Source organism: Panicum hallii, chromosome 4 (genome assembly GCF_002211085.1).
Source record: "Panicum hallii strain FIL2 chromosome 4, PHallii_v3.1, whole genome shotgun sequence".
Taxonomy (NCBI): domain Eukaryota; kingdom Viridiplantae; phylum Streptophyta; class Magnoliopsida; order Poales; family Poaceae; genus Panicum; species Panicum hallii.
This window is the reverse complement of record NC_038045.1, coordinates 46,122,848-46,402,198: the sequence shown is the minus strand read 5'-3', so window position 1 is coordinate 46,402,198 and position 279,351 is coordinate 46,122,848. Positions and strand designations below refer to the sequence as shown.

At 46.6% G+C, this 279,351-nt stretch overlaps 26 protein-coding genes, 2 long non-coding RNA genes, 3 other non-coding genes and 3 pseudogenes across 39 annotated transcripts; 16 read left to right on the top strand and 18 right to left on the bottom strand.

Moving 5' to 3' along the window:
* The first annotated feature begins 17,394 nt into the window (after positions 1-17,394).
* On the top strand, positions 17,395-18,987 carry LOC112888385 (UPF0481 protein At3g47200-like). The gene has a single exon (XM_025954592.1). The coding sequence runs from the start codon at positions 17,512-17,514 to the stop codon at positions 18,901-18,903; it is 1,392 nt and encodes a 463-aa protein (XP_025810377.1). The 5' UTR covers positions 17,395-17,511; the 3' UTR covers positions 18,904-18,987.
* A 4,897-nt stretch (positions 18,988-23,884) lies between these two features.
* LOC112889051 (rac-like GTP-binding protein 4) lies at positions 23,885-27,447 on the bottom strand. The gene is made up of 8 exons (XM_025955529.1): positions 27,143-27,447; positions 26,734-26,821; positions 26,519-26,628; positions 26,284-26,347; positions 25,058-25,122; positions 24,881-24,946; positions 24,686-24,789; positions 23,885-24,161 (listed from the first exon to the last, which is right to left on the bottom strand). The coding sequence occupies exons 1-8, from the start codon at positions 27,245-27,247 to the stop codon at positions 24,122-24,124; spliced, it is 642 nt and encodes a 213-aa protein (XP_025811314.1). The 5' UTR covers positions 27,248-27,447; the 3' UTR covers positions 23,885-24,121.
* Positions 27,448-29,850: 2,403 nt separating this feature from the next.
* LOC112889050 (protease Do-like 9) lies at positions 29,851-35,485 on the bottom strand. The gene is made up of 9 exons (XM_025955528.1): positions 34,700-35,485; positions 33,811-34,010; positions 33,520-33,700; positions 32,582-32,773; positions 31,874-32,106; positions 31,322-31,423; positions 31,182-31,232; positions 30,542-30,646; positions 29,851-30,437 (listed from the first exon to the last, which is right to left on the bottom strand). Exons 1-9 carry the CDS (start codon positions 35,370-35,372, stop codon positions 30,339-30,341), a joined length of 1,836 nt encoding a protein of 611 aa, XP_025811313.1. The 5' UTR covers positions 35,373-35,485; the 3' UTR covers positions 29,851-30,338.
* Positions 35,486-48,612: 13,127 nt separating this feature from the next.
* On the top strand, positions 48,613-51,585 carry LOC112889631 (protein RICE SALT SENSITIVE 3-like). Its single transcript, XM_025956361.1, has 7 exons — positions 48,613-49,335; positions 49,489-49,542; positions 49,704-49,922; positions 50,030-50,135; positions 50,258-50,299; positions 50,554-50,610; positions 50,827-51,585. Exons 1-7 carry the CDS (start codon positions 49,199-49,201, stop codon positions 51,400-51,402), a joined length of 1,191 nt encoding a protein of 396 aa, XP_025812146.1. The 5' UTR covers positions 48,613-49,198; the 3' UTR covers positions 51,403-51,585.
* A 13,889-nt stretch (positions 51,586-65,474) lies between these two features.
* LOC112889801 (DCN1-like protein 2) lies at positions 65,475-70,068 on the top strand. The gene is made up of 11 exons (XM_025956570.1): positions 65,475-65,635; positions 65,892-65,953; positions 66,670-66,803; positions 67,034-67,092; positions 67,902-67,925; positions 68,345-68,427; positions 68,530-68,594; positions 68,806-68,855; positions 69,007-69,108; positions 69,203-69,262; positions 69,624-70,068. The coding sequence occupies exons 1-11, from the start codon at positions 65,633-65,635 to the stop codon at positions 69,732-69,734; spliced, it is 753 nt and encodes a 250-aa protein (XP_025812355.1). The 5' UTR covers positions 65,475-65,632; the 3' UTR covers positions 69,735-70,068.
* Positions 70,069-71,591: 1,523 nt separating this feature from the next.
* Positions 71,592-73,639, top strand: LOC112890815 (RING-H2 finger protein ATL46-like). The gene has a single exon (XM_025957675.1). It carries the CDS (start codon positions 72,141-72,143, stop codon positions 73,377-73,379), a length of 1,239 nt encoding a protein of 412 aa, XP_025813460.1. The 5' UTR covers positions 71,592-72,140; the 3' UTR covers positions 73,380-73,639.
* Positions 73,640-77,852: 4,213 nt separating this feature from the next.
* On the bottom strand, positions 77,853-78,896 carry LOC112889719. Its single transcript, XM_025956479.1, has one exon. The coding sequence runs from the start codon at positions 78,823-78,825 to the stop codon at positions 78,223-78,225; it is 603 nt and encodes a 200-aa protein (XP_025812264.1). The 5' UTR covers positions 78,826-78,896; the 3' UTR covers positions 77,853-78,222.
* A 2,756-nt stretch (positions 78,897-81,652) lies between these two features.
* Positions 81,653-87,646, top strand: LOC112888457 (urea-proton symporter DUR3). 2 transcript variants are annotated; one of them, XM_025954678.1, is made up of 5 exons: positions 81,653-82,251; positions 82,333-82,531; positions 85,186-85,293; positions 85,424-86,086; positions 86,178-87,646. In XM_025954678.1, exons 2-5 carry the CDS (start codon positions 82,343-82,345, stop codon positions 87,408-87,410), a joined length of 2,193 nt encoding a protein of 730 aa, XP_025810463.1. In that variant the 5' UTR covers positions 81,653-82,251; positions 82,333-82,342; the 3' UTR covers positions 87,411-87,646. The 2 variants fall into 2 exon arrangements, with proteins under 2 accessions (XP_025810463.1, XP_025810462.1); XM_025954677.1 differs by having other exon boundaries at positions 82,316-82,531.
* Positions 87,647-90,885: 3,239 nt separating this feature from the next.
* On the top strand, positions 90,886-98,265 carry LOC112890073 (probable glutathione S-transferase DHAR2, chloroplastic). 2 transcript variants are annotated; one of them, XM_025956919.1, is made up of 7 exons: positions 90,886-91,274; positions 92,703-92,793; positions 92,905-93,048; positions 93,488-93,605; positions 95,090-95,230; positions 96,784-96,897; positions 97,921-98,265. In XM_025956919.1, exons 1-6 carry the CDS (start codon positions 91,061-91,063, stop codon positions 96,868-96,870), a joined length of 795 nt encoding a protein of 264 aa, XP_025812704.1. In that variant the 5' UTR covers positions 90,886-91,060; the 3' UTR covers positions 96,871-96,897; positions 97,921-98,265. The 2 variants fall into 2 exon arrangements, with proteins under 2 accessions (XP_025812704.1, XP_025812703.1); XM_025956918.1 differs by having other exon boundaries at positions 97,918-98,258.
* An 11,982-nt stretch (positions 98,266-110,247) lies between these two features.
* Positions 110,248-113,517, bottom strand: LOC112891046 (probable auxin efflux carrier component 1c). The gene is made up of 6 exons (XM_025957943.1): positions 112,181-113,517; positions 111,809-112,085; positions 111,651-111,736; positions 111,370-111,527; positions 110,956-111,032; positions 110,248-110,836 (listed from the first exon to the last, which is right to left on the bottom strand). The coding sequence occupies exons 1-6, from the start codon at positions 113,304-113,306 to the stop codon at positions 110,770-110,772; spliced, it is 1,791 nt and encodes a 596-aa protein (XP_025813728.1). The 5' UTR covers positions 113,307-113,517; the 3' UTR covers positions 110,248-110,769.
* A 6,672-nt stretch (positions 113,518-120,189) lies between these two features.
* LOC112890915 (probable fructokinase-6, chloroplastic) lies at positions 120,190-124,736 on the bottom strand. Its single transcript, XM_025957793.1, has 7 exons — positions 124,393-124,736; positions 123,064-123,281; positions 122,520-122,732; positions 122,201-122,398; positions 121,991-122,128; positions 121,600-121,716; positions 120,190-120,638 (listed from the first exon to the last, which is right to left on the bottom strand). Exons 1-7 carry the CDS (start codon positions 124,508-124,510, stop codon positions 120,504-120,506), a joined length of 1,137 nt encoding a protein of 378 aa, XP_025813578.1. The 5' UTR covers positions 124,511-124,736; the 3' UTR covers positions 120,190-120,503.
* A 1,811-nt stretch (positions 124,737-126,547) lies between these two features.
* On the bottom strand, positions 126,548-130,272 carry LOC112888869. Of its 3 annotated transcripts, none has more exons than XR_003227955.1 (3): positions 130,045-130,272; positions 128,740-128,939; positions 126,548-128,649 (listed from the first exon to the last, which is right to left on the bottom strand). It is a non-coding gene; the product is annotated as an uncharacterized LOC112888869 (long non-coding RNA). The 3 variants fall into 3 exon arrangements; XR_003227953.1 differs by lacking the exon at positions 130,045-130,272 and having other exon boundaries at positions 126,548-126,912; positions 127,073-128,649; positions 128,740-130,009; XR_003227952.1 differs by lacking the exon at positions 130,045-130,272 and having other exon boundaries at positions 128,740-130,009.
* Positions 130,273-135,257: 4,985 nt separating this feature from the next.
* LOC112888868 lies at positions 135,258-137,163 on the top strand (annotated as a pseudogene).
* Positions 137,164-140,519: 3,356 nt separating this feature from the next.
* Positions 140,520-188,485, top strand: LOC112888862 (probable serine/threonine-protein kinase SIS8). 3 transcript variants are annotated; one of them, XR_003227951.1, is made up of 15 exons: positions 140,687-141,205; positions 141,882-142,337; positions 142,662-142,765; positions 142,932-144,268; positions 144,478-144,518; positions 146,892-146,960; positions 148,802-148,902; positions 150,069-150,147; positions 150,236-150,334; positions 150,421-150,489; positions 151,357-151,406; positions 151,482-151,658; positions 152,049-152,173; positions 187,774-187,963; positions 188,102-188,485. XR_003227951.1 is itself a non-coding variant. In XM_025955224.1 (14 exons), the coding sequence occupies exons 1-13, from the start codon at positions 140,687-140,689 to the stop codon at positions 152,161-152,163; spliced, it is 3,216 nt and encodes a 1,071-aa protein (XP_025811009.1). In that variant the 5' UTR covers positions 140,520-140,686; the 3' UTR covers positions 152,164-152,173; positions 187,774-188,375. The 3 variants fall into 3 exon arrangements, 2 of the variants coding, with proteins under 2 accessions (XP_025811009.1, XP_025811010.1); XM_025955224.1 differs by having other exon boundaries at positions 140,520-141,205; positions 187,774-188,375; XM_025955225.1 differs by lacking the exons at positions 187,774-187,963; positions 188,102-188,485 and adding an exon at positions 152,282-152,822.
* On the top strand, positions 155,066-188,353 carry LOC112888863. Of its 2 annotated transcripts, XM_025955226.1 has the most exons (17): positions 155,066-155,206; positions 155,297-156,772; positions 156,869-157,127; positions 157,623-157,860; positions 157,955-158,105; positions 158,206-158,421; positions 159,325-159,780; positions 160,409-160,580; positions 161,359-161,399; positions 162,314-162,382; positions 184,273-184,373; positions 185,540-185,618; positions 185,707-185,805; positions 185,892-185,960; positions 186,860-186,909; positions 186,985-187,161; positions 187,552-188,353. In XM_025955226.1, the coding sequence occupies exons 2-17, from the start codon at positions 156,614-156,616 to the stop codon at positions 187,613-187,615; spliced, it is 2,400 nt and encodes a 799-aa protein (XP_025811011.1). In that variant the 5' UTR covers positions 155,066-155,206; positions 155,297-156,613; the 3' UTR covers positions 187,616-188,353. The 2 variants fall into 2 exon arrangements, with proteins under 2 accessions (XP_025811011.1, XP_025811013.1); XM_025955228.1 differs by lacking the exon at positions 162,314-162,382.
* Positions 188,486-188,885: 400 nt separating the features above from the next.
* LOC112888865 (uncharacterized protein At5g39570-like) lies at positions 188,886-191,556 on the top strand. Its single transcript, XM_025955230.1, has 2 exons — positions 188,886-190,134; positions 191,128-191,556. The coding sequence occupies exons 1-2, from the start codon at positions 189,190-189,192 to the stop codon at positions 191,206-191,208; spliced, it is 1,026 nt and encodes a 341-aa protein (XP_025811015.1). The 5' UTR covers positions 188,886-189,189; the 3' UTR covers positions 191,209-191,556.
* Positions 191,557-192,261: 705 nt separating this feature from the next.
* Positions 192,262-194,649, top strand: LOC112888867 (NEP1-interacting protein-like 2). The gene is made up of 5 exons (XM_025955232.1): positions 192,262-192,766; positions 192,878-193,056; positions 193,290-193,373; positions 193,484-193,642; positions 194,359-194,649. The coding sequence occupies exons 1-5, from the start codon at positions 192,634-192,636 to the stop codon at positions 194,479-194,481; spliced, it is 678 nt and encodes a 225-aa protein (XP_025811017.1). The 5' UTR covers positions 192,262-192,633; the 3' UTR covers positions 194,482-194,649.
* Positions 194,650-194,831: 182 nt separating this feature from the next.
* LOC112888864 (pentatricopeptide repeat-containing protein At3g62890-like) lies at positions 194,832-197,221 on the top strand. Its single transcript, XM_025955229.1, has one exon. The coding sequence runs from the start codon at positions 195,236-195,238 to the stop codon at positions 197,036-197,038; it is 1,803 nt and encodes a 600-aa protein (XP_025811014.1). The 5' UTR covers positions 194,832-195,235; the 3' UTR covers positions 197,039-197,221.
* A 283-nt stretch (positions 197,222-197,504) lies between these two features.
* On the bottom strand, positions 197,505-199,969 carry LOC112888866 (protein BOBBER 1-like). Its single transcript, XM_025955231.1, has 6 exons — positions 199,384-199,969; positions 198,449-198,621; positions 198,278-198,326; positions 198,016-198,182; positions 197,852-197,935; positions 197,505-197,752 (listed from the first exon to the last, which is right to left on the bottom strand). Exons 1-6 carry the CDS (start codon positions 199,793-199,795, stop codon positions 197,714-197,716), a joined length of 924 nt encoding a protein of 307 aa, XP_025811016.1. The 5' UTR covers positions 199,796-199,969; the 3' UTR covers positions 197,505-197,713.
* Positions 199,970-200,972: 1,003 nt separating this feature from the next.
* Positions 200,973-203,683, top strand: LOC112889726 (pentatricopeptide repeat-containing protein At5g15300-like). Of its 2 annotated transcripts, none has more exons than XM_025956487.1 (2): positions 200,973-202,897; positions 203,554-203,683. In XM_025956487.1, the coding sequence occupies exon 1, from the start codon at positions 201,179-201,181 to the stop codon at positions 202,736-202,738; it is 1,560 nt and encodes a 519-aa protein (XP_025812272.1). In that variant the 5' UTR covers positions 200,973-201,178; the 3' UTR covers positions 202,739-202,897; positions 203,554-203,683. The 2 variants fall into 2 exon arrangements, with proteins under 2 accessions (XP_025812272.1, XP_025812273.1); XM_025956488.1 differs by having other exon boundaries at positions 200,973-202,789; positions 203,554-203,668.
* Positions 202,955-204,533, bottom strand: LOC112889727 (casparian strip membrane protein 1). The gene is made up of 3 exons (XM_025956489.1): positions 203,823-204,533; positions 203,608-203,731; positions 202,955-203,447 (listed from the first exon to the last, which is right to left on the bottom strand). The coding sequence occupies exons 1-3, from the start codon at positions 204,035-204,037 to the stop codon at positions 203,232-203,234; spliced, it is 555 nt and encodes a 184-aa protein (XP_025812274.1). The 5' UTR covers positions 204,038-204,533; the 3' UTR covers positions 202,955-203,231.
* Positions 204,534-215,885: 11,352 nt separating this feature from the next.
* On the bottom strand, positions 215,886-220,454 carry LOC112890194. Its single transcript, XR_003228278.1, has 2 exons — positions 220,123-220,454; positions 215,886-219,876 (listed from the first exon to the last, which is right to left on the bottom strand). It is a non-coding gene; the product is annotated as an uncharacterized LOC112890194 (long non-coding RNA).
* LOC112891233 lies at positions 216,434-216,535 on the bottom strand. The gene has a single exon (XR_003228461.1). It is a non-coding gene; the product is annotated as a small nucleolar RNA R44/J54/Z268 family (small nucleolar RNA).
* On the bottom strand, positions 218,514-218,617 carry LOC112891232. Its single transcript, XR_003228460.1, has one exon. It is a non-coding gene; the product is annotated as a small nucleolar RNA R44/J54/Z268 family (small nucleolar RNA).
* Positions 219,277-219,378, bottom strand: LOC112891231. Its single transcript, XR_003228459.1, has one exon. It is a non-coding gene; the product is annotated as a small nucleolar RNA R44/J54/Z268 family (small nucleolar RNA).
* A 1,773-nt stretch (positions 220,455-222,227) lies between the features above and the next one.
* On the bottom strand, positions 222,228-225,757 carry LOC112890252 (probable glucomannan 4-beta-mannosyltransferase 3). The gene is made up of 8 exons (XM_025957159.1): positions 225,108-225,757; positions 224,528-224,780; positions 224,108-224,218; positions 223,895-224,031; positions 223,539-223,652; positions 222,811-223,010; positions 222,540-222,734; positions 222,228-222,442 (listed from the first exon to the last, which is right to left on the bottom strand). The coding sequence occupies exons 1-8, from the start codon at positions 225,693-225,695 to the stop codon at positions 222,280-222,282; spliced, it is 1,761 nt and encodes a 586-aa protein (XP_025812944.1). The 5' UTR covers positions 225,696-225,757; the 3' UTR covers positions 222,228-222,279.
* A 1,312-nt stretch (positions 225,758-227,069) lies between these two features.
* Positions 227,070-231,479, bottom strand: LOC112890925 (soluble starch synthase 2-3, chloroplastic/amyloplastic-like). Its single transcript, XM_025957811.1, has 8 exons — positions 230,907-231,479; positions 230,237-230,813; positions 230,082-230,146; positions 229,524-229,601; positions 229,311-229,421; positions 229,158-229,202; positions 228,654-228,827; positions 227,070-228,438 (listed from the first exon to the last, which is right to left on the bottom strand). The coding sequence occupies exons 1-8, from the start codon at positions 231,180-231,182 to the stop codon at positions 227,482-227,484; spliced, it is 2,283 nt and encodes a 760-aa protein (XP_025813596.1). The 5' UTR covers positions 231,183-231,479; the 3' UTR covers positions 227,070-227,481.
* A 760-nt stretch (positions 231,480-232,239) lies between these two features.
* LOC112890926 (GDSL esterase/lipase At1g74460) lies at positions 232,240-233,669 on the bottom strand. The gene is made up of 2 exons (XM_025957812.1): positions 233,298-233,669; positions 232,240-233,204 (listed from the first exon to the last, which is right to left on the bottom strand). The coding sequence occupies exons 1-2, from the start codon at positions 233,661-233,663 to the stop codon at positions 232,506-232,508; spliced, it is 1,065 nt and encodes a 354-aa protein (XP_025813597.1). The 5' UTR covers positions 233,664-233,669; the 3' UTR covers positions 232,240-232,505.
* Positions 233,670-235,384: 1,715 nt separating this feature from the next.
* On the bottom strand, positions 235,385-238,898 carry LOC112890556 (putative FBD-associated F-box protein At3g50710). Its single transcript, XM_025957429.1, has 4 exons — positions 238,819-238,898; positions 236,275-237,249; positions 235,987-236,121; positions 235,385-235,851 (listed from the first exon to the last, which is right to left on the bottom strand). The coding sequence occupies exons 1-2, from the start codon at positions 238,896-238,898 to the stop codon at positions 236,334-236,336; spliced, it is 996 nt and encodes a 331-aa protein (XP_025813214.1). The 3' UTR covers positions 235,385-235,851; positions 235,987-236,121; positions 236,275-236,333.
* Positions 238,899-239,547: 649 nt separating this feature from the next.
* LOC112888983 lies at positions 239,548-242,000 on the top strand (annotated as a pseudogene).
* Positions 242,001-242,188: 188 nt separating this feature from the next.
* Positions 242,189-247,745, bottom strand: LOC112888982 (beta-1,3-galactosyltransferase GALT1). Its single transcript, XM_025955430.1, has 8 exons — positions 247,246-247,745; positions 245,319-246,389; positions 244,815-245,050; positions 244,321-244,602; positions 243,846-243,974; positions 243,587-243,766; positions 243,104-243,211; positions 242,189-242,889 (listed from the first exon to the last, which is right to left on the bottom strand). Exons 2-8 carry the CDS (start codon positions 246,085-246,087, stop codon positions 242,680-242,682), a joined length of 1,914 nt encoding a protein of 637 aa, XP_025811215.1. The 5' UTR covers positions 246,088-246,389; positions 247,246-247,745; the 3' UTR covers positions 242,189-242,679.
* Positions 247,746-253,033: 5,288 nt separating this feature from the next.
* Positions 253,034-254,066, top strand: LOC112890555 (annotated as a pseudogene).
* Positions 254,067-259,374: 5,308 nt separating this feature from the next.
* On the bottom strand, positions 259,375-264,602 carry LOC112890936 (protein FAM91A1-like). Its single transcript, XM_025957821.1, has 10 exons — positions 264,429-264,602; positions 263,837-263,954; positions 263,427-263,523; positions 262,891-262,997; positions 262,589-262,711; positions 262,243-262,396; positions 262,034-262,094; positions 261,546-261,910; positions 259,753-261,370; positions 259,375-259,618 (listed from the first exon to the last, which is right to left on the bottom strand). The coding sequence occupies exons 1-10, from the start codon at positions 264,557-264,559 to the stop codon at positions 259,375-259,377; spliced, it is 3,018 nt and encodes a 1,005-aa protein (XP_025813606.1). The 5' UTR covers positions 264,560-264,602.
* Positions 264,603-271,874: 7,272 nt separating this feature from the next.
* Positions 271,875-274,332, top strand: LOC112889762 (ATP-dependent zinc metalloprotease FTSH 6, chloroplastic-like). The gene is made up of 2 exons (XM_025956533.1): positions 271,875-273,519; positions 273,613-274,332. The coding sequence occupies exons 1-2, from the start codon at positions 272,021-272,023 to the stop codon at positions 274,193-274,195; spliced, it is 2,082 nt and encodes a 693-aa protein (XP_025812318.1). The 5' UTR covers positions 271,875-272,020; the 3' UTR covers positions 274,196-274,332.
* The last annotated feature ends 5,019 nt before the right edge of the window (positions 274,333-279,351 follow it).

Genomic DNA, 279,351 nt, shown 5'->3' with positions numbered 1-279,351 from the left:
AAGAAAATGATGTTATTTTAACCCGTTAACATATATCAAGTTGGAAAAAAAAATCACCAACATAAAAGCTAGTAATAAGTCTACCTAAGTCCCAAGAAGGCCGAGGGGCGCGTTCTAAATGCACGACGTGCTCCCGTGCCTAAGGCGCGTCGCGCATCACCATGCGCGACGCGCGTTACCTACGGCTCGTCGCGCATTGCGATATGCGCGACGCGCGTTACCTACGGCTCGTCGCGCATTGCGATATGCGCGACGCGCCGTAGGAAACACGCGTCTCGCCTTTGATGCCCCCTAGCTGGTTGCTGGATCAGGCGCGCGTGGGAATGCGCAAGTGTTCTTGACATGCTCCTGCCATAGGGAATGCGCGACGTTTGTTACCTATGGCGCGTCGCTCATATAATAATGAGCGATGAGCCTTAGGTAACGCTCATCTCGCATAAATGGTTGCCTGTATTTGTTCAGTTTCAGAACTGAATGGTTCAGTTCTGGAACTGAAAATTCACACATATTCATATCTCACAAATATGAATTCGTATTTCACAAATATTCACACATTATCATATCTCACAAAGGCACAATTAAAGTCACACAATTACCATATTTCACAAAGGAACAATTAAAGTCATACAATTCCCCTACTTGACAAAGGAACAATTAATATACATTGTGTGCCCAATCATTTTGCTACTTTCCGTTGTTCCTTGGGTTTTTTGAAATTCTTGACTTTTTCTTTATGGTCGTTGCGCAAGTAGGGAGTTTCGTTGGCCGATGGTATTCTTGGCTTGATCATTGAGGTGGCGAAAGGAGGTATCTCATCAAACTGATCAAACTCTTCCTCCTCGACCGCATTCTCAACACCGACGATTCGCCGTTTTCCAGGTATAACCACCTTGAGTCTTTTGTTTGTTGTGTCAGAAACATAGAACACTTGAGCCACATGTTGTGCGAGGACGAAAGGGTCCGTCTTGTATCCGTGACGGCTAAGATCGACACTAACGAACCCGTACTTGTCTTTTTGTACACCTCTATTTGCATCAACCCAATTGCAACGGAAAAGAGCAATTTTAAAACCGTGAAAGTCAAGCTCCCATATCGCTTGTATTTGACCATAGTACGCAGTTTTGTCCTCTCCGTTAACATCGTAAGCATCAACACGTACACCACTATTCTGATACATGCTTTTCTTATCTTGTCGTTCGGTGTAGAACGTGTATCCATTTATGTCATACCCTTGGTATGTCATAACGGTGAATATAGGACCAAGAGCCAAAATTTTGAGTTGTTCACTTATAGGAGTATCTGATCGTGAAATTCGATTCCGGAGCCAACCACAGAATTTGTTCATGTGTTCCTTTGCTAACCATGATTCACTGTGTAGAGGATTCTCTCTAAGCAACAGCTCCTTGTGCTCATCAAAGTACTCAGACACAATGTCCATTTGTTGCAACACGTGGAAATGAGCCCTATGAAATAAATCTCGATCTGGAATTATAGCCTTCTTCCTGATCGTCCCCGTGCCTGTGAGCCTCCCCTCATGACGAGACTTGGGGACACCAACCGGGTTACTCGGGTCAGCGTAGTTTAGGGCCCACTCAATGGCTTCCTCTGTACAATATCCTTGTACCATGCTGCCCTCGGGGAAAGCTCGATTTCTTACTAGCGACTTCAAGATGCCGTTGAATCTCTCGTACGCATACATCTGGTGAAGGAACACAGGACCAAGTAGCTTTATCTCCTTGATAAGATGGCCCGTGAAATGAAGGCTGATATCGAAAAAGGCAGGTGGAAAATACATCTCAAGAACGCACAAAGTTTCATAGTGCTTCTTTTCCAATGACTCAAGATCTTCTTCACTTAGAACCTTTTGACCAATTGCATTAAAGAAAAAGCAAAGGTTCATAGTAGCCTCCCGAACATTGACCGGTAGGATATTCCGAATTCCTACGGCAATCATCTGCGTCAGCAATACATGGTAATCATGAGACTTTATGCCGGGAGATAGCTTTAGATCAGGCATTGATACAAGCTTCGAGACGTTGGTTGAGTAGCCAGTTGGAACTTTCACACTTTTCAAGAACTCGCAAAACTCCTTCTTCTCATTCTTCGAAAGGGTGATGCATGATGTGGGCAGCTCCATTCCTTTAACGGAGTCATCATTGAGCCACAACTCTTCTCTAATTTTCATTTTCTTCAGATCAGCTCGTGCATGTGCATGATCTTTCATTTTTCCGTCCATGTTAAGCAATGTGCCGAGAAGGCTCTCACAGACATTCTTCTCCACGTGCATCACATCAATAGAGTGACGGACGTCTAAGTCCTTCCAATACGGTAGCTCCCAGAAAATCGACTGCTTCTTCCACATGTCATCTTCTTCAACAACGACCTTCTTGCCCTTCTTGCCTTTCTTCTCTCCTTTCCGCTTACCGAGGACAACATGGACATTCTTAACCATTTCATAGACATCATGACCTGAGAAATGCGGTGGAGGACGCCTCTTCTCGGCCTTACCGTTGAAGTGATCACACATGTTCCGGAACGGGTGTTTCATTCCAAGGTAGCGTCTATGTCCCATGTAGACTATTTTTTTTGACTCACTCAAGTACTCAGAGTCTGTCTCTCTCAAACAATGTGGGCACCCGCAACCTACTTTCTTGCTCTGTCCGGACAAGTTCCGTGCTGCTGGAGAGTCACTGATAGTCGCGAACAAAATGGCTCGAAGCTGAAAGTACTCACGCTTGTACTCATCCCAGACCTCCACTCCTTTACACCACAGCAACTTCAGATCGTCAACCAAAGGACTGAAATAAGTGTCGATGTCATTCCCAGGTTGATGTGGCCCCGGTATCAAGCCTGACAGCATAATGTACTTCCGTTTGTTACACAACCAAGGCGGAAGGTTGTATATCGTTAGAACAATTGGCCAGGTGCTATGTGTGCTATTGTTCATGAATGGGTTCATGCCATCTGTGCTCATTGCAATCCTAATATTCCTCGGATCTTCCGCAAATTTAGGATATCACAAATCTATGTTCCGCCATTGTGTGGCATCAGCAGGATGTCTTATCAACCCGTCCACCTTATGCTTCTCCTTGTGCCATCGCAACAATTCTGACTCCTTTTTGTTTGCAAACCAGCGCACCAATCGTGGAACAATTGGAAAGTACCAAAACACCTTTTTAGGTCCGCCCTTTGTTCTGTTGCAGTCCTCATCATCACCACCATCTTTTCTACGGTTGAATCGATCGAGTCCACAAACAGGGCACTTCTCAAGGTCCTGATAATTCGAGCCACGATAGAGAATGCAATCATTCTTGCACGCATGGATCTTTTCCACCTCCAATCCCAACGGGCAGATAATCTGTTTGGCCTAATAAACGGTCTCAGGGACGGTGTTGCCTTGTGGAAGCATGTCCTTAAGGAGTGCTAACAACTCCTTAAAACTGCCATCAGTCCATCCGTGGATTGCTTTCAACTGGAAAAGCTTCACCATTGCAAATAGCCTTGAGTATTTCAATCCACAACCAGGATAGAAAGGTTTCTTAGAGTCTTCGATCATCCTCTTGTACTTTCCGAATTCGCCTTCTTTGAACTCATCGTCGCCGTGTCTGTCAGCATTGCAAACCATCTCCTCTATGTTATCAACCTGTCAAGCCAGACATGAAAAGTCATATTAGCACGACCTTATTATACTAATTGTAAGCTTTATTATGGGGCCGGGTTTGATTAGTACCTGTTCCATGATGTCGGCATTGCTCAACCCTAGTATATCCGCCTCATCCACATCGTCGTCCTCTTCTTCGACAACGCTATGGACGACCTCCCTCTCCACATAGGAATCCCTACTCTCTGCTTCATTAAGTCCTTCTTCACCGTGTTTATTCCAACATCGATAATCCTCCATAGCGTTGTCGAAGAAGAGGACGACGCTGTTTGATCAAGTGTGATTTCAACACGTGCTCTTGAAGATATCGCTTCTCATTTTTGCAATTTTTGCATGGGCAATAAAGATACTGTATACCATTGTCCACCATATCTTTCTTCGCGTTCTTAATGAAGGCTTGAACACCATCCATAAACTCCTTGCAAAGGCGTGGACCATACATCCAATGCTGATACGACATCTATATAGAATATGAAATCAAAACGTTAGGATTCTCATAGTTTGAGGCCATGCACAACTAGTGTTTAAGTTCAAATATTGTTAGATGGCAAATGACATGATATCATGTGCTAGAAAAAATATCAAGTACGACGGTCATTTAGATCTAGAGTTGCGCTAAATTTTATTGGCCCAAAATAATCGATATCATGTCGGAGGTACCTTGCCACTGCCCCCGCGACACACGACAGCAAGAAGAGGCACGATCGTGCCCCAGCCGCCCGCCGCGACACGCTCCCCACGAGATCTCCACCGCCCGCCGCAGCAGATCCACCCAGCCGCACATCCGCCAGCACCACTTTCCCCAGATCCACCCAGCCGCACCACTAAAGTATCAGACTGCAAGTTCGGACAGCTTGTTCGGACCTCCAGACCCCCAGGCGGGTCTTGTCTGAGGTGGGAAAAAATGCAAGACACCCATGATCTGAGACGCGCCATCCAGTGGCGCGTCTCCCATCCGCATGATCTGAGACGTTCCATCCAATGGCGCGTCTCCCATCTGAATGATCTGAGACGTGCCTTCCAGCGGCGCGTCTCCCATTTGTCTCAGTAAAGTAAAGCGAGACACCGAGCGCCTGGCCGATGTCGAACTCGAGCCCGCATGATCTGAGACGTTCCATCCAATGGCGCGTCTCCCATCTGCATGATCTGAGACGCGCTTTCTAGTGGCGCGTCTCCCATTTGTCTCAGTAAAGTAAAGCGAGACGCGTCCCGGCTATTTATCGATAGAAAATTATAGTCACGAGACGTACTGCTGAACGAGATGACCACGGCTGAAATCCCCCTCCCCAGCGTCCCGGAGACCGAGGACCTCGCCACCACCAAAATCCCCCTCCCCAGCGTGCCGGAGACCGCGGCGCTCGGCATCAACATTTTCGGCGCATCCTCCGAGACCGCCGCGCTCCCGGACTGCACCGCTTCGGAGATCACGCGGTCGACACTGGCAGATCTGCGGCGCCTCCTCCAGCGGGCTTCTCCACCACCAGCCGCAGATCTGCGACACGGGGACCACAGCTCCCTTTACCACCAACATCCCCGGGCTTCTCCACCAGCAGCCGCAGATCTGCGACACGGGTACCCCCCATTGTTGCATGTATTTGTTGGAATCGTCGCATTCTGCCTGAATCTGCATCAAACCCACGAAACCCACGGAGGAAGCTTTTTCTTTCTTTGCTTTAGTGGTAGTACTCTATCTATTTCTATTGTCTCACCAAACCCACGAAACACGAGCTGGTCCAGGATGAAATTTCCGAGCTGGTCGAAGCTGTTTAGCTGCTTCGGCGGCTGCGTCCCCTGCAGCAACTGTTCAACCAATGTCACCCTAAACTGCTGTAGCTCGGGGAACAACAACGCTTACAGGGGGCAGGACCATGATTCAGCTCGCGAAGCTGCTAGCGCTCCTAAGCCAGCTCCAATGCCTGATTTAATATCTATGTAATAATTGATGTCGATGTAATAATAATTGCTGGATTTAGCCTAGACATTGTAATGTATTGTGACATTATTCGTATTTGAGACAATGTAATGGAATGTTCGTTCAGTTTCAAGGGATTCCTTCCATGTACGTAATGTAATATGTAATTTGTATTGTACGCTACAGACGCGCCCCACCGCCCCCCCCCTTTTGGGGGGCCTGGATCAATACGAGACGCGCCTTACTAAGGCGCATTAAGGTGGGAATAAATGCGAGACAAGTCACGTTAAGGCGCATCTCAGATCTCAAAACGATCGGAGACGTACCCTCCCACGGCGCGTCTCGCATTTGTCTCTTACCCTCCCCCACCCCACGCAGCGCCGCGCCCGCATTTTTAGCGCGACTCTCTTTCTGTAATCTGAGACGTGCCCTTAGAGGCTTGTCTCAGATTGCTTACTCCTATTTGCTATTTTGGCGTAGTGACAGAGGGCCTGTTTAGTTCACTTTGCATTTTTGCAAAATTTTACTGTAGCAAAGGAATCTTGCTAATTTGAAGTACTAAATGAAGTCTATTTGCAAAACTTTTTGCATGGATGGGTTGTAAATCACGAGACGAATCTAATGATGCTAATTAATCCATAATTAAGCAATACTTAGCGGATAGTTACTGTAGCATCACTGTTGCAAAACATGGATTAAGTAGGCTCATTAGATTCGTCTCGCGATTTACAACCCATCCATGCAAAAAGTTTTGCAAATAGACTTCATTTAGTACTTCAAATTAGCAAGATTCCTTTGCTACAGTAAAATTTTGCAAAAATGCAAAGTGAACTAAACAGGCCCAGAAGGAAGGTTATTTGCTTCAGGACCTTTCAGAGAATTTTCCCTTTATTCTGAGGACGAGAATCGAGAGGTAACGTTTCGTTTCCAGCGTCAATATGGTGACTTCGAGGTAGGTGACGCTTCGAATAATGGACATGCCATCAAAGACTCAGAGTAACGTTGCACACGCTAGAGTGCTACTGTGGTTTCAAAAAAGCAAACGTTGCACACGCTAGACACACTAGAGTAGACTACAAAACGTTGCACTGTGGTTTCAGGAAAAAAAAACACGTATGCAACTGTGTACGTGAAGATGATGCAACTGTGTACCAATATTCTTATATTTTTAAGTCGTCCGACTAATCATGATTAGTCGTAACTAATCACACTTATCTTTTCGCTAGTACGGAACATGCTATTGATTTGAGCGTGGAGACGACTAGTTTACAACAAGCTCACGGTGCAGCAGTCATCCGCCCGTAGGATCCAGTTCGTGGTTCCCAGTCAATGGCCGCTCATTGTATCTCATTCTTGGGACAGCTCGTAGTTCCAATATTGCAGTGGATTACGAGGATGAGCTCATGCTCTGAAGGTTAGTGAACAAGTGTTCCAGTCTAATGCTTTTTTAGTCTACTTCACAAATCAAAACTCACAAATAATTATCTGACCAATGTTATCTTCATCTTTACTTTAAACAATATATACTATATAGTATATGGATCCTAGAGTACACTGGATGACTAGATTACCGACTAGGATCGACTAGGCTCGACTAATCGGAGCAATCAATTATCATATCTTTCTTTTAGAAGATGTTGGATTAAATGTGTGAGAGGATCTGCAAGAGTTGATATTATCAAATAGAAATAGAAAAACCTATCAAGGTTGTATATTTAATAGGACAATATCATATTATCCACGCTCATATAAGTTAGAACAACTTACAGCTACGGATGATACGGAGTCTAATTTTCATACACTCATAACATTTAGTGTATTTTTATTTTTATCTTTTACTTAAATAACTTTGTAAACAAAAACATACTATAGTTTTTATAATTCAGATATATTTCTCGCTTGCAATTAACATATACAGTTCCTTATCGCAATGGAATACCACTCAGGCTGTTGTATAGAAGGTCCAAGGGTTGAATCTTAGTTTTGTTCAAAAAAAATTGAGAGATTTGTCCGTGGGACACTAGAAAACCGTAGTTTTGTGTGGAGGACACTGCAATCGATCTGTATTCGTGCGGCACATTACAAAACTGTGGCACTTTGTCTGCAACACACCACAACCCATTTTTGGCATGGATGGTGAGAGAAGTTTTCGTAAATGACGGTCATAGCCCTGGTCTACCCGCTTGGTCCGTTGCAACAAACGGGGTCCGGTACGCGGCAACCCTAGCCTTATCCATCGTCAGCTCGCGTTTGCGCCCCCCCCCCTTCTCCATCTATTCCGCCTCCCCTTCTCCATCACCGCACCCAGCGACTCCACCCATCCCGCCCCCATCTTTCCTTTCACTGTGGGCAATGGCGGAGGAAGGGGGCAACTCCGATGCTCGCTTGTCAAGCTTCGGGTCCCCGTCGAAGCTGGTAGGGGGCAACTCTGGTGGTCGTCTTACAAGCCTGGGCTCCCCATCGAAGCTGGATCGGTCATGGGTTCCTGACGGGTAAGCATGATTCACCGTTACAGTAGATGTGATGTTTTCTCGCATAATCTGACTAGAATTCCTTTTTCCATTGGGATTAGAATGGATTCTAGCACTGCTTGCAGAGTTTTAATTCGGGTTCCTGGTTTTTGGGGTGGAGAGGGTGCCGATTGGAATGCAACCAGAGATATTCTATGGATTCGGGACACTGACGTTGTATGTTGGATTGATTTCTATTCTGACTTGTGTGAGGAAGTTAAGGTTCGTGCCGATCAGAAGGTATCCATCACTTATTGGGACAAGAATGAAAGGGTGTACAAGGAAATAGAGTTAGATTCAACTTTAATATCTACATTTGGCATGTATTGGGATATTAGGAGGCTACCTCTCTGTTGCAGTGTCGTAGAACCTGTCAAACAACCTGATCCATCGAGTGCTAACACTGAAGTGGACCAAAGCGCTATCAATCTATCAGAGCAACCTGATGAACAGTCTGACAAAGAACCTGACAAAGAACCTGAACCATGGAGTGGTAACACTGAAGTGGACCAAAGCGCTAACAATCTGCCACAGCACCTGATGAACAGTCTCACAAATAATCTGACAAAGAACCTGAACCATCGAGTGCTAACTCAGAGCCAGAAAATATGTGGGGAGAGGACGATGAAGTGAAGTATGCTGGTGCAGATGATGAGCAGAAGATGTACAAGGCCATGTTGTAGATGATGAGCAGAGTGATCCTGAGTTCATTCCTGATTCAGATGAGGAGGATCATGATGATTGTGTTGGAGCTGATGAAAAACCTGAGGATGATGTTCTTGTCACTATAACTGACTTAGATAATCCAAAAATTGCTGTGGGTGTTAAATTTGAGAGTGGAATAATATTTAAGAAGGCTATTAGGCAGTATGTATTTTACATGAGGTACAAATTGAATCTCATTATAGTGAATCAACTAGGTGCAGAGGGTCTTGCAAGGCAAATAAGTGTTCCTGGAAGATACATGCACCACAATTGCCGGATGGAAGAACTTGGCAGGTATTTATTTGTGTGTGGTTATGTTTTCTTGTTTCTAGTACTATTCTTGTACTCATATTCATATTGACACTTGAATGCAGATAAAAAAATTGGGAAAGCACTACTGCAGCAATACAGGCAAATTGGAGAAAAATTGCATGGCAAATCAGTTCTGGGTCAGAGATCAGATTTTGCCGTTGCTAGCAGAGACTCCCACACTAGGTGCTGCCGCCCTCCTTAAGGATCTAGAAAAGAAGTATCTAATCAAGCTTTCTTACAATATAGTTTGGAATGGAAGAAAACTAGCACTTGATGAGTTGAATGGGAAATGGGATGATGCATTTGCTCATGCATTTGCTTACAAGGCTGAATTAGAGAAGAGATCTCCTGGGAGTGTAGTTGAAATTCAGACAGAGTTGATTGGTTCTAAGATGAGGTTCTCAAAGTTTTTTGTTGCTTTCAAGGCTTGCATTGATGGGTTCTTAACAGGTTGCAGACCGTATCTTGGGATTGACCTCAGCAGTACTAACAGGCACATGGAAGGGTCAACTAGCTTGTGCAGTGGCAATTGATGGACACAATTGGATGTATCCTGTAGCATGTGGATTGTTTGAGTCTAAAACCAAATACAGCTGGAAGTGGTTTATGGAAAACCTGCACAAGGTTATAGGCTCTCCTCCTGGTTTAGTCATCTAAACTGATGCTGGGAAAGGTATCGACCATGCAGTTACTAATGTATTCAGCAATGGGGTTGAGCACCGAGAATGCATGAGGCATTTATGGAAGAATTTCCAGTGTAGGTTTCGTGGAGAAGTGTTTCAGAGAAACCTTTGGCCCGCTTCAAGGGCATATAGAAAGACAGTTCATCTGAGGCATTACAATGAAATAAAAGCAGCATGTCCTGCAGCAATAAAGTGGATTGAAGACACTCACAAGCATGTGTGGGCCAAATGCCATTTCTCAACAAAAAGCAAGTGTGATTATGTCACTAATAATATAGCAGAAGTTTTTAATAATTGGATTAAAGATCTCAAGTCTCTACCACCAATTGAGTTACTAGATGCTATCAGGCTCAAGATTTTTGACAAGTTTTATGTCAGAAGGAAGCTTGCTGACAAGTTAACCGGTAAAGTGCTCCCATCTGTTATGAAACAACTATATGCAGATAGTAGGGGACTTATTGGCTATGTTGTCCACAAGGGTACACAACTCACAGCAGAGATTAGTGGTGTGCTCAAAAACCTCACTCTATGGAAACACAGTTTTGATTTAGCTAAGAAGGAGTGCAGCTGCAACAAATGGTCATTAACTGGTCTGCCTTGCACTCATGCACTCTGTGCTATAGGTGGTTATAAAAATTTAGAGATTGCTGATTTTGTGGACAAATTTTATTCCATGGAAAAATTTAAAGCTGCTTATGCTGGGAACATACCTACAGTGACAGATAAAAGTGAGTGGGAACAGGTTGATGTTGGTTACAAGTTGAGCCCTCCGATACTTAACAGATCTGCTGGTAGACCAAGGACAAGAAGGTTCAAGGGGTTTCAGGAAGGTGGTACAGGGAAGAAGATGCACAGATGCAAGAGGTGTGGTTAATTTGGACACCAACGGAGAACTTGTAATGAACCAGAACTCTGATGTACCACCACCGGCTCCTCCAAAGGCTAAAAGGGTCAGGATCAAGAAAAAAGAGGTAGTGACAGCAGAGCCATCAGGTCAACTTTTAATGCTAGAAGCACCACCACCACCACCCTCCCCTTCTTTCAACAGTCCTAGTGCACTAACAAGAGGGTAAGTAATGTTCTGTCTAGTCTGTTCTTTATTACATACTTCATTACACACTACATGTTCTTGTCCTTTAACAATTGTAACAGTCGGAAAAGAGCACTTATGGAGGAGGGCAACCCTGCACCAACCAATTCCAGTGGACACCAAAATGTAGCAGTGCACAAGGATAAGAGATGCAAGAGAGGGAATCAGAAGAAAGATGGAAGCAAGTAGTTTACCCAGCCTGTGATCTTGGTTAAAGACTTGTGTTATTTCTATGTACTTTGCTATCTATGGTCCGGAACAACATTCTCTAGGTTCAGAAATTTTTTATCTGAGGGTCAGAAAATTTACCTATGCTATCTATGTGTGTGATGACTATGTATTGTGATGACTATGTGTCATGACTATATTATCTTGAGGTTAGAACATTGTTCATTCAACCTGTTTTCAGACAGACATAACTTAACAATCTTCTCATCCATTTCATTCCATTCAACCAGCAATGACAACATAACATACATTTCACTTCCACAGCACCAGTGCCACTATCACAGCTAAAACAAATAAAAGTACATTGAAAGCTTGTTGGTTCATTACATCAATCTGTTGTCTCAAATCTTTAACCTCTTCTTGCAGCTGATTAACCTTCATCTCTGTCTCTATGCCAACCCGGACATCAGGATCCTGCTGACGATGGCCAATGTCGAAATCTGCCAGGAAACCATTATCACCCAATACTCCATGTATTCCTCTTCCCACATGAAGAACTTACACTCTATTGGCAACTACAAAGTGGAGGAAACAAAACTCGTATTAGAACAGAAGCTAGAACATAAGGATCGACATCTAAAAACACGAACCAAAACTTCATGAGTACTCAAGCATCGTACCCTCGCATCCTTGGAGCACTGGTAGAACCTTAGGCCTGGGCTGTTTGCTGTGTTTGAGGTGCGCGCAACTAACCTTAGATCAGGGTGGTGTGGGCACTGAATCAACGGCAAGTGGGGGATCCGAACGCTCGTAGCCGACCTGCTCTGGCGAGATGAGGTAGCCCGACAAGTGGCCTCCGTCATTTGCGCCATCGATGGAGATGAGGGAGCCCGCAGTGGGGTACTTCCTGATGGAGAGGAGACGATTCAGGACGCCAGCCAGGTGGTTCTCGACGTGGAAGAGACGAGGCCATGCGCCATCGATGGAGACGAGGGAGCCCGTAGTGGGGTACTTCTTGATGGAGAGGAGACGATTCAGGCCGCCAGCCAGGTGCTTCTCGACGTGGAAGAGACGAGGCCGCCGGCGAGATCCGTTGTCGACGCGGAGGAGACGAGGCGGCCGACGAGATCTTGGGTCCACGGAGAGGAGAAGAGCCAGCCGGCGAGATCCGTTCTAAGCCAAACGGAGCGCTCGGGCCACGGTGAAAAGGCAACGAAGGAAGGGCAAAATTGTCTTTCGACTCACCATTCATGCTAAAAATGGGTTGCAGTGTGTGGCAGACAAAGTGCCGCAGTTTTGTAGTGTGCCACACGAATACAGATCGATTGCGGTGTCCTCCACACAAAACCACGGTTTTCTAGTGTCCCACGGACAAATCTCTCAAAAAATTACCATTTTGCTCTGATTTGTTTGGACCTGGCAAGCCATTCCCCCGGGCCTGCACGTCAGCCTCTACACCAGCCTCCCACGCACCTCCTTGCGTGCCTGTTGGCCTGCTCGGGCAGTGGCACCAACGCCGCCGGCCCCGGGCAGGCGAGGCAGCGCGCCGGTCGCTCGCCTCCTCCTCCCTTCAAATGCTGGTGAGCTATTTTCCAATTTCTTGCGCCATCACCTCCTCCTCCCTTCCCTCAACCGATTTGGGTGCTCAACCGGCCCTCTCCTTAGTCGTGCAGGCCCTCGGCGAGCTCCTTCCTCCAGCACCACCACTCGTCGTTGGGTCACCTCTCCGCCGTCGCTCTCCGCCCGTCCAAACCACGGGTGAGCTCGCCATCCGTCCGCCTTCCCCGTGCACGCGGACAGGATTCGCCGCCGCTGACTGACATGGGGAGGCCGCGCATCCGACGCTGCTGCCGGTACGCCGTCCCCTTCTCTCCTTCTTTTGTTCCGGTTTATTTTAGTACGCCGTCCCCATTCACAATCCGGACACGTTCCTGCGACCCTACTGCGCCGTCCCCATTCCGTGATCCGGAACAAAGTTCTGGGAGCAGGAAACGCGGCACCGTACCACCATTCCTGTGACTGTGCCCGCACCACCCCGATCAGGACCCGCCCTCTAGGCTCTAGCCCTCCAGGCCATCCGTCGTCTCCATAGTAGCGGAGCCAGCTTGGGGACAAATTGCTTGACCGGCCGGCGCGTCGTATCTCCGAAAGTTGGAGGATTGATGATCGAGGAAGGGGCAGAAAGGTTGGTAAAGTGAGCACACCGTCACGTGAGAGACCGCAGCCTTTGTTGCCCTTTGACAGATGAAGATTCACCGGATGCCACTGCAAGAACATCTTCAGGAGCAGGCTTTGCCAAAGGATAGATGTACTACTACTGCGAAATATTCGTCGGCAGCTTTATGAGTTACCTTCTTCTATAATATAGCAAGCTAGCGTGTGCGGAAATAGGTCGGCTGGACTTGTTTTTATACTTATGTCTACATAAATTGCCAAAGACAAATTATGTGGATGACTGCATATCAGGATGAATGTGTGTTCTTTTTTGTTGTTTCATGCTGAAACTTTTTACTTCGTGCTTGTGATCACTACAACAGAATAGATTTTTCATCTTTGATATTTGTCCCGGCTGATATTAGATCCGGGACTAATTTATTCCCTCCATCCCAAAATAAATGCAACTCTCGCTTCTCGAGTAGTCAAACAGTTTTAAATTTATCTAAATTTATAAAAAAAATACTAATATTTATATCTCCAAATAGATTTAGTACGAAAATATATTACATAATTAATCTAGTGATACTTATTTTATAACATAAATATTAAAACTATTTTTTATAAATTTGGTCAAATTTGAAATTGTTTGGTTCCTCGGAAAGCAAGAGTTGTATTCTTTTTGGGACGGAGGGAGTAGGCATTAGTCCTGGGTCCAACGACTATGGGGCGGGAGGGATCTTTAGTTCTGGTTGGAGCCTCCAACCGGGACTAAAAGTCCCCATTTAGTTCCGGCTGGTAACACCAACCGGAACTAAAGGATTAGGGTGGGTGGGGTGGTAAGGAAGCTATGCGTGAGGCGAGAGGTCTTGGGTTCAAGTCCTGCAGATCGCATAACTTTTTTAGCTAGTGGGTGAATATTGATATCAACTACCAATGTGATTAGACTATGGTCCTGTTTGGATCCAAATACGTGTTAACGGGTGAAAGTGCTAAACTTTAACACTAGCTCGTCCAAACGGGAGTGCTATTGAGGTGTGCTAAACTTTAGCTAAGATTTAAAAACTTTAGCATATTTATGAGTTCAAATATATACTAAAATTTAGCATTTAATTTTAACTCATCCAAACGTACCTGTATTTATATACTGCAAACGGTTCCCAGACCCGGCCGACGCACTCGTCGGCAGCCTCCCGAGCGAGCGTGTGGGTTTAATTTTTATCATTCTATTTCTACACCTGACTGGGATAAGCATTCAGTCCTACAAATACTATTTTTGGGACCGGCTTTTTGACCAACCCTAATCACGTAGTAGCCCCGGTTGCAAAAACCGGATCTAGAAATGATTTTCGCCGTTTCTACAAGTGCTTTAATTTGTGGCGTAGTGCTTTGCATTGGTCAGACACTCGGACTCTACTTGGTGCACACTTGGACACACTGAGTGCACCCTATACCTGCGTGCATGTAGCTAGTATAGGTCCGTGTCTTCATGGCCACAACCACAAGTGCATTGTATGAAAATAGTTGAGCTGGAAATTAAAAGGCACTGCCACTCTCTGTTGTTGACGTGCAGCTAGTACATGGGCACGAGGCCCCAAAGCAATATGAAACAATATATCAGGATACGAGCTACCGGCTGCAACAATCAGTATATGGTGCACAATGTGGTGCTCTCATTTAGGGCAGAGCATCATGATGGAGAGGTGACTGCAGGAAACTAGAGCAGTGGACAAACGGTTTCTCACTGCAGTTATAATAATGGTTAGAACTCGTAGGGCAGTGCTTGGATGTTCAAATGCCGTGTGGCCATACAATTAACCTGTCCATACAAGAAGAGCCTTGCTCAGTTTCAGTATGCCTTAAAATCTCATGAAGAATAACCAAGTTATAACCAGTTACTCGAGCTCAAATGATGGCAGCATTTTAATATGATGCATTATATTAAATAAACAAATTGTTGCACTAAGATTGCAACTTGAATTAAAATATTATTTTATTTATCAATTTATGTTTAGTGGACAGCGTCTAGTTTTCTTGCCCCCAGGCTCCCAGTGTCAGGACCGACCCAAGAACTGCATTCTCTGTCCAATGCCCCAACCTAACAAATGTAAATATTCCTGTGCTCGTTTGTTATTAGGGCAGTACTCCTCGCAGAAATTTTTCTTACACTTTTAGAGTTGAGAGCACCACTGTGATACCTTATTTTTACTCATTTTTAGTTTAGGATTTCTAGGTGCTCAAAGGATGCAATTCTAGATTTTTTTAGACAGATTAATGTAGAGACCAAATGGCTTAGGTGGCATGATTATTGCAGTTAGTTACTATGAGAGCACGAGTAAATTGTTTGTTTTCCTCTTCAATTAATAGTGCATTCATTCTTTTGTTCTCCGCACAATTATGCCAATTAGATCGAGTCTTAAATGAGATGGTCTCTACCAAGCTACATAAAAGTTACAATTGTATTCTTTTTTGAATAAATTTTAAATGCTACAGTTGCACTAGGACGGATGGAGTGCTTACCTCAGCCATTTCATCTAGATTTTCTTATTCAAATTTTATATACCAATAATTCAAAGTAGAGTTCTTTTATCTCAAATTGTTTTTTAATTTAAAGGTAGATAAGATGTCTGACTTTAAAGGATTTTATCATCTGCCTCACCTTGTACAACAAAATAGCTAATATTTCATATTGCCATATTATCTACATTATTATATGTTTTCTTTTATTTTAAAATATATGTCCTTTGTTAATTTCATTATGTATTCTCAAAATATTATATACTTATTTGTGCATCTTTATTTTAGTTTTTTCTTCAGATTGAAAAAAATAATCTCCATTATCTTAGTGGACCCTCTTTTTAGGCCATTGAATCTGGATATGGCGAACAGCTTCTAGTCGGGTGTTAAAATAATTCTTGTTGGTGGCTTAAGAAGTTTGCTGGTATGAACTCAACTGAACCAATCGGCTCCTTAGCTTCCACATTGATTTGGCCTCACTTAAGTTTAGACAACTCAGCAAATGTTTTGCACTCTAGTACCCCATCTAAAAAATATTGGTCAAATTAAAGTGAATTTTTCTCTAAATTTGGTCAAAGTTGGAAAGTTTAACTTAGGATAGAACTAAAATTACTCAGTGTTTGGAACAGGTGGAGTAGTTCGGTCAGTCAAATCCATTATTCTTGTCTCATTGGTTATAATTTATATGATTTCAATCACTGTCCGCTAAATAGATGACATCATAACTTCTTCTTTTCTAGCGAGATTCCCCTTGACTACTTTTCCCACTTCAGCAACCTTAGTTATTGGAGGGCCAATAATCATGAGATGTAAAGGTACCATCATCACCCAAAAAAGTACATAGTGAACAAAGGATGAAAGGAGGCTTGGTGTGTGATCTAGCTCAAGCATCTTGTCGGAACAGAAAGACCAATAGGCATGCAGAGGTGACAGATGACAGCTAAGGTATCGTAGGAAGCTTGGAGCCAAACATGAGCAGAGGTTTTGGGTAAGGAATCTGGGCGAAAGGTGAGTTTCGCCGATACTACAGGTAAAGTATATGATCCGGACATCAGTCTACGTATCTGATAATGGTACAACTTTAACGAGGGAAATACATGAGCACGGCAAAGAGATGTGCTTCTACTGATGTTAAGCGAACTAGTTTTCAACTTTTGTGATTTTACCCTACTTCTGACATCAAGTATGTGTACGCCATTATTTCAAAAGAGATGAAAACAAAACATGAAATTAGTAGTGGGAGGGTACGTTGAGGTGGGGAAAACTTGTTCTGAAGGGTTACAGTGGCGACGGGGAAACGGCAGTGGCTCCTGCCATCGGAGACGAGGAGAGAGGTGGGGCGAGAAGGGCAAGTATACTGCTGAGGCACCATGACTGGAGATAGGAGGAGGCTAGGCTAGAGGAAGAAGAAAACTAAAGAAAGAAGGGCAGGGTAGGGGGGGGAGCGCAAATGCTGCTTGGACACCATGACCAAGTTCCTCCGGAGGAAGAAGGAAGCTAGACTAGAGGAAGAAGAAAACTAAAGGTAGAAAAAAAGGAGAGCCTTGGATGAATTCCAAATGTTATGAAGATCACGGGTCAAAAATTCGGATTTGGAATAGGATCGGACCAGTATTAAACCAGTGGCTAGCTCGACGGCTCGAGAAAAATGACAGATAGCTTGTTGGCAAAGAGATGTTCAGTCGACAAATAACAAATCACAGATCGGAGAGATCATATGCCTTTTGCAAGATATATACATGCAAATGGTGGACGGCGGACAGCGTTGCTCGACGCCCAATTGAGTGTTTTCGTATGCCATGGACGCCGCAGGTAGTGCTGCAGATGTAGTCGTAGTTGTTGCCGCCCATGGCCGCCCAGCCGCGCAGGAAATATTGGCAGCCATGGAGGAGAGGATGCACAAGACAACCGAGAGGATCGAGAGCCATGTCGCCATGATGCAGGCCAGGATCCACAGGTTCCCTCGGGGCCTGCGCGGCATCGGCGGCGAGGACGGCCGCTACATTGTGCCGAGCGTCGTGGCCATCGGCCCGTACCACCACGGCCTGCCGCACCTGCAAGAGATGGAGGAGGTCAAGCACGCGGCCGCCCACCGCTTCTGCCGAGACGCCGGCCGCCCGACCGAGGAGGTGTACGAGAGGATCCTCTCCCTCGCCGGCGACGCCCGCCACTGCTACGCCCCCGAGGACGGGGCCGTGGCGCGCCTGGGCGACGCCGAGCTCGCGGTCATGCTGTTCCTGGACGGCTGCTTCCTGCTGCAGTACATGGGCAAGAGTGACGACGAGCCCATGTTCGCGGGCTGCAATTTGTCGTCCGGCCAAGCCATCCTCAAGGACATGATGCTGCTCGAGAACCAGATCCCATGGCTGGTGCTCGATGCCCTCACCGAGTTCTTGCCCCTGGACGTGCGCCAGTTTGTCGCCGACGTAGGAGAGAAGTTCTTCCCCAAGGAGAAGGTTACAGGGTGGATGTGGATCAGAAGGTTTCAGATGTTCCTGACGAAGCGCCGCCGCCGGTGCGTCCCTGCAAAGACAGAGTCTCGCGGCCAGAGCACCATCAGCTACAGGCCGGCGCATCTGCTCGGCCTCCTCCGGTTCAGCCAGTTACAGAGCATGCCGGGCAACGAGCGCGCGTATCAGGCGGGGAGCTCGTCGCTGCTGTCGAGCAGCGCGGTGGAGCTCGCGCAGATCGGCGTCAAGCTGAGCGCGAGCCCGGCGACGTGGCTCGGGGACATGAGCCTCGGGAAGAAGCTCGTGCTCGGCGAGCTCTGCCTGTCGCCGCTGTTCCTGAACGACGTCACCGCCTGCTGGCTCGTCAACATGGCGGCGCTGGAGGCTCGCACCGCCTGGGACTCGGACGGCTTCGTCGTGAGCTCCTACCTGTCGGTGGTCGCCATGCTCATGGACCGGAAGGAGGACGTGCACGAGCTGCGGAGCAAGGGCGTGCTGCGCAGCCTCTTCAGCAACACGCAGACGCTGGCCTTCTTCAAGGGCCTCGGCCAGCACCTCCGCCTGGGCGGCCGCTACGTCGTCGTTCTGGAGCAGATCGAGTCGTACAAGCGCAACCGGCCGGTGCGGATCGCCGTCCACAGGTTCCTATACAAGAACTACAAGATCATCGCCGCCGTCTTGTCCATCGCCGGTGTGATCATCGGAATCTTCAAGGCACTTCTTGCACTCAAGACAGGCTAGCCACTTTTAGCCTCAATAATCCTTGTTTCTTGTTACCTCCCAATCGTCTCAGTTTTCCTTTGCCTCTCGACGACTCAACCGTGATCCTACACGGTATAGCTAGTACTTTTGAAAGACATAAGTTGCTAAAAATTTATGGATAAATAAATGTGGAGCACATATATATAAGTAAACTCTCATGCCTGAAGAATCCGAGCGACGGGGTGACTCTGCCGTTTCAACCGAATCGCTACTTGACGCGTGTTCCTGTTGTGGTCCCATGGGTGGATTTTAATTCCTCTGCCGCGCCACGCCATTATTTGCATTCAGGTCTCAGCTTGCCTGTGCATGGCTTGCGTGATTCAATTGTGGACCACGTCAATGTCCAGCTAACAAACATTTTGGGCTCCCGTAATTCGCTGCTCAAACAGTTTGGCCCATGTTTTCTACGTCCTGACGGCGGTTTGAGCACCTGCGTCGGCGGCCGCCTTCCTCTGCTTGGATCCTCTTCGTCTTCCTCCGTAAGCTTGTTGGCATGCATTCTATCTCAGGCATGGGATTCCTATAGCGCTCTTGATTCTCTCTGGTACTCCCCTTGATTGGAGGTTCTTTGCCTTCCTGTATTGTGCCTGCGTGATCATGTTCCCTTCTTGATTTGTTTCTGATTTCAAAACTTCCTTTCTGTGTGCTCTGCATACTCACAGCTGTGTGGCCTTCCTATTTGTTCCTTATGGTGTTTTCTGAGCGTTTCTTTCTGAACCTTCTAATAGAAATCAGTTCTGTGCATGGTGAACTTTTGGGCTCATAACTTCGATTCTAATGGAAGATCTTAGGATTGGCTATACCTAAATGAAAATGCTTCCCCTGTTCTTTCTTTTTCCCCCCTTCTCCAGATTTCTTTAGGGCACGATTATATTTACTTAAGCTCAATTTAATCGACTGCCATAGACTCACAGACTTCATGTTCCTTTATAGATCTACCTCATCGCTTGCATAACTGGTCTAGAGTTAGTCTCACATTAGACGCTTCGTAATGCAAGAAAGATTCATGACCTCTGACTGGAGCCTAAAAAATGTCTAAATGTTGTGAATCTGTGATGCTGATTGCTTTCTGTGCTTAGAAAATTATATAGCAATCAATATGAAACGTTGCACCAGTTCAAGTTAGTAAATTGTGTAGTGGTGCAAGTTAATAAAATTAAGCGTAAAATGCACCAGAGGTCCACCAACTTGTAAGGGTGTATCATTTAGTTCCACGAACTCCGAAAGTGTATTTTTAGATCCATCAATTTGTAATTTGTGTCATTTAGGTCTATAAACTTTGAAAATATAGGTCCATAAAATTTGAAAATGCATTTTTTAGGTTCATAAACTTGTAGTTTGTGTCACTTAGGTCCATAAACTCCGAAAATACATTTTTGGGTCCATGAACTTCATCCATGAGCAGTCGTGTGGCTACAGACGCGCCCACAAAGGTCGCCCTGATATTGTTGTCCATAAATATCTTTCAATCCCTCATCGAGAACCACTCTGGGTTGACTCAAGTCTAACATCGTCACGAGATTTTTCTCTACAACACCTGGCGCCACCATATCCGGCCACCCACGCCACGGAGGATATAATATCCCCTACCAGTTGAGTCCCTCTGTGATCTCCTCCACCTTTCCCAAGCCATCACCCCCTCCTCTCCACCCATATTACGAGGTTATATCTAGATCTAAGCTCCAGAACTCACCAATAGCAGTCCGTAACCCACCCCCCTTGAATTCTAATACATGTCAATAACCTTTAAGATAAGTCTTTCATCCCTCCTCTCTCCTCTCCCTATGCACTTGATTCGAAATCGGAGCTCAAATTTGACCCTTCTGGCGAAACTCCAGCAGCGTGAGGGCACCTTGTAGATTCATGTTGGTGCGATATCAGTGCATGAAGGCTAGGTGGAGGGGTATGGATCTAGGTGATACAAATTACAAGTAATGGACCTAGGCATGAACTTTCAGAGTTTGTGGACCTAGCTGACACAAATTACAAATTTATGGACCTCAAAATGCAATTTTAAAATTGATGGACCTAAGTGACACCTTGTTGATGGATCTCTATTGTATTTTACTCTAAAATTAAAAATAAAACACTTTTTGATCCAAATAGTCTTTTCTTTTTTAGTTTTACCATGGCTCTTGGTGGAAGCTGGCACATGTGATTGTGACGAATGAGGTGCCTGCACCATGCCACCTGGATTGGATCGGTATTTGAGAGTCTTGGCAGCCTCTTCAATATCAAACACAACAGCATGAGATCATATACCTATTTGCCTTCTCTGCCAAATTGTAGGTCAGAAATATTAGTGGTTTCAATTTTTTTTAATTCTTGATCATTCTGTGCATCTTTTCTAAATATACTAAGGTAGAATATTATATAGTGTTTTTTAACAGTATATGAATTTTACAATTCTCAGTGCACATTTCTTCTTCATATTGCCACAAAGAAAAAAACTGGTTGTGGTTAAGTAGTTCAAATTATATCACTGTGAGATGGTCGTTTGCATTGGTAAGAACTTCCAATTTAAGTGGATAAAAGGTCCATACAATGATCCAAGTCATTCGAAGGTATCAAGACATATATATTCCTTTTGGGGAGTCCATCTGAGCATTAGTTTTATTGGAGAAAATGTTTAATTCTTAATTGACAGAATTAGTTTTTTCTTACATTATTAGTGCAAATTGAGAATGACTAAGTTTTTTATATTCTTATTTCCCTATTTTCTGAGTTTATTATAGGGGTAAAAGACATTGTCATATTGAAGGATGCTAAATTTTTATACCAATTTTAGTGCTTTATACAAACTGTTCGATCTCAGTGGTGTCCCTATAGGTTAATTACTCATATTAGTTTCCCCTATATTATTTAATAAATGAGAATTATATGGTGTAGATTATATTTTTGAGATTGAGCACAGGCATCTTTGTTCCTGCTGCTATATTCTTATCCATGTTTTGCCAATCCACGTTGCAGATGCTAACCTAAAGAATTAGACATCATGCTCCTGCAGCTATTTTTGTGTTCGTTCTTTGTTTATCCACATTGCAGATGCTAATTTGGAGAAGTCACAAACTTGCATCACTACTCTAATTGTTGTGAAACACCCTCTTCAAACATCTCTCTATTTTCATGTTTGGTTGGTTAGAGTTGTCCAATTCATCTGCATGCAAGAATGGAGTATGAATTGCATGCCATTGCCCATACGGTTCACAGCACCATGTTTATGGTATATGTTCTCCTTGTTAGCAATATGGATCGGCTACTGCATTGATTAGATTAGAGATGCTCTGTACAATTGACTTAATCAAGTAACAGAGAGGGATAGAGAGAGAGACAGGGGAGGGCACAGGTATACCTTCGTGCCCTAGGGCGGCGGCTGACGCAGATGTGCCCGCCATGGTGATGTAGTGTAGGAGTTCGGGGTGGTCCGGCCGAAGACGTTCGTGCTCGCGGTGGCCGAAGGTGTGGTCGCGTCTGGGACTCGGGGTCGAGGCAGAGGGCGTCGAGGATGGCCGGAGGAAGCTTCCCGCCGCTGACCGCGCACAAACTAGATCGGCTAGGTTTGACTTGTCGGTGGGGTGGCGGCGACCGGTGAACCTCGTGATCCGAGCCGCTGGCCCCCACCTCTCTTTATAGCGCGGCGCGACGGGAGCCCACCAGCTAGGGATAAGTTGGGGCGCCCCCGATCAGGGCGCATGGGTGAGGTGGCCCATCGGCCCGTTAGGGTCCGATAAGCTAGGAGATCAAACTAACACTCCTATGTCCAGCTTCCCATACAAGGCTTTTGAGTATATCTTTCATAGCCTCGGCATGCTACTATTTTTTTTAGTAAATATGGTTCTTTTATCCTATTTTAAATGTTGATTCTCTTATTGGTATGATCATTTTTTTCTCCTATTATGTTGGGCAGCCCCCTGTGCATTTTGAAGGATTTCATTGGCATGTCGTGCGATGCTTGTAGTTACAGCTCCAAACTTGCCCATGTACTAATTTGTTTATCAATCCCAAGCAAAAAGGACCCCGAAAACAGGACACGATTATATTATTTTTCTATCATTCCATTACATGTTGGTTGGCCTTATGCACATATATGTATCTTGATTGTGTACTCTGCTCAATTTGTTTTTTCATAGCATGCTAATGATTGTTGTATCCAATAAATCATTCAATATTATCAATGTGATTGTGAAGGTATATTTTTGCATAGTGTTGTAGCGTTTTGTGATTAGTAATATATATGATTGTATAGGTTTCTCTGGTGTTTTGTTATTAGTAATAGCATGTGACCTGCAAGACTACTATTAAAGAGTAGGTATACGGATGCTGTGTAGCGCGCCGACCGTCCTAGTAGCTAATCAAAGTTTCTTACTTTAGTGCCCTCACTTTCATCTGTTCGTATTCTAAAACAATACTCGTATAGAAATTTTTCTTATATTTACCAATTTTCGTATACTTTATGGAGTAACTGGACATTTTTGTCCCTATTCATAGACTCATAGTTTATGTATTTAGAAATATATACTGTCAACTCTTCATAATGGAGGTCTCTAAATTAGAAGTATGTATTTGAGGTACTTTCATTTATTTTAATAATAACATTGGTGGGCAATTTAACCACAGATCGTGATGAATATTGTTTACGATTATAGTTCATTGAATCTGTGGGTAGATGCTTTTCTATATATCAGAATTTTAGGATTTTTTTCTATGAGAATTGTTAGGATTTTCTAAAAAAATCAAGCATTCAAGAACATCTCATGTGATTCAAATGGTCTAAAGGTAAAAGTGGAGGTTCTAGAATCTTCTAATTAGTACTAGGTGAGGGATATTCTAAAAAGAGGATGACAAATTAAAACCCAAAACAAATTATGCCTCTTAGCCAACAAGTCCATAGTTGTTTAATGTGGTGATGGAAACGCATGCTAAAGTTTTTTAATAAATTAATATGAACAGTCAGGCTCACTGGAAGAATATATCGCTACTTCTCAGGATATATTGAACTTTCTAGCTCATTATGATCCATTGGTACATAAACAAAATACTAATATATCTCCTATAGAAGGCAATTGCTAAACACGTAAATATACACATTACCAGCACAAGTGCGCAAGCGCAACAAGCACTTTGAAACTTGGATGCAAACTAGACGTTATCTCGATTCGTCTTGGAAACCTATGTGATCCTCAAATAAGGCCTTCGATCACTTGAAGCATCCTAGTCTCCTTTTGTGCATGATTCGTCTGCAACAGCAACAAAAAATAAGTTTTACTCCACGTTTCAATATAAACTGAAATTCAACTAAAGGTGGGTACGCTGTATTATTGCCATGGGGCTTTGTTCCGAGAATGTGAGTTTATAATTTCCCAAGCAAATGTAAATTGACTTGGTACTGATAATCTGAAGCACGCACCTTTGCACAAGAACATGATGCATAGGAAGCGCACACCTTTGCACAAGAACATGATACATGGGCATGATGAGCGCAAAAGGACTTTCTAAACATTTAGCAGTGGCCCCCAAAGCACCATTCTAATCCCCCAATTGTACATAGAACATTCATAGCTCAACTTGTCGCTTGCAAAAGAAAAAAAAAAAATCGATATGTGCTTAGGACAATGCCCACAAGCTCATTTTTGACTCGCCAGAACAGAGTAAAAAAGATTGACTCTTACTGCGAAACCAAAGAAAGCTTTATCTCCACAAGTATTCTCAAGGAGAAGATAACGCAAGATCAGAAAAACATCTATTAAGAAGTTTTACTCACATTATTGAACATCCCCGCCGTGCTTTCTTTTTCTTCCTTTCCCTCTGTTTTGTCGGAGGCCTTATTACTACCTTGATGGCAGCATCAAACACAGCTTTGACATTCTGCATATTGACAAATTATCCTGAAGTTAAAAAATGCATTGACAGCTACACAACCAAGGAAAACATCAACAGGGAACGATCAAGAATCGACCTGCTGAGTTTTTGAGCTGCACTCGATGTAACATGTTGCTCCGATGTGCTTGCGAAGTTCCTCCCCCTGCAATATGAGACAGAAAGGAATGCACAAAACAATGAGATACTGAAAAGAAGTTTCATTTCAAACTATAGCTACTATAATTCTTCAGTTGGTCATCATGGGAAATATGACCTGTGCCGTAGTAACAGGTACTGCTCCAGGATGATCAAGTAGGTAGTGCTTGTCTTCACGAAGATCTGTACACAATATCATGGTTTACAAAAGTTATAATCCATGCAAACAAAATTCATTTTTTTCAATTGAGAAACCACCTTTTGCAATTAGTACAACAGTTGCAAGATATTAACTTCTTGAAACTCGAAAAAGGTATAGCACAGCAAAGCACACACCAAGAACATAATGAAGAAATGGAAACCATACCTCTAGCAAACATTTTATTTTCGACCAAAGTAAAATCGCCCAGCTTTATTAAGGAAGCCTAACAGAGCTGGTTTTGATTGTGACCGATCTGCTGGGTTACCAGCTTATAATTACAGACACCAAAAAACACGAGAACAACAAACTTAAGACCAAAACCTACACTCTGATAAAAGTTTCTAAGCACTCTCAACTCACAAGTGCAACTCGACTGCATACTTGTAGCAAACATGATGAAGAAACTTCAATTAGATGAAAAATGATGCTTTGGTATTTCCAGGTTATATATGAAATCCAGAGGCCAGAAGAATGTTTTCAACTTTCAATTCAAAATTGTTCCTTAAGAACATTGCTCTTTCTAAGTGAGGAAATTTTGAATCTATAAACTACGACTAAAACAATTCATGATCACTTATTGAGAAGGAAGGTATTAAGTAGATCACATAAACTCAGTAGAGGATCTCTTGGGACTCTTTACAAACCCTTTAAAGCTTCCTTTTCAGCATTTAATTTGTTGAAAAATGCTAGAACTATACAAATCTAATCTGATAAATAAAAGTATTTCAACTATATGATGGGCCGAAAATGATGTATACCAACCAATTATCTTTGAAAAATAATGCAGGGACAAAATGATAGGTACCAATCAATATGTTGGCATTGAAGCAAAATATTTTTTTTAACAAACTGTGGCTGCAGATCTATTAGCTCTGTTTCAGAATGATGGATTGAGAATAAATAGCTTTGTTGAACATTCAAAACGCTATTAAAACTAATCCCAAAACCACAAGGACCGGTCTCGTCAAACGAAAAGCTAACAAAATCCCAGCAAAGCAATGAAACAAATGTTCTAACCACCACTAGGGACACCAGCAAAGTGTCAAGGTACTCTACAAGGCAGAATGTACACCCCAGTAGTGTCATTATGTCACAAACCAATAAGCGATTAAATGGAAATATTTCGTTGTCACACAACTCACCCAATTTAGTTCCAGCCAAAACTATGGGGACACCCGGTGCATAATGCCGAAGCTCTGGTAGCCACTGAAAGGGGAAAGAAGGGACATTACAACAGCAAACTGGAACTTAGAAAACCACAACATTACAGCAATCTGAAATCATTTCGCATCCGTTTCATCTTGAAAAAAGATGATCGCAAAGTAGCGGTGGTTGAAAAAATTTTAACCGATTAATCAAAACTGCTAAGAAACGCACCTTCTTCACAACATTCTCGTAGCTAGCTCGGCTGACGAGCGAGAAGGCGAGCACGAACACATCGGCTCCGCGGTAGCTCAGGGGCCTCAATCTGTTGTAATCTTCCTGTCCTGCAAATAGATTGGTGTCCACATTATCAACATCACCAACAGCAATATAAGATGAAAGGTGCTAGAAGTATGGAGCTCGTTAAAAGCAAAGATTTCCGAGATCACCTGCAGTGTCCCAAAGGCCCAAATTCACCGTGGTGCCGTCGACCACAACGTTTGCGCTGAAGTTATCGAAGACAGTGGGTATGTAATCCTGCAAAATGCAAAACACAAGCCAAAAGGAGGAAGAAAATTCAGGAATAACTTCAGGCTATTTATCACAATGAGTTTTTTTACAGAAAATCTCCATATTTTCTACTCCAAAAGATACCAAGAACGTTTTCCTGTTTCCGTACTAGCAAAGTACATAGTCCCAAGAAATGAAGAATTCAAAACAGAAACTCGAAGAAAACCACATGTACAGGCAAACACCGAAATCCCAAAAATTTCCATAAGGATCCAAGAAAAGCCTGAATCTTTACTGCAAGAAGACGTTGCACAAAGAGATGAAAAAAAGAAAGCGCATGAGCATTACAGTGGGGAACTTGTTGCTGGTGTAGCAGATGAGCATGCAGGTCTTCCCCACGGCGCCGTCCCCCACCGTGACGCACTTGATGAACCGGGACACGCTGGATGCCATAGCCAAGGCCCAAGGTGGAAGAAAGAAATAAGCGGAGGTATGCAGAGAACGAGAGGTGAGGCGAGCAGCTTGTTCTTGTGCTGTTTGGTGTGGTTGTGGCTCCTTGTGGAAGAGGGGAGAAGAAAGAGAAACAGAGAGGGGTCACATGCTTTCTCTCTCTTGTCTCTTGTCTGAACTCTTAAAGTCCCTCTGACCGGCCTCACAGCACAGCTGCTTGAGAGACCACCTCTCTTTCCCTCTCTTTTTGGGCCTGTTTAGATCGTTTTGCATTTTTGCAAAATTTCACTGTAGCAAAGGAATCTTGCTAATTTGAAGTACTAAATGAAGTCTATTTGCAAAATTTTTTGCATGGATGGGTTGTAAATCACGAGACGAATCTAATGATGCTAATTAATCCATGATTAAGCAATAATTAGCGGATGGTTACTGTAGCATCACTGTTGCAAAATATGGATTAAGTAGGTTCATTAGATTCGTCTCGCGATTTACAACCCATCCATGCAAAAAGTTTTGTAAATAGACTTCATTTAGTACTTCAAATTAACAAGATTCCTTTGACATCTTTGCGTTTACAGCTTTTTTGCGTTTTGGCGGAAGGAACTAAACAGGCCCTTTATCTCGTTGTCCTGGTGCTGCTTCTGTTTCAGACAATGGCATACTGGGATCTGGATCCTCTTCAGTATTCTAAGGATGCGGTCTACTATCCTGGGACTGAGAATTATGTGAGTTATTTCACTCTGAGGTCTACTATGTTGTTTGGATATTTGATGTTCGGCCATCTGATGGTCTGGTTCTGAAATTCTTGGTGTCGTGATGGAGTGCGTGCAATTCAGATTCCTCAGTATGCGGTTCGCTGAGGCAGGGTCAGTTACTTTGGAACGCGATGATTTTCTAAATTTTTGCAGTGAAATTGCTGCAAATACCTCCGTTTATTCATAAATTCCCAACATGCCAGGAACATTTAACTTTTTCAGATACTTACTGTAAACTGCTTTCTGCTTCATTTCCTCTATCCGTTTCGATACAGAAGTTGCACCACGGTTCATAAACTTGGGGTAAAGTTTCATTCAGCTTCTAAACTATTAGCTTTGCATGGAAGATTCAACTTTGCAACGACAAATGTTCATGTAATAAAAAATAATTAGTGCCCATAGTTTCACTGTGGATTGAGATGTGGGAGTCATTTTTCCGCATGTAATTTGAACTTACAAAATAGTTACGTAACATTTAAGATTAACAAATTCGGTTGGTACAATGTGCTTCAAAATTCGAATAGTAGTAATAACTAGTCCTGCTTTTTCCTATCATGATCTTCAGGTTGAAAAGCGCAGGCTGGGATCCTCAACAGAAGTCATGAATCACGAGGCCTAATGGAGTACATAATCTAAAGAGTTGGGGGCTGCCTGAGTGTAAACAAACAGGATATGACACCATGGTACAGCGAAACTCACATGATGACAGGGGCCAAACCAAATCATTCACAAAAGCCTAGTATCCGCGTAATCGCCGTACTCACTCGAAACCGGGCGGCGAGATACGCATGCTAAAGATAGCTCCTGCAGGACCTCAAAGGAATAAACAACAAAAACAACTTGTGTTTTTGGAGGCAAATGTGTGTGTGAACTCAAAAAAACAACTTTTGATCTCTGAAACAGCATCTGCGCTGTGCAGCCTGCCAGGACACAGGAGCGCGGTGTCCCCTGGCGTTAGTACTGGCGCGCTCCAGTCCGGGGCTGCAGCCTGCCGCCTGCCCGCCGCGGCGTGGCCGGCGCCACCATAACTTTTGGCAGCGGCCGCAGGCATGCATGGCACCGGCAGCGGCAGGGCGTCGGCGGCAGCGTCGCGCGCGCAGGTACTCCGCCGCTCACGTGGCGACGGGTGCCCGCGGCACAGGCGGGCCAGCCAGCGCCTCGCGCGGCGTGTGGCACTGGCACTGGCATGGCGAGGCGAGGCGACGCGCCGGTGCGCTGCCCATCACCTGGCGTGGCGCTGCTGGGGCGCAGCGCGTGCACCTGCGTCGCTGGAGCTCTGCGCCCGTCGCTGCTCGCCCTGCTGCCGGCGCTCACGCCGAGGGTATCCATGTCCGTGCCCCGATTGCTACAGCTCACGGCAGAACCTGCGCCGGCCGTCGCAGCCCTACTGAGTGGCTAAACCAGTGTGTGTTTAGTTCGAGGGAGAGGGTAAACCGGAGCGTTCACGAGGGCATGGCTGTCACGAGGGTAAACAGAGCTCGTGTGCAATCGCTGTCACATGTGGCCAGGTCCGAGCGCGAGTACCGGCCAGTATCGGTGACACGGGAAAGGCTACGTAGAGACCAAGCATTCCCTGACCTGTCAACGCTCGTACAATTTGGATGCGAGCGCGACTGGGACAGGGATCACACAAGCGACCAACCAGGATCGCGCCAAGCAGGGGGGACACCGCGGCATGGCGGACTTGCTTCCAAACGAAGGGATACACCAACGCCGGGCGAGTAAAAGTTCAGCAATCGAAGACGCGCCCGGGGCCCAAGCGGATCCCCTTCCTTGAGCTCGAAGCCAGGTAGGTCCCCTTTGGTTGCAATTGACATCATAACAACTGAGGGTAAATCGAGGACGCAGAAATGGTGCGAAAGCCAGCCACGATACGGTTTTGCCGGGAAGAACTTTGAGTACTCCACGCAACAAAGAAATGATGATACAGAAAAAGTATGCTCTTGGCAACCGGACCACACACGTCTAAAGTGATAGTATCATCAGAACAACCATGGCAAATGGTACTCATTATGGCTTTGATGATGCTGACCCAATAAATGGAACACGAGCAAAACTTTGTTTTCTTTATCTATCCTACTACTGTGCCTGAATGACTCAGATGCGGCATTCAGTCTAATCAATCAGACTTTTGAGAGTATGCTATGCTTGCTATGCTTTCTTTGGTGCAAACAGCCCCAGTTTTCACTCTTCAAGCATGCAGAGCCTCACCTGCAATGGATTTCCTGCGGTGCTTCTCGTGGAACGGGAGCTGTACTGATCAACAATGTGAAGCATGTTCCAGTCCCAGAAAGGATTGTAGGATCATTTGGCTGTACAAGCCAGCATCTCGCTTTCCTTTAACTCTTCAGGTCTTCTGACATGGCCGAAGGTATACAATGTGTTGTCAGAATGTCCTGAGTTGCAGCCTTCGCGGTTTTCGTCTCCAGGACAACAAGCTACCAGATCATAATAAGAAGCATTAAACAAAAAGAACAAGGAATTTCACAATGAAGGATGACAAGAACAAGGGTAATTAGGCTTTTGTTTGGGCGCCAAATACCTGATCATAGTCCAGATCAAACTTCAAGAATGCCTCGTTGCACTCTTCCACCATTGTCGCTAGGTGCTTCAAGTTTTTAACTGGTGTACCATTGAAGGCAAGAACCTATACATAACAAAATACTAAATGATTAAATCTGAAAAGAGCAACTTATCCTGCACTCTAGAAAAAACATATAAAATGTTGAATTTGGTGCATTTCATTAACAATCAGAAACAACACTAAGAAAGTTTGAATAGCCATAGTAAACTTCAAACAAAGCACTGGTATTACTGCTGAAATACATGCCCACCAGTTCAAAAAGTACTTTATTTAGTTGATGTGCAATTTCCAGTACAATATTTCTATCGCTGATTTTTGCTCTTACACGAGACTATATTATTGTGAACATACTGTTCGCAAGCATGTTTACTGTAGTCTGTTCTTGTTCTATCTTAACACAAAGAAATAAAAAAAATTCAAATATTAGATTGGCATGCATACAAAAACAGCCAAATGGTTACAGATCCATTGATGCAGTAGGAGCATAAGTATGGGGGTGTAGACACGAGCTATTAAGTGTAGTCTCTTGGTTTACTTGCTACCTTTATGCAAAAATCCTACAAATAGACAAAGTTCTCGCCATAGAAGCCATTATTACCTGAATATTGACAATATCTTCATAACCAATATTTATATCTGACACAAGCACCTGAACATTCATCAGAAAATAAAATTAGTACTAATTGTACTAATTGTAAATGAAAGTTCTCATAACTCATTCATAAAGAAAGAAAAGACCTGTGACACCACAACAAGCTGCTCATCAGGTGACTGCGCCATTGCATGCAAGTGCTTGTCCAACAACTTGACCGGCGCATCATATTCATAGTCTTTTCCATACTGACAGATAGCATTCTAGTTAGTCAATATGATCAAATTTTATACCCCATGAATCTAAAGTGGAAGAAGGAACTGCAGCAATTTGCACAGTGGGATATTGCCAAAGCATGACTCAAGCACATATATAGCAGATCAAAGTGTACACAGGTGAGAGGTGGCTACTCCATGAAAAAGAACTGAACCTTGGCAAGGTACAGATAACTGCTCCACAAATAGAGTCTCTAGCAGAACAGAGAAGAACTTAAGTGCAATAAAGAAAAAACAATTGCCCATGAAGTGAACGGCTATAGATGGCTTCTCTAGCAGCTATTGAATTGTCTTTTAAAGAGCACTGAGATTTGAAAAAAATGTACATGCAATAGCAAGCAGGAAATATAACAGACAAACAAAGATTTACTATATTGATTGTTTCATAACTTAGACTAAAAGACATAGGAGAAGACAGCATACCTCAGATCGAAGATATGGAACAGACACAACCATAAAAACAAAGCCAGCAACAATGTAATATGATGGAGGCCTTCCCTTGATATGAGCTGGAATGAGTCTTTTGTGGGTCGCTAGCTTTATGTTAAATTCATGGATTTTTGAGTTGCGCAGTACTTTCACACGCGCCTTCTCACCAGTGTACTTCTGAGAAACAAGGTAGCTGAATCCAATGCGCTCACCATGCCTAAAAGGAACTGGATGACCAAGGAATGAGAAAGAGCAAGAAGAAACCATTTACTCAATTTTCCTAATTGGATTTTAACTGGGAAACATGGAATGAATGGTAAGTTTTAACTGAATAGGAAGATATAAAATATACAAAGTCCAAGATTGTTTAGTTATCCCATATCTGTAAGGGTATTAAGGACTTCAAGACACGTATAGAAAGAGCATATCGGAGCTGAAACGAACTGAAAATGAAATCTAATCACCATAATCAGGTTCATTAACTACAGATGCACCATATAAATGGAATACAACTTCTAATAAGCTATCTAAGTGAAAATGAAAGCAGTGACTACACCATTTCTTGAGCATTGGAGAATATGTGATGACAGATAACAGCTTCATCAAGAAGACTTGTAATATATTTCTCTATACCATTGTAGATAAGTTAAATCACAAAAATAGTGAAAATAACATATGCAGTAGTGTGAAGCAAGGACTAACCTGTGCCATCATTGGCAATATCAATACCATCAAAGCTAAGGATAATATCCGAAGGTCGAAGGCATCCAGATTCCGGAGCAGTTGGCTCAACCCTTCGTACACGAACACCCTTTTGGTCAGATTTCATTTCCATTGCCTTGCGGAGATCAGGATTTTCCATTTTCTGCCATTCTATACCAAGTATAGGGAAACCTGCAAAATAAAATTAGCAAAGCACATACAACTTGATCCAGAAGAACATGGGTGCAAAAGGACTATACATTATAGTAAAATGTACAATCTGAAAAACTATGAAAATGGTCACAATAATTTATTGACATGGAAAAGGAAGAAGGACCAATCCATGTAGTTGAAAGGTTAAATTCCTCACATAGAGCACAAAATGAGACAATATTTCTTCCAAACAAAAAGTTTTTGACACAATTAGAACTAAGCACAGGCAGGGGAGATCCCTCTTTTTCTTCAAAAAAAAAAAAACAGGGGTGCTGCTTGGACTGACCCCAAACCCCAATTCACTATCTCGCAGGCCCCTGTTTTACCACTGGGAAGCATCTCAAATCTTCCAACAAAATGAATATTTGACAGTTTTAGCTAATCTTGAAGCTCAAATTTTTCACGTCTCAAAAAAGTTATGGTGCACTATAGAGTTGACAGTACTAATTCTTTTTTTTTTCCAAAGATGGTAAACAGAGTTAAGTTACAATCTTCCTCCAGATATCAGTTCTATTTCTCTACAACATGTGCACAGCCAAAGAATCCTAGAGTTTCATGTTGAGTATAACGTCAGTCCTCGCAACCATAATGACATGCCATCTGATAGACAAGAACAAGATGTTCCTATGAAAACAAACACTAATTGGATTCATGTCCCATCACACAGACCACAGATGCATGTCTCAGGAAAATAGACTGTATACAAAAACAGAACAGGAAGATACCTGTGTATTCTCCGGATTTTTCGTAGTCTTCAATGAAGTGCTTGATAACTGGGGTCGGTATAACATAGCCTATGTTCTCTGCATCTTCATGCTTAAGAGATTGAAAAGCTATACCAACGCATTTGCCCTTGTCATTAAAAGCAGGCCCCCCTGAATTTCCTGAATTTATAGCCGCATCTATCTGTTCATGAGTGATATACAGGAAACATAAGTTTTCAAAAGGGAGGTTATTCATAGTGCCATGTACAAAAAGGCAAAGCTAGAGAAAGTATGCAAAATATAACAAAATACCTGCAATCCAAGAAGCTCTGTAGAACCATGAACATATGACAGTATTTCAATCCTAGATACTACACCACTAGTCACTGAGATAGTATCTCCTCCAATTGGGTAACCAACAACAGTGACGGCATCCTGAAGTGCTGGCAGTGACCCAAATCCCACAGGCGTAACCCCTTTCCAGAATTCATCATCCTCGACAGTTAACATTGCTGTAATTAAAGCTCAATTGTGGTTAATAAACTAAAAAAAAGAAGTTCACTTATTGGGACTGTTTTTGTTAGAAGCATCAGCAAATTTTGGCAAAGCACTACTTGAATATTTAATCCGATCTAGTCCACTGACCAACACAACTTCACAACAGTTTACTAAGATCTCAGTTTGGAGGGGTGCATGCAAACAAGCTCTAGTAAATTTTTCCCTATAACCTTCTTATCCTGACAGAACAGTTGAATGATTTTATTATATCCTTCAATACAAGCTTGCAATCAACTCTGTCCTACTTAGGTTTATATCCCTATTAGCATTCAATTCTATATGACCAAATACACATAAATGTAGCTTGTACAGCTCTCATATTGTAGCAGGCATCCTATATTCGTGCATCAACATTATATGAAAGAAACAAGCAGAAAATGATCTTCCAACGTAAAAAAGGAAGAAGTCGTTAGTTAGACACATCTTTAATTCCAAATGTACTTGATGTTGGACATCAACAAAAGAGCTGCTACCTTTCAGGCTTACATCTACAGAACATTGTCATTTTGTCAGATACTGCAAACATCAAGCTTCGACTATTGCAAGTACAACTACAACTAGTTTGCATTAAAAGGTAGGTCAACTTTAAAATACTTGATGACAACTAAAATGGTGACAATTAGGCGAGTCCAGTCATGCATACCAATGTCGCACTCGGTTCCTATGGCAAGGACAGTAGCGAGGTACTTGGTGTCGGAGCCGCGCTTCTTGAGTTTGACCTGGGTATGATGCTCAACGGAGTGGGCGTTGGTGAGGACCCTGCGGCCCCCAATGATGAACCCGCTACTGCTCGAGCTGTACTGCCGCTTCCGCTGCCACGGCAGCGAGAAGTTGGGCTCCGTGTGGACGCAGAACACCTTCACCACGGCGTCCATCGACGGCACCACCTTCACCACCTGCTCCCACCGCACGGGCTCCATCGCCGCGGGGACCTCCACCATACTCACTGCCAGCTCCCGCCGCGACGGCTCCGCGGCCTCCGCCCCGCCGTTGGGCGCCCCCTTGGGCCCGCCCCGCCGCGGCGGGGGCGAGGGCGAGTGGGCGGCATCGGCCTCGGAGGGCGGCTCGTTGCGGACGCGCCGGGACTTGCGGCCCCGCTGGCGGGGTGCGGGGGAGGACGACGCCGGCTCGGGGTCGGGGGAGTCCGACGACGCGGCGGCGGCGGCGGTGGCGAGGGGCGAGGAGGACGGTGCGGGGTGGTGGTGGTGGTGGTGGTGGTGGTGGTTGTTGTCGGAGGAGTCGGGCGCCGGCGGCTTGGGCTTGCGGCCGCTCTTGCGCTTGCGCTTGCCGCCGGAAGCGTGGTTGTGGCTGTCCATGGAGGCGAGCTAGGGTTTCGCCTCGCCGGTGGCGGAGCTAGAAGGAGCGAGACGGCAAACCGGCTGGCTCGGGCCGCGTGCTGCTCGGGTGCGGTCGGGTTCGACCCGAAGTGGTGGGCACGAGCGGTCGTGGTGCGGCTCATTTAGTTTACGCTTTCACACGGACGAAAGCGCAAACATCTGGCCACGGGCCACGGCCGCTGCGCCTCTACCGCGGGCCGGCCGGGCTGAAACTGCAATGGGCTGAGTGGGCCGCCACTGATTTCTTAGGTCCCTCCTTCCCCCTTAATTCTCTCTCGCGCGCCTCTCCTCGATCTTTCTTCGTGTCTATCCTCCTCGCCGCCTTAGGCAGTTAGGCTTTTGATCCTGAGTTCCTGACGAACAACTGATCACCCTTTGCTTCGTCCACGCACAGCAGATCAGTCGCGCGTGATTGCATATATACGATTGCCTCTCATTCAGAAGAAGAAATCGCCGTATTTGCAGCCATGCCGGTGGATTTTGCTGCTCCTACCAAGATTTTTGGGAGAGCAACAGGAACTCCTACCAAGAATCCAAGATCCAGTACCAAGTTCATCAGCAAAGGAAAGATCTTCAGGAACCAAGAGCACCCCCTCGCTGCTCCAGTCAATTTCCTCCTCTCTGGCTGCAGTGGCAAGGTGGCATGGCATCTATCGGCCGTAGATGCTTCTCCCACCCCCAGCGCCAGTACTTCCCGGCGGGCCATCCATCGCCGGCCGGCCCACCGCTGGCGCTTCCTGTGCCGGTCCTTTCCCCTCGTTCGTACCCTCTGTCCGCCCCGATTTGCGAGCGGCAGGCGTGTTGGTCAAATCAACTGCAGACGTGCTGTCTGTACTGATCGCCGGTCAATTCCACTGCAGAGGTGCTGTCTGATGCTTGCGCGCTTCGGTGCGCGGACTCGCCGGGGCATTAACTGGGCTCCGCATGCCCGGGCGTCCAGCCAACTGGTGTTCCTGATGAATGAACAACGATAACTTTGAAATCCAGCATTCTGAAGAAACCATGCGTTTATCTGACAAACCCACCTGCACATGACTTGCCTTACAGTCACGTACAAGAATGCTGTTTTGAAATTTCCAGCAATTCATTTGTTTCTTGTAATGAAGAATGAGTTGCGAATTGCTTTCACTTCGTTAGAAAATATAGAAGAGTTGTGAGTTCGGAAAATATCGAATGAGTTGCAGTTGTATGAGCTTGTCAGAGGTTTTCATTGATTGGCTTAATGTTTGTTATCCATCGACTGATAAAACTGTTCTTATTTCCAGGATACTGGAACAAGATTTGAGGTTTCATCTCTTTGGTGCAGGATGTTAAGACCGCTAGCAATTGTCCCTCTCCAGAAAGGTAACCAAGCTTTCTTATGAAAAATAGATGGAGCGGTGATGTCATTCTACTATCACGAATGGTCAGAGAGGTCCTTTAATTTGCCATTGACAAACACATAGCTAGTTCCTTTGTTTGTGTCAACTGGAGTCCAGACTCCTGGCAGCTGGCATAACAAGGTTCCTGAAAGTGATGTCGTTTCAACTTGTTCATGGACCATGACTACAAACAATGCTTTCTGGGCAGAATTTCAACTACACCCTAGTTGCATTGTTTTCACAATTAAAATTGAATGAGATGGCGCCAGAAGCATCAAGTGCTTCTTAACTACTTAACTATTTGTGCTGTGTGGTTTGAAGTTTGATCATCATTACGATACTTATCTGTAATAGTTGAAACTGTTTCCTGAATCTCCGGAACGGCTTGTACGTCCTAGTCCTTCGGACAATTAAATACAAGGCAGCAGAGTTATTTACTCTTGGAGTAACTCTGGTTCGTTGGATGAAGAAGTCTACGGGGAGAGTTAAATGGGAAAATCTTACTGTCCGATCTCGTAGGAGTCAACTTTTTCAAGGTTTTGTATACGAGTCATAATGTAAAATAGTGTAGTCACGGGCTCACAGCTAGGAGAGGTAAGAACAACTCCAACAGCCGCTGTTAATTGAGTTGGCTCTGTAAAAATAGAAAAACTGGGCTGAAATCTTGATCCAACAGCCTCTCTATTCTCCTCCCTTCGCTATCAGGCTCGCAATCCGGCTGCCTTCGCTAGCTTTCTTTCGCGAGCACCACGGCTCCCCATCGATATCCCTCCCGCGCTCCCGATCCTCCTTCCTGATCGATTTTTCCCCTCCCGCGCGCCACTCCCACCCTCACGGCGCTGCTCCCTCGCCCTCCTATGATCCCGCGCCCTTGCCGTCCCCGCCCTCCCGCCTCCCCGTGCCCCCTCCGTCGCGCCCCCTCCGCGCGCCGCTCCCGCGCCCTTGCCGCCCCCGCCCTCCGCGCCGCCGCTCCGCGCCCCCTCCCTCGCGCCACCCTCGCCGTGTGGCCATGTTCATGCCGCTGCATCCCCGTTCAACGGCGGCTGCGGAAACCGGCAGCTGCGGAAGCCGGCGGTGATGCGATTCAAGGAGAGGCAGCTACGTCCAAATCGAGCAGCGGCGGCTACGCAAAGAAACGAAGAGTCCGCGCGATGGAACGAGCGGCGGCAGCGTGCAGAAACGAGGAGGCGCCCTCCTTCATGGAAAAAAGTGGGCCAGCCTCCACGTGGATCTCATTTGAATTTTACATTCTCAAGATTTACCTAATCTGTTGGTTTCCCCACCATTTAGGAGGCTCTCTGTAAAAAAATTACAGGGTTGGAAAAAAACTCCAAATTTAGCTAGGAGGATAGCTATTCTCTCGGAGTTGGAGTTGCTCTAACACTAGAGAATGAATACATATGAGGAAGTCAGTTGTACCCATCATTGCTAATCTGCTATCTAGATTCATATCGCATACACATGCCCTTCAATAAGATTTTTTTTACTACACATGCTTCCGGCAATTAGAGCATCTCGAAAAGCCTAGCCAAATCTCACTCTCTATATTCCTATTTAGCTATCCATTTAGCCAAAATTCTTTCTCTATATTTGGCTACGGTCCAACAAACTAGCCAAATCAGACTCTCCATATTCAAATCCCTCCACGTCGGTTCGTTTTCTCGGGCAGCGGTCCCAAACTACGAGGATTGCCGGCGATCAAGGGGCATACCACGGTGTTCAGCAAGTTAAGGCACACGTGGTGACGCACTTGGCGCGGACAGAGGATGGCCGAAGCTCGCCGGAGATGAGGTAGAACACGGAGATGAGGTAGAACACGACGGTGTAGGCTGTCGGCATGGTCGCGGCGGCGCACTAGCGGCGAAGCGCGTTCCTTGCCAAACGTGCTGCGAGTTAGCGGAAGCACCATGATCTAATCGTCGAGGGGAACCCATTTTGGGTATTGGTTGGCCCCGTTTTAAGAGTTGGATGGGGGCTCACCGTGCTGCTAGGGCGGCGCCATGGCTGGCGGCGAGGGAGCTCCATCACGCGTCCTCTCCAGTGGCGCCCATGGCCAGCCGGTGGTGGGATTCGGTGGAGGTCCTCGTGGGCTAGCTGTGGTTGCGAGGAATCGAGTTTTGGTGGGCGAGCCAGGAAGAATTGAAAAGGGATGGCGAGCTCTGTTCAGGGATGGCAATGGCGAGAGAGGCAGCGATTCACCGGCGCACGGCTCCTCTGGTGGGGGACTCGGCGCGGGAGGGCGGGAGAGGCGCGCGCCGAGCGAGATGGCGAGGCGGACTGGCTCACGATCTTTGACGAGCGAGGGGGACTGGATGCCAAGCCCGATGGTGAGGGGAAGACGCCGCCAAGCCTGTTGGATAATGATTTTACCGATCTTTCTCTTTTTTTACCGATCCCATCTGGGATAAGAGACTGTTGGAGTTGCTCTTAGTTTTCTCTTCTGATGCTGCACTCTTTATTTTATTTAGAAACTATGTTCAAGAGCTCCCTAAAAATTCTATGAGAGGACACTTGTCGCCTCATTGATCTATTTCTTGCAAAATCTTCTGAAAGATGTTTTCTTATGGCACCGATAAATTTCACAGCATTGCACTTGGCCACTTGTAATAATCAAAGCTCATATCCCCAAGAAACAGGGTAGAGAACATTCTAGTACTATTGAAGCAACATACATTACACAAAACATCTAACCATAAATGTGTCAACGGTTTTGGAGTTGGCCAATCTGATGAACCATTCCTTTTCTTTGGGTGTCCAAGACAAATCCACAATGCGGTCAATTTGATGAACCAGTCCTTTAGTATTATAAGGAAAGACGCAATGAGGTCTCTGTTAGCATACCATTTTTGCAGCGCAAAATGGCAATTATCGACGCTTGAGTTGAAAGCGCATCTTCGACACAAAAAATGGTTTTCTTTTTGATAACATAGAACACGGAAATAGCTGGAGTGCCTGCTTTTTTTTTGTCATAAGAATAAGGTTCGGATTACAGCATTTTCCATTGCCAGCTGTGTGCAACAGCAAAACATGCATTTTTGCACAAAGCAGGAAGAGCGTACAGCCCTAGCTAGGTTTCCCTAGCGCATGTGGGTGTAGCCACCTCCCAAACTGTGCAGGAACACCTAGGGCCTATCCGGCGAGCCCTTTCTCGAGCACCCTTCAAATAATTGCCCAGCGAGCTGAGGCCTCGCGTGTTTCCCTGACCTGACGGCTGTTGTTTTCCATGGCAGGGAGAGATCTCTTTCGTCCCCTGCGGCCGCGACCAACCAAACCCCATGGCCTGATGCTGGCATCGTTGCTGCTCGGTGAGGAATCCATCAGTCAGCTAGGCGGTCAGAGACCACCCATGGCGAGAAGGAACCAGCAGCTAGCCCTGATGCCCCCCAATAATGCTCACTTTTCCATGTGCATTCCCCTCTGTAAAGACGACGAGGGAGGCGAAGAGAAGCCTAGCGGCAGCAGGATCTGAGTTGGTGAGGTGACACTCGTGTCCCCCTGGCCATCATTTTCTCAGGGCCGGGAGCATACTGCATACCTGTGGTCGCTAGGCAGTAGTAGGTGTGGGCGTCCAGCGCAGCGGCAGGTCCCTCGGTTCAGTGGTCATGCCCTCCCTGAGCGCTTTGAGGTGAGTTGAGTTGATGCCCTTGCGCACGGCCTTGCTGTTGTAGCTCTGCACTGGCGTGTGGATCGCCACACCCAACCTTTCTCTCTTTGGACATGGCAGCAATGGAACTTTGGAAATTGCCATAGATATTGAACAAATGAACAGCAGCCTTGTTAGTTCTGCACCATATATAATTGTTTTTGTTTTCTCGAACACGCAGGTGATCTTGCTCCGCACCACAGAAACATGCTACGCTACGACATGCTTACAACTGCGCTCACATACCGAAACATAAGAATCTATTTTGCACTAATCACAAAGTACACCGCGGATCCAATTACACGACGCGATGTGGTTCATCCAAAACCGTACCGCGGAAATTCCCGCTTTAATCATGAAGTGGGGTTACACCAAAGGGTTCAGCCAATAATTATAGGGATCCGATAATCATACCCCCAAAGGTACCACACCACGCGCTGTGCAGCTGCAGTGAGCCCTAGCAAGGATACAACGGCTCGCCCTGTTTGCCGCCATGATCCGCCTGCAAGAGACTGAGCCGGGACGGACCTACGTCGTTAGGTGTTGGATGCCACGACATGTCTGCCTGGGATAACTAACGTTCGCGCCAAGAACAGCAGCCGCCGGGGGTACGGTACGGCGCTGTTGTTGGTGTTGCTGGCTGTGTTCATGCTGCTCGTGGTTGGCATTCAGCTGTCCATTTACACCTGGAAGCAAAGCATCCCAAGAACAATTCGCCACAACTGTTCCCGAACAGCAACGCGTTGGTGATGGGCCATGATCGTGTAGTAGTGGTATCTGAGCAACTCGATCGTTGCTGCCATGGTCTTGGACTGCGGTACAGTGTGGTTAGGTTAGGTCTTTTGTGCAATGCAAGCTGTGTCCCGATCTATCGTCTGCGACTTTGTCCCTCTCCTTGGCGATGCGGTGTCGATCCTGCTGCCGGGGGGGGGGGGGGGGGGGGGGCCTGGCCGGGCTCGAGATCTTCGGAGATTATCCGGTAAGGATGGACCAGGCGCCGCGTCGTTGGCGGCATTGATGCGGCGAGAGCGAGCTTGGCGTTGCACTAGCGCGTCACGTTATATATGGTGGTGTATCCATCAATCATGAAGTGTATGGTTCCATGCGGAAGTAAAATTTTGAAGTTCAGAGTTTGATGTCGCAAAAGCGTCAAGTTCAGAGAGCTTACCTCAAAACTCTAGACTCTAGAGTTTCAGACAGTCGTCATTAGGTTAAAGCTGATGGTTCAGTTACAATCATTAAGCATGATTGTGACTCTTGCCATCTCATCGATCTTTCTTTAGTTTTTTTTTCAGATGCTAAAGCTGATCCGGTTAGATGAGGGGAAAGGCTTTACATCTCGTCGTTCTCAGGAAGTCAGATATGTGCGCATGCAACAACGCTCATCAGGGAGTCGTGGAGCAGTCGTGCTCTGATCCGTATAAAACAAAAGGCGGACTGTTACCAGGGGTACATGTACACATGCTTCTTTATGTCGAATGGCTTCGCATACGGCCGCCCGATCGCTCATACGTCTCGTATGCTTATGAGCTACTGTTGTCTTGTCCAGTGTCCTCAGGCAGGGGCACGAAGTTAGTGACACACAGTGCGCGGTCTCCAGGAGGTAGGTGCAGAAACTGAACCGAGATGCATGGTTTCTCTCTCTCTCTGCTTTGCATAGGGAGCCTTGTCACGGTTTGGTCTGTAAAAAAAACTAAGCTTTCTGCTGAACTTTTCTCTGAAAGTCTGGATGTGCATGCATTCCCTTTCATCTCCATCTCCATCCACCACCTCCCATCCCATGCACCATGCTGTTTAAATGCAAGGGTGCGTGGTGAGAACCGCAGCAAAACCGGTCGCCGTCTCGCTGTAGAAACGGGCGAGATCGCGCTTGACAGTCACAGTCCAAAGGCGAATCTGTTGACAGCCACTGTTCAGCGGCGCAGCAGCAGCAGAGGGCAGCCGGCCTGGCCGGCCATGCATGGTGAGCAAAGCTAGCGGTGGCGACTAGTGAGTGAGAAGGGGGAGCAGAGCAGAGCAGAGAAAAGCTGCGCGGGGCCTTCAGCTCGCGAGGATTTGCGACCCCCGGGAGGGACTGGCAGCCGCAGTACGCGTGGTTCAGTTAAATGGGGAAAGCGCATGCCGTGGCCGATGCCTGTGGGTGCCTTTCAGCTTTCCCCCAGGCTTTTCAGTCACCAGATGTGCTCGTGTTGGTAAAATGGTAAACAGGAGCACGGTGCCTGCCAGCCTCTTCTCTCACGACTAATTGCAGAACGTGGTGCTGAGTGCGATGTGTGTATTAGCTGCTTTGTTTGCGTGTATGTACGGTGAATTTGGTCTGCATGATACAGATGACTCTGCATGACGAACATGGAACTTGGTCTCTCAACTTGCGCAAATGAAACATAAGTGTTGCCGTTTTGGATGAAGCTCTCCTCGACTAGTCGACTCGAATTCTGTTTCTCATTTCGGTACTAGCACGAAATGGTCGAGGTGCACATGTTTTTTTTCCCCTTCATCATCGTGACTTGCGGCGATCCACGATTCTATGGTCGGATGATCCGCGATTCTTTGGCCGGACCCCCAGCCTCTCCCTCTCCCTCCCTCTCTCTCTCATAAAGACTACTAGCGCGCGCGTTCATGCATCTCGTGTCGTGAACAGGCGCCCTACCACGCCGTGCCGCCAATCATGCATGGGCTACTACTACGGTACGGCGCCGCTACTGGTCGAGCGACGGCGACGGCGACGGCGACCCCGTAGCCACGCTCGCGATCCCTTTCCATGCTTAGACCCCATGGGCACCAGGTTTCGATTTGTCTCTTCCTCTGGCGAGCGAACAGTGGGACGGAGAGCTCGTACCACAGGCCACTGCTCCCTGACCCCGGCCGTCCCGATCGATCGTACGCCTGACCTGTTCGCGCTCTACCGGAGAGCGAGCTGCGCAGACCCGTAGTTTCAGCCAATGTTTGCCCTGATCGCCGGCTGTGCCCAAACCCTGCCCCGGCCGGCAAAGGTTACTGGCCGGCCGCTGCTGTGTGATGGAGGCATGGAGAGCGCCCACACCGCCGGTCACCACCGGGCACCGGTGATCGGTGAAGAAGATTTTGCGTGATAAAACGCGATCTGGCGCAGCGATTGTCGACACGTCGGCGCGGGTATGGGCGAGCTGAGAGCCGCCGGAGGCGTGGAGGGCGGCCATACCAAAAGGGACGGGCTGGCTGGCCGGCGCGGAGAGGGTCCCGGCGGCAGGGACGATGGGAAAGGCGACACAACGGGCACTAGCTGGTGTCACGTGATCGCCTTTGGGGATCCTTTCTCTCGCTGACGGCGATCTGCTGGGGAACTGGCAGCGGAAATGCCCGGCGAGCAGGGGGCGCATGCGCTGGCGACCTGGATTCCGGCATGGCCTATCCAGCTGCCGGTCATTTTTGACCAGCGAGAGCAGAGGCGCGCGCAGATGCGTGTGTGGACTGGATCGCAGTGCCTTTTCGGTGCTCACGTGCCTTTCAAGTACGTGTTCTAGTGTATGGTTCCCTTTGCCAGGGAGAGGGAAAAATTAATAAGTTGGCATGCTACACTCTGAAATTACAAAGGTTCTTCCATAGTCTTCTTCCCCAGTTACCTTTGTTAGTTGTTAGTAGGTTGTTAGTATAGGCAATGCTGAATGCTCCGGATGAAGGGAGCCCGCCGAAACACTAAACCATATTGCAGCTGCAGTCATCATCCCGAATCTGCCAACCAAACCGAGAACACCGAGTTCTTCAAAAGAAAAAAAAAACGAGAACACTGGGCATGCTGCTGCAGGATCCAACGTTCCGGAGCTAGACCTAAATGCATATCAAGCAATGGAAGAATATTGACGGTTGCAACTTGGAGTATATATATCACAGGAAATGCATATAGCACCTCGGACCCTTGATCCATCAAAGTGGGTGCCTGATCGATGTTTCTCCATACCAATCAACGGTGAGGTCGACGACCGGGACTTACTATCTATGTGGGGGGGGGGGCGTCTAGGACTATATCTAATTATAAATTACCCCACTTCTGCTGTTATAAAATATTCCAAAATACACACATAAAAGCTTATTCATTTCCACCTCTACCATTTTTAAACAAAAATAAGTCCAAGCACTGATAAAAAAGAATACACCATAATTTAATTTTAAGTATATCTAATTATAAATTACCCACTTCTGCTGTTATAAAATATTCCAAAATACACACATAAAAGCTTATTCATTTCCACCTCTACCATTTTTAAACAAAAATAAGTCCAAGCACTGATAAAAAAGAATACACCATAATTTAATTTTAAGTATTGTTTGATTGCTAGCATATGCGTATGCTATTCCCGCACTTCGCGGTAGTACAAGGTGATGGGTTTGATGTCGGGTGGGTAGGAGGTTGTTGATGCTAAGGATGCCATAAAGCCTAGTGATGTCGTATAAAAATATGAGCTCAGCCTCATATATAGCCAATTACATACATATCACATAGAGAAAGGATGTGTATAACAAAAAAGAGAGAAAGCTAGTAGACCAATATGATCAATATCAGTAGAGAAATTTACGATTTCGCCACCGTCAAAAGTCGATTTCGCTGGAATGTCATTCTACAAATGGGTTTCGCCAAAATACCATTATGAAATTGGGATAACTGCCATGAAAAATAGAAGCTCAGTGATGCGTACGAACACAACAATAACGATGGAGACAAGGAACATTAGTGTGGAAGGATACACGCGCCATTTCACAAAACTCATGCTCTAGAGTTTGGGATCATGTAGTCAGCGATGCTTGATGGAAGAGCAATATAGCCCGTCAGGATCATGAACGCTGATGAAGTATTGATCTACATATGGTTGTGAAATAGTATAGGAGGATACATCCTGTGGAACATGATGTGTTATTAACGTGACAGTCAAAAGGCGTAGTCGTGTAAACCTCATAGTCGACGGAGTTGTAACGTCCCAAACCAAACAAAATGCATTTATTGGAATAGCAAAGAAAAATAAGAGTAAGTACATGAAGATTTAAGAGGGCAGAATCTATATGAAATAGTAAAAGAGACCGTAATAAACAACTGCCTTTCATTCCAAAATCTAGGTTGTTTTAGTTTTATTCTAAGTTTAACTTCTTTATGTTTAACTAACTTTATATGAAAATATATCAACACTTAGAAAGTCAAATTAGTTGATTAAATCCACCATAAATTTGTCTTGATAGTGTATTTATTTGATATCGTAAATACTAATATATTTTGTATATAAAACTTGGTCAAAACTCAAAACTAAAACGACGACCTACATTTTAGAATAGAGGGATAAAGTATAAATTGGTTATTAAAGTCAGAATATTACAATATTAAATGCACACTTAATCTCATCAAGTGTTCTAAAACAATATCTAGGATAGCTAGTGGCGGGGAGCAGCTAGTTTCTTTAAAGTATTCCGTACAAAACAATATCTCATCAATGGCACCAACCAGCTGACTCAACTGTTCTACTATAGAAGAAAGCGAGTCCTAGGAAACTGATATGCTAAGTAAATAATCAGAAGTACAAAGAGCAGCACAGTTGCAGTGTTGAAAACAATCTTCATGGCATCTCATTGTAAGAAAAAAAAGATGTACATTGCACCCAAAACAGGCATGCAAACCCGGGGGTTCAAAAGCCTACCCGTATCTCAATTTGTTACCGTTTAACCCCCAAAACTTAAGTTTTTGATCCCCTAACTGCATTCACTAGACAATTCGGCTCTTGTTTGGCTTCTTGGATCGAGTACCTTTTAACCCTCATTTTAATTTGCAAGAGGATATTGCATTTTTTTCCTTAAAAAAAAGATGTTTAAAGAATTCTAGCTCTAGCTGCCATGCTCGTATATTTCCGAGACAATAAGGATAAAGCACGTGAAAGCACAGTGGGATATTAAAAGTGCTTATCCGATTTTGATAATCTTTTTTTAAAAAAACCCCACACACCCAGGAATAGACAGACTGAAAAGACCATTATTATATTGTTGCCGCCATGTTTTTTCTAAGGTGATGTTAGACTAAAACAAGTTGGGGTGTCGTTTTTTCTCATTTCAGAGTCATGCCACTGTAGAGACAGAGCAAAAGATATCGACCATAATCGCGAGAACTGTTCAATCCAAAGCTAAGAAAAATTAGGTCATCTGGTTAAAAGAAAAAAAAAAGATGAAGTCTGAGTAATGTAGTTCCTCATGGAGAATGAATGCTGACTGTTCTTGCCGTACCAAGCCGCAGCCATCCAGTTGTGATCTGGGGCCTAAAGTTTGTGACAGTCCTGGGGCAAACCCCTGTAGCCCAGTTTCAGCCGATTGGGGTCCTCCCAAACTGGCAGTCTTGGCATACATACAGGACTCTACGAACAAGTTTATCTGGAGGTGATGCTTTCTTCACCAATCTGTCCATTATTCTGTAGCATACAAGTAAAAGGAGAACAATACAATGAGCTTGCATACAAGTAAAAAAAAAGTGAAAAAAACACAAGGGAAAATAGGTCCATGTGGCGAACTGTTTGGCACCAGTCACCACATTTCTAGCCCAAGCCATCCGTGCTCCACTGCCCCAGAACAAGCTTCTTCCACTTCGAGCTCTAGTCCCTCTCGCGCGGAATCAGACGGCGCCTGCTGCCAGTGCACGACGCATGTGGAAAACGCAGCGCTCGCTGCCTACCCAGCGCCGGAGCCGTTCCATGTTAGGTGCACCACCTGCTGCTACTCCTGTGAAACTTCATCGACTCGCCCCCCCTGAAACCGAAGGAGACCTTTCTGTGTCCTCTCTCTAGATCATCCAGCACGTACGCCGACTGCCTTTCTTTCTTTCTTTCTTTCTTTTTTTTCCTACCTGCGCATCTATCGCTCTCACACACGCATACGTTGACACATGCTAGCAAAGCAAAGGAGGCAAGGGATCGATCGATCAGTCATCGAGATGGATGTCCCTGTCATGGCCAAAGTTGGCCATGCTTTTTCGGGGATGAACAAGGCGTGAAGGGGATCTTTGGCAAAGGATAGTGCCAGTAAACTATGGTTACCTGCCATAACCCTCTCTCTCTTTTTCTTTGGGACTTGCATCCTGTTCATGGGGATCAATCAGATCATCCACTGTTGCAGGCGAGGACCTTTTCAGCGGTGTTGCGAACCGTGAGGTGCGAATTGTCAAAAAGGGCCCGGGGCCTTCGCTGGTGTACTGTATTCTCCTCTCAGCGTCAGGGTCTCTGTAAAAGGGGTGTGAAAAAAGAAAGCTGCTCGCTTGTGTCTTGACAGCATGCACCACTCCCCCTTTTGGTCATCACGCAATCTTCAGGGGACATGGTACAGGGGGCCCCGGCCGGTTCCAAGCAAGAGCGCATCTTCTCTTCTGTGGGAAGAATCCTTCCAACTGCAACCCCAAGAAACCGCTCCCTGAACTTCCTACAATTCACATCAGGAACAAAACCGCAGGGTCTCATTTCAGATGAGAGATCGCTTTTGTTTGTGCTGTGCCCATCTGGGATAGATTTCGATGAGAATTGGATCCCCATGCTTCTGGCCCATGGAGCGAAAATGACAGTTGAGGGTGGGGCCGCCTCCCGCTGAGCCTGAGCCTGACTGGTCCTTCTCCTCCACATACCGCTCGCCCCCCTCCTTGTCCGAGCCTGGCTACGAGCCAAGCTGCATGGATTTTGGCTTGCAGACGTCAAGTTCACGGCCGGGGAAAAGTTATTCCTCCTAGTATCCTATCCTACATTGATTCTTCCCCAGTTCCTGGTACCAGCAGTACCCCCACCACAGATCGCAGATTAATAAGAGACTACTGCTAATCTTTGCACTGATCAGCGCGTATCGGAGCCGGGTTAATGCGGATCTGGAGCGATCCAACGCCGCTGCTAATCTGGTCCCTGCTGCCCGGAGGATTCAGAACGAAGCTCAGAAACAGGAGCGTAGTTAATCGAAGCATTTGAGTTCCTGGGCGCTCAGGTTACCGCCCGGGCGCCGTCTCGCTCGTCCCGGTGTACTGAGATCTCCCCGTTTCGTAGCGCGGATTCGCTTGGAATTTCTCTGCTCAGCGTCCGCCGTAGGCTGCCTGCCGTCGGCTCGTTCCACCAAGTTCTTCACGCGGATTTTGTTTGCTGGAGCAGGGGCCGTACCATGGCGATGGCCAAGAAGAACAGTCCGCGCGCTGTGCCGGAGCCGAGTCTGTGTGCGGGGATGAAGGAGACAGTTGGGATCGAATGGCCGGGGGGAGGGGTGTCGCTAGCGTTTCCGGGATTGACACTGGCGCCGGCGAGCGAAATCGTGGACCACGGCGGCCCATGGTCATGCTCTAGAGAGAGAGAGAGAGAGGAGAGAGGAGAGTCATTATTAGCTCTTTAAAATACTGGTAGTGTGATACTAGTAGCAACCAGGACACAGTCAAGAGAGAGAGAGAGAGAGAGAGAGAGAGTCGGAGAGGGGGGAAGTAGTATAAATTTTGGGCAGGTGTGGCTTCCCCATTCGGTGGTGGCCTGGCCTCACAAGTCACAGCCATACACACAAAGCAGGCGAGCCAAGCGGGGGAGGGGAGAAGAAGGCTAGCTAGTAGTAGCAGCAGCAGCTTAGGCTAGTCCGTAGCTGCCGCTGCCGCTCGCTCCTCCGATATTCTTGGCTAGGCTCCAGCTCCATCCGCTCGCGAGCTCAGAGCCGAGCCAGCAGCTAGCCGCGCCGTGCGAGCGAAGCAACCGGCCGGGCCGCGCGCGGCGAGATCGCGGGCGATCGTCAGGCGAGCTCGGCACCGATCGCCGTGGCGCGCCGGCGAGCTGCTAGCAGCGACGGCGATGGAGGAGCAGCTGAGCCCGGTGGCGGTGACGCACCTGCTGCAGCACACGCTGCGGAGCCTCTGCACCGGCGACTCGCCGCAGTGGGTCTACGCCGTCTTCTGGCGCATCCTGCCCCGGAACTACCCGCCCCCCAAGTGCGTTCTCGTCCCGCCTTCCTCCCTCCTCTTGCCCTCCTTCCTCCTGCTTGCCGTACCGGCTGGTAACGCGCATTCTCGCCGCGACTGGCCGTGCCTGTCCATTCCATGGCGTTCCCTGCTTCGCTGACTGCTGGCTGCTTCGCTGACCAGATGGGATCTCCCTGGCGCGGCGTACGACCGGACCCGAGGCAACAGGAGGAACTGGTACGCCCTTGCTAGCTTTATTAGCTAGCTCTCCACGCTCACGAACCGCTCATCCCTATTGTTCCTCCTCCTTCTCCATGGCTCCGTCTCCGTGCTTCCTTTCGGCTTCCGTGTGAACGCTCTCCCGGTGTGTTCTTTTCTTCCTTGCGCGTCTCGCCTAGGATCCTGGCGTGGGAGGACGGGTTCTGCAACTTCGCGGCGGCGGCGGCCGCCCCTGCCGCGTGCGGCCAGGAAGGGGTGGCGGTTGCGTACGCCGGGGACTGCGAGGCAGCAGCTGCTGCCGCGCAGGATGCGGCGCACCAGCAGCAGCCGCAGCCGCAGGGCCTGCAGCCTGAGCTCTTCTTCAAGATGTCCCATGACATCTACAACTACGGCGAAGGGTAGGTGGCCGCCTGATGGCTGACTAGTCCACAGTTACCCGGTTAATCCTCCGTGCTAATGATGGTGGCCGGGGCCCTCCTGTTCTTGGTGCGGCTCGCTGCTGCAGGCTGATAGGGAAAGTGGCGGCAGACCACAGCCACAAGTGGGTGTTCAAGGAGCCCCAGGAGCACGAGATCAACCTCATCTCCTCCTGGAGCAACCCTGCCGACTCTGTAAGCACTAAGCACAACCATTACTGATCAGTAACCATGATTCCTGAATGTCTGGCAAGCAAATCACTTTTCAAACAATCTGATCTGCGAGCCATGCCCTGCGTTTCTTTTTTTTTTTGCAGCATCCGAGGACGTGGGAGGCGCAGTTCCAGTCCGGAATCCAGGTGCACACTTTCAGGCCTTGACAGATCGCAATCCGCCCCCCTCTCGATCAGAGGCGGCAGCTAGCTAGCTAGCTAGCTCGGCCGGCCGGCCTACCTCTGCTGCCCTGCTGCATGGCGGGCTAGCTAGCTCGCCAAGCCATGGCCAGCTAGCTGATGCTGCCATGGCATGGCCCTTTTGGCCTGCGTGCGCTTTTCTTTTCCCCTTTCCCCTCTCGCTCATTCTTGACCGCTTGGCTTCGCTTGCTTTGCTGCAGACCATCGCGCTGATCGCTGTCAGGGAGGGCGTCGTGCAGCTCGGCTCCATGAAAAAGGTAGGCGCGCACCACCGCTCACCGGTCGTTTTCTTCTTCCGCGCTCCCGATCTCTCTCCCTCGCAAGAACCGAGGCGGCAGCATGTGCAGCAGCAAGCGTTTGTATCGTGCCGTGTGTGCCATGCATGCCGCCGCGTTGCACGCTCCTGGCTATGCGACGCTGACACTACGGCGTGGTGGGTTGGGCGGTTGCTTGATGGGCGCGAGTTCATGCAGGTGGCGGAGGACCTGAGCTACGTCGTGATGCTGCGCCGCAAGTTCGGGTACCTGGAGAGCATCCCGGGGGTGCTGCTGCCGCACCCGTCGACCGCCGGCGTGTTCCCGGGCGGCGGGTGCGTGGGGCCGCCACCGGTCGACATCGCCTCCGCGGGGTGGCCGGGCCTGATGCCGCCGCCCGCGGGCCCATCGCTGGAGCTCTACGACCCCTACGGCGCCGCGGTGGCCGCCGCCGGGCCGGCCGCGGCCGCCGCGGCGTCCATGCACATCATGCCGTCGATGAGCAGCCTCGAGGCTCTGCTCTCCAAGCTGCCCTCCGTCGTGCCGGCCCCGCAGGCGCAGCCGCCGGCCGGCGGCCCCGTGCCCGGCGTGGCGCCGCCGGCCAACAAGGAGGAGGAGGAGGAGGAGCCGGACGACTACGCGCGGTGCCACGGCATGGATGTGGCGAGCAACGGCGCCAACGGCGGCGAGAGCACTAGCACGAGCGCCGCCACCGCCGCCGGCGCCGTTAACGCCCCGATGCCGTCCTACTTCGTCAACGTGGGCAGCAGTAGTAACCCCGGCGAGGGGTTTTAGCTCGAGCTACGGAGCTAGGCCCTGGCTCACCCCTCTCAACCGCGCGCTCGCTCGCGTCTGTCTGTAGGCAACGGCGATGGAGTGATGGTTGTGCTAATCTTCTCCCTCGTCTAGTGCTAAATCAGTCAACCATGTCATTAATCGTTAATTACCACTATATGCTAATACCACCAGTTGACCCAACCATTCGCCATTGCTCGTTGTCTTCTTCCTCTCCTCGACCTTTCTGCTCAGGGCACCATTCCATTCCATCGACGACCCAGCCGGCCAATGGCCACTAGGTCAGATTCTTCGTATACGGTCTACGAATCGAGGTAGTAGGGCTGCGAACGGCCGTCTTCGCGCGACACTGACGCGCGTGCGTGTCGCGAGGCGACACCTGATGGAGAACACGGCAATGGCGTGGCCCCGTCCTCCAGGACCTCTGCGTACGCACTCCTCCGTCCTCCGCGATGCGCTTTCAACCAGGCATTTGACCGCTCCTCTCCGGGGGGGCCCGGCCGGCCCCGAGACCCGCCCCGAGTGCGTCGTCCTTCCCAATCATGCGCCCGGCGCCCAACGATTCCTTGACCTGCTTTCGCAGTCCGATCGAGCACAGCGATCTGGAGCTTTTAGCTGGCCTGGAGCCCTGGACGCGATGATCCTGACCAGTGCCGTGCCAAGCCCTGCGTGCATGGCCGGCAGCAACGGCCCGGGCGAGCGGTCGAGGCGCCGGTGCGTGCATGCGTAGACCACTAGCTAGTAGGCCGGCCGCGACAGTGCACTGGTCGGTCGCCCGCCGGCGCTCGTGATACATGTGGTCGAAACGAGCGAGCGAGAGAGATGAACGGCCGCGGGCCGGCCGCCTGTGCTGTTCGCGCTCTCCACAGTGCTGGGAGCCGGTCGCCGATCTCGAGGCTCGTGCACAGGAGCCCCTGCTGGGGAAAGGCGTCGGGCTCGGCCGGGGCCAGGCACAGTAGCGAGCCGGCCTGGAACTCGATCGGGATGATGACCGGCACGGCAGGCGGGGCCGGCCCGTCGTCTCTGCTAACTGCTAACGGCCCTAGCAGCTAGCGCTGCAGATTGCCGGCCGGGCGCGACGTCCGGCCGGCCCGACGAGCCCGCGTGCCCCAGCGCAACAGTCGCGCGCACAGCCATCTCGCTCGCCTCGCCAGCAGCGCGAAGAGGACACGGGAAGACACAGGCCGCTGAGACCCTGGCCCCAGTGGTGGTGGCTCTCCGCTGCCCCGCCGGCGCCTGCCATTAACGGATCGCGCGGCTTTGTCGACGGCCTGGGCACTGGCCAGGGCCGGCGCTGAAACTGTAGAACCCGGCGGGAGTTTCAGTCCCAGCGATTCAGTCAATCGCAATGATCCAGCGGTCTCTCTGGTCCCCCTGCGCACCGGGGAAATTTCCGGGACCATCCTCATCATGGCCTCCATGCTCGACCGGCTTGTGGATCGCTCTCGCCCACTAGACAGATGGGTCTCGTCTCTCGTCGAAGCCGGCCGCCGCACCCTGGCGAGCGCGGTGGCGTCCATGGCTCACGGCACGGTCGCCAGGTGCGCCGTGCGCGCGCGTGCCCGTCGTCCGTGGGTCGGGTTGACTTCTCTCCCCATGGAAGCCTCGCCGCTCGTCGGAGTACAAAGACTTGACCCCCGCGGCGATCCCGACACGTACGAGAAAAGAAAGATCCCAGCGATGCCGTGAGCGCACGCTCCACGGAGCGAGGGCTCTCGCTCTCGGATCCTGTCCGCCCGCCCGCCCGATCATCCAGACGCCGGACGACGCTATGCCATCCAGGCTCCGCGTCCGCTCGACCGGGCCGGCGCTGCCGGTCGAGCCGACACGGCGCGGCCAGCCACTTGCATCGATCGGTGGCCACCGTCGCGCGCGCACCGTACGTACGCGTACCTCCCACCCTACCCGGCTGTATAGCTACAGAGCAGCTGAGAGCGATACGGCACGTGTCGCTGCCGGTGGCGCGCAACGTTTTCGGCGAGCGCGCGCGTGCGGCTGGGGACGGACGCGCATGGCGCGCCGCGCACCGGCGGCGTGGTCCTAGCCGCCGCACGGTACGGACCCGGCGCGCGTCGGCGCGAGGCAATTATTAGGATTTAGGCCGGAGGGCTTCCCGTGCGGCCGCGGGCGGCGAGCGCGAGCGATCGGGTGGGTGCTGGGGCGGTGTGGCGGCGACGGGTTTGTTGGCACCCGGGCGCAGGATTTCACCGTGATCCGCGTGATCATTGGGTGCCCCGCGCCGCTGGCGGCCGGTCGCGACGCGCTGCTGATGGCCGGAGCATCGGGAGGAGCAGTGCGGCGTACGTGCATGCGGGCTGACCGAGAGAAGGCTGACCGAGAGAAGGAAGGACCGTGGTTGGGGGTTTGGCGGACGGCGGCCGATTACCGATGATTACCGATGGCACCATGTAAGGCCGCCGCTCGGGGTGCCTCCCACTACGGGGTGCCTCCCACCATGGTGGATAGGGCCACATCAGTAATGGCGCTGATACGTGCCATGATAGATCATTCGGTGGATGGATTCGGTGGATGGGTTAGAGAGCAGCATGGATGGCATCATAGTCCGTGTAGGGTTGGATCCGAGAGATCGAGAGAAGAGGGAGGTAAATAAGATAGGAGATATATAGTCAGCGTGTCATGTTAGCATTATATGCACACGTGGATACATATGGACCTGCGGTGAACAATTTAAAACGTTTGTGAACCCAAAATTGCACTCTCAAAATTGATAGACCTAAGTGACGTATACTTATAAGTTGATGGATCTAGAAATGCACTTTTAAAATTGATGGACCTAAGTGATACATCTTTACAAGTTTAAGGACCGTCGGTGCATTTTACTCTTGATTAATATAGGGCATGTTTGTTTATAAATTATAGTGCCTGTTTTATGCGGTTTAAGTTAAATTCTAACTAAACACTTAATGTTTGGTCATCAAGTAGGTAGTCCTACGTATTTACTTTAGCATTATTATAATAACTAGCCTATCAACCTGTGCGCGAGCACGGATTAATTAGAATCAATATAAAAATAAGGTCTATCGCTAATAATTATAATTATATATCTCACGCATTCTTTTATCTATTAGATATCCTAACACATAATCTAAAATACATATTTACCATTATCTAGTTATAATAGATTTCGTTTTGCATCACACCTCATTGTATATTTGATATATATTTAATTGAACCATTTGCTTATGAATCGGTATTCTTGTCTCTTCCATCATACATGAATACATGGTGACACATATCGTGGGTAGTATTTTTATATAAATAATATATTAATTATGATAGAAATAGTAATTTATAATTTTATATTGGTGCACTTTAATATTTTATTATAATTATATAATTAGATTAACTTTAGGGGTTATTTAACTTTTAATAATGATATAGTGAATAATTTGTATGCAAATTTAGGGGTTATTTACGTTATTTTTATAATGATATAGGTGTAACGTCCGTGTTTTTATCTTATTTAAATTGCATTACCAATCACTCGCTTAAAACTCTTTTAAACCTTTTCCGCCGCTCGAGCTCCCGAAGCCCACCTCCCGATTTTCCGCTGTCCCGACATCGCACAGTCTCTTCCTCTTTTTCCGTGGAGCTGCCCGTTCCTTTTCCTTTTCCACCGGCCCCGCCGTCCCATCGCATCACCATCTTGTCGCGGTTGGCCGCGTGCGCCTGCCCGGCCGCGATCGTCGGTGCCGCGCGCGTGTCCCCTCTTTTCTTTTCTCATATTTTGTTCAAATCCATTTTATTTCTCTCTTCTAATTCTCCCGCTTGCTTATTTAAATTGTTGAGTAACGCAATAATTTTTTTGTGTAACGCACGAAAAATTGCAGAGACTGTGTAACGCAACAATTTAAATTTCATATCTTTGCTTATTTAAATTGTTGAGCTACTGTGTGAAAATTTAAAATAAAAACTTAATTTTTTATTATTTAAATGAGCACATGCGTGCTGCCTGCTCGAGCTGTAGCCCGCTCCTTGCGCGCACGCGCGGGCCAGTGCACGACTCGCCGCTGCCCCCGTTGCTGGCTGTGCACGCGCGCTTGCATCGCGCCGCCCGCCTCACGCCACGGCTGCCGCGGCCGCTGCTGCTCGCTGTGCCACTGAGTGCTTGCTGCCCGTGCACGCCAAGCCGGCGTGCGACCCGCTGCTGCGCCGGTCCGTCTCCATCCCATCCCCTCACCCTCGCAGCTTGCGCCTTGTCCCCGAGCATCCTGGCCACCATTAATGGCGAGGTTCCTTTACTGCCCGTGACCCTTCCATGCCGGCCTCTCCCTTTCAGCCTATAAATCAGCCCCCGAGCCGCCCCTCACTCTGCCCATGCTACCCCAGCACCTCCCCCCTCTACCTCGCGCTGCAGCTCGCCACCGCCGCTCACCATTACCGGCCACCACCCATCTCCGTAGACAGCCCTCCGTAGACCGACTCCGCACGAGGTGAGGGCCGGAATCGGACCTCCTCGACCTCCTCTCCATTTTCCCCTCCTCCCCGGGCGTCGCCATGCACCAGGGGGCCGGCGCCCATGGCCTGGCCCCCCTCCTACCGTTCCCCTCTCCCCTCCTGTTCTGTCTCGAGGAAGAAAAAAGACAGACTTGTGCATAACCCCCTCCACTTTTTCTTCTTATGCAGTCCGTAGCCCTCCACCTCCCTCTCTCAAATATTTAATCAGAGCTCTTTCTATTTCTTTATTTCATTATAAATAGGTTCCCATCCTTTTAAACTACTCCCTAAATGATCTTTAAGTCACCAGTTCATACGACATTTTGTTCCGAATCGACTCCAAACTCCACCACGCATCATCTCCAAATATTTTCTCCAAGTCTCAGGATCCACATCCGATAAATATAATAGTCTTCTCTATTTTTTTAATCGAAGTTCTCTATTTTCCTCTCTTTTTTTAAGCTCGTCGGTGAGCTTTGTTTTTATTATGTGATTGTTTGTGTGTCGTAGCCGACGGTGTGACCGAGGAGGAGCAGTACCGCGAGCCGGAGCCCGAAGATCCGTACCTCGAGGAGGAGGTTCCGGAAGGCTTTGAAGATGGCAAGTCCAATTCCATCCTTTGATGCATATTTATCCCAGTTTTATAAACATAACCTATTGGCCCGTTTTATAAAATGCATTGTTTTATTGCAAGACATGGTTGGATAGCCACCCCTTGATTGCTATGACTATTCTTTGATGACCTAGGTTAATGTCTATATAGGATTTGCTCTGTTGGATGTTAACTACTGCTAGAGATGCTTAGGACCTTTTATTCCCTTTATTATATTTTAATCATGACCACAACACGTTTTATCAAAAATAAAGGTTTGAGTGTTTTAAAAGATAAGACGAGATTTCGGCAAAATAAAAGAAAGATATAACCTGATGAGATGGACAGTGTTTCCTGCGTAAAATACCACTGGTGGTGAGCTTGTACCTTTGTGGTTGAGCATGGTTGGGAGATATCCGTTTTGTCAATGTAAGGATGAACTGAGGTGTCATCTTGTCTAACCCACTTATGGTACAACTACTCGACCGTTGTGTGGGCAATAGCTTAGCATAAACCCCACTAGTTGTTCTGCTAGCCAAAAGGAGAGCTGGTGAGCAACGGGAGATCATGGAGAAGATATATGATCTGTGTGAGTTATGTCCCGGTTAGGACTTTGTTGATAGGTCATTAACCCCATGGTTGCTTCCATATTGGCTAGTTAGATTCAGCTAAGGTGGGTAATGGCTTTGTTAGGATCCGTAGCGATATTAAGGTGTTCGTAGTGCGGTACCCTACTTGTGGGTAAAGTGTACAACCTCTGCAGAGTGTAAAATCTATTCGAATAGCCGTGTCCACGGTATTGGGCGAGTTACGGCATAGTCCCTTCAATAGATATTTTGGGATGGTTGGTTTTGTGGTGTGAGTTGTTTTGAAAGTGTCCGGCAGTTGTGCCGTGAGCTACTGTGGATGTGGAGTCCGGTAGCATTAAAACTTGGATCCTTTATGTAAGATCAACCCCACTTATTATTCGATTACTACAGAAATATTTTGAGAAATTTTTTTTATTAAATGAACCCTTGCATGTGTAAAACCTTGATTTATCGCAAATGAACCCTAACCTTATACTTGATATATCCTGTGCGTGACCTTTATTATCCCCTTCCGTGGGTGTGGTCGGACTTGTTGAGTACGTATGTACTCACTCTTGCTTAGTTTTTACAGAGGAGGATCCGAACTTCGTTCCTGAAGACGTCGAGTAGGTCACCGTCCTGCACCCAACCTTGCCTGTGCTTAAGAGTCTCCACAGGAACCTTACCATGGCGCAAGATTCTGATGTTATCTTAGATGTCGTTGGCACTTTAGTTTGGTTTTTAGTCCTTAATGTTATCCCTCGTGATAGTGGCGCTTCAGTACCCGCTACCTCGACGGTTTGTACGGTAACGAACTATCTGATGTAATAAATGTGTTATCAGCCTCTTGGGACTGATATTTGTATCACATTTAGTCACCTCTGATGAGGGGACGCTTCAATAGGTGGGTAATTTATACGAAGATTAGGGTGTTACTTTAGATTTTTTATAATAGCAGGGACGGGTAATTTAGATATATGTTTAGGGGGTTACTTTAGATGACAGAAGTGAATAATTTATTAGGAAAGATAACAGATCCAATAACTATTAAGATTATTAAGATTAGAGTTGTCTATTGATAGCAGGATGTTTCTGATTTTTTGATAATTTTTATAATTTTTTAATTTTCTTAGAGTGTCCACTGAAGATCCTAGATAGCTTAACGTGGAGGCTTTTAAAAGGAGCCTCCATGATGTATGAAAAAAATGATTTGATGGTTCAAAGCATTGGTCAAAATCTAGCCAAACTGTCTCAGCGATCTCTGATATTTTGCCCAAGTCTGATTCTAACAGCCTGAAACCACATCTTGACACATCCTTTGCTCAAATGTTTACATACAAACATCCCAGGAACGTTTATAAATTAGTAACCCTATATGTATACTTCACATGCAAGCTGTGGCTGACCACTTTCAAACATTAGAAGGATTTTACAATCTGAGCCAAAGTTGGCTAAATGAAATAAAACTTGCATAACTGAAACTCTGAATTTTTCAGATGAGCTCGTGGTTTTTGACCAATTTTGGCTGTTCCGATCTACCAATGCATGCACCAAAGCACCTACCAACCTTTACAAAAGATGCAGACCTTAATACCAAGAACAGTCTCTAGTTCAACTTTTTGTTAAGTTTACTTTCGAAATTGCAAGTTAATTCGAATCAATTTCGTTGACTTCGAACGACCGACGGAGACCTGAACCGGTCTTGCCCGCTTTCAATCTCCTCAGCCTCGCCTCTCGTTTTCCTTCCAATCTCTTTTTCTCTCGCTTTCTTTCTTCCCTGTCCGAACCAGCAGAACCACCGAGCTCCACCGCCGCCGGCTCCAGATCCGCAGGGAACGCGTGCACCCGTCCAAACACGTACGCGAAAGCCCTTAGAGCCAGAATGCCCAAGGGCAACGGTCCAATGATTCCCCAAAATCATGAGGTCGTTTATAAACCCTACACGCGCCAGCTCATCGCAGCTTGGTCCGCAGCTCCCCTTCTTATTGTACTTGAGGCCAAACGTGGTCATGCGGAGCACACGCCGGCGTGGCCATGGGCACTGCGCGTCGAGGTCGAACTCGTGGATGGAGTCACGTACTAGGCGACTAGCCGGTCGTCGTCCTCCTTGTGGAGGACGGACTCGACGAGGCAGAACTTGCTGTCGCCCATGTAGAGGAGCTTGGCACCTAGATGCAACTGCGGCCCCTTCCGGAACAGCCTATCCTGGCCTAGCTTCCAGGCCGGCGCGCTCGTGAACTCGGCGGCGACGGGGGCAACGTCGCAGGCGCAGAAACACCCGTCGCCGTTCCTCTCGCCGCAGAGGCCGACCTACGCTTCCAACTCGGCGTCGAAGTAGGCCTCGCCAGAGAAAGGCAGCACCCAGTCCCCCTGCCCTGCTTGCTCCGGGGAGTCTTCGCAGTTCCGCTGCCGAGACCGAGAGCCTGCGGACACAAAGAGTGTGCGGCCGTCCGGGTGCAGTGCGTGGCAAAGTACTCGGCCGGTGAAGAACGGCGGTCGCGCCTTGATGGTTGTCCAGGACCACGGCGCCTTGCTGTCGTACGGCGGCGGGTCGCCGAGCGCCTCCGCGAGGACGTCCGTGAACATGAAGAGCCTGCCGGCGACGGAGGCGAAGAGGGGTCGGTTCACGTAGTTCCCTCGGCAGGAGGGCCACAGGCAGATGGTCAGGCCCAGCTCGTGCGTGTCGAAGGCGGGGATGGCTGGCTTGCCTTCCCCGGGCTGCATGGCGAAGATCTTGGTGCCGTGCGAGATGAAGCCGCAGGAAATCTCGTGCAGGGCCTCAATGCGGGCGACCGGCGGCTCCGTGAAATGCCTCGGCTGGAGCAGGTCGGTGCCGGCGTCGGAGTCGAAGGTGTCGACGTCCAACTTGCGGACGCTGCCCCTCTCCCAGTCGTCCAGCAGCAGGTAGAGATGCTGCTTCGCCTGCTTTGGCCGCTTGCCGGCGCAGTCGCCGCGGCGATCATCCGAAACCTTGCGCTTCGACATAGCCCCACCTCGATCAGGTGGCTCGTATGTCTCCCTCCCCCTTTCTGTCTCCGTACGGCCGCACCCGCACGCCTGATGGATCACGGCAAAGGCGCGCTCTAGCTCCTGTATTTATGGATGGTGAGGCGATGATTTCGAATCCGAGTAGCAGTAAGCAATAAAAATAATTATCTTACCTTGTTTGTCACCGGCCGAAAGAGCCGGATTCGGATACACCAATCCGAATCCACACAGTTTAACCCTGTTAACAGGAGGAGGAATCTTCTTCTGTTGTTCTATCTGATCTGATGAGAAAGGGCTCAGGAAAAAGAAAGAAGAGAGCAAAATGACGAGCAACAGAAGCATCGTTTTACCACGATGTTGAACGAATTCCAGTACTCCGAAGTGTTCAATGTGTGACAACTGACAATGATTCTCGGTACTTAACAATGGCAACAGTAATTGAAGATATGATTTTTGAACATCAATACAGGGCATTATGTGAAAGGTTCAGGCAGACAGACCTTAGTGCTAGTTACCACTGCAGGTATGGACATCAGGTTAATATATAGAACTAATTCAACACCCTTACTATCAGTGACATAATTCATTGTTCTAAAGCTCTTTGTAAAACAGTCTACCTTGAAAATTTACTTGTACTTGCAGAATAAGGGACTTACCTTAAAGAGCAAACAATATACACCTTCACACAGAATTAAAGTCAACAAAAAAAGTAATATGTAAGGTTGTATTTATGTCGCAAGCAACTGAGCATTAAGGCATTTGCTCAATACTGCAGACTTTAGTGCAAAAGAATATTTCGAGACAAAAGAAATTTAATTTAAGCATGTAATCTGTATGATTAAATCATCTCAAAACTGATACAAACATGATCAGCTAAACAAATTAAATAAACATATGACTACAATGTAATATGTATAAACAGAATTTGATAAAACAAACTGTATCTAAAAGGAGCTTAATAAAATAATGTATTGATCTTTCAACAAAGAAAGATGGAGAAAAAAATGTTTTCAGCTCCGCGGAACTCTGAGCTCACCTGAAGAACCTGCTGGATTGATATGTTTTTTCAGGACCTAAGGCAACTAATCAGTGTGGAATGAAATCAAGTTATGAACACATACAATATACCTGTGCATCCTGAATGTGGGATGCAAAAAGTAGAAATGGAGCTAGTTAGCATCATTGTGAAGTCAATAGAGCTAACCTCTTTTGCTGCTTTAATTTAACAATACTTTTTTTGGTCGAAAGGCGAAACCATAACACCTATTTGCCAGATACACTATATATTATGCAGTGGCAGATGTAGCAAAGCATTGGAGGGGAGGCTGAGCTCCTTCTTGTAAGAATATATGTACATGCATGATCCACGTGAACCCCACTTTGCTCTCATCAAGCGTATACTCAGATACATTCGTGGTACCCCCTCCTTCGGTCTGCACCTATCCCGGTGTTCTTCTCGTGATCTTGTTGCGTATGCCGACGCCGATTGGCCTGGCTGCCCGGATACATGCAAATCTACTTTGGGGTCCTGTATTTTTCTTGATGACAATCTCATATTTTGGTCCTCCACACGTCAAAATACCTTTTTCCGGGTTTAGTGCGGAAGCAGAATATCGTGGCATTGCAAACGCAGTCGTCGAAGCTTGCTGGATTCGTCAGCTCCTCCGTGAGCTTCACTATCCTCTCCAGCGCGGTAACATTAGCGTTGTATATCTTTCCACTAATCCTGTCCATCACTAGTGCACAAAACATGTGGAAATGGATCTTCATTTCGTTCGTGAACGAGTTTCTCTCGGTGACATCAATGTCCTTCATTTTCCATCTCATTTTCAGTTTGCGGACATCTTCACGAAAGGTTTACCGACCCCTCTGTTCACTGATTTTTGATGCAGTCTCACCATTCGCCCGGCTCCTTAGTTGAGACTGCGGGAGGCTGTCAGAATATATGTGCATGCTCTGCTGAAGAAGGCTACCGGCTTGTAACAAGAGTTTGTTTAGAGATTGTTGTAGTTTGTTAGTCAAACAACTATAAAGATATTTTCTGTTATAATCCTGCTGCACACGGACTATACTAACAAATGAATGATAAAGGCATCGCTATCGCGTGCAATTCTGTTCCTGCTTCACGCTTTCACTTCTTCCTTCTCAATCTCTCCAATTTTCTTATTTATTTCCCTCTTTCTCTCTCTCTCCCCCCTCCCCCCACACACCCTTCCCATTGTACCATTGATGCACCAGCTCGAGGAGGGGGGGGGGGGGGTGGGGTCAGCCCCTGCACCCCCAGATCCACCCCTATGAGCTCAAGTTAGAATGGAGCTTGGAGATATCTTGACACAAGCTGCCTTTCCTTAGTAAGAATATAGCATGCACCGATCATTAATGGAATCAAATAAAGATTCATGAATATCTCCATTAGAGATGGACAGAATCGGTGTTCACCTATACAACAGTTTGCTAACCTCCATACCACCAAACCTGGTACACCTAAACTATCCGCAGATCAAAATATGAATAAAAACCGAACGTGCAGAACAGTTCGGCGTCAAAGAAATCTACTTTTCATAGGAAACATCAACTAAAATGCGCACTAATGAATGTACAACTAGAAGGCTGTTGTGCTGGCTCCAACGTTTGCAGGGAGGAACCAACCGAGCATCTCTATAGGGTTCAGCCAGATGAAGTGACGATGAAGCCGAGCCGGTGCAGCTGCCAGCAAGCAGAAGGCGATGGCAGCGGGAGAGGCTGTCCAGTGGAGGTATTGTGAGAGTGGGGTGAAGACATCCGGCCACCACCGGATTAATGGTGCCGGCCAGACCACTCTATCTCTATAACTACGTTGGTGTATTCGATCCATCTGCATAGACAAAGTAGATGGATGCCTCCACAGCTAGAGCTATTGCCGTTAATGATGAGCGTGGTTGGGTCTATGTGATGGTAGGCGGCTGCCGACACTGGGCAGATCCTCTCAGCGCTGGCATATGGTGCAAGAGAGAGTTGGGTACAACTGTACAGGTGGACGACGACTGTGGAAAGGGTGACGTATTGGCGGGCAAGAACACAACCGAGGATGCTACCATCCGCCCACGCAACAGAATGTGGCCCATTGCATCAACCTGCCAAGCTGGTTCACCCAGTCCCGTCGCCGCTCCATCCATGGACATGTTTGGGCAGTTGGCAGCGAGCTTGACTTAAGGAGACATCCCCATTATAGATGCCCCATTCATGTGCAGGCAGCGGCCCATACTCAACGTGTTGAGCCCGCGGTGGTGGAGAAGCTTGCGTTGCGAGGGGCCCACCGCGCTGGTCTGTAGCGCACTCTTGAGGGTAAAGAAAAACTTCTTCGGCACCCAATTACTTTGCAATGGTCATCACACACCTCCTATGCCAAATTCAGTAGGGCTATAGGGTTTGTCATGTAACGTTCACATTGTAGGATAGTAACTGATTAGAATTAGATCTAAAATGACTTGTAATCATACCCCTGAGTATATAAGGCGGGTAGGTACCTTCTCAGAAAAATCTATGCCATATTCAATGTGCATCACCATGAGAATACAAACTCTAGCACATGACGTAGTGTGTTACGTCAATTTAATAGCCCAAACCTGGTTAATTATTCTATGTGTGTCTGTGCTCACCATTATGTTCCAGACCCAACGATTCCCTGCAAACAATCTGCCTCGGTGGACTGCTAGAATTAACCCTGATTGAGCTCCCGGCGGTGGCCCGAGCATGGCGGTGGCTTGGATTTGACTAACAACAGCAGGGCAGCCCAAGTGCAGGCGTAGGGCTCGATGATCGCCATGCTGACGATCTTGCGTAATGCAACAAGGCAAGGTGAGTGAAGGGAAGTAAGCTAGGGCAGCGCAAAAAAATACGTGCAAAAGAAGAAGATGCTGTGCAGGAGAAGAAAAGGGAGAAACGGGTAGGAAAGGGAAGAGAGGGTCAATCCCCTTTACAAAGGGGAGAGGGAAATAAGTTTTCTCAATTGAGAAAAATATAAAGAAATTTTTTTCTCAGTATGCTAGAGCATATTTTTAGCCCATTCATTCCCTTCATACCAGTTTATTATAAGGAAAGGGAATCATTTTTGTCAATCTATTTGTTGCTCGTGGAATGAGTACTCACCATTCATTCACATGGCACTAGGGAGAAAGACAGAGGAATGAAAAGGAGGGGAGGCGTCAATAGAGCGCTAGAGGTCAAGAACTCAAGACCGTTGACATGCTATAGCTCACGCGTGACATAGGCCAACCCTCCGATAAAACTTATATTCTTCTTTGTCAAGTCTTAATTTGTGGTAGGTAGGATATTTAAATATAACGAGCCCATATCAATTAACAGGGTAGAACGAGAGCTCGAGACGGCTGGCATGCATGCTCGTAGGATATTTAAGATAAAGTATAATAGTACAGAAGAAAAAGAATTACAAAAAAAAGATAAAATAAAAAAGTTAGAATAATCCGTTATTGTAACTACTGATGGGAACAGTTTATAGGGGAGCTTTTATTTCAAAACACACAAATAATTAGGTAGAATAGTGGTAGTGAACTTCACCTCCAAGTATAAGGTCCGAGTTTGATATCCTTTGCACACGTTAGTTTGTATTTTCCTGCCGGCTCCTACAACCCCTTCTCATCATGATGGGCTGCTAGAAAAGAAAAAAAAAAGAAATAGACGTGAGACGGACATAGCCTCTGGGATGCAGAATAGGTAGAATTCCTTTTCCTCTCCGCGTGGGTAACAAAATGATAATTTATAGCTAAACGATATGTAGTTGTGGGACGGAAGATTAGGGCTTCTTGAAGAACTAGCGCACTTGTTTAAAGTTTATCCACCTTATAGAAGAACTAGTAAAAAAATTATATCTCTAATAGTTTTTAGCATATTGTTCAAGATATCTTGGAACCCATAATCTTTATTTTCTCAATAAAGTGTGGAGGCGTGGAGCTCATTTTTTCTCTATGAGGTAGTTCTTGAATAAGAGATAATACACTCACTTTTCTTACCTTACCTTTCTTCGATGTAAGTAAAATGAAGAGTTGGATTTTATGAGCTAGATAACTTGTCATTGTTGGAGTAGATCGCATGAGAGAAAGTGAGCTCCACACTCTATTCATAAAAGAGAGATTAGATCGAGGTTGCAACATCCAAGATATTTTAAGCAATATATTATTTGGTAAATTACTATAAAGATAATATTTTTACTATCTTCTCTTTTTTTAGAAACTTTTAATATTTTTTCTATAAAATGAATAACGTATAGTACATTAGATCAAACATTGAAGGTGGGCTAACCACAAATCTGATGGTGCATCCGAAATGTGCGAGAATCGACTAGGGCTCGTCCGGTCGTCCTCGCCGAGAGGGCATTTCGGTCATTCCACTCCTCGGCTCGGGCCAGGTCTTCGTCTGCGTACACACGCCACGCTGGATTAGAGTCAGCACTCAGCGTTCATCCACACAGAGAGAGAGAGAGAGAGAGAGAGAGAGAGAGGAATAAAAAGGAGGGGCGAGGCGGCGAGAGAGCGCTAGAGGCCAACAGCTCGAGCTTCTCCGCGAAACCCCACCCCTAGCGCCGCCCCTTCCCCTCCCCGGCGTCCTCCCCGCGCTCCGATCCAAGATGGTGAGTCTCTGGTCTCTACCGCCTGCCCCTGTTCCGCTCGTGCTGTTCCCCCCGATCTCCTCCCCACTTTTTTGTGAGATTTTTCGGTAGCTGAATCGGCCTGTGCGGGAATCGCCGCCGCCGATGTTCTCTTATCGCTTCACGGCTCCGATTCGTGGGTTAACTTCTCTAGTCCGATGTGTGAACTCTTGGAATCTGATCTTTTCTTTGAAAAGATAATATTGCTGATTCGGTGCTATGCGCGCGCGCTGTGCAGTATAAGCTGGGGAGAGGAAACCGCGACAAGGTGCAGCAGTTCATGACCATAACCGGCGCGAGGTGCGGTTGTTTAATTGCTGTTGAATTTGATTTTACCGGTGGACCCTAGGGTATCGAATTATTGTGGCCATTGGCAACGTAGCTACCATATTAGGTGGTTCAGTGGCTGATGCGTTGGTCTAAATCATAAATGAGATTGTGCATCATAATGTTCCAATTGCAATAAATTTTCTGCCGATCCATGCATGATGCGCATTTTCTGCTCTAAGATGCAATTTAGTTCTTGTCATAATATATATGTTAAAAAAATTTGGTAGCTGTTCTGGGCCATCCAACTTGCATCTAGTACTCATAAAGAAACCCAAGTTGTTGCTGTCTATGCAAGTATTCTGCATTTTGTCTCATCTCTTGTAGGCATATACTTGCCTAAAAATCGTACTAGCTTTGGAATGCAAATTTCAAATGTATTTGGTGCCTTGACATCTTGTTTCTAACAAATATTTGTTTATTTTGGCACTATAACATCAATTATTGTTGTTGCTTACAATTTATAGATGTAGTTGACTAGATGAATTTTGATGCTGGCAATTTATAGAAAACCTCAATTTCGGTGCATAAGACCTATTGATCAGGAATGTTAAAATAGATGGGGGCCCAATGACTCTAGTTATTTAAAACATCATTTGAGAATTAAAAATGTAATGATGTATTCAACAAATGGAGTTAGGAGTTCATTAATCACAATTTTAGTAAGCAATTTTCATCACCTGATGCAGTGAGAAGGTTGCCCTTCAGGCACTGAAAGCTAGTGATTGGCACTTGGAAGGAGCTTTTGACTTCTTCTATAGCCAACCTCAGATTTCTGCGGTCAATACTCGGCATCTTGAAGACATTTTTAATAGATACAAAGGTATCAATTTCCATTGGCTTAGATAAGATTTAAATTTAATTCCCTTAGTAACGTACTGATATGTTTCCATGTTCCCACACTGTTGTGTAGGATGCAATACAAAAAGGTCCATGAGACCAAGACACATACATTAACCTTTTTTTTTTGTTTTGTTTCTTTGAGGAAGGTTCTCTTGCCTGTTGTGATTGTTTTTGATTAGGATCTCATGATGTATTTTGGTTTTGTTGCAGAACCTGATGCTGATATGATCATGGTGGAGGGAATATCTCAACTTTGCAATGATCTGCAGGTAAGGAGCAGCTATTGTCATCTGTAAATATACGTTCACTTTTTACTCACTTGATTTCCGCCCATAGGCATATGTTGTGCTTACTCCATTTTGCTGCAAGTAGAAAAGAAAATTAGGACATTGACATTGTCTCTGAGGTAGCATTTTGACCTTTAATTGATATCATAAATGTTTTCAAAATTTCAAAAATAAAATACGATAATGAAACTATACCCATTATTGATTCAACAATACCAATTTCGTGTGGCCAATCTACATACTTTTGTTGTGTATTGATACACAAGCTAGGAGTTTTTTTATTAGCATGGACCCAAGGCAGCATATTTATAATTTTTATGTATGCAATCAGATGGAGGAGGGACTACTTATTTAGAAATTTAGCATATATTTATGCATTGGGCAAGGAACTGATTTTTGTTTCAATTGTTGTAATTTATTTGAATGCTGTGGAAGAAATAGATCTTTCTTCCATAGTATTGTTTTCTTTGGCACTAGGGATCAGATTTTAGATTAGACTGGCTTTATAGTATGTGTATATGTTGGCTTATTGGGTCATCGCTTTGCGCTTGTCTCTAGCAAATGATCTAGACTGAATTATAGATTTGTGATTTTTTTTAGTTTGGAACTGCCATTTACTACTATCTATATCTCATGAGGGTTTTAAAAACACAAATTGCTATTGTTTATATGGGTTGCCATATATACTGTCGCAGGGAATATGCCTTCTGTTTAGTAACCTTACATTGCCTATTATTCGGACCTACTTTTTTATATATTTCTGATGAATGTATTTCATCTTTATTTCACAGGTGGATCCTCAGGATATTGTCATGGTATGTGCTTAGCTTCTTCTGAAATGATCTGTTATTTTTTTACTAAGTTTGATTGCGAATTAGTTTTGTGGCAGATATAGTAGTATGAACTGATCCACTGGAGTTGGTTTTACTTATGTTGGATGTAGTGTTTGCACAGAAAAATAAGTTGCAATGATATCCTTATTCTATCTGTGAAAACCGTGTGATAGCTTGGTTGGTAGAGCTTCCAGTTGAGAGGCTGCCCATCCTGGTTCCAGCCTGGGTGCTCGCAGGTCGTGTGAGTATGTCTCGAAAGGGTTTGGTACTCTTAAGACAAGCCAAGGGGATGTTTTCTCCCTGGTCGAGTTTTTTAACGTTTATTCTGTCTATTTAATTCAACACCGCCACCTTTGGATCATTATTGGTCTTAGTCATATAGTCCTCTGTGCTGTTAACAGCTTGTCATATCATGGCACATGAAAGCCGCAACAATGTGTGAATTTACTCGCCAGGAATTCATTGGTGGACTGCAGTCTATTGGGTAAGTGCTGTTTGCAATTGCAATATTCCAATATGAAGTTGATCCATATCCTGAATCGATCATTTATATGGTTCTTTTAGTAAGTCTAGTTGTTATTTGCAGGGTAGATTCAATCGAGAAATTTCGTGCAAAGTTGCCATCATTACGAGCTGAGATCAAAGATGACAGTGAGTTTACTTTTTTAAAGCAAAACTTGATAATGTTTTACTTGTTGGAGTTAGATGCGGCCTCGTGTTAGTTCCGAAAGTTATTCTGCAATGTATAGAAAGTCCATTCACGGCAAAAGGGTGTCCTTTTCTTTAGAATTGGTGTGTGGAGTGAAATGATTTCCTTTTATTTTCCATATCCAACTGGTGTGTTTACACTTTTCTCACCCAGATAAGTTTCGTGAGATATACAACTTCGCGTTCACTTGGGCAAGAGAAAAGGTTAGCCTTAACTGCAGAATATTTCTTTCAGTTTTCACAGTGGCTGCTCGTATCTGTTGGTCATTGGCAAGTTTTCCATCATTCATAAAACAGTATGCATATACTGATATTTTCTATGAAGCTTTATGTAACATATTCCCTTATTTGACAGGGTCAAAAGTCTCTCTCACTGGAGACTGCCATTGGGATGTGGCAGTTGCTATTTGCTGAAAGGAACTGGCCTCTTCTGGATCATTGGTGCCAGTTTTTACAGGTATAACTTAAGTCAGGCAGTTCCACTAATTTCATTCTCAAAGTTAATGGCATCCCGCATTACTGTTGCTCATCTTGGGCTCTTCAAATTTCAGGTCAGGCACAATAAAGCCATATCTAGAGACACGTGGGCCCAGCTGCTGGAATTTGTAAAGGTACTTATGTCCATTTTACCTCCCTTTCAATTTATCTGTTGTGGCTTGTGGTTATCATAGATGCCCAGTGTGAATGCGAGTATAATGCATTTAGATAGTTGTGATGCCACAATCTAGCAGATAAACTTGATTGAGAAGTAATCCATACAACTCAGGTGGTTAGCTGATGTCCTTGACTGTAGTTGCTATATAGTTTTGTAATCTGCATTTCTGATGTCAAGCTAAGCTTTGAGCAACTAATAAATCGCTCAGAAGCAACCTGAAGTCTTGTTCCACATCAGTATATCTCCTTTCAAGTTCGAGTGTCCATGATTTTCTTGCCTTTTATTCTTGCAAATTATTAATTTTTGTTTTGTTGCAGTCGATTGATCCACAGCTATCCAACTATGACGACGAAGGTGCTTGGCCCTACCTCATAGATGAATTTGTGGAATACTTGACTGAGAATGGGTTGGTTCAGCGCACAAAGTGAGCTGCAACGGGGAGGCTGCGTCCCTCACCGAACAATGGTTGGGTTGTACAAACACGATTGATCTCGGTGTATACGATGCCCAGGACCCGATGTTGGCACTCCTGCTCAATCCACTCAGCCAAACTGTTGGTCTATCATTGCATGACTGAATTTGCTGATAAACGCGGAGAAAACGCAGCCTAGCCTGGGAAGTGGTGGTCCCGAGCCTGCCATCGTGAACTCATCATCGAAAATGCAATGGAGAGTTTGGGACTCTGGTTATCGTACGAGTTGTTTCGGATGTATCACTGTCACTTTCTACTATATTTCTATTATCCCCCATCCTTTGTCACAAGTATTCTCTGGTCTCGATGCCATCTTGCGGCAGCGACGCGGTGGCGCTCTGCATAGTTGCGCTTAGTTTTAAGTTTTAACTGGGCATCACATGGCGTGGCCCATGGACGGGCTTGTCCGTGTCCGTGGCGCCACTGGTCGGTGAGATCAAGGGCACGCACCTTTTCGTCGCACAGCCACTGCTGACCTGCCGCCGACCTGCGTTTTATCTTTAGCTCTTGTCCGGGATGCAGACATCTTGAATTCACGTAAAAACTCTTCAACTTGCCTACCTGCATGAAGACCATCGGTTGAGCTTGAACTGATGGTTTCGGTCAAAATACAGCTGTGGCCTAAACGATAGTATGCACCAACCATCGCTATGGATACATAGGCTTTTTGCAGATGCCTGCCCTTGGCACATAGGTTGCGGCTTTCAGCCTTTCAGGAATTTCCGGTGAAATTCAGGCCTGCTTTCTATGTGTTGATGCACAGTGGAAAAGCCGCATCTCCTCCATCTAGTAAAAGCAGGGTTTTTGAAAGGCATGGGCTGCTGCTTCGATTTGGTTGGTCCAAGTTACGTCTCGTTGCGGCACAGTGGACCCTGGGCCGTGGTCCGTGGCGGAGCCAGTCAACCCGCTCCCGTAACGGGGAAGTACTGCAGAGGAATCCCGTTTGCTTTGCCACTGCCAAAACTACTAGGCTTCTCCTCTCCACCCCCACGCGCCATCATCTATAATTGAGCTGCCCGTATAGCTACCGGAATTTGCCAGCGTGCTACTTTAGTTTCCTGTTCAGGCTTGAAGCCCTTGAATACATAACGAGGAGAGGAGAAGCTAAATTATGTTTCAAACTTTCCGGTAAATTATTTGCATGTAAAATAGCATCTCGAGAGACCACTACGAGCAACTGTCTGTATCTTCTTTTTAACCAATGCATCACTCAGCTTTTCATATTTAGAAAAGTTACCTAGATTGCATTTTGCTATTTGTGTCCATAAATACTTAAATTTTAAAATAATGGAATAACTTGACACCTCCAAAGAGGACTGGCCAAGTTGCCGTTTAATATATATATATATATATGATACTTGGATGCACTCCTCATCGTATTATTTCTCCATCTTCTTCCTCCCGACGCCTCCTCTCGCTTTCACATCTCTTACTTCTGTCTTTGGCAACTCCACTATCGTATTCGCCGAAGCTAAGCCGCCACCACGATGCTCATCATTCGAGGTGATTGCCTCGCCAGCTCACCATGATCTCCCTACCTCCGCCGCCTTGACACGCGCCCACACCCGCCACCACATATGGTGCTAGGGTACTCCGTTGGCATCCCTATAGAACCAACAAGATGGGAACCTAACCTTCAGTTCATAACCATGCTAAAATGTCGACATAGCTCACTATATAGCCACTTTTTACTAACCCTAACCCTAATCTCGCCAGAATTGGACTGTCAGAGGGAAACCGGGCCCTCCAAAGGTCCAAAACCCCTATGGCAGCCGGCCATCGCGGCATCCCGGCCGGTCACTCACACGGGCCCGTGCTCCACTGCGAGTACCCTCGCCCCGGCGGCCCTGACCTCGCACCCCGCGTCCGCGAGCGAGGCCGCGCGGCCCTGTGAACGGGCGAGCCCTCGCGGCCGAAAGCGACGCGCACAGCCGCCGCTCGCAGCCTCGCACGCACTGCGGAAACGCCCAGACCCAAAAGCCACCGAGCCGCCACCGCACCATTCCTTCCGGCTGCCGTCGCTTTCGCCGCCCCAGCTCGTGCGCTCCCACCACTCCCCGCTCCCCACCCGGCTCGCGAAAGCGGCCGAACCCTCCACCGATTCTTACCCCCCGTCGTCTCCCCCTCCGCTGCTTCGCCCGCCCGCCTCCAGCCGAGAGCTCCCGTCCCGAGGGTTTCAGTCCGCTTGGCCCCTAGCGCCTCGTCGTCTTCCCGGGCCGCCGCTTTTAGGTGCGACCTCCGCATCTCGTCCAGACGGGGGGATCGCTGGGTTTTCCTTCCCTCGGAGATCGCATCTCTGGCCCGCGGGATCCGATGAGATGCTGGGGTGGCCTCGCGCTCCGAGCTCCTAGTCCTAGCAGGCATGGCTGAAGCGGCGGCGTCCTCGTCCTCGTCCGGATCCTCCGCCCCGCGCCGCCTCCATGGCGCCGGCGTCGTCAGGGACGCGCTCCCGTACGGTGGCCTCGCCGCCTCGCCCCCGCCGCCGCCGCCGTTGCAGCAGCAGGCGCAGGGCGCGGGTGGGGGAGGCGGGGGCGGAGGGAAGATTAGCCCCGCCGTGCTCTTCATCATCGTGATTCTTGCCGTGGTGTTCTTCATCTCCGGCCTGCTCCACCTCCTGGTGCGCGTCCTCATGAAGAAGCAGCACCGCCGCGGCGGCGGCCGAGGGGGCCCCGCGTCGTCGGCGGCGGCGCGGGGGGATGCCGGCGGGGCGGACGCGGCGCTGCAGCGGCAGCTGCAGCAGCTGTTCCACCTCCACGACTCCGGCCTGGACCAGGCCTTCATCGACGCGCTGCCCGTCTTCGCCTACCGGGAGATCGTCGTGGGCGGCGGCGGCGGCAAGGAGCCGTTCGACTGCGCGGTGTGCCTGTGCGAGTTCGACGCCGAGGACCGGCTCCGCCTGCTGCCGCTGTGCGGCCACGCCTTCCACCTCAACTGCATCGACACGTGGCTGCTCTCCAACTCCACCTGCCCGCTCTGCCGCGGGGTGCTCTTCGCCCCGGGGTTCATGGGCGACGACAACCCAATGTTCGATTTCGAGGAGAGGCTGGAGGAAGGGAGGCTGTCGGAGGATTGCGACGACGGATTTGGGTTGCCTGGGCAGAAGGCTTCAGGGTTGGCACAGACGCCGGCGGCTGAGAAGAGGGTGTTCCCCGTGAGGCTGGGGAAGTTCAAGAATGTCGGAACCCAGGGTGCCGTGGAAGGTGGCAATGCCAATGCCAATGCCAATCCCAGTGTGTTGAGTAGGGATCAAGGGGAGAGCAGCAGCAGCAGCCTGGATGGAAGGAGATGCTTCTCCATGGGCACCTATCAGTATGTTCTTGGCACTTCTGAGCTCCGGGTAGCTCTCCAGCCTGGCCAGGTTAGGAACGGCACTGGTGGTGCAATGAGGGGAAGACCTGCTGGTTTAAGTTCGATCAATGCTGATATTATGGAGGGGAAGAGGATCTGCGCGAGGAACAAAGGGGAAAGTTTCTCCGTGTCGAAGATTTGGCAATGGTCTAATCTGAAGGGCAAGCTACCTGCTGGTTCGGATGAATGTTCGGATGCCAGGAGCCTTCCATGGATGAAGAGAGGAGGTGCCGCGGATACATCAAACATATGACTCTGTACTAGTGTACTTTGATAGTAGCTAATGTTTCTTTTTATTAGTGTTGCTCACTTGATTCCTCACCTGTAGTCATTTTGATTGGAGTGTCAATCTCGTCGGGGGCTTAACTTTTGGTAGTCATGCCAGCATAGTATGTTGCACCATGTAGATTGTGATGATTTAGAATGATGTTATTCTGGTCTTCCTTATATTTTGTGTTGGTCTGATGCTACAATTTATGTCTCTGCAATTTCTTTTGTGCTGATCAGAGTATAGTCGACATTGACCTGTACCTTCTCCAGTCTTGACATTCGTTGACCGGAATACATGGGAAGACATATATTACTATTAAGAGCTAGTATTGCATGCCACCATTAACTGTTCATACACTAATAGAAGGATTTGGCTTCTTTGGCTTATCTCTGGCATTCCAGTTCTACATCCTCATACTTGGATGCAATTGGTAAATCTGTTTATTTTCCCTTGGTAAATATGTATTGCCACTAAAATATGTTTCGACCACTGAAACCAAGGTCCTGTATTAACCTTATTTTCCCTTAAAATATTTTTTTCCTTATATGGTAACAGAGGATGTTTCAAATATTGACAAATTTTATCATGTTTTTTTCTTACCCATTTTCAGCCACGGATGCTCTAGTGAAGTCACTGCTGCCACTCAGGGGTCCTGAATTCCTGTATATTTTGTGAGTATTTGAAGAGTGTATTGAGCAGCACAACATCCAATGGTTTTGCCTTCGTTTAGCTTTGAGGCTCAGGTAGGAGCACCCAAAATTTTGAATTCATGCAACTAGGCCATGGATTCATGATATTCCCGCCTTCATCCTTCTGGTGAGCATAGTGATTGATATGTACAGGAAATTCTAATGATTGAGTCTGCACTCTCTGATTAAGCATATTCTTTTGCTTTTAGCCTGTCAGTCATTTGCTACCTTTCTCAATGTCTTTTCCTTTGAAGACTACTTTGTGAATTTTAGACCCTCTCTTTCAAGAATCTCTTTACTCAAACAAAAGAGGAAAGGTTAGAATGAGCAGCAAGAAATTCCTGGGCAGCCTGAAGCCCATAAAATGCTCAAATTATACATTCAGTATTTCTTTGTCTATTATATTTACAGATGACGCCTATCTGTCTATATTCTTAGCATTTTAATTTAGTATCTGTGTCTCAATGGTGCTTTTTTTTGGCGAGGATTTCTTTGTTTCTCAATGGTGCTTTGATTTCTTTGTTTCTCACTTCCAGTTTGTAGGATGAACTTCATCATTTGATTTCCTAATCCATGAAATTTAAGATCCACAGAGTTGTTGAGATATCAGCTGGCAAGTTGGTAAAGTGGAGCCAGCACCTTTTGTGCTGGTGCTCCATCTCTGTGGAAGGGGTGACCATTTGGTCTCTGTCAGCTCTCTTTTCTGCATCTGTATCCAACTGAAAATCATCTCCCTTCAGCTTACTGCACCTCGTGGTGGTGGACTAGACGGTGACCAGGCTAAGTGGAACCAAGGAGGTTTCATGATACAGTATGCTGATGAGATATAAAAAAGGACGGTGCTTAGTGAAGTGGAATCCAGTGTCATGTAATGTATTCACTCATCTTTTGGCTAGTTTTGAATCAGAAAGCAGTGTGGAGTGCCTGCACCAAATGACTCCACTAAATCAGATGAGCAGGTATCATGTGCCGTCTACTATATATCTGGCGTTTTGCACCTGGATCTGACCCGAGATCCGAATCAACTCATGCTCAGAGTCCTTGCTCTTCTAAACAGATCCACGTTCACTTGTTAATTCAGTAGTTACTGTTGATAGCCAGATCTGAATTCTGAAATAACTATTGTTTGTTTCTGATACCTGAAACTGCTGCTTCGTGATTGTCCTTCCAGATCTCCATTTCCACGTTCATGTCAATTGACAAGCCTCATCAAAGATTCGTTCCATTTCAAATGTTTTGCAGGCTTGAGGTCCCACAAGGCTACAGTCTTGATTCAGGGGCGTTTGGATCATCAGTTTACTCCCGTGACATCGGATATTTGGACACTAATTATAAAAGTATTAAATATAGACTAATTACAAAACCAGTTGCATAAATGGAGATTGATTCGTGAGACGAATTCACTAAGCCTAATTAGTTCATGATTTGGTAAAGGAAAATATATGGTAATGATGAATTAATTAGGCTTAATAGATTCATCTAATAAATTAATCTTCATTTATACAATTAGTTATATACTTACCTTATATTTAGTTTCTCAAACTAGCATTTAAACATCCGATACGATCCATACCGAAAATTAATTCTACCCGGACAGAACCTCACGTACATGTCGCACAAGGCTGGTGCTGGTCATTGCTACTCACAACTCACAAATACTGTTCTCGACGTGAAACTTGGTGGGCACAGGTATCATCCAAGCTTTCAGCGCTACGACCACACAGAGCACTGTTCTTTCTCGGACGCAGATGCAGAAGCAGCTGTTCATGAGTAAAGGCCAGGCTTGGGCATGATTGAAACGGACAAGAGCATCTGAACATAACCGGAGGCTCGCGAGGACCTGCTCCTCTCCACGGAGGAACGCAACTCTCGCTTCTTAACAAGTCAATCAAATAGTTTTAAGTTTGACTAAATTTATATAAAAAATTACTAATATTTATATTTTTAAATATATTTAACATAAAAATATATTACATGATTGATCTATTTGTAATATAAATAATAATATTATTTTGTATAAATTTGGTTAATCTAAAGTTGTTTGAGTACTCGGAAATCGAGAGTTGTACTATTTTTAGGACGGACGGTGTACTTAGGCTGTCTCCAGCGATATCCTTCAAATCCCATCCTCTACATCCTTCATTTACAGAATTCTCTACAAAATTATCTCCTCTATATCTCATTTCTCTCCAACAACGTTCTCTAAATCTCGTTCTCTATACATTAAACCGAAACGTATTTTGTTCCAAATTTTTGTATGTACGTATTTATCATACCTCAAACGCTATGGACATATTTTATTTTTATTTAATTCAGTGTTTGAAACGTAAAGAAAAAATAGAGAAGAGGAGAGAGAATCTCTATATATAGAGGAAACCTGTAGCGTTCTCTATTTTAAAGGACCATCTAAAGAACGCTGCTGAAGCAGCAGACAACGGAATCTTTCTCTATATATATATAGAGTACAGGGCCCTTTACAGGCGTCCGTTTGAGATAGCCTTAATGGATGGAGTATTGAATGGATGGTCTGCGCAGTCGTCAGTCGTGTTGTCAATTGTCATGATTATTGTCGTATGTGTTTTGTTTCGAGTTTTGACTCGGCAGGTTTCGCCTCAGAGCTGTCAGAGAGGTCAACGTGACCGCTCGACTTACCTTGCTTCGCTCTCAGTGCTGTCAGTGTGTGATGGTACTGCGATGTTAACGGTACTGTTGATCGCTGGTTCGTTTGGCAGCACCTTTAAGCTTTTGGCTGGCATCACGATTCGTCAACCATGAAACTTTAGGACATATAAGAGAGCAAATAATTGGCTGATTGTTCGTTCACACTTTGCCGTGCGTTTGGGCCCCGGCCCCTCACAAATTATTCAGTCAATGCTCAATACTCTGTCAAGAGAAAACAGACAAAACTTACAGGGTAACATGCGAGTAGACACTGCCAACATTCTTGCAACCTTATCTTGGTAACTTCTTCAGCAAGCAGAGCCAGATTGGTCGAATGTTAACATCAGGAGCCGGAATATTACCCGGTATCCGATTCGATTCTTCAGTTCAGTTGCGTCGCTCCCTGAAACCGTCCGCCAGTGATCTGTAGAGCGTAGATAGCTGTAGACACACATCACCGGTTTGCTTCGTTCCGTCCGTGCTCGCTGAGTGACATGACGCTGAAGATGACGCTTGGGTCACAAACCGGTCGAAATACTTTGCAAACTACTAAAACAGTTAAGCTAGACGGCGGCGGCCGCTGGACGTGATCGCGCTGGCGCCGGAGACGAAGATGGCGGCCGCCGGTCTACCCGTCAATGCGCACCAGTTTGGTTCGTCCACTTTGGACCGAAACTCAGCAGAAAATTCCAGTTGCCTGACCGGCGGCGAGGTCGGCACTTGTTGGCTGTTGCTCGGGCCTGGCTCCTGATCGGATCGACCAAGACCACCCTGCACGCATGTGTGCTCGAGATGCATGCCAAGGTGCGAGATCATGGGATCGTGCGCGACATGGGCGATGCGATTGCACGGACGGTGTCGGCAACGCCAATGCCCAGATTCAGACTCACAGTGTGGGTATCAACTAGCAGATGCAGCCGTGGCACCGTCCAACGCCCTGCTTATACAGCACAGACCATGGAAAAAGGAATTTTTTCATGAAACCGGACAACCGGTCAATTGTGGCATATGGTTCAGCAAAGATTAAAAGGGCCTTTCGGATGGAGATGGGACCTAAGAGTTGCCGTTACAAAAGCATATCAAGATAGCAAAACTAACGCACTACTGATGACATCTTAAACTACTACACCTCAATTTCTGACAGTGGATGATCATAGAACATGATGCTCTGTGCTTGTTTCATCTCTTCCTCCAAGAATGAACAATTTCTATGGCTATGGTGACAATTTTGGACGGTATAGAGTAGCAATCTATTTTACAAAAATCACACGCGAAAAAAGACAAGAAAAAAAAGAAATTTAATAAGGACCTCCCTATGGACACCATCCTCCATCATCATCACAAGCAAAAAAGCAACACAACTGGACGACCGAGAGGACGAAAGCGACGGCCTCCCCTCCCCCCTTATCGCCTGCACCGCCCCATTAATGGCACGGAAGCCAGGGCCGGCGGTTACGCCGGGCGCCGCGCCGACGTCAGCCCCTCGCCGCGGCCGGGGGCGTGCGCGGGGAGTGCGCCTGGTGGAGGAACAGCGGCGGCGCGTCGCGGCCGCCGAGGTCCATGGATGACTTGGCGGAGGCCGGCGGCGGCGCGACGAAGCGCGCGGAGAAGTCGAGGTACCCCGCGTAGTCGCCGCCCTCGGGTCCGCCGCCGGCGGCGGCGGCGTGGCCCTCGTCGAAGTTGAGCGCGTAGCTGAGCGGGTCGTAATTGAGCTTCCCGCTGCCGGCCCCGTGGCGGGGGCCGCCGCGGCGGAACCGGAGCCGGCGGATGAAGGTCTTCCACCGCGGGCCGGCCACCAGCTCCGACCACTCCCGCACCTTCATCAGCGCGTCCACCCCGCGCCGCCACCACCGGCGCCGGCCCGACGCCGCCCCGTCCCCGACGCGGTGCCACCACTCCTCGTCCGCCGGTTCCGCGCGGCGCGCGCGCGGGGACTGGGACGGCGAGGAGGCCGCCGCCCACGGCGGTGCCCAGAAGCAGCCGCAGCAGCGGTGCCCGCGCCGGGAGAAGAAGGCGGCGTCTGCTTCGTCGGCGCCGCCGCCCGCCACAACGGCGCCTCCCCCGCCGGCGGCGTCCATGGCGATTAGGGGCGTGTGGTGTGGGGTTGGGAGGCGGGGTGCGCGTCGCGGCGCGGCGCGGGGGCAGGCGAGGCGAGGGGCGCGCGGGTTTTATTGGGGAGGGCGGTTTCCGGCGGGCGCGATTAAAACATAACCGCCGGCCTCGGCGATGCGATCCCCACCGACACGCGGGGCCCGTGGGAGCGGTGTTTTCCTCGGGTTCCTCTGCTTACGTCATGTGGGGCATCTCCTTGTGGGGCCCGCTTGTCAGTGGAGGGAGTGCTGAGGTCAGCGGCCGCTGCATCGGGTGGTGTCAGTTGGCGCCAGGTTGGCTCGACGGCGGCATCTTGGGGACGGCCGGACGGGCAAGAGATGCCGCCGTGCCAATGGCCGGTGGGTTTTCTGTGTGGTTGTGAGAGAGACGGAGCTAGTTCAATCGCTGAAACGATTCTTGTCGGATGATAAATATAGATGCAACTATAGGAGTAGGTTTTTGTAAGACTAGTGTTTTTGTTACCAGATCAAAATTATATAGATCATCTCCAATCGATTACTCATACATCACATCCAAAGTACACTTCTTCTCCACTACCAATAGCTACTTTTGTATTTTTTTATAATAGTTGCTGCAGCAGACTAACAAAATTCAATCACCAAAAATATGAGGATAGGGTAGAGGGATAAATTCCCTTCATTTAGGGTGGAGGGAGGTATGTTTTCATAAGTTTTTAGGTATTGGGAATTGAATTGGTAATCTGCTGGAGCACCTCCAATTACCAAAATATATTTTTTAATATTGAAAAGAGAGATAAGTAATCTGTTGGAGATGCTTCTATAAGAAGTGTCACTGAAGTTATAGTTACTGCTACTTGCTCGTCATAATGTGTCACAAATATCAGAGGAGTTTATAATGTCACAAGTAGCTTAGCTTTGTAAGAAAAAACTTACTATGCCTGGTAAAACTCAATAACACACACGGAATGTTTCTATGCATGCATTACAGTTTACGTGCTACCCGTTAGGTGCAAGTGCAAGGGTGGTCGTGAGGGCGTCAGACGGAGAGCGGAAACGTGTGCGATTTCTTTCTTGCTGATTGGGAGACGATGTGGCTAGACATTGGACTGGAATCCACACGCACCAACAGCACCTTTTCCACGAATGAAGATAATTCATCATCTCCCATATTGGCTTTGCGCCTTTACGTGCAACATGGCCACCATCTCGCTATAACCTTGTTATTCTAGTTAATCCATCTAGTCAGTGCTTGTGCCTTTGTTTAGTACACGATAAAAGAAGTGAAGATACTCCGTCCGTTCCAAATTATAGGTATTTTAGCTTTTCTAACTATATCATTTTTACTATGTATCTAGAGATATAATATATCTAGATGCATGAATAACAAAATCTATTTATCTAGAAAAGTTAAAACAACCTATAATTTGGAATAGAGGAAGTGCAATATAATGGATCTGTGCCGATAAAAAATGTTCTTGTATTGATAGCCATTTACCGTGTGTTGTAAAATAGTAATTCGTACCCTAGGCGTGTATGGCGTCCACTACTGACTATTGTCCTTTGTTCACTAAGATTAATTGGTTTTTTTTAGTATGTTGAGGTATGTCATGGTCCTTTTTCTGTCTAATGATCACCACGTATTGGCATTGGTATCATGTTCTATTGAGTAAGTGGCCAACACAATTGAGACGGTCAGGAGAGAATTGGCGCATGATCGTTTCCTACTTTAACCGTGCTATCAATGCATTGAGGTGCATGCATCGATCAGTCCAACCAAAGCTTAAGTTGACGAGAAAATATAGGCAATTCACTTTATATTCCAACACTATCTGGGCATTTATAAACCTAATAATACATGGTGTTGTTTACAACTAGTTCCCTCGAAAACTTTTGTGATAATAAGGCGTAAAGTACACTCCAACCAATTGGGTCTCTCTCTGTGTTTTCTTTTAGGGACAGCTCAGTCTCAATAGAGTAAGCTAAACAAATGGGAGTTGAGTTGTACTTGACTTCGCCGAGAAATGGTTAGTAAAAAAGTAAAAAAACCCAGTTTGCCCATCGCCCAATTAGACTCTGTAACTTCAAAGTGCATTGGGCGCAAGTCGGTATCGCGGATTGCTCGTAAGCAATCGTGGTGGACTACGGATAGCGTTGGGTGCCCTGGTTTTTGCGCAGCCATCTTTTTTGATCCCTTGCTGCAGTCAGGATCGACCCAGGCCTGAAAAGTCGGGCCCAGCTAGCTAGCCCAATGCCCAATCGTCGAGCGCGAGGCCCCGTTGTCTTGTCCCTGGCGCGCGGTGGTACACACCAGTTCGCTGCTGCTCGCATGCATGGCCAGCGCTCCTCCGGCCGTGGTCCAATCCAAGAGCGCATGCAGATGGAGATGGCCAAGCTGCTGCTGGCAGCTAGCTTATCCATACCGGCATGACTCACGGGCTCACTGGGTGCTGACTGGCGCTCTGAGCACGGAAAAATTAAAGGGCCCAGGAAGCCATCGGATGGAGGCGTGCAGAGGAGGAGAAGAGAAGCCGCAGCCCACAGGCCGTAGCCATTTAAAGAAATGTATATCCCTCCTCCCCACACCACGGGCCGAACCTCCCGGCCTGTTCAGAGAGGTGCACGGAGGACGGGCTTGGCCAACGACGCGCAAGCGGCCCAGCCCAACACGTCCGCGACAATGGACTTGTGGGCTTGTGGCACCTCCCCGGCGGCCGGCTCCCACCGCGCTCGCCGTCGCCGTGCTCTCCCCCTCCCCGATGGGGCTGCGCGGGAGCTAGGCGTGCGTGGCTGGCGTCTCCATCCTTCTCACCAGGCACCAGCGCCACCACCTCCGTCCCCCGGCCCGCCGCCACGTCTGCAATTAGCAGCCCCCTCCTCCCCAGCCCCCACCACCTCCCGCGCCGCGCCGCGCCGCCGGCGCTGGGTATCGTTGGCAGCATGGAGGTACGAGTGGGATTGTGGCCGAGCAACGGGGCGATGGCGCGGCGCCACGCTCGCCGGACCCGCGGACGCGCCACCGCAGAGCCCTCTCCCCGCAACCGCCGCGCCCGGGCCCGGCGCTGCTGTCCTAACTCCGGCGACGGCGAGACGCGGAGACGTCGGCTGGTGCGAACGCGGCTGGCGCTTCAGGATTCGTGCGCGCCTACACATCGATCCCACCGTTCCCCTGCACAGCGGGAATCGGGGATCTCGATCGCTCCCATTTTTCTCTCAACGGAAATAATAATAACAGCTCGGAAAACAGTATCAGCCGAGTCAAAGAATCTCCCAGTTGGGGAGTTGTTGGCGGGTGCTCGCGACAGCGATCGCGCGCGCGGCCGTTGTCTCTTATATACGACGATTCTTCCTTCCGTCGCGGTGCTTCACTTCGAGCCTCCCGCCGCCCGCCGCCGCCGCCGTCTTCACTCCCTCTTCGCCGGGGACCTGATCGAGGTACGCTTTATTGTTCTGTCAGTTTGTCGCACAAAATTGCGGCCTACCTATCTCTTCGCGTTAGTTTTCGTTCCTGCACAGATCGAAGACGATGGCTGGCGGCGGCGGCGCATGCCCTCCGCCGGGGCTGGGTTTCGGCGGCGAGTACTACTCGGTGGTCGACGGCGTGTGCAGCCGCGACGGCAGCTTCTTCGGCGGGAAGCCGGTGCTGGCGCAGGCCGTCGGGTACGCCGTCGTCCTCGGCTTCGGCGCCTTCTTCGCGCTCTTCACCTCCTTCCTGGTACTACTTGTTTACCTTATCCTGCTCACCAAGACACCAACGTCTCCATCTCATGCGTGACTCCACACTCCAGCGCTTTGATTCTTCTTCTTGCTCTAGTCTTGTTTGAGACTCTGAAGTCTGAACATACTGACTGCAGATTTCCAATAGAACAGTAGCACGTATATGCATTGCACACGCAAATGACCATGCATTATTGCTTGCTACCATGCATGATTGATGGTAGATTCTTTTTACGATTTAGTAAGAGCGTAAATTTGCAAGGTAAAACTCTGTAATTAAAGTCGTACTACTCAGCAATCTGCATGAGAAACAGGTTACCTAGCTAGGTAGTTAGATACTTAAATGGTGTTTTTTCACACCTAACACAAAATAGTGGGCCGGGAGATGCAATGAAGATTCTTGCAGCCATAAAACCAAACTCTAATCGACTACTAATATAAGGAATTTTTCCAATTTGAACTTAGGAAAATGAACAGTTGACTTGCGAGAAATAGAATGATTCTGTGTGGCCAGATTCCGTTTTACTAAAAAGGGCCGGATCATGTGTGCAGAATTGAACAACATACCGAGTTGCACATGCGGCCGGATTTGACTTTGAACTTTTTTTATTTTCTTAAGTGACAGTTGGGTTTTCTTTCAGCAACAGTCAACATGGTATATGCATAGGCACCATGCCACTATCCGTATATATAAGAGATTTAACCAAAGTTCGACTTTGCTTTATGAAAACGAAAGCTGAAGCTGGCGTACTGAAATCACACAGTTATCCTTGTGCCGTCCCTTTTGAGAGTTACAGACAAATAAAATTGACGCATGTAGTTCCTTTTTATTGGTGTAATTATGAATTGATTTATGTGTCAAAGTCCATGACTATCAACTGGGAGCATAGATATAATTAAACTCATACTAATATAAAATGATAGGACCACATGAATGAATGATCATATATCCTTGTATTGTCACTATGTAATGAGTAGGAGTAATAGTCATTTTGCACCAAGAAGAATAAAAAATAATAGCAATTAGTTAATTTCCACTATATAATACTATACGTTTTATATATTTACTAAAGCTTTCAGCATAGTTAAAGTCCTAGCTTCGCCCTTGTTTGTTGTCCTGCTACACTGTCAGCAATTATGCATTGCATATAGCATTAACTTCCTACTCATGATTCAGAATTGTTGCACATAATTGCTTTGCCAAATTAAAACAATAGGCCTTCCTTTGTGCTACACCAAATAGAAATCAAACCAAAATATTGACCCATCCAGCTATTTTACAATCAGGATATAGGGCTCAAAGTCATTTTAGTGGTGAAACATTATATATCGAAGGGCCTAATACAACAGATTTTTGGCCGTAATGAATTTTAAAAGTTAGTTATATGTGAAGTACTTTTTTGTATACCTATGTACTTTTCCTACCCTACATAGCAATTTTCAGAAGTTTTTTCAGCTTATTATGAGTATCTATGCCTATCATCTCTATGCTTAATTAGTTGACCAAAGTACTAATAATCATATTAGGCACATATACTCCCTCCAATTAAAGAAGGGTAATGTTCATACAACGATATGATGACTGATAAATTACTTCACAAGTATTGGAATATTTTGAATGTAAAATATAAAACATAGCAAATAATGGAATATTTTTGAACCACTTTTTACAATAAATTCAGTTATACCATAGAACTATTGAGAAGTATATCGATCTTAAAGTTTAAATGTGTTCACCACATATATACAATCAAAATGATACTCTTTTATCGCTGGAGGCAGCTAGTATGCTCTTGTTAAGGAAATATACTATGCTACTTTTAATTCAAGTTGCATTTACTGGAACATTGATGAATAAATTGATGTATTACTGAATTTCCTCATTTCTTCATATACGCTATATGATGTAACACTTTTTATACTTGGTTTATAGAACATATATATTTGATCATGGTAAAAATGGTAACATTAGTTTTCAGAAGAATGACACATATCAGTGTGAAATTGCATTAATAGAAATCAGAAAAGATTGACTTCTTTTTTTTGAACGAAAAAAGCAGTGATTTATGTATGTGTATTACAACATGCATATGACCTATGCTTTACAACTATCTGAGTTTAACTTGCATTCCTTAAACCATGCATGTTTTTAATTCATATTTTCCCCATTCCTATGTTCAAAGAAGACTAATATTTGCCATGTTCCGTAATTCAACCTCCAACTTAAGTAAACAGCATATCTTAGAAAATTTTCTTACATGGCATGTTTTCAAAAAAAATTCTTATTTCCAAGCGCCTTATATCATATTTTTCCTATGTTTTTGAGTCCCCAGTCCTCATTCCTATGTTCCAAATAAGCCACAAATTGTCATTCATGAAGTTTTAAGAGCCTTTCGACTTTTCCGAACTTTGAAATTCTAATTGGAACTCACATGGAAGGGTTAGTTCCATTTACAACCTCACAAAGGAATTCCTTTTTGTATTTCCCTTTTTCTAATTAATGTGTTCCATACTTCCATCCAAGGGCCCCTTTAGAACAAAAGAAAGAAATTAAGAAGATTCCAAATTATTTGAATCCAAAGGAGATTCCTATACGAAAGGCATGCTAGGTCGCAGTGTAGGATTATAACTGTGAGTGCCCCTGCACCGCAGGTGTGGCTAGAGAAGCGGTATGTGGGATCGCAGCACACTTCGGAGTGGTTCAACACGGCAGGTCGTAGTGTCAAGACCGGCCTCATCGCCAGCGTCATCGTCTCCCAGGTACACACACTGATTTTACTGACACTTGCTGATCAATTTCCCTAGCTTGATCTGTCTGTCTTCAGCTGGAACTAGTAGCTAATGAAAGCATGGAATGGATTGATGGATTGTGCATTGTCGAATCGAGCAGTGGACATGGGCGGCGACGATCCTTCAGAGCTCGAACGTGGCGTGGCAGTACGGCGTGAGCGGCCCGTTCTGGTACGCCAGCGGCGCCACCATCCAGGTGCTCCTGTTCGGCGTCATGGCCATCGAGATCAAGCGCAAGGCGCCCAACGCGCACACGGTCTGCGAGATCGTGCGCGCGCGGTGGGGCGGCGCGGCGCACGCCGTGTTCCTGGTGTTCTGCCTCACCACCAACGTCATCGTCACGGCCATGCTGCTGCTGGGCGGCTCCGCCGTCGCCAACGCGCTCACGGGCATCAACGTCTACGCCGCCAGCTTCCTCATCCCGCTCGGCGTCGTGGTGTACACGCTCGCCGGCGGGCTCAAGGCCACCTTCCTCGCCAGCTACATCCACTCCGTCGTCGTGCACGTCGTCCTCGTCGTCTTCGTCTTCCTCGTGTACACCTCCAGCAGCCGCCTGGGCAGCCCGCGGGTGGTGCACGACCACCTCACGGCCGTGGCCAGCGCGGCGCGGGACTGCTCCGCACCGCTCTCGCACTCCGACCAGGCATGCGGCCCCGTCCACGGCAACTTCAAGGGATCCTACCTCACCATGCTCAGCTCCGGAGGTCTTGTCTTCGGCATCATCAACATCGTCGGCAATTTCGGCACGGTCTTCGTCGATAACGTAAGCCCGGCCGGCACTTTTCTTCGATTCGGTTATTTCGATTCAGGATGGCATGCATCCAATCCAAATTCATTTATGCGATGGGGTGCAGGGTTACTGGATGAGCGCGATCGCCGCCCGGCCATCGTCGACGCACAAGGGGTACCTGCTCGGCGGGCTGGTGTGGTTCGCGGTGCCCTTCTCGCTGGCAACCTCGCTGGGCCTCGGCGCGCTCGCCCTGGACCTCCCGATCACGGCAGCCGAGGCGGCCAAGGGCCTCGTCCCGCCCGCCACCGCCACGGCGCTCATGGGCAAGTCCGGCTCCGTTCTCCTCCTCACCATGCTCTTCATGGCCGTCACCTCGGCGGGCTCGGCTGAGCTTGTGGCCGTCTCCTCCCTCTGCACCTACGACATCTACCGGACCTACATCAACCCGGACGCCACCGGCAAGCAGATCCTCCGCGTGTCCAGGGCCGTCGTCCTTGCGTTCGGCTGCCTCATGGGCGCCCTCGCCGTCATCCTCAACCTCGTCGGCGTCTCCCTGGGATGGATGTACCTGGCCATGGGCGTCATCATAGGCTCCGCCGTCATCCCCATTGCTCTGCTGCTGCTCTGGAGCAAGGCCAACGCCATCGGCGCCATCCTCGGCACTGTCACCGGCTGCGCCCTCGGCGTCACCGTCTGGCTGACGGTCGCCAAGGTCCAGTACGGGCGCGTGGACCTGGACAGCACCGGGCGGAACGCGCCCATGCTGGCGGGCAACCTGGTGTCCATCCTGCTGGGCGGGGCGGTGCACGCTGCGTGCAGCCTGGCGTGGCCGCAGCACTACGACTGGGAGAGCAGCCGGCAGATCACCACTGTGGAGAGCGTCGCCGCCGACGGCGAGCTGGCGGAGGAGCTCAAGGAGGAGCGGCTGGTGCGCGCGAAGCGGTGGATCGTCAAGTGGGGCGTGGCGTTCACGGCCGTGATCGTGGTCCTGTGGCCCGTGCTGTCGCTGCCGGCGGGGAAGTACAGCGCCGGCTACTTCACGCTGTGGGCGGCGGTCGCGATCGCGTGGGGCACCGTCGGGTCGGCGGTGATCATCTTCCTGCCGCTGGTGGAGAGCTGGGACACCATCTGCAAGGTGTGCGAGGGCATGTTCACCAGCGACGCCGTCTACGAGCGCCTCGACGACATGAACCTGCGCCTCAAGGCCATCATGGAGGCCATGCCCGAGGCGGAGGAGCGCTACCAGGAGATGCAGAAGAAGGGCATTGGCGCCATGGAGATGGCGCATCATCCTGCGTCCGGCACCCACCCGTCCACGGTCGCCAATGACGACGGAGATGATCTTCCCCATGCTTAAGATCAACTGATCAAGATCAAATACTAGCACTGTTCTTCAGTATCGATGATCCACACACATTCAGTAGCAGGCTAGCAGCAGCTAGCTTTGTGTATCTCCTGCTGCGTCGTGTTTTTGTACAGTCAATAAGTCTTGTACTGAACATCGATAGACTTGGTCGATTGTTTGTACTTACAGTAGTTTTGTCTGTCTGTTGTGTATATGCAATGTCTGGGTTGCTCGTTTTCTTTGCTAAATGACGCGTAATTCAATTTTATATCTCTTGGATCTCCCCTGCATTGTTCCTTTAATTTCTCTCTCCACCATTTTTTCCTTAGCTCCGACAAGCTTGCGATCCCTTGGCTTTTCTAATCACGTGATGGTGTTGAAATCTGCAACTCGTACTTGTGTTGTAGAAAAATTTTATGATTACAAGAGCTAAACCGTGTTAAAAAAACACCACGTTCGCTGAGAGGATCTGGAAATTTCCATGTTAATCTAAAAAAGAGAAGGATTTGCATCGTTCGTTGGATTTTATGAAGATCTAACGGTCTAAACTAACTTAAGAGTTCATATCAAATAATAATACTAAATAGCTAATTTTGGAATTAAAAAATAATAAAAATTAGAATATGATCAAAGAGTCCAAACCAAATACTATTAGTAAATAAATAAATTCAGAATTAGAAAAATAAAAAAATTCTAGATGCTAAAGATGAGGAGCGATATTTTAAAGATGTCAAGCATGATATTAAGATTGCATCTCACTTTTGTTATTAGATCGAAGGAATAGCATCAGTGCTAGCTACCTCTAGAAGACCTGGATGACAGTGCCAAGCAACAGAACGTAGGATGTGGCGCCACCGTCTGGCTGTCCCAACCGAAACCAAAGATGTCGGAGGCATAAGACGTGTCCGGCCGGTTAGTTTGTGGAACGTAACAAAAGGCGATCGAGCGATATGAGATGCGTGCAAGGCTATCTGATCGAAGAGACATATAGGTTCGTTGTGTATGTTAAGTGCACTCTTACACGTTAGTGCAATCATATTTGAAATGTGATGCACAGGAACCGATACGTGAATATATGTCGTTGTAATATGACAAAAATCATCTCGGATAAACAAGTAAATAAATAACTAAATTATAGGAAAAATTTAAAAATGTTATTTAGTTTCAATAATATTTGGAAGAAAATTGCTTAAATAAAGAGCACAGATACCAATTTTTTTTATATTATTGTCACTACTGACAACTTCATTTTCTTCTTTTATAATAAGTTGACCATTATCTCAATTACATAATTACATATGTGTGCGGTTTGCTTAGCAGTTTTCCGGCAGTGCAGAGTATAACAACTACGTAATGGCAATTGCCACCTTTTAACGTTCAATTTTCCTATGATATTAATTTGGAAAATGTTAGAAAGATGCATGCTTCTACTTCCGATCGAGTTACAAATAAATAAATAAATATTAATTGTTACAAATCAATCATCATGTATCAGAAGTTAAGTAGTGACTTGACTATAGCATATTATCAATATCTCAAACACCAATACCTTCGACGATAACGAAGTAACCTTGACGATTATTAGGATTTATTTGTTGGGCTTCTCCAATAGGTTTCGGTAAAGTTCTACCAAATACATCATTATAAAATGGCTTCGTCCAAGAAACTCAAATGAAATCCCAAAATGGCTTAAAAAGAGAGGAGGAGAAAAAAAATGGTTTCACCGGCTTCTCCTCACCCCTTAAGTTGTAAAGTGTTCTTAGAATTACCATATTACCATTGAGAAGCTACTTTAGTAAATATTTTTGAAAAGCAGTTTTGACTCCACGAAAAATATGGTTTCACCATTGAAGCCAAAACTAAAGCAATTTTAGAAGAAGATAAGGCCCAACCAAACAAGTCGTTAATGTGCAATTTAGGAAGCGTGTTAGCAACTTAAAAAATCATTAGCATGGCTATGGAGAAGCACAATTTAATAGCATTAGTTTAAAGGCAAAAACTATGAGTAAAATAAAGTAGAGAAAAAGTTAACATGAGTCAGATTTCGAGAGAGAGAGAGAGAGAGAGAGAGAGAGAGTGACGTCGATCATAGAGGATGGCGAACATAAAGAAGAAAGTTGTACCTTGCCAGGTGTAATAGTAAATCTGTAGAGCCCATACATGTCATATGATGAGGAAAAGGATACAGCAGCCATCATCGACAATATAGGTGCGTGTATGCATAAAATTTAGAAATTGGAGATGGAAGAATAAAGAGAAAAACTAGCTTCCTGCGCTATTTGCGCGGACCACCCATACTAGTTTTTCTAATAGCAAACACTAAAGGAATATTATCTACAAATGAATTTTCTTGGTGAAGTTCTTTGGGCGAAATATTTTGTATTGTGAATCTTTGGCTGATTGCCCGTTGGCAACAATCTTGAAGAATGATGAGCCTCTTAGACCGGCATGGACAAGAAGTGGCAGGGAGTAATCATAAGAAAGAAGGATGTGTCTTGATGATGAGAGCTGTATATATATATGCGCCATCCCGGGCGACCTCTCAGTATATCCATATTAGGCTGCTTTAGCTTGTATGATTCGCCCCCCCCCCCCCCCCCCCCCCCCGACCCACCCAAAGTTCAAATCTTAGATCCGCTCGTGCTGGACACATTGTTGAAGAAGCTCCTACCTGAGCCAGTGCACATTGATAAAAGCTAATTGCATCAAGTGCTCCTTCATGTCACATTAATTCGCTACATCAAATGCTCCTTCATGACACATTAATCAGTGAATGGTTCATATTTTGTAGTGTTCCTTCATCTAGTACTCTATGATAGCCCATCTTAACTATTTTATTTCTTCAAAGCAAATTTGCGAGATCAAGCGACCCTCTGTCGGAGCTGGTAGACAGTGATTAGATTCAAGGGCCAAAAGACAGAAGGAATAGGAAATCACAAAGGATTTGGGATGTTGCAAAATTTTGGTTCGACTATCTCATCTTTTTGTTTCATTGTGGTTCGTCGAATCTATGTCTTGATATTGTTGCTAAAAGTGAGATGACTTGTTGAAATTGTCCATTCTTGATGTTACAATGGTTTTAACTGAACTCCTGTAAAAATTCTTGGTCAGCACACAAAGGGAATGCATCTTCAATGTTGTATGAAACATAAAACGATGTTGCGGCGAGAATTTTTTTTCCCTGGAATAAGTGGAAACATATGCATGAAATAAGCTATTTTATACTCGCTTTTATAATGATACAAATTTTAATTCCCGATATCTACGATATCGTTTTTCAATGCTGCAGAACTAGAGTTTGCAGAGACGGCGGGTCCTGCGGATACGAGACTCGAACCAAATGTCTTGCAAATGCTGCTCATAGGCCGTAGCCGGTAAAGGGAAAAAAAAAACACTTCCCTGAGGCCCAAGGCCCAAGTGCTCTCTCCACACGTCGTCTTCCCCCATCTGGCCGAAACCATCATGTCTCCTTCAGAGCCGGCTCGGGACCAGAGGCCGCGACACGAAGCCTCTGGAAACGCACGCACGCGCTCCACGTCCACGAAGATAAGCTTCTCTGCTCCGTCTCCGCTCCCGGGCCACAGCCGCTCGCCGCGCGCTCTCCCTTCGTGGCCGAGCCGCATCTTCTCCCCCGCGCGCCGACCCGCTCCGGCGAGCTAGGCATGGCCGTCCTCCTCCGCGGCACGTCCGCCGCCGCCACGACGGCGGCTCCATCCTCGGCGCTCCTCGCCACCACCTTCCGCCGCGCCCGCGGCTGCGGGCGCCTCCTGCCTGCAGCGCCGCGGCTCCGCCGCGCGTTCGCGGCCCGCGCCTCGGCGCAGCCGCTCGAAGTCTGCGCGAAGGAATCCATCACCGTCCCGGGTCGCCTAGGCGACTGTGAGCTCCTAATCTATCCCTGTTCGTGCGCGCGCGCGGCTCCTTGTAGCAGTAGAACGCGGGGTAGTAGCTGAACTGACAATGCAGGTTGTGGTGGCCGCTATTTGGATTCGGGGAGTTATTCTGAGTTTAATTTTCTGCGTCAAGACTTGATCCGCGAACGCTAGCTTGAACGTTTCACTTTCAATTTTAGAGTGATGGTAGGTTTGCAAGTTTGATTTCCATGTTGCTATCATGACTCATGAGTGGTTTATGATTATGAATACACATTAACACACGTAATATGTCCTAAAACAATCTAGGATGGAGTGAAATGCATGGTGGTAGCTTAGTAGTAGGTTTTAGCTAATTAGACAGATTGACAATCTAATTTTCATCCAGCAATTGTTTTGAAGGAAAAAAACATCCACCAATATGCACTTATCCAATTTGCAACAAAATGTGTTTACTTGGTGTCCTTGTTCGAGCCATCATCTACATAACAAAATAAACCGTGCAAGTTCTGTGAATCATGTAGCCAACCATACTGCGTTGCAAAATCCCAAGGTGTATTTTTATGATCAATTTTCATTTGAGAAGGTTGATTTATTTGTTTCGTCAGCGTTTGGAGCCAGTGGGTGTTAATATTGTTGTAGTGTTTTAAGAGATGGACATGTTAAGGTGATCTTTGGAGTTCGATTTCTTAATTAATTTAAATGCTGCTTCCACCCTCCTGTGCTGCCTTCTTTAAGTTTTCCACGACCGTATAATCTGTTTAAGTGTTTATGGGAAAAAAAAAGTTTTGGGCTTTGAATTTGGTACATGCTTTGTTCTCTTTATGCTTAAGTTTTAATAACTTAGCATTGTGATCCGTTTTTGATAATTTTTGTTGTGAGTTTACACCATTTATAAGGATTGATAAAATATAGTATGTGATGATCACACTAAGAGTGAAACTTCTCCTTTTCTGTGTAGAATAAAAATGCTTTATACTGGGAGTATTAGCTTCAATTGATTACCTGTTCCTGTGATAGAATTATCAGCACTCGGAATTCAGAAATAAACTAAACTAGGTTTTATCGTTTTTCTAATCTACATTTGCCTGCTAATAGCAAAAGTTGCTCTGCAGTTTCTACTACATGTTTAGCTCGAGCAGGGGAATTACCAGTTGCATATTACAGATCATAGTATTCAAGGGAACACCATTTATCATATTAATAGTGACTTCATTAATCTAACTAAATGTTTGCAACGTCACTTTAATATTAACATCTGATTGATACTAATTACTAAAGAAAAACAGGTGGGCAGCATTGATATTACCCAGAATGGAAGAGTGTGAATCATGTTTTCACTGAAGTTAGAAGTGTAACCATAACTTATGGCTATTGCAAGTTTTTATGGTCTGATTGTTGAAACACTGTCATTTATTTCACATGTTGACCACAGGTCCATTCACACAAAGGGTTTTGTTGACAATAGAGGAGAAGCATCTGCCATATAATCTAAAGCTAGTTGATCTAGCTAATAAACCAGATTGGTACCTCTCTGAAATTTGAGACTAACCTTTCTGAATTTAGATTATTAGTGGATGTTTCTCGGCTTCATTGTTCGATGGCCCTGAATCGCCATTCTTGTGTTGCTTTGTCAGGTTATTTGAAATCAATCCAGAAGGTAAGGTGCCTATTGTGAAGCTTGAGGACAAATGGATCGCTGATTCCGATGTTATAACACAAGCATTAGAGGAGAAGTACCCTGAACCACCCTTGGCAACTCCAGCAGACAAAGCTTCAATGTATGTGATTTTTCCAGTGCCCTAATGAATGACCCTGTTTTACCTTCTTGCAAGGGCTCTCTGTTCAGCACTATTGTTTTGAATGGTGAGCCATCCATGCATATTTTGTGTTAATTCCTCTCTTCTGCCCTTATCTGTTTCATTCTTTTTTAAGAGCATCTATGTATGGCTAACCATACAAAATATTACGTTTCATCTTTCTGCATCACCTAATGTAACTGTGCTGTAGCCATTCTTTGTGATTGTCCATAAATTGTGACTAATTGACCTGGTATTTATCCATTAAATCAGTGTTTGTATTGGCACATCCTACATGATATGTTGTTTGATTTGTACCTTGGAGTTATCTACAACTTTGGTAGCTTCCTTTTGTTTTGTTAATACTTGGCAGTAATGCTAGGACCGGCATCATAACTATTTTCAATAAATTTCATTGCAGAGGGTCAAAAATATTTTCCACCTTCATCGGTTTCCTCAAAAGCAAAGATCCAAGTGATGGAACAGAACAGGCACTACTTGATGAGCTGACTTCATTTGATAGTTATCTAAAGGATAATGTAAGTGGGTTAGTGTCAATTGTAATGTTACATGACTGCTTCCAACTAGTACCATGGTTTTATGAGCTGCAATATTACCTAATCTCTATAGGCCCTTCTACTAGCCATATCCATACTCATTTCAGAAACCCCTGTTCAGTGTTGCATGAATTATACCATGTGTTTGGTCACAGGCATTGAAAAAAATATACTATGTGTAGCCCCTTTTCTTTCTTTCCTTTCCCTTTTTTTTGGCTTATGTGTGGCCATCCCTCTCGAGTCCCAACAGCTGGTGCACATTTTGACATCTTATATCCAAAATTTTCATGTCCCATGTATCTAATGCGCCCCGTCCTCAGCTCATCATCCTCCTCCCCATCACCACCCACCCCGCTCCTCACTGCAGCAAACAGGCGGCGGCCGCCACCAGCCACCAGCAGTCACCGCGCCCTCGCCTTGCCAGCCTTCTCGCGCCCTCGCCGGCCGTCCCCTCGCCGCTCCTCGCACCACCGGCTTCCGCGCTGCCCGCTGCTCCACGTCCACGCTGCTCCTCGTGCCACCAGCCTCCGCGCCGCCCGCGCCCTCGTTGCGCCTCGCCGGCCATCCCGTTGCTGCTCCTCGCGCCGCCAGCCTCCTCACGCCCGTGCCGCTAGCCTCCTCGTTGCTCCTCGCCGGTCGTCCTCGAGAGTCGAGGCACCTTCCCCCGCGGGGCCCCGCAGGGACCGGGGATCCATCGGGGCTGGGGTCGGGGACGGATTTCCCCCCGTTGAGCGTATCGGGGCCGGGGCGGGGAACAAGACTCGGGGATCGGAGCGGGGACGGGAGCTGTGTCCCCAACCTGCCCCACCCCGTTGCCACCCTGACATGACACTAATATTGCTTCATATTCTGCTGCATTACATGCTAAAATGGTTAAAGCTACATTGTGACCAATGATACCAGCTGCAAAATTTGGCTTCTAAAATGACTTGTTTCAGTGCATGCTCGAAGTTAGGAAAAAACTGACTACTAATCCTGAATTACTTACAATTGTATGGTTCCTTAGAATTATTGGTCATCTAAACTGTAGTTTGCCCTCCAGTGATTGCAAAAGTTACCTTTTGCACATGTTAGGCTATTTTAGATTTCAATAAACCAAATGCATCACTTCATGGTTCTCAGTTTGTTTAATATAACATCAGTTCTTATATAGATCTGTTAAATTTCAAATATGGAATATCATGATATCATTTGCGAACCATTAGTAATTAGAAGTAGAACAGCCTTGAGTGTTTGTTAATTAACTCAATTTCAGTCTAGCAAGTTTTATCAGCTAAGATGAATTTGTTATATAAAACCTTAAATTACATTCAGTTTGTGTGAAATGTGTTGTTTACTCCACAAGAACCCTTTTATGTGGGTTTAATGATTAGAGTATGCTTTATTATTTAATAACTTAATATCCATTTCTGTGTACTTCATCTGAAATTATCTATGTTCTTATTCTGAGATGCTGTTTGGTCCAGGGTCCATTTATTAATGGAGGAGCAATTTCTGCTGCTGATCTCTCTCTGGCTCCTAAACTATATCACATGGAGATAGCTCTGGGTCACTACAAGAATTGGTCTGTTCTGGATTCACTTTCACATGTAAAACAATACATGAAGGTACATTGTCATCTTTTGTGCAAGAAACTTTGTTCTCGTCTTTTTGGTACTTGGTTTTTCTTTAAGACTGACCTGTACTTGAACCTGAGGTCGATCCAAGGAACATGGAACTAGGGTAGCTGTTCTAGGTTCAATTAATTTCTCCTTTCTGTCCTTCGCCTAAACAGCAGACACAAGTGCTCTACCAGTTGCATGAAATTTTTGTGCTGTGTAGTTCATATGTTCATGTTTGAAGAAACATATTGTGGGAGTGAAAAAAGAAGCTGACTATTTTGTGGGCGATTGGGGAGCTTAAGAGATGACTCATGAATCCAAGTCCATTTTAACTCGACTATCCCAGTTCTTAAATAGCAGCAAATTGGTTATTCTTATGTTGCATGCATAATGCAACATACACCACTGGAAATCACCATGAACTCCTATAGAAGTATTAGCAAGGCATGAGAGCATAGTACTTTTTGCTGCTAGATATTTTTTTTCCTTGAACACGCAGGATAGCTGTGTATTGTTATATTAAATAAGAAGTAGAGCAAGGGTAGAACCCTTACAACACACCCACACACCCCAGAGATTCTTAGGTTTCACGCCCATGACTATAAAACAAGAACAATCTTGGCCAAAGAATCTAACCTCCTTCAGATGCTAGGGCTATTAGGTGAGAGATACTTCTAGCCCCAGACAAACACCACAAATTCATCTCATCACTAGCAAACATCAAGGCCCCAACCAGGCTTGGAGAGGCTCCATAAAGACACATCTGTTCCTATGATTCCAAATTGACCAAGCCCCTAAGATGGCGATGGAGTTGAGATCCTGCCGCACTTGGCCATCGACCTGTGCAGAAACTTTAGCCCACCAATCATCAAAGGAGAGTTCTCCAGGCTGCGGAGAAAGGCTATGTAAAGCCACCTTTTGCATAAGTCGAACCAAAATTGATGAGCAAAAACATGAGCGACCGGTAGGTGATTAATCAACTCTGCCTATTGGTCACAAAGTGGATAGCGATCAGGGTGCATCTGGCCCCATTTAGCAAGTCGATCAGCGGTCCAGCTCTTGTTATGTGCGACCAGCCACATGAAGAAACGGCACTTGCCTGGCTCCCAGGATTTCCAAATGCGCTCCCAGGTTTAAAAATAATAGAGCCCTGGGGAAAACCCCTTCATAGTTTGACTCAGCTGTATATTGACCAGAGACGGAGAAACGCCACACAACACCACTTTAGCAAGGGCGTCCTGTAGCTCAAGGAATTTAGCAATAACCCTCAGCGAGAGTGCCCGTTGTAGCTCAGAAATCGGAAATCCATGTGTTCTCTGTGAGAGCTTCTAGAACAATATGTTTATTTGCTTTTCCTTTGGGCACCAGGGAAAGGGACGGGGCACAAGATCCATGATCTGCTGCCCATGAAGCCATCTATTGTTCCAGAATAAAATGTTTTTGCAGCTAGATATCATTTCATATGGTTTACTTTATCTCTTCCATTTGTTTGACATCTTCCTAAGGAGTTGGCCTTGGGCACTCTATCCTTACTGGAACATTTGAATTTTCTTTTGCAGTCAATTTTCTCAATGGATTCTTTTGTCAAAACTCGAGCTCTGCAAGAGGATGTAATTGCTGGATGGCGCCCAAAAGTCATGGGTTAAATCACATTTGTAAAGTAACAAGTTTAGGTAAACTGCATATATATATTCTCGTTGTAGAAGAAAGAACATTTGCATGTCTAGATTTGCTTGTTCTGCTATTGCTTTTGTGGTAATAATGATGATAGGATGCACGGTTCATACCTATGTCATAAAACTAGAAGTATGGAGGCAGGCTTGTTATTGGCTAATTATATGCAAAAACAATATTTAATCTTATGTGTAAAATACATTTTTGAGGAAAAACATATGTAGCGAACAGTCTATAATGTTATTGGGCGGGCATTTCTGCTACTTGCTTATACAACATTAATATCTGTTGTTGATGGTTAAGAGTACTCCAATAGTAGTTATTCCCCCGCTTAACGATGGCCAAATTTTTGTGTAGCGGTTTAGTCTTTGGCCTTTAATTTCTAAATTACGTTAGGCTAGAAGCTAGTGGCACCTCTGCAACTGTTGTGAACTTGTTATGGGCCTCCTAAACCAAGCCCAGCAACCAATATATCGTCATAGTTCATACTGCTTTCCCTTTCTGAACTTTGGCGTCAGCTCAACTTATTCATATGTAGAAACTAAATAGAAGACAGTAACATCATGATGTTTGGCTTCTTTGATGATGCTGAATAATATCATCGCAGCCAGACCATCACATAATATTTTGCTATTATGATCATCCAATTTTAGTTGTTAAAGTAAGGTTTGATTTTTTTTTTTGGGACCAAAGTAAAGTTTGGTTGTGTGCAAACATGTCTGCATTTAACCATAACCCACAAGATATTTCTATTTCCCCAAGTCAGTTATCACAGTACTATCTTCTGTATCCTTCTCAATGGACCCTGCCAGTTGACACTCCATCTGAGCTGGTAGTGAATGTCTGTTGGAAAGTGAGAATCTACCATTCTGCTGTTTGCAATAGAGATATGTGATGTCATTCTTTGCTTAAATCAGTTTCACGTGATGTATAACTGATTTTAATAGAGACATGCTGTTTTGGCTAATTGGCTTGTACCAAATGGCTTATCATGTGATGTTATGTTTCTTTTGTATTAGGAGAGACGTGGCTATCAGAGGATCTAGATGCACAGGTCCGTCGCATGTGTTAATTAAGTCTGTACATGAAAGGTGTTGGGTTTTTATTGGAATTTTCCAGAGCATAGCATGCAAGCTATTCATATCTGATCTCCTTTGCTTCCTGTGTGACATAGACAATGTCAATAAAAATCAGAGATCTCTCATGGAATTGACCATTATTGTCGACCTCCATTTTGTTGAACAAAGGGGAGTTGTTGTGTAGTTGTTTAATGCACAATAGCAACGTTTGTTTAACAAACATTCCAAACCAATGATCAGTGGTGCTGACCAACCTCTTGGTGAAATCATGAAAGATTAAACAAAGAATTACCCGTTTCATTACGTACTTATGGCCGTTCCTTGTGATTTAAGGATGCAATTGCGGAAACACTGAATGTTGGAGCCAAGGTTACAATCATTTGGCCCATCCTAATCCAAGGTCCCACCAAAAGTGATACCTTTCGGCTGATTTCAAGCTACAAACCTCCAAATATATTTATCCAAACGTTTGCATGCGTTCATTGAAGCGTCACTGTTTCTGCAACACTTGGGACACTGAACCTGCAGTGATTGACAAGAGCTTTGCACTCAGCATACATGATTTGAGGCGTGGAAGTTCCAACCGTCACGCTTATGCCCGTGGTAGGTGATGCATGGGAAACACAATAGCAGCAGAGGTTTGGCATGTGGATTGTTCATATCTCTCTGATCTGACTACTGCTTATCACAAGCCTGAGATCTGCGCAGAGTTGACGCCAAAGGAACCCGGTGTGCGTTCCATGTAAGCAGGTTCGTTCGCTCTCAACTCCGGCCTTCGCATCAGCTCGACCAAAAGAGTGCCCGCACATAAGATAAGGTGATATCTCGAAAGGATGCTTGCTATGTTCCTTTTCTCTTTTGTTACATGTGCGTCGGTCGTCGCTGGTCACTTGTCACAATTATGTTTTCGCAACGTTACTGGAGGTAGTGGCCGTCTGGGGAGGATGGTGCGTCGTCCTGCGTCTCCACTCGCCGCTTCGCATTTTTTTTTTCTTTCTGGGTGGTGCGAGGCGCGGTTTACAGGGCTGTTTGGAGTGCCGCCTAACCCGCCACAGCGTGCCTAACTTATGGCGCTCAAAACAGCCGCCACACCTGCGGCGGAAAAAGTGTGGCGCGCCGTGGCGGGTTAGGCGATGCTCCAAACAGCCCTTACGTCAGTTCACCTGCGCACGCCCTTCTTTCGCTGCGTACAACAACGATTCTGCGCCTCTTTCGCGCACACCAAAGCTCGCAACACCTGATGCCTCCGGTTTGTTCTGCCGGGTTTGGCTCGTGTGACGGGCCGCGCGCGTGTTGCATCCAGGCATGTTGTGGAAGCGAGCCGGGATCAACGGATGCGCTCCGGTGCTCCCATCGTGCACCGCACTGGCAACCAGCAGAGCGCCGCGTTTCGAGTTGCCATACTGTTCCGTCACGTTCGTTCGTGTGCAGTCTCATGTTGCTGCGTTTCCATCAATCGTCTTGCTTGCTTCTGTTGAGCTTCTAGCTCGCTAGCGGTTGTTCTTGTTGGATCACCGGGCGTCTCGGTAAGAATCGGGTGCAGGTGGGGAAATCGGCGCCCCCCGGGAACGTGTCACACGTCACGCGATTGATCGTCGAGGTTCCATACCATGGATTGATTTGATCGCCGAGTTTTTCCATTGATTGAGCATCCCCATGGAGCATCTCGCTTTCCGCCGAAGAGATCACGTCCAAGCTCGTGCGTTCTCACGTCCCACAGGTGCCATGACGGCATACAAAAAGGAATTTTATCAGTGCCAGAAACTCTCTGATAACGCGACCGCTGTGCAAGCCACATGACATGATGGTCCCCTATGCTCGTCTTCCCTTGTGCCGCCGCGACGCGAGGTTGCACCTTGCGTGACGGCACCGTACGCCTGAAAATCAAGGGGGCTCGGCATGGACGCTTTGCCCGGCAGACGGCGACGCGCCACGGACGCCGGAAGCCGTCGCCGTCCGTTTCCAGGGAAGCTCGGGTGAGCACGGCGCGCGGAACCTGAGATCGGCGGCGGCCTCATCGCATGGGCAGGGGGCATGGGCGCCTTCTGTGCAAAACTGTAGGCCGCTCCCGTCGCGTCCCTTTCCCGTGGGATTCAGACACCCGCGCACATGGCCCGATGCCATCGATCGCTGCCGAAATTCCCCGGTGTCAGTGGGGAACTGGGGGTGCCGTTCCTGGGGCACTGTACCCCGGTCGCGAGACGCCCCTCGCTGGCACCGGCGGCGAGGCCGCGCTCCTGTTCCCTCCTGCCGGAATTCCACTGTTGCTCGGGCACGGGCGAGCAGTGCGGCGGCGACCTCGCGCACGGGCGCATCCGGCGCTCGCCATGCCGCATTAACGCCGGGTGAGCAGAGCAGAGCGGAGAGAGAAGCTCGTCGAAACGCTGCGGCGGCGGCCGGAGTGTCGTGACGCGGGACATTCAATTCGGTGTCTGCCCCACGGGAGCGCGGCGTGATGGCGTCGCACGAGGCCGGCCGTCGCCGTGCGTCCGAGCGGGCGGCGCGCTGGCTGGTTGGAGAGGTACGCCGCCGCCGTGCCCGACCGCGACGGCCAGCTGTTTTTACGGCGTTCACCTGACCGTCGGATCACCGTGCCGGCGCGCGCCGTTCCGGACGGTGGAAAGGTGCCCGGGTCCCCCATGAGGCCATCAATGCCAGGCACGTCAGGCGTTTCTGCCATTCTGATTCTGAGGTCTGCAAGCGATGAGCACACTGTGGCATTCCAGCTCTCCTTTTCTGAACATGTTCCCTGCCGACTTGACCTTGGAGCTTGCAGAGGCAGACGGTACATCCACCCCGGGCCAATAGGAAGGCAAAGGGAAAGGGAGGCTACAGCTAGACAGCCGAAGTACCAGTAGCACCGCGGCCCTCGGCCCGCCTGCCCTCCCCTCCAATCAACCGCTGCCCGGTCGGCCGCGGGCCGGGCACCGGCGGCCCCAGCCCCTCGCGTGCCCCTCAAACCGCTGCTCCCGCACGGGCCCCGTCCCCGCCCGCCTCGATTGCACTCGCGTCGCGCGCGTCCAAACCGCCACGAGCTAGGGGCGCCGGGCGTGGCAGGCCGGGCAGGCGGGCACACCAAACCAGCGGCCCTGCCACGGCGCCGCAGCTCCATGCCATGGGCGCATCCGGCCTCCCGCTCGTCCGCTTGCGGCGATCGACGACGACGCCGGGGAGGCGCGCCGCTGCTCCGCCGCTTCGCGACAGTGCCGGCGGGGGGGTAGGACGGCGACGGGGGTATGGGGGCGACGAGATGGATAGAAGGGACCGCGCGGATCACTTCACTTGCCGCCCCCACCATGTCCCGGCCGCGTCGTTTCCCGCGGCACCGGCGGCCCATGGCGTCCTGTCGTGCGGGAGGAAGCCGGCACGGGCTAGCTTGCGATCGAGCTCGATCCGGCCGCTGCTCGCGCGCCATCCGCGCCGGGACCCGATCCGTCACGTCGAGGCGCCTCCCCGTCCACGTCAAGGGGGCACGTTCTGGACGCGCGCGGGCGTGGCGGTCGATGCCGCGGGCGCACGAGGCCGGGCGCGTCCGGACGCCGCATCGCGTTCAGGCACTGCCGCGCGACATGGCCGATCGCGTCGCGGCCCGCCCGCTTGCCGCCGACCTCCACGCGGTCGTGATCGCGATCGCGAGTTGGTACGGAGGATGGGGGCAGCAGTGCAGCGCAGCCGCCTCCCTCGTAGGCGCCTGCACGGACGGACGTGGCCGATTGGCCGGGCCGACCAGTGCTCGCCGGGGATGGGTGTTTGATCCGCTTGCCTTCTCTCGCCGGCGATCCAACAGGTGCAGGCGGCCTCCCCATGCTTTGGCAGCTCACGCGCGGGTGGGAACGAAGCTGCCATACGCGCAGGGCCGCTTAAATGTCGGTCCACTGGCCGGGCAACAGTTTGGCTGTGCTGCCAGAATGGAAGCTGACAGGAGGAAACGGGCAGCAGATCATCGACATGGAAAGGTGCATTGCATGCACGCCCTGCTGCACACGGCACATCACCGGATCATCATCATCAGATCATGATGCATGGTGCCTAGTGGATGTCATGCTCCGATTCCCCTGGCGCAGATCATGTGCGAGACCGTCCGAGATCAGGATAGCAGTCGGCGGTAGCTTCGAACGTCCAGGTTTCATTGAATTGTCAAAGATGTTTCGTTCATATTCATGTCTTGCGGGCAGGGACGTAACTTCCACGTGCTGTTTCGAGCTACTAGTCAACACAAAAGTCATCAAAATAAACTAAAACAGCATGACATGAAACTAACTGATCCAGAAAACACCATGTGTTACCCATTTAAATGCCAAGTCATGAGGATACAGTTAAAGTTTATTGGAAGTTTGATCCAGGGTTTAGGAACATCATCCTCCAGATGGATAAGATACAGTATCACCTGCACTTTCCATGCAGCAAAGTGACATAATTCTCACACGTAACGAAAACAAACTGATCTCTCATAATAGTCATGGGTTAGTGATCTCAATATTTAAAAGAAATACAGTGCATTCCAATTCATTCATATAACCAGTAGGGATTCATATAACCAAGAGGAAAAACAAAGCCAAATCCTCAACTCAATTTCCTTTCATCTTCCCACTCGAGAAGTCTAATAACCCACTTTCGGATTTGCACTTACATTTTTTTAAAAAGAAAATCAACCTCTGAGCTCATGCCGTTCACTTACATTTTTTTGTTCTTTGTTAAAAGGGTGTGTTCGTTTCTTAGGGTCTAAAGTTTAGAAGTGTCACATCAAAGAGAATCTTATTATTTATAAGTATTAAATAAAGTCTAATTACAAAACTAATTGCAGAACCACAGGGCTAATTCACGAGACGAATCTAATAAGGTATATTAGTCCATGATTAGCGGATAATTACTGTAGCATCACTGTGCCAAATTATGGATTAATTAGGCTCATTAAATTTGTCTCGCGAATTAACACCCGTCTGTGCAAAAAGTTTTATAAACAGATTTTATTTAATACTTCTAAATAGCAAAAAAAAAATTGATGTGATGGATCTAAACTTTAGAGGGAAGGAAATGAACACACCCAAAATCAACCTTTGAGCTCATGCCGTTCCCCTTTTGACCCCACCTCCATCCGGGTATCGACTATCAACGCAGAGAGAGGATGCCACTTTCCAACTCCAACAAGCCTTCCATGTGCACCAACCAACGGCCACGGCGGCTGCATCGATGCCCATGAATCATGAACCCAACAGTGCAGCATCTCCCAAAGGCTAAAGTGCTCCGTCCTCGGACTCCGGGGGGTACCGGCATCGCCCGTCGAATCTCCGGATCGATGGCGACGGATCCAAGATTTTTCATTCGGAAGGACACGGACGGAACCTCGGCACCTGGTATCCACGGGAACGGCTGCTTTGCCTCCCTCCCTCGACCGGCCTCGCCATGCCGTGAAGAAGCTTTTTCCTCGTACGAGCGTTGCGTGCGTGCTCTAGCCGGCCGGCACAGCGAGAACAAAGCTAGGGGAGTGGATGCAGGTCGCGTCGGGTCCTGATTCGATTCGCATACACTGCTCGCTCGCATTCTGGGCCGGGGCCAAGTGGAGCGGAGAAAGATTCAGGCAGGCGCTCGATTGCCGCCGGACGGTCAGGTCAGGCCGGCACGGCGGGCATGTGGTCGAAAGCAGATGCGGTGACGGCAAAAGCGGCGTCGCTTTTGCCAGGGCGGTAGGAAAGGGTGGCGCCGCGCATGAATCGCCGCCCCCATTGGCTCCTCAGCGGCGATCCAGCCTCCTGGAACAAAGGGCTTCGCCACGCGCGTCGCTGTGCCGTCCCTCTTTGGACTAGAGGGACTGGCCTGGTGATGGTAAAGATTCAGAGGATGTCCAAGAATCTCCGGTTCCTTCGCTGCATATCCTGCTACGGGATGCTGGCCCGAGCTTTCCAGTTGGGCGTCCACTAGTATGAGTGAGACGCTGTCACGCTCTGCACCGCGCGAGCTCCGATTCCTCCGAGTTCCATTCGAGTTGCCTGCGGAAAGGTCGGCCGATCGGGCACGCACGATCGGCAGCAAGCCGTTGATGCGTGTCCACCGTCACAGAGCTCGTTCAGAGCCGGTCTCATGGTGTCGAGATGAAAAGCAGGCGGTAGTGGAGCTAGCACGCCCTATCTTCGAGTCGCCGTGACGAAGCCAAAGGGAAAAGGGTGAGGGACGGGTGGGAGAGACGATGAGACTCATCGGATGAGCAAGTCCAGGACTAATGCTGTACGGTAGCCACTGGTTTTGCGAGCCGACCCGGCACGCTACCCGCGGCACCTGCGACGACGTGCTGTGGCAGCGGCCGGCCGGCGCAAGCGCGACACCCCCACACGCGCGCCACTGCGCGGGAGGGCGGGCGGGCAGGCCGGCAGGCGAGGGGCCGGCGCACCAGCTCAGATGCCGGCCCGGCATGCAGGCAGGGCGGCCTGGCTGAACCACGCCACGCGCGGGGGCCGCGAGCCCGCGACCGCGCCGCGCACGCACCCCCTCTCTCCTTCCTCCCATCCCGCGCCCCGCACCCCCCCCCCCCCCCCCCCCGCGCGGCGAGGCAAGGGATGGTGCCAACCGAAAGCCGCTGCCCTACGCCCGCCCGCGCGCGCTCGAACCCAACCGCGGCTAGTGCTCGGCCGCCCGCCCGGCGCCCCGCCCCACGCCGGGGTGCCAGGTGCCACGCGCGGCGCGGCAGGCGGCAGCCCAGCCCCGTGCCTTTTCGGGTTGTTTATTCGCGTGGCACCCGTGGTCCGTGCGGTGCGGGCGGGGTGGCCTGGCCCCGCGCGCGCGCCCGCCCGGTGGCCGTGATGAGTGGCCGCCTGGGCGGCCATCCCGCGGTGCCCCTCCGCGCGGGGGCACCATCATGCGCGCCCCGCTGCCTTTCCATGCCACTGCATGCCGGCCGCCGCGACCTCCAAAGCGGCCAAGCCATCATCGCTGGCGCCCCGATCGACCAGGCTCGTCTGCAGGCACTGTGACCAATGCCGCCGCGCCTGCAGCTGGGGGGAGGCCAGGCCGGAGAATGAGAGAACGCCGAGACGCCGGCATGATGCGTCCGTGCAATGCATCGCATGTTTAGCACTGTCTGCATCACTGCAGAACGAGAATTTGCGTGGTCGGTCAGATCCATAGACTGTTACTGAACTACTACTGGTAGCACAGGAGAAGTTGCACATTGTACTCCAGAAAAAAAAGGTGGCATGGGCGCATGGCAAGTAGTGGATGCTGCTTGCATTATTTGGAGGGTTGAGCTAGCAGGTAGTACTTGGCTGGAGTACTTTATACTACAATTAGTCCGCGTAATGATAGGCCTGGAAATAGACATGTAACCTAGAGCAGCCACGCAAGTACAGGGTTAGCATGGTTGCGGCGTCCGTCTCCATGATTGGTTTGCTAAAACGCAAACCCACTGCCCTCCTTCAAAACTTGCTCCGTAAACAAATCGCCACTAGCTAACTAGCCTTTTCCGAGACCCTGCTGCACACACGCACCAGATGGCAGAGCCACCATGTCGTAGTATATCCGTCATCCCTTTGAGATAAAAAAGAAAACTGTATCCCTTTGAGATCACAAATAAAAAAGTTTCGTAGCGATCGATCGACGACCAACGCAGGAACCTGAGCAACAACACATTTCCGTGCGACGCCTGACGAACCTGCGGGCACTTTTGGTGGCGCCAAGCTCTCCCCCGTTCTCATGAGGAATCATTGCGCGGCTCGGCCCCCCTTTCCCGTCATCTTTTTTGGAGAGAACCCACCATCATTCGCCCCGGTTGGCTGCTGATACCAAAAAGCTGCGTCTCGTACGCGTACATGTCTCCTCGTCGTACGCACCACCGGCCGACAGCGTCCCAGGAAATCGCTGCTCCGTTTTTTGTTAACGAATGCTGCCGGGGTCTTCAAGGTTTAGGTACCCAGCAGTTGTTAGCACGGAGCAGCTAGGAAGCAAAGGATTGGTACCTGAATAATCGCATACTACTCCTGTATGAGTTCAGGGGAAGGGAAACGTATCGGTTGGCAACTTTTTTTTTGAAGAAAAATCGGTTGGGAACTTGGCATAGAACTCCGGCTGCCATCGGTTCGTTGTACCAACCGTCCTCTGGGAGTCCGACAGCGAGGGGTAGTACGGGATCCCGTAGCGGGAAGCGCCGAGGGCCCGGCCTGTAGTTGGATACGCCGGAGCCGTCCAAGTCGAATCCCACATTGCACGCGTAGTGGCTCTCTCTGGGTACCGAATGAATGGGGGTGTGGGGTTCCGCCGGCACTGGACGTTCCTAAACTGCCACAGACATTAGTGAAGCTCAAGATGCAAGTAGACAAGTAGAGGTGCTGGGACTGCCCGTAGCGACCGAATTCTGCGGTTGTGGGCAGCTACATGAATAGGGATGGAAATATTAACGCGGATATCCGAAATATCCGATATTCATATTCGCTTGAATATCAATATGGTCGTATTCGAATTTAATATCGATTTTTATTGTTTTTCTCTATCCGATTCCACATCCGTATTCGACAATATCGAACACTATCCATATCCGTTTCCAATAAAACTATTTAAAAAATTATATTTATTTTCTATAACCAATATTATTAATTTTTGTAATAAAGATATAAGAAGATTCTGTTTTATCTATTTATAGGCGAAATTACTTTTATAATTTTTATTATTTATTAATAAAAATTGTTTATATATTTATTAAAAATATATTTCTATTTCTAGTTTTATTTTTATGTATTTATTATTAAAATATTTGTTGATAAATAAGCTATTTTTTACCTAGCTATCTTTGTTATATTGTCATACTTTAGTTTGTACATAATAATAATTTTATATTCTAAAACTACCAATAAAGAAAATAGCTAAATGTTATCCTATATATCGAGTAAATATCCAAATTCAAATCCGAATCCAAGGCATCCGTTTTGCATTTGTATTCGAGAATATCCAAATCCGTATCTGTACTCAGTTAATATATGATCCTATTGTCCCGTTTGTTTCAGCTTAAGGCCAATTTTAAAGGCTCTATTTTAGGAAATTCAAAAGTCAGGTGATCCCAGAATCGAGAATCGAGAATCCAGCTGATTACGGATTCTCAATTCTGGATTTTAGGAGTCCTCTGACTTTTGAATTTCTTAAAATTGAGCCTTCAAAATTGGCCATAAGCTAAAATAAATAGGGTTTATGGCTATAAATGTCGATCGACTGATTCATTATTCCAACAATCTCATGGATATTTTTATTTATCTAATTTCTGGGCATCATCATCAAACTAGCTTAGGATCCATTTTGATATCGATATTGAAGAGCTTGATATTGAATTCGGTTCAACATCAATGCAGGCTAGCTTTAGAAATGGGTTCAATACCAAAACTATTGTTTGGATGTAGATGAATTTGCCAGATGGAATTCAATTGGGAAGCAAATACTGATTCGTGTTTAGATGTGCATACGGTAGAATTGGAATTGCCACGAGTAGATGGCCTCAAGGCGGCGGAGCTCAGGGCGGCGTGGGGCGCAGGGGCCGCCCGGGAGGAAGAACGCGGCGAAGCAGTGTCCATCTCGGCGGCGAACGGGGCGGCGTTGCAGAGGAGGCGTCGTGGCAGAGCAACATCCGGCTTGGTGGCATCGGAGGGGAGGGCAGAAGGGTGTTCGGCGCGGCGGCACTGGAGGGAAGGGCGGACCAGCGTCCAGCGCGATGGCAGCAGAGGGGAAGGCCGAGGGTTGATCGGCATCCAGCGCGGCGGCAGCGGAGGGGAGGGTGGACCGGCGTCCGGCATGGCGGCAGCGGAGGGGAGGGTAGAGCACCGTCCGGTATGGCTGCGCAGGGCCGGCGCTGCAGCGGAGGACCACGGTGGCACTGGAGGGGAGGTGAACCGGCGTCCGACGCGGCGGCACCTCAGGGGAGGGCGCACCGGCGTCCAGCACGGCATCGAAGGGGAGGGCGAAGCAGCGTCCAGCGCTGCTGCGCAGGGCTAGCGCTTCGGAGGAGGATCGCAGGGCAGTGCTGTGGAGGAAGGAGAGGGGGAAGCAGGGTCCAGCACGGCGGAGGAGACGTGGAGGGATGATGGGGAAATGATTGCCATTGAATACGGAGTGGGAGGGTCGGAATTGTGGGGAGGGGTAAGCCAGCCCCCTGAATACCGCTTGCTATTGGTGCCAGTTTCTAATACCAATGTCTAAACCATCCAAACAGCTAATATTGGATATAACTAATTCTAATTTCGAATTCTAGGGTTCAATATCTACATCCAAACGGGGTGTTAAGGAATTTAGTGGAGGACACTGCAACTACCACAATAAATTATACACTTCGTGAAACCTAACATATGATTCTTATCGAGATACAGTTTTCGTATGGAAGATGGAAAACTGATATGGGACACTCTAGAGAAGCATCTCCCAACTGATTTACCTAAGAACAAGTTCTCGCTTTAAATCTATTGCAATTTTTCCTCTTTTTTTTTGAGTTAGAATAAAAAGAAAAAAAGCAATTTTGCATCTTTGGCACAATCTATATTTTCGCGAAATGGATCATAATAAAATAGATTTTAGGTATCTAGGGAAGATTCACTTGGAAGTAACTATTTCCTAGATACCCATGCAGGGGGCTTCGCGGTTGAATGAATCAACTCGAAAAATCCCTAAAAAAGACCTAAAATTAAGGATTTATCAATGGGTAATGTTGCTCCAATACCTAACCAAAGAGCTACTGCAGTACCGATTAAAAAAACGGTCATAGCTACTGGGCGACGAAATGGATTTTGGAATTTATTGACATTCTCTAGAAAGGTACTGTCAATAAGCAATCATAACTCTCGTGTATAATGCTGTTATCTTGAATCTTTTGGCGATTCAACAAATCGGTGAGGATGTCTCATGAAAAGCTACTCCCTCCTTTTTCTTTATGTAAGGCGTATTAGCATTTGAAAAAGCCTTCAGGAACAAAGTTTTGATCATTAATTTCTATTAAAGTATAGTATCAATTTTTACAATCAATATCATATCAAAGATATGTGAAATATGAATATATTGGTACAAGATTTAGACACTACGCATGCATATAATTTAAATAATTGTTGGTCAGTACAAAGTTTGAACTTTTCAAATCCTAATACCCCTACATAAAGAATAGGAGGGGGATATAAGTAGAGGAATGGCTGATAAGTTCAGTGATTGAGAATGCTATGATATTGATATATATCCCTCCGTTCACACTTCACAACTATTCTCAGCAACATATAGTGCACCATATAAGTTCACATTGAGTTGTTCCAAGACCGACTGGCTTCACTCTCTGTTGTAGTTGATGAATTTTGAGTAGACAATCAAGCTAGTTGTGCACTCCATATTAATCCATGTTATTTTTAGAAACTATGTTCCTTACAGTTACTAGTCGTGCAGAAGCTCATGTTGATACGTTAGTTTATCTAATTTCCGTACATCGTCAATCCACAAGGAATTTAATGGAAGACATTACAACTACCGAAATAAGTGATATTCTTCTTGAAACCTAATTTATGGATCTTATGTAGATATGCAATCCTAACTAAAGCCTATGATGTTGCTATCTTGAATCTTTTAGTGCTTCGGATGTCTTGTAAAAAGTGACAAGAAAAGGAATGACTAAATTGGCTATGTGATAAGAATCTATGACATTCAAACATACCCCCGTTCACGCTTCATAACAATTCTCGGCAACACATGTTCACACTGAGTCTTTCTTTCTGAGACCAATTAGCTTCACTCTAAAGGATTGTGTGAGCGGATAATCAAGCCGGCTGCTAGCCACAATTTAGGCCTCTAATATCGCTTAAGAACATATTTTCCATTAAAAAGAAGACGAATCTATTTGTTCGGTCCGCTTTGGATGATGTTAACAATCAGCGAGACAATTAAAATAGTGAAAGTGTGAAACACAATTTGTGGTCATATTCAATAGCACTCCAACAATACACATGAAACTTGGCGTAATGTGGTCTGTGTACTTTCTTTCAAAGTTACAAGGGAAAATTAAATTAGGATTTGGAAGAGCTAGCCAAGCCCGGACAGAGGGTAACAAGACTCAGTTGAGGTAAGACAGCACTACAAATATAATACATTTTGAATTACTTTTGAAAAATTAATGACATCTACTTCCCAGAGAACTTTTACACTTTTAATCATTAGACCTGAGTATAGGATTTGTATTTTTCTCCCCACCCAATGGATTTTGTTCTGAAGCCCTGAGCATATCCTAACCCAATTGCACAAGAAGAGTTTATTCAGGAAGGATTAGAGACAAAATTGGCTCATGTCGAATGCTGTGAAAATGGTTACTGGAGTTACCACCACTCCATTTTCATGTCAAACACTGTTACTGAAGCATGGGATTAACAAAAACATGCATGCTGCCATTCCGAAGTAGTATAGGCTAAGATGAGCAAGAGAGCTCTAGCATTCCATCAAAGTGACATGCATCCATTTTACAAGGCAAGGCCAGCCCAACCATCCATGGAAAACCCTCCCATCACAAACCCATAACCTGAGCATCCGGATGCTTTGCAAACCGTGCCATCCCAAAGCTTTTGCACATGCCCTTGCCGCCCTCCTCCAGCCCAGCTCTTGTCCCAAACATTTCTTTGTGGCCTCTAAATCTCTACAGCTAAGAATAGTACTCCTACAGATTAATCTCCTCCATGCATGCCAACCTGCGCTGCACGCACGCGCAGCCGCTGCAGCACCCTTTGTCTCCTCCCCTGTCTCCTACTCCATCCACCCGGCATCGCTGAGCTGTGACCGGCCTGCAACCTTGTCGCGCCTTTTCTCTCACAGCCCCAGCAGGATGTAGTACACGAGCGTGATGGGCAGCGCGATGAGCATGCCGAAGATGACTCTGCAAACCACAAACAGCAGGTGAGACAAAAACCCCAGAGGCAAAGCGAGCAGCGGAGGCCGAGAATCCCGGCGTCCTCCCTGCTGCGAGATGGACGGAGCACAAGGTCGAGCGCTTACGCCGTGCTGAGGATGTCAGGGTGCACGCCGTACTCCTTGGCGAAGACGAAGGGGACAATGCCCTGCGGCAGCGCGGCCTGCGCGTCGTCGGAGTAGAACAAAACGAGCGTCAGTCAGAGAGAGAGAAAGAGAGGCGGCGAGGAGGGGGGGAAGGGCGAGGCGTTTCAGGCGCCTCGGTGCTGGTTGGGCGTGCAAAAGTCTAAAGGGAAAGCGAGCTGTGCCGGGCTTTACCGGCACAGGGGGCATATCGATCCGGCATGCCCGGCCGGCCACTTGAAGGCTGTTTGCTTCTTTCTTTCGGATTTTTTTTTGAATCAAAAGGCGGTTCTTGTCAGTGGCATGCCTGTGGTTCGTTTGTGCGGTTGGTCGGTTGGTCGTGAGGTTTTTTGGTGTGGTTCGGGTTTGGTTTTTTACCTGGACGATGGCGACGTGGAGGAGCGTGCCGCGGAGGCCGACGGCGAAGGAGGCGGCGGCCATGACGGCCGGGCCGGTCAGGAACCGCACGGCCATGGCGAACGTCGCCACCTTGTTCCCGCACGCGATGATCCGCGGCTGCAGCGCCATGAACAGCCCTGCACGGGGAAAGCGACGTCGCGGTGTTGTCAGTCAGTGACTCGGGAGCGCAAGATCCACCTACTGTTCCATAGGTGGACTGGCGTCCGTCCGGAGAGGATAGAGCGGATGGATGCACGGACCGAGGCTGAACATGGCCATGCCGAGGCCGGCGTCGGAGAGTATCGAGATGGACTTGAGGATGATCGCCGGCATCTCGAAGTTCCATCTGCATGCCAGGCGAGCAGATTAGTGAACGATTGATTAACGGGGCGTCGCCGGCGGAGTGATCAGTAGTTACCGGAAGCAGACGAGCGACCAGATGAGGCCGATGAGGCTGGAGTAGGTGTTGGGGTTGCGGATCAGCTTGCGCCACACCATGATGAGGATGAGCCGCGTCATCACGCTCGTCGGCGGCATCGCCGCGGGCGCCCCCGCGCCGGCATTCCCCTGCCCGACCACCGCCGCCTTCTCGTCGCCGGCCTCAGCGTCCCTCTCGGCGCCGCCCCGGTTCCCGAAGCTGAAGTCGTCGCGCTCCGCGAAGTCCTCGCCCCTCTCCTTCCTCCCGTCCGCCGCAACTGGTCGTCCAAGCACAGAAGGGAAGTTTGAGCATGCGGCGCCGCGCAGAGCGGAACAAGGCGGCGAGTGGGGGAAAAAAAATAAACGACGCTACCTTTGCGCGGGGAGGCAACGGCCATGCGGACCTCCTTGACGGCGGCGGCGTCGTTGTACTCGGCGTTGCCGTTGCCGAACACGTCGGACACGGGCGACGCGCTGGAGCTCCAGACGAACATGTGCAGGTCCTTGCCGTCCTCGCCCTTGGCCTGCCCGTTGGCCGCCTTCTTGGGCCCCTTGGCAGGCGCCGCCATGGCCGGGTTGGGCGCCGGGTACTGGCCGTACTTGTTGGCCTTCCCCGGCGCGTCCTCCTCGTAGTTGGACGGCCTGGGCGTGGCGCCGGTGCGCACGCCGAAGGCGTCCCCGGCGGCGAAGTTGGAGCTGCGGCCGACCATGGAGTAGAAGTCGGTGTGGTTGAAGCTGGAGCCCCGCGGCGTGGGGTTCCGCGACGACTGCAGCGAGTAGATCTCGGCGTTGGTCAGGTTGCTGGGGCGCGGCGTGGTGCTGGAGAAGCCCATGGAGCGGCGCGAGTAGATGTCGGAGCGCGAGGCGTTGGATCGGCGCACGGTGACGTGTATCTTGCCGTCCTCCTTGACCTCGGCCTCCGTCTCGATGGCGTCGTTCCTGCCGTCGAGCGATACGACGTCGGGGTCGACGACGATGGATGCGATGGCTCCCGCGGTGTCCGGGAACTGCTCGGTGATGAGGATCCTGGCGCCGCGGTACTCGAACATGAAGAGCATGAGCGTGTACCAGATGATGCACTGGAGCACGACGATCTGCACCATGAGGCTGCCGGAGAAGTCGCCGTACATGCCCTTGAGCAGCGGGATGCCCATGACGAGCGTGTTGGGCAGCGTGGAGAGGGAGAAGAGCGTGATGGTCCACTCGAGGCAGCCCCGGCGGGAGAGGTAGCTCCAGGCGGTGAGGAGCGCGAGGACGATGAGCTTCTGGAGCGTGTCGGCGGCGATGAAGCGGAGGTTCATGGTGTAGGGGTTGTTGGTGGAGATGAAGTGGAAGGAGAGCAGCGGCACGGCGAAGAGCGCCACGAAGCGGTTGATCCCGGAGCACTGGTCCGGGGTGAAGATGCGCCACCACCGGACGGAGCCGTACGCCAGGATCATGGCGACGTAGAGCGGCACCATGGCCGTCATGACGTGGTAGAAGTCCGTGCCCGTGATCATCTTGCCGGCGCGCTCGCCGCCGCTGCGCCTAGATCGTCAGAGAGACACGCTACCAGCGAGCCGCTTGCTCCTCGGCGTGTGCGCGGCCGCCGGGGAACGCTCTTGGTGGCGCCGGCGGCGTGGTGCGGCGCGGCGGGAGGGAGAGTGCGGCTGCGGTGAGTGGGTGGAGGCTGGAGCCGCCGTGGAGCGGAGGCAGGCGGGGGAGCCAATGAGGGAGGGAGGGAGGGAGGGAGGGGGGTGTGGGCATAGGCGCGCGGTGTGATTATTTATACACATCAGATGGGCACTGCACAACCCCCGACATGAAGATGGGCCGTGGGTTTAAGGAATGTAAATTGGGTCCATATGTCCTCGCAGATTATTTTTTTCAGAAAAAAATACCTCCTCATCATATACAAAGAAATTGAAATGACATTTTTTTTGGGTAGTCTGACCGAAAATTACCCCATACGGAAATTTGGACTAAGAACTTCATTTCATTGGGTAAACATTGGCTATCCAGCACAATGTGATATTCAGGACGAAAATAAAACATTAACAGTAGTGGGCAATTTTCATTAAAAAAATAGACTTTGGATGTCAAAGGCTTGACAGGAATGCACCGTAGCTACCAGCCCACTGCTGCTGCATGGCATCCATAACTGACTGGCATGGTATCTTCATATGGACGGAGTTACTGAGACGTGTCATTTCCGACTGACACGTCCACCTACCGTTGGAGAAGCAGCCTCATTTTTTTACGTGAGAAGCAGCCGCATTAACGGTGCACGTAGACTGTTTACTACTGCAACGCCCCTGCCCTAGTTGATCCGCTCTAGCGCCACACCATACGGTGAACCAAAGCTCCAGCCAGAAACGAAAAGAAATTCTCAGGTCGAGGAGCGAGCAAAACTCCCGCACGCCGCGCCACGCCGGAACGCCGACAGGGCAACCAAAAAGCTGCGACGCGACTCCAAGGACGCCCCCGAATAATCAAACCGCCCACCCAGCTGCGCTGCGCTGCGCCGCTGCAGCCCCCGCCAGGCCGCCCTGCGCCCCGCGCGTCGGGCGCCGCGCCCTTGCGCCCTCCGCGCAGCTGCCCGTCGCGTCGCGGCGCGCGGACCGAACGGAAAGGAGCGCCGGTGAGCCGCAGGGACACTCGCAGCGGCGTCGTGACCAGGGAGGGAACAGTGGTAAAAGCTCGCGCTCGGGCGCCGGCGGCGGCGCGGCGCGGCGCGGCGCGGCCCGTCGCGCGGTGGCTCCGTGCTCCGGTGCTCCCCCACGTCCCCGCGTGCGCGCCTCCGGCCATCATCGCCTGCCGGCTGCCGCGCGACGCACGGGAAGTACGGGGGGAAGGGCCGGACTACCCGGTGGGTCCGGCGTGGTGGTGGCGCACCGTTAGAAAAACTCTTTTGGCGCCATGGCCGCCATGCGCCTCAAAAAGCTGGCCCGCCGGCCGCTCCTCCAGTCCCCGGCCGTCGTCGGCACGCACGCACGCACACGGCCGGGCGGGCAGATGGGCTCGGAGGTTTTTCTATGCCGGTGGTCCAGTTGAGCGCGTACTGTGCCGCAGTTGTTTATCGTGGGCTAGAGCTTCGTTCCAGCTGCGCTTTTTTTCTCTTGCTCAATTGCTCTGTCTCTCAGTCTCTGCGGTTCATGCTGCCACTGCTCTTGTAGCACTAGCACAGATGGACGAAAAGATCATAGAGGCCCTCGAATATACCCGCCCCAAAAGTGAGGCTTGTGTGGCAGGCTTTCGTGCGTGTGCTGTCCCCGTAAACCTGGTCTTGGATGGTTTTTGTAAGGTTTCTTCGTACGTGAGGGCTGCTGGATAAAGCTATCGTCACGGTAGCTTCACTGGCCCTGCCCATTTGGAATTTTTGGTTGTCTAGCAGCAAAAAAAAAAAAACTACTCTGGAGAGGGCAACAGGGCATACGAGATGCGACAGTGCCGTTAGCTAAGTAGTGGGTGGGGCTGGGGCAGATGTGATGCCGCGCGATCCAATCACGCTGGACCTAACATTCTGGTATGCCTGCGTGTCGCTGGTTCAGGTCTACCGTCCATTCATCGTCCTATTGAGCTCGGACGATATTCGAGTGAGGCTTGTGTGCCCTTGGCGGCGAGATGCTTTTGCGGTTCTCTAATAACTTCGGGCCTGTTTGGATCCAATGGAAAGAGAAAGAGAAAGTGCAAAACTTTTGCTCTTTTGCACTTTTTTTTGCACTTTTGGATCCAAACACCCCAAAATGCAAAAGGGCAAATGCTACCGTAATTTTGCTAATTATGGATTAATTAGGTTTAATAGATTCGTCTCGTCATTTAGTACTCATCTATGGTAATTAGTTTTTTAATTAAACTATATTTAATACTTCTAATTAGCGTCCAAACATCTGATGTGACAGGAGCAAAAATTTTACCATTTGTCCTTTTGCCATTTGCACTTGGATCCAAACAGGCCCTTCGTAATATACTAGAGAGAAAAAATTCTCTCTTTATTTGAGATCGGCATCGGCTTATCCGTTACTATTAGTACTTCCTAGTGTATGCCTGTATGTGCATCTAGCACTCGCAAAGGTGCCCCTGTTCCTGTTCGACGGCCCTCCAGCGAAATCATTAGAGCAGGGAACGCAGAAAAGGAGGAGCAACGATGATGGGAGAAGAAAGGCTCGCTCCGCTGCCTTGCTAGCTAGCTAAGCCTTTTTAGGGGCCGCCGGGTGACCAGAAAACCAGTAGTATTTGCCAAGATTCCAAATGCTCTCCTCCCCCTGCTGCAGGAGGAGGGCAACACGGAGATCATTAGGCCATGTTCTTGCCTTAAGTAGAACCCCTTTGCGCAAAGCGATGGCCTGATGGCACGTTCTGGTGTTGGGGCGTGCGTCACGAATTGCACGTCTGTCCCGAGATGAGATGAGCACCCCATCCAAGCCTGTTTCCCGGAACTGAGCTGTTTCAGGCTTGCAGCTCCGCGGAAGCAGAATTCAGTGGTGGGGCTATCAGCTAGTTTGTGTAGGGGGATGGGGTCTTCCCCTCGTATGCGTAGACATAGCGGCCCACATGATGGCGTGTTCCGCGAGCGCGTGACGTGGTCATGACTGCGCCTGGAGTCCAGAGCAAGTGAAGCGAAGCGAGTGTTTGTGGTGCGGGTGCCGTGGCCCATGGGGCACAACGCCCCCACAAGTTGGGGCGAGCAAGGGCACGAGCCCGTGCCGGATCCAGCCGCTCGGCTCCGTCCCGGTGCCAACGCCGGCCGGGGAGGGAGATCCCCGGCATGGGCTTTCGGTGCCGGGGACTCCATGCTTTGCCTCGCCTGATTCTGCATCGCTGGCGAGCTCATCGCTACGCATTGAGTGTGCAGTCTGCGTCGATATCCACTCCTGGGTCCATTGGGGATTCAGAGGCTAGTAGTACACTTGGCTGCTGGATCGGAGAAGAGCTTGCTTGAGAAACCAAAGAGCTACAGAATCCGGGGACGAAGCTGATCGGTCTGGTGTGGCGGCCACTGGCAGCATCATTGTGGCCACTCGCATCACACTGGCCCTGAGGGGAGTACTGCAAACGTCCGAGTACCTACGTGTTGCACGTCTTTAACTTGGCACCTCTCCGAGATCACGCACACTAATCAAGTAATCGTATACTGATATTGCTACAAGGATCCTTTTTCTTTTTCTTTTGCCTCCCAACACTTGGAAAAATGATTTTGCTACTCCGCCACTTGTCGCGGCTGCACATTCCCCTGCACGCACCCGCTGGCAGGATCTCTCTTGATCCGCGCGACCCGATTGTTCACGCGCACATACTCGACACGTACTGCCTAGAGGTTCGCGACGGGTTTCGTTTTTTCTAGCGAGAAAATAGAAAAAAGAAAGCGCGAGGCCCACATGCACCCTTGCGTTCCCGAAGCGCAACGACACCAGCAGCAGAGGGGAGGCCCAGCTCGGGAAAGGGAGCCTTGGTTGGCTTGGCCCAAAGGCGACGACGCACGGGGCAGCTGCGACGAGCCCGTCGAGCGAGAGAGAGGAGGAGGTGGGCGCGCATGTCGGGGACAGAATTATGGGAGTCGATGCCACTGAGCTTTCGGTAAATCCATTGCAGGGACCAAGCGGGATCGGTGGAGTGCTTCGTGCACGTCGGCATGGTCTACCAAAGGTAGCGCTCGCTAAATGCCTTGGGTAAATAAAATGAAAAATTGCGGTAGAAGGCATGTGCAAGGAACTTTTGCTTTTTGAAGTTTGGATAGTAACATTTCCTGGACAACTTTTGCCATGCCACATGGAAATGGTGTGGTGTGAACGGATCTGACTTAATTAAAAATTAAAAAGTGCTACTTCCTCCGCTCTTAAGTATCTAGTGTTCAGATATGTAAAGAGCAGTTCTAATAGAAGTTTCATGAGCATTAAATAACATATCACATTAGCAATTTTGCTAATTTGATAGTGTCATTATGAGGGAGATGAGGGAGAATTTTGTGGGATCAAAAAGAAATTTCATTCCCATGAACCCAGCTACAAGTGTTTTTGTGTGACAGCTCTTTATACTTTGTTGTACATAAATACTCGAAGTTTCTCAAATTTAACTATAACATTTGTTTGCAAATAGAGACTAATAAAGCCAATTTTAATGGAAGTTTTATGGTATTAAATTTTATACCATATCATCAACTTTGCTGACATGGCAAAGAAGAGAGGAGAGGAAGCGTGAAGCTGGTTCATCCTTCACTTGCTAGGATCGCTCTTAGCAAGCAATGCAGACACGCACCGGCGGACTGCGCACGCATATGCGCTCGCGTCCAAGACGTTGGACCGTGGGATCTATTTTTCTTTTCCATTTTTTTTATTTATTCAATTATTTTTTTATACTGTTATTGCTTACGTGTATGAGTTAGCTAACAACATTTCTTATGGAAGTTGTGACAAAAGCTACATTTATAAGTTACATATGACATGAAAGTTATGATACAAAATTATCAAGTGAGAACATGTTGTGAAAAAATTATACGTATAACTATATATTATAACTTTCTGCTAAGTTATCATTTGAAATTTGTTCCTAGAAGTTATAGGTATATGGTGTGTATGTCGTAAAAAGTTATGCTACAAAATTATTCCGTAAGAAGTTATCAACAAGAAATTATGTGTATAAATTATGTATATAAATTATGATGTTCTAAAAGCAGAAAGTTGCGGGAATTAAAGCTTTAGGTTCGGGAGGATACAGTAATGTTGGGAATTGCTCGCTGAAAACCGTATGAGCGCTCGCCCGTAAATTAGCAGTTCTTAAGGAAGTTTCACGAGACGAGAGAGAGTTTCGTCCCATGACACTCAACAGGCATAGTTACATAGTTTTCAATTTTGATAATAATACCATAAAACTGCACATTGAGACCCGCCTAGTGCGTTCAGCCTTACCAGAATCCCATATACGTATACTGATCTGCACGTAGCGCTAGCGTTTTATCTTTCCCAATTCCCCCACTTGGGCGTACGTGCACACGTGGTGATGTCGACTAGGCTCCCATCTGTTGCACTGCTATCCTCCTCTCGCGTCGGCCTGCTGAATCAAGAAACTGTTTACGGCCCCCCATGAACGCGGGCATGTGCTCCTGCTGTCCTCATTCCCTCCTCTCAACCCCCGCTGCCCAGCTAGCACACCATGTTTTTGACCGATTGACCTGAACACACTGCGCAGCTAAGTCTGACCGGTCAGACCTCGGACACCAACACCACCTCACCAATCTGGGATTTTAGCCCTGCTGCTTGGAACAATGGTGTGCGCCGAGAAACGCAGACCAAAGTTCCTGATCATCACCAGGGCCACGGTTTCGCAGGCAGCGGATAAGCTTGTATACTCATGAACCGAGCTGCGCTAGCTGCCGCACTTGTGGAGCCGTGGATTGGATCATCGACCGCGCACGGAGCTGCAGGATCCGCGGGGAGATCGCGCTGCTGGAACGGGGCCGAGCACGCGCGAGCAGCCCCTGCCGTCCTCGCGTTGGAGATGGGTGTGGGCGCGCGGTGGTGTGGCGCCTGCGAGAACCGGGCGCGCGCGATCTCCATGTCGGGCGGAGATCGGGCGGGATCCCTGGGGACTCGCGGGCTGCGCATCGGCTGCTCCGTCCTCATCCTCTTCGCGCACGCGGTCGGGTCGGCGGTGTCCACACGCACCAGCAACCTGCTGCTCGTGAGCCATGATTCCGGCGTGGGAGTCTGCTGGAAGCCTGAAAGCCGCTGCAGTTTTCAGCGCCCGTCGGGACTCGGCAACGGTGAGTCTCGAGTTCGGCCTAGTGAAGGATTTGCTAGGGGACGAGCACATGCACATGTACAATCCTTCCGGTTCTTTGGTCGAAATGGAGCCACACGTGAAACATGGGCAGCCACCAGACACACGTACAGAGAGGGGAAGCGAGAGCAGTTGTTACTACTCTGGCCAGGGTGGGGGAGCCTAACTGCCTAAAGTAGGGAGCTTGTGGCATGGATGGTTGATCTCAATGCTGAAAAGCTTTGACCTGCTCGCTAAGGCATAGGGGGCCGGCTGGCTAGCAGCAGGAATCGTCGCCTAGGTGGACAGGATCGCGTGATTCCGGCCAACATTCTTCGGAGTGGATCGGAGGCCACTCGAGCGTGGCGCCTTTAGGGAGAGGTTGTCCCCAAGTTCAGGACTGGTGTCTGCAAGCAAAGTGAGGGCAGGCGTCTCTCTCTGGTCTGCTCCCTTTACCATGCACCCGTGGGTACACACAATATTTTTTTTTTATAAATAATTTCTGGATCAACCATGTCGAGATTTGGACTGTTCCCGGTTGTAGTTCGATCAAACTACTCTGGCCTGGTAACCTAAATTGGGCCCAAGCCCAAACGGAACACATGATGTGCTGATCACACAGCATCACAGCAGCACGGGGAACAGAGAGAGCAGGAACAGCAGGCCGAGACATGCTTCCCGTGGTAAACTGCTTCGTGATGCACTGCTGTTATTATCCAGCACGGCTGTACAGGTATTCAGAGGCATGCCCACCACGCATAAACCTGATGGTGATGGCTCAGAGTCCCAACTTTATTATACACGTAAAAAATAGACAAGAAACAGCCGCTCGCACCGGATTATGTGGCCTGTGGGGTCACACCGCCAGGATCTCAATTGGTAGGCAAACGAAATCACACCTGATCTACCATGGCGCTCTGCTGATCCACATTGGCATACACAGCAAGTAGGACGCTGGTCATTCATGCAACGACGCTGGTCAGGGAGTCGAGCACTTGCTGTCGGGTCGGCAGCGCTGGAATCGCGCCTCTCTCTGTCACTGTCAGAGCTCCACAGACGTTTGCAAACTTCAGGGCGTCTCGTAATCGGCCTTCGTCCTGTTTAAGACACAAAACGATAATATGAGTTGCTGTTAAGCACAACTGTGTAGCTCAATTTGTGTGCGGAACAAGAAATAGCAGGCTAGACTGAAGAACAAGGATGTCCAAACAAGAACGAAAAACACATAATTTACTTGTTTGTGTAGGTGTGAGGTACTAACTGAAGATATGCCCAGAAATCAGCTTTGCCTATCTCGGTAGAGAAGTACTGAGACTTTATATATTCATGGAATAGCCTATAGCGAATATCTAAATCACTGAGCGCCATGTGACTAAAGAACATGCCTCTAATGCCAGGAAATTTATAACCACCAGTAGCAACATATGCATGTGCTGTTAATCTTGCCGTTACGCCGTTCAGTCCCCCCAACCACAGCTGGACATGGTTTGGTGCTTCCTTGTTTCAGATGTAAACTAGATGAATTGATAGAAAAGCAAAATGGTGAATCCAAATTTAATTCAGTACACCAACCATAGATCTTTTTTAGGTGTGCCAGCCTTTTTCTTTTATCATGGAGTTCACACGACCCTATTCTTAAACTTCGAAGCCAAAGTTCCATATGAAGTTATATTGACAAAGATTTTTTTTCCTTATTTTGCCATAGTTTTCAAATCCATAGCTTCTGGATTTTGGGTGTTTTCAATATTCAGGATATGAAAAGTTTAGTTTCATACACATATGCTGAAAATTTCTCAGCTTTTAGCGGATTGTGCATGTCTCTATAGATATCCAACTGAGCACCTTTGACTCTATGAAGTAAATATACCAAACATTTGTGTCACACTGTCACATTAGTTCATTTTAAAATTATTTCATGCATCCGTCTGTATTAAAAGAGAGCAGGAACAGTGCAGCAAACTGCAGGACCACCTACAGCAGAGTTTGACCTACTTCCTGAAAGAAGAAAATAAATCAAGTGCAGGCTCATATTATGTAAGCTGTAGGTTCTAGTCATACCTGGAGCAATGAAAAATCTGTGGCTAATTGAGATAGTACGCCAGCAACGAAGGCATCTCCAGCACCAGTTGTATCAACAGCAGTTACCTTCAGTCCACCAACTCTCCCACTAAAATCCTGTTATTTACAAAATGCACTTTAAATGATTTTAGGCCTCCTTACATAAGATACAATTACCAAGTGAATTGAAGAAAGTATAAAACAAGAATGTAATATCTAGGTTAACATATTGCTAGAAATGAATAATTCCATTAATATTATATCAAATATCCTGTGACTTTTATCGGACAATGAAGTATGCTTATGCTCATGGAGGAAAAGAAAAAGAAAATGACATGTCACAACAAGGAATAATAGTAGTAGTCTCCATATCAGAGGTGTGTAAAATTACCTTAGAATAATACCTACAGCCATCTGGACCTTCAGTGACAAGAAGCAACTTCAGGTTGGAGTGAATAAGTTTCTTCACAACAGCATCATCATATGGATCCTCCCCGTTCGTCAGAAAGGAAACTTCCTCTTCACTTATCTTTTAACAACAGATACAAAATAAGAAACCAACATACTTTTTGCATTTAAAACAAATTACTATACTTGTTACCTTGATAACATCAGCAGTTTCCCATATGCTCAGGATACCATGTCTAGCATCCTCAGCTGATGACCACAATGGAAGCCTCAAATTCGGATCATATGAAACAAGTACTCCAGCATCTCTAGCTGCTTTGGCAGCTGCAATGTGTGCAGTTTTACAAGGCTCAGTTATAAGACTTATTGAGCCATGATGGAATATTTTTGCCTAGCATATATAACATGATTAGGATACAATCAGTTTTTCATGAATATACGTTACATGATTACAGAAATACTAGAAGTGGCGACAGCAACTATTGAAATGGCAATATAGTGCCTTCTGATACCTTCCTTATTAGATCAAGTTCAAGTTCTTTTTCTTCAAGTAGCATATCAGCACTTGGATTACGATAGAACATAAATTCACGTTCACCATCACTTCGTAGTGTCACAAAAGCCAAAGCTGTTCTAGCATGAGCATCAAAAATTAATCCTTGAGTGTTTACATTATTCTGCTTCAATATATCAGCTAGCATATAGCCAAATTCGTCATCACCAACCTACAAGTGTAAAATATATTAGTAGAAACCAGAGAAGATAGAAAATAAACAATGACGATAAACAAGACTGGTCTATTTTGCAGATGAAAAGGATAAGTAACAAACCACTATCAGGAATATAAATGAACGTATAGTGCAACGCAAGCACTAGTTAACTGTAAGTACATACGAGAATGTAAAAAAATGTGAATCGATACCATATAAATCCCATGTATTTTCCTTTCCAAGGTTTCAAACAGAAAAGTGGATTTGCACATGCTTGTAACCCGTGACCCCTGTAGTTGCACTAACATCTGGATAGAGATAAACAGTACAGATGCAAATATGTTACCTTCCCAATGAAAGCTGATGACCCACCAAGACGAGCGATTCCAACTGCAACATTGGCAGGTGCACCCCCTGGAGCCTTCTTGAAGGCTGGTGCTTCTGCCAATGACACTCCATTGACAGTTGGAACGAAGTCAATTAGCAATTCGCCAAAGCACACTACATGGGGAGAATTGCTCATTCCAGGGGCACCATCACTGCTTAAGACCGCCTTTGTTTGAACTAGGTGAATCAAACAGGAATCAAATCAGATTCTTTGGATTTGACAGCATCGTGTTAAATTGACAAAGCATCTTTCTATTTATCAAAAAACATTATATTGTAAAGTGAGTGACCGCAGACGGGTCCATAACAATCACTATCAATGCACGTGAGAGTTGTAGAGCCAATTCCAGTTCCATTAACAGAAAAATTTAAAGAGTAACCAAAGGCAGATCAGGCAACCAAGATACTAGCACTATGCCGCTTTATGTTTTAGGAACCATAACTTCAACAAAAAGAATTAGTTAGCATGCAAATGCCAAGCTACAAGTAAAGTGACCCCATTGTATCAAGCAGAAGGGATGCTGCTTTAATTAATAACTTAGCATAGCCTGTTTAGAGCATTGAATTGCTACATTGTTGACTCATGTTTCATGCAGATGTACACGGGTCAGTATGACTTCAACATCCAAAACTGCGCATTGGACATTTAGGGGGTGTTTGGTTCTAGCAGGGCTAAACTTAGAAGTATGTTTGGATGTTTGGATACGAATTAGAAGTATTAAACGTAGACTAATGACAAAATTAATTGCATAACCCTCGGGCTAATTCACGAGATGAATCCATTAAGCCTAATTAGTCCATGGTTTGATAATGTGGCGCTTCAGTAAACATATGCTAATGGTGGATTAATTAGATTCATCTCGCGAATTAGACCGGGGTTATGCAATTAGTTTTATAATTAATTCATGTTTAGTCCTCCTAATTAACATCCGAACATCCTGATGCCCTTAGGATCCAAACACCCCCTTGGAACTGGTAGAGCAACCAGCTTTGCAGAACACAAAACACCCTCCCAAACCAACCCATGCCAATGCCTCCAGTTTCAAGTACCATTTGCACTGAAATCACATGCTAGGCCATACACACCTATCTCGTATTTCAAGTACCATCCCCAAGTTCCCAAAGCCCATCTCTTAGCGCTGCTGCTACAAAAACAGAGTTGATTTTTAAAGCGTAGCCGCATAGCCCCAATGAAGAGTAGTGGCAGCGAACCGTATGCTGAACAGCTGCAAACGGAGCACGCTCTTAACAGCGCGCGTACTAAGCCCACGCACACCGCACCCAGTACCTGCGCGCGTCCCGAGCGGCGCGGCAAAGGCGACGCTGCCGGGCCTGCCGCCGGCGCGAGGGGGCGAGGAGGACGACGGGAGGCCACGGCCCGCAGCGCACGCGGCGCGGAGAGCCATGCGGGTATAGACGAGCCTGACTGCGCAAGGGCGGAGCCGGCCGAGGCGGTGGTCGGGGCTCCGGAGGAGGCGTATGGCCGCGGCGGCCGGCGGGCGGAGGAAGCGAGGGGGCGAGCAAACCGCCCGGTGGTCAAGCTTCCTGGTGGATTTTGGGCTGCGCAGCTTGGCTGGTGGCGACTGGGGTGGCCACTGCCCGAGCTTGGTCGCTGCGCGGAGTAGCTCGCCTGGATCGTGAGATGGGCCCTGCTGCGTGTCAAGCAAACATATGGATTTTATTATCTCGTGTACCACATTTGCAGATAAGTGGAAGTTGACACGATTCAAATTTCAAAATATAAATAAGTCATTCAGGACGTTGACACGATCTATGATATACAAAATTTTACAGATATTTTTTTTTGAAAAATACGGCATTTCAAACAAAAGTAAGAAAGTGTATGTGTGCGTAGTTTCGGAAAGACAACTACTCCTATGTGCGTGGTCCGTTGGTCATGTGCGCGTGGAGCGTGAGTAGCATGAATGAGGCTATGAGTTACCGGCACTTAGCACACTCCTTGGATGCTAGGATCACGTTTATTTTTGCTTCTAGAGGCTTTTGGATTACTAGCTTTTGAGATGTTCAAAAGCCACATGCTTCCAAAAGCTAGATACTAAAATGCTCGTAGTGTTTTTGGCTCTTAGTTTTTTAGATCATTTGACTGGGAGATTCCGAAAGCTAATGGTCCTAAAGTGCCTAGAAATTCAAATACATAAGCGTAAAAGAAAACAGAACTGGTGGTCTTCTTCCCTTTTATGATACAACAATTGCGAAAAGTTTTGTGTTTGGATTAACTTTTATTTAAATCTTAAAAGCATTGAATGGAATATCTTCCATTTAAATGCGATACTTGTCACGCACAGCATCTCCAAGAGGCCAGCTAAAATTCTAGCTAAATTTAGAGTTTTAGCAGGTCTGTAAAAAAATAGATAGCTTCTCAAAAGGTGGGGTAACCAACGGACTCTTCATCCATCCCCTTCTCCACTCAAAAAAACTGTTCTGCTGTCCTGTGGCGTCCCGCACGGTGCTCACGCTGGCAGCCGGCCCCGTGGCGCGTGCGTGGCGGAGGAAGGCGCGCTCCCACGATGGAGGGACGAGGCGCCGGTGGAGGAGGAGACGCGACAGAGGGAGGAGACGCCGTGGAGGGTGGCGGCGGCACGAGGTCCCAGCGCAGCGGCGGAGGGCGCGAGGTCCCGGTGGCGGTGGCAGCGTGAGGTCTCCCGCTTGGCTCGCCGCCTTGTTCGACCCCGCCAACGACATCCCTACCGGGGCGCGGGAGGGCGGAGAGCCGGGGAGCGCGGGAGGGCAGGGCGGGGAGCGCGGGAGGGTGGGATGGCGAGCGGGAGGGGCTTGGCTTCTTTGCCGAGCGAGGAGGGCGAAATATCGAGTAGGATAGCGATCCGAGGAAAATACAGCCTCTGTTGGATCCAGTTTTGATAGAATTTCTCTTTTTTAGGATACAAAGACTTTTGGAGATACTCTAAGTATAATTAGCTTACGCTGCATGCGAGTGACCAGGCGGCCCTCGCTTATTTGATTTCATTTCCCTCAAGCTCTGCTTCTATATATCAGTCTAACACTCTGTCTAACTCATGACATGTAAGATTGGCATGCCTTATTGTGCATAATTATCACTTAAGAAAGTGGTAACCGCTGAACACCAGTATCATTATTCATTACTCGTACAGGACATGCAAAAATCAGAAAAGAAAAATAAAATAGCAAAAAAGAAAACGATTCAAATCGTGTGACCTAGTTGGACCTTTTTGGCTGAAAGAAGTCACTCCGGCCCGGTCCAGTAACAGTCCATTTCTCCGCTATCGTCACTTCCCTTGCGCTGCGCCGCTGCCGCACCCAGGCGGCAGGGCAGGCCCCCTTTCCGAAACTAGAAGATTAGGCGCGCGACACGTGCCCTACCGTTTAAACAATCAAATATAAGTAAATCAAAGATAATAAACTGAAGGTAGTGCAATGTAACAAATAGCATGCATGGTATAGGATAAATTCAACACAAAATCATAGCATATGGTAACAAATACATCGTTAATATGCTAACATTTGAGCAGTGTGCGTACACTATCCATCATAGGTGTCTATCCAGCATTTGAATTATGAAGATTACAACATATCTGAGAGCACAGGCTATCCTATCCATGAAGTGTCTGTCCGAAAACTTGGAATATTACAGTACGTCTTAGCACTATGACAGCACATCCGAGCATCAGGCCATCCTGTCCATCCGGTGTTTTTCCAGCATTTGGAGCATCAATATTACAGGATATTCAAGCACCAGGCTATCCTGTCCATCAGGTGTCTATCCAGCCTTTGGAGCATCAGTATTACAGCATATCCAAGCACCATAAATCTACGTGCAATTAAAGAAACAGATAATCAAAGATAGGATAGCTCTAACATTATGCACTATTAAACTGATAGCTTTCTGTGAAAATTAAAATGTAGATATGTTAGGAGAATTAACACAGCAACAAAAATCAAAGCTAGCAAAGCTTTGCTTATGGACGTACATTGCAATTGTCAAACCATCCAAGTCCCCTAGAAAGCATTTGCATTAATAACATTGCGCATTGAGGTACAACCAACAATACTCGGGCATCGGATGTCATATTCCAGAAAAACAGTAAACAGAGAGGCTGCGTATGACATTAAAAAGAAACAGAGATGGCATCAGTCTGCACGTAGCAATTTGATGCGCATATAGTTCAAAGCCTGATTAGAGCAAAGAAATAAACACGTCGAGAAGCCAAATGTCAACGGTAAAACACAGGAAGCCATCCATCTATCTCATTAAGGTAACAAAACACATCAATGAAACACCTAGAGAGTATTAGGTTTTATGGATGAGCACAAGTATGCTCCATATCTAACTAAAAACGTATCAAGCAAGCAGATCAAATGAAAAGAATATAGGAGCAATATGCTCCATATCTAACTAATAACATACAAGCAAGCAGATCAGATATGAGATAGATAAACTAAAAGGTGAAACATGCTGGACTAAAATATGAAAAATAAACATAAACAATAGGCTTATTCAAATGTAAGTTTCAGATTACGCATCATGTCAAATTTCACAGTGACAAGCAGTTTAAGACATTGCACGATCCTGTCAAGTACAGCACGTCTTAGACTAATAACAAATGTGGATGAAACATGAAAGCATATTTTTGCCAGACCTCAACTCTACAAGATATATTTAGCCATGGATAAGAAAGCATCCCACTGATGAGCTGCTAAGAGAGGAAGACATCGAAGTAACTACCTTTATTACTGCAACTTTTCTCATCATTATTGCAGCCAATTGCTTTACGCGGAGAGCACATGGATAATGAGAAGGCAAAGTCGATAATTGAGTATACATAAAAATTTGTTTAAAATATGTACCAATAAAGTATCCCCTAATTTAGCATTTCGGACATTAGAAAAATTGGACTCAAATGAATCATGGTAAGTTCGTCCTTCCACGTTTTCAATTATCAGAGATCAATTCATTTTAAATATTATGAATATCATTGGTAAATAAAACTTTGATGGCATATATGATGTAATCAACCAATGTTCCGGTGGAAAGATGTTAGACAAGAAAGATCTATTAAATGGAAGACATAGTTTACATTATCAAAAAGGAAATAAGCATTTGGCAGAGAATTCAAAAAAAAGCTATTCTATATTTTTTATAAAAACTTGCATGATAACATCTCTGAAAAAAAGATAAATAATATATATATGCACATTTGATTTATACTGTATTTTCTTTCTTTTTCCTTTGCCCAGTAAACCTAGAAATCTAGAAGGCAAGCTTGGAAGGGAATAATTTTAGCAACAAGGTACACGTACATTAGTCTGACTGTAGTGGGGATTTTGATGAGTAGTTAAATAATGCATTAAAACATATATCCAAACTGAAATAGAGTGTATGTTTATGTACCCGTACCTAGCAAATGTAGCATATTGACAGCAAGGTGACAAAGAAATAGTCCACTGATAACCTAATGGTAAAGAACCAGCACATGAATTCGAAACAAAGTATCTCTAGGACAAGAAGTCGAGAACACCATGTCAATCTCTGTACTGTCCTTTGAACCTGAATATGCCAAGCACAACTTATAGATACGGGACTGTACAAAATTAGTAAGCAAAATCGAAAGAGGAAAAAATAGAAAGACAAGTATACCTTGTGCCCATTTCATTGAACACATTGAGGGCATCGTCGATGGAAGTGTCTATGCCAAAAACAGGGAGCACGGGGGAGTGCTGGTGAATTGGAGAGGTGGCTGGATGAGGTGCAGAGGGGCTTCCAGTGGAAGAAGAAAGGCTATCGATTTGAGGGAGACGGTGGGGAGAAGCCGCGGCCTTTCTCTGCTGCTGTTGCTCCTTCACGGTGGGGAAAACACATAGATGCGGCATGAGGAGTAAAGAGGATTTAAGGGCAGCTGCTACATATTGGATTGGAATGCGATTGGAGGTACGGAGCAAAGGGAGAAATTTCAATATTTGACATCGAATCCGCGTGTCTCACTGTTTTTGACATCCAATTCGCAAGTCTTTCGAAATATAACCCTCTACATGCGAATTGTTTCGATTCAGGGGATTTCTTCTTCTTTTCTTGATTTCAAGATTTTCTTTTTCATTTTCATTTTACAGTACCCATGAACGGACCGTTTTACCCCTCACCTCGTCTCTCCCGGCCTCTCTCGCTCGTCCATGTCTCTCTCGCTCTATTCCCGTTCTTCTCAATCACCGGCCTCCGCTGCCCCTCCGCTCCCGCCGCCGTCCCCGCTCCCACGGTCTCCATTGCCTATAATTTCTTCATATAGGTCCATAATAAATGTTGTAGCTCAATTCTTTCTCTCTCCTTCCTCTGTAAACCACTTGGACGGTCGCTGGATGCGCCGGCCGCCGGCCATGCGAGCTCGACGAACGTGAAGCAAGCCAGCAGCTCCTCCTTTCTTCTTAGCTTTCGTTTCCAATGGGGAAAGCAAGAAGCTGCGGCTCCCAGGCACTAACCATCATCCATCCTTTCTCCATCGATCTCTCCCTTCCAAATCCAAATAGCAACAGCAAGTAGCACATCTCCTTCCTCCCCATTCACCAACTTACTTCTTCCTCTGCTCTCTTTCCTCATCGAACCAACAGCTCTCTCTTAGTTTCTCTGCCCAAATTAATCCACATCCTCCCTAACTTTTCCCTAATCAAGCTGAGAGCGGACTATCGCGTCGAGCTTGCGTCGGGCTCCATGCTTTGGTAAGTGAAAGTGCCATAATCCCTTTCACCAGCAAGAAATAAAAAGAAAAACAAGATACGGTGTTTCACGCTGGATCGAAATCCTCCCCGAGCTCCCACCGGAGCAAAATCCTTCCTAACCAAATCAATGTCTTCTATGTCTTCTAGACTAAATTAGGCTCATTCCCTACTGAATTGAGCTCCTCTCCGCTAGATCGAACTCGTCTAGGTGTGAGCAGCGGCGTGGAGGACTCACTTCGGGCAGCCTCATCCAGCCTCGCCGCGGACGTCGTCGTCCAGCCTTGCTGCGGGCGGCTTCACGCGAGAGCAGTTCAGCCGGCAGGATGGTGTCCCAGGCCGACTGCGAGCGGCGTGCCGCGGCGGACGAAGGCTAGCAGGCCACGCGCAAGCGGCGCCATGACGGGATAGACGCAGGTGGCACGCGTGCGAGGCGTGGGAGCAGGGGCGGTGGTGGAAGTGGAGGGGCAGCCGAGGCCGGCGATTGAGAAGAGTGAGAAGAGAGCGAGAGAGACAGGGACGAGCGAGAGGGGCAGGAGAGATAAGGTAAGGGACAAAACAGTCAGTTCATGTGTGCTGTAAAATGAAAACGAAAAAGAAAATTACGAAATCAAGAAAAGGGAAAGAAATTCCTTAAATCTAAAAGCAATTCGCATACAAAACCTTATATTTTGAAAGGCTTATAAATTGAATGTCAAAAGTAGTGAGGCGCGCGGATTTAATATCAAATATCGAAATTTTCCAGAGCAAAGGGAATCAATGAAGCTTTTGTTGCTTTGCTGGAAAAATAAAAAAGGAAGGAGAAGATGCTTTGCTGGTGCTGGCTGTCGATCTGGTGGAGAAGAGCACCAATGGTCGCCGAGCTCAGGAGCTCAGGTGGAGCATGTGCCAAGGCGTCGAGCTCCGCCAGGCTCGCCGGGCAGTCGCGCGCCATCACGCGTTGTCACCGTGTTTCCTTGAGTGAGAGGGAGATTGGGATGGATGGGAGGCGGCGACGGATCGGAGAAGAAAGAGGCTAGAGTTGGGGTGTGAATACCTCTCGCGTGTCGGAACAACGGGAACCATACCGCTCCGCGCGTGTCGCCGCGTTCTCTCACCGCGCCGCCGCGTGCCGCTTCTGCCGTCAGTCTCGGGCCAGAACGGCCGTTCACCGCTTCGCCGTTCTCGCCCGCCTCGTGCCTCGCGCCGCGTCAGCTCGTTCGTAGGCCTCGCCAGGCGGCCTGCTCCATCCGCGCGGCTGAACCCGGCCGAGGTTTATGCGTTGTCACAGACGCCCGTCAGCGCTCGCCTCGGACGCGCCGGCAGCTGCGCCTCGCACGCGCCCGTATTGCAGTGCCTGCGGTGGCGCTGCCGCCGCAGCGGCGAAGGTTGTGACATCCCGACCCAACAGCGATTTGAGCGCGCAAGTGGTCTAAGAGTGAGTGGTATGATATGTGTAGGGAATTGTCCCATCTTACTAATTGAGGGTGAGTTTTACCAATATATAAATCCAAGTGCCAAGTGCATTTCAACCTTCGGGTTAACCTTTTGCGCGAAGCGAGGACGAAAGCGTAAGCGGGGTTGGTGCGAGTGCGTGTTTTACTCAACGTGCGAGTAGAACTGTCCTACCTTGCTAGTTGAGATGAGTCTCACCAACATATAAACTCAAATTTACTCAATGTACGAATACAATTGAGCTATATTTAAGATTGGGGCGCTACAAGCGCAAGGGGGAAGGATATAGTGGGCCCGTGCATGTGGATGGGGGCAGCACGGGGTTCAGATTCTCTAACATGCTGAAGCGAAGTCACGCGTGACTTGCGCATCGCCCGATGCCCTCCGTTTGCCATCCAACGGTTGATGAAGGTACATCTTTCCCAGTGCGTAGAGCGTCAGCCCAGCTGCCAATTCTAGCCCAAATATGGCCCAGTTCGCGAGAAGGGGAAGGACAACAGCCGCTGTGGCTTGCCGCCGCTGGACGAGATTGGCGCGGAAGACGCGGCACGGAGCTTGCTCCTACTGCGGGCGACCTCCGCTCCTGTGCGAGCTGCGGAAGAGTGGCTGACCTCACGTGCTCTGGATGGCAGTGCTGCCGGGAGGAGATGGAGGGGGACCGCGTTCAAGCTTGCTGGAGGCAGTGCTGCAACCAACAACCAACCACGATTCGGTGGAAGAAGGCAACAGGTAAGTTAGACTTGCAATCGTTTTCCTTTATTTTGTTTCCGTCCAGATATCTGGTAGCAGTGATATGTATGCATCTAATTCCATACAAGGAGAATGTCAGTCCTATTTGGGTACCTCAAATTGGCCAGAAATTTAGAAATTTGGATGATGCTTGGATATTTTAGGTGGAATATGGAGGTCATGTAGGCTTTGAGGTCAGAAAAAGGTACACAAATGAGAGCAAATACGATGGGAAAGTAACTTCATGTAGATATGTGTGTGCCAAAGAGGGTTGTAGAGCACGAGACAAGAGAGACCATGCCACCAAAAATCCTCGAGCTGAAACAAGAACAGGTTGTCCAGTTCGGATGGGTCTTACGTTAGATCGAGAACAAGAAAATTATGAATTGTTCGATCTAATTCTTGTGCATAATCATATCCTTCACTTACCACAAACCTTCCATCTAATGTTATCACAAAGGAGGATTTCAGAAGTGCAGGCCTTTGAAATTGAGGCCGCCGATGATTCATGAATTAGATCAAAAACTGCACATGAATTGGCTAGTCGGCAAGTTGGAGGGGCAATGAATCTTAGTTACACTTGTCGTGATCACAAAAATTATTTACGGGGCAAGCGCCAAAGAGAGTTGACATATGGGCAAGCAGGAAGCATGTTGAAATATTTTCAAGATAAGATATCTGAGAACCCATCTTTTCACTATGCTGTGCAATTGGACTGTGAGGAACAAATATCCAATATATTTTGGGCTAATGCTAAGATGATAATTGATTATGCTCACTTTGGGGATGTTGTCACATTTGACACTACCTTTGGTATAAACAAAGAATATAGGCCTTTCGGCGTCTTTGTTGGGTTCAATCAATTTAGAGAAACCGTCATTTTTGGAGCTGCTCTTTTGTTTGATGAAACATGTGCTTCTTTCACATGGCTGTTTCAGACTTTTCTGTCAGCACATAATGGTAAACAGTCTAGAACTATATTTACTGATCAAGATATCGCAATGGGAAAGGCCGTTCGAGAGGTATTTGTAGAAGCTTGGCATGGATTATGCACCTTTCACATAATGCAGAATGCTGTCAAGCACTTAAGCAATGGTAAAAATGATGATGATGATAAAGAAAAAGAAGAGCCTCACATTCTCTCGGAGTTTAGTGCTTGCATGTATAACATTGAGGACAAAGGAGCCTTTGCGGAAGCATTTGACATCATAAGGAGTAAGGTGGACAAAAAAAAGGCATCATGGCTAGATAACATCTACAAGTTCAAGGAACAGTGGGCTGAATGTTACATGAGGGATATTTTTACATTGGGAATGAGAAGCACACAACTAAGTGAGAGTTTTAATAGTGACTTAAAAACACATTTGAAGTTGGATCTTGACATCATTCGTTTCTTGAAGCATTTTGAAAAGGCTGTGCAAATAAAAAGAAACAAAGAGCTTGATGAAGTATTCGAAGCTAGAAAAAAGCTACCTAGAATAAGAATGAACACACCTATGTTAGTGCAAGCAAGCAAAATTTACACCCCCCGATATTTGAATCATTCCAAACCGAATATGAAATAAGCATGGCTGCTTGTGCTAGATCATTGGGTGGAAATAACACATATGCTGTTGCAATTGTGAGGGCTAATGGTGATTTAAGTTCTGAACAAGAGCGCATAGTTGATGGTAATTCTTTGGAGCAAAGGGCATCATGTAATTGTGAGCAGTTTACAAGGACCGGGGTATTGTGTGCCCATGCTTTGAAAGTTCTCGACTTGATGAATATTAAGTTACTACCAGACCATTGTATTCTGAAACGTTGGACAAGCGAAGCAAGGCATGGCACTATACATGACAACAAAGGAAGGAGCATCATTGAAAATCCAAAATTGGATGCTATGCTTCGCTATAGGTATTTGTCTCACAAATTTTTGATCTTGGCATATCAAGCTGCAAGCTCTCTGGAATGTTGTTCAGTGATAGATAGTACACTTGATAGCCTTGGTAAGCAACTAGAGGACAAAATCAGTGCATCTAGAAGTATTTTGAGTGAATCGTGTACTGCCCAGCCTAATGTTCAACAAGGCGATGATTTACTTGGTGCTGCTCGCCTAAAGAAAAAAGATGTCCAACCAAGAAGTTCGAAGCGACCTAGAAGCTGGCTCGACAAGACAAGGAAATTCAAAAAGAAAGTGTCAAATAAATCTAATGTATGCTGCTGCAAAACCCTTGTATTATATTTAAGTTATTCGCTGTTGTCTTCTAAATAACACGGTTATACGCTTTATGCAGCATCAAGACGATGGTTGTGATGCAGGAACTCAAACACCAATGGACAATACTCACAAGGACAGTAATGCCTTTACTAACTTTAGAGATTTGCTTATGGTAATTTTAACTCAGCGTTGCTCTATTTCAACTTGTCTAAACTAGTTTTACTGTTGCCCTGTTTTAACCTTTCTTATGTCTTATGCAGGATCCTAGTGAAATTGATGATATCCCTATTCATGAACTTCTTTAGGGACCTAAATCTGTAGCTATTGCCATCTGCAAGGATCTTTGTTCTTTTGTAATGTTATTTTGTTCTTTTGGGAGGATGCGTTTAGCACAAATGTGCTAATTGGTGGTTTTTGGTGGAGCTCCCATTGCCACAAATTTGCTAATTGGTGGTCTTTGGTGGAGCTCCCATAGCCAAGCAAAATCTACGGCTGACTGTACAATGTCGCTAGTTGTAGCAGTGCCTTTTGGATGGGATTATATTAGATATTCAGAGCATGGAACTGATGAAACTGTAAACGAAATGTCTATTTATTCTACAGCTTCCATTGTCATATTAATTGTTTTTTTGAGCTATATGAGTCGTTGGATTAGTAGTCATTAGTAAAGCTTATTACGGTTATTTTAGTTAAAGTGAAATTCTTGTTTAATTTTGTACAAAAGCAGAGTTTTAATGCACTGAAATATCTGTTCAGCTCTGTTTCCTTACTCTTCTCGCGAACTGGGCCATATTTAGACTAGAATTGGCAGCTGGGCTGACGCTCTACATAGGTGCTGGGAAAGATGTACCTTCATCAACCGTTCGATTGGATGGCAAACGGAGTGCATCACGCGTGACTTCGCTTCAGCACGTTAGACAATCTGAACCCGGCGGCACGTGCTTTCACGCGACGGACTCCTCGGCTGATGCGCGGCCTCCGCACGCTGATCGACACGCGTCCGATTTGACGCGGGAAGCGCGGAGAGCATAGCAAACACGAGCATCTTTTAACCATTCCGACTCCGATTTCTTGCTATCCCTATCGGCGGCGGCGACCGTTCCGCGGAGACGGCGGGGGCGTGTTGGCGTCGAACCTGTGCACCTGCTTGTTCGACGGGAAGCCGGGGGCTTCTGACAGGCAGCACGCAGGTGATACTCCATTCGGGTTTGCCTTGCCCCAATTTCAATTTTTAAGTGTGTGCTTCCAATCCAAGTTGCAGTGATCAATGGATAGACGTAGAATGGATGGAATCGTGTTTCGAATCCTCCTAATCGCACCTTTGTTTACCAATCCTAGGCCTTAATCGCTAGGTGAGACGATCCCTCCATGGAGGTGGTAACCGGGTCGAAGAGACGGAAGCTGCAAGCAGCCGGGATCGATGAAGACGAAGGCCGCGTCCTCATCAGCCTCCTCCCGGATGGCGTCCTCGGTGACATCATCACCCTCCTCCCACCCGAGGAAGGCGCCCGCACCCAAGCCCTCTCGCGCCGGTGGCGGCCCCTGTGGCGCTCGTCCCCCCTCAACCTCAATGCTGTGGTCGTTAACAGCGACGAGGAAGAGGAGCTGGTGAGGCTGGCCTCCGGTATCCTCTCCTCTCACCAGGGCCGCACGCGCCGCTTCTCCCTCCATTGGTACGAGGAAGACGACATCAGCTGGTCCCGCCGCCTCCTCGCCGTCACCGTCGACGGCTGGCTCCGTTTGTCCGCCCCTCCATGAGTTCGAGCTGTTCTACCATGCCTTTGGACGTGGTATATCCAACGCCGGGGGGATCTCTTGCTGCCGCTATCCACACGTGTCGCTTCTCATCCACCCTCTGCAACCTTTGCATCTGCTCGAGCTACCGCGTGCTTCGGCTCCCCACGGAGAACGCCTGCGCACTCTCAGCTTCCCTCGCCTCAAGCAACTCACTCTCAAGCGCGTCGGAATCTCCGAGAGCTCCCTCCATGGAATGCTATCAGGATGCCTCTGTCCTGGAGAGCTTGCTCCTTTGTTGTAATGTTGGCTATCGTCGTCTCCGGATAAGATCCCCGACACTTCGGAGCCTTGGTGTGTCCAATGGTGACTGTAGGCAACCGGGGGAGCTCGAAGAACTCATTGTTGAGGATGTCCCACTGTTAGAAAGGCTGATTCCCCGCAATGTTAGATATTTTATGGTAATCCGGGTGCTTCAGGCTCCCAAACTGAAGATATTGGGATATCTAGAGGATCACTGCATATCCACATTTCAGTTTGGGACCCTGGTTTTCGAGGTAGCTGCAGTCATAAATGTCCTAACCATTTATTTATGTTTATATGCTCTCACTCTTACATTTCATGTTTCTGGCCTGTTTCAGAAAATGATGCCTGTTACCTTGTCTACCTCGGTGCGTACAGTGAAGACTTTGGCTCTAATCATTGCTTCTAATCTGGATCTTGTCATTGGTCTTTTGAAATGCTTTCCATGTGTGGAGAAGTTATATATTGAGGTGAGATGATTTTAATTTACTGTTGCTCATTTTGTCCCACAACTGTTCATATTTGAAATGCTTTCCATGCGTGCTTGTTTCTCCTTTCAGTTTTCTTATCAGTTGTACAGTCAACGTAATTGCAAAAATGAGCAGCGCTATGATCAACTAGAATGCCTTGATCTCCACCTCAAAAGGTTGGTGTGAACCTGTTATGCGGGGAGCGAATCAGAAGTAAATTTCGCCAAGTTCTTTGTCGTGAATGCCAGAGTGCTGGAACATATGATGATTCTTGGCTGTTATGCGTAAGAAGCTACAGCTGGAGACCAGATCTTCTCACATTGCAGAGTTTGATATCAAGTTTGATAATGAGTTATTTGGTTTGGTACACGTTAGGCATATTCATGATTTGGTCACAGACGACCCCTTCGATAATTCAGTATGCAGATGCAGTGAAGATCCCATTTAGGAGTCTACATAGGTTTCTTCAATTTGATGTTGAAGCTGATCAGCTGTGTAGTTTGGTACATGTCATGCAAGTCAACTAGTCCCCATGGTGTCAGCTGGTGCGTACCAGCAGCATTGGCCGGGCAGCAGCGGTGGAGGCAAAATATCAACTGTCTGCAGCCATTTTGCTGATGCCATGTGGAGTTTTATTCTTGCGAACTCTTCTTTTGCGTTTACGTCACCTTCAAAGATTTTTTTCATGTTAGCTTTGGTAGAACACAGTTATTGTAAACGAGTTTTACTTCCATGAAAAAGCCTACATTACCTTCTACCACTCACGCGAGGTGTTTTGCTACCCCCCTTTTCTACCGGAAGGCTAGATGAAAGTTTGAAATCATGTAGGCTATTGGATCAAAAGAAATGAGGTTCACATTTAATTGAATGTAAACTATGCGATCCTAGTATGTTTAGTCATTGCTGAATACCTCCGGCTGCCTAAATATTTCTCTATTTTTCTTAATGTGAGCAAAGGATAATGTAGTGTAATATAAATGTAATACTTATTCTTTCATATTGGTAGCATCCTTTATCTGATAATAATTGTGTGCAGTTAGTTACTGTTCTGAGGGTGTCAAAATGTTAACTATTTGAGGAGCAATTTGGAATGGCACAGCTGTGATGGTGGTATAAAAGGTTAAACATAGGAATATTTGAAACTTCATAATCATAGTATCAAATGCTTACGCTACGAAACTGTTGTTTAGTTCCTCAAATTTTTTTTTTACAATTTACGACTTAATTTCACAGTACGGATATTCGGAGGATGGGTACGAATTAATCAATGAAATATTGAACAGGAGCACAACCTGTTTGCTAGAAACTGTAGAGAAAGAAAAGAAAACGAAAGGCTGTTGTGGGCGATTTTTCTTGACTCAGGTCATGGGTTGTCAGGAACAACGAAGAAATCAATCACCAATTCTCCAAAATACACCACGCCATGAAGAAACAATCCTTTCAGGGGTGACATAAGCCCATAATAACTGGTTAAGACTGCTTTCGTTTGAACTAATAATTGTCAATTGAGCCAAACACGAACCAAGTCAAATTCTGTGCCCTTGCATCATACAAACCACCAGAGCAGTTCTCCCGTCATACATTCATATTCATATATAAACTAATCTATCAACTATTAATTTTGAATATATAAGGATTGGACATTCATGAGTAACCAATATTCAAAATTGCTTTAATATTTTTTAGAATTTCTATTTTTTTTTCTAGTGCATCCTGTGTCATTCAGATTTCAGGATAAGTCCAAGAGGTCTCTTAACTAGTAATTAGGGGTGCTCAGACTGGTTTGAAACCCAAATTGTCCAAACCGGCAGCAGTAAGGTATGTACAAGTATAACCCCCGTTGTTACTGTACGTTCATAAGGAGAGGGACTGGTTGGGTTTGGTTTTAATCCAAAACGTAGTTGTACACCCCTATTAGTAATATAACATGGAGATTTCTAATTTATTTTTTCAAATGTGTGATGATTTACTTGGAAACTTCAGAAGAAGTCTCTGGCAAATACTCACCCGTTCTAAAATGTAGGTATTTTTAAGTTTGTTCTGAATCAAACTATTCCAAATCTTAAACTAGTATACTACATGTCGTTAAAGTACTTGCCTACACATTCGCAAAAAAGAAAGTTCTTGCCTACACAATTGATTCTAGATCCACCTACACTCACCGGGGAAAAGAACCCCTCTTTTACATGCAAGAATATTTTTGTCCCACTAGGTTATTAATAACCGTTTGTCCGTTCAACCCAGTGGATGTGCATCTCGTAACCCGTATTTAAATACTCGCGACTTGTTTGTCCAACTGTGCCTTCGATCTCTCCCAGGCTGCCAGTGCTAGGCATTTGTCGGGTTTTAGCAGTAGCCCTCGCATCCGGCGTCGCGAGGAAGCTTCATACTACACTCCAAGCTCTGCTCCCCGTTGAACAAGTCTCCACATCCTGCCATATTGTATCTTTCTCATTTCTGACTTATTTTATCTCCTGTCTACACTTGATAACTATACAGACTTCAGCAGGGGAAAAAAAAAAGCCTGGCCATGCCAGCAGAACCATTGTCAACAGATGTGTACAGTTCAGCAGTTCTCCGTGAGAATAGAGAAGTCTCGTGCCATGACTTTGAAGAAACATGCACACAAAAAATAGGCAAATATACCGTTCACAAGAAGCTGCGACCACAAAGCTGCGTTTCGCAAAAGAAAAAAAGAAGCTTAAAATGTTTGCAACGCTAAAATTTGACCAAGAAGTGACTACTTACTACTGGTACGTATACCGCCTACCGAAGGCGGGGATTAGTCTAGAACGCAGAATCTTCAATGCCACCGTGGCCGCACGAACTTTCCACGTGCACGCACCCGTAAACTGGGCCTCCCTCCGTCGTGCGAAGCGAAGATAGAAGAGGAGGTTAAAGGGCTGTTTGCCTGCCCACTCACCGATGGTGCCACACCGCGTCTAAGGTGCGGCGGCCTTCTGTTCAAATAGTAGCCAAGTAGTACCGAAGGAGTATCTCCGAGTTAAGAAGGCCGCTACACTTACGGCGCGAGGCGCGAGATATGTGATGTGACGCGGCGTCCGAGGCAAACAACCAAGCGGCCGATTCGGCCGCTACACCTACGGCGTGAGATATGTGATGTGACGCGGCGTCCGAGGCAGACAACCAAACAACCCCTACGCTACACCGCGTGAAAGCGCCACTACAAACAAGCGATGAGCCACTGCGAGCACCGAGCCAACCAGGTTACAGCCCGAGAAATTCCACGAGGGGGAGGGCCCACACGCTCGTGGCTGCGCGGGGTGGGTCCCACCACACGCAACCACACACCCGCGCGCCCACCTGCGTGCGCCGTCGGTTCCGCAGCACCACCCGCGCGCGGGTCCCGGGCCCCACATGGTGGTGGGCGCGCGGCCTACGAGGGGCGGGGCCCGAGCAAGCGAAGACCCACCAGTGGCCAACTTGCCTGCCTGCTCCCGACCCGGCGACGGTCAAGTGGGCCGACCGCAGGCGGCCCCCACCAGCATGCCAGATCGAGTCCCCGTCCTGCTTGTCGCCCTTTTTCTTTGCTCTCGTCAGACTAATCACTTCCGCTCGTACACCCCGCCGGTCAGGTTACGTCACGCAGGCGCCACGTAATGCTTTCACTGGCTCGTGGGGCCACTCAGCCGCGACCCTACATGTCACGCGAACTAGGTGTGAAGTCGAAAGCCGCCAGCCGGGCGCCCTTCCGTATTTAATTAGTCGCCGCCCACCAATCGCACTCGAGCACCCGAATTTCCGGTTCAGCCAGACTAAATTTGGATTACTGCTTGCGTCAGCTCGTCGTGGGAGCGAGCAAGCAAGCGGAGCGGAGCAGCAGCCAGTTGCAGCGGGCGAAGCAAATAACGGGAATAATTTAATGCGGCTTGGGGTGCACGCGAGCAGGTCAATCCTCGCACTCCACCTCCTGCCCGCCTCCGCAGCCGCATCCGTAGCCATGCTGGATCCACCGCCCCACCACCGGTAGCTGCGGCGGCGCCGGAGGGATGAAGAACTTCCTCAGGAAGCTGCACATCGGCGACTCAGCCGGCGGCGACGGCGCCTCGTCGCTGTCGGCACCTCCCCCGCCGCCGACGAAGAAGGGCGGCGGCGGCGGGGGCGAGCACAAGCACGCCTCCGGGTTGTCGGGCTGGCTAAGCTCCGTGACTGGGCGGCCGCACGCGCCGCCGCCCCTCCCGGCGCCTGCTGCTGCTGCGACGGCGGCAGAGGTGGAGGCGGAGGAGAACGCGTTGGCGACTGCGCTGGCTTCGTCGGTTGAGGAGAGGAGGGCTGCCCGGGAGGAGGAGTCCCGGAAGGAGGCGGAGGACGAGAGGAAGCGGGAGGTGGAGATGGAGAAGAAGGAGAAGCGGGAGGCGGAGCTGGAGGACTACCACATGCAGCTAGCGCTCGAGATGAGCGTGCGGGAGGACCCCGAGGCGATGCAGATCGAGGTGGCCAAGCAGATCAGCCTCGGCTCCTGCCCGCTCCAGAGCTCCCCCGCGGAGGTCGTCGCCTTCCGATACTGGGTACTCAGCATCTCCATCCCCACCTCTCCATCCTAGTATCTGACTATCTTCTAGTAAGTAGATTGTTCCCTTACTGTGATGCGATCTGAATCGTGCTATGTTCATGCGAATTGAACGTCAGAGCCGAAATGGGATTTCGTGCGGTAGTTTGGCCAGACGTGAGTTGCATCATGGTGGTGTTCTTCTGATAGATGTTGAACTCTATCCTGGAACGGAATGGGTATCGGAGCATGGGATAGTGTAGTTACGTAACTTAGCTCGTTATGGTATGTATGCTTATTTCCTTTTCTGGTATATCTCTGAAATTACGTTAGTCAGGAACAGTACACCATGGATTGGTCTACCATTCATAATCCGACCTTCTTTTATTTTTTGAAGGAAAAAAAGTTAGACCATGATTTGCAGTAGTGGGGTTTAGTTGTTTGGTTTAGTTGTTTTTCACCATAATGAACATCTGGCTTGCTTTATAGAAGCTAATGGCTACCATGCTTTTTTAGGAGGCGCATTTGCAATGCACTGAAACACTCAATCAGCAGCCTAGAATTAGCAGCAGCCACTAGCCACCATTAGATGTTCTCCTTCGTCAGATATTGTAAAGAAGTAAAACTGCTGTATGTATTTGTGACTCTTACCATTTTCTTACTTCTCATATGGTAGATTTGTTCGTGCTTCACAGAGTTTCAATGCCCTTAGCTACGACGACAAAATTTTGGATGGTTTCTATGACCTTTGTGCAACTGGGGATGAGCCGACATTATCGGCCATGCCAACATTATCGACCATACCCTCTCTGATGGAACTGCAAGCGCTGCCTTTTTCACATGGAGCCAAAACCGAAGCTGTATTGGTCAACAGAACACTAGACTCTGAGCTTGTAGCACTGGAGCAGAAGGCATTTATCATGAGTGTGGAATTTCGCTCGAAAAATTCAGAGTTTGTTGGCCGCACTTTGGTTCAGACTCTAGCTAATTTAGTTTCCAACTATATGGGTGGACCAGTGGTTGATCCAGAAAGCATGCTGTTGAAGTACCGGAATATGACCAGTGCATTGAGAGCTGATATAAGAAGTGCAGTTATACCTCTTGGGCGGCTAAAAGTTGGTTTGGCTCGGCACCGTGCACTGCTTTTTAAGGTCAGTAACAAATCACATTGTGGTGAGCAATCTGAGGCGCATTACTTTTGGTATTATGAAATCTGTCATAAACAATAAGCAGTAGAGATGCAATCGTGGATGGCAATCATTTTGAAATGCAATATCTTCTGTTCAATACAAAATTTGACATGATCATTTTCTTGTTATCCTTGTTTAGTTAGTAGCACAAAACCTGACTTCATTTTTGTAATGTACCCAGCTGAACTCCTGACATAACGGTTCAACTTGTGTTGATGCTTGCAAACTTATTTGTTTCTGGTCTTTCAGTATTTTGATGCCTATTCTCTGCATACTTGCATCTAGGTGTTGGCAGACAGCCTTGCTGTTCCTTGTCGACTAGTTAAAGGAAGGCAGTACACTGGATCAGATGATGGAGCTTTGAACATTGTGAAATTTAATGATGGAAGGTACTGTGCTTACCAATCCCTTGATGGTAGAAGTTATTCTTTTAGTACTTGGATATTAGGGATTATGATCGGTTTGTCCAGATTTCTGATTTCAGCCCCTTATGTTAGTAATGGGTATTGCATTAAGTTAATACATTACCATCGGTAACGCACAACATGTTTACAGGGAATGCATTGTCGATCTCATGGTAGATCCTGGTACTCTGATTCCATCAGATGGTGCCGACCTGGGTAGAGAAGTGGAAGACAGTTTATTCGTTGATGATCAACATGACAGCGACACTCAGTTGGTTTATTCTTTCAGTGAAGCTTCAAGTTCCATTCACGGTTCATTTGAAAATGAATCGCTTGAAAAAGGATTCACACCTAGAAATGCTGGGCATTCTGGTCCATATGGAGCAACAAATGCCCAGACTGATAATGACGTATCTGGGTCTGGGGTATCAAGTTCATTTGAGGAACTATCAATTTCCACATATGCAAGTGAAAATGTGCCTATTATTCATGAATCTAGTGCAGATCATATCATGACTTCAAAAAGCAAAGATAAGTCGATCACATCAAATAATTCGTCATCAAGTTCGCCTCCATCTTCTGAGATGGGCAGTACTCCAGCTGTACGGAGGAAGAAAGTGAAAGATGTCTCAGAGTATATGATTAGTGCTGCAAAGGAGAACCCCCAGTTGGCAGAAAAGATCCATGCTGTATTACTTGAAAGTGGAGTTGTGCCACCACCTGACTTGTTTTCAGAAGAATCAAAGGAACAACCAAAAGACCTGATTGTTTACGACACATCTGTATTTCAAACGAAAGATGAAATGATAAGGACAATGAATGAGCTTGAATCCACAGCACACGACTGTTCTGGTGGCCATGGTCCTCCAATGCCACATCATCCTGGACATGAGCTCAAGATTGTTCCTTATCGGACGCCTCTTGACCTTAAGCCTGTCCAGGGATTGGGTGTTTACCATCCATTTGATTCCCGGGATAATGCTGCTCCCTCTGTACCTCTGTCTGAACCATCTGCACCTCCCCAGGAAAATCCATTACAACTTATAAAGCAAATGCCTGTTACAGCTGCTGCTGTTGCAACAGCTGCCGTGGTCGCGTCTTCAATGGTCGTTGCTGCAGCTAAATCTAACAGCGATATCAAACTAGATGTGCCAGTTGCAGCTGCAGCCACTGCTGCTGCAGTTGTCGCTACTACTGCTGCTGTTAACAAGCAATATGAATATCTTGATCCTGGTTGTCAATTGCTTTGCTTGCCAAGTTCATCAACCAAATCAATCCAAAAAGGTAAACATGACTTGTTGGAAAACGATCAGCTGGATAATGCCGTCGAGCATGAAAAGGATTCGGTTCAAGCACCTCAGGAAGCTGAGCGAGTTTCTGATAGGTCAACTGGGACAGAGAGTGCAAGATCTGAAATTGCTCTGGATGATGTTGCAGAATTTGAAATCCAATGGGAAGATCTTACTCTTGGAGAACGTGTTGGGCTGGGTACAATTCTCTTGATTTTTTTCAAATTCAATTTCTTCATTGCTCAGTTTGTATAACTATCAATTTATTTGCAATGTTACTGGCTAAAGATTGCCATTCCTAAGTCACGGCTTTTCTTAACTGAAAATAATATAAAATATACTTTGAAACGTGAAATCACACCGCCTTGTATTTTCAATGCTGTTCTGACTTGCTTCTTTAATCTCCAGGATCTTTTGGAGAAGTATACAGAGGTGAATGGCATGGAACAGTAAGTTCTTCATCTGCCTTGTCTCACTAAATTAGAATGAGATCAGGTTGGAATAATAAGCCTAAACTTATGGTAGAATGAGATCTAATGTGATGAAGAAAGATTATGTTCGAATAATCCCCGCTATTTCACCTTGGCAAAATTTAGAACAGTTTCCATTCTTTGTTGCAACTGCATAGGAAGTCCTGCACTCCTTTTTATAGGGCCACTGAACGCCACCTAACTGAGGTAGCGCTACATCTTGTTACAAGTTACAGCTAGGCACATTGTTTGCTAAATCTTGTTACAAGTTACAGCTAGGCACATGGCTGCAATAAATCATGTCTTGAATTTTGTATTTGAGCAATTAAGTACCACAACGATATAGTACTAACCTTGAATACCCGAGGGGGTATTATTTCTATAAAGTAAAGTGCACACATGTCCCCAAACTTGTACTACTGTGCCAGACTGCCAGTTGGGTCCCTAAACTCTCAAAATGCATATTTGGGTCCCTAAACCGTTTAAAGGGGTCCATCTCAGGTCCCAAACACGCCACGCGTGCTCCCAGTGCCGACGTGGCATGCCACCATGGCATCGATATGCAAAAGAGTCCTCCACATTCCGCATCCTCTCTCTCTCCCTCCTTCCCCCTCTCTCTTCTTCTCCAATCTCTCTCTCTCTCTCCGGCCTGCGCCATTTTGGATTGGAGCCATCCGTGTCGATCTCCTTCAATGGAGTTTTATTCCCATTTTTAAAACTAGCAATCGATTTCTCGACCAAATCACACTCAATTATCGTTCATTTTTCGCTGGAAACGGAGCGAGCTACGCGTGATCTGCTAGTTGCCTCAGGAACTCCGTCAGGCTCCAGTTCGAGCCCCCTCCCCCCCGGCCATGGCCGCCCTCGCCTCCTACCTCCACAGGACGCAACCGCCCTTGATGTCACACCCGCCACGCACCGCGCCAGCTCCGCGGCCTCCACGGTGACGTCCACCTCGCGCGTGGACGATGGCGCCCGTTTGTTCCGCGACGAGCCAGGGTCTGAGTACTGCGGCGCCACGACCAGCGGCACGCCGCAAGCCACGCCCTCTAGGGTCGAGTTCCACCCGCCGTGCGTCACGAAGCACGCCACGGACGGGTCGAGTTCCACAAGTGGCATGAGGCTTGCCTGCTTGTGGAGGACCGGATGACCACGGGCAGGTGCGCCAGCAACACGTGGGGCTGCGGGCGCCTCAGGCCAGCGCTCCCTTTTCCTCGGCACCATTCCCCTCATTCTTCCCCTTTCTCTCTTCTTCCAGCTCGGCCGAGCTGAGTTGCCTCCGCCGCCGGCCGCAATACGCTGGCCACACCCCTTCCCTCCTCGATTCTCTCCGCGATAGCCTCCCCCACCTCCTCCTCCAACTTCCCTGCCACTTTCCCCACCCATTCCTGCCGTTTTCCGGCCGGAATCGTCTCCACCCAGCCGGTCGCCATTGAAGTCCGCCGGAGCTCCGAGCCGCACGCCGACAAACCTCCTCCGGCCTTCCTCCACCCAAGACAAGCCCACAGTGAACAACATGGCGCCGCCCTCGCCTCCCCGACCCTTTTCTCGGCTGCCCCTCGCGCCGCCGCGGCCAACTCGCTGCCACCGCTCCACCCGTTGCAGGCCACCTCCGTGCGGCCCTGCGCCTATGAGTGCTGGCCACGGCGCCACCACCGTCCAGCCCAACGCCAGCAGCCCACGGCCGGCCAAGCCACCACCGGCTATGGCCTGGCCTTGGGCAGCTCGCCCTTGAGTTGCCATTCAGAGGGAGAGATAGAAGAGTAAATAGGAGTAGAGAACACTCTGCAGGGTGATTTTTATAAATGTTTGCCAGCATGGCGACCACGTGGCATGCCACGTCGATACTAAAAAAAAAGGCCGGCGTGCTTGGGACCCGGGATGAACCCCTTTAAATGGTTTAGGGACCCAAATATGCATTTTGAAAGTTTAGGGACCTAACTGACACAGCGTACAAGTTTAGGGACCTTGGGGTGCATTTTACTCATTTCTATATATCGACATGAGATCCACTTTTAAGTCAATGTCAATCTAGTAGTCATCAAGGTATATTTAAACAATTTCTTAGCCTTAGGCATTTCATTCTCCCTAAAAAAGGTTTCTGACATATTATAATAGTTATCACAACTATATTATTATTATTATTATTATGTGTTCCTGCCTGAACTGTAGATGCTTGGACTTGAAGGTGAAGAATGTTAAAATTGAAGCAGCTAACCTACAAATGATTGATTTGATTTAACTTATACAGAGCTCATTTTTTTTTCACTCTGCATGATTAGTAAAAACTGTCTACCATTTCCATCTTTGTGCTGCTTCTATTGCATCATAGCAATTTGCCCCTCTGTGTAGGAAGTCGCGGTCAAGAAATTCTTGCAACAAGATATTTCAAGTGATGCTCTTGAAGAATTTAGAACTGAGGTATATGGATTTTCGCATTTTAAATATCTGAAGGCTACAAAATGGAATAGTGTTAGCTTTATAATGAAATGATTTATTTTCTTAATCTTAATTAACCAATAATCCTGAGAACATCTGACAGTTGAACCAATAATCTTGAGCTTGTCAGATAGTTATATAGATATGCAGAACTTATACCTTCCATTTGGCTAAGGTTACCTTTTGCAATTGTTGTGTTGTGTTTGACTAATAATCCCAAATCCCAATAGCAACATTTTATTATTAGTCCTATGCGAGCTTAAAAATGACACAGTGTATGTATCGGTTAGAACAGGCAACCTAATATTTAGTGTTGGGACATTTTTAACGGTCAGCATGATTAACTTAAAGAAAATGGTTAAATTTTGTATTGGCATGTCTTACCTATTCAATACAAGATGGTGTCGTAATAAACCATGATGTGTTGATCTGCCCAGTTTTGAAGTAGACCATGAAAAATTAATGAATACAATTAGCTGACTTGAACACAGCACAATTCTTTTTCTTGTTTTAATTTTGTGCTCTCTCACCTGAATTAATCTCTTTTTAGAATGCATGCAGCAAATCTCAAAAACAAAATCTAACATTTGGCACATGAAAATGAAATGAGTGAACTAGACATTAAAAACTATTATATGATTATATCCTTAGTAGTTTTTACTGATAAATAATTGTAAAGAATAATGCTAAACAAATTTATTCAAGGCCATGTTGATTTTCTAAACGACAAGTAAAAAAAGAGAGATTCTACGGCGCATACTACTCCTGTAGAGTCGGCAGTAGAAATTGAATTTAACTGTTGATATGTTATGTGGCATCTAGACTTTTTTTCTAATCTAATATAAGAAGACTTATTGTGGAGGTTGTCACGTGGATTGTTGCATTGTTCCTTGTAGCTGCGCACATGTAGCCAACACTGCCACCTTGCCAAACCTGTCTGCAGATCCTATGGACCAGCATTGCTGCAACATGCTTCACTGCATGCTTCTTGACGGCGTTGGCTCTAGCTGTGCTGCGATTTATGTTCAAGTACAGGCTGGTTACTGCAACTGTTGTCAGTCCACATGCAGCAGCATATTTGTTCTCTGCGGCCAATCTATATGGTCTGACACGGGAATGGGATCGATGTGGACGATGGTCGGTTACCTTGACTAGTGAATGGTGTTCCATAATTGTTACCTGGCTAAGCTTTCTATTGTTAGGACCAGGAGAATATTAAGGAATTGCCAGCGGAAATTAGGGAAGGGCCAGCATTGAAAAATTACTCAGCTGCATATCCTAGTACTTACACCAACGTACCACATAAGCCCTTAACAGATGCTACTCCTGCATTTTAGCAGGTGAAGTAGATGCAAATCTTAATTAATCTAGACCATTTCATGAAAAGGAATGAAGGTTGTGTTCATTTGAGGTAACTGTAAAACAGCTCAAAAAAGAACAGTAGTGGTACTTCAAACACATCTAGGTCACAGTATAAGTTAGTGCTTGTTTGGCACTCGGCATGGTATGAGTATGACATGAAAGTGACAAGCATGATAATAAACCAAGCACTGTTGATCTGCACAGTTCCGAAGTAGACCATGGAGACTAACAAAATCCAACAAATTACAGTTAGCTGGCTTGAACACAATCTTTTTTAATGATTTTGGTAATACATTAAAGTTCAAAAGTATTTTCCTCACAAAAGAAGTTAGTGTTGGTTCGTCCTACACCAACTGCATGGTATGGCATCGAATTATCTGTCGGCACGTCTACATTATAATGATAATTTTCAACCGCCAAAATTTCTCATGTTATTTAGTACACTATTTGTTTCTGTTTAGGTGGGAATAATGAGAAGATTGCGTCATCCTAATGTTGTTCTTTTCATGGGGGCTGTCACTCGTGTACCTCATCTATCCATCGTGACTGAATTTCTTCCAAGGTACCTTTTCTTCCTTGTTGATATTTTATTTTAGTTTTTGAATCTTCAACTACTTCGTGGATTATAATGACAGTGCCAATCTTTGTTAAATAATGTTTGATCCCCCTTTTTTGAAGAATGTGTTCTATAAATAAAGGAACTTAATGGATGTAACATGTATAGTGTCTTGTACAGATACTTTTGTGGTTAAACTAATGAATATTCCAGAGTAAAAAAAATGTAATGTCACAAATCTTAAAGTTACTCTGTTATTACTTGTGGGGTGTGTGTGAAATCATCAAGTCCTCTAAAAGAATCTAAAAATTTTGTGGTTAAATTATTGAAATTGTCAGAGCAAAAAATGTGATAAGATTTCACAAATCGCAAAGTTACCCTGTTATTACTTGTGTGTGTGTGTGTTGGGGGCGGGGGGGTGGATTGTAAAATGATCAAATCCTCGAACTGGAGTACTCAATCTACAATACTCAGGCAAAAATCTACACCCTTTGCTTCCGCCATCCTTCTGCTCCTCTATCCAGTCCTCCTCTTTCTCCCGTTCTGGTTCTTTGTTACCTTTACTTGGTAGTTTATTGATTCATCACCATTGATTTTTTTTCCCCTTGACAAAGCTAATCCCTCTCGTATAAAATATGGAACTGTTGATGGATTGCCTTTTGTATTCCTGCTGGTCCAGCTTTGTCAAATGACAGTCTTTTTGAAATGGCCAAAGTACTCTTCCTAGAAAGTATTAGTGGGGAAAGTATCATTTAATCTCAGCCTCTCGCTTGCCTTGAATTTTCTCTGCATATTTATACAAAAGCACTGATTATTGTAGAGTTTTGGAATAGTGCACTAAAATGCTTCTAAGAAAATGGGAGGTTATGCGCATAGTACTAGAGATATGTGTAGAATTGTATTTGTACTCTTGTACAAATCATACATGACCATATATATAAAGCCTCCCCCCTCCCCCCAGATGTATAAGAATAGTTTACAATATAAACACATTGCAGGACCTTAATGAGAGTACAAGATCTTGTCGTTTGTAGCTGCATATGCATAGTATTTAAAGCATTATTCAGGTATAGGCTATCAGGGCGGTCAGTTATTATGTATTATCTTTGTGGTTTCTGTACAAGTTGACTTGCATAAATATACAATTGCTAACTGTAGTCCTGACAATGCAGAGGTAGCTTATTTCGGTTGATCCATCGGCCCAATAACCAGTTGGATGAAAGAAGGCGTCTAAGGATGGCACTTGATGTGGTATGCCGAAGTTACCTTTTGTTTTTGTCTCATTCATATTGAGAACTTCGCTCTGTCTTTTCTAATACTTGGTTGTTGTCTGCCACAGGCCCGTGGCATGAATTATTTACACAATTGCACCCCTGTCATAGTTCACCGAGATTTGAAGTCTCCAAATCTACTTGTTGACAAAAATTGGGTTGTGAAGGTAATAAACAGGTCCTTTAACAGTGGTACACTTTGGGTCTTGGACATTTCTAGATATATAACAATTATTACTTGTCTTGTGTTTAGGTTTGTGATTTTGGTTTATCACGTATAAAGCATAATACCTTCCTCTCCTCAAGATCCACAGCCGGAACAGTAAGCTTGCTTAATTATATTAAATCAAACATTTTCCATTTCTTATAATAAGAAACTTGTTCTTGAAAACACCAAGTTTATATTTGGCTTGCCTTTTAGTTCTGCTCATTTGTAAAACTCATTTCTGTTGCATGCTGTGTGAATCTATATAGGATACCTCCCAATAGTAGGAAAATGATTGAAATGCTCGCTATTGACTTTTATTTTTAGCATTAGGATTGATATGTTTGTCAGAGCTAGATGCCTACTATTTGAAACTCATAATTCATTTTATGTTGAGATGAGTATAAACTTGCATGTCTGGTCTGGCTATTGATTATGCTAAAATTTACTCTCTGATGGTTTGATGGATTGGAGAGGATTGTTAGGTTCTGAAAATTTTTGCTGAAATATTAAGTTGTGTAGCTAGTGGGGTCTGTAATCGTGCAGGCCAGCTCCAGGAGCTTGTTTAAAACTCATAATTCACTTTATCTTGATATCAACGTAAACTTGAACATGTGATTTGTATTTTGATTGCTGTTGTTTGCAAACTATAATTTCTTTCATGTCATGCGTGTGCGTGAGGATGAGATGGATTGGAGAGGATCATTAGATTCTGAATCATTTACAGTATTTAGCCAGTTCTGTTTTCTTTTTCCCTTGTATCTGTTAGAATTTGGAACTTTGGTGATGTCAAATTAGCAGTCTTTTCTAAGCTTCCTGATTTTTCTCCTTGTATCTGTGTTAGAATTTGGTACTTTGATGATGTCATATCAGCAGTCTTTTATAAGCTTTTGCACTTTGAATAGATTTTCTTAATCAAAAACTCGCAAGCTGCTTTAGGCTAAATACTGAAGCTGCTAACTGTCTGCGCTATATCAAATGCAGGCGGAGTGGATGGCACCAGAAGTACTTCGAAATGAACCATCAGATGAGAAGTAGGTTTTACATGTCCCTCTCTTTGATTCGAAATGGTTTTGTGATTGATGAATGCATTGTGCATTTGTTTTCAGGTGTGACGTTTTCAGCTATGGGGTCATATTATGGGAACTTTGTACATTACTACAGCCATGGGAAGGTATGAATCCCATGCAGGTTGTTGGAGCTGTTGGTTTTCAGCACCGACGACTTGATATTCCAGGCAGTGTGGATCCTGCTGTAGCAGAGATAATCAAGAGATGCTGGCAGACGTTAGTATGCTTTAACTCCTGGGCTGCAATGGAACTTTAATATTTATAAAGTGTTACAAAATTTGTTGAGGCCTTAGATGTGTTGTTATTTACTTAAACAGTTGCAATGTAAATTGATAATTTTTCTGTCACATAAATACTATCATGAAATTGTGAAAGTAAAAGCAGACATTCAATTTATGCATCGTTGGAGTATATCCTTTGAAAAAAATTAACTGTGTGAAGAGAGATAAAACATAATATTTTGGATATACTGAAAAAGCAAGTATTCTGAACACTCAGTTACATTTTCTTTAAATTGAATGCTCGGTGCTTTTCCTTTTGTCTTTATCAATCTTTTATGCACCCTACTTAGTTTCTCAATTCTGTTTTGTGTACTGTTTCATGCAGGGATCCAAGGTTGCGGCCATCATTTTCAGAGATCATGGCTGCTTTGAGACCATTATTGAAAAACACGCCTGCTAACCAACCTACCAGAAAGCGGACACAGCAAACAGATGATTAAGAATATGGTGGTTAGTATCAGCTGACGACACAAACCAAAAAGAGAGGGCATTGGTCTGTCTTGCCTTCCCGGCTTCAAGCAACTGACCACCTGTAACTATTACCATTTTTTTGTACAGTACGCCAAATGCATATCTGATGAAAAATAGGCGAATTTTTTGCCCCTTTGCCCTCAAAATACAGCATTAGGTTCTCCATTGAAGCCAGCAGAGTCTGTCCATCTGCTGAAACCTGACCCAAATAACACAGTTCAATCAAACAAAAAGAAAAGAAAGGGGAAACGGAGTTGGTGAAGGTTGCTGCATAATATTGTCGCAGGCACAATGGTGTACTGGAGCCAGAAGTTGACATGCCAGGTAAACCAGGTCCATCGTCTTCTGTTCAGCCGGGCATTACTTTTGTTAGTCCTCGACCTAATGGAGTATTCATCTTTAAGGCCCCATCCATCAATTTGTAATGTTCTTCGACCGAAAGGTCATTTCGCCCTTAGCTTCAACATTGAAGAATCTCGCTTCCAGGCCCATCGCCCATGTGTATATCACGTCCCAGCAAATTTGATGTAATTGACAATTAGATTACCAAAGAAAATCTGTTGTTTGTAATTAAAACCATCATTCTTTACCGGGGGAAAATGTCGAGCCTCTCTTCTTGCCTCTTTTATTCGCTGTTATTTTACGTGAAGTCATCATTCTTTGCGCCCTATTGAGGGTAGACCAATAGGTGAAACCGCACGCTTCTACTGTACATGAGATGTGTGCTGAATATTAACAGCATGCACCACTGCGGTGACGCGCGCAAATAGTTTCTAAAATTTACATCCAATGTTGAGCTGTAGCGTTCGCATGCCGATGCTGCTCGATAAATTGTGGCAACGTTCTGCTCCCTCATTTCTAAATTATTGATCGTTTTAATTTAATTTTTAGATACGCATATTGATTATGGGTCTAAACGTATGCTATGTGTAACGAATAATAAAAATTATACATTAAAAAAATAGAAATTAACCTATAATTTGAAATGGAGGTCCTAAAATAGAGGAGCTGCGTTTGGCCGCTCCATGAGATGATGAGGGGAGGGACCGAGAGGTGAGAGGAATGAAATTTTTTTCTAAAATAATATTACTTTGAATTTTTTTTATAAAAAATATGGTGTTTTATAAATTTTGGAATTGTAGTAGTCTGTCACGCGACAACGCTATCGCTCTTGCTAGGACTGACATGTTGGTATCGACCAATAGAGAACTGCCTACGAACTGATAAGATGGCAAGGTGGCCAGGCCGTCAGTAGCTAGCCAACAAAAGTAATGCCCGGCTGAACAGAAGACGATGGACCTGGTTTACCTGGCATGTCAACTTCTGGCTCCAGTACACCATTGTGCCTGCGACAATATTATGCAGCAACCTTCACCAACTCCGTTTCCCCTTTCTTTTCTTTTTGTTTGATTGAACTGTGTTATTTGGGTCAGGTTTCAGCAGATGGACAGACTCTGCTGGCTTCAATGGAGAACCTAATGCTGTATTTTGAGGGCAAAGGGGCAAAAAAAATTCGCCTATTTTTCATCAGATATTCATCTGGCGTACTGTACAAAAAAAATGGTAATAGTTACAGGTGGTCAGTTGCTTGAAGCCGGGAAGGCAAGACAGACCAATGCCCTCTCTTTTCGGTTTGTGTCGTCAGCTGATACTAACCACCATATTCTTAATCATCTGTTTGCTGTGTCCGCTTTCTGGTAGGTTGGTTAGCAGGCATGTTTTTCAATAATGGTCTCAAAGCAGCCATGATCTCTGAAAATGATGGCCGCAACCTTGGATCCCTGCATGAAACAGTAGGCAAAACAGAATTGAGAAACTAAGTAGGGTGCATAAAAGATTGATAAAGACAAAAGGAAAAGCACCGAGCATTCAATTTAAAGAAAATGTAACTTTTATTGAGAAATTTGGGAAACAAATTTCAGAGAAAAACTTTTGAAGAGGTTGAAACAAAAAATCACAATAAAAAAATATCAAACAAAAAAAATCTGAACAACAATTTCATGAAACAGCATAAGTTTTATGAACAACTTTTAGAAAAAAATATAAAATAAAAGAAAAGGAGAAAAAAATTGAGGTAGCGGCCGCGTTCCATTGTCACGGCGCCGGTCTCGTCGGGGGCCATACGCAACCCCACCGCTCCCCCCGCGCGCCTCCTCTTGCAGAAGAGGAAAGGGAACGGAGAAAAGGAAAGGAAAAGGCTGGCTGTTGGATGAGGAGGGGAGGAGAGAATGACGCGGGCGTGAAACCTACAACGTGAATCAGCTCAACACCTCTGCGTCTCCGAACCTCCGGTCACCCGCAGAATTAACATCTACAAATAGATTGTTTACCCTCATTCAATATTCTAAAAGAAATAGCAAATGTATTTCTAAATTTGTCAAACTTTACAAACATACTATTTAACATGTTTATGTTCCATTTTGCATATACGGTCATCAGTTAGTTCTGTATAACTGGTTTAATTCAATTTCAAAAATGGTTAAATGTTTTCTCTACATGCATAGTGCTGGAAAATAGAAACGTAACTAAAAACTAAGGAAATTTTGGGCCGTGCATAGACCTATCAGCTGGCCCAAAATTGATAGCTCGGATATCGGCTGAACATTAACCAACAGACTACTGGAATTGCAACTTTTATGATTTTATATAAAAATAATATTATTTTGAAAAAAAAATTCGAGAGGAATGGATAAGGATAGTGGGGAACAGCTTAGCACGCGGAATGTTTAAATAAAGGAAAAGCTTGGCAAGTGGAAATAAAAAAAGGAAAGGTACCAGTAAAGGTTCACGAATGTGCAAAACGCGCGAGCGTCATTTCCAGGAATCAACGCCATCTCATGCTTTTTTTTGCTGGTGTATTGAGAATAAAATGTCATCTCAGGTCTGCTACCTAACCTGCTCCTCTCTGCTTGGCTGCCAAGCCTTGCTTCACCAACCCTTGCTTACTTCAAGCCCTCAACGCAGGGTCACCTTGATGGTTTTGATGCAGGCTAGCCAACCCTTGCTTTCCAGGTGAAGCATCTCTCTAAGCTAACTCTGAATGAGGACCTAATTCTTCTCCAGGTTAGTTATAATCTTTTCCTCCGGGTTCTTCTCGTGTAGAAGTTTTGGAGATTGCAGCAGCGGTTCGTGTTCTCATGCACTGATCTGTAAGTTTACTACTCTGCAAGGTCCAAAATTAACTTGTTCGTTTCTTCCCCACCTTTCAAAGCTTTCTGATTGGAGCACCAAATTAATCCATACAAACTTATATTTCAGATCCATGCGTGCTAAGTTTGAATAGGGATATCAAGGTTTTAATTTTGGACAATTCTGGTCGCAGCCTAGGAAGCGTTCAGTGCCTGATGAAAGTGTTTTCCATAATGAATATAGTATACCATTCCTGTATTGTCAATCTATATAAAATTTTAGATATTGCTAATAAGAATTAAAAAAATTTGACTTAGTACAAACTTAGATGACTTATATTCTGATCGGAGGAAGTAGCTTGCTTTTTCTATGACTGTATTGACTATTTGTGATATTCAAAAGGTAATTTTTTTCTTTAAAAGATCCAAAAGGTAACTTAGGCCACTATTGTTAGGGTGTCTCCAACAATCCATGCCAGCTAGCTTTAAGGAAACCCACATAAGATTTAGGGCCATATGGATTCTAAAGTTAATGAATAGTAGAAAGAATGTCTATAGCGCTTTTCAAGATGCATGCATGCTTCTATTCACCCTATTATATGTGGATCCTCGTTGAATCCATTGGAGGATTATCTGCGTATTATGCTATCTATATATTATATTTGGACAAATCTTTTACACACACACACATGCTATTCTACATCTTAGTTGTAGCTACACCCAACTAATTACTGAACAAATTTTCAGTAATAACTACTGCGCGCGATTACTAAAACTGAACATTGAACATGATTTAGTAATTCGGCAACTTGGTTCAGTAATTTTTGATCAGTTCGGTCACTAATTTGACTGCTAGGTATAGAATACATGCTACACCTAAGGTGTAGAATAGTATTACCGTATATATGTATATATAATATAATATAATATATAGCTAGTAGCTGACTCTATTGTTGGATATGCTCTTATAACTTTATTGTCAATGCATAGCAACAAAATGTCATGTTATGAAAGCACAACCAAATTTTTAATATAGCTTCCATGTAGCTCTTCATAGGGAGTCTTAAACATATTCATGGTCAAACTTATTCATGGTCAGACTCTTGAAGATTGAGAATTTTCATGATTCCAGAACATCAGGTGTGAGCTTAGGGAGTACCTTTCCAAAAATGCCATATCAAATATTGTGTCTTACAGGAATCCTGTATTCAGAACTTTTGTAATTTCCTTTATTTTTCCCTTGTAAAAGGACGTTGTACTAGCATTGGTGCCATCATAAGTAAGCGCCAAGATGGATGATGTATTTAGTGTACATGTTAACTTGGAGACTGTATTGCAAGATCCAAATGAAGAACCATGTATCATACCATTACAATATTTGAGAGATATCACAAATAATTTTTCTGGTGATCAAGAACTTGGTAGAGGCGGTTTCGGTGTGGTATATAAGGTAAAACTAAATAATTCCCTTTATGTCATTTCAAACATGTTTAATAGAAGTTTACCGGAATACCTGTGTCCATTTTAATAAGAGCTTTTAAAACAGGGAGTGTTACCAAATGGAAAAATGGTTGCTGTGAAGAATCTTCTGTCAATATCGTTGTGCCACGAAAGAGAATTTAAAAATGAGGTTGACAATTTAATGAAAGTTAGACATAAAAATATAGTAAGGTTTGTGGGATATTGTTGCGAAACACAGCACAAATACACAACATATAATGGAATAAATGTTTTTGTGGATATGCCTAAAAGGTTGCTTTGCTTTGAATACATGACCAATGGAAGTCTTGATAAGTATATTTCAGGTATGACTACTCAAAATGAGACTTGCTCCATCACTGATATTTATTAGGGCACACACATTTCAAGTTAAACCTGGTGCAAACATTACAACTGTTGTGTATTGTGATGCAAATAAACATCAATAAATCAGTATCAAAGTTCTTTATGTGATTTTGATTATCTGCTTGTACTGAATTGATATCTATCAGAAGTAAATGTTCAATTGTTAACTCTGAAGACTATGTACCTCATACAAATTAATAAGGCATCTGTCCTTCTTGATTTTTCAATTTTCTTTTGAGAAGCCAATGCAGATAATATTAGCTCTGATGTACTAATCTAACTTGATAATACATTCTATGAAATGCTACGCAGAACAATATAATATATGATGCCGATCTTGGTTGATGAATGAAAAGCAAACAGACATACTGTTGTAGTTCTTTCACATTCTTTTACTTGCTCACCACAGTAATGGATTCATTTGTTGGCTGATACCTTCTTGGTTACATATCCAGAGGAATCTTGCGGACTTGATTGGAATGAACGCTACAAAGTAATTAAGGGGATTTGTTGTGGTTTACATTACCTTCACAATGAATGTGAAATAAATGGCTCTGTTATTCACTTGGACCTAAAACCTGAGAACATATTGCTTGATGACAATATGATGCCAAAAATTGCTGATTTTGGTTTAGCAAGACACTTTAGCGACAAAAAAACTCAAACCTGTGCCACATCTCTTGTTGGATCGAAGTAAGTTCCACGTTATCCATTGGCTTTTATGATCAGCAAAAATGTGTCTTCTTTGAAGTTTCCCTAGAGTTCCAATGCATATGTTGTGGTGCAGGGGTTACATGGCACCGGAATACATATGGGAAAGTATAATCTCGCCTATGGCAGACATATACAGTTTGGGAGTAATAATTATAGAGATAATAACAGGGCACAAATATGGGCCTTCTGGTACTGAAACATTCTGCAGGGACTTTGTTGAACCTGTAAGAAATAGTGTGCCAACATTCAAGATTGAGGTTCTTTAATTTTTGATCCAGATTTTATCATTGCACAGTATTATGTTCTCTGATCCAGATTTCACAGGTACTTCAAAATTGGAAAAAGAGGGAAGCAGCACCCAAGTATGCATCACTAGAAACAGATTACCAACAGATAGAGATTTGCCTTGAAATAGGCATAACTTGCACTGATTTTGACCGAAGGAAAAGGCTGACAATAAATAAAATTATCGAGATTCTTAATACGTGGGAAAGCACACATTGCTATGTTGGCGAGGAGAGCAGGCCACATGCAAGCCAGGTACCTATATCACTTTTGGAAGAGATACCATCAATTTGCTTAGGAATTTGTTTCACGATTAGGAATTTTTTATTATTTTCTAATATGGTAATACCAAAACCTCTAATAAAATGCACCATTATAGTATACAAGAACAAATAAAGCATGTTGCTATGTAACAAGCACCTATAAATGCGTTTTTTGCTGTCAATTACCTGGGCCACCACAGTTATGTACCCCCCCCCCTCCCTTTTTTTTTTTGGAAAAATGTAACTCCATGATCTGAACTCCAAACAATACATATGTGTAGTCAAATGAATGCATTCGATCGAGATCTACGCATCCACAGTCTCTGATCATCCATAAGAGCAACAGGTAAAGAAGTCAACCTTTGCCCCTCTTCAAAGGGTTGGTGAGAAAATGGGCTCTCTAGAATCGGAAGAGACTGAAAACTGGATAGGAGTGAGATAAGCGCAAGAGCTTTCAAAATAAGAGATATCACGAATGACAACCGTAGAATACATGTACATATATTTCCCACCCGCCAAAACCTAAAATAGTCGATTTCTATCATGCCAGCAGTTTCCTAAATTTCATCTGTTTCCTTTTTTATCAAAAGCAAACGGAATTTTTCAATTTTGAGCTAAATATACATAAGGGCTATGTTGGATTGTGAAGAGAGTATTATGGCCATGATCTGTTACCACCCCTAAGCATGAATGACAATCGTAGAATACATGTATATATATTTCCAAACCGCCAAAAACCAAATAGTTGTTTTCTACCATGCAAGCAGGTTCCTAAATTTCATCTGTTTTCTTTTTTATCAAAAGCAAACGGGGGTTCCTCAAGCAGTGGTTTTGGAGGGATAGCTTGTTGCGTCAGTCAGAATTATAATGTTTGGATAACATTTCTTCGCTGCAGGTAGCACACAAGCCAAAGGAGTTGCTTGAGATCACCCCTCTTGAGCTCTACTTTTCCTTGGAGCGGAACAAGCGGGTGCCCTGCATCGTAAAGCTAACCAACAAGACTGACAACTATGCTGCATTTTATTTTGGGGTTACCAAGGCCAAAAACAACTACCTTATTGAACCGACCAGTGGCCTTCTGCTGCCACTGTCCACTTCTTTTGTACGTGTAACAATGGAAGAAGATCATGAGGCGGCATCATGGGACTTGCTGTGCGGCGATGAATTCCTTGTGCAGAGCATCGCAGTGTGGGGGTATACCGCCATACCCAAGCCCATCACTGCAGATATGTTTGACGGTATGCGGATCGACATGGTGCAAAAGGTAAGGCTGACGGTTGGTTACACGCCAATACAAACACCGTCCAGAAGCCTTCTGTCCGACTACCCGAGTTCCGGTGCCCCATCTGAGGTGAGTTCCAGTGTGTGTTTGCCATCACCACCAGCTATAGTCTTTCGAGCAAGCTTCCTGGTCTATTAGAGCATCTCTAAAAGTTTTTCTAAAATCTACTCTCTAAATCATCATTTAGAGAGTTATTTAAGTAAAAATAATTTTATATATCTTTGTACTTTCCAACAGCTTTTCTATATCTGGTGCTTAGTCTAGAGATCAATTCTTGCCCTCCATCTTTAGCTAGCGAGAAATTCGGAATAGAGGAGGTCTATATTTAGATATCCAATTGAAGAGACCGTTGGAAAGTAATTTTTAACCAAAATCTCTAAAGAGTCTCTTCAAGATACTCTTATTTTCAATATCTAACCACTGTGAAGTGTAAAACTGATTAGTAATTTGGCCATAACTCATTAGAAAGCTGGTTAAATCTGACATTCCCTCTAATGATTAGAGAAAAAAATAGGGGTAGAATCATACACCTTTCCTAAGGCATATTTTGACTGTGTCCAACTTCCTGCTTTGACCAATAATAGCTAGTCTATGAATAGGTTCCAGTCAATTGTTTAGCTTGCTAAATTCTCCGAAATTAATCTAGAGAAAACATGAATTATGGAATAATAATCAGCTGGAGACAAATCATTGACAGGGTAATTCCCAGGACCAAGAAATGGATTATATTGAAGCGCCTCAGGGAGCTGAAGGGATCTCTCAAACGCTGACTGGGACAGAGAGTGCAAGATTTGGAATTTGTCTAGATGATATGGCAGAGTCTGAAATCATCTGGGAAGAAGTTGCCATTGGAGAAAGACTTGGGCTGGGTACACTTCTATTGAATCTCATGAATTCAGGGGGTGTTTGGTTCCCGAGGGTTTATTTTAAGCCCCGTCATATCGGATTGCTAATTAAGAATATTAAATATAAACTAATGATAAAACAAATTCCATAACATCTAGTTTATTCGTGAGATGAATCTATTAAACCTAATTAGTCCATGATTAGCCCATGTAATGCTACAATAAATATATGCTAATTATGGATTAGTTAGGCTTAATAGATTCATCTCGTGAATAAGCCCTAGGCTTATGCAGTTAGTTTTATAATTAGCTTATATTTAACCTTTCTAATTGGTATTGAAACATTCGATATGACATGGCTTAAAATAAGCCCCGGGTAACTAAACACCCTCTCAGTTTCTTCATTATCATCATTGATAGTACTCTCTCCATTTTTTTAATGGGTGTATTTTGTTTTGCTAGAATAAGGCTCGACAAAAAAAATTACTCAATTGATATTCCATTTATGTGATCCAAAACCATACTTATAAGTAAGCATTTCAAATACTATGTATCTAATAACAATATTTTGTTCAAAAAAATCATGTATTAATAAAGCAATTATTGTTGAAATGCTTGTCTTAACGAAGCGAAATATCCTTGGTCAAACAAAGGAAGAATATGTATTTCAACTAGTATCAATAATTTGTTTGCAGTATAATTGAGTTAAGCATTCCCAAGATATGGTTTTCATTGACTTGAAATAACACATAACATACCTTGATTTCAATGTTGTCCAAATTTTTTCTTCTTCTGTCTCTAGATTCTTTTGGAGAAGTGTTCAGAGGGGAATGGCATGGACTAGTAAGTTCTTCATCTATATTATCTTGTAATATTTGTTAATTTCTAAATTATCCTCTATTTCTTGTTATTTGTCAGTTATCAGTTTTTGTTTATTCTATTAAGGAGGTGGTAGTGAATGTTGTTTCTGTTAACGGATCAGGTTCACATTAGTGCGGATCATTTAAAAAGGATTTACAAACTGTAAATGGAACATGATTTGTATGGTTTATGAGAGGCAAAGTAACAATTAGGCCACATTATGTAAACTAATGTTTGTTGATGAATGAAACCATATCTCCAATGCACAGTTTCATGTCACGGTTTTATAGGCAAGCCATATATTTTAATTAAATGTGATGCACCGGATTGGACTAAACCAGATGAAATGAGCTCTATACCCCTCAATGGCAGTTTCAATACATTTCATAGTCTCAAAGCAATGTACAACCAATTTTATTTTGATGAAACTCATCTCTTCTCCTTCTTAAATACTCTGTCATGTCATCATATTTACTAATGTGGGATATCATTTAATGAGATTGAATTTATAAACCCCCACTAAGAATGGCCTGATCCTTGGGATGCTTTAACTCTCAGTACGATTTGAACTATTGACATGGCCCATGTTTTATGTATAGACCATAAAAATATATAAGAAATTAAATTACAGTTAGCTGGAAAGGAACATTAATTTCATGTGACAACCTAGTGCTTGTCTAGCACCCTCTACCAACACTCTTGTAGTGTAACCGTAAGCTCTCCAATTAAGAGATACACCAGCCATGGTTCAAATCCTGGTGGCAGCAAAATAGAAAATTCTCCTTGTCGCAACCCTAAAAATAGAGGGAGGGTGCCACACCAGTGGTTGGACCCTCCTACTGGGGGCATCTTTGTACTGCTTTTGTTGCATCATAGCAATTTGCTCCTCTGTGCAGGAAGTCACAATCAAGAGATTCTTGCAACAAGATATTTCAAGTGATGCTTTCGAAGCATTTAGAAGTGAGGTATACGAATTTCCACATTTTAAATATTTGAAGGCTATACAAAATGGAATAATGAAATGGTTTATTTTTTAAATCTGAATGAACCGATAATCTTGGGACCACACCAGACTGTCGAACCAATAATCTTGAGCCCATCAGATAGTTATATAGAGATGCAGAGCTTACATACTCTCTGTTTGGCTATGGTTGCAGTTTGCCGTAAATATTGTTTTGTTGTATTTGGCTAATAACCACAATAGAAACAGTTTATTATTCCCTACGAACTTAGAAACGACATGCATAGAGTCTCTATTGTGCAGACAACCTAATAATTTGTGTAAGGACAATTTTAAGGGTCATTATTATGAACTCAATAAATGGGTAAAATTTGGATTAGCATGTCTCTTACCTATTCTATACAAAAATGGGATTATAATAAAAGAAATTCATTGTTCATTTGCCCAGTTTTAGAAGTAGACCATGAAAAATTATTGAATACAATTAGCTGACTTGAACGCAACACTATTCTTTTTGGTCGTTTTAGTTTTATGCTTTCTCCGTTCTAAAATGCATCTCCTTTGAGAATGCATGCAGTCAAATTTCAAAACAAAACCGTTAGCATTTTTGACACAGGATAATGGAATAAGTGAATTAGTAATGTAGAAAACTATTATATGATTCTATCCTTAGCACTTTTACTATTCAATAATTGTAAAGAATAATGTTGAAGTTGAACATCTTTATATTGATGTTCTAAATAACAGTAGAAAAGAGAGATTGTATGGCATTTCCTCTTGTGGGGGCCAGGAGTAGAAAATGAATCTAACTGTTGATATGTTATGGGCATTTTAGACTTCTTTTTTATCTGACATGAAAAGAGTCGCAGTAGAGATTGTACACCACACGGATGTGGTGCCTTTGCACATTAGCCAACGCTGCTACCTCGCCGGATCTGTATGCAGACCATATTGACCGGCATTATAGCAATATGCACTACTACAGACCATGTCATTGCAAAGATAGTCAGGCAGTGAGAGTGAACATTACTGCCGGGTCATATTACGAACCGATGGTGATGCAATCACCACCATAGCTACCCCCCCCCCCCCCCGTCTCTCTCTCCCCCTCTCTCTCATTATTCTCTCCCCAGCCTCCCCTCCTCCCCCCCTCGTCGTCTCCTCCTCCCCTCCTCTCCCCCGCCGCTGCCGCCTCCCCTCCTCTCTGCGGTGGCGTGGAGCGCGGGCGAGCGCGCAGCGCGGAGCATTTTTATTTTCTAAAAATGGCATCACCGCCGGTTCTAGACCCGGTGCCGACCATGATTTAATAGATCCCGGAATCGGCGATGATGGCATTTTTAACCCGGCGGTGATAGCCCTATGTGCAGTAGTGATGCTTCGTAATGGCGTTGGCTCTAGTTGTACTATGATTATGTTCAAGTTCATGCTGGTTACTGCAAATCTTGTCGGTCCATGATTTATGGTGGTACAAGATTTTCTCCCTACGGCCAATATGTACGGTCTCACATGGGATTTAGACGTGGATGATTGTCAATAAGATAGGTTACCATGGTTGTAGTTGTGGTTCCTTAATTATTACCTAGCTAAGCATTTCCAACAGTTCCCTAATAACTAGGGCACTGGAGCAAAAGTTTATGGCTCATTAGCTCGCTTGGCTCGGCTCGTTGCAATTTCTTAAAGAACCAAGCGTGGATTTTAAGCTCGGAAATTATAACGAGCTGGCTAGAGCAGCTCGAGAGCTAAACGAAATGAGCAAACACAATGGGCCATCGGCTCACGATAGCCCACGAGCGGAGTGACAACCTAGTTACTCGACTCCACCACTCCTATTTGATAAAACCTTATTTGTCGCCACTGCTCTCTAGTGTAGCGCCGTCGCGCCAACTCCCCCAGCCACAAAATTGAAGAGGGCAGCGGTGGAGGCCGCAACCTGATGCCCAACTCCGCGATGGGGCTGCGGAGGCTCGTCCCCTTCACTTCAAGCGTACGACCGGAGGACTCCTTTGGGTGCTCGATCCTAGTGACGGTGGCAGTGCAGTAGGACATGTCGCACGACTAATGGGGATGTCCCAATCTGATATCTCTTTCATTATCATTGGGTAGTTGCTTTTATAGTGAAGGGGTGAATTGAGGTAGAGATGCTCTTACTTCCCCACAATTTGGGGTAAATTGGGATGGATTATTAGTTCAACCTAATAATTATTGGAAAAGGGTAAACTATAAAGGGATCTTCTGGAGCACAAATTTTACACCAAGCTTCCTAATATCATAGTTAGATTGGTTTATAAGAATCTGCTGGTTTCCATTTGTAGGACCAGGTTAAGAAACTGCCTGCGAAAATTAGGGAGTGGCTAGTGTGGAAATTACTCAGTTGCATATTCTAGTTTTGGTAGAAAATTACCATATTACCCGTTAAGAATGCTACTCCCACATTTTAGATGCTACTCCTGCATTTTAGTAGAAGGAAATCTTAACTAATCTAGATCATAAAGGAATTAAAGGTCTATATTCATTTGAGGGAACCAATAAACATCTCAAAAAGAATGGTGGCGGTTGAAAGTTTAAACCCCTCTACACGTTCTAGCACAAATCAAACATAGAGCGTAGCTTCTGTTGATGAATTCATATAGATTCAAAATATCCCTGCAGACATAATAAGCTCACCCAAGTAGATCGAAGTGGAAGCAGAAGTAAATGCTAGAAATGGACAAGTGAGGCAAATAAAAATTGGAGACACGAAGATTTGATTCCTGAAGTTTAGATTCACCCCTGTGATTCTACGTCTCCATTGAGGAGCTCTTTGGTATATGGGTCTTTTTTCAACTCTTTCCTTTGAGCCGGGTTACTTTCAACAACTTTTCTTGATTCCACTAGATGATATTTTCCCTTATAGAGGCAAGAAGGCAGTCTTTACAAACTTACCGCAACAAGACCTAGCCATGTAGGAGCCTTCATCTCCAGGAATACACAAATTGCCTCGACGTCAACCATAAATGCTCAAGTTGTGGATAGCTCTCTAGTGCTGACACACAACCAGTCTCTTAACCAAACTCAAATATTTCAACCAAACAAAGCAAGTCTCAAAAAGGTAGGTTGGTAAGAACTCTACTAGTGTTGGAAAGGCTTTGGCACGCTGAAGAATAGGAAACAACCAACCACCTTCAAAGGAGAAGATCATGGGTTATAAATATCCCAAACTAAGAAACTAGATGCTGGTATTTTCAACGATAATAGATAAATCCGCAAGCGTACAAATACTGTTGTACCTTTCACCCAAGTGTATTCCAGGATATCGTATCCACAGTGAATGTGAGTGTTCTATCTACAGGTCATGTTCGTCCAAGGATAACAAGAGTTTTCAAAGGACAGGATAGAGAGGATTTGCTATGGCTAACAGTCTTAAGATAAGATAGAGTTGTTCCTAATTGCTTACTTTGGGCGCCGACATGTCCCTGGACATTGCCAGATTCCTCCGACCTGTGGCTCTACGATGTACCCGAATGTGGAGGATTACGAAGGAAGAATATGGTTGTAAGCATCTACCGCCTAACTCTACAAACCATGGGCACAAGGCAAACAAAGGTAACATCTAGCCTAGACACCATGCCTACACTATCGATTACTACTCTAGCCTCGCGCAAGAACTTCCTTCTTTCTCCAGAATCTTAGTACTAGAGTATCTACCAAACTCATGAATGATGATCCCGCAAGCAACTAAGAATAGAACATAATTAAATAAGAAACTTAAAGCACATAGAGAAATCACAAACACTTACTTTAATTAGAAAGGCATATGTCGATGTACAAGCTTGGAGAAGAGTGCCGACGGAGCCGGCACACTTTGTCGGTGTTTAACCTCCAAGCACACTTTGAAGAAGATGGGATTGGACATCACAGATATGCTCACTCCAATCAAGGCTCCCTTCTACGACATCGTACTAGGGACATCACCTTTGGCACGAGGGAGAACTACAGGACCGACTACATCAAGTTTGAGGTGGGAGACTTCGAATCTTCATACCACGACATCCTGGGAAGACCCGCATTGGCCAAATTCATGGTCGTGCCTCATTTCGTCTACTTGCTTCTTAAGATGCCAGGAAAGAGTGAAGTGCTCACCTTCCGCGGCGACTTGAAGAAGTCGTACGACTACGACCAGGAGGCCATCGAGTATGCTTCGACTACGAGCATGCCAGATTCTTCATCAGAAGTACTCGTGGCCGCGCAGCGGCTCTCCCAGTCAGAGCTGGAGATCCCAATGAAAAAGGCGAACTAAGGGAAGTATTCGTAAAAGTCCGGATTCGATACTTACATTGGTTGCTTATCATTGTCATTACTCGTAGAGGCCCCAGCCCTGCGCTTCTGTGTCGCCATCCTAGGCTTCTTGGGAGGGGCAGGAAAGATCTCTCCACCAGGAGAAGTCGTATTCCCCTAGGAGGTAATTGTCCCCCTTTTCCTCTTCAAGTCAGAGAGGGTGCGGCCATCATCAGAATCAATATCTTCTTCCTCCATCACCGAATTGATGTCAGGATGGGAGGAGATGTTCCGATGAGCCGTCGCCAGCATGCGGCAGGGACGCTCAATATCCGGCATGGGAGGCATGCTCCTGTACACGTTGATATCATCCTACAAGTCAAGCGATTCAGCATGAGTATTAATATAAGTCACTATTAATGATTCAAAAGTACTCGATGAAGAACAATGACTACTTACTCTTACCTGTTTGGGAGCATTTATGAAATTGAACAACTTGGGAACATACGGATGAAAGGATCGATGGACCAAGAGGGGGGGGGGTGAATTGGGCCTTTTTAAATTTCTAAACAAGATAAAGCAACCTTAACCTATGCAAAACTAGAAAGGCTCCAATTCACCAACCGGATAACTAAAAGACCTACACAAGCTAGATAAGGAAAAAAGAATAAAGCCTAGCAAGGTAGAGCTAACTAGTGATTCCTAAATCAAGCACATGAATGAATTGCATGAAAGATAATGCTTGAATAAGTAAAGTGGACAAGGGACAACCGGATTTTTTCCCGTGGTATCGATGTGTTGGCACACACCTCTAATCCACGTTGTGACACTCACAAAGAGTATTGTCACCTCCCAAGTCACCAAGACGAGGGCGCTCTCTAAGAGTCTCCGTTCACCATCCCGGTGTGGTGGAGATCAAGCCACGTACAAATCTCTTCTCCGGGCTTCCACAATCCTTGGCAAGCTCCGCGAGAATCACCTCGATCACCAAGATCGCCTAGGTGATGCCAATCACCAAGAGTAACAAGCTAAGGCCTTCACTTGAGCAAGAACCAATCACCAAGAATGGATGCACACAAGCTTCTCTCTACTCAAGTCCTTAATCTTGCATCTTGAATGATTGAATGAACAAGTGTATGAAATGTTGAAGCTCAAGGTGGCTCTTGACTATATTATGTGTGTTTGGGTGTTTCCTGGTGTCAAGAGTAGTAGAATGACCCATTGGAGGGGTATATATGGGCAGCTCACACGAATAGAGCCGTTGGAGAAAAAGCTGCCAGAAAACTGCGTAGCGCCGGTTAATCCGACGTCCCTCCAATAGTCATCGTCGTTTTAACCGGTGAATGTAAACTCCCCTTCTGAAAACTAGCCGTTACTGTTTGGGAAGATTAACCGACGTGACATCGGTTTAACCGGTGAGTGTAGCCATCCACTGATCAACTGAAACACCAAGTCTCTGGACAACTGTACCGACGTCCAATTTCAAATATCGTCGGTTTAACCGGTGAGTGTAGCTGTCCGCTGATCAACTGAAAAAAAACAAAGTCTCTGGACAACTGCACTGACGACCTTTTTCAAATATCATCGGTTGAACCGGTGAATTGACTTGTCAAACTCTGCTGACCTTGTTTAACCGACGTATAGAAGAGTTGAAGCGTCGGTTAAACCGGTGAATAGGATTTTTCTGATTTTGCCTTTTCTGACTTGAGTCTTGAATGAAATCCAAATATTTCTTGAGATATAAGTTGAGAACCACTTATTTGAGCTTCTAGAAACTTGAGTGACCATTGTGTGCATCCATTTTCAAATGACCATATCCATGCTCAAGTTACTAAGCCTAAACCCCTCTTAATAGTGCGATCACTACAAAACTATAAAACCTATACTAACCTAAGTGTCCTTCTCAACCTTATAACACTTAGGACTAGAAAGATCCTTAGTCTTGACATATTATTGAGTTGAATGCCGAGATCGCCTTTTTGAATAATGAAAATTAGGGGCCTCTTTTGACATATAACCAAATGAGCGATAATGATCTAAAAATCTGCACAAACTCATTAGTCACAATAATGGTTGTCATTAATCACCGAAACATACCTTAAGGGCCTAGATGCTTACAATCTCCCCCTTTTTGGTGATTGATGACAACACAGACATAAATAACGAGAGAGCGAGAAAGATATGCCAAGAATAAACACAAGCAAACTCGAAAGAAAAGAACCAAAGAGCTCAATGGCTCAAACGAAATCCATAGATATGTCTCAAAAGCTCAGCATGCTCAAATGACAAATGTACATATCCATGAACTAAAACCAAATATAATACAATATATAATACAATAAGAAACAACAAAGTCCTGATCACGAGCTCTCTCTAATGCTACCCTCCCCCTGACTCCCTCTCCCCCTGACTCCCTCTCCCCCTTTGGCATCAAAGCCCAAAAAGGAGCGATCTACGGATCCAGCTGACGAGGTACTGCAAGAAAGCGATCTGGGTCATCGACGTCGTCGTCGTCGGACGGTGGATCCTCGGAGACTGAAGGTAGCTGCTGATCTGAAGTGCCTGCTGGTGCTGAGCTGACCGGAGGAGTAGCTGTCGTGGAGGCTCGTGTGCTGGCGCTGCCTGGAGGAAGGTCCGTCGATGTAGTAGCCGGCTCAGCAGAGGATGTGTCAACATCTGAAGTAGTGAGTGCTGATGCTGCCGGCTGTGACGACTGCTGAACCAAAGAGACCTCTCCTCCTCCCCCTGAAGGTAGTGTCTGTGGAACGACGGGGAGGCCGGCAGACTGCACTGCAGAGGGTGACTCCTGCAAGAGTGAGGTCGCAGGCAGAGGAGAGAAGAGGGGACGACTCGCAGACCCAAGCAGTGCTGACAATGAGAACATGATCTCTGGGGTCGCGGAAGAAGCTGGAGCAGTGGAGGCTGGAGCTGGTGTAACTGCAAGTGGTGGTGCTCCAGCACTCTGAAGGCCTGTCTGTCCTGGCTGCTGTGGGGCGAGTCCGGTGTGAGAGTATAGCTGTGAGATCATCCCGAACATCGCCATCATGCCCTGCTGCATCTGCTGAAACTGAGCGTCTGTCCTCTGAGATACTCTGTCAATGAGGCCGACAAAACGCTCCTCTGTAGTAGCTCGCTCTCGGGCGGCCTCTCTCTGTATCTCTGCAAGCTGGGCCTCATGGGCTCTCCTGGCCTCCTCCTGAGCGCGACGGTCCTCTCTCTGCTATGTGACCAGCTGCTGCAGAAGTGCGGTGAGCTCAGACGGCTGAGACACCTGTGACTCTGAGACAGTAGTAGCAGCAGCTGTCACTGGAGCTGGCTCTCCGGAACCTCCTGCCTCGTGATCATGACTCGCTGGAGCAGGTGCAGGGAAGTACTCCTCGTCCTCGGAGGAGTCTGACTCTAAGTCTGACCAATGTATCTCATCATCTCCTCCGGGAAGCTGTGCCTCTGCGGCCAGCAGTGCCTCGTCCTCCTGGGCAACACGGGCCTGAACCTCAGGTGACAGCCATGCCATGGCAGCACGATCTGCCTGTCTCCCTCTCCTCCTGTCTGAGGGTGCAGTCGGTCGGTAAACTGGAAACCAGGGGACCTCGTCCTGCCGGTATACTGCACTGACTGGTGACTCAGCTGGCACAATCATAGAGCAGATAAAACTGATCCAGTGAGCATATGGAAACTGACGCACGACCCCCATCCCATCAGTGATGACATCCTCAATTTCAGCCAAGATAAAATCAACTATGTCAAATGGCTCATGAGTGAGTATGTGAAGAAGTAGCAGCTGCTGCAGTCCTGTGAACCCCTCTGGGTAGCCACTCCTCGGGAGCAAAGTCCTCCGGAGTGCCATGTGAACAGCGTAGGCCTCTGGGGTCAGTAGGCTCGGGACTCTGGCATAAGAAGCCGGGAAGGGCTGGCGGAAGCACTGTGAGATTGCCTCGTGAGAAGGTGCAATCCCGCCAATCATGGCTCTGCGCGGTGGATCTGCATCACCATATACCATCTCGTGCAGGGAGACGTCAACCAAATCAACTCCTAGAATCCCTGCAAGTGTCGCTCTGGACAAACCAAATACCTGCCCTCCAAACATGAAGTGAACAGCTCTGCGCTCTGGGGCTATCCAAGCTTTGGCATAGAATACCCTGACCCAATCCTCGATATATCTGTTCCGCTCAATAGAAAGCAACCTGGGCAGACCCCTGAAGTGAGCAAAGTGCTCCCTGACATCGGCTCCCCCTGCAGCTGTCCTCAGTGAAACCCAGTCTAGTACTCTGTGAGGAAAGATCCTGTGGCCCCGCCTCTGATAGGTCTCGTAGAAACTGGCCTGAAGGAGTGTCCAGAATCTGCGATCGACCCTGCTGTCACGGGTCACGGGGAACCACTCCTCCTCCTGTACGCTCCACCTGAGCCTCTTGACCTTCGCCGCATTGGCCTTGGTCAAGTTCTGGAGCAGCACACCTGGCTCCAGACGCACGACAGTGTCCATGCGGAACACTGCGCGCTCGGCCGCTAGGGCCTCGGCTCGACGGGCTGCAGCTGCTGCTGCGGTGGACCTGCGAGGCTCCTGTGGCTGGTGGCCTCCTCGCGTCCTCAGTCCGGTGCGACGCTCGGTCGCTGGTGAAGTCTCCTCTGCGGGGGACGTCTGCCGGGTGCGGCCAGAACGTCGTAGAGCTGGTGACTGCTGTGTATCCTGCCCCTGAGACTGCTCAGACTGCTCTGTCTCTGAATCTGAATCGGACTCTGCCGCTGAAGGTGACTGCTCTGACTCTGCGGCTCTGGTGGCCCTGGCACCTCTGACTCGGCCCATCCCTCTGCCTCTGCCTCTGCCCCTGGCTGGCGTATCTCTGATCGCGAACGGACGAGCACGGCCTGACGCCTGCTCCTCGGCGGCCTTGGCCACCATCTCGGCCCTCTCGGCCTCTCTCGCTGCGCGAGTCCGCTTGCGCGCGGGCTCCTCGACCACTATCTCCTTCCCCTTCCTCTTGTCACGACCCATCACGACACAGTGAGTAACAGGAACGCGGCGCGGCGAGCTAGGGCAAAATGCCGAACACATGGCGTGCGCGGCGTGGATGCACAAGAGTGGTGCAATGCACGTGGGCGGTGGCACGGCGGAGGTGCAGTGCGTGCGGAGCAGGAAGCGCTGGTGCGGTGACACGCGGGCGGCGGATGGCGGCGGCGAGGTTGCGGTGCAGGCGGCGTACGGGCGCGGCTGGGGTGGCGTGAACGACGCAGGGCGGCGGCGCAACGAGCGGCGGCGTGACGGGATGCGGTGCGACGGCGGTCGGTGGTTGTGCGTGGGCGGCAAACAGTGACGGCGCGGAAAGAGTGCGGGTGCAGGCGGCGGCGGAGGCGACAGATGGCGGCGGACGGCGGCGCGGTGGAGGAGTTGACGGCGGTGAGGGTGAGCGCGGGCAGCGGACGGCAGAAGGTGGACGGGCGGCAAAAACGGAAGAGTGAGCGGCGCGGTAGCAAGAGAGATATATGACATGTGGGCCCCGCAGATTTTCTTATCGCCGGTTGAACCGACGCTTAGGTTTTGAACACCGGTTGATTGCGTCGGTGTAGTTTACCAGAAACTCTGCCAAATCTGCATCTGTACGCCGGTTGAACCGATGATGCGAAATGTGAACTCGTCGGTTGAACGATGCAAATAACAGTTGATTTTCAGGTCAAATTTGTGATCTGTTCACCGGTTGATCCGATGCTGCGAACTTTGTATACACCGGTTGAACGCCTGAAATGACTGAGCTGAAGCTGACACTTAGTAACGCCGGTTAAACCGATGGGTATAGATCCATTGAACGTCGGTTTAACCGGTGAACCTAAAAACCCTCTCTCAGCTCACTTTTTCTATGCTAAGTCCAATGAACTTATAAGATTCAACTAAACTCAAGTTAATGGACTTGCATAGGCGACTTTACCCCTCAAATTAAATAGGATAGCTTAATAACTTAAATAGTTTTTCTTTTCAAAATCAAGAATAAGTCGCAAGAGAGACAAAGCGCCAAATTAAAATGTATGAGCCATGTCATAGGAATATTGAAGGAGAAAAGCTTCAAACTCACAATGACATTGCTCACTAGGCAATAATGCACCTAACACTTTACTCTTTTCACTTCTCATGAATTAAGATCTTTTACGTAAAACAAGTCTCATTTTCATCAAGTGATCTCCTTTGTGACCCTTACGCATGCAATGATAATGCAAACAACAACCACATGCGAAGGAAAGTTAAACATGAAGTGCACAACTATATGTCAAGCAAATGCATGGTGAGAATTTAAAATCTACTTGTCAAGTTTGATCCCACGGAAAGCTTCATCATGACGAGCCTTTCTACAAGCCTAGAGGAAAAACAAGTGGACCACCACCTCTAGCTAAACCCTTGCTCATCACTATCTTACCATGGTTAGACAAGTGTCCTATATGTATGCATTTTTCTATATGACATGCCAACTTACATGACGTTTGCCGCATCTAACACATTTAGCTCATTTCTTAGCCTAACAAAGGTACTCTCGTCTAAAGGTTTTGTGAAAATATCCGCCAATTGCTCCTCGGATCTCACACCTTGAAGGGAAATGTCCCCCTTGGCTTCGTGATCATGCAAGAAGTGATGGCGAATATCAATGTGCTTTGTGCGAGAGTGTTGAACCGGATTCTTGGCAATTTTTACGGCACTTTCATTGTCACAAAGGAGTGGTATTCTTCCCAGTTTCACACCAAAGTCCAAAAGGGTTTGCTTCATATATAGAATTTGGGCACAACATGCACCAGCTGCTATATATTCCGCTTCCGCGGTGGACAAAGCCACGGAATTTTGGTTCTTACTCGACCAAGAAACTAGAGAACGCCCAAACAAGTGGCAACCCCCGGAGGTACTCTTGCGATCCACACGGCTTCCGGCAAAATCCGAATCCGAGTATCCCAAGAGATCTAAGCTAGCGCCTTTAGGGTACCACAAGCCTATGCTAGGAGTGTGCTTGAGATACCGAAGGATCCTATTCACAGCAGAAAGGTGTGATTCCTTAGGGTTAGCTTGAAAACGGGCACACAAGCACACACTAAACATTATATCGGGCCTAGATGCGGTAAGGTAAAGCAAAGACCCTATCATTGAACGATAGAGGGATTGATCAACTGGTTTACCGTCCACATCCAAGTCGAGATGCCCATTTGTAGCCATAGGAGTCTTAATTGGCTTACATTCATCCATCTTGAACTTCTTCAAGATATCTCTAGTATATTTTTCTTGATAGATGAATGTCCCTTCCTTCATTTGTTTGATTTGAAAACCAAGTAAGAAAGTCAATTCGCCAATCATGGACATCTCGAATTCCCTAGACATCATGGTATCAAACTCATGGCTTAGTAAATCATTAGTTGAGCCAAAGATAATATCGTCAATATAAATTTGACAAATGAAAAGATCCCCGTTGACGTCTTTTGTGAACAAAGTGGTGTCCACCCTCCCGATCTTGAAACCTTGCATGATTAGGAAGTCACGAAGCCTCTCATACCAAGCCCTTGGAGCTTGTTTGAGTCCATAGAGTGCCTTGTGCAACCTATAAACATAGTTAGGATTCCTCGGATCTTCAAACCCGGGAGGTTGCTCAACATAAACAAGTTCGTTAATAAAGCCATTTAAGAAAGCACTTTTCACATCCATTTGATATAACTTAATATTATGATGTGAAGAGTAAGCAAGAAGAATGCGGATAGCTTCAAGTCTTGCGACCGGAGCAAAAGTTTCACCAAAATCCAAACCTTCGACTTGAGAAAACCCTTTTGCCACAAGTCTTGCTTTGTTGCGTACCACCACCCCATGTTCATCTTGCTTGTTTCGAAAGACCCACTTTGTGCCGATGATGTTCTTGTCTTTCGGAGGAGCTTCGAGGACCATACTTCATTGCGGGTGAAATTGTTCAACTCTTCTTGCATGGCCATCACCCAATCCGAGTCCTCAAGTGCTTCCTCTATGCTAGTGGGTTCAATACAAGAAACAAACGAGTGATGTTCGCAAAATGAAGCATACTTAGAGCGAGTTCTTACTCCTTCGGAAGGACTACCAATGATTTGACCAATTGGATGGTCCTTGGAGATGCGACCATGCTTCACTAGCGGTATTTGCGTGGATGCTTGTTGGGGTGGATCATGAGTGACTTGTGCTTGTGGTGGAACATTTTGCTTTTCTTGTTCTTGGACTTGGGGTGTTGGCGTTGACACATTTTCTTGAGGTAGTGGATCAACTTTATCTTGATCTTCATCCACTTGGGGTGCCGTGGAGGTGTTTGGCAAAGATGAGGAAGTTCCTCCCCCTTGATCATTGTCTTCATGCACCTCCTCCGGCTTGATATCCCCAATGGACATCTTCTTTAAGGCTTCTTCAATCTCTTCATCCCCTACATTTTCATAGCCAACAACCTCCTCTTGGGAGCCATTAGATTCATCAAACTCCACATCACATGTTTCTTCAACTAACCCGGAGGTTTGATTGAATACTCTATATGCTTTGGAGTTTGATGCATAACCAAGAAAGAAACCTTCATCAAATCTACTTTCAAACTTACCGAGCCTTTTCTTCTTATAAATGAAGCATTTGCAACCAAAGACCCGAAAGTATGATATATTTGGTTTCCTCCCGGTGATGAGCTCATATGGAGTTTTCTTGAGGAGTCGGTGAGGATACACTCGGTTGGATGCATGACACGCCGTGTTGATTGCTTCCGCCCAAAACTTCTCGGACGTGCCATAATCATCCAACATTGCTCTTGCTAGGGTGATGAGTGTCTTGTTCTTTCTTTCCACCACTCCATTTTGTTGAGGCGTGTAGGTGGCGGAAAACTCATGTTTGACTCCTTCTTCATCGCACCATTCTTCAACCTTCATATTTTTGAACTCGGTGCCGTTGTCACTCCGAATCTTCACAATTGGGGAATTGTATTCCCTTTGAGCTTTTCTTGCAAATGACTTGAAGATTTCCGGAGTTTCACCCTTATCGCCTAGAAACATGACCCAAGTGTAACGTGAAAAATCATCAACAATTACTAGGCAATAGAGGTTACCACCAATGCTTTTGTATGAAGTTGGACTAAAGAGATCCATGTGCAGTAGCTCGAGCGGCTTGGAGGTAGACAACATCGTCTTGATAGGATGATGAGTTGCAACTTGCTTCCCGGCTTGACATGCTTTGCATAGCTTGTTCTTGTCAAAAGTGACATCCTTTATGCCGGTGATCATCCCTCTCTTGTGGGCTTTCTTGAGGTTGCTCATGCCAATATGAGCAATTCTTCTATGCCAAAGCCACCCAAGAGACGACTTGGTGAAGAGGCAAGTCATGGTGCTTGTTTGCTTTGAAGAGAAATCCACCAAATAGATATTGCCATGCCTAAACCCTGTGAATGCCAATGACTTGTCTTTTTCATGAGTCACTACAACACCATTCTTGTCAAAGGCACACGTTAGTCCAAGATCACATAATTGTGCAATAGAAATGAGATTGAAACTAAGTGCTTCTACAAACAAAACATTTGAGATGGATAAGTCTTTTGAAATTGCAATTCTACCCAAATCTAAGACTTTCCCCTTTGAGTTATCACCGTAGGTGACATGTTCATGATCGCCGGGGTCTTCAAGAGAGGTGAACATGCTATCGTTGCCGGTCATGTGTTGAGAGCAACCGCTATCAAGTACCCAATATTTTCCACCGGCTTTGTAGTTCACCTACACACATGAGAATTTATTTTTGAGTTTTCGGAACCCAAACAAGCTTTGGGCCTTGCACATGTGTGACAAGAGCTTTTGGGACCCAAAGTTGCTTGGGGAGCTTCTTCTTCGACTCCTTAGCAATTTTGCCAATGAACTTGGCCTTCACCTTGCCCTTCACTTTACTCAAGAGAAAATGATTATTTTGGAACATTGATGAGTAATTCTTGGGTAATTTAGGAAGAGAACGTGATGATAAAGTGCACTCCCTAGTGTGGTGCCCGGTGACTTGGCAATGTTGGCAATATGAGCCCACTTCCTTGATGAAGCTTGTCTTGATCTCCGGAGAAGGAGTTGTAGCCATGTTTGGCTCCGGAAATGAACCAAGACCTCTCTTACCATAGTCACGGGCGTTGTTAAAGAGAATCTCCTTGTGGATGTATTCTCCCCTTGAGAGTTTCTCCACACTACTCTTGAGGCTTGCCACTTGATCCATCAATTCCTTTTCCCTAGAAGAAACAAGCTTGGGCACAACATTAGTGGCATATGCATCAATAAGTAGGTCATCACATGAAGTAGAAGCATTGACCTTTTCATGAACAACTTTCTCAAGAGTTGGGTCAATTACTTCATAAGCAAATTCAAGTTCTTGATACTTGTGAGCCAACTCCCTATGCTCTTGTTTGAGCTTTTTGTGACTCTCTTCAACTTGCTTAACAAGTACAAGTGACTCATTGTGCTTTTTGAGCAAGTCATTGTACTTACTAAGTAAGTCGGAGTGGGCAAGCTCTAACTTGGCATGAGTGCTCTCAAGAATTTTAACTTTGCCCTTTTCCCTCTTGATGACGGATGTATACTCATTGATGAGGTTAGTAAATTCATTTGGATCAAACTCTTCATCACTATCATCTTCACTATCTACCTCACATACCTTGGTGTTACCTTTTGCCATGAGGCACATAGGAGGCGGAGGTAGAGATGGTTCTTCATTGGTGAGGGCGATGGTGACAGTGTCTTCTTCATCACTTGAGTCTTCGCTTGATGAGACATCGGTCACCCACTCTTGTTTCTCCACCAAGAAACTTTTCTTGGTGTGCCCTTTCTTCTTTGGGAAGAGCTTGGTCTTCTTGTCATGGGTCTTCTTCTTACCAAATCTCTTCTTTTTGTTCTTCCTCTCCTCTTCTTCATCATCGCTTGAATCATGACGATGCTTACTCTTTTTGTCCTTGCTTCTTTTGTCCGGCTTGGGGCAATTTGGACGGATGTGTCCTTTTTCGCCACAATTGTAGCAAATCTTGTTCTTGACATCCATTGGCCGGAACATTCCCTTCTTGGAGTCAAAGTTGAAGCCCTTCTTATTGATCTTCTCATTCAAGCGTGTGAACTTTCTCATCATGAGAGCAAGTTCTCCATCATTTTCAACATCGGATGAGCTCTCATGATGATCATCTTCTTCATTGCTTGAGCTTGAGTCTTGTTTGACCATCTTGAGCTTGCGGGATTTGTTTGTCTTGGTCTTTAGAGCAATTGACTTGCTTGATGTTGGCTCTTCGGACATACCAAGAATGCTCATTTCATGAGCGCGAATTTCGCCCACAAGTTCTCCTACTTCCATTGTGGCGAGATCCTCCTTTTAAAGCATAGCATTGATAATGTTATACTTGGGCTTCGGGAGGAGCATGAGGATCTTGCGATTGATGGATGCACTGTCAATTTTGGATATTTCAAGTGCATTAATGTCCTTGACAATGACATTCAAGCGAGAATACATATCATTGCAGTTTTCATGAGCTAGCATTTTGAAGGAATCATACTTAGCTCTAAACAAGTGATATTTTTGCTCACGAACTTTGGTGGAACCTTCATGAATCTCAATGATCTCCTTCCAAATATCACTTGCTAGGTCCATGCCATTTACTCTAGCAAAGACCTCCTCACTAATAGCTTCGAAAATTGCATTTCTAGCTCTAGCATTCCATTTTAATTGGTCGGGGGTGGGATCTCCGGTGAACCCGACTTTAGTTGCCAACCATACTTCGGGGGCAATCGCATCAAGGTATGCGGCCATGCGAACTTTCCAAAAGGCAAAGTTCTTGCCCTCGAAGTGAGGCGGCGAACCACCCATCTTGGCCATAGCTCTAGGCGGTGAAGCCTAATGATCCAAATGAGCAACGAGGCTCTGATACCAATTGAAAGGATCGATGGACCAGGAGGGGGGGTGAATTGGGCCTTTTTAAATTTCTAAACAAGATAAAGCAACCTTAACCTATGCAAAACTAGAAAGGCTCCAATTCACCAACCGGATAACTAAAAGACTTACACAAGCTAGATAAGGAAAAAAGAATAAAGCCTAGCAAGGTAGAGCTAACTAGTGATTCCTAAATCAAGCACATGAATGAATTGCATAAAAGATAATGCTTGAATAAGTAAAGTGGACAAGGGACAACCGGATTTTTTCCCGTGGTATCGATGTGTTGGCACACACCTCTAATCCACGTTGTGACACTCACAAAGAGTATTGTCACCTCCCAAGTCACCAAGACGAGGGCGCTCTCTAAGAGTCTCCGTTCACCATCCCGGTGTGGTGGAGATCAAGCCACGTACAAATCTCTTCTCCGGGCTTCCACAATCCTTGGCAAGCTCCGCGAGAATCACCTCGATCACCAAGATCGCCTAGGTGATGCCAATCACCAAGAGTAACAAGCTAAGGCCTTCACTTGAGCAAGAACCAATCACCAAGAATGGATGCACACAAGCTTCTCTCTACTCAAGTCCTTAATCTTGCATCTTGAATGATTGAATGAACAAGTGTATGAAATGTTGAAGCTCAAGGTGGCTCTTGACTATATTATGTGTGTTTGGGTGTTTCCTGGTGTCAAGAGTAGTAGAATGACCCATTGGAGGGGTATATATGGGCAGCTCACACGAATAGAGCCGTTGGAGAAAAAGCTGCCAGAAAACTGCGTAGCGCCGGTTAATCCGACGTCCCTCCAATAGTCATCGTCGTTTTAACCGGTGAATGTAAACTCCCCTTCTGAAAACTAGCCGTTACTGTTTGGGAAGATTAACCGACGTGACATCGGTTTAACCGGTGAGTGTAGCCATCCACTGATCAACTGAAACACCAAGTCTCTGGACAACTGCACCGACGTCCAATTTCAAATATCGTCGGTTTAACCGGTGAGTGTAGCTGTCCGCTGATCAACTGAAAAAAAACAAAGTCTCTGGACAACTGCACTGACGACCTTTTTCAAATATCATCGGTTGAACCGGTGAATTGACTTGTCAAACTCTGCTGACCTTGTTTAACCGACGTATAGAAGAGTTGAAGCGTCGGTTAAACCGGTGAATAGGATTTTTCTGATTTTGCCTTTTCTGACTTGAGTCTTGAATGAAATCCAAATATTTCTTGAGATATAAGTTGAGAACCACTTATTTGAGCTTCTAGAAACTTGAGTGACCATTGTGTGCATCCATTTTCAAATGACCATATCCATGCTCAAGTTACTAAGCCTAAACCCCTCTTAATAGTGCGATCACTACAAAACTATAAAACCTATACTAACCTAAGTGCCCTTCTCAACCTTATAACACTTAGGACTAGAAAGATCCTTAGTCTTGACATATTATTGAGTTGAATGCCGAGATCGCCTTTTTGAATAATGAAAATTAGGGGCCTCTTTTGACATATAACCAAATGAGCGATAATGATCTAAAAATCTGCACAAACTCATTAGTCACAATAATGGTTGTCATTAATCACCGAAACATACCTTAAGGGCCTAGATGCTTACAACGGAACCATCTCGGCATCAAGCAGTACTCGGCTTACTCGCCTCACAACCTCGCTTTGTTGGATCCTGTCTGCAGTAAACCGAGGTGGGTCTGAGATACCAAGATACTCGAAACCAGATCAAGTTTGTTTCTGCAAAGGCTGAATACGCCTGCCCATCCAGGAGTACACGACAGAGGCACCAGTGACACCAACAATATTGTGCTCCATAATCTTGACAAGTAACTCATAAATTTTATCCATATCTGCTTGGTATAGCATCTCTCTCCACTCACGGGCTATCTTCAGCTTTTCAGTAGTCCGCTCTGGAAGACTTGGCTTATGATTTCCAATATAGAACCAATGCTCTCTCCAGCTAGACAAACTAGTCGGGAATTTGAATTCAAGGTACTTTTTGTCCATGCCCTGCCTAAGCTGAAGACCAGCTCCTCCGACTTCTGCAATATTCTGTTCACTAGGCTGAGGCTTGAGGTGAAAGAGGTAGCAGAATAGGTTGAAATGAGGCTCTAAGCCAAGGAAGGCTTCGCAAAAGTGGACAAAAATAGCTATGTGCAAAATGGAATTGGGGTTCAAGTGGTGAAGTTCGATGCCATAATGGAAGAGAAGACCGCAGAAGAAATTTGATGTCGGGAGACCTAGACCGTGTTCAACGAAATGTTGGAACAAAACAATCTCCTTCGTATGTTCAAATGGCCTGACATCTCGCTCAGTCGGTCGCCACTGCACTATCTCTCTAGGTTGCAGGAGGCCCTCATCTACTAACGCTTGAAGATCTGCCTCAGTGCACGTACTTTTCTTCCATGAGTCGTCCATGGAGTGGTGGCCTTGGAATCTTTCCTCTTCCCCTTCGCCGCATTTTTCTTACCCATCCTTGATGTCACGAGTCTCTTCACTCACATGCGCTCGAGGGCTGAGGGATGGGAGAGCGGAGAGCCGGCATAGGGGCATGGGGGAGGTGGTGGTGCAGCTTCTAGATCTAGATCTAGATCTAGAAATGGCGGCAGCACTAGAACAGAGGAAGATGAAGGGCTCGAAGCAGTGAAAAGGCAGGTGAAAGTGTGGTTTAATTCCAAGTCACCGCGCACTTAAATAACCAGCGGCGGACCCAATTTCACTGTGCGGAAGTTGAGGAATTTTTCTCAGTACAAGATTTATTTTAAGCGGTAATTTAGGAAAATTTTGGGGAAGTTATTTGCCTAACCATTTTCAGAGATATCATCCGAGAAAGGGGATTTTTAAATTTCAAAATCAATTTTTCCTATCTTAACCATCAATTCAAGTTAAAATATTCTACAAGGCATGCCACTTTCATTTGGATCCTTTTTCCAAATCTTTAGGATTTGGATTCAAGGCTCAGGAGTTGCGGGGCATGCGTCATCGATGGCTTATTTTTCAAAAATATTTGGAAGATAAGAAAAAAAGATTCAAGACTAATTTGACCCTTAGCCTAATTCTTCAATTCAATCTAAGGTTCGAGGGCTACTCCATATGAAGTGCGATTTTCATCGCACCTCATATAAAAGAAGATTTAAAACTACTCAAGGTGTGAGCACCTCACAGCCTCGAGGCAACTAAGAAAGTACTCTGAGCACGCCTTCAAGATGGAATTAAGAAGAAACCGAAATGACTTCAGAAGTACTAAGAAGCATGCAGTACTGGCTACGAAGAGCTCGGGGGCTTGTTAGATCCGGAGCCACGGAACTACGCACATGGTATAGAATATTCTAGGACAAGGGATGAGGCATGTCCCATACCTTATATTTATTGTAAAGTACTCAGATACGAGTAGAACTAGTCGGTACAGAAGGAAACTGCCCAAGTAGTACTCGGATAGGGTTCCTAACCTAGTATCGGGCTAGAATTCCTCTTTCCCCCAGAGTATATAAGGGCGGGAGGGACCCCCTCAAAATAATACACATTTAAAGTAATACAAACCACCATACAGAGTGTAGGGTATTACGCATATCGCGGTCCAAACCTGTCTAAACCTTGTGTTGCTTGCACCTTCGAGTTTCTAATCTCAGCAACACCCTGCCTACAAGTTTATTACCTTAGGGTATCCCTATGTAGACTTGCCGGTAAAACACCGACAGTCGCTTGATCAAAACTTTGGATAATCTTTCGTTGTTGGTTCCTTGCTTGACTTCTTCATCCAATATTACCACTTTGAGTTCACTTTTGCTTTAACATCAATAATGAATATCCATTTTAAATTCGTATCTTCACATAGATCTTGGATTCATACTTGAATATTGTTTGTCTTGCTTGCCAGCTTTCAGTTTTAATAACCCATCATCTGCCAACTAGTAGGGCTGGACAAATAGCTTGTGGCTCGTTAACTCGTTCGATTCGTAGCTAGTTCAGCTCGGCTCGTTGTATTTTAATAACGAGCCAAGCTAGTATTTTTACTCGTTTAGTTAACGAGCGTGAGCGGCTAGCCGAGCCAGCACAGCGGGAAGGGGGCTATCCCTCTAGCCCACTAGAGGCCCAACAGGCATCGTCCAAGTTCAAGGTCAAAGAACCATAGCAGCTAGCCCAAATCAAGCCGCCACCGCTAGCGTTGATGTGCCCGATGTGCCACCCAAGCAAGGATGCGACCACTTCCCCAAGCTCTAATATCCAACCCGCCGCCGCCGCCGTCCTCCAAGTCGGTGTCCTCGACGCACCCCTGCGGCCGCCCGCCTATCGTCATCGCCGCTGCCCAGTCAGCGCCCTGAACGCGCCCCTCAGCCACCCACCCAAGTCCATAGGCGCTGTTTGTTTCCGATTATAATCGGTTTATCGGTGGAAATAAGCGATAATCCCACCAAACATCCTGCTTATTTTTGCTTATGTGTTAATTCACTTTAAAGATTTGTACTACGAGAAGCGAAAAGCGAGAAGTGAGAAAATTTTCATTTAGCTAATCTAAGCGTGTCTGAGAAAAACGGAGGCAAGCAGGGCCATGGACTTGCTTGACTATGTTGTGGTGCATGCCACACTTCCAGAATGCCCCAAAGTCCTCGTCCGCTCGCTCAGAAAGCTAAGACTGAGAACGCCGTGTCCTGTGGCAGCGGCAGGTCACCTAGGTACACCCGGCCATCATGAGTGGGGTCAAGGCCTTGGCAATTCGTCTGTTCTTCATCTGCGTTGCTGCTGTGCTGTTAATTTTATGCCAATCAAAAAAATTGCATCTATTCCTTCATTGTGTTTATGTCTTGCGTTGGCTCGCCAGTTGAAACGAGCAGCTGGTAGTGGCGGAGGTAGGTTTGAAGTTTAGGGGGGCTCCCTCCTTCTTCCTCCATCTCCACCCTTTGTTTCTCTTTTCCTCTTCTTTTTCTCTCTCTCCTCCACCAACTCCCCTTTGCCTCCAATGGAGTTTTCGACAGTAGGGGGGCTCCATGCTTCCCTGCACCCCCTCTAAATCCGCCCCTAGCAGCTGGTGCTTTTGATGAGCCGACCCGAGCTCAATTTTTACCTCATTTAGTTAACGAGCCGAGCTAGCTCGTTATAATAACGAGCTGGCACAAGCTGAGCTGGCTCGTTATCCAATCCTACCAACAAGCTTTTTATAGAGATCATCTCATCACGCATGAAACCATGTCTTCAACCCTTACTTCAAATTGCTTATCATACATCACAACTTTGCTTTATGGGATCGCAAACTTGCTTGCATAAATCAATTTGAGCTTTTAAGTTAATACAAGTCTTATGACCCAGTGTCAAAAATATTATCATAAGAATATATTCCATCTAAACATCTTTAACAAAGATGTTAAACCTTTAATCATTTTGTCATTCAATGTACCAAAATCTACTAGAGGACCTAGCTGCACTTTGAGTGGTACTTCAAACACATCTGGGTCACAAAATAAGTTAGTGCTTGTCTGGCATTCTTGGCATGGTATGGCATGAAATGAAAAGCATGATAATAAACCAAGCTCTGTTGATATGCATAGTTTTGAATTGGACTACAAAAATTCAACAAATTAGAGTTAGTCCACTTGAACAAACATTTTTTTATAATTTAAAGTAGAAACTCATTTTCATCACAAGATAAGTTGACATGAGATTACCTGTCTGCATGTCTACTTTTTATTGATTATTCAACTCTTTTATAAATTTTTTTATTTTTATTCATGACACTATTCATTTCTATTTAGGTGGGAATAATGAAAAGATTGCGTCATCCTAATGTTGTTCTTTTCATGGGGGCTGTCACTCGTGTACCTCATCTATCCATCGTGACTGAATTTCTTCCAAGGTACCTTTTCTTCCTTGTTGATATTTTATTTTAGTTTTTGAATCTTCAACTACTTCATGGATTATAATGACAGTGCCAATCTTTGTTAAATAATGTTTGATCCCCCTTTTTGAAGAATGTGTTCTATAAATAAAAGAACTTAATGGATGTAACATATGTATAGTGTCTTGTACAGATACTATTGTGGTTAAACTAATGAATATTCCAGAGTAAAAAAAAATGTAATGTCACAAATCTTAAAGTTACTCTGTTATTACTTGTGGGGGGGTGTGTGAAATCATCAAGTCCTCTAAAAGAATCTAAAAAGTTTGTGGTTAAATTATTGAAATTGTCAGAGCAAAAAATGTGATAAGATTTCACAAATCACAAAGTTACCCTGTTATTACTTTTGTGTTTGTTTGGGGGGGGGGGGGTGGATTGTAAAATGATCAAATCCTCGAACTGGAATACTCAATCTACAATACTCAGGCAAAAATCTACACCCTTTGCTTCCGCCATCCTTCTGCTCCTCTATTCAGTCCTCCTCTTTCTCCCGTTCTGGTTCTTTGTTACCTTTACTTGGTAGTTTATTGATTCATCACCATTGATTTTTTCCCCTTGACAAAGCTAATCCCTCTCGTATAAAATATGGAACTGTCGATGGATTGCCTTTTGTATTTCCGCTGGTCCAGCTTTGTCAAATGACAGTCTTTTTGAAATGGCCAAAGTACTCTTCCTAGAAAGTATTAGTGGGGAAAGTACCATTTAATCTCAGCCTCTCGCTTGCCTTGAATTTTCTCTGCATATTTATACAAAAGCACTGATTACTGTAGAGTTTTGGAATAGTGCACTAAAATGCTTCTAAGAAAATGGGAGGTTATGCGCATAGTATTAGAGATATGTGTAGAATTGTATTTGTATTCTTGTACAAGTCATACATGACCATATATATAAGCCCCCCCCCCCTCCCCCCCAGATGTATAAGAATAGTTTAAAATATAAACACATTGCAGGACCTTAATGAGAGTACAAGATCTTGTCGTTTGTAGCTGCATATGCATAGTATTTAAAGCATTATTCAGGTATAGGCTATCAGGGCGGTCAGTTATTATGTATTATCTTTGTGGTTTCTGTACAAGTTGACTTGCATAAATGCACAATTGCTAACTGTAGTCCTGACAATGCAGAGGTAGCTTATTTCGGTTGATCCATCGGCCCAATAACCAGTTGGATGAAAGAAGGCGTCTAAGGATGGCACTTGATGTGGTATGCCGAAGTTACCTTTTGTTTTTGTCTCATTCATATTGAGAACTTCGCTCTGTCTTTTCTAATACTTGGTTGTTGTCTGCCACAGGCCCGTGGCATGAATTATTTACACAATTGCACCCCTGTCATAGTTCACCGAGATTTGAAGTCTCCAAATCTACTTGTTGACAAAAATTGGGTTGTGAAGGTAATAAACAGGTCCTTTAACAGTGGTACACTTTGGGTCTTGGACATTTCTAGATATATAACAATTATTACTTGTCTTGTGTTTAGGTTTGCGATTTTGGTTTATCACGTATAAAGCATAATACCCTCCTCTCCTCAAGATCCACAGCCGGAACAGTAAGCTTGCTTAATTATATTAAATCAAACATTTTCCATTTCTTATAATAAGAAACTTGTTCTTGAAAACACCAAGCTTATATTTGGCTTGCCTTTTAGTTCTGCTCATTTGTAAAACTCATTTCTGTTGCATGTTGTGTGAATCTATATAGGATACCTCCCAATAGTAGGAAAATGATTGAAATGCTCGCTATTGACTTTTATTTTTAGCATTAGGATTGATATGTGTAGCTAGAAGGGTTGGGGCATGCAATCGTGTTTGTCAGGGCTAGATGCCTACTATTTGAAACTCATAATTCATTTTATGTTGAGATGAGTATAGACTTGCATGTCTGGTCTGTCTATTGATTATGCTAAAATTTACTCTCTGATGGTTTGATGGATTGGAGAGGATTGTTAGGTTCTGAAAAATTTTGCTGAAACATTAAGTTGTGTAGCTAGTGGGGTCTGTAATCGTGCAGGCCAGCTCCAGGAGCTTGTTTAAAACTCATAATTCACTTTATCTTGATATCAACGTAAACTTGCACATGTGATTTGTATTTTGACTGCTGTTGTTTGCAAACTATAATTTCTTTCATGTCATGCGTGTGCGTGAGGATGAGATGGATTGGAGAGGGTCATTAGATTCTGAATCATTTACAGTATTTAGCCAGTTCTGTTTTCTTTTTCCCTTGTATCTGTTAGAATTTGGAACTTTGATGATGTCAAATTAGCAGTCTTTTCTAAGCTTCCTGATTTCTCTCCTTGTATCTGTGTTAGAATTTGGTACTTTGATGATGTCATATCAGCAGTCTTTTATAAGATTTTGCACTTTGAATAGATTTGCTTAATCAAAAACTCGCAAGCTGCTTTAGGCTAAATACTGAAGCTGCTAACTGTCTGCGCTATATCAAATGCAGGCGGAGTGGATGGCACCAGAAGTACTTCGAAATGAACCATCAGATGAGAAGTAGGTTTTACATGTCCCTCTCTTTGATTCGAAATGGTTTTGTGATTGATGAATGCATTGTGCATTTGTTTTCAGGTGTGACGTTTTCAGCTATGGGGTCATATTATGGGAACTTTGTACATTACTACAGCCATGGGAAGGTATGAATCCCATGCAGGTTGTTGGAGCTGTTGGTTTTCAGCACCGACGACTTGATATTCCAGGCAGTGTGGATCCTGCTGTAGCAGAGATAATCAAGAGATGCTGGCAGACGTTAGTATGCTTTAACTCCTGGGCTGCAATGGAACTTTAATATTTATAAAGTGTTACAAAATTTGTTGAGGCCTTAGATGTGTTGTTATTTACTTAAACAGTTGCAATGTAAATTGATAATTTTTCTGTCACATAAATACTATCATGAAATTGTGAAAGTAAAAGCAGACATTCAATTTATGCATCGTTGGAGTATATCCTTTGAAAAAAATTAACTGTGTGAAGAGAGATAAAACATAATATTTTGGATATACTGAAAAAGCAAGTATTCTGAACACTCAGTTACATTTTCTTTAAATTGAATGCTCTGTGCTTTTCCTTTTGTCTTTATCAATCTTTTATGCACCCTACTTAGTTTCTCAATTCTGTTTTGTCTACTGTTTCATGCAGGGATCCAAGGTTGCGGCCATCATTTTCAGAGATCATGGCTGCTTTGACACCATTATTGTGCTAACCAACCTACCAGAAAGCGGACACAGCAAACAGATGATTAAGAAAATGGTGGTTAGTATCAGCTGACGACACAAACCAAAAAGAGAGTGCATTGGTCTGTCTTGCCTTCCCGGCTTCAAGCAACTGACCATCTGTAACTATTACCATTGTTTTGTACAGTACGTCAAATGCATATCTGATGAAAAAACAGGCGAAATGTTGGTCCCTTTGGCCTCAAAATACACAATTAGGTTCTCCATTGAAGCCAGAGGAGTCTATCCATCTGCCAAAAGCCAACCCAAATAACACAGTTCAATCGAACAAAAAGAAAACAAAGGGGGAAACGAAGTTGGTGAAGTTGACATGCCAGGTAAACCAGGTCATAGGCCTTACTTTTGTTAGTCCTCGACCTAATGGAGTATTCATCTTTAAGGACCCATCAAACTGTAATGTTCTTCGACAGAAAGGTCATTTCGCCCTTAGCTTCAATCTCGAGTCTCACTTGCAGGCCCATGTGTATATCACATCCCAACAAATTTGATGTAATTGGCAATTAGATTACAAAAGAACATCTGTTGTTTTGCACTTAAAATCACCATTCTTGACAGGGGGAAAGCTGCCGAGCCTCTCTTCTTTTATTCTTTTTCTTTGTGTACAACAAATGACATATTGAGAGTAGGAGTAGACCACTAACTGAGACTCCAGCAAGCTGGTGCAACTGTGCAAGGTTTTAACACAATGGGTTGTGCCCTGAATCGAAGAAAAACTCCTGCATTTCCCTCTCTTCAGTTGCAGAAGAACTGCGATGAACTCTAATGGCCTCGCAGCTGGATGCGATGTGACACGGTTGATGGGATCAAATTTTAACAGCTTGTTGGTCGTTGTGCCTGTACAGCTAGTTTGTCGGATCACCCAGATTTGACATGGATGTGCTACGTTGTCCAACGGCAAGTGATTGGTTCTCGTCTGAGCGGAGCCTGTCTCGCACCCGGGAGCCAGGCCCAACGCCTGCGACCCGACGGTGATTGGTTGCTCGTTTGCACGCTGGTAGGATGTGCAATTGGTTGGCCTACTGCCCGCACGGCTCGTCTCTGTTTCGGTGCAGCAAGGCACGCGTCTAGCCAGGCCCGCCCATTTAAAGGGAGCCTGGCTCGGAGGCGCAGTTTGCATCGTGGGAACCAGGCTCTGGCGCTGCTCCAGCGAAACCAATCCCGGGAGCCTGGCTGCGGTAGAACCAGCCAACCAATCAGAAGCTATCCGTGGGCAACGACGCTAAACGCTTGAAGATCCTCCTCCCTACGGTGTCCCACGGTCCGCTCCTCCGAGTCACTCGGCCGACGCAGCAGCCTCGGGAGGAAACCCCGGTTTGCCCCGCGCCGCGCATCCAGCGCTCCCTGCTGCCTGTCTTCCCACCGGCCCACCGCCACCACGTGCCCCCCACGTCTCCCCAGATCCCATCCACCCCCAGCTCGCAACGCGCTTGCCACGACGCGGTACAAGCAGCCACGCTTCCATTTCCATCCCGCACTCCGGACCGAAATCCCCAAACCCTCGCTCGCCGCCTGCCGCCCGATCGAGCAGCCGGCGCGATCCGCCATGGCGTCCGCGTACTACGAGAGCTCCCGGGGCGGCGCCGCCGAGGAGGCGGACGACTTCGACGAGTTCGACCCCACGCCGTACGGCGGCGGCTACGACCTCTTCGTCACCTACGGCCGCCCGCTGCCGCCGTCCGAGGAGACCTGCCACCCGTGCTCGGAGCCCTCCACCTCGTACGACGCGCCCCACTACTCCGCGTCCGAGCCGTCCCCTTACGGCCACCACGCCAAGGCCAAGCCCAGCTACGGGTTCCGCCCCCAGCAGGAGCAGCACCCGTCCTACGGCGGCGGCTACGGATCCAGGCCCGAGCCCGCCGCGGAGGAGGGCGGCGGCTACGGATCTGGCTACGGGTCCGGGTATGGTAGGAAGAACCCAGAGGAGGAGAGCTACGGCTCTGGGTACGGGAGGAAGCCGCAGACCGAGGAGAGCTACGGGGCCGCCGGGTACGGCGCTGGCTACGGCGGCCAGGCCCGGCCGGAGCAGGGTTATGGGTCGGCAGTGTATGGATCTGGGTACGGCGCTGATCCGCCGGCCGAGAGCTACGGCTCTGGTTATGGGAGGAAGCCGCAAGTAGAGGAGAGCTACGGTTCGGAGTATGGGTCCGGGTACGGCAGGAAGCCGCAGGCTGAGGAGGGCTACGGATCAGGGTACGGCAGCAGGCCGCAGGGTGGGGAGGAGTATGGCAGTGGTGGGTATGGGAGGAAGACTCAGGAGGAGAGCTACGGTTCCTCCGGGTATGGCTATGGCAGGAAGAATGAGGAGGAGGGCTATGGTGGTTCTGGGTATGGGTATGGGAAGAAGGCGTCTGAGGATGAAGGTGTGTACGGCTCCGCTGGGTATGGAAAGCCGAAGCCATATGGGAAGGAGTATCAAAGTGGTGGGTATGAGAGGCCGAGTTATGGTGGCGGAGAGGAGTACCAGGGGAGCTATGGTCGCAAGAAGAATGTAAGTCCCTTTCCCTTTGAATTGGGCTGTGTTGACATTTATTCATCTACCTGAATTACCTTGTTGTGCTTATGCATGTTATAATGTATCATGTGATGAATTTTAGAGGAAAAGCAGGAGACTTAATTGTGTGTTGTATTAGGCCTTACAATAGATGAACTTTTGAGAATAGATGACTGTTTAGCTGATAACAGGTGTCATGGAACATATCAAAATTATGTTGGGTAGAAGGAATAGAGGCTTGTGAATCTAAAATTCAGAACATATGTTTTTGGTGCAAAAGTAGCTTGAAGATAAATGCCGCTGATACAAATATAGGTTTAAGGTGTTTTAATAAGTTTTATCCAGTGTTAGAAACATGTTGTGAGGAAAATTCTGTATTAAGCTGATCCATTTTGAATTGCTTGTTAGTGCTTCTAGTGTCTGAAAATGCGTGGTATTTAGGGTGCATAACTATCTTACTGATCGAGTTCTGTAGTATTTCTCTGAAGTCCCATACAAACTGTGGGGTATATGACATATTGATTTCACCCTAAAATAGTCTAGTTAAACAAAAGATCAGTAACGGCTGTTCATTTGTATTGAATACCGAGTTGTAGAAGTGCAGCCCTGTGCTTCAGCTGTGGTGTCGATGACGTATGGTTTTTATGCAGTATATTTCATAACACTTGCATTTGGGCAAGCATAAGTCTTCAAATTAGGTTGAAAAATTGAAAAATTTTAAATTCACAGCACGAAATTGATGTGTATGATCTTAAAAGGTGCAGTGGAAATGAGCTGTCCCCCCCCCCCCTCCCCCCTCTACTCATGCATTGCTGGCAAGCTTGTAAATCTTGCTCTCCGTGTAGCGCATATTCTCTTTGTTGAGCAAAGGCTAATTTCTTAAGGAATCAAGTATTCTGTTTGCAGTGCTGGCACAAATGATTCAATAGTGCTAAAAATAGAATACAACTTTCTCTCCCATACTAACTTTTTGTTGGTGCCACTTGGTAGGATGATGACTCCGATGACGAGAAGAAGCAGCGTTATGAGAAGCACCACCACCACCACCGTCGCCACAACTACGACGATTAAGCACACCTATTGTGGGTACTGCTGGACGTGGGCTCAGCCTACTGCCACTATATCTGGTTACTGCATGAATAAAGATTGTCGGGCAGTGCCTACTGCCACTATATCTGGACGTGGGTGTGTTTGCCTTCTGGGCAGTGCCGCACTGGACCATTGTCGGCTCCTTTGAGTTGGTACTGCCCCACCCCTTAAGTGTGCTATGCGTGTGGTCTGTATGTTCGAATCGTGACCAACTAAGTACCGTCTGTATGTGTGATGAACCTGGTGTGCACGCCAGTTGAGGCTGAACGTTATACTTTGTACTTGTTCCTGTGGTGTTTCTTTCAGTGATTGGGACCTGTCTTGGCATCAGGCATGGCGGCTCTGCCCCTGTGGAAACTTAATACTCTGCATTCTGTTGACGCTGTTGCTTTCAGCTGCACTGTGTTCGTCCCATTGGCCTTGGAGCGATCATGCTGAACCGGCTGGACGTGAAGCATACCGAAAAATCTCTGTTCCTCCGTGGCTCCGGGTCACGATTCTGCTATTTGCAGGCTCTAGTGGTTGTTAGGTACCCCCATTTCTGCCAGCTTTTCTATCCGATACCTTTCACTGAAATAATCATGTGATAGACAGGCTGCCGGCAACTCGTTCAGTGCCTAAAATTCGGTCCAGCTGGGCCATCAGAATGCTAGCGGGTGCCATTGATGCGACGCCGGTTGTTGGGGACGATGGCACCATCAGGTGAGCAATGAACGAGGCGAAGCGTCGTCCACTTGGTGAGTTGGTGGTCTGTTGTGAGCTATGTTTTGACAAATCTAGATCTTTTCGCTTGTAGTTCTCGTATTTAAATTTCCGGACATTATTGGGATTGGCTACTCACTGATACTCTCTGAATTTGTTTTTGTAACTGTTTGCTCCATTGTCTTTTTTCTTCAAGGAATATAACCGATTTAAAGAAATTGTTTAGCTGCTACAACCCTCTTTCCTTTTCTAAGAAAAAGAAATGCTTAGCTGCTTGAAAATTCCAGTTGCGTGTAGATTCAAAGATCTCGTGCATCCCAGCCCTTGCACGGCAGATGTTGCTTGCAATTCTGCGCAATTTTCCCGAAACAGAGAATCGAGAAGGAGAACACGCAGCGCAGCAGCAGCCAGCGACCTGGAGCCGAGGCCGCGGCTCGTTTTCAGGCTGCGTCACGCGGCGGTCTCACGCCTCCCCTCTCCCTCGCCTCGCGTCCCTCTCTTCCCGGCGAGCCGCTCCTCCACGCGTCTACCAACCACCAGTCCACCACGCGCGCGGCGCGAGCCCTCTAACCGACCCCGATAGAGGCAGGCCAGCGCCACCGCGTAGACCCAAGCCACCGTGACGCTCGATCGGCTGCCTTTCTGCGTGCGGCGCGGCGGCGGGGAGGTGGAGGGCCGGCCACCGCGCCGTGACGACGCCGCGCCATGGAGGTGCCGCCGCTGCCAGCGGCGGCTGCGGCTGCGGAGGAGGAGCGGCGCGGCGCGGCGACGGGGTCGTGCCTCCCCAAGCTGGTCTCCGGCGTCCTCTCGGGGGCCCTCACCGGCCTCTTCGCCGTCGGTACGCGCCCCGTCCCTTGACGAGGCCTCGTGTTTGCTTGTGTTTTCAGGTTTGCGTGCGCTGGTGTTTTTGAATTTTGACGCGGATTTGTGGTGCTTGTGGTGTCTGAAGCTGGAGGCCTGACGGGGGCGTTCACTGGCGCATTGGCGGGGAGGGCTTCCGACAGCGGCATCCTCCGGGGAGCTGGGCTGGGGGCGTTTGCGGGGGCGGTGCTCTCCATCGAGGTTCTGGAGGCTTCGCGCGCATACTGGAGCGCGGACCGATCGAGCCCGCAGAGCACATCCTCCATGGTCCGTAAGCTTCTTCAGCAATTCAGCCTGCCTTATTGTTGGGCGGTTCAATTGCCAGAGTATATAATTGTCTTGCGTTAGCTCGAGAAAATACCAAGGGATTTAGGCGATTCTTATATGCTACTTCTATTAGTTCCTTTCAGCCCAGATCATGGAAATTACATTCTGCGGTGCCATTATTGTCAATTCATGGTGGGCCTGCTTTTTAAGAGAATTCTTTGTTGTGTTTCCAGGGCGATTTCATAGAGCAGCTCCTTCATGCTCGATTTGTGCAAGACCAGTATGAGCCATCAGCATACATGGCGTATCGTTGGCAGGTCAGTTGCTCTGTTACCACTGGTAGCATCCTCACTAACAGAAAGCGCAGAAGTGCTTACCATAGAGCGTCACATCCATTTCTAGATGAACAATAGATATTTTCCAACAGGTTGGTATTGCAGACAATGATGATCTGTATGACGTCCTTGAAGAGGTTTTATCCGAAGGGCTCTCGCAAGATACCCTAAAGAAGTTACCGCATCATGTGGTGACTGATCAGAAGCAAGAATCGATTGGTGAAAACTTGGCTTGCGCTATTTGCCTCCAGGTACTAATGTCACATTACATTACATATTTGTTTAGTGGAAAACTATCCAGCACTAAAATCTTAATGTCGTGGGGGTATGGGGGATTTTACAGTTTAGAAGGTGGCATTGTCTTGTCTTAATAAACTAACATGATGTGCATATGTCATTTTCTTTTGGAGGTTGGCGGTTGATTAATTTGGGGAATGTGTGATTTGATCAATACTCTTAAGATGACTGAAAGTAAGTGATGGGAGTTGAAGCAGGAGTGTCCATCACTCTGCCTCATAGGTTGATTATAGTTTACTCAGATGTTAAAATCACCTTTGTCCACCTAGTGGTTGCTTCACTTACTTCCAAATAGTTGCCAGCTTTTTTGGCTAGTTCTCTTGACTCTAAAGTTTCAGCATACAGTTTGATGGTACTCTGGTTAGACCATAAAAATGTTGGAGCACAATCCATCTCTTTGAGCGCAGTATATGGACAGATCTGATATTCATTTTTCTCAACCATTCAAGCAATGCCTTCTGGCTGTCTGTCTCCTTGGGTCGAGTTCTTTTTAATAAGCATCCACATTTTATTTTGTGTTGTGGCCAATGAATTTAGCATCCTTGTTTATTTTCTCTTGAAATGGTATCCTACGGTTAGCAGCCTTTTCCATTTTGATGTGGGGAAAGGACATTTATTTTGTTGTTTTAGGGTTTGTTTCGGACGTGCTAACAGTTTGCTCTTCTCCCAGGATATTGTTGCCGGAGAGACAGTGAGGAAGTTGCCGAAGTGTTCTCACACTTTCCACCAGCCTTGCGTGGACAGATGGTTCATTGACCACGGTTCATGCCCTGTATGTAGGCGAGACGTGTAGGTAGATTATGTTCGGCCCCGAGTTCCCATGCCTTTGTAAAGTGCCTACTGGCATCATGTAGAAAGAATTATACGTAGCAGTGTACACTAAGCCCTACAGCTTGTTTGTAACTGTATCGTGAAAATTGGCTGCGTGCATACATCAGAGATTGCGAGGTTCGTGTTTTCTCGACACTCATTTTCATTTTGGCCGTGTTAAACTGGAGAGAGTTTCTTTTGCCGTCCTACTGTACATGTATATTCTGAATTGATACTGCATTACAGGTTTACTGCTGGATTACCGTAAAGGCGATTGCCAATTTCAATCGGGACTCTGCTTTAGAAAATAAAAAACGCGTTTCCTGGCTATCACCTCTTCGACGATCTCGTCCATTTGCGCCGGCGGCGGGCCGAGGGATTGGTAGGGGGAACTGAAGTGAATCCAGAGTTGCGGGTCGGGGCCTCGGGGGAGAACCGATGACGTGGCGTGCCTGCTTCTCTGGTCCGGTTGGACCCACCTGACGGGAGGCTCTGCCAGGTGGGGCCCTGAGCCAGTACTGCAGCTTTCTCGCGCGTGTGTGCAAACTGAATAAAAAAAGAGTAAAGATGACGCTAGCTGGCGGCTGCGTAACATGGACCGTCCGATCCCCAACGATGGGCGGCGGATCAACCTTTACCTGCCTTGTAACGACTGACGAGAGCACTCGCGCAGAATTATCACAGGCCGCCACGGCCTTATCACCGGTGGCCGCTCCGCTCCCTCCAAAGCTCCGGCCATGTCCGCCCCCGCCCCGACCCCGACCCCCATCCCGCTGACCACCGCCGCCGAGCTGCGGCAGCACCACTCGCAGCTGGTCCGCCTGGGCCTCGCCTCCCACCCCGCCCACGCGCGCCGCCTCCTCTCCTTCCTCGCCCGCGACCCCGACTCCCACTTCCCCTACGCGGCCCGGCTCCTGGCGCACCACCCGGACCCGCACCCGGCGCTCTTCAACCCGCTCTTCCCCGCGCTCCCGCCGCGCCACGCCGCGCGGCTCCTGGCCCTCATGCTCTCCCTGCCCCTCGCCCCCGACCACTTCACCTTCCCGCGCCTCCTCCCCGGCGCCCACCCGCTCCACCTCGTCGCCCAGCTCCACGCGCTGCTCCTCAAGCTCGGCTTCCACGCCCACACGCAGTCGCTCAACGCGCTGCTCGCCGCGTACCTCGCCAACGCGCGGCCCAACCTCGCGTCCCGCGTCTTCCGCGGGGGCGGCGCCCTCGACGTCGTGTCGTGGACCACCATGGTCGGCGGGCTCTGCAAGCTGGGGCTGGTCGACGCCGCGCGGGAGGTGTTCGACGGGATGCCGGAGCGGAACCTGGTGTCGTGGAACGCGATGATGTCCGGGTACGTGAAGGCCGGGCGGTTCCTGGACGCGCTGGAGGTGTTCGACGAGATGCGGGCGCGCGGGGTGGAGGGGAACGGGTTCGTCGCGGCGACGGCGGCGGTGGCGTGCACGGGCGCCGGCGCGCTGGCGCGCGGGAGGGAGGTGCACCGCTGGGTGGAGCGGACCGGGGTCGTGATGGACGAGAGGCTGGCGACCGCCGTGGTCGACATGTACTGCAAGTGCGGCTGCGTCGAGGAGGCGCGGCGCGTGTTCGAGGCCCTGCCGGCCAAGGGGCTCACGTCGTGGAACTGCATGATCGGCGGGTTCGCGGTGCACGGGCGGGGCGAGGACGCCGTCGAGCTGCTCGGCCGGATGGAGAGGGAGGGCGTGGCGCCGGACGACGTCACGCTGGTGAACGTGCTCACGGCCTGCGCGCACGCGGGGATGGTCGGCGAGGGCCGCCGCTGCTTCGACCACATTGTTCGGAGATACGGCATCGAGCCCAAGATGGAGCACTACGGCTGCATGGTCGACTTGTATGGAAGAGCAGGGCAGCTGGGCGAAGCCAAGAAGGTGATCGACGACATGCCCATGGAGCCGGACGTCGGCGTCCTCGGCGCGCTCTTCGGTGCGTGCAGGATCCACGGCGACGTGGATCTGGGCGAAGCCATCGGGTGGCGCGTCATCGAGCTGGATCCCCAAAACAGCGGCCGCTACGTGCTGCTGGCGAACCTCCTCGCCACTGCCGGCCGGTGGGAGGACGTGGCCAGGGTCCGGCGGCTGATGGACGAGCGGAACGTGAGCAAGGAAGCCGGGCGGTCCGTGATCGAGGTCGACGGCGAGGTCTGCGAGTTCCAGTGCGGGAGCCTGTGCCATCCCCAGGCGGAGGAGGTGTACGCCATGGCCAGGGACATGATGATGAGGATCGGGGCAGAGGGATACGTGCCTGACACGAGGGACGTGCTGCACGACATTGCAGAGGAGGAGAAGGAGACGCCGCTGCTCTACCACAGCGAGAAGCTGGCTATCGCCTTCGGGCTGCTGCGCACGAGGCCCCGCGACACGATGCGGATCACGAAGAATTTGAGAGTCTGCAGGGACTGCCACGAGGCGACCAAGTTCGTGTCTCGCGTCTTTGAGCGCGAGATCGTGGTCAGGGACAGGAACCGGTTCCATCATTTCAAGGATGGGAAGTGCTCGTGTAAAGATTATTGGTAGAATCCATTAAGAAATTTACGTTATTCTCAAAGATGGAGCTTAGCCTTTTTATCTTAGTTTTGTTTCATCCATCTGGTTTAAGAGCATGCCATATACGGTAATTAGTGTTGCAATTATAAACAAGTCTACGAGAATAAGATATGACCTGCTTACTGGCTTGGTTTCGATAAATTTGGAAACATCCTTCGAGTTTCGCATCTCATTTGATTCACACGATCCGCTAAGCGATGGGTCGGGGCCTCGGGGGAAAGGATGAGCTCACTGAAGGGCCATCAGAGCCTAGGGAGGTGGCGATCAGCCGCTGACGGTGTGGCGGCGAGCCGGTAGGAGCCACAAGCAGGAGGAACGGCGGGCGACGGTAGCGAAGATACTGTCGACATGAAGCAAGAAACACTTTCGTCTCGAACATAGGCTCACGTGAGCATGTAACAGAGCACAACAGCGGAACTTTCAGTTGACACGCATCTAGAGGCAAGAGAGCAGCACGTTACTTCATGCAAAAATTGATAACCCAGTAGATAGGTTCAGGATACAAGTCATGGTTCTAATGTATATTTCTAAAGCGCGGCAAAAGGACCAATCCAGCATAAACACGAGCAAGACACCCAGACAACCTGATGAAGATACTTGTAGAAACAATTTCCCCAACCTCCGGTGGTTTGGCTTCGATCATCCTCAAGCTATTTTCGCCCCTGAGAAGTCCATCTCCGGGTGCTGTCGTGAAAAAAGGAAATAAAAGCTCAGTCACATATAGGGAACAGATAGGAAGGGAAGCTATTACATATGTGACACCGGCTCGATCACGCGACTTACCTCAGCCATGAACTTCTTGAGAAGTTCTTGCTTCTGCATCTCATCACTTGTTGGAAGGCCCATCTGCTTCTGACGTTGGTCAAACTGCATGGCGATGAAGAAATTTAGCAATTCCCAAGCAGTAACAAGAATTAATCAGATGCGTATCAGGTTGTGTATCTTACCATCATCTTTTCCACAGTTTGTCTAGTCTCTGGATCCAAATCAGAAAGTTTGCTGCTCTCTGGTTCCACCTTTTGGGTATCAACTTCAGGGTCCCCCTTTATCACAGACTTCCACCACTCCATTTGGTTGTGTTTTGTAAGCAATATATTCAGTGATTTTCCATCCTCTGTAAGATGTTATCATAAGCAAAACCATACTCCTGTCGGTGAGGGTCTTAGAGTGGAAGAGAATACAGGCGTGCTCAAATAAAAGCAAACTTACCTATGCTCCAGAAGCAGTCATCAACCTTAACTGGCTTATAGAGCTCACCCTGATAAGAAAGGAAGTCACAATAGAAGTTAAAACCCAAAATATGTATTGTAACACCGCATTTGATTTAAAAGAAGCATTCCTTTCCCATAAGAGATGGAAGTTTTTGTTGTAGCTACTTACATCAATGATAGGGGGCTGGCCCTTTAGGCCAACCTTCAGATGGTTCTTCTTTATATCGCAGACCACAAATCTTGATTTTGTTCCTTCAGGAACAGGAACCGAGATGTTAACCTCTGGCAACTGTTGAGTCCACGAGTACTTCTCCAAGTCAAGACCATTGCCAGCATTTGGTTCTGTTTATTAGGACAGACATAAAATTAGATACTCAAGAGATCCCAAATATGTGCAACAGTACAAATGGAATCTAAAAAAATTGTCTTAGAGATGTAATGGAAGGGGGGATTATTAGGCCACCATGTTAGCAATTTCAAGTTAACTGCTGTTAGACTGTGATTGTCCATAGGGATCCGAAGCAAACAAATGGCAAATGAATGTAACTTTTCCTAACAAGCCTGAGTTCGAAATTTAAGCATTTTTCTATCTACTGATACCATCATACCGTAAAAGAGGTGCAGTTTAAACATATCAAATGGTATAAGGACCCACTCTAGAGTAAATCTATCATACTAGGATACATGTGCATATCAAGTAATTTATTTAAAAAAACTAGAAGCTCTACCGAATAACTATACTTGGTTAACTCATCACATGAGTTACACACAAAAGTACTGCTAGCTTGAAACTGGTTAATTATACAAAAATAAAACAATGCAACTTGAAACTTGGGAATCCATTGGTCAACTCATCATTGAAACAGGGTGTGTCTGCTCACTCTGGATTACATCCCCGTTGCAAGTAACAGATCCCATGAGTAGCTTATGTTCATCAGAGCATCAACCCTAACCTATCTAGTTATTAACCAATAACTATTCTAATAAGAAATCGTGCCTCCGATTGAGATCGGGATTACTGGAACCACATTTAGCATCAAACGCCCTAGGACTCGGCAGCAATAGCAATTTGAAAAGAGTACGGCACCAGAACAGAGTACTCACGTCTCACGTTGCCCTCCTCCTTCTTATCCACCTCCATGCTGTCCTTCTCCGCCGAGCTCTCCGGCTTCCCCTCCGCCGCCGGAGCCGCCGCGGCCTTGGCCGCCTTCTCCGCCTCGGCCGCCGCCTTCCGCTCGGCCTCCTCCGCCTTCCGCTTAGCCTCCCTGGCCGCCCTCTCCTCGGCCTCCACCTCCGCCCTAGCGGCCGCCGCCATCGCGGTGACCTTGGTCACCGCGGACGGGTCGCGGAACAGGCCGGACCGGCGGTGCGCGACGCCGATGGCCGCCTGGAGGAACGGCAAGGCGCCGCCGCACCGCTCCAGCAGCGCCGCGAGGGCCTCCTCGACGTCCGCCGCCGCTTGCTGCTGCTGCCGCGGCGGGGCCTCGTCGTCCTGGAAGTCGGAGATGATCGCCATGGAGCGATTCCCTACGCTAGGGCTTCGCGCCGCGCCGGGAGTCCGAGATAGATCTCAGATTTCGGTGAGGGTTTTGGATGGGGAGGAAGCGTGGGGGTTTGTTTGGACTTCGATTATAAGGAGGGGGCGGCCGGAGAGGAGAGGCGAGATGAGCTGGAACTCGAGAGGCGCCCGGCTTGGCTTGGTCTAGAAGACTCTGGAGGCGTGTGGGGTTGAAGGTGTTCGGGCCTTCGGGACTCGGGAGACGGCACGGGTGGATGACTGGTGGGGTCGGAGTACATCAGATGCGATTTATAGAAAGAAACACAAAACAAAGACATGGTACTATGGACGGTGATGCAGGTCGTGATGAAGTCCAAATTATATTGGACCTGGAATATAGATAGACCAAAGCGAACATGCCTGGTCTAAACTTCAAGTCATAATTTGTTCCTCACGAATTTTTATTTTAAAATAATTGTGGCTCTTTATGACAACTACAAGGAGACACTTAAATCGACTTCACTAACGAGTTTTGGTTTTGTGTTGTATTTAAAAATACAGATCACGTGATAATTTAATGCCAGGGTAGAATTTTCTTGCCTAAGCATAATGCGATAACAACTCTTCAAATTAAAGAAAAACTATAGGAGAGAGAGGAATTGACATAGGGTTTGAAATCTTGTTGGATGAATAAGCGTTCTTCTATCTTGCCATTATTGCCATTAGAGGTTCTTTTATATCAGCCCAGCGCGTGTGCTAGTGTTGGGAGCACCGGCAGCAGTTAGGGACCTTTGGTTCCGTATTGCCTAGGCTCGACCTAAGGAAGCTAGTTAACTCCGGTTATAACATTTTGCGCGAAGCCAGAATAAAAGTATAATACATTAGTTAGTAGGTGTGGTCTATTCAACATGTAGAATGAACTTCAACTATTTTATTTCTGGTAACCAAAGCTTGAAAAATCCATCATGTCCTTAAGTTTATAGATGGGGAGGTTATTTTAAATTGCATGATAAATGTACTCTTCTTATCATTGCCCCGTATGAGTGTAATACGATGTTCATATAGACTTTGTATGAGTGTTCGTCGATTATTGAATTGAACCAGAAGGCAACCCGATTTCCAAATGAAACACATCCTGCAAATTGTGTGTTTCAACTTTCTCTGCAACGAACATTGTTTTCTTTCGACGGAACCGTATTGTGTGAGCTTGTTACCGTGTCTTCCTCTTACCCGCACCTGCCCATCGCGCGCTGTTCGCCGCGCTGCCGCTCCGGCGGCGACGGCCACGCCCTGCCGTACACCACACCCAGCGATCTTCTCCACAACCGGCCTCCTTACTCCTTTACCTTCTTGATCACAGTGGTCTCCCAAGAGATACCGCTCCCGATACAGCGCAACCGCATGATCCGGAAGGGCTCTGCGCGCTTGAGCCTGCGCGCGCTCAAGCAAATCCACGGCAACCTTGTTGTCAGCGGCATCACCTCGCGCGGCCTACAACCCGTGCGCGACCTTCTCCTCTCCTGCACCGTGTCGTTCCGCGGCGGCATGGACTACGCGCGCAGGCTGTTCGACGGAATCCCTCCCCCGGGCCCGGACCTCTTCATGCACAATGCCATGCTGCGCGGGTACGCGCATGCCGGAGCGTCCCACGCGGCCTTCGCAGTGTACAGCCGTATGGAAACGGTGGACCTGAGGCCCGACGGGTTCACCTTCTGCTACCTCCTTCGCGCCTGCTGTGCAGGGATCCGCGTGCCGGCTTGTTCTAGCGCTGGGTGGCAGGTGCATGGCGTCGTCGTGAAGCTTGGGTTCCTGGAGGACGCGTTCGTGAGGAACGCGCTCATCAATATGCACGCCAAGTGCGGGGACTTGGGTGTCGCTGGCATGCTTCTTGGTGAAGCCAGCGAGCGGGACATCGTGGCGTGGTCGGCTGTCATAGCTGGGCTCGCGTGCAGAGGTAACCTGGACATGGCGAGGCAAATGTTTGATCAGGGCCGGCACAAGGACATTGTGTGCTGGAACGTGATGCTGGGTGCGTATGCGAAGCACGGGGAGATGGAGAAAGCGAGGGAGCTGTTTGATTGTGCGCCAGAGAAGGATGTGGTTTCGTGGAACACTATCATCACTGGGTACTCGACGCAGGGAATGCTGGAGCAAGCGTTGGAGGTCTTTGATGAGATGAGGGGTGCAGGGTGGATGCCTGATGACGCGACTATTGTTAGCTTGCTGTCGTGCTGTGCAAATGCAGGGTCACTTGATGCAGGGAGGATGATACATTCTTTGCACTTGGAAGGCAGACGAATAAGTATTTTGATTGGAAATGCATTGGTATCAATGTATGCAAAATGTGGTGATGTCAATACTGCATTGGAAGTCTGTAGCAGGATGAAGGAGAAAGATGTTTGGACATGGAATTCGATCATTGGAGGACTAGCCTTGCATGGACAAGCGGAAAAATCAGTTCAGTTCTTCAATAAAATGCTTGAAGAGAAAATTCACCCAAATGAGATTTCTTTCCTATGTGTTCTGGGCGCATGCAACCATGCCGGACTGGTTGAAGATGGTCAGAGGTATTTCTATCTTATGAAAGAAAGGTATGGGATTGATCCTAATGCAAGGCATTACAGTTGCATTGTTGACATGCTTGGCCGTGCTGGTCTACTGGATGAAGCATTTGCAATTGTGAGTGGCATGAGGCAACAAAATGCAGTTGTATGGAGGACACTGCTTGGCGCCTGCAGAACCCACGGGAATATGGCTCTGGGCAAAATTGCTCAGGAGAAGCTTCTTAGCATAAATGGAGATGTAAGTGGTGATTATGTACTCCTCTCTGGCATTTATTCATCGTACGGTGAATGGTCAAGGGTGGAGACAGTGCGAAGATCAATGGATAAAAGAGGGCTAAGAAAAGTAGTTGGTTGTGCTCAGATTGGCCATAAAACTGCTGGTCTTTCAGCACTGTAACTGTGATTTTGGATGTCCTACACTTCTACTATTGAATGGAAAATGGAAAAGGTGATAAACGCCCACGAATGGCTTTTCATTTCTGCTTGTATACCATTTCTGTTAGTAGATCCCAGCTCAGTCAAGTTAAATCTGCCATAATTTCACTGCCAGAAGCAGGTATGGATATATAAGCCAATCACATTTTCTTTTTTATATATACGTGGGCAAAGAATATACCAACAACTCCTTCAGAAACTATTTTGCTTCATCCATAATAGTTCATACATATTCATTTTCTGTGGCTTCTATATATGAAGGTACACGGCATCAACTGTCAAGATAAAAGAATAGGTACAGAATCACGGCAACACTTGAGATAGCAAAGGATCATCATAGCAAGATGTAATAGGCTTATAGGCACATAGACGATTACATAAAGATAGAAGCCCGATGATCACACTATTATATTGTATACTTCACACTGCTGGAAGAAAATGATGCACGGTTTGATCTAGCGCCTCGCAAGGGCAATGGCGGAGAGTAATATCAGCAGTATCAGCACAACCACGGCTCCAAATGAACCAATAAGTGATCCAGAGATACGCTCGCAGAATGAGTCAAACTGCTGGCAAATAGCAAGCCAGTTTGCCCTGACATTGCCTTTGTGTGCTAAGTACACAATAGCCGCTGCTGCAGATGCTCCCGCGGTCACCAGTGCTAGCATTGCCTTCAAAATAATCACAAAAGAAAACAGATAACTAGGTGATATATTTGTTGATGATTCTTTCTTTTCAATATAAACAAGTTGAGTAATCATGCGTACTTTCATGCAGGATGATTTTTCAAGTTCTCAATATACTTTGAATTAGAAAAGGAGGCAATCTTACCGCATCAAGAAAGATCAATAGCAGCCTGCTGAATTTGGCTCTGCTCCTAATGATGTGCACAATCGATAATGGAAGTGAGAGGATGAGATAGGCGCAGACAATAGAATTTGCAACGACGAAGAACCTGCCGAAAAGGAAAGATATTAGAACAGTTGGAGCATCAGATACTCATAGGTTTGTTATCTGAGATCATTGCTTTATTGAGGTTGGCTTACGTGAGAGTCGGGAGATCACTGTACTGTGCCTTGAACCGGATGAACTGTGTAAAGAAAGGCAGCGTCTCGTTGGTGGTGCCCATTGCAATGGCACTGGCAAGGGTGCCGATGATGGCAATGAAGCGAAGTATGAGATCAAGCACTGACAGTCCTTTGCTGACCCCTCTGCTCAGGGGGGCCTTGGATGTCTCGCCATGCTCACTGGATTCTTTCATTGTGAACGATATAAAACTCTCACTCTGTGAAACCTGATTGCTAGGCTGCTTTGAAGAATAGAGCCCCTTCTTCACATATATATGCTTGGTGATTGGCGAGCTGCACAAAGTGCAAATGGATTAGGTCGGCTCGATGCCAGAGCAGGTGGCCGTACAGGGTGTGTTCTGTGAGTACTTCCAGGTGCATTTCGGTTGACACCTACTCTACTTGCTCCATGGAGATCAATCGCCTCATTTCGTGCAGAGTTTATGGTCTCTTTACATCCGTGGACTTCCAAATGAGCGGTGCTATGGGCATTTGCATGTCACTGCTATGTGTCCTATGCAGGAGGCTTCAACTAAACGCTTGTTAGCTCGTTCCAACTCCAGAAGCATTGTGATATTCAACTTTATGTCGGTTCACGAGATCTCGGGGTTGTCTGTTTTAGTTGGTGAATTATTTCGTGCTCTTCACAGCTCCAAGAACCGTATGTGCTATGTGGAGCGTCCATAGCAGGCTGTTCACTTATCAGCCTTCACTTTAGGCCGTCTGCTTGTATTATTTACGCTTTCCTACTTACTCATTGGTAGCATATGTTCTCTATTTGGAGGAAGCATTGATGGCTGATTTTTTTTCCTTTATCTTTGTGCAAAAGAATTATCCTGCCTTCAGTTTACCATGGTTTCTTTCCATGGCCTTCTTTGCTTTCTAAGTTTCTAGCATTGCATCTTGAGAATCAAACTCAAATTCAGTTGAAATTTGGCTAACATGCTGAAAATCCATACAAAATTATTAGCATGCTGAGCCAAATTGGCGGGCAGGGGAGCTGAATTAATGTTAGAAATCCATTACGACTCCAGACCGTGTAATTCAATTACATCGACAGTTAACGGAGCACCGAGCACCGCCGCGTGCCCTGACTAACCATGGCAGGGATTGAGCTTTGCCCTGAGTAACAGGGGCGGGAATTGAGATTTGAGAAATAGCAGAAAAGAGTGCTGTGGTATCACACAAGGGTTTATAAGCGTTCATTGTGTGGGAGATGGAAAAAAAAAGGATTAGTCAGGAGTGTTTGTTTTACACTTCATAATATGTACACGCGCCACACCACGTCTACACACACAGAAACTGGTTCCAGGAAGGCAGGAAGCATTATAATCAGGGCACCGCATATTCTTTTTCTTTTCTTTTCTTTTTATAAAAGTGCACCGCATATTCTGCGGCACACAGTTATTCCAATACTCCGTGAGCACATTTAGAGCTATAGTCAAAATCAACAGAAAACATATAAATACGACTATTTCGTTCCATATACACATCTGGCATACATATCAACACATTCAGCATCATATAGAAATGGATGACATCCAACTTGCAGAGAGTCAATAGTCACGAAACAAAAGAAATGGAACACAAGTGTCACTTCTAATCAACTATCTTCAACATAACTTATCAGAAATTCTTCTATATGTTCACCACTAAAAAAACTAACAAACCTTTCCAACAAACAAAACAAGAGTATTTGACTACACTGCCATTCCATATTGCTTGTTCACTTCTTCCATGAATTCCTACCCTGGTCTCGAATTACCAACCAACCAGCTGGATAGAGGGATGGTAGCATGTGTAATTTTTTCTGGAATAAAAGTAGCATGTGTAATAACAAAACCATTCACAGCCCCATTTGCTTTACAACCCAAAAAGAAATAACGAAAACTGAAGCCAATCACGTTGCAGTTAAGAAAACAAGATAGCAATTGCCAAACCGGACCACAAAGAAAGAACAGTAAAAAGCCAAAGATTCTAAAGAAAAATGGGGGGAATTCTCGGCATCTGCCATTCTGTCAAGCCTTCATAATCTTTGCATCTACATAGACATTCCACAGAGCTCACTTGGCCAGCTTGGTTGATGGATAATCACACACACCCACATACAGGTAGCCAGCTAGCTAGCCAGCAGCAAGAGAAGAGAGAAAGAGAGACAGACAGAGATGAGGGCCAAGAACTCAAGAAGGCATTAAGAGAGAGATATCATCAACCAGATGACCAGGCAGGCTTCAATGGGAGAAGTGCATTCTGATCCCCGTTCTTATTGCAAACATCATAATCATCAGGCTGGTATACAAGAATACCTGTCCCCGTAACAAAAACAAAACATTGGGACTTGGCTTACAAATGAAACAACAGATATTAGAATTTATTTTTTCAAGGCACCACTGTCGGAGCTACGTTAAGGCCAACCTGGGCCATGTACCCCCTGGATCCGGTGAAAGTTCTGAAGAATTGAAAGCTAGCTCAATATCAACTACTGCATGCCTGTTGATGCTGCTGCAAATTTGCATGCATGCATGCATGTCTACACCATCTGACGCTTGCTCTCAGCTACTTTGCTAACTGGGTTGCGCATGCAAGCTAGCTAGTACTCCTACTGCCAATTCTTCTCGAGACCTTGACATGTTTGATTGCTTTCTCAGACTAATTGCCCATTTAAATGCAGTTAATTTGTTTAGCTTTACAAAAGGAAAAATTCACAAAAAGAGGTCAATCGCAACGCAGTTTAGAAAAGTCATTTGGAAAATGGAAGAGAAACACAAAGTTTATAGAGAGAAATTACTTGTTATAAAACGAAATTGTTCAATAAGAAAGCATTCTTATATTTGCCAAGCCTTCATAACCATTGCATCTACATATGCATTCCATGGAGCCCACTTAGCCAGTTTGGTTGATTTAGAATCACACACACAGGAAGACAGAGAGGGGCGGTGTAGGAAGAGATGAGCTCCTTCTGGTTATAGTAGTAGCAGCAGCAGCAGACCATCAACCATGTTACAGTATATGATCAGTTGATCATTAGGAGTAGTATAGGAGAAAATCACAGACGTTGATTACGGCGGTTGCCTAATCAATGGTCACGATCTTCTTTTAACAGACATCTCCTCCACCCCTTCATACATGTATAAATAACAGTGATCAATGAATAAAGATGACTTCTTGCCTCACAATTACTACTGTAATTTTAGTTTTAAAACACGTCATCAGCACTTGTTCTCCACGGAGCCACAAGAAAAGAGGAGAGTTTCATCTGTAAGTCATTATGTACAGAGAACTCTCCCTTGTTCTTCTCACATTCATCCTTCGCTTCGTCATGAACGACGGCCATCATCACCGGCGTGGTGTTGAAATCCCTAGCCGTCGCCTGCTACGCGCTGGCACTGCCCGCCGTCGTCGTCTTGCCCACAGGCTTCGACGAAGTGATGCTCGGGTCACCCTTGACCCAGAGCAACTCCGGCGGACTGGCGGTGACCCGGGTGCGGGCCCTAGCGCCGCACCACCGGCGTCTCCTCCACTGGCAGTGGCGGATATCGGTCCTCCACCACCTGCGCAGGCGCCACCGCACCGGCCCCTGCTGACCCGTGGGGACGGGTGGGCTCACCCGCCTTCACCGTCGCCTGAGCGGGTGGCCGAGCGGTTGCGGGCTTCAGAGACGCAGCAACCGCTCCGCCCCCTCCGCCACTGCCCACGCCATGGGTGGGGGCCGTGCCCAGCCCGGATGGCGGCCACTCCTTCAGAACCGCCGCCACCTGCATCCGGATCGGGCGACCCCACTGCCGGCGACGACGACCCGCAGCCACCCCCGACGCGCCCTTCCGACGAAGCCGGACCCTCGGGCACCGCATCTCCGCCGCCTTTGCTCAGCCCAAGCGGCAACCGCATGGTCCGCCGCTTGGCGCACCATCTTTCCCCCCGTCCTCGCAAGACGGGCTCGTGGGCCAAGACGGCACATCCATCCGAGGTGGATGCCGGTCGAGAGCGCTCGCGCTCACCCCCTCGTCGCCGCCTCTGACCCCCCCCCCGGGCGGCACGGCCCCGCATGGCGCGGCGGTGCTCCACGCGGCTCCGGGCGGCGCAGCACGCCACCCCTGGGCGGCACGGCCCCCGGCCGGCGCGGCGGCGACTGCCCGGCGGCGCGGCAGCACAGTCGCAACTGGTGCGGCGGCTGGTGGTGGATGGAATGGGCGGTTAGGGTTCCCAACCCTAACTGCTCGGCTCTTATACGGCGGTTTTCACCGCACGGGCCGCCGCTCGCCGCGCTCGCCACGCTGGCCGCGCGCGCCTGCGGGCCGCCGCTGGCCGTGCGCGCCTGCGGGCCGCGCTGGCCGCGCGCGCCTGCAGGCCGCTGCTGGCCGCGCTGGCCGCGCGCGCCTGCGGGCCGCGCGCGCAGGTCAGGCCGCCCGCCCGCCCGCCGTACGCCACGAGGCGTTGGGCCGCCGCGCGTGCTGGGCCGACATTCGCGCATGGACTGCATAGAAAACCTAGCTACATTTGTTATTTAATTTTTCTAATTCCCAGCAATTAGAGTTGATAATGTTTAGGGATTTAAATGTTAATTTTAACCCTCAGCTTATGACTTTTCAAGTAGCATATTGTGTTAGGAATTTTCCAAGGTTTTATAACTTGGAAAATATGTCAATGAATATTTTCTACATTATTCCATATATTGACATATGTTTCTTTGCATTCCTTCAAATGTATATTCACAAATTTAATTCATCTTAATTAAATCCAAGTGATTTAATACGAGCAAGAATATAAATTTATTTAATCCTTACACAATCAATGTCACATTATTCATAAAATTAAGTTACCATGTGTTCTTAATTTTTCTAAATACTATATAAGCTGCATCATTAACCTTGCCATGACGATTTTTTTGACCTCTTGCATTATTTGCAATTGAGATCTTAAATTATCGTTATTTCATGCAAAATGGCATATTATTCACCTCAATTGGGTTATTTCTTACAACTCAATACGAGCAAGCATACAATATGTTGTGCTCCTACACATACTACAACACACCCATGATGATTTCCTAAACAGAAAATCTCTGGTTGCTTGTGTAGGATCAATGGCCAAAGAGTTTGAAGAACTCGCTCTCGATGGACATAACTATCCTACTTGGGCACTGGATATCAAGATCAGCCTTGCCTCAAAGAACATTCTGAGTGCATTGCTACCTCCTGCAGAGAGGACTGAGCCACTGCATGATGCCTACAAGTACAACGCATTGTACATTCTCAGGCATCACCTCCATCCTGATCTGAAAGCAGAATACGTGATGGAAGAAGAGCCAAATGTACTATGGTTATCCCTTAAAGACAGGTATGAGCAACAGAAGGCTGTAATCTTACCTGAGGCGAATCATGACTGGACTCATATTCGTCTCCAGGACTACAAGTCCATAGGTGATTACAACCATGCTATTCATAAAATCTGTGCTCGTTTGCGTTTTTGTGGCAAGGAACCTCCAGATGCGGATAAGATTGAAAAGACACTCCAAACTATGCTCCCATCTGATAGGGTCTTGCAACATCAATACCGTGCTCGCAATTATCAGACTTACTCTGAACTCATACATGATCTGCTTCAGGCAGAAAAGCACGATGAGCTTACGATGAAGAATCATAAGCAACGTCGTGTTGGGGCTGCCCCTATACCTGAAATACATCATGCTATGAAAGATGAGAAGAAAGGGAATGGCTTCAAAAACCATTCCAAGTTTTCTGATAATTCAAAGAAGCGCAGACGCAACAAGCGTAAGGGTAAGAAAAACACAAAGGCTCCGAGGAAAGACACTACTACTTCCAAGGATGAGAAGTGTAAGAAGTGTGGATGCTACAACCATCCCACCAACAAGTGTCGCACTCCTCGCCACTTAGTGGCTCTGTACCAGCAAGCTCTCAAAGGCAAGGCTGCAGAAGGACAGGAATACGAAGCTCACTTCGCCACTCCATCCAACTTGAAGGCTGATATTGGAAGTCCAAGCATGAGTCAAAAGGAACCATGCACTTCCAACCTTCCACTCCTGACCTACACTGAGCCTATGGACATAGACAACGTCATCGTCGACTATAGTTTGGATGACGTCTTTGGAGACCTTAACTAGGATCCATAAGAAATCAACTCTCTATTGTCCGTGTGTGTGTATGGGACATATGTATTGTAATAAGCCTCGAGACATCGACTATAAGTGTGTGTACACTTCATACTCTATCGTATTATTATGTATGTAATTCTATGTATAATTAATTGAGTTCTTATAATTCTTTAATTATCTAGATTTGCGGGAGTCAATCCGATGGAGGAAGAATTGTGCCTAGTAGATAGTTGTACCACTAACTCTATTCTTAGGGAAACAAAATATTTCCAAACTCTCACTAAGAGAACAGGAAATGTTTTGACAATCGCTGGACGCGATGCAACAATAGTTGGTTCTGGACGAGCCACTGTTACGCTCCCTATGGGTACACAAGTTACAATTGAGGATACTTTATTATATCCTGATTCAACTCGTACCTTATTGAGTTTCCGAGATATTCGGAAATGTGGTTTACATATTTCTACACATACAGAAAATAATGAGGAATTTCTTCTCATTACCAAACCTTCTGAATATGGCTCTAACATTCTGGAAAGAATACTTTCGCTTCCGTCTGGATTGTACTACACATACATAAAACCTGTACCTCATGTTACGTACAAGGTGATTTTTCAGAATGTTGACGCATTCAAGATTTGGCATGCACGCCTTTGCCATCCTGGAATAGGAATGTTGCGGAAAATCACAGGTAATTGCATTGGTCATGATTTAAAGTCTACTAAATTTCCTAAACCTTCTGATTTTATATGTACATCTTGTGCAACAGGAAAGCTAATCTTAAAACCATCTCCGCTTAAGATTCATGCTGAGCCACTTAAGTTCCTTGAACGCATTCAAGGCGACATTTGTGGCCCCATACAACCATTGTCTGGACCGTTCAGATATTTCATGGTTTTGATTGACGCATCTACACGATGGTCACACGTGTATCTTTTATCCACACGCAACCATGCCTTCGCTAAAATCATGACGCAAGTCATTCGATTGAAAGCATCTTATCCTGAACATCAAATCCAGAAGATCCACCTGGATAATGCGGCTGAATTTGCTTCTCGAGCATTCAATGATTATTGTATGGCCCAAGGAATACACGTTGAACATTCAGTACCTTATGTACATACTCAAAATGGTTTAGCTGAATCTCTTATTAAGAGAATTAAACTCATTGCAAGACCTTTACTTCATGAATGCAATTTACCTACTTCTTGTTGGGGTCACGCAGTTTTACATGCTGCTGATCTCATTCAACTTCGCCCAACTGCATATCATAGCACTTCACCGTTGCACCTAGTGCGAGGAAACCCCCAAGTATTTCCCATCTTCGGAAATTTGGATGTGCGGTGTATACCCCTGTTTCACCGCCTCAACGAACAGCTATGGGACCTCATAGGAAATTGGGTATCTATGTGGGATACCAATCCCCATCGATAATCAAATACCTAGAGCCCCTAACCGGTGATTTATTCACAGCCCGGTTCGCTGATTGCATCTTTAATGAAGATCATTTCCCGGCATTAGCGGGAGAATTTAAGTATCCTAACGAATGCCAGGAAATCAATTGGGATGACAAATCCATCCTATACTCAGACCCTCGTACTCAGGAAACTGAACTTCAAGTTCAGAAAATTATAGAATTGCAACACTTTGCTAACAATCTGCCTAATGCGTTTACTGACTATAATGGTATCACAAAATCCTTGAATCCTGCTGTCAATGCGCCCAGCCGAGTGGAGGTACCTCGAAAAACCATTCAACCCCCTTCTCAACCGATTAGGGGGAGGGTTGCTAAGCGGGATAATGCTTCTAATAAGCGACAAAGGAAAGGGAGGAACACACGATCCTCTAAATCAGTAAACGAAAGTTAACTTCCGGTTGATGGACATCGAGTGGATACAGTACATCCACAAACCAGCACTATAGTGCACAATTCAGATGTTGCTGGCACATCGGAACACCCTGAACCCATTCTTCCTATGAATCAAGAAGAATTACACAGGATACAAGAAATTTCCATTAATTATACTAGTTCTGGAGAACTATATGATCGTAAGAATACGGTCGTCAACGCATGTTTCTCATCGATCATAGCCAATAACCTCCTATCTGATCCAGATCCTAAATCCATGGTAGAGTGTCAACAACGCTCGGACTGGAACAAATGGAAGGAAGCAATTAACTCCGAATTATCCTCACTAGCGAAAAGACAGGTATTCACCTCAGTGATACCTATACCTCATAAAGTTCATCCTGTTGGATTCAAATGGGTTTTCACTCGGAAACGAAATGAAAATAACGAGGTTCTGAGGTATAAAGCGAGATTAGTTGCGCAAGGATTTACTCAAAGACCTGGCATTGATTACAATGAGACATACTCTCCCGTTATGAATAGAATAACTTTCCGATATTTAATATCATTGGCAGTACAAAAGCGTCTATTTTTACAATTGATGGACGTCGTGACCGCATATCTTTATGGGTCACTAGATTCGGACATCTACATGAAAGTTCCTGATGGAATATCTGTACCGAATAATAGCAAAAACCGTAACTTGTTTTGTGTTAAACTCAACAAATCTCTCTACGGCTTAAAACAGTCTGGGAGAATGTGGTACAACCGACTTAAGGAATTCCTTATGGATAAGGGTTATTCTAACAGTGATGATTGCCCGTGTGTATTCATTAGGAAATCTTCTACAGGCTTCTGTATTATATCAGTTTATGTAGATGATTTAAATATCATTGGTCATAAACGTGATATTAATGAAGCATGTAATCTTCTAAAAACAGAGTTTGAAATGAAGGATTTGGGTAAAACCAAATTTTGCTTGGGCTTACAACTTGAGCACCTTCCAACGGGAATTCTCGTTCACCAATCGGCATATGTCCAGAAAGTATTGAGTAAATTCAATATGGTCAATGCATATCCGTCCAAAACTCCAATGATCGTTCGGTCCCTTGAGAAGGATAAAGATCCTTTGCGGCCACGTGAAGATGGAGAAGAGGTTTTAGGTCCTGAATACCCATACCTCAGTGCAATTGGAGCACTTATGTATCTAGCAAACAATACCAGACCCGATATTGCATTTGCAATAAATCTACTTGCTAGACACAGTGCCGCTCCCACTAAACGCCATTGGAATGGGATTAAGAATATCCTTCGATATCTCCAAGGCACGACAGATCTTGGTCTATTCTACGAAAGAAATCAGGATCCTAGCCTCGTGGGATAGCCTCGTGGGATATACAGATGCAGGATATCTTTCAGATCCTCATAATGCAAGATCACAAACAGGATATGTATTTCTACACGGTGGAACTGCTATGTCATGGAAGTCTTCTAAACAGACTCTGGTAGCAACATCCACAAATCACTCAGAGATCATTGCACTATATGAAGCCTCACGTGAATATGTATGGCTAAGAAGGGTGATTAATCATATACAATCATCTTGTGGAATTCAACCTATTGAGTTACCCACCATTATCTACGAAGATAATGCAGCTTGTGTTGCACAGATGCAACAAGGTTATATCAAGAGTGATGCTACGAAGCATATCTCTCCTAAGCTATTTTACCCTCACCAACTCCAACAAAGTGGTGAGATAAATGTCATGCAAGATAAGTCTTGTGATAACCTCGCAGACTTATTCACTAAATCGCTACCTTATTTTACATTTAACAAATGTGTTAAGGGCATTGGTATGCGCCGACTTAGAGATTTGCTTGCATCAGGGGGAGCATCTCTTTGATTTAACTATTCTTACACATCACATTGTACTCTTTTCCTATATGAGTTTTGCTACATAAGTTTTCTCATATTAGGTTTTTAATGAGGTAATGTCAACGCAAGTAAATGTCTATCTCTCGTTTTCCCTCCGGAATTTTCGATAGAGATACCAAGGATATATACTGTTCATTTTCTCCAAATTTTCCCACTGAGTTTTTCTGAAGTTTTACGCAGTATATATATATATATTGCAAGCCTTTATTTCACAGGATCTCTAAAGATTATACATGATGGACAACTGCTCAAGGAGGAGTGTTACAGTATATAATCAGTTGATCATTAGGAGTAGTATAGGAGAAAATCACAGACGTTGATTACGGCGGTTGCCTAATCAATGGCCACGATCTTCTTTTAACAGACATCTCCTCCACCTCTTCATACATGTATAAATAACAGTGATCAATGAATAAAGATGACTTCTTGCCTCACAATTACTACTGTAATTTTAGTTTTAAAACAAACCAGAGTGGCTAAGCAGCCTTCAACAGGATATGTGCATTGAGACATTCGCTCTTAATGCAAATTACCTGTAATCATCAGGCTGGTACATCAGAATGCCCCCATAATAAAACCAAAATCAGAACTTTTTTGAAGGGAATATGCATGGTAGTTCTGCACAAATAATCTTCCAAATGCACTGGTACGATGCACCACATGTGTCTGCCAAAGCCTTCATATTTCTTTTTATCTACACACATCTTAATCAGAGCCAGCTCAGTCAGCTTGGTGGAAGAAAATCAGACTGATATGAATGGACGGATGGACCGACCTATAATTTGGAACGGAGGAAGGCGGAAGTATATGACCCACCACAGCGGCCAAGCCAGCTTCAGTGATTAAGTGTATTCTGATCTTCACTATTAGTGCAGAGGTAATCATCAGGCTGGCAAATCAGTATGTCCCATGAACAAACACGGAAACTGGAATATATATATATATGGTAATTTTTAGAACATGCTTAAACAGATCCATGGTTTAAAAAACATCCACCTATCTAACCTTTACATCTTAATGCTAAAAAGAAAAACAAAATAATAAAAAGACTCGGATTAGGTGCAGATCACTGAGGAATGCTCAAACAAAACCCAAAGCCAAACATGATCCCAGAAAAAAAAGACATGGTGACACGCAGGGAATATGTATGACTGGTTAGTACCGCACCACTACTGATCCACCACAGCAACAAGGCAGGATGCAATGTAGATGCACATTCAGATCTCCATTCTTAATGCAAACAGTTTGATTATTAAGCTATAATAGAAATATCATGATATCCCTGGTAATCCAAATAAATCTCAGATATAAAAGAAGATAAAAGGTTTTGAAAGGAGAAAATAGTGACTACTGTGCAATTAAGGGCCTGTGTAGTCGAGCTCCAACTGATTCTTATTCTCTATAGAAGCTAATTCTCTGAGAGAAGTGATTCACTGGCTGAAAGTGATCTTTTATGATTCTCTAAGATTAACTTTATGAAAAACAGATGTAGTGTGTAAAGTGAATCAGGAGAAGCTACTTTTATCAGCTCCCAACTCCTTAGATCATTTCAAAGAATCAATCCACATAATAAGCATAGAATCACTTCTCTCAGAATAACTATGTGGTAACTTCTCCTGGATTCAACCTAGAAGCTGCTATGGGAGTTCTACCAAACAAGGCCTAACAGTAGCAAGTTGGCCCATAGCTTCATAAGAACATTCATATTCTAGTCTAGTTGATAGCACATAGAGCAATTGTCTCACTAGGGATACTAAAAAAGATCTTGTCTTTTCATCACCAACAAATTGAAATGGTGAAATATTGCAAACCGTAAACCAATCATGATTCCTCCATTGAGCCCTTAAATCCATAAAAAATACAAGAAGCTTGCAAGAAAACAACGCACCAAAACATAGATTGGCATCAGACATTCCCCTAGACGGAGTCATCATGCTATTGTGTCCTGAATTTAAATCAGGAGCTAGAGATGTCTTTATCTTTGTCTTTGTCCCAAAACAAGGCGCTTTCTTTTGTAGTGAATGATGATTATGCAACTTGCATACCAGTCAAGTTTCCTCAACAAAAGAATCAACAAAGCTCGCCATATTCCAGAGAATAATCATCCAAGCTCATTTTAAGCCCATGTGGCAAATCAAAAAGAAAGGTACCAGAACAAAAGCACATTGGCCTTCAGATTGTGAGAAAAGTGAGAGTAACAAGTATCAGAGAAACAAGTTTGTAGCAAACAAGAACTTATATCGGTAACAATAATCAAGTAGAGGCATTTTTCCAATCTGCCAAACCTTTTGTAATGTTTGCATCTACATAACATTTCCTAGAGTCTACTTAGCCTGCTTTGACGATGAGAGACTGAGGTGAATAAACATTTATGAATCACTGGGAATATTTAGAACAGAGGGAGTACAACATGATCCAGCACAGCTACTTAGAAGCTTCCATGGAGATGGGATTTAGATATCTGCTCTCCCAGGTTGAAAGATCATGGTAAACCCACATTGCACAAACTTATATCTTATCTTACAATAAGAGATCAGAAACTTTTAACTGAACAAACCAAAATAAGAATTGTACAAGTTAAATAAATAAAACTTGCATTATCTGATAAAAGAGACATACACCTATTAATAGCATGGTTTAACAGGAATCAAGCTCATAAACTCCATAAGCTAGATCGAAACTGTAATTAGCTATTAGCATCAGAGATTCCCCTAGACAGGGTCATCATGCCATTGAGCCCCTATGAATCAGGAGCAGTACAGATGCAATCGTCTTTGCTTCTCATCATTTGCCAATGTTGCCCATAGGGTGAAATAATTCAGGTTTGCAATTCATATCAGTCCAGTAAGATATCACAAAACCATAAGCACGACACCAACCAAATCAAAAGCAGCACAGGCTGCATTCCAGTACATCAAAATCAAAACAACTTCCGCAATAGTGATGAACTCGTTATACAAGTTAACAAGACAGCAATTGCCAAACAGGACCACCAAAAGAACTACAGTAAAATCCAAAGCTTCTAAACAAAAATGGGGGTATGCATGGCATCTGTCAAGCCTTCATAATCCTTGCATCTACATACACACTCCACGGAGCTCACTTGGCCAGCTAGGTTGATGGAGAAACACACACACATCCACACACAGGCAGGCAGCAAGCCAGCCAGCAGTAGGGAGAGAAGAGAGAGAGACAAGGGCCAAGAAGGCAGTAGTAGTACTAGCAGCTGCAACAGCAGACCATCAACCACAATGGCCAAGCAAGCTTCAACGGGAGAAGTGCATTCTGATCTCAGTTCTTAATGCAAACATCATAATCATCAGGCTGGTATACCAGATCACTTGCCCCCACAACAAAAACAAAACATTGGGACTTTGGCTTACAAATGAAACAACGGATATTAGAACTTTTTTTCCGAGGCACTATACATCGGCATTTCTGCAAGCTGAATTATGGTTGCGAAAACACCTTTCTTTGCAAACATTATGCAATGGTACTACAGGGATGTGTTATGCACAAGCAAAGGCCTTCATTTTGTTAATATACACACTCTTGTCGGAGCCCACTTAGACACCCTGGTGGAAAATAAGACTGAAATTTATGCATGGATAGATGTGACTCAAATTTGAGACTAGATGAGTTCCTTCTGGTTATAGCAGCAGCAGCAGAGCCTTCAACAGGAGAATTGCATTCAGATATTTGCACTTAATGCAAATTACCGTTAATCATCAGGCTGGTACATCAGAATGCCCCCATAATAAAAACCAAAACCAGAACATTTTAGAAGGAAGTGCATGGCAGTTCTGCACAAATAATCTTCCAAATGCACATAATGCACTGATACTATACGCCACATATGCGTCTGCCAAAGCCTTCATATTTCATTTTATCTACACATATCTTAACCAGAGCCAGCTCGGCAAGCTTGGTGGAAGAAAATCAGACTGAGATATGCATGCATTGATGGACTTGTATTTTGGAACGAAGGGAGTATATGATCCACCATAGCGGCCAAGCCAGCTTCAATGATCAAGTGTATTCCAATCTCCATTATTTGTGCAGAGGTAAACATCAGGCTGGCAAATCAGTACGCCCCATGAACAAACACTGAAACTGCAATATATGTAGGATGCAAACTGCAGGATTCCATTATGGCAATTCCTAGAACATGCATAAACAGATCCATGGTTTAAAAGCATCCACCTATCTTAACGCTAAAAAGAAAAACAAAATAATAAAAAGACACAGATTAGGTGCAGATCACTGAGGAATGCACAAACAAAACCCAAAGCCAAACATGGTCCCAGTAAAAGAAGACATACAAGGTGACACGGAGGGAATATGTATGACTGGATAAGTACTCCACCGCAGCAACAAGGCAGGCTACAACAGAAATGAGCATTCAGACCCCCATCCTTACCGTGAACAATATGATCACTAAGCTACAACAGACATATCATGATATCCCTGGTGATCCAAATCAATCACAGATATGAGAGAAGATAAAAGGTTTTAAAAGAAGAAAAATAGTGACTGCTATGCAATTAATAGTAGTAAGTTGACCCATAGCTTCATAAAAACATTCATATTCTAGTCTAGTTGATAGCACATATAGCAGTTGTATCACCAGGGACGCTAAAATGATCTTGTCTTCTCATTGACAACAAATTTGAAATGGTGAAATATTGCAAACCGCAAACCAGTCAAGATTCCTCCAATGAGCACTTAAAGCCATACAAAAATACAAGAAAACAACTTGCAACAAAACAAGGCACAGCATCAGAGATTCCCATAGACGGAGTCATCATGCTATTGTGTCCTGAATTTAAATCAGGAGCACTGCAGATATCTTCGTCTTTCTTATCATCATCGGCCATGCTTTGCATACCAACCAAGTTTCCTCAACAAAAGAATCAACAAAGATGGTCATATTCCAGAGAATAATCATTCAAGCTCATTTTCAGGCACGTGGCAAATCAAAAAGAAAGGTACCGACACTAAAGCACATTAGCCTTCAGATTGTGAACAAAATGAGAGTAACATGTAACAGAGAAACAAGTTTGTAGCAACCAAGAAATTGTTAAATCGGTAACAATAATCTAGTAGATGCATTTTTTCCAATCTGCAAAACCTTTTGTAATTTTTGCATCTACAAATACATTTTCTAGAGTCTACTTAGCCTGTTTTGAGGACGAGAGCCAGAGGTAAATAAACATTTATGAATCAGAGGGAATATTTTGAACACAGGGAGTAGAACATGATCCAGCAGAGCTACTAAGTAAGCTTCCATGGAGATGGGATTCAGATCTCTACTCTCCCAGGTTGACAGTCACGGTAAACCCACATTGCACAAACTTATATCTTATCTTACAACAAGAGATCAGAAACTTTTATAAGAACAAACCAAGATAAGAATTCTATAAATTAAATAAATAAAACTTGCATTATCTGATTCAAAAGAGACCTATTACTAGCATGATTTAACAGGAATTAACCTCATACACTCCATGAGCTATATGGAAACTGGAATTAACTATTAGCATCAGAGATTCCCCTAGACAGAGTCATCATGCCATTGAGCACCTATGAATCAGGAGCACTGCAGATGCAATTGTCTTTGCTTCTCGTCATCTGCCAATGTTGCCCATAGGGTGAAATATTGCGAGTTTGCAACTCAAATATCAGTCAGTAAGATATCGCAAAACCATTGGCACTGACACCAACCAAATCAAAAGAGCTTTCGAATTGGTGATGAACTCGTTAAACAAGTTAAGACAAATTTAGATAAGGCATTCTTCCAACCTGCAATAGCCTTCATAACTTTTGCATCTACAGACGCATTCCCCGGAGCCCACTTAGCCTGCTCAGTGGAAATGCAGAAGAGCAGAAGAGGGGATATATATGTATATATGCATGTGTGTGTGCGTGTCTCAACGAGCCAAGCAGATCCACCCCTCCTTCGCCGTGCTATGTCTGCATGTGCAAAAACATAGCACAACAGTGGGAGTGGTAGGGCTGTCAACGAGCCGAGCTCGAGCTTGCCTGCCTGCCATGATCCACCACAGCAGTCAAGTGGGCTTCGACGAGGAAGCTCAATCAGATCTCCGTTCTTGTGCAAACAATGCTAATCATCAGGCTGGCAGATCAGAATACCCCCCATGAGAAAAAAAAAACAAACTAATCAAGTACTCGGTTCAGAAATCAGGCTCAAACCTTAGTTCATAGATCCAAGGCCTCAAATCATTAAGGGGCCGCAAAAAAAACCGAGTGATCTCTCAAAGTATAACAACATCACGGGGCACACTACCGAATCCGCAAAAACAAAAGGAGGAAATGCGGAAGTCACAAGGAGCAAAAGAGGAAAAGGGCAGGGGATACGAACTGAGGTTGTCATAGGAGATTCTCGTGCCGCCGACCCGTATCGGCAGCTAAGGTCGCCGCAGATTTGTCTGGCTCCTCGCCATTCGCTTCCTCTTGCTCCCTTGGCGAGGTGTAGAGATGTGGCGGCTTGGTGATGGAGATCGATGAGGGCGGTGGGGTTTCGGCTACAGAGATGGATGTACCTGGCTAGGGTTTTGGAGGGGGTGAGCAAGATCGTCCCACAGTGAGGCACTCGGGTTCTCTTCTTTATGCTGCACTTGCACGAGAGCTGGGCTGGTTTGGGCTCTGCAGCCCAGTGTAAAAACTCACAGGAAAGAGAAGGTGGGGCGGGCCTAAAGCCCAAACCAAACCATACATGGTTTTGAAATGAGTACGAAGTTATCATACCACTAGAAAACCCTGGGCGCGATGTTACCTATGGAACAATTGCCGACTGCTACAGTATTATTAGACCCCCAACTTGTGAATGTACTAAAATGGAGCACATGGTATCTCAAACAAATTGCAGGAACCACCATTGTACAAAGTTTTTTTTACTCATACAACCATGGATGCTCCAATCTTCATCTTCATTGTTGAAGTCCGGACAACTTCATCTCCCACCTCGGCACGGGATTCCAAAATATTGGAAAAGCCGCAAGAGCCAGCACCATGAACAAACCATGATGCACCATATCCGTTGAAAGAACATCGGCAATTCATAGATGAAGAAAGGAGAGGAAGAACAAATCCACCAACCGCTGACAACGCCTAGAATCATCCACAGAGCAATATTCTCTTTTTGCTGAGTGAAGTAATATTAGTGAGGTAATATTGTAAGCTCCACAATGCTCTTCATTTCTAAACTAATGCAAGCTAACATGCATATCATGTATATTTATGGATGCAACTGAAGATGTGACATGCAAACTCTGTTTTTCGTATCTTATTAAAATCAATTTCGGTTGGTCAAAACAAATGCTCCTAAAATTGAATCAAACGGAAAGCTTACAATATTATTGCAGGATTGATTCTTAGAAGCCAAAGACCTTGCCTTGCAGTATTGGCATTTGCTAAACCACATTCACACTTAGGAATCAGAGAGCTGGTTCACCTGCGGGTATGGCAATCCGTCGAGCGGGTCCTGGGCGGGAGAGGCTAGAGGTGTGCCGCGTCCGTTCGCTGCCAGGGCGTCCATGGATCTGTTTGGCCGCGACATCTGCGTCGGGCGCGATGCAGTGGCCGCGACACCGTGGCTGTCGATCTCCGGATCATTCTTGCGCTCCTTGCTAAGCGGTGGCAACGCCAAAGACGCGCTGCGGTTCTACGAGGAGCGGCCCGGGAGACGCCGTTCGACTCCTGCCCCGCGCGAGACGAGACGCTGGGACCGCCTCCGCCCGGCCATGACGGATCCCGAGGCGGCGATGGAGGAGGAGGAGGAGGAGGAGAAGGCTGCGGTGGGGCCAAGGAGGAGGAAGCAATGGAGGCGTAACGGTGCCATTGAGGAGGCGAGTGGCTGGGGTTCGGGATTTGTGCCCAGCCGTGGTGAGACGAGGGCGCGGAGGAGGGAGTGGGGCACGCGGCGGAGCGTCGTGCGCGGCATGATGCGGCAGGGGCAGAGAAGAGGCAGCGGGCGGAGGCGGAGGGGACGAGCGGGTTCGTGAGGAGGCTCGGGTTCGCGGCTTAACGGGCGACAGGCCCGCGCCGACCCTGATCGAACGGTCGATGTTTTTGCCCTCCGTGTTTAGAAGATTGGATAACAAGATCCCATTTTGCTGTAGTTAGAGCTCCCTCCCTGTAAGATCATGACAGTGGGGTATTTCTTTTTGTTATGTTGATTTAAGAGGATTGCATGCAGATTGGACGAGCTTAGCAAGCTTGAGCTGCAGAAAAAGAAATTAGTTATTGGCGAGGTGTATCCGGTGGCGGGGTAACGTCACCGCCTGTCTAGTCCAAGGTTATCGTATCACTGTAGCCAGACAACCAAACACGGCCCCTCACAGTCCAGGCCACGCTAAGTCATGCAGCCAAACATGACCTGTTGCATCTGTGAACCCAGGCTTGAGCTGGCCAGGTTTAGTTTGCTAGCCAGGCTAGCTCTAGTCCAACAGCCAAACACACCCAATCTAACTTGAACAATTCCCTCTGTTTGGATCAGTCCTAACTGTTGTATATACCACTATGAGTTGGAACTAGATGTTCCACAGAAACCGGTGCCAACAATAAGAAATGTTATAGCCTGTAGATATATATAAACGAAATAGAAATCGCCCCCATGAACCAAGTTGTAGGTCGCACAAAAGAAAAGGAAGATGGCAACCAAAATCTCTGATACGGTGCATCTGCAAGGAGCATGAAAACAATGCACAAATTAGAGTCAGTTTAAAACTAAGACTTGATGAAATTTCACAGGAACCACACACAGAACGCTCATGCTACCTGTCCCAGCATCTGCAGGGAGGCTTTTCAAGTATCTGCGGCACAGGCTTGGTGCAGCTTGAATTACCAAGCTTCTCTGTGACAACCCACTCGTTTACACTCCCTAGCTCAAGCAAACCGATGAATGTCGCCTTTGTCCGGTGGAAAGACATAACATTCTCAAAGAGGATCCAGAACGGTATGAAGTGGAGAGAACTGAGCAAAGTAGCTGTTAGAAACACTAGCAAAAATCCTATCTGGTGTGAGATAAGTAGATCTTGACGATACGAACCTAGGATTTCTGATGGCATATAGAAGTGTTATTGCTGTTGGGATATAAACCACCCCCCATACAGGGACTGTGACCTCTGGAATCAGGACGGACAACGGGATTACTACACAGTAGAGCATGAATGGTACCACATGGGCAACAACCTTCCTGATGAAAAAGAAGCTGTAGATCAAATAAAGCTTCCTCCAAAACGATACCTCCTGCTCCAGGATTTAGAGGACATCAGTCATCAGATAAATATGAAATATCACCCACTCAAACAGAGTATAAAATTGATACTCATGCTATTTTGGAGGACTTTATAACTTATGCTTACCAGACAAGAAATCACCTTGATAAGGCCCCGTTTGGAACCTTGGATTGAATTCCATTCTAATAATCATAATTTAGACACAAATCTATTAAGTCAATATGATTATATACGAAATATATTTGTGTACTATTGTTGATCATATGAGGAAGATACTTATGTAGTTATGTGCTATATTTTTACTATAGAGGAGTGAACCTAAGAGCGTGCTATAAGTTACGAAATAGAAACATAATTTGGTGCTGTATAGAATCAATTTCCATCCCCATCCTATGAATTTAGGATATGCTTATACCTAAACTTTGAAAGTGGTTGGAAAGTAGTGGGATATCAATTCTAAGCTAAATAGTTTAGTTTATTAAGTAGACTTCAATTTCTCCAAAATGAGAGGATCCAAACGGCGCCTAAGCTAATTTACCTTAGTCAGAATTATCTCTCCTCCCGTCTTCCGGAATAAATTTGCTGCCCCACACGTCCACCGATGCTGCTGACGGCGATATGCCTTCAGATTGCTTGGTAGTTCACTTTTGACCTATGATTGCAACAGTAAGTTCCTCGCAAGTCACATCACATGTAAAAATATAATTGCAGGTCCGGCATTTCTTAAATATACTGTGTTAATCACATTCAGCATTTTATCATGTTGCCTTCTGACTGTAATTTCTTTTCTTGTACTGTATACTTTAAGGCGTATTTTAAAGTAGACTTGTGGACGAAAAGGTTTAATTTAACTAGAGAACTAAATCCAATAACCACATTAGTACTATAACTTACCTTAACATCTCCGACGTAGATGAATTTCCATCCTTTGAGGCCTACTCTGACTGCTAAATCCATGTCTTCCACTGTGGTTCGATCCTCCCAGCCCCCGGCTTCCTCGATGGAAGAAATTCTCCAGACACCAGCAGTTCCTGAAGTTTAATATGTTAATCCTAGTTACAGAATTACGAACGATTGAATTATGACTGAGAGATTTTCCTGTTATACCGTTGAAACCAAAGAAGGCAAACGTGGATGAACCTGCTTCCTGCTCTACTTCGAAGTGATAATCTAGTGTCATCTTTTGTATCCTTGTCATCAGGAATTCATTGGGATTAACTGCAAAACCGTCCCGAAATGCCAGTCAGCAAGTTCCTGTCAATTGGAACAAGAGATGCATCAGACAGATACAGCCTAGTCCAGCACATAAAAGGGACACAATTTCTGTTTTGGTCAGCATGTTTTCCTTTTCGTACCGTAGCTAGAGGTGTGAGTGTCTGCCAACTACGTTTTCAGTGACGGTGTAAGTTACCGGTCATTTTGTAGTTATGTTGATTGATAAAACAAGACAACGTTCTTGTAGCTACTTTTTCTAAACCAGTTTACAGGAGTACATATTGTGGCAGAGTCTGTGGTTTTCATGCTTACCAAACTCCCATCGTGCCTGAACAAGCGCAACTCGAGGATCATGCACGAGATACGGGACGGTCCTCATGAGGAAGTCAGGTTCCGGTTGGAAATCCGCGTCAAACACGGCGACAAAGTCACACTGCTGGACATAGTCATACAGCATCCCCTGTTTCAGAGCACCAGCCTTGTACCCTTTCCGATTGTTCCTCACCTCATATTTCACGTTTCTGCCTTTGCTAGCCCAGAACTTGCATTCAAGCTCCACCAGATCCTGTTGAGAGCACACTGCATCTGTCACAATCTTTGAGGAGGCACCGGCAAAATTCAGTGATGCTAGTGCCTAGCAGTTCATTGAAATGGCCAGGACTGGAAATGGCTCGACCTAATGTATACATGCAGTGATTGTTCGCACTCAAAACTGGTAACTAGTTCAAGTAGCCACCATGTGGACGTCTCTGTTGCTAGCTAGAGTGAACTGAACGGATCGCTGTCACTGCAGGTCTAATGCACTTGCACTCTTGACAGAGTCATCAGGACTCAATGAGTCAGGACATGTACAGTTCAGCTACTGGACAGGGGCGAGATGATTCAAACTTACCTTGACCGTTGGATCGGTGGAATCGTCGAGAATCTGGACGATGACCCTATCCGACGGCCATGCCAGCCCGCACGCTGCTCCGATGGAAAGCTTGTACACCTCCCGCTCGTTGTACATGGGGATTTGGACGAGCACCATGGGGTAGTCGGCGACGCGGCCGCCCGCCTCCTCGTCCCCGTCGTCCTCGCCGGGGGCGGGGCCAGGGCCGGCAATGGGGCCCGCCGCCCGGGACCTCCTGAGCGGCGCGAGGAGGCTGGCGGCGGCGAGGAACACGGCGTCGGCGAGAAGCATGGCCGACAGGGCCAGGCACGCCCACGACGCCGCGGCCAGCGCCGGCGCCACGGCCGCCGCGCGCGCCGCGTCCCACGCGGCCCGCAGCGCCTCGACGCCCGACCACGACGCCGCCGACCACCACCAGCCAAGCAGCGGGGACGACGGCCCGGCGGCGACGACGCGGCCGCCGCCCGACGGCGACGCCGACGGCCACAACCGGCGCAGGCGCAGGGTCGCCGTCGCCGTCGGCCCGTCGAGGTCGAGCCACCCCGCTGCCGCCGCGGCCAAGGAGGCAACCGCCGCTGCGCCGGGCATTCCCGCTCGTGCTGCCCGCAGCTTTTGGGGTGAGACGGGACGTTGCTTTTTCGCGGGTCTCGTCGGTGCGGGGGGGACGCTTTTGCACTGGCTTATAACACAGTGATGAGGCCAGTGGACCGCCGGAGCAGTGAGCTCACGAGGCAGCCGCTCCGATTGTCCGATTGACCCGCTGGCTTCGCAGAAGCTTCAGTCCCTGACATGTGGGTCAGCGCACACTGGACCCCACGCGTCAGTGATAGGGAGGTAGTCCGAAGCCGACTGGTGCGCACTACCGCAAGCTTGTCTCATCCGCTACGAGCATCACGTTCCGGTGGGCTACTGGGCATCACGTACCGGTACTGCTCGGTGAGGGTCCGTCCAGCCTTTACCTACGGCCCACCTGTCACTCTCGCAACGAGCGAGAGAGCTCAGTAGCTCACTGGCCCATCACCAGCCCAAGGGAAATGCCAAATGCGAGGTGGACGCGGAGAGGGAGTAGGAATGTAGGATTCGTTCGCTTGTTGCGGATTGGCTTGGCTGCCGCCCGCCAATGCCGATGTGTCGCCGTCGTGGCCGCGCCCACCGCGGCCGGCCGGCAACGAATAGTGGACGCGCCGGCCGGTTTTGGATGCCCTTTCGTCGTGTTACTCGTGCACCGCTACAGGACAGGCAGCTCGAAGCGACCACTGCGGACAGCACACATGGCACCTCCACTTGGGTAGTTTGGATCGCGCGCGGATGGATGCGGCACGCACCCGTGCGGCCGTGCCGTGCACCTGCACGGGGCGACGAACGTACGTGTTGACGGGACTCGCGGGGTTTCCGCTATGATGCTAAAACGGTACGAGAATTCTCTTGAAACGATACAGCCTCGTTTGCGAGATGTACAAAGGTGCATCGATGCACGCTATTACAGCAAAGAGATCTTTGCATAATTTTGACATACATACCTTTGTCCAATACTGGTTTTGCCAAACTTTCATGACAAAGAGACCTTTCAAACCAGGTATTTCAGATGTACTACCTCCGGTCCCACAATAACGTTTTGGACAAGGAAAAACAACACGTTCTCTGCCTGACTTGGTTGTCTTAAAATGTCATCTTTAAATGATTGTCTACCCGCAAAAAAAATGATTGTCTAATTATAGTTCCCTTTAGTTTGTCCTATCCCCTTTCCTAAGTTTAACTAAGTTCATAGAAAAATATAATAATATCTGGAACACCAAAAAAAATGCAGTATCAGAACTTATTTTATATTGGAATTAACTAAACTAATTTGATGCTACAGATGTTGATGCTTTTGCTTATAAAATTGGTCAAAGTTAGAGAAGTTCAACTTAATGTAAACTATACTTTCACCGCCTAATGGAGTAATAGTCGATAATGCCGCACCACATATCCCATTCTAATCCATCACTCCCCATCACATATGACAACAGCAAGGCGTCACTTTTAAGAAGTAACCTTGTATGACAGAGCAGCTACACGCCTACACTTATTGATTTGCTGGCATGCATCCCAGATCTGTAGAACAAACATACCTCCATACAACCTCCACTACTGCGCTACGAAGTATGAGCCCAGTCGAAAGACACAGCTCAGGCTACTACCATGCATGCTATCTCTATCTTCCCCCCTGTATGGCCACACCACCGCGGCGATGCATTTGCATACGAAGCTCTTCACCGAGACCGTCTCGAATGCGGAATGTACAATGGATCAAGCCGGAGAAAATCAAATCGAAACAACACGAGCAGAAGTCTTGCGCGGCAGACGGACGCGGCGGAGGCCAGCCGGGTTCCCTTCACCACTGGTACTTGGCCTTGACGAGGACCTTCTCGTAGAGCTCGGCGGCGTGGTCCCAGCTGAGGTCCTGCGACATGCCGCGCGCCTGGATGGCCCTCCAGCTCTCCTTGTACTTCCGGTACGTGTCGAGGCAATGCCCGAGCGCCTCGATCAGCTTGTTGGGCTCGGCGCGGTCGAACGTCCACCCGAGCCCGGCGTCGCCGAACGGGTCGAACGGCGCCACCGTGTCCCTCAGCCCGCCCACGGCGTGCACCACGGGGACGGTGCCGTACGCCATCGCGTACAGCTGGTTCAGCCCGCACGGCTCGAACCGGGACGGCATCAGCAGCACGTCGGCGCCCGCCGTGATGCGGTGCGCCATGGGCACCGAGAACCCCACCCATCCGCGCACCTTGTCATGGTGCGTCCGCTCCAGGTTCTGGAGCATCCGCTCCAGGTCCGCGCGCCCGGCGCCCAGCATCACCAGCTGCACGTCCTGCCCAGCCAGCCACGGCATCGCGTCACCGATGATGTCCACGCCCTTCTGCCCGTCCAGCCGCCCGATGAACCCGAGCAGCGGCACGTCGTCGCGCACCTCGAGGCCGAGCTCCCGCTGCAGTGCCGCCTTGCACTGCCGCTTGCCGGCGTCCAGCGTCCGGAGGCTGTAGTTGGTGTAGCCGTCCGACCGGAGGTGCACGTCCACCTCGGGGTTCCACTCCTGGTGGTCGATGCCGTTCACGATGCCGTTGATCTTCCAGTCGTTGGACCGGATGATGTCGTGGAGGCCCCACCCGCCTTCCACCGTCTTCAGCTCCCACAGGTAGCCGCGGCTGACGGTGACCACCTGGTCCGCCATCTTCAGGCCCGCGGCGAAGATGTTGGCGTGCTCGCCGCCGACGGGGTCGTACAGCTCGAAGTGCTGGAGGTAGTGTTCAGGCAGGTCCATGTACGGGTACTCAGCTACAGGGCCGCGACCCTGCAAGCAAGAGGGAAATCATTAAGGTCCAGATTCCAGAAAGTGAAGTCTAGTTGAGAACCGACCAAAACCAATAATCGACTGAATATCTGAAACAATGGGCCATCGTTCAGTAACCTTCCAAATGCGCCATGATCATAATTGAACCATTTTAAAATCTGAAGGAAAAAGGCAGCAGTGGTACAAAAGAATCATGATTATGAGGAGGAAAAGACCTGGTGAGCGATGTTATGTATGACAAGAACGGAACGAGTGTACTGCATTCTGCCATTGTCTCTGTAATATGCTTTCAGATAAACAGGCAGGAGTGCAGTGTGCCAATCGTTAGCAATGAACACCAAATTGCCATCACCATAGCACACACCGCCACATGGAACGTGCCAAGGAACCTGAAGAATGTGGAGGAACAGAAAACATAGTCCAGTGTTCTTAGTCACATATATAATACAGCAGTATTCCGTTCGTTCAAAAAAAATAATACAGCAGTATTCAGGTACAGCATATAGAGGAACGTGCCATTGAAATGAAGATGATAGAATTATCACGAGCAATAGGGAGAATCAAGATAATAAAATAGCATTCATTGGTGCAAAAGAAGAGCGCCTAGCATTACAATAATTTGACATTTGGCTGGATTTGGATTTGCATATGACAAACTATTGATAAGCGTAAAATTCAGAATTTTTCAATATGGTTGACAGAAGAGTTCACGGGGGTACCTCAACAGCAACCTTGCAGAACAAAATCATGCGCTTCATAATTTCCTGAATTAAAATGGGAAATCGAATTTCAATTGAAAGCACTTTAGCTAGATCTTAGATAACCAGTGCAGTGAAAGTGAATTGTGAAAAAACAAGGGAAAGGAGCTTCACCTGTCTATTTCCCCCATATATGTCACCTTGACGGTGCCGGAAGAGAGGTGCATCAATGAACACAAAATCGACTCCATCAATAAATGCATGGAAATATTTCACTTCCAAGTCCTGCAAGCCAAATCAAATGCCAATTAAATTGAATATATTGCGATATTGGGCCTTGGCATTTTCTATATCAGGCTCCCACTTGATCGGGAGGTTTACGCGCACCTGTCCTGCAGCTTTGTAGTATTTCGTGATTCCCATGTCAAAGGCTTCCGCATAGTCCCCATACCTTGGTACCACAACCTTAGATTGAAACAAGCATTGACCCAAAATGTTAGGTAAGTCGTCTAAGTCTGAGAGTACCTGATTTAAAGTATCACAGTATGTGATTGTGAAATTTGTATCACTATCTTAGTTACATAGTACAATGTATTCATTTACAGTAAGATGATCACTTTTGTATTGCTATCTTAAGCAACAGTTTCCGATATGGTGATCATTCGCACGACACAAATTTTTTTAAAATAAAACACTACCTTGTACTAGTTCCTATGTATCATCTGATCATCAAGGTTTCAGATGTCTGTAACAAAAGAACCAGGAAAGCTCTTTCAGATCATGTTGGTCATGTGCAATCAACTTACCTTCCATTTCATCACAACTAACTATGTGCATCTCAAGTTATCAGAGCATAGATTTACCAAATGATGAAATATTGAAGATGCCAACAGAAATGAAATTAAAAGCAACCAAATGAAAAACAGAAGCCTGAGAGTACTATACCATAACACGATGTCCTCTTCTCGCCAAAGCCTTCGGCAGAGCTCCCGCAACATCTCCAAGGCCACCTATAATACTCAATAGTTGCTCACATCAGTAATCCAGGCAGCCTGGAATGAACATCAGCTCCAGAAGAAACCTCAAAGTAATGTTCTTGCCTGTTTTGCACCAGGGAGAACATTCAGCAGCCACCACGATCACGTTCATGACATTCTCCCCAGCCAAAGGACCAGGATCATCGTTCTCGTAATCTTCAAAAGAACCAGCAACATCTGCATCAACCCCGGCCTCATCCTTCGTTTCATCAGGCTCGTCGAAACCGATATATTTCTTGAAATCCCAAGCAGCCTCTTGTTCTTGCACCGCAGGCTCAGGCTCAGGTGCAGGCGGAGGAGGTGGAATTGGATTTGGAACTCTTTCAACGTCAACCTCTCCAAATCCGGCATTGCCGTCGGTGCCGGGCTTGGGAATGGAAGCTGGTCGCGACACAAAGTTTTCCTCAGACGGTGGCAATGGCGGCTCCGGGGCCGGGACGACAGCCCTCGGCGCTACGTCCTGGGTTGGAAGGATCACGGTGTAGCCCGGGCCTGCGAACTTCACTATGCTCGCCGGCGGCGCGGCGACGATGGACTTGATCTCACCCCCCGCCAGCGCGCCGTTCTGGCTGGCCCCCGCGTTCCCCGGCCCGGAGCCGTAACGGCCGACCGGCTGAACAGGATCCCTCCGTCTGGAGACCTGCGCGCGGACACACGTGGGTGTCAGAGAACAAGCAGCGATCCTACATCGAGGGGGGGGGGGGTACGGAGGGCCGGCGTGGACCAAACTAACCGCCTTGCGCCGCGCGTTGGGCTGCCTGCTGGTGGCGTCGGCGCCGGCGCCGGCCCTCCGCTCCGGCGGCGCCGCGTCCCTGCCCCCCGGCCCGGCCTCCGCGCGCGCCACCGTCGCGTCGTCCCGCGGCGCGCGCGGTGGCGGCGGCGGCGGCGCCCAGAGCGGGAAGTTCAGACTCGCGCCGCTGCGGAACGGCGGGGCGCCGCGCCTGCGTCCCCCGGGGGTGCCGGAGGAGAGCGCGAGTATGAAGGCGGACGAGGCGGCCGCCGACGACATGGCACCGCGCGGCGGGATCGATCGTCGTCGGTCGGCGCACGCGGCGGGCGCAGGCAGCGGGGGTGGAGTGGCCGAGTGGGAGGACTGAGGGAGTGAGGGAGGGTCAGGGTGGAGTGTACGGCGCGCGGCCGCGACTTTTGTTCGGGTGTCTGGCGAGTAGGGCCAAAGGGGATCACGGCGAGCGCCAGCTCGGGGCGACGCCCACCGGGCCGCACGAGGCTGGCGGCGGGCGCGCGAACGGCCTCGCGTCGTTTGCTCGCGCTTTTGCGGCTGCGGCGCGCGCGTGGGCGGGGAAGAGGCAGGCGGCCGGCGCACGACCCCGACCGAGCCGTTCCCTCCCCCGGTGCGTTTCGGCAAGCGCAGCGAATGGCGGTGGTCCGCCGATGACACACGGGCCCGGGTTCCCTGTGGTCCCACCGGTCGGCCGCACGGGTGGCGCGGCTCCCGGGGGCGTATACGGATACGATGAGCGGAAAAAACGGCGTGCTCCGGGCAGGGGGGTTCCTCTGATCCTTCTGGAACCTGGTAAAGTTTGCTTGCGGTGGGCTCCACCTGACGAGAGAGCAGTGGAGTGGCGTGCTGGCCGTTGGGCCGTGTCTCGGAAGCGAGGCTGGCGCGGGCAGGATAAACGTGAGATGAGAATGGAGGTCGAAGCGGGCTCGGCCACTCTGCTGAGACTTGAAAGGAAACCTTACACACCCTGTCCCTACGGTGTGAGCGGTGCGCCACGAGTGCCCGTCCGCATTCTCCAGCGCGAACGCACTGTCGCTCGGGTGGGGTGCCGGACACGGCGGGCACGGTAGCGCTTGTCTCCGCAGGCGGGAGCGCATTTTTGGAGACGTTTTCCTTTTTTGCTTCCTTTTGTTCTAGGAATGCCGAGTTACTGGTTGTACTAGTTTGAATGATCATGGTAGTTGTCTCTTTCCTCGTATTGAAAACCTAAGGTAGACATCTTTTTCTTTGGAGAAAATACATGACTAGAAATCTGAACAATCCTGATCGTCGAATTGTTTGGCCAACTCCTTTACCTGCGCAAATGAATAGATGATCCCATGCATTGTTAGGCCAACTCCTCTACCTGCCCACCAAAAGCTTCGGAGCTTCCTTCCAAGCTTCGCATGAACCTAGGTTCATTTATATGACCTGGACAATCTTAAATAATTGACCAGCAGAGAGAAAGCATACAGAATCGTTTACTGTATGATTACATTCATACACATATGTGTAATCTGTTCCTTGCAATGACTTCAGTTACAGACAAAACACACGCACAGAATCCAATGGCCGCCTCCTCGTCGCCGTCGTCGTCCACCCGCCCGATCGCTAGCTGGACGTGGCGTTGTTGACGACGGTGATGTTGAGCTTCCTGAGCGTCTCGAGCGCGATGAGCTCGTTGGCCCTGTCCGTGGGGTGGTACTCGTCCCAGAACACGTACTTGCTCCGGTCCTTGCACAGCGTCGACAGCGGCGTGCAGGTGAGCGTGGGTCGGATCCGCCCCAGCGTGCAGCACGGCGCCCGCGAGTCGTTGAAGCCGTGCATGTACGGCCGGTCGATGATGTCCTGGAAGTAGTCGTACGCGTCGCCGAACCGGAACGTCGCGTTCGGCAGCGACGACGACAGCCGCGCCAGCAGCGCGCCCGCCTGCGCGTTGAAGCTCCGCGCCAGCTTGTTGGTCGACTCCTGGCAGCCGCCGGAGGAGGTCAGGTAGCGCTGCAGCGGGATGCAGCCCATGGGGCCGAGGCCGAAGAAGGTCAGCCGCCGGGCGCCCAGCGCGTGGAGGAGCCGCAGCTGGGCCTCCAGGGTGTCCACCATGTACCGGACGAAGGTGTCGCCGTTGTAGGTCCACGAGTCGGAGTAGACGGGGAGGAGGTAGTTGTTGATGAAGTCGTTGGCGCCCATCGCCACCACGTAGTAGCCCTCGCCGAAGAACTTGTCCGCCGCCGCCGCGCCGATCTTCTCCCGCATGAACGCCTGCGTGCCCTGGAACAGCTCGATCTGCTTGTACAGAGAGAACCTCTGGATCTGCACGCCGTTCGATCGATTGAGTTGAGCAACACCGTTGCAACAAGTTTTCTTCAAAAAAAAAAGAAAAGGAAAAAAGAATGGCTAGCTTACAAAAAGGGACGACGTCTCGTTTAGGATGCCGCCGCCGCCGGAGGCGTAGTTGACGCCGTTCTTGAAGATGGTGTCCGCGTCCAGCGACGGGTCCAGGAACGCCGGGGCGCGCGGCAGGCCCATCTTGTCGCCCACGATGTCGGCGACGGTGCGGCCGTTGCAGAACCTGCCGTTGGGCATGCCGCGCCCGAAGTCGATGCCGTACCACGGCGTCGCGGCGCGGGCCAGGCTCTTGGTCAGGTAGTTGTTGTTACCCACGTCGGACAGCGAGTCGCCGAAGATGAACTGCACCACGTCGCCGCGGCACAGACCCAGGAGCAGCGCCACGGCCAGGGCCACGGCAAGCGGCTTCCTCTCGCGAGCCATTGCCGCCATCGGCCGGTCGGTCTTGCAAAGTTTCTGTCTCGAGGTCGGGGGCGGCGACCGACCTGCAGGGATTGCCTCTTTTAACGGTGAGGTGATCTGCCGGCCGACGCTACTAGTAGTTTACCGGGGTTTGACTCGATTTGCATGCATGGACAGGTTTGGGGGTTCGGGATGGTGATCAGTTCTTGGGCTTTGCAGCGGCGAGCTCAGAGTTGGATGTGGTTTGATGCACCTACCTACCTGCGAAGCGTGGGAAGGAGCTTTTGGTGGCAAGTAGGGGAGTTGGCCAAACATGAGATCATTTGCTCCGGTGGTCGCTGTGCTTCTCTTTTGCAGTACTTCCTCATCAGTCTTCAGATTAATGTTCAACACATCTTAGTTTTGAGTTTTGACCATCAGTATCTCCTTGAATATTTCAAATAAGCTTTTGAAGATGGTATTGCTAAATTTGTCTTAAATAGTTAGTTTTAAATTATTACACATTTGTTGTATTTTTGGATGTGTTTAATACTAAACTCATGGTCAAATAAGTAAAATAATGTTTTGGTGACCGTGCCACTTTCTAAAATGAATTTATTTGAAAACTGGAGGGAGTGGCTGCTCTTTCAAAGTGCTAGAAATGGACTGAAAAGAGTGTTTTGTTGCTTACTAAAACATTTAATTTGACAGTTAAAACTTGAACAATTGATTGAGAAAAATCTGAATTTCCCCGTCCATGCCAAGATGCAGTTTCTTATATTAATAACCAGTCATTGGCATTAGGTAGCACAAGTAAAATTCCATGTCAAGCGGCTTCCTCTAGCGAGCCATTTTTCTTGTTAAAAACTAATCATTTTCTTTGTAATACCACCAGGGAATCTGAAATCTTTGCTATTTGGTGGTTCAACATTTACTTAGCTAAAGTACGGGTCAATTTCTAATTTTGACCTTTTTCATCTTACTTTTTTCCTTTTTGGCAAGTACCATATTTTTCATTTTTAAAAGGTTTTTTCTCATATCTACTTTTTGTTGCTCAGCATCTTCTTTACTTATCCATGTGTTGATTTAGCAGTTTACAAAAAAAAGTATTGACTCAAGGTTTTTTACAATTTGTTGACTCGACAATTTTAGGGATTCAACTTTTCTATATGGGGACTGTTAAATAAATAATTTTTATAAGAAATATTAATTCAACAAACAATTTTCTAAAGAGATGCTAATTCAATAACTTTTATTAGAATTGTTGTTTCAATTTAATTTTACAAATTTATTGAATCAATGTTTCTAGTGACTTAATATTTTATAACTAAAAGAAGTATAATGTCTTTTTTTTATTATGTAACCACGCCGCCTCTACCAAGTCGTACTGTACCGTTAAATAGCAAGCCCCAAAAACATTAGCAACAAACACAACTCTAGAGTTTCAGACTTTCAGGTTAAGCATAACCTCATTCCAAAACAAAACAAGAGCTGTAATCAAATCCAAACAACAAAAAGACGAGATATAGGCATAGCTGTAAGTCAAGTGACACACACATGCACGAGGCATCAATTAATTTTATAAAAATCAATCATGCAAGGAGATGGCAGGTTTGATTTGAGATGTAATTCAGAATAGCAGTACCGTTTTCAGGATCACCAGGAAATTTCATGATTCATCAAATTATTACTTCATCAAATTATTACCATCTCCTGTTATCATGTGTGTAAAACAGCGGTATTAAACAAAACTCATTCTTGAATTTCAGGTCATAGGCCAGCCTCATTATTATTACTTCATTAATTAAACAAGAGAAATAACCTGGTTTAGACTTGACACGAGATAAGATTGGTAAGAACAACTTACTCAAGGGGCACAATCTGAATCACATTTGAAGAGATCAGTTTTAGACAAATCACGAAGATGACTGATACGAGGAATAAAGTGGTCGCATCTACTACTTGTAAAATCAAACTGAGCACCTCTTGAAGCTCTCTTCTCCAACGGAAGCAACCTACGCTGCTCTCTAATAGACTTCTTAGTGCCACAGTGGCGACCCTCAATTATCATCAACTCCAGCATTTCGGCACGCAACACAAAGAATGTTGCAAGGTTAAGTTGTGATGTTGTGCCTTGATACTTTCTCAACGCAACTGTCTTCAGACGGATGTCAAGGCTTTTGATAACATCATCGTGCCACAAACTATTGTGCCCCGACACATTTCGCGTCTGATATAAAATAGATAGTCTCATAAAAAAATAAAATAGATAGGAAAAAAACTTATAGATGAAGGATTGACAGAATTGTAAGTTGATGAAGCATGAGTCGAAGCTAAACCATCAACTACAATAGAGCATTGTTACCTGGATGTACAGCTTCTCCAAGCGAGGAAAGCATCTCATCAAGTCGATGAACATATCAATGCTTAGAGAAGGAATATTGATAGCCAGAATCTTGACGCCGCCCACCACTGTAACGAAGCTAACGGCGCTCAATTCCTTCACCAAACACCAAACACGACATTAGGGCATCTCTAAAAATGCAAATACTAATAATGAATTCTCTCTGCACGAGGAAGTTCAGGGATAAGAGTACAAGACACCTCGCGAAGGCGAAGAGATCGAGAATGTAATGCTACGGCCTACGGCTACCTGAAGTTCTGCGGCCTCAGATTTCAATTTGGCGTAGAAATCAAGATCACAAAGGCAGTCTACGGTCTCCAGTTTGGGTACTCAAGCTGGAGCAACCTCTCAAGCAAAGGTGCGTGTTCGATGATGAGTTCCCCGGTGTGAACGCGCAAGCCGAGGCTCACAAGGCTAGGGGAGTTGATGCGTATGCAGCGGAAGCGAGACCTGCCGGTGAGCAGCAGGGACTCGAGGACGGGGCAGCCTGAGATGATCCTGTGCAGCGAGCCCTCCGAGATCACGACGTCCTCAAGGCCAAGCTGCCGGAGCCGGGGGAAGCAGAGCGCGCCGTCGTCCGGGACGCGGTACTTCGCGATGGTGGCGACGCGGAGGGTGGCCGAGAACCGGAAGGTGGAGGCCGGCAGCGGGAGATTCGCCGGGAGCTCGTAGAGTCCCCCGATGTCGAACTCGAGCTCCTGGAGGCCGTCGACCGCCGGGGAACGGAGCCAGGCGTCTACCACGGCGGGCCGGGGGTGGAGGTGGGCAACGCCGACGGAGAGGCGGCGGGCGGGCCCCGGGTGGGAGGCGAGAATGTGGGAGGTAAGGGTGACCAGCTCCTGCTCGTCGTAGCGGGGCCACTGGAGGTCGTGGTGGTCGAGGTTGAGCGGGGCGGAGCGCCACCGGGAGGAGAGGGTCTGGGTGCGGGCGGCGTCCTTGGTGGGGAGGAGGGAGATGATGTCGCCGAGGATATCGGCGTGGAGGTGGCTGATGCGGTCGACGCCGTCGTCTTCCTCCCGCCCACGTCCCTCCACGCCGGGCGGTGGTTCTCGGCCGTGTGATCCTTCGGCCGGCTCGCTTCTTGTAGATCCGCCATGGGGCGCGTCTGTCTGCGACGGCGGCGGAAGGGTCTCCTCCGATTCTATCTCCCTCTTCCATGATCGGCGATTCGGCGGTTCCGTTGGGCAATGATAGACGATATACAACAGTTTTTTTTGAACGCGCCTCACCAACGCATGTTTAGTTTGGAGGGATTTATTATAAACCTATAAACTTCTCGCACGAAGGAAAGTTCACAGAAAATAAGTTTCATAAGCATCTCTTGGAGGGATATACGTAGCAAACTATTAGTAGCAGAAATAGCAGAAATCTGCAAAGATGAATGTCAGAACGATTTCGGAGAGAAGCACCATCGAAGGCCAGAGACCATACATACAAACAGAGCAGTAAACTCTCATTACCTCGATGGATACAGCCGTGAGTGTCCAAGAACTACAAATCCAAGCCACAAACCTGTACTTGGATGGACATGCAAAGAAAAAACAGTAGGTACAGATTAGTGTCTTATTCAGTTCAATTTTACTCCATAGATTGGATAACAATTCACTACTTTAGATGAACTAGAGGCATCCATAGATTGATCCATGCCCATCCCTACTAAAAGCTCACGGCTAGGATGAAACAAAAGTGCTCTCCTCCAAGATCGATCTGAGTATTCGGTGAAGGGAAGGAAAGAAACGAAAAAGGAAAAGAGAGCAGAGCAGATTCGGTGGGAGGCGGGGGACGGGTGTTGCGGACGCCCATGCATCTCCTGGTGGAGGAGGAAGTGAGCGGCGCCATGGCCGGCTGCTCCTGGTGCTGAATGATGGAGGCGCTGCGTGGTCTCACGGCAAGCGGCAAGACAGGGGCAGACGGCGTCGCAGCAGCAGTACGGGCGGACGGCAGCGGGCCACACGGGGCAGCGCTGCGGTGGTGGCGGACAAAGCTCCAGGTGTGACCTCGGCGGAGAAGAGCGACGCAGGGGCAGAGAGAGCTCGGCACCGGAGGGCGCGAGGGGCGGTGGGGCGCCGAGGCCGAGAAGGAAGATGGGGGCAGGGCAGGGGCAAAATTGGAAAGTAGACTGCGATCTGTATTAGGGGCGACAGGAAAAAATGGAAAATCGATCTCTACTGTTGACGACACGATTTTCCGAACGGAGGGAGTATAAGTTTACAGGGCTTATGAGTATAAGTCTCACTAATAAGCTCTTATGTTTGGATAAAAAGAGACTTATTAAGAGTTTATTGGTGGGGTTTATAATAAACTCCTCCAAACCAAACATGCCCTGAGATGAAAGCAGTACAACCAATACAATCCTTAATACAGCATTTAATAGGCAGAAGCTAAGCACCGTCAAACTAGTGGTGGGCAACCCCAACTCCAGCACGAGCAGCGAGAACTAATGGAGGATAAAACACACTCAGACGAACAAACCTAGACACAACCATTCAAGTGAGCACAATATCATCAAAGGTGCACGAGATCTCTAAGCAGCGATGATGATGGTGGCAAAGCATCCATCCGAACAACACAAACGAGACGGCAAAGCATCCACTCAACCAACACATCAAGGTGGCAAAGCATCCACCCGACCAACGCAACTATAGCGGCGGAGCACCGGCCACCACGATGACGATTTGGCGACTGGAAGTTCGATTCCGTCGTTTTCTCATCAGATTCTGAGGGTAACCGCAGGTCCTCAAGGCTCAAGCTAGGAGGCGCCGACTTGCGCCATGAACCGGCCGGCAGGAGCACATCACGGCCGTGCAGCTGTCGTCCAACAACTTGTCTTCCTCGTCGCCTCCAGCATGGGTGCCACCATCGACGCCCTCCATCCCGTCTTCAGCGCCGCACCAGGCGCCCTGCACTGTCTAATCTGTCCGTCAAGCGAGGGTTCCACGGATGCCGTGAGCGAGTGCCGCCGCTGCCGTCGTCCAACCTGTCCATCAAGCGAGGGCTCCGCCGATGCCGTGAGCGAGCGCCGCCGCTGCCGTCGTGGGCGCTTGCCGCCGGGAGGGAGCCGCCGATCCAAATTTTGCGTTTTTCGTTGGAGACGAGGAGTCAGCTCGCTCGTCCGATTGGACTGAACCGGTGAGGGTGGATAGTTTCGTCAGTTCCAGGGGCTTGCTATTAAAATCGAATATAGCAAATTATCATAGATTTATGGAGTGTACCGGCAAAGACACAGCAAAAGCCAACTTTTTATAGTGTTCACGGGCAAATTTTGCCTTGTTTCGATGTCGGCTGGTCTCACAGGTTTCTTTCGAGAGAGACGGTTCGGTTGCTGTGCAGCGCAAACTGCTGGGCTGCTCGCCTGTGGCCTGTGGGCCGTGCTTATTTCCTTCGGCCCAAACTACGGGCCTCATTTCAACTTCGTCGGATGGGCTGCCGCCTGTGGGCCGTGCTTATTTCCTTCGGCCCGGACTACGGGTCTCGTTGGATCTTAAATCTAGCGTGCTGATCGTGTCCCGGCTCCCGGCTCTGCAGCAGGCTCGAGCAGGATCTCGACGCTTCGCCTTCCCAATAGCTCGCGGGCGGGCGGCCAGCACCACGAGCTCGTTCTTCCTCGCCGCCCGTCGCTCTCCCGTAGCATCTTCCTTCCTGGCCGATGATGTGAGCTCTTCCTTTCTCGCTGCTCTTCTCTTTATCATCCCGGCAGCTGTTTATGGTCGGAGAGACATCGCGTGCAGCCGAGCGGAAACCAAGCGCGTCCCAAACCAAGCAGGCGCTGCACCCGAGGTCGACCGCGTCGCGTCACGCAGGTGCGGCTGGTCGCTGGACACCCCGTCCGCGAGAAGCATCCGCGCCACCCATCTGCGGCAGATGATAGCAAAAGCAACGGTGACGGCAACCCTCTCGTGCTTCTGCCTACCGGCGCCCGCGTGCAATCAAGCCAGCAAGCTCAAAAACGCTTGCATGCGGCCGCACTTGTTGAGTCGATGTTGACATAGGAGATGCACAACATGTGCTCGATGATTTGCATACGAGAGTTGATGTTACTGATTCTCTTCCATGTCCCTTGCAGTGTGCCGTGTATTTATGGAATGATTATGTTCTACTACAGGGTGCCATCATGTGTACAAGCAAAGCTGCAAGGCCTTCTGCATTGCCTTCCTCAAGATCATCACCAGGAATATCGCTGATGATGCCCTGTTAATTCATTTGTTCATGGTAGATTTCTCAGAAAAGCAGCTATTCTCCACTCCACAGTACAGGTAATTCCTTGCTCTTCAATTCTCAAACTAGCTTTTGAGGAGTGGGTCAACTGATGTTGTATGTGCACCATTATATTCATATGCCTGATTTCACACTTCATGTTGAGAAGTCACTTAATTAGCTAGAAACTCAATAGATCTTCTAAATGTTAAATTAGATTCTGTATGTGTGGAACAGTGGAAGCACCAAAATTATAGGAGAAAATGATGTAGTTTCAGGCGTTATAATGGCTCTTACTCAGACTTTTCAGTTATATGGGATGCCTCTATGGTTGCTTCTACAGATAGCAATACACTCTGATTTATGCTACAAATTTGACAGTAACAGAATTTGTAATTTTAGTGAACTCTGTAAATCTTAATTTCTGATCATCTGCCAGTTTGCATGCCTTAACTATACTGGATCCACACTTGAAGTTAGTTGCTGTAAATTTTACAGGAAAATAGACAGTGTTATTTCACATTCAATAATATTCTAAACTAAAAGTTAGTAAAGTATTGCATATCCGGTACATATGGTGGGAAAGGAAAATTCTAGCTTCTCCTTTGCCTTTGGTTGTAAGATAGAAAATCTGAAGCATTTACCATGTTGTCTATTTCCTACTACGGCAAGTGACACCAAGCTTGTTACTTTGTAATTATCCACTTTAACACATGGGATAAAGACAACCTTTTTTTTGGCTTTTTTTGACACCACCATTTAAGCTATGGCTGAACTGATGTACCGATCCTAGGTTGCCAGCAAAGGCAGCAATAGCATCTCCAAAGGTACAACATGCTCAGCTTCAATAATAGAATAAAACGTTATATGAAAGTTCCTGCTAGCAAGTCTTCACAGTTAATTACAATTTTGTTATACTTGATTCAAAAAATGTATTTTGCATCACTTTGATCATAGTCATTGAAAGCTTGAGGTTGCATCAGGGTTTTGCCCTAATCAAAGCTTAAGGTGATTCAATATCTTTCATTCTCTGTGGAAATTGTTGATAAAATACCCAAACTGAATATATATCAAGTCTATCAAAAACCGCACCTGCTTTCTACGCGCGCTGCACTCAGCCGGATAGCCCAGCGGCAAACTTGCTCTCCGGCCAAGAACACACCCATCAACCATGGACAGCAACAACGCCACGGCTGGCGCCGTACCCGTCGCCGCTCCCCTCGCACGCCTGCCGCGTCGCCGCCGGGCGCGGGGCGTCCAGAGCACGCTGGCCAAGGCGTCGATGCTGGCCAATTTCCTCCCCGCGGGCACGCTCCTGGCCTTCGAGGTGGCCCTCCAGGCGGCGTCCGTGGACGGCTCCTGCTCCGCCGTGAGCGTCGCGACGATCCGGGCCCCTCCTCCCGCTCTGCGCCGCCTCCTGCTTCCTCTTCCACTTCGCCTACAGCTTCCGGACGGGAAGGTGTACTACGGCTTCGTCACGCCGAGGGGCGAGGGGCCTGTCGCTGTTCAGGAATCAGGACCGGGCTCGGCGTCGAGGTGCCCAGGGAGGACAGGTACGGCTCGCCTTCGTCGACGTCGTGCACGCGGTCATGTCGGTGCTTGTCTTCGCGGCCGTCGCGCTCGCCGACTACAGGGTCTCCGGGTGCCTCCTCCCGGGACACCGAAAGGAGATGGACGAGGTGATGGAGAGCTTTCCGCTCATGGCGGGGGCCGTGTGCAGCGGCCTCTTCCTGGTGTTCCCCAACACCCGCTACGGCATCGGTTGCTTGGCTGCTTGAAAACAAGCAGAGACCACAGACCAGACCAGAGCATGGCAGTGTAACTTTAATAAGTACAAGTGAGCAAATGGTGTCTTCATCTTTTGATGCTATATGCTTTCCGGCACCTGTTATGTAGTATAATCCTTTGAAAAACTTAAATGTGATGTAATCCTATCTTAGTCAGTACCAATTTGAATATTTTCAGAATGAATCATAACGGGGACTGTCATTGTATAACTTCAAAATTTTCAGGTGTGGAGGGAACACAGAATGGATCATATAAGAGAATAGCCGTCGCATAGCTTTACAACAGATGCAAAATGCATTCCTATCAAAGAATGGTAACACTGCCTCTCAATCTATCCTAACAAGTAACAAGATAACCTGCCGCCTCTGTATCCTACATTCTAACAGATATTTTACAAGGAGCCACACTGTAAGCAAAGCAATACCCTCCTACCTACGCCAAAAACAGATGTGGCCTATCATCGTCTACAAATGCGTATTCCCTAGTTAGACTTGAAATTCTTCCAACTGTGGACAAAACTAAATAGAAGATATCCAAAACTTTGTAGCCTTCCAATTCTGCAAGTCCTTATAGATAGGGATGTGTCAAGATTGTCATAGCGCAAAGGTTTCGGTTCAGGCAACGGCCAACAGCAGCCACCGTAAGATGAAGGGCTGCTTTTCGTTAGTTCTGTTACTCTTTGCAACATGTTCCTCGTTTCGTTTTCTGAAATTTGTCCCAGAGGCACATCATATCCCTTGGTTCTTGGTAGTGGGCAATCACATACCCATCCTCACAGCCTTCGATCAAGATCCTCCCATCATTCTCGTACTTGACATCCAAGCCATCCTTCTTCATCTCATTGATCCATATCCCCATTGCGACATCCTCCAGTTTGAACATCTGTAAGAGTCAAGATGACAAGATTGTAGTTAGTAGAGGTAGAATTCACATAGAAATCAGCAGCTGATAAAGCTAGGCATTTTTTTAGATACTGAGTAGATCCTGGTATTTTGATGTTTGACTTTAAATGCTATCCAAACTGAAGTAACTAAACCTTCACAATTACTCCGTACAACAGCACAAAAGGAAAAATTCACAGAAGTTTGGGCAGTACCTTTAACTCCCCCCTCTTGTGCTTCCTGTAAACTTCCTTTGCTATATCCTGTGAAACAATGTATCCTGGTCCATGTGCCCAAGGAGGATAACTCTCCTCAGGCCATTCCTACTCAAAGTAAAGCATTAATTACAACACTTGATCCACCATTGAAATGACAGTAACAGGGAAATTAAATTATTGAAAATAGCAGCAGAAGTGCATGCCTAAAAAACAGTTGTGCTGAAGAAGAAAGTGACAAACAAGCCTTAATTCGTGCTTAAACAGTATGCAGCCATGCAGGTGATTAACCAGCTTTTATGTTGATTCTCACATCTTCCCAGGATTAATTACTGGATGATTACGTAAAGGAGTGATTGTGGACAAATGTACATAAATTTATTCTTTCTAGCTTGCACATGAAATGTAGAACCTGTCTACTCCATGTGCTTACCAATTGCATGATCTCTTGATATAAAAATATATAGTTTAACTAAAACTTACCTCAGGGGTTATGTACCATTTGCTATATGGATCTCGATGAGGCTGAGAATCAGAATTGACACGACCATACAGAAGTCCATGGCTGATATTTACTCGGTCTAGGGAAGAAAGTATTTCATCCACTCGAACAAAAGCATCGTCATCTGTTTTCATCACATACTTGGCTGACAGGACGTCTGTCTGTAAAGAATATTTGCTTAGAAAATGCACATGCAAGTGTCCTCTAAATTAAATAAAACATATAATAAATTATACATACCCCATAGATGCAGATCGCTATGGTCTTCCAGAGAATAAGGCTATAGTAATCCACAAATGGCATCAACTGGATGTCTCCATATGTCCGTGCTTCATTCCAGAGTTCTTCATTCACCACCTCATTTTTGTGCTTTTAAAAAATGGAAGGAAGATGAGTACAGAGTAGACTGAAGTTGGGAGCTCTAACTCAAACTAGTAAAGGGGTGAAAAGCATAAAAAATAGAACCAGAGGTGGTTACGCCTTATATACTGGGACGGAGGGAGTATGTGATTGATAATGATAATGCACTCAACATATTGTTTAGGATGTATTAACATGAGTGATGCCTTCTGTGCTGTTGTCTTTCTACATACACAGTTTGTCTCATGCATACATTACTTCTAAGCATAGAACCATAATAAAACAAAATGCTGCAGCTACTATATGGTCGAATTACTATGATATATCTGTCCTCTTTTCAAATTTCCGTTCTTACCAGGCCAACAAAGAATCGGACTGCAACTTTTGCTGAGCGGACAACATCATATTGCATCCAAGTTCTGCGAACTGCCATCCGGCGTTTGAAATTGTTTGCTGTAGAGAAGACCCCTACAAAAAGATCAACAAATCTATCTATAGGCACAGGTGGAGCCTTCAATGTTTCCAAGTCCATGACATGCTCAAAGTCCTCTGTTGTAGGCAGACCACTTGCTATCACAGAGAGCAATTTAATGTCTCCTGCAATTCTTACTTCACCAACAAACCCCGGTTCCATATCCTGGATAGATCGATGTACAAAGTGTAAAAACAATAACAAAATAAAACACCCATAACAAATTGTGATATCGCTATAATAGAGTATAGGTAATTAAAATAGTTTCATATCGGTGTGTATGAGAAAGAAAATATTTAAGCATGAATTCAAAATCATTTTGACTATACATTGCTATAGGACGCAAAGGCATGATGGATTACTTGTGCAAGCCTTACCTCTCGGAACGCAAAGGAAGTGATATGTTTGCCATCTACCGTCATATGAATCCCATGTGCTCCGACGCGAAGAATTGCTACAGCAAGATATCCCCGTTTGAAGGGGAAATATTTTCTAGGTTCTGCACTCTTTTTCCTTGCAGGTGGCATGGTTGAAACATTAGAACGTAACTTAGAGGCCAAGATTTCTTTCTGGTCCTTGCCTACCATGCCACTACATTTTTCTAGATCATCCACTGTAAAACAAGAGAAGGCAAAGAACCAATGTCAATGCTGAGACCAAGATTAAATACATTCGTGCCAGACCACAAACCATTTTGTTGAAAAAAATCATGAAGGAGAAACCACATTAAATTATATTTTCGTCTCATTTTATTTGTAAATTCCCAGCTTTGATACTTCAACAAGTGGATATGAGTATATTGATATTTTACTAGGTCTTTCTCATACATAATGCAATACTGTATTATCATGGTGCTTGCATAGGCTGAGCAAGATAAGTACCTTTTGCACTGTCCTTAGCATCCGATTCAGAAGATGGGCAGCGGTCTTCAGAACCCCAATCATCAGCTACAGTCCATGTATTTTGGACTATTACAGGATCTTCTGTAAGTTTATCACCAAGAAGACGGACATTATAATGAAGCACAATGGGAGGGTCTGGTTCACCAGGAACTGCAGCTCCAGTTAACTCTATCTTAAAATTACCCAGAAGACCACCAGGAGTACCGATGATAGTTATTGAAGAGCCCTGAATCAATCCACAGGGGATCTTTAAAGCAAACCTATCCCCTAGCCGCGTGGCATTCATTCTTCGGATAGAATATGGGCATTGTTTTCCTTTGTCCTTTTGCTGGGTGCTGCCATTAACAGAAGAAATCGAATCATCATATGCCAGGGCCGTATTTAGTTCTCTCCATGCAACTCCAGCTTCCTTGATTGCCTCCACTCCATCTGGTAGGATATGGGCATGAGATACTAGATCCCTCAAATGATTCCAAGAATGCAAAGACTGTAGTTCTTTATCAGAGAGATTTCTGGTAATGGAAAGGTTGGATGCCAAGAGTTTGGTAGATATTACTTCAGAAGAGTTCTGTGGATTCTGGATTGCAGGTGGGTTTGGAACATCTAACCAATGTAGTTCTGCTGTTCTGTTTTGCTGGAAGACATACTGAAGGGACTTTTCCGCGAGTGGGCTATCCAATATCACATATCTTAACATCAAGATGATGAACAGAGATACTATGACAAAGCCACCATGCCATTTCTTCATCACTCAAAAACCTTGTGACAAGTTGGGCCGGGGTTCGCATTCACTATGTCTTCACACTAAAGCATCGCACAATTTCAGAAGAAAAAAAATCAGAACAAAACCATCCGATCAGAAAGTTGAACAATTCCTGCTGAACTGTCACCCAGATGTGGTATGTTTCAACAACTACTTCAAAGTAACCAAACGTTCCAAGGTGTATCCTGAAAGCTTAATAACCGCAAGGAAGCGTAGCAGCAAGACTTGAGGCAGGTAGATGTGCCCTACTAACCAGAAGAAGCCACCAAACAAGAATGAACTTTATCCTGTAAAGAAGAAGATGCAGGCTCATTAATGTTTTGTCACACTGCACTTTTGAGATTTTGATTGCATAACAGCATTCATTCGCGCATACAAGGCTATGGTTTAATAACACGCCATATGTGTATTACGGTAGGATTCCAGTCTGCGTATATGTGCACTTGCTTGTATACATTTCAAAATCTATCACGAATGACATACTCACAGAACCCACGGCTAGAGACTCATCAGTGATGCACTTCAATTCGACTACCAAATGGGGAAAAATTAAGGTTGGCTATGAATCACATCGCATCAAAAATAAAAAGGCAAAAAATATTGAGGAAAAATCTGACGGAGCAGGTGGGATTGCGGCTACCAATAACCGAGCTAGATATGTGTGTGTGTGAGGGGGAAAATTCGAGCATGACAGTGCACGAAACAGGTGACGCTCAACCTATGCAGATCACGAGAAGCTTCAGACACAGAATCACAACAGCGGAAGGAGAAGCAATTACAGGGAGGGGGGAAACACCAGTTTACATTTCGCAAAAAAAAAAACATCAGAAAATAGACGCCGCGAATCTAGCGTCAACCCACAAACCCCACCGACAAATTTCTTTCGAAGATTTTTTTTTTCAGAAAAGAAGGAAAGAGCGCCAGTGCCTTCGGAAATGGGCAGATCACGATAACAATCCCAACGAAATCTGTCGCACGCCGCAAGCGAGATCAGGGACGAAGCATCCAGCAGCAAGCTCGCGAGCACGCGCACCCCGAATTCCACGCGACAGTGGCAGCCCCCACACGGTTCGCTCCCCACCTCGCAAGTCGCAATGCGACTCGAAGCCAGTAAAGCACAAGCCCAATGCCAGAGCCACTCACCAGGAATCACCGCCGCCCGGCTGCTCGGCCACGCGAAGGCCCCTGTTCGGCCTAGCGGAGGCCGCCCTCACGCGCGCGCGGCGGACCCTCCCGACGAGTCCCGCCCAGCGCCCAGCCCGCCGCCGCGGGCGCCGGAGCGAGGAGGAGCTAAGCGAGCACCGAGCAGCGAGGCTCGGAGCAGCCGCGCCAGAGGGCGGGAGGGAGCGCGCGGCCGAGAAGGGCGGGCGGGGGGAGGGGCCGAGGGAGGGAGGGAGGACAGAAGCGCAGCGCAGGGGAAGCGAAGCCGAAGCCTCGAGGGCGGTGTGGTGTGAGTGTGACCGTGTGAAGGAGGCTGCTTCAGGGTCACGCCACGAACCGGCCGGGCCGCGACCGGGCGCCCGTCCGGCGTCCGGTGTCGCGGGGTCGGGGCGTCGGGCGCCTCCTCTTTTCCCTCCTGCCGACTGCCGTGGCGGAGAAGAGAAGAAGAGTCGCGGTCGTGTGTGGGCGGGCGTGTTCGGGTGGGTGGGTTGGTGTGCGGCCGGGTCGGGTCGACGGCCGCGCGTGCTCGAGCTTGACCTCGCGCTCGCTGCTGCGGTCTGGCTCGGCCGCGGGCGGAGCGGGGCGGGCGGGGTTCTTTCTCGGTCGGAGAGCAGAGCGGGCAGGGGACCCGCGTTTGGGGGGCCGAGGCTTCTTTTTCTACGGCAATCGACTGTGCCAGTCACGCTGCGGCAGTGCCGCTGCCCCTCGCGTGCGAACGGAGAAACGGCGGATGTGCTGCTGCACAGGATGCCATGACAGCGGATTTGGGCTTCAAAATTGGCACCAAAGCTTCGCAGTGAAGGATGGCATTCTAAACCCTTCAGAAAACTGCCAAAAGAGCCGCGACTGTTCACTTGACATAGAAAAATCCTGAAGTACAAACCTTTCACTGGAAAAAAAAACCCCAATGATGATAGACTTCACAAAACAAATGTGGAACGGCAATGCAGTGTTACGTGTGGCTTAGATTGTTCTCGCAAAATAAAAGCATGCTATTCGACGAGTTCATAGGGGTGGAGAAAAGCTTTTGAAAAAGAAGGGTGCATTGCCCTATAGTTTTGCCTATACCGGCCATTGATCCCTTTTACCAATTATTCCATTTCGGGTGTATTGTCCCATACAACTGATACAATTCTCGCCCGTACTTACAAGTGCCACTTTAAACAAAGGAAACGGGGTGATGCTGGGCGGTTATCCAGCCACACGCACCACATTACTGTCGCTATCTTGTGTTATCAACGCTCCCTGGTCAAGTAATCAAACTATTTGAAAACGGGGGAAGATCTTATCCAAATTCAGTCGATCAGCTGCCCAAGATCAACCCACGTGATCCGCTAGCCATTTGTCACGCAGTACTACTATTCTCTCGCAGCCTTTCGCTTTTAATTCCATCACTACCTTTCACACCCTCTGCCGGTCAAAACCCGCTGCCCATGCCCTTTACCTAAAGCCCCTCCCGGCCGGCGAGACCCGGGCAGCCTTGGAATTTCCGCACAGGTCTGACGGTCAGGCACGGAGCTAGCTAGCTAGTACAATAATTCGTCCTGCTTCCTGCACGCTCTCCCGGTGGCCGCCGGTGTCGTGTCGTGCTGCGTCCCTTTCAGGCTTACTGCCAAACCAGGCCGGTGAAGGAGAGGATACTGACAGTTCCAGGTGCGGGACGGCAGTAGACCTCGGTTGTTTAAGCAAAGATCATCAGGGCAGCTGGTGCGTGCAGAGATCATCAGGGAACCCAACACAAGAAGCTCCCCATCCTCGGAGTCCCGACTCCCAAGCAAAGTGTCTGTCCGTCTTTGCTTTTTCCTTGCCCTTATCTTTTCTTTTCAGAGAAAATCCTTTTCTAAAGAAACGGTTCCAACTTTGGGCGGAAGCAGAAGCTACTGATGACAGAAATGATACGAAATGTGGAGCTACCCTTGATGATTGGCATATATTTGGCAGATCCAAACAGTCTCATTTGTGTTAGTACAAGAGGTTTGCTGTATGTGTTATTTGTTGATGAATACCACTGCTACAAGACTATTACTCACTTGCAGTTAGTTGCTTTCAAGATTCAAACACGAGCTTTTCCAATGTTTTTTTTTCTCTCTCCCTTTTTTTTTCCAGCTGCTAATCTGGCACAGGAGTGGTATTCTAGTTTTTCTCCTCTTCTTTTCCTAGGAACTTTCGTATTTGTTGACGACTAGATCGACTAGGACTTCTCGCACCATTTTACCATTTTTTTAGGGAACCTGGCATACGACTTCTCTTTTGGAAATGGACCTGGCATACCATTTCAACTTCATGCGTATAGTGACTGACAATTAAGTAGTACTCATGTGGTAGTGCCACTGGTGATGGGTAGGTGCATCGACCAGTACCTCTCATTCTCTCCAAGTTTTCTACGCATACTTGCATCACACGTTGGCCTATCAAAAGAAATATCCACACATCAGCTGGCATTTTCTTGGGAGAAAGGGGTTGCAATTCCTGGGCCCTCATCTCAACTAATCACCCAACACCAGCCGCAATCAGCTAATGTGATGTTAATAGCTCATCCTATGTTTTGTCTCAAGGAAAAGCTAGGGGACACCAAGCATCACCCCCATCAGCTACACCTAGTTTGATGCTACTATTTGCGTGCAATTTTACAGCTTTACCCCACTGACCGAAGAATGCTATTTTCATGACTACTTGCATGATGATCTTGTGCAATTACAGTGATCTTGGCCAGCCTTGTTTAACACGAAGTTGCTGCACATTCTCGAAAAAAAAACCCTACTAAGTTGCTGCTAAAAAGTCAGTAGGGCATGCAGTTCTGAGTGGCTCAGCATCTATGCCAGATGTAGCCTAAACACCACACCAGTTGCATTATCTAACCGCAAATGAATTTATAAAGTTTTAGTACATCAAGGTCAACTTCGCCTTCCTTTAGAAAAAGGTCAACAAAAGGATAGTCAAGTATTATTATATTTCAAACAAAATAGACCGCTAAATAACTCGTCTTCAGATCATCTTTTGATTAAGCCCTTAGAGGAACCAAGGGTGTGATTGGTTGGGTGTATTTCCCCCAACCAGGCCCGTGGGGTGCACCGTTGCCGTGTTTGGTTCGCTAGCCTCCCTCCCGAGCCAGTCCCGCGGGGTGCAAGATTCCTCTCGAAGCCTGGCTCCCGTGATACGCCCAAATCGAGCTTCTCCCCGGGGCCAGGCTCCGCTCGTGCAGGCGACGGCCGCGCAGGCGCGCGCGCGAGCTCCCGTCGTTCTCCCGCCAATGCCTAGGGTTACCGCCCCTTTCCCGCCAAGCTCGCGTGGGTATGTATCCCTACCGCGTCCTCGTTCCCGCCGCGCTCGCCATTCTCTGACGAAGGTAGGGTTCAGGTCCTCTCTCCCTTCCCATCCTCCACTCTCTCTTTGTCGAGTCCCATCCTCCACTCTCACGAAGAACTCTCTCTTTGTTCCTCGCAGGTAGGGTTCCGCGACCGCAGGTGGCTAGATCTGGGCACTCCCCTTCCTACGAGGCAAGATCTCCATTCCCCCTTTCGATTTGAGTATTTTCCTTTGATTTCTAACTTGTTTCTTTTGTGCACTTGCAGATCTGCCCCTCCCTTCCGTTTTGGTCTGTTGGTGGCCTGGATCTTGGCTGATTCCACTGCGGTTGTGGTGGTAACAAATGCTCATCCCCCTCCCTCCCCTCCCCTCTCTGATTTGTGATACAATACTTGTCTGAGCAAAATACTAATGCCTGTGATGTACATACATATTTTTCTGAGCAAAATACCCTTGCCTGTGATGTACATACATATTTTTCTGAGAAAAAATACCCTTGCCTGTGATGTACCTACATACATGCCTATGTTTTTCACAGCAGACATACCCATGCATGTGATGTATTACATGTTTTTCTGAGAAAAATACTCATGCCTGTGATGATATTTGTTTGTATGAGCAAAAATACCCATGCCTGTGATGATATTTATTTTTATGCCTGTGATATTTGCTTTTATGAGCAAAAATACCCAAGTCTTCCCTTCCTGAGTCGTTGTTATTTGTTTGCATAGATGGCTTTTGAAGAGCAGAGACACATTCTTATTGTTCAAGCTGTTGCTCTTGTCACTGCTATGTATGCATTCATGTTAAGTAGACTTAGGATGGTCCAACATTCACATCCCAGCATTACTTATGCCCCAATGAGTGTTATGGATGAAGAGAGGCAAAGAAACCTGAACCTAATTTACAATTGTAATGATGTTGAGTGTGTAAACATGCTTCGTATGAGAAGACTCCTTTTTTTTCGTCCGTGCGAGTTGCTTAGGCATAGAAATCTGCTTAGAGATAGCATACATAGCAGTGTGGAAGAGCAAGTTGCCATGTTTCTTCATGTGGTTGGCCATAACCAACGTTTTAGAGTTATTCACCAAACCTGGAGGAGGTCTGTTGAGACTGTAAGTAGATATTTTAAAGAGGTGTTATATGCCATTGGGGAGCTGAGGGAAGAGATGATTAGGCCTCCATCCAGTGAGACACCCCTTAAGATAAGAAACAGCCACAGATGGTACCCATATTTCAAGGTACTAATAATGCCATTTGATGTACTAGTTCCTAATTTAACTTAATTTGTAACAAACAATTTGGCCATTGATCTTTAGGATTGTGTGGGAGCAATAGATGGAACCCATATTCATGCTAGAGTCCCAAGAAAGATGCAAGCTGCTTTCCGGGGAAGGAAGCACTACCCTACTCAGACTGTGCTCGCTGCAATTGACTTTGATTTGAAATTTACCTATGTATTGGCTGGTTGGGAGGGGTCAGCCCATGATGCTACCATACTAGCTGATGCTCTAGAGAGACATGATGGATTAGTTGTCCCAGAAGGTAACTATATACAAATTGGTCAACTATATTGAAAATGCAAGTTAGATCCAATAGACCTAATACATGTTTACAATTTTGATAGGAAAATTCTATCTAGTTGATGCTGGATATGCATGTCGCCCTGGTTTTCTACCTCCCTACAGGGGCACTAGATATCACCTAAATGAGTATGGTGGTAGAAATTATCCAACCAATGCAAGGGAGTTATTCAATCTGAGGCACTCTAGTCTGAGAGTAACCATCGAGAGGGGCTTTGGGGGTTTCAAAAATCGGTTTCGTATAATTGACAGCAAACCGTTTCATCCATACAAGACACAAGTGAAGTTAGTGTTTGCATGTTGCATTTTACATAACTGGATACTTGGTCTGGTTATCCCTGTTGAGTCTACATGGGTGCCCAACAATAACTCAACCAATGGCCATGGAGTTCACATGGACAACAATTCTGCCTGGGCTGCACTTAGAGATGAATTGGCCAAATGTGGGCAAACAGGGGCATGTCTCATATTTAGATTCTGATTCTGTTGCTGTATCAGTACTTTATTTGATTCTGATCATGTACTAGTAATATTGTACTCTCTTATTGTTGTACCAGTACTTGGCTATTACTTTCTATTAATCTGAGGCACTTGGGTATTTTTGCAATGATGCTATTTTTCTGAGGCAATTGGGCATTCGGCTGTGATGATATTTGTGCTATTTTTCTGAGGCAATTAGGCATTCGGCTGTGATGATATTTGTGCTATTTTTCTGAGGCAATTGAGCATTCGGCTGTGATGATATTTGTGCTATTTTTCTGAGGCAATTGGGCATTCGGCTGTGTTGATAGTTGTGCTATTTTTCTGAGGCAATTAGGCATTCGGCTGTGATGATATTTGTGCTATTTTTCTAATTTTGGTTGGAACATTATCCTTAGGACATGGAACAGGAAATGCCTGCTGCTCTTGCCCGGGCTGGTAGCCAGATAGCTGCGGCTGTTGACGCCATCGGCCATGATGGTGGCCAGCTTGCTGCTGCTGCTGTTGCCGCTGGGCAGCCAGAGAGGCAAGCCATGAGGTGGACCACTGTCATGTCCTCATTTGTGCTTCGCTGCTTCTGCCTTCTCATCTCCACTGGTGTTAGGATTGATAAAGGTTTTAAAGAGGTCCACTTAAACCAAGTTGCCAGGGATCTTCAAGAGTTTACTGGCAACGAGGTCACTGGACAGTAAGTGTACAATCACTTGCGCAAATGGAGGCAGAGGTGGATGAGGGTGACAAAGCTTAGAGAGCTTAGTGGGTCCTTGTGGGATCAAGATAACTTCATGATAACTTTAGAAGAGAGCACTACAAGGGGCATGTCAAGATATGTAGGATTAATGCAGTTCAATTAGACAATACTTTTTTCACACTCTCTTATCCAACTAATGCATTTAATCTTAGGCACGCCCCAAGGATGCTGTTCTGCTTAACAAGCCAATTGAGAACTACCAGCAGATGGAAGTTATCTTTGGCACTGGGTGTGCCACTGGCAAATTTCCCATGGGCTCTAGTGAGGCTTTGGGCTCCCCCTCTGATTTTGCTGAGAGCTCTTTAAAGCATCTGGAAAATGATATTGGCAAGCTGTTTGAAGAGGTGGGGAAAAAACAGGAAGGAGGTGGGGGTGGTAGTGCTTCTGTGGCTGGCAATAAGAGGAAGAGATCCTCTTTAAGTGATGAGGACATCACTATCATGACTGGCATGGCTGCTGCTGTTAACAATGTAGCTGATGCTATTTGTGAGACCAAGGCGCAAGATGAGCATCCTGAGCTATACGAGACTATCATGTTCATGCCCGGCTTCAGCGAGGAGGCCCTGATTGTGGCCTATTCTCACCTTCTGGATAACAGGGCTCGGGGGAGGGGGGAGGGGGGGTGCTTTTGTCAAGATGAATCAGTCACATCGTGTGCTGTGGCTGAGGACTTTCTTGGCTAAGAACTACTATCCGTAGGTGGCCTACTGCCAGTGGTTGTTGCTCCAACTTTTGGTGCCATCTATACTGATGGCTGGTGCTTTTGTGGGGGTCATGCTTGTGCTGTCGAGGTGCCTCCCCTTTAGGCTTGCTCTAATATTGCCATATCTATTGCTGGCTTCTTTTGTGGGCTGAGGCTGGTGTTGTTCCCATGCTTCCTCTACCTGATGGTTCTTGCCAAGCTGCTGCTTTCAGATGGTGGTTCTCCCTGGTGCTATTCTCACCTTCTGGATAACAGGGCTCAGGGGGGTGCTTTTGTCAAGATGAATCAGTCACATCGTGTGCTGTGGCTGAGGACTTCCTTGGCTAAGAACTACTATCCGTAGGTGGCCTACTGCCAGTGGTTGTTGCTCCAACTTTTGGTGCCATCTATACTGATGGCTGGTGCTTTTGTGGGGGTCATGCTTGTGCTGTCGAGGTGCCTCCCCTTTAGGCTTGCTCTAATATTGCCATATCTATTGCTGGCTTCTTTTGTGGGCTGAGGCTGGTGTTGTTCCCATGCTTCCTCTACCTGATGGTTCTTGCCAGGCTGCTGCTTTCAGATGGTGGTTCTCCCTGGTGCTATTCTCACCTTCTGGTTCTTCTTGGTGCTATTCTGTTGCATCTACTAGTGGCAACTTATATATCTATATATGTATATTTGGCTAGCATAGAAATTAGTGGCAAAAACTTGTGATGCTATTCTGAAATTTATGCTATTATGATGTATTTGTAATGTGCTGTTGCTGTGGCAAAAACTGAGCTGATGCCTTGTTGCCAATGATGATTATTGCTTCTGTTAGTTCTGAGTCGTTGCCCTTTTGCCAATGATCATTATTTTCTTATCATTATTTCTGAGCTGATGCCCTTTTGCCAATGATGATTATTTTCTTCTCATTTGTTCTGAGCTGATGGCTTTTGCTCATTTGTTCTGAGCTGATGCCCATATGCCAATGATGTTTCAGAAATGACATGATATGTGGTTTATTACGAGCGGCAAACTGGAGTTTTCTCCAGCTGGGAGGCATGCCATGCCCAAGTGAATGGTTACAAGGGAGCGTGTTACAGGGGATACAAGTCTAAAGATGATGCTTTTGCAGCGTTTTATTGTGATGAATAGATGGAGTTTAGTAGAGCAGTTAGTCATCCAATTAAAAGTAGTTCCTGGAAAGATGTAATAATCTTAGCTCAAGCTCTAATCATTTTTATTTTGATTTGTATCATCTTCCTTTTTAAGAAGATTGCTTAGTTGTGTAAACTCATGGTGGTATTCTTACCACTTGATGCAAGTGGTGATGAGACCATAAACTATGCAGGCAACCAATCATGAAAATTTGTATACAGATTTTGAATTACCTCATACATACATGCAACCAATCACAAGCCAGGTCCAACTTGGCTAGTGGGAAACAGCAAACCAATCAACCACAACCTGTACCAGCGTGGCTGGCCACATACCAGAACCAATCACGCCCCAAATGGCTGTTAAGATTGAACACATGAACCCCCCTCTCCCAGGTGACACGGGGGAGGGGGGCAGCCGCCGCCCGCCTCCAGCTGTAGGCCGCCTCCAGTGGCCGCCGCCATCGCCGGTGACCGTCCGGGCGGCGGCAGCGGCGGCCCACAGCCGAGCCGAAGTCGGCTCGGCTCGCCCCTCCCTTCTCCCCTCTCCCTTTCTCCCTGCCCCCCTCCGCCAGCTTCAAACCTCGACTCGACGCCCCGCCGCCGGCCGCCTAGGCTGGATCCGGCCTCTCCCTCTCCGGATCCGGCGTTCCCCAGGCCGAATCTGCCGCTTCCCCTCGGGTCGGTACGCTGGGCCCGTGCCGCCGCCGTTCGGGTGGGTTGGGCACGTGGCCGCGTCACCGCTGCCTCCGCTCGCTCCGAGGGCCGAGACTTGTGGCCGTGCGTGCTCCGGGGTGCTCTGCCGGTGGGGCCCCCATGGCTGGGGCCCGTGGCTGCGCCGCTGCCGTCACCGCGCGGGTAGGCATGGTCTGCCGCCGCCGCCACGCCCTGGGGTGCTCTGATGTCAGGCGCCTGGGTGGCCGGGGTGGTGGCAGCGCCGCCGCTGCCACTGCCTGCCCAGGGGGCCGTCATCTCATGTGCGCTGCCTTCGGCGGTGCTCGCCGTCCTCATGGGGGCTGGTTGTCGGCCACCGGCCTCTAGCGTGTTCTGGCTGCCTCTTTCTAGTGGATGGCTGGCGGGCTCTCTTGCGTTGTGGCGGCGTTTTCTCGGCCTTCGGCTCTGAGGAGGGAACGGGGTGGAGGCGAAAGCCTAGGGTCTGCTCGTGGACCAATAACGATGATGCTTTCGGACGCCATTTACCTTCTTGAAGGCATTATTCTTTCCACCTCTTCCCTCCTCTCCAGTGAGCTTCCGGGGTGAAAGTCTTGACCACGTGGTCGGATGACGACGGCGCCTGTGGCGTCGCTCCCTCCCTTGAGGCGTCGTCTTGGAAGCTCTGCTGGTGGTGGTCTTCTGCTCTCCTTGGAGAGTTTCCACTTCTGCGCCTGCCTTCGCTCGATTTTGTCTGCATCATCTAGGCTGCGTTGGTCATCATCTGGCGGATGCTTTGTTGCTCCTCTCTTTGCTGGCGGATGCTTTGCCACCGCCGTCGTGTTGGTTGGATTTTGCTTCGGGCGGATGCTTTGCCGCCTTGGTTGGTTGGTCGAGTGGATGCTTTGCCACCTTTGTTGTGTTGTTGACCTCCGCTCCCTAGACGTTGTAGTTCCTTTTTGCAGGTTCAGTAGTGTGGTCGGGTCTAGGTTTATGGGTTCGTGGAAGTTCTCTCCTCCGTTGTTTCTTGCTGTTCTTGTTTGTTGTTGGGTCGTCCTACCACTTGCTTGGTGGCTTGTATCCGCCTTAATAGCCTCTGCCTATTAAGGTTTGTATTGGTCGTACTATTTTCCTCTTAATGAAATACGTGCTCAGGCACGTTAGTGAAAAACAAATGTCTGTTAAGATTCAAATATTTAAAAGAAAAAGTCTGCGCTTAGCTTAGAATAAGATTGTAGAACATGTTTATAAATGCACGACGTCACCTTTAGAACCAAAGGGAGTGTAACCCATAACGACATCAATAGAAATACTTGAGGTGAGGAAACAATAGGGTACATTCAAATTATTTTGTTTGTAGTTGGGTAATGTTTCTAGTCCTCCAGAAGAAGATTCATTAGAAATATATTTGCCACTCATAAAAACATTAACTATAGTGTACCAAAAATAAATTAATTGTATTCCAATAAGAGCATATTCGGTTGCTAACTAGTTTTTTCCATTGCTCTAAGGACTAAGCAGGTGTCCAATTTTAGCAGTTTTGTACTCTTGTTATCCATTTGTGGCAATAAAAAAACCACCTATACTTAGATGAAAATTTTGACTCGATGACAGATGGACAAGGATGCTAATAATTTAGTCAAATAAGTTATAGTGGTAACTAAACACTTACCCAAGATTGGCAAATTATAATCAAAACAAACCCTAAGTAAGTATGAGTTGAGTCCTTATCATTTTGGTTTTCAATAATTATCAGCAACTTGGCCATTCTCGATTTGTTATGCATCTCCTTCTACTAAAGAAAAAAAATACTTACAAAATATAGAATTAGATAATAGCTTCACTCAAATATTGAATTCTAAATTGTCACGTATTGCTACATGGACTCCACTGTACCACACTCTAGAAAAGAACAAGATTTTAGAACCTCAATGGCACATGCACTATCTCCTTCATTGTTCATGCCACTCATACACCAGACTCTATGGCTTCTCTGTGTCAAAATTGTTTTATAAGGGAGCACTAGTTACTAGCCATTGTTACTTTTCGATGATGTGTAACTATTTCCCTTCATTGCTCTATTTTCTTTCATTACTCATTACTCTATCGAACAATGTCTATTTTTAAATTATTTGCACCATTGCGTTTCTTGCAACGAGATCTACAAATAAAATATGACCCCTATGTGATATGATTTGAAGCTATTTTATGCGACTGGCAACTTATGTCATAATGTGAAATAATTTGTATGTCTAGTAGCACCTTTAGAGATTTTGCATCAACTTGTTAGTATCGATATATTTATGTGGAGAACAATGTGACCACTTGTGTACTGATAATGTATTAACTTATAGAGAATGTGTACCAACTAATGTTGAATGCCTAGTAAGAAATTTATTAAAACAATTTAAAAGATATGCAAATAAAGTTACATAGAGACATGGAGTATTTATGGTGTTCTAAAAATTTCTAGGAATAAGTTGTGGCAACTTGTATATATACATTGGGTAGGCAACGACATCAACTTAAAACTATTTTGAAAAAAGATTACACATATAACTTGTCAGTAGGTTCACACATAAGTTACTCCATGCTTTATAAGTAGATATTGCACATACATAGTAAGTTGCTAGTATAAAAATTTATTCTAAAATATATGCATTATGGTTTTGTCTTTTGTATATCATCCTAAAGAACCTAGTGGTATGGTATTGAAAAAGGACACCCCGTTAGAAAATTATCCCACTTAGAGAAGGTCAACCAACTAGTACACAATACATTTATTAGCTTTTACAGTATACTGGAGGAAACACTAGGACACTAGCGTTGCGGGTTGCGGGACACTGAGGCCCACGTGTTAGGCACAAGCGTGACCACGACCATACCAGCATTCCTTTTACCAATATAGAGCATCCGATAAGAAGAATTTTCTATATGATTACATAAAAGACTACATTTGCTAGAATTAGCATGCTACAAAGGCCACATTAACAAGTATGCCCTCCTTCTAGAATATAGCCATGTTAAGGATTATCCTAAGTTAAAACAATTTCAACTTTAACTATTAATAGAAAAAAAATCATAAAGATAGATAACATTAAAATGATGTTAGTAGATTTATCATGAAATCAACTACCATAACATGTATCTTTTTCCGTTTGAAATAACATATTTTTAGATATCTTGGTCAAAATAAAAAAGATTGACTTCAGACAAACCTAAACGTAGCTATATTTTGGGATGGAGAGAGTATGATGGTATAAATCCTACCAATAGATAGCTACATCCATAACTCATCACTATTCTGCATTTGGCCAAAATGATTATCCCTAGACAAGGCATCTATATAAAAATTAAGAAAACCTAATCCTAGTGCCAAAAAGTCTTCCAAGCAAGCTTTGAAAAATGTCTCCTTTTGAGAAGTTCCTATTCAAGAATCAATTCCACACATGTCAATGAAAGAAGATAATGATATGCACTACTAGACTCCATCATCTAAAAAATGCTCAAGTTGACTTGTCATTTCATGGCCAATGATGTGGATGAAGCCTCAGATATTAAGGAGAGAGGTTGGCGAGCTTGGAGGCAAGCAACAATGTCGAATGGGTGCAATTCTGCTCCATCAAATATTAGATTAACTCCTGGTAGGGCCACATCCTTGGTGTTTGCATCATCATGATCCGATTTTGCTGCAGGTGTGGATGGTTGTTCTTCAGAGACAGATCTTATTGCAGCCTCATATACGGGAGTGAGTGCGTATGACCTATCAAGATTCAAAAGCAAGGTCAAGATTCAAAAGCATGACAATGTGTCAATAACAAAAATAGGATTGCATGAACCTTAATGAAAATTGTACAACAAAGCTTCCTGATGTTTTTTAGTCCTATAAGATGGTACCTGAGGATGCTCCCATCAAAGCTTAGAACTTCAGTGAAACATTTTTGTCGTTTTGTGGGTTTAGCTCTATCATGTTCAAATGGGGAACCGGGATGAGTGGGCGATGGTGGATCATGGAATGGACTCCATTTACTGCTAACAATTTTCACTAGTTTGCGTGGCGAGTTGTTTTTTGAGCCTCCCCGCTGATTGAATAGTCTTGCTGTTGGACCAGTTGCTTGATACTCGGTGCATAGTTCTCTTAACGTCTTTCTCACATTCTGCATTGTCTCATAATATTCGGTGATATCTTCTTTTTGAAGCATTTTTGACTCAACAACCCTTTCACATATTTTTTCACATAATTTTGGACTGAACAAAGGGATGCCAAATTCTATGCTCAATGGTATCCATTCATAACTTTCATGCTCAGGAGTTTCACTGGATTCATTAATTCTATGAAGCCTTACTAAACGAAGGTAACCAACTGTGCTCAAATCAACCTTATTGGATAGGTCATCCAATAATAAAATCAAATTTGTTACTTGTTTCTTAGGCAAGTCATCGCCTACTATAGTGGATGAAATTGACCCATCAGCATTTCTCAATGGCAATGGGATATCGATGGTGATAATATTTCCTGTTTCATCAAGATCATCTATGCTTAGTGGTTGCACTATCACAGCAGAATATTTTGTCATTGAATTCAAGTAATGCAATAGAAGATTTCCTTTCACTAAGTTCCCTTCAAACTTTCCTCCTAGTCCACCCACCACAGATTGATCCCAAGACCATATCAATGCCTTCTCACAGCTGGCCAATGGTTCGGGCAACAACCTTAATCGCTGCCCCTTCATAAAAACTGTTGATATTGGGCCACAACTCCCTGATGTATACAGTGCCAATTTCATCCATGGTGTCATTGATGAGTAAGAAGGTGGACCAAAATGTACTAGACCATTCGGACAAGGTAGAAATGCTGAATATGGAAGAGGAATCATAGACACTATCATATCATAGTCCCTAGAAAGTAGTCTTTCTAGTGTTGATGGGGCTAGAGAAGCTAAACTCTCACAACGAAGAATATTGACTCGGTAACTTCTTTTGCTCTTCAACAAAGGGCAATAACTACTTGAACCATCTAAATTTGTAGCATGACTGTTATCAAAATTATATTTAAGTATACTTTCCTTGCCTTCAGATACAATAGTTGAAGGTGATGACACCTTCCTATCTGCATTTTCAAAATCACCCTTTTGTTCATCTTGTTGTGATAATTCATCATGTTGACCACCACTAGAAGTCTGTGAAATTTTAATTGCACTTTCATTTTTCTCAGCAACATTATCAACATCATTTTCTTGATTTTTCTTGGTAGAATGGATATCTAAATCATTCTGCCTGGAGCACTTCTGATTATTTACTTCACCATTCTTATCACTTGTTTCATTTGGTGAAGTTCCGCCAGATAGCAAACACTCAAGGAAGCATCGAAGGCTAAAAGCATGATTTGCAAATTCTTGCAACACACCCTCAAAGTGTTTCCCCTCTAAACTAGCTAGATCATCGCATAACTCAGTAATGCAAGAATCACCAAGCTTTCCTGCCTCGTATAGTGTTACAGCATGCGATTTTAAACCTGGAATAGATTGAGATTGAATTAGTTGAATTTCCACTTTATAGAAAAAATATGTGAGAAGAGAAAAGATAATTTTATTGTCAATTATAATATTAGGCTATAGCTAAGTCAGGACCAACCCTATTGAATAAATTTCTTCTTAGACAAGTAAGAGATCTATAGAAAAGAATTTAACCTGGAGAGAGTGAACCCATCATCAAGTATGAAGTCACATTAGCATCCACAATGAAGCCCACATAAGCTGTTTCAGAGTTTTTCTTGTTTCCATCAGAATCCGTACTAAGCAACTCATGACCAGACTTTTCTGAGGCTATACTCACACGTGAACCTTCATAATCATCTATAAGGATATTACTAGTCAATGCAGAGGTGCTTGAGTCTCTAAGAACAGAGTCAGTATCCAAAAGCTTTACAGCCCAACCCAGTCGACAAGCAAATGATGCAGCTGCTTGGAGCTGATAAAGGTCAGCTTGTAAAGTTGTAGCCAATTCAGCAACTGTCGAATTTTCGCTTGATACAACAAATACAGCATATAGCAACCTGCAATATAAAGACCGTAAACTAATTTTAGCAGCTATAGAAAACTCAAGCAATTAACTACAATTGAACAAATAAAACAGCTCATTACTGTTTCATAGAAGATGACTGAACGAAACTACTCACTCTTCAATTGGATCTTCGTAGGATTGATCCTTGTTTGAAACAAAACCTTCAAGCCTAGAAACTGAAGATATTGTACAAATTCAAAACTGAAGTATCACCGAAAAGAATATACAATAAGATAAATTAGGGAGTTAAGTATGCTAAAATAATCCCAAACTAATGAAATCATGTATAACCAAACAATGATACAACTTGCTCAGGTTGCATACCTCTGAAACGATCATCAGGATACACAGGGACATCGAAGTATACCATCCCTCTCTTGTAAAGACCCCTTATAACATCTGGATCAAATAGGACATATGAATTGACTTCTTCCTTACAAATTTTATCTATTGCTGATGTCTCATCTTCTGAAAGCTTCTACAGTAAAGTAGCAAATCAATTCTCAAAATACAAAAAACTAATGTATTAATTTCTTCCATTAAGAACAAACAACTTCAAATAAAGTAATGTATACTAGCATGATAAAAAATGGTAGCAATATATTATTCATTCAAACTACATTGTGACAATAAGTCAATAAATAAGAAAGATTACCAAGATAGATCTAACCTTAAATTCTTCCAATGTAAAGTTGACAAATCGAACACCCCACCATGGTTCTATCGCTAGATCTGCAGGATCTGTAGGCAACAACTCTTTCGCAATCGATTTGTTCAACTTCCACATTATCTTCTGAAATACCAAAAATTAAAAGATTTATTTTGTAACATAAGAAAATATGGATATTTATTTTTATTATGTGTCCAATAATAATATTATTGTCCTTTCCTACATCATAGGAGCAAGACTACACATGCATTATAACAGAAACAACAATGTTAATGAAAGGCGAGTGTATAATTGATAAATACCTTTGATCTGCACTTATTCATGATATCGATAAACTCATTTCTTCCTATACCAGTAATCCTCAAAGCATCTGCAGCACTAAAGTTTGGTATACTATCGTATGGTTGCTCTGCCAGTATTATAAATAAGTTAAAACTAAAAAACCAATTGTATGAGCAGAAAACAAGTAAGTTTGCTAAATGATAATATCTATATTGGCACAAAAGAACACAAAACAACTGAACATAATTACACAACATGGAAATGTTTAACAAAATTAAAGGTGCGCATCATCGTAATTCAAATCAAATTACTCTGATTTTCAAGATAAAAAAATATCAATTACAAAGGGGCTTACAAGAGATAAATCTTATTAGCAGGAAGCACAAATTATGCAGATTCTTGAAGAAATGACATTCACATGTTTTATCATTCGTGCATAGCATTTCATGGTGAAAACTTTTGAAAGAATTCAATTAAGTCATTAGGGCATGATGGCAGGAGAATTAATCATGTGCAATGTTATATCATAAAATGTTTTCAATTAACAAGTGGTTACCATTCTTCATAGCTTCAAAAAGGACATCACAATAATATTTGAAGGGTGATATCCTCATTACTCGGCATGTAAAATCTGCAAGATGGTATGGATATAACTGCAGATTTTGGTTGCAAGGCAGTTAGAAAGTGCTCTGCAAGAGTACCAAGAGTAACAATATTGCAACTTCTTGATAAAACATGAAAAAATACGACCAGCAAAAAAAGTATGACATAAACTAGTGGAACCATATATCTGAAGATACTTTCAATGAAATAGTTGTATTTCACACTTGGAAGTGTGAAAATAAGTACAAGAGTAAAAAAATTCCTTTTGAAACTTGGTCATGAGCTCTGCTATCCGGTAAAAGTTTTTCAACCACTCTAACAATTATTGAGGAAATAAGTAAGAAAAAAATCCAGGCAACATACTGCAAGATTTTTGCGGAGATAGCGCATCATATCCTCATAGTACTCTCCTTCTTTCAATACTTTTCGTACAAAACAGAAGTTCCATGGTAAGCGTTTACGTATGCAATAATCCACAATCCTGTGGTCAATGTTTGTATGAATCAAAACATTAGAATTATGATAGATATGACATTGTGCAATCAAACAATTGCTTATTCTACAAAAAGGGTTAATGGGTTTAACTTTTAACAAGATCCCCTAGCATGATTTTGGTATCCTTGAGACTATGATTAAGATATTGATCTTTTTTATGTTCCATCATGTTGATTGTTTTCTAGTATTTTTGGGATGAAATGGGGTTTTAAGCATGCATATGGTAATTCTAATTTAGGTTCAGTTCGTATGGTAACACAATTCTTGCCACCCGCAAGATCGGCTATTAAAACATAAGCCAAACAGAATTATAAATAAGACTAACATTAACATAATTTTCAAAAAGGATCCACATTTGATCATATAAGGTCACAAATCTCCCACAATTAGTTTTATACTTGCAGAATCACATAAGATTTATTAATTCATTCCCTAATTCTAATTTCATGCAAGAATATACCTGCGATGCCATTCCTCCTTTGTGACGAGCACAGCCTGTATGCGCTTGGGAAGGGCCTCCCACGGTGACTCCTCCCTGATGGCCTTGACCATCATTTGCTCCTCCACTGTCGCCGCCATCTGCCGCTGCATCCTCGCCTCTCCTCCGGCGTTCCTGTCCTGAACTTTTTTGCCCTTAGATCGAGCAATGGGAGCGGCTGTCTCGGATCTTGCCCAATTCTAATGGGAGGGAGAGGGAGAGGGAGAGAGAGAGAGAGAGAGAGAGGAGGGCACAATAGGTCGCATGATCTGTGTTGCCATGATCCACAAGTTTCTGGGAAAACTATAACCATTGCATGCACAAACATGCATGGACGGGTCCAAGCACTTAAAAAGCAGAATGATATTTCAAAGCTACAATGTTATATTTGAATAAATAAATATCTAAATTAAATTTTGATTGCGCCATCATATTTCTTACTATAAGATCTTCAAAACAAGACCCCATTTGATTATACTTAGATAACATTTTATCAAAATATTTTTATAAAGATAAAATGATTTTTTATATGAAGGTGAAACAATTGTTCCAACTTTAATAAAATATAATCTAGAATAATTTCACCCAAACATGTCAAGTGTAGTTTGGTTTGAAGATATGGTTGTAAGAATACAAAAGCGAGTTCGGATTTTAGTTTAGGTTCTTGAATTGGAAACTATATTTTTCTAAAAAAATTGCATCGATTCTCTTTTTTTGATGTTTCTGTATCCTATGGATAGGCCACAGTCTCCTTCTCCAATGTGATGTGTTCTGGTTGCATGTTGTGATACATATTAGTTTTAGTTCCTGTATGGATATATGAGTCATGTCTTTCTCGAAGTCATATTTTCACCCTTTGCCAATGGCTCATGAGCAGCACCAAACAGCTATGCCTAATGCTCCTTTACCCATTTTCAATCACTCCCACCACACTACCCTATCGAAGCGAACTTTTTCGACCGTCTCCACCCCTAGATGGGCCTTCCTCCACCATCTTTACCTTAATAGCTCCAAATGCCTAACTCCAGAAATCTATCCTAACATGTATACATGCGCGTGTTAATTAACATGGACAGCATACATATACCACACGGGTCAGTCTCATAGGCTGCATTAGAAAGTGATGCAATTACAGCAGCCAATGTGACAACTTTTGAGCCTCCATCCGAGTGGCAGCCACTGAAATATTAAAAGTGAGCAGGCTATGGAGGGGGTTGGGGGTCCTATACAGCTTCCACAAGTTAGCTAAACATTATAACTTTAACGCCCACTAGGTCCATCGCGAAACCATTGCAACCATTAATCTCCCTTTGCAAATAACACTCAATAACTTTTTACACTTAATTTAATAATATGTGAACCCTATGCCAACACTTTGAATTGGCTAATTCAACATTGCACGGGGTCAGATATTTATTTGTGTCTTGCCCCCGCACCTCATCCTGATCTTCCCACGCCTTATACATGCTTCAATATTTTGTTACAACTGATGTAACAATCCGCGAACTCTAATTTAACATTTTGAATAGGCTAATTCAACATTTTACGAGGAGGTTAGATATTCATTTACAGTTGGCATTGAGATGAGGTATTTATTTACGTTTGGGTTGCTGCGGGTTGGGTTATACGTTACTTCAGGTGATAGCAGCGGAACCATCACCTGAAGGATATATTAGATGGGATGTTACCAATCCAATTGTGGGGTATATTAGATGGGCCAATCAAACCATAGGATTGTCCATGCGTAGCGTGATCCGATAATTTTAGCTAAATAGGAGAAAGATTCTGTGCGTGCAGAAGAGGACAACGATAATAACGTCACCCACATGCATGCAAATTCGAAACTAAAAAAAGTCATAAGTATTAAACTAAGCATCTAAATTAAATTTGGGTTGCACCATTATTTTTCTTATGAGAAGATCTTCAAAATAAGATCACACTTGTTTATATTTGCACGATATTTTGAAACTTACTTTTTAATACAAAATAACTAATTTCATCGATCGGGAACAAACATTTAAACAACACGAACAAATGATCTTTTTTACGAACAAAAAGTTAAACATAGTGCACAAATAATAGTGTACCACGAATAAAAAATTAAACATCATGAACATTTAATTCTAGAGATAAACAATAGAAATTGAATATCACGAACAAATAAATCAACATCACCGAACAAATTAGCCTATGAATATGAACAAATAATTTGATATTACAGACAAATTAGGTACACGCATATAATAAATTTTACATGAAGAACAAACACATCCACATCACAAGAAAGTTATTTTTTTAGAAATCAGAATATGAACACGTTTTGATCAAGTTAGTATAACTTATAAAAGGTAAATAAATTATTTCACACAATATATAATGAGCCTAGGATGCGAACAACTAGTATAGATCATAAAAAAATAATTATTTGAAAAATTAATATCCACATGAGATTTAGAATGAGAAAGGAAAGAGATAGAAATAGAAATAAATAATATACATCAAAGGATTATAAGAAAATTTAGAAGGAAAAAATAGAAACGGATAAAAATAAAGAAAAGGAAAAGAAAAAGTTGGTAGAAAAAAATAGAAAAGGATAAGAATAAAAAGAAAAAATGAATATAAAGAAGAAAAATTCTTTCCCATTCGCCAAGGCTGGAAATAACAACAATAATAAAATCAAAAGATAAACAACAGACCATGCATGCAGAGAATAAACAACAGACCATTAGTGCATGTAGAGACCCATCATGTGTTGTTGCGCATGTGTGCCAACCTCTTTTTTCATAGCTGCATGCATGGTGGTGGGCCACGTGAGTCGCTTCTCGTGGATAAAAATCTATTGAACCAATTTATTATAACGGTTCGTACAGTACGAATTCTTTTTAGATGATGGATTGATAATCTGTACCACGTATGATATATAGCCATGGATTGATAAATTGTAGCACATTCAATATATAGTCACGGTGGGTTGCTGCACCACCTCATCTTAGCTATCCATCTACTGTGGTACAGATCTCAAATACTAAAAGTTTTACAAGAAAATAGTTCCGAAAGCTATAGGTTTTCCTAGCTATGGAGTAGTATGGATCATATTAGTTCAGCTTGACGAAGGCCCATATATTTTGCCACTACAGGCCTGTCTGTACTGGGCCAGCTACCGGTCTACTACCAAACTTAGGGCCTGTTTGGGACTGCTCCACTCCTAGTTTTGCAACTCTGCTCCACCAACTCCACCATGGAGCAGCTCCACTGCAGAGTTTCAGAGTAGCTCCAAGTGTTTGGCTAGTAGACCAACTCCAGCTCCAGAAAATTTGAGATTTTGATGTGAAATGACTCTAGTACCCTTTACTTGATTACAATGTTGCGATTAAACCAAGTAGTATTACAATAGTCCAATACACATAAATAATAATTAAAATTCAAATATCATTACAATAGTCCGACGCACATTAATAATAATTAAAATTCAAATACCATTATAATAGTTCGATATTCATGAATAATAATTAAAATCCAAGTACCATTACATAAATATTTCAAATGATAAATTCACTTCTATTACATGACTAGGTCCAATTCATACAAATAGCCGTCGCTAACTCATCACGAAAATTATCCATAGTAGGTGCATTAGGCATTGAAGTTGATCCATCGGATGGCGCCACATACTTGTTATATCTTTCTGGAATTGTAGGCTCATAATCATCATCACGCTCCACACGGTCAAAATCCAAATCATCACTATTATGCTCACGAATAAAATTATTAACCACCATAGTTCCTACAATTATCTTTTTTTGCTTCCCTATAGGATAGATCGGCATTTTGTAAAGAATGTGCCACTTCATTTTTCATACTCCAAATGACCTCTCAATAGAATTACGTACACGTGCGTGAATGCGATTAAACTTTTCCTTAGGAGTATTTGGCTCCATACCTCTATGCCATTCCGGCAAATGATATCTCTCACCCTTGTATGGTGCCAAGTATCCAATGCGATTAGGATAACCCGTATCAACAATATAATATTTACCTAGAAACAATGATATAATTAGACAGATACTATAGTAACCATATTTATAGAAATAAAATTATGACACTTCATACCTTTAGGAGGGTGTGGGAAGAAGTCGTGGTCCACATGCATTGCATCATACAAAACACTTGTATCATGCTTCGATCCTACTTGACCAACAGATACATAAGTGAATCTCAAGTCAAAGTCATAAATAGCAAGAACATTTGTTGTTGGAATCCCCGATTTTTCAATATATCTCACTTGCTCATTTGGATGGAGAGCTACTCTAATATGTGTGCCATCAAGAGCACCAATGCAATCCTTAAAGTGAGGGTATGCTCGTTTATCATCCCGGATTCTTTTATGAACCGTTCGAAAGTTAGCATCTTTTGGAACAATGAAATGTTTAGCCATAAGCATCAAGCCTTCAAGAATCTCATCAAACTTTCTATGAATTGTTTCACCCGAATGATTGAAATGGTTTTGAGTTTTTCTATTAGACTCATTTCCCGCACAAATGAATAGAAATATTGCAAGAGCCTCATATGTGTTCATATGCATGGATGGTTGGAGCCCGTACCTTGAAACTAACAAATTATGAAGGTCCATGAAAATTTCTGTGCTCATACGAAGTTCATTTTGACATTCACCCGGTGTCCTCAATGTTTCTAGCAACCATCCCATACCACTGATATTTGCTATCCTTGAAGGATTCTTATCAAGGTATAATGAAAATTATTGTTCCACAATTTTAACACCATCCAATACAATTTCCCAAAACTTCTGACTATCATCATCAGAACTGTCACTATCACTCTCACAAATCTGCAAGTAGACAACATGAATTCAAACTAAAATAAGAGACTCAACAATATAGGTACGTACTGAATTGATAGTTATTCAAAAAAAACATCAAACTAACATAAATAATGTCATGAACAAACAAGAAAAAAGTACAAGCATCAATGTTTAAGGATACATCAAACACTTAGACACTCCTATACTTATCATTGTACCGCCTGGTAAGCCAATCGAACCTAATTTTGTTAGTTGGAAGGGTTAAAAATATTTCCCTTTGATCCTTTTTTACAAACAATTGTGTAGCAATGTCATGCTCATTGCTACCATAATCAGCCCCACACTCCAACACATGTTGCATCACTTCTTTAATTGAAACTTCAGCCTCCTTCCTTGATGTGAAAGATGCGGCTGACTCAGCTATTGTTGAAATCTTTTCTTGAATAATAAGAGCTGTACTGGACTTTACCTTCTTCGGTATTTCTAAGACAACACGAGGTCTTTTCTTCGCATTTTCAGATGTAGGTGTGACCTCTTGGACATCCTCCTCCTCTTCCTCTTGATATGCCCAATCATGAATGATATCTTCATGTTCTTCCTCGTTAGCCACATCATTAATCCCATCAACAGTGAAAGGCTCCACATTATTTTCTGGCACAACAGGGTTGCTGCTCATGGGATTCCAATGATCTGTTTCATCACTAGATATATCGCCAAACATCTCTCTTAGTTGTTCCTCACACTAAAGTGGTTTCTTCTTGAATTTTCCACACCCAGGAATGTCCTGTACAACACCATTACTTTCGATTACAACACAGATATGTGAAGAATACAAAGATGCCTCTTAAAATCATAAGAACTAACCTTTTTGGTCTTTCTCCACCATTCATTGTCCATGACAATGATCCCTTTAGCACTATCCCAACCTGTCCCTGAATCTCATCAACTTCTGCCAAATAGTCCAGTCTATCTTTAACTTATCTCACTTGTTCTTTATTTGTGTCTTCGTCAATTCAATACCGGTCATTTGAAAGAACCTATCCGAAACCTCAGTGTAACCTAAAGTGTTTAGGTGGGTATTTGGTCTATTACCCTTCCTAACTTGTTCAGCCAACAATTGACATATTATGGTGAGGTACGCATCTGTCCAGTCCATTGCATCTCCCTATCCATTATTCAAGCAATATTTTCAAGCAAACAGCACTCAAGAAACATGAACTAAGTAATATTCAGTGCAGACAAGCATATCTTCAAATATTCAGTGCAAATATACTACCTTTGGAGCTGGTGCACGTTGAGCGGACGAAACAGCGGCGCCACGGCCGCCCGCGCCAAGTCCGGCCGCGCCCAGACCGCCGGCGCCCAGGCTGTCCGCGCCCGGGCCCGGCCGCGGCCAGGCCGGCCGCCCCGCGCCCGCCCGCGCCCCGGCCTCCTGCGTCGCGCCCGCCTGCGCCGTCGCCGCGCCTGGTCCGCGCCCGCCCGCGCCGCCGCCGCCCGCGCCAGCGCCTGCGCGGGATAGCCCGACCCGCGGCACCTGTGCCCTGACCGCCGGCTCGAGCGCCCCCTCCAAATCCAGTGCATCCGCCGCCGATTCGACCCCAATAACAGCAGCTTGGGGTGAAGGCTCGACGGATTCACCCATTTGTTGCATCTCGACATCGGGGGAGAGCTCATCAGTGGCATCCATGGCCGGCGGGCTAGGGTTTCTCCCTGGTGGTGGTGGTGTCGTGCGTTTCTGTGGAGGAGGTGAACGAAGGGATAAGCTGGGGTTCGGGGTGGGTGGTGGGAAGAACAGAAGCGAACCGTTTTCTATGTAACCGGTGGTATACGTGGGTAATTACCCCTGAACTCCATGAGGACTTTGATTTCAATGATTTGTGGAGTACCTGTTTTGCTACTCCACCAAAACAGTGGAGTTTGCCCCAACTCCATAATTTTTTAAGGAGTAGAGTTGGTGGAGTTGAAGGTGTTTGGCGATATAGAGTTGGAGCAGAGTTGTAAAACTGGGAGTGGAGCAGTCCAAATAGGCCCTAGGATGGACGAGGCCCGCCGGAGCACGTGACAGAGAAACCCCGAAAAATCCCGTTTGCCGGATGCCGCCGTAACAGCGGGTGAGAAAAACGGACACCGACCATTTCCACCGTAGACTTCTTGTACACGTGAGCTAGCGACACCAGGGGACAGCCGGACAGGTGTCACACCCAGACGCCGCTACGCGTGCAGCAGCCGCGGGGGCGCAACCTGCGGGCGCGGCGAGCCCAGGTGTGCGGCCGCGCGGCGAGGAAAAACACCCGACGCCGCTAGAGCTTACTACTCTTCGCTGGCCCCGCCCGATCGAGGAGCCGGCGAACGCGAGCCACGAGATGTAATTGGCTGCCCGGATTTCGCCCCCGGCACGGCGGGCGGGGATTTATCCGGCGGCGGCTTCCAGACGCTACGCGAAGCGGAACCGGACAACGTCGTCGTCCACCAGCTCAGGAAACTACGGGAAGAAACCCATCTCAGATCGCCGCGAAAATCCTTAGCAGACACGAGCGAGCGAACTCAACGTCCGCTTGAACACCGTGTGTCCGTGTCCATTCGCCGCGGCGTGAAGCTATTTAAACCAGGGCTCGCCGCCCCGTTCCCTCCAATTTCTGAGGACTGAACACGCGACAGTACTACAGTAGTCAGTAGCGGCGTGAAGTTTCGACCGCAGTAGCAGCGGCCTGAAGCATTGGTCTCACAAGGAGCACGGTGGTGTAGGTAGCTGCCGATGTCGCCGACGACGGCCATGTCGCTCACCACGACGAGCCGCCTGCCGATCTGCCGGGCGCATGACGTGTCCGGCAAACAGGCGGCCCCGCAGAAGCGCGCCTCTTCCTCGGCCAAGGCCACGCCTCCGGACGCGGCCGCCACGGGGCTCAGCAGGAGAAGGGTGCTGCAGTCCGCGGGGCTGGGCCTCGGGCTCGGCCTCGCCGCGGCGAGACCCGGGCGGGAGCGGGCCGAGGCGGTGGCGGCGGCGCCGCCCGCGCTGGCGCCGGAGGATGTGACGTCGAACAGGATGTCCTACTCGCGGTTCCTGGACTACCTCGACGCCGGCGCGGTGCGGAAGGTGGACTTCTTCGAGAACGGCACGGTAGCCGTCGTGGAGCTGGACGACCCGGCTCTGGCGTCGAGGGTGCACCGCGTGCGGGTGCAGCTCCCGGGCCTTCCCGCGGAGCTGCTCCGGAAGCTGCGGGACAGGGGGGTCGACTTCGCCGCGCACCCTGTGGAGCCCAACCCCGGGCTCGGGCTCCTCGACTTCCTCCTCAACTTCGGATTCCCGCTCCTCTTCATCGCCACGCTGATCTGGAGGTCGGTGACCATGAACAACCCCGGCGCCGGCGGCGGGCCCAACCTGCCGTTCGGGCTCGGCAAGTCCAAGGCCAAGTTCCAGATGGAGCCCAACACGGGGATCATGTTCGACGACGTCGCGGGCGTGGACGAGGCCAAGCAGGACTTCCAGGAGATCGTCCAGTTCTTGAAGTCGCCGGAGAAGTTCACGGCGGTGGGGGCGAGGATCCCCAAGGGCGTGCTGCTGGTGGGACCGCCGGGGACGGGGAAGACGCTGCTGGCGAAGGCCATCGCTGGGGAGGCCGGCGTGCCATTCTTCTCGCTGTCGGGCTCCGAGTTCATCGAGATGTTCGTCGGCGTGGGCGCGTCGCGGGTGCGGGACCTCTTCAACAAGGCCAAGGCCAACGCGCCGTGCCTCGTCTTCATCGACGAGATCGACGCCGTCGGCCGCCAGCGCGGGACGGGCATTGGCGGGGGAAACGACGAGAGGGAGCAGACGCTGAACCAGCTGCTGACGGAGATGGACGGGTTCAGCGGCGACAGCGGCGTCATCGTGATCGGTGCCACCAACCGGCCGGAGATCCTCGACGACGCGCTGCTCCGCCCGGGCCGCTTCGACCGGCAGGTCAGCGTCGGGCTCCCTGACGTGCGCGGCCGGGAGGAGATCCTCAGGGTGCACAGCTCCAACAAGAAGCTGGACCCCGACGTGTCGCTCAGCGTGGTGGCCATGCGCACGCCCGGGTTCAGCGGCGCCGACCTCGCCAACCTCATGAACGAGGCCGCCATCCTCGCCGGCCGCCGCGGCAAGGACCGCATCACCGTCAAGGAGATTGACGACTCCATCGACCGCATCGTCGCCGGCCTCGAGGGCACCAGCATGACCGACGGCAAGAGCAAGATGCTCGTCGCCTACCACGAGATCGGCCACGCCGTCTGCGCGTAAGTATTCTAATTCTAATCGACCCTTCTCTTACTTGTTCCATTGCCATGATCACATCAAGTGCTGACCGAGTTGTGCTCGCACGGATGCAGGACGCTGACGCCGGGGCACGACGCGGTGCAGAAGGTGACGCTGATCCCGCGGGGGCAGGCGCGCGGGCTGACGTGGTTCCTGCCGGGTGAGGACCCGACGCTGGTGTCTAAGCAGCAGATCTTCGCGCGCATCGTGGGCGGGCTGGGCGGGCGCGCCGCCGAGGAGGTGATCTTCGGCGAGCCCGAGGTGACGACGGGCGCGGCGGGCGACCTGCAGCAGGTGACGCAGGTGGCGCGGCAGATGGTGACCACGTTCGGGATGTCGGAGATCGGGCCGTGGGCGCTCGTCGAGCCGGCCGCGCAGAGCGGGGACGTGGTGCTGCGGATGCTGGCCCGGAACTCCATGTCCGAGAAGCTCGCCGCCGACATCGACGGCGCCGTGAAGCACATCATCGACCAGGCGTACGAGGTCGCCAAGGAGCATGTCAGGAGGAACCGCGCGGCCATCGACCAGCTGGTGGACGTGCTCATGGAGAAGGAGACGCTCTCCGGCGACGAGTTCAGGGCCATCTTGTCGGAGTACGTGGACATCGCCAAGGAGCAGAGGGAGACGGCGGCCAGGACAGAGCTGGTCACTGCTTGAAGCTTTAGAAGAGTAGTACTCCTATGTACTGTAGTGTAGAAAACTAGAAATACAGCAGTAGCATAGCGTAGTGCAATTACGCAATGTGATGTACTTAAAGCAGTTGATACAAGGTAAACTCTTTTTTCACGCAACAAGAACTGCTAATTGTTAAACGCCACCTCTGAAACACAGGAATCTAGTAGACATTCACCATGAAATGTTCTCGTGTTCCAAAGGGAACTAAGATTACATTCACCATGAAAAAGAAGCCGAAGGATAAACTGAAATCCCGTCATGACGGCATGACGCTTGCAAGAGGACCTCATTACTCGTATATTTGTTGTTGATTTGGATCAGTACTTGTGGGTTCTTCTTGGTGGTGCCTCCCCAGCTTCGATAGCCAAGAGCCGCCTCTTCTTGTAGTTGGCCTTGAAGCAGGCCTGCCGGAGCCTCTTCGTCTTCTCCTCGAGCTGAACGTACGGCCTCTGCTCCAGGAGCTGCTTCTCCTGCTGCAGCATCTCCACCACCGCTCGCAGCTGCTCCTCCCCGGTCGCCTTGCCGGCCTCCTGCAGGACCTGCACCGCCATCACCCGATCTCGGAGCTCAAAGTGCCGATCGAAAATGACAGAATTCTATCTGACGCGGAGCATTGCAAATTGGAATTGTGGAGAATGACATGACGGACCTGGACATTGTTGATGAGGGACTGCAAGCTCTTCATCTTGCGGTGCGGCCACCTCGGGATGCCGAGCTCCCGGCACCGCTTCTTGAGGAGGGTGAGGCCAACGTTGAGCTCCCGCGCCGCCTGCATGATCGGCATGTAGAAGTACTGCGACACGAGCTCGAACGTCAGGGCCGTCTCCTCCGGCCTCGCACGCTGGCCCGCTCCGACGACCTTGGTGTCGGAGTTGGAGCCGGAGGACACTTCCTTCTCCTCGCGGTAGCAGAGCAGCGGCAACCCCTTGCGGCCGTCCTCCGTCTTGCTGTCAGCTCGCTCCATCTCGTCCCAATGCTTCAGCACATCGTCCTTGAAGATGGCGTCGAGCTCATCTGCGTCCCAATCCAAACGAACAAGACGCTGAGCGCTACGAATCCGGAAGACGATCACGCCTTGCGTATGAATCTGAATTCCAGAATGGAAAGGAAAAACAAGAAGTATACCTTGCAAAATGTTGCTGGGGGTGATGGCCGAGTAGGACGGTTGGAAGTGCAAGCTCGGGAAGGAGAGGCTGGAGAGGAGCGCGTCCTCTTCGAGCAGGTTGCTATCAGTCCAAGCACTTGTCCAGTAAGGCAGCAGGCTGCTGCAGAGGAAGCTACCAGCACACTAACACATTCTGTGCAGCCAAGTAGAAATAAAAAAAAAAGAGCAGTAAGAAAGAGCAGCGAGTTTACCTCTCTTCATGGTTGGCCTCCATCCTTCCGGGAGATGCTGGAATGGCTTGCAGGCCAGCAACATAAACCCTGGGATCATTGGCAAATGGAAACGGACATTTAACACCACGCAAGGAGTTAATGCTGGGGGCGGTGGATTGGGAGTTACAGAGGTAATTAGTTCCTGGTAATTGCAGAGCATGCCTTCGGGGGCTCGTGCATTAGAGAGCATGCACAGTAGTGGCCAATCAAAGCCTCTCGGCTAGATTCGGTTCAAGATTTTTGTTTCTACTTGCGTGAGGGGATGTGGAGCACTACTAGGCTTTCACCATCTATCCAACCATGGCATTTTTCTACGAGGAACTGCTAGGATTCTAAAACTTTACCCTATACTAGATCCTTTTGAAGATACCAAATTAAAATGTTCCTTTCTTTGATGTCCATGGCATGATTTTCGGCTTTTTTTTCTCGAACATGTTTTTGGGTTTATGGGGTTAGGCTAAGGTTTTTACTTATTCATAAAATCTTTTTATGAACTGATCATGCTAGCAATAATGATCATGTACGGAATTATGTATCCATTTAATCCCAGCGCATGATAAAGAGTAGTTAAGGGTGTGTTTGGTTGGGCCGTGGCTTTTGCAAAAGTTGCTGTGAGCTGTGGGCCGTGGAAAAGCTGCTGTGAAAAATCTGCTGTGGGAAAAGCAGAACACCGTTTGGTCAGAGCAGCTGTGAGCAGTAGAAAACTGTGTGCTATGGGTGAAATACCTGTAATACTTTTGAAAGTTTGTAGGACTGTCTATATACCAAAATACTCGTACAAACCTAATATATTCACTATTTCGCATGTAAATGTATCTTTTGGAAAGGAAAATATTAAAAATTTTCTAAGTTTTCATCCATATGGTCCACATAAATAGAACTATAGCAATTACGCAAGATAAATGGCTATATATGTCAACATAAGCTTAGTGTTTGGCAATTCTGATTATTTTCGGCCGATTCTCTTATTGAGTGGTAAGATGTCTGAAGTGCCCCCGAGACTGACGATATCTTATTTTTTTACTAAATAGAAGGAGATATCAATAATTTCTTTATTTTTTATCTTGAATAGATATACAATACATTTACAAGAAATTAAAATAATAATTAACAGTCAATCCATACATCAACTTTGCACTAATGGTCCATTAACATATCTAAAATCTAATGAATCTTTACAGCACCAATAAATTGCAATAATCGCATCACAATATTGCTTGTATTGTCTGTTCAGAGAGGAGCAGCCAAGACGTGTCGGTGATCAGAGGATGAGCAGGCACAACAGGGCTGGGAGAAAGTATCCAGGCGGGGCGACGCCGGGGCTGGCGAGGCAGGGCGGTGACGGGCCGGGGCGAGGCGGGGCAATGCCGGGGCAGGGCGGCGCCGGGATGGGGCAGTGCGGGGTGGTGCCGGGGCTGGCGGGGCGGTGCGGCGGCGACGAGGCGGGGCGGTGGCGGACCGGGGCGAGGCGGGGCGGGGCAGGGCAGGGCGGCGGTGGGGCGGGCCCAGGCGGGGCGGCGTCGGGGCAAGCGGGGCGGGGCGGGGTGGCACCGGGCGGGGCGGCGGATGGGGTAGGATGAGGACGGGACTCAGACGGGTTGGGGAGATCAGAACGAATCGTTTTTTTCATAACCAGTGGCAGGTGGGTAATTTTTTACTCCAAAAGCCACTGAAAGCAGGGGGGAGGTGCTTTTGCATTTTGCATTTATGCTACGGTGAAAACTGTTTTTAGGCAAAAGCACCTAGAGCATCTTTTGATTTTTGCAAAAACAAAAGCAGGTTGGAAAGCCCAACCAAACACACTCGGAGTTGGCTCATCTCCATGTGATTTAAATCACTGGATTTTAAGTTGTTTCAAAAAAATTAGCAGCCAAATTACTGTATTATGGAAACAAGTCTGCTTTTGTTCTTCACGGAATCAGTAGCCGCTCTCATAGATCTACAATTTTATCAAACATAATATTAGAACTCAACTAGCTCAAAACGATTGTGTTTTCATTGCCAGAAACGTACAAACATTACATGAGAGACATGTACAGGCCAAGAAATGAAGAAAGATAAAGCTTGTTTCTACACTGCAAACCTCTTCTCTGTTTCAAATACAACAATTTCGCTGCACCATCTAACTCCAATCTCTACATGATCTATAAAAACATTCTAGCACTGAAAAAATCTCCTGGGTAAGGGGATGCGAGGTATCCCCTGAGATGAAGACATGCACCTTGTCGTGCAGATCAATCCAACTGTACCCTGGATGTTTGTGAATGCCTAGCCGTTCCATGTCTTCTCTAACCACAGATGCACTTCCCCACCTCCCCTCATGGGCATGTAAGTTATGCATCAAAACATATGGAGCAGAACTCTCAGGATCAATCTCAGATAATGCCTTGGCAGCCATTTGAGCCAGCTGTTCATTCTTTTTAGCAGTACAGGCTCCCAGGAATGCTCCCCACACAGCTCTGTCCGGAGCAATTGGCATGCTCTTGATCACCTCCAATGCGTCCTCAAGCTGGCCGTGTCGTCCTATGAGATTAACGAGCGCAGCATAGTGCTCAATCTTAGCAGCAAGGCCGTACTCATGAACCATGGTGTGAAAAACCACCCGTCCTTTGGAGATAAGGCCAGCATTTCCACATGCACTCAGGAGAGAAATAAAAGTTATGTCACTTGGCGCAACCTTGGCACTCCTCATCTCCTCGAACAGCCGCAAGGCTTCTGTAGCATGACCGTGATGCTCATAACCTCCTATCAGCGCATTCCAAGAAACTAAATCTTTTTGTGTACGCATCTGGTTGAAGATGGCTTTTGCATTGGTTAGTTCACCACATCTGGAGTACATTGTTATAAGTGCATTGCTGGTTGCGGTATCTGGCAGAAATGACTTCTCAATAAGTTGGTGGAGCTGAGCCCCAAGGCACAACATAGCAAGTGACGCACATGCTGCTAGGGCTGAAGAGAAAGTGTGATGATCAGGCCTCTCACCAACTTCTAGCATCCTTTGAAATAGCTTGATTGTACCGTCATAATCCTCATTTTGCTCATAACCTGATATCATTGTATTCCACGTGATGGTGCTACGCTCTGGCATCACATCAAAGAATCCCCGAGCATGTTCCACATCCCCTTTTTGCGTAAACCCTCGTATCATCAGATTCCAAGTCACTGCATCAGGCTCGGGCACTTCCCAAAACAGCTTCTCTGCCTCCTCCATGTCAGAGGATTGAGTGTACCCTGCGATCATAGTGTTCCATGACACCAAGTCCTTATCTGGCATCTCATCAAACAATGCCCTAGCTGAGCGAACATCTCCAATTCTGATATAGCACATCATCATCGAGTTCCATGACACAACATTCCTCTCAAACACCCTCCTCTTATGCCCCTTGTGCTGCCTCTGTGTTTTAGGAATCATATCAAACAACCTTCTTGCATCAGTTACCCTCCTGGCTTGTCCATAAGCCGCAATCAGGGTGTTGTAAGCATCTACAGCCTTGTCCATGTCCATCGCCCTCAGGCGCTTTGTCAACAGCTCATCAGCCTCGTGCAACCAGCCATTCCTGGTAAGACCAGAGACCATAGCAGAAAGTGACGCGGAGTCCCTGACAGGCATGGCCTCGAATGCGTTGAGTGCCTTTCTCACTTGTCCAACAGCAAAGAACACAGTGATCATGGTGTTCCATGAAGCCGTGTTCTTCTGCGGCATCTCATTGAACAGCCTCTGGGCTTCGTCCATGAGCCCACGGCGCGCGTACGCGCCGAGA

Coding starts and splice junctions, on each gene's coding strand:
- LOC112888385 (XM_025954592.1), top strand. CDS start 17,512: ATGGACGCCGCAGGTAGTGCTGCAGATGTAGTCGTAGTTGTTGCCGCC.
- LOC112889051 (XM_025955529.1), bottom strand. CDS start 27,247: ATGGCATCCAGCGTGTCCCGGTTCATCAAGTGCGTCACGGTGGGGGAC. Junction 26,822..27,142: donor CCAGCAACAAGTTCCCCACT/GTAATGCTCATG, acceptor TGCATTTTGCAG/GATTACATACCCACTGTCTT. Junction 24,162..24,685: donor CGGCGGGGATGTTCAATAAT/GTGAGTAAAACT, acceptor TTGCTGTTGCAG/ACGAATCATGCACAAAAGGA.
- LOC112889050 (XM_025955528.1), bottom strand. CDS start 35,372: ATGGACAGCCACAACCACGCTTCCGGCGGCAAGCGCAAGCGCAAGAGC. Junction 33,701..33,810: donor CAGAGCTTCTTGGATTGCAG/GTATTTTGTTAT, acceptor ACTCATGAACAG/ATAGATGCGGCTATAAATTC. Junction 32,774..33,519: donor AAAATCCGGAGAATACACAG/GTATCTTCCTGT, acceptor TTTATTTTGCAG/GTTTCCCTATACTTGGTATA.
- LOC112889631 (XM_025956361.1), top strand. CDS start 49,199: ATGGAGGAGCAGCTGAGCCCGGTGGCGGTGACGCACCTGCTGCAGCAC. Junction 50,300..50,553: donor AGTTCCAGTCCGGAATCCAG/GTGCACACTTTC, acceptor GCTTTGCTGCAG/ACCATCGCGCTGATCGCTGT. Junction 50,611..50,826: donor AGCTCGGCTCCATGAAAAAG/GTAGGCGCGCAC, acceptor GAGTTCATGCAG/GTGGCGGAGGACCTGAGCTA.
- LOC112889801 (XM_025956570.1), top strand. Junction 67,926..68,344: donor ATCCTCAGGATATTGTCATG/GTATGTGCTTAG, acceptor TGCTGTTAACAG/CTTGTCATATCATGGCACAT. Junction 69,109..69,202: donor ATTGGTGCCAGTTTTTACAG/GTATAACTTAAG, acceptor TTCAAATTTCAG/GTCAGGCACAATAAAGCCAT.
- LOC112890815 (XM_025957675.1), top strand. CDS start 72,141: ATGGCTGAAGCGGCGGCGTCCTCGTCCTCGTCCGGATCCTCCGCCCCG.
- LOC112889719 (XM_025956479.1), bottom strand. CDS start 78,825: ATGGACGCCGCCGGCGGGGGAGGCGCCGTTGTGGCGGGCGGCGGCGCC.
- LOC112888457 (XM_025954677.1), top strand. CDS start 81,757: ATGGAGGTACGAGTGGGATTGTGGCCGAGCAACGGGGCGATGGCGCGG. Junction 82,532..85,185: donor CGCTCTTCACCTCCTTCCTG/GTACTACTTGTT, acceptor CCTGCACCGCAG/GTGTGGCTAGAGAAGCGGTA. Junction 85,294..85,423: donor CCAGCGTCATCGTCTCCCAG/GTACACACACTG, acceptor CGAATCGAGCAG/TGGACATGGGCGGCGACGAT.
- LOC112890073 (XM_025956919.1), top strand. CDS start 91,061: ATGGCCGTCCTCCTCCGCGGCACGTCCGCCGCCGCCACGACGGCGGCT. Junction 93,606..95,089: donor ATAGTTATCTAAAGGATAAT/GTAAGTGGGTTA, acceptor TGTTTGGTCCAG/GGTCCATTTATTAATGGAGG. Junction 95,231..96,783: donor ATGTAAAACAATACATGAAG/GTACATTGTCAT, acceptor TTTCTTTTGCAG/TCAATTTTCTCAATGGATTC.
- LOC112891046 (XM_025957943.1), bottom strand. CDS start 113,306: ATGATCACGGGCACGGACTTCTACCACGTCATGACGGCCATGGTGCCG. Junction 112,086..112,180: donor CGTTGCCTCCCCGCGCAAAG/GTAGCGTCGTTT, acceptor TTGGACGACCAG/TTGCGGCGGACGGGAGGAAG. Junction 111,033..111,369: donor TCCACGTCGCCATCGTCCAG/GTAAAAAACCAA, acceptor GACGACGCGCAG/GCCGCGCTGCCGCAGGGCAT.
- LOC112890915 (XM_025957793.1), bottom strand. CDS start 124,510: ATGGCTCTCCGCGCCGCGTGCGCTGCGGGCCGTGGCCTCCCGTCGTCC. Junction 122,733..123,063: donor CATCAGCTTTCATTGGGAAG/GTAACATATTTG, acceptor TTACACTTGTAG/GTTGGTGATGACGAATTTGG. Junction 121,717..121,990: donor GCTGTAGGTATTATTCTAAG/GTAATTTTACAC, acceptor TGTAAATAACAG/GATTTTAGTGGGAGAGTTGG.
- LOC112888862 (XM_025955224.1), top strand. CDS start 140,687: ATGAAGAACTTCCTCAGGAAGCTGCACATCGGCGACTCAGCCGGCGGC. Junction 141,206..141,881: donor TCGTCGCCTTCCGATACTGG/GTACTCAGCATC, acceptor CGTGCTTCACAG/AGTTTCAATGCCCTTAGCTA. Junction 151,407..151,481: donor AATGAACCATCAGATGAGAA/GTAGGTTTTACA, acceptor ATTTGTTTTCAG/GTGTGACGTTTTCAGCTATG.
- LOC112888863 (XM_025955226.1), top strand. CDS start 156,614: ATGGATGATGTATTTAGTGTACATGTTAACTTGGAGACTGTATTGCAA. Junction 157,128..157,622: donor TCTTGATAAGTATATTTCAG/GTATGACTACTC, acceptor TTACATATCCAG/AGGAATCTTGCGGACTTGAT. Junction 159,781..160,408: donor GTTCCGGTGCCCCATCTGAG/GTGAGTTCCAGT, acceptor AATCATTGACAG/GGTAATTCCCAGGACCAAGA.
- LOC112888865 (XM_025955230.1), top strand. CDS start 189,190: ATGGCGTCCGCGTACTACGAGAGCTCCCGGGGCGGCGCCGCCGAGGAG. Junction 190,135..191,127: donor GCTATGGTCGCAAGAAGAAT/GTAAGTCCCTTT, acceptor GCCACTTGGTAG/GATGATGACTCCGATGACGA.
- LOC112888867 (XM_025955232.1), top strand. CDS start 192,634: ATGGAGGTGCCGCCGCTGCCAGCGGCGGCTGCGGCTGCGGAGGAGGAG. Junction 193,057..193,289: donor CGCAGAGCACATCCTCCATG/GTCCGTAAGCTT, acceptor TTGTGTTTCCAG/GGCGATTTCATAGAGCAGCT. Junction 193,374..193,483: donor ACATGGCGTATCGTTGGCAG/GTCAGTTGCTCT, acceptor ATTTTCCAACAG/GTTGGTATTGCAGACAATGA.
- LOC112888864 (XM_025955229.1), top strand. CDS start 195,236: ATGTCCGCCCCCGCCCCGACCCCGACCCCCATCCCGCTGACCACCGCC.
- LOC112888866 (XM_025955231.1), bottom strand. CDS start 199,795: ATGGCGATCATCTCCGACTTCCAGGACGACGAGGCCCCGCCGCGGCAG. Junction 198,183..198,277: donor TGACTGCTTCTGGAGCATAG/GTAAGTTTGCTT, acceptor AACATCTTACAG/AGGATGGAAAATCACTGAAT. Junction 197,753..197,851: donor TCAAGAAGTTCATGGCTGAG/GTAAGTCGCGTG, acceptor TTTTCACGACAG/CACCCGGAGATGGACTTCTC.
- LOC112889726 (XM_025956487.1), top strand. CDS start 201,179: ATGATCCGGAAGGGCTCTGCGCGCTTGAGCCTGCGCGCGCTCAAGCAA.
- LOC112889727 (XM_025956489.1), bottom strand. CDS start 204,037: ATGAAAGAATCCAGTGAGCATGGCGAGACATCCAAGGCCCCCCTGAGC. Junction 203,732..203,822: donor AGTGATCTCCCGACTCTCAC/GTAAGCCAACCT, acceptor CCTTTTCGGCAG/GTTCTTCGTCGTTGCAAATT. Junction 203,448..203,607: donor TATTGATCTTTCTTGATGCG/GTAAGATTGCCT, acceptor ATTATTTTGAAG/GCAATGCTAGCACTGGTGAC.
- LOC112890252 (XM_025957159.1), bottom strand. CDS start 225,695: ATGCCCGGCGCAGCGGCGGTTGCCTCCTTGGCCGCGGCGGCAGCGGGG. Junction 222,735..222,810: donor TATGCCATCAGAAATCCTAG/GTTCGTATCGTC, acceptor TACTTTGCTCAG/TTCTCTCCACTTCATACCGT. Junction 222,443..222,539: donor CCCTGCAGATGCTGGGACAG/GTAGCATGAGCG, acceptor TGCTCCTTGCAG/ATGCACCGTATCAGAGATTT.
- LOC112890925 (XM_025957811.1), bottom strand. CDS start 231,182: ATGTCGTCGGCGGCCGCCTCGTCCGCCTTCATACTCGCGCTCTCCTCC. Junction 230,147..230,236: donor TTCTCCCTGGTGCAAAACAG/GCAAGAACATTA, acceptor TGAGTATTATAG/GTGGCCTTGGAGATGTTGCG. Junction 229,203..229,310: donor TATATGGGGGAAATAGACAG/GTGAAGCTCCTT, acceptor ATTTTAATTCAG/GAAATTATGAAGCGCATGAT.
- LOC112890926 (XM_025957812.1), bottom strand. CDS start 233,663: ATGGCTCGCGAGAGGAAGCCGCTTGCCGTGGCCCTGGCCGTGGCGCTG. Junction 233,205..233,297: donor ACGAGACGTCGTCCCTTTTT/GTAAGCTAGCCA, acceptor AACGGCGTGCAG/ATCCAGAGGTTCTCTCTGTA.
- LOC112890556 (XM_025957429.1), bottom strand. CDS start 238,898: ATGGAGGGCGTCGATGGTGGCACCCATGCTGGAGGCGACGAGGAAGAC. Junction 237,250..238,818: donor GACAGCTGCACGGCCGTGAT/GTGCTCCTGCCG, acceptor TGCGTTGGTGAG/GCGCGTTCAAAAAAAACTGT.
- LOC112888982 (XM_025955430.1), bottom strand. CDS start 246,087: ATGAAGAAATGGCATGGTGGCTTTGTCATAGTATCTCTGTTCATCATC. Junction 244,603..244,814: donor CTTCCTTTGCGTTCCGAGAG/GTAAGGCTTGCA, acceptor CGATCTATCCAG/GATATGGAACCGGGGTTTGT. Junction 242,890..243,103: donor ACAAGAGGGGGGAGTTAAAG/GTACTGCCCAAA, acceptor TGACTCTTACAG/ATGTTCAAACTGGAGGATGT.
- LOC112890936 (XM_025957821.1), bottom strand. CDS start 264,559: ATGCAGCGGCAGATGGCGGCGACAGTGGAGGAGCAAATGATGGTCAAG. Junction 262,998..263,426: donor TTTTGAAGCTATGAAGAATG/GTAACCACTTGT, acceptor TAATACTGGCAG/AGCAACCATACGATAGTATA. Junction 262,712..262,890: donor TGAATAAGTGCAGATCAAAG/GTATTTATCAAT, acceptor TTGGTATTTCAG/AAGATAATGTGGAAGTTGAA.
- LOC112889762 (XM_025956533.1), top strand. CDS start 272,021: ATGTCGCCGACGACGGCCATGTCGCTCACCACGACGAGCCGCCTGCCG. Junction 273,520..273,612: donor ATCGGCCACGCCGTCTGCGC/GTAAGTATTCTA, acceptor GCACGGATGCAG/GACGCTGACGCCGGGGCACG.